Source organism: Lygodium microphyllum, chromosome 2 (genome assembly GCF_053477565.2).
Source record: "Lygodium microphyllum isolate KBCC chromosome 2, Lygodium_microphyllum_v1.1.10, whole genome shotgun sequence".
Taxonomy (NCBI): Eukaryota; Viridiplantae; Streptophyta; class Polypodiopsida; order Schizaeales; family Lygodiaceae; genus Lygodium; species Lygodium microphyllum.
Window position 1 is genome coordinate 99,904,953 of NC_141136.1, and position 288,358 is coordinate 100,193,310.

Genomic DNA, 288,358 nt, shown 5'->3' on the forward strand with positions numbered 1-288,358 from the left:
TCAGACAGATCTCAAGATATCTTAGTTTTAATCCTTATGATTAATTTCTTGTACTAGCTCTTAATCAAAGCCATGCAGCAAACATGAAATTATTCTCATATATCAAACATGTTAGAGACATAATGTGTAAATAATTGATAATATAAGTGCGAGATAATCAATCTGGCAGAGCATTTATGCCTCCTCTTTAAGTGACATATACATTTTTGCATTTTCCTAGCACAATACTATGTAGAATTTTAACTTGACTATATCTTCCTTTCTCCTATGGCAAAGAATGTGAGACAAATTTGTAACAATGCATGACTATCTTCCAATGTAAAATAATTCCCGAATTATTGTGCGACTTGTAATCAACTCATGGTTTGGTAGCACAAGGTAAACTCCTTAACCATTATTTTATATGAAACCTTCATAGGATGGATGCAAGACTTTAATGCAAGATCATTTCATGTACCATTGATATATGTTTCATATACTCTTTCCCATGCATGTACTGTCTATGTGCATAACCCTCAAGGTAACCTTATATGCTTTTCATGCTACGTATGATTTTGTCATGTAGCACCGAGATGCAATGATTATATTTGGGTACAAGGATTTGTGCCAATCTCAATGCGCCATATGCATAAATCTATGCAAGGTCATTTATGGTTATGGAGAACCTGACACGAAGAGAATTATCCTATAATCCCCTATGAGTTCATTAACTATTGAAAAGTAAATTCAAGCTACTTGTTAAAATGAATTCATGTGCATGCCAAAGCAGTATAACCTATGTCTAATGAATAGTGGAGATGGAAATTAGTACATGGATATTCGGAGGTGAATTATCCGTACCCAACGTTGTATTCGTATTAACAGTAACACCTTGACTGGTGGCTCCACGGTTGGACGTGGGATTACCATTGCTGGGTGTCTCCCTCCATTTTGAGGCCATACTTTCAGCTTACGAATCTCTCTCTCTCTCTCTCTCTCTCTCTCTCTCTCTCTCTCTCTCTGTGGTCAAAGAGATAATTTGCCAAGGCGTTAAGGCCTCCTTCAAATTGCCATTGGGGGGGGGGGGGGCTATAGTGGGAGAGGTGGGGAGGAACCTAGAGTGGTGGTGGCGGTGGTCTCTCCCACCCACCACTTGTCATGACATCGTTGCTAGGGACTGGTGGTGGTAGGCCTGTGGCCTCCCCCCTCGTCAAAGTCATCGTATTCTTCCTCTTCATCATCCTCGATGCCATGGTCTTTTTCCTCTTCAACGTCATCTTCCACTGCTTCTTCTCCCCCCCCCCCCCCCCCCCCCCCCCCAGCGTCATCTCCTCCTCCTCCTCCCTTACCATCAACAACTTTGACGTCATTGACTTCTTCCTCCCCCTGCTACCTGTTCGACAGCGATAGGGGGGAGGGGGATAAAAAAAATTCAACTAATTTAGTTATTTAGGGAGGGAGGGTTCCTACACAAGGGCGGGGATATTACATGCTCTCCCCCTTAGAGAACTTGAGATATCCTCATCTCGGAAGAACTGGGGATTTCATTTTGGAACATGTGGGGTAGGATCCATCACGTATTTGTTGCGACACTCTAACCATTTGTAAGCATGCAGTCTTTTGAACAACAAATTATTGTGTTTGATATATCCAAGGCTGGATTACAAGTGAAAAGTTTATTTTAGTTACATCTCATGGATATCCTCTAGGTTGTTCCTAAGTCTCTGATAATTTCCTAGTAGATTCTAGATCACTGAAGCTTGTATAACTCCATTTCTTGTACGTTCAAGTTCTCTTTGAGTCTTGTTGGGATAACTAGCGTGGATATATCCGATGTTATGGCACTAGGAAAATCGGTTTTTAGGGTTCTTTGGACATTCCCTTTTGAAATGACCTAACTCCTTGCAATAGAAATGTCGCGGAGCTTTATCACTTGGAGTCACAAGGTTTTCCTTGGCAAGAGTTTCTTCTTTAGATCAAATTGTCCTAGGATCTTTTTAGCGGACCGAAGTGGTCCTTTATATCGGAAACTCTGTTTCCAAATTGTCCTCTTTTTGGATCTGGACTAAGATCCATGGATAATCGACTTTTCTTGTAATACCAAAGAATACTCCCAAGCTTCGACATTCTAGTAAGACGAGAGTAAGACCCAATCTATATTAGTCGAGAAGAAACAACTTAAGAGACATTCGTTGTAAGTTATAACTATCATTCCTTGCTAGAGTACCTGTGATTACTTGTAAGTTCTAAACTCAGAATTGATGCAAGTCATATTACTCGGGTTAACTGTAGCTATAGGAGTAAGGTTTATTTCAATACAAGTTGTATTACATATCGATAAAATTTCTAGGATTTTCTAATCATCTTGAAGAGGTGTAGTAGGTTCTAGGTCTTCGTCTTCATCTGATTCCTCTATATATCCAAAGACTGCACTTGTGTAGATTTGTTTTCTTGGAGGCTCAATATCTTCTGGACTTAAGTCATAGGGCAGTCTGCTTGGATGTGCCCTAGCTCATTGCAGTGGAAGTATCAACGGTTGGGACATCTCCTAGGGATGTGCCCTATCTCTCTACATGCGTGGCATCTCTTGTTCTGATCTCCTGAATCATCTTTGTCACAATTTCCTGATCTAAGTTCTTGGAGGATTGGCTTTGGTCGAAGTAATATGTGGAGCCACACACTTTCCACTAGTAATAGTATCCTCAGCTTGGCTTTGAATTTTCTTACCATCTAGTTTAAAATAGAAGCTAACAGGTGGATTTTGCATTAACATTGTAATTTCCTAGTGCATTATACTCAAGGTCAATCATCCTCCATTTGGAACACTTGGGGATCGCGGCCCTCATAAAAGACAGTAACATGCATAACTGCACTTTCACACATATCTTGATCAAGGCACAACCATTTACCCTTGAGGATCCTCCATCCACAATACTTGAATACTAGGCATAAAGTCTATCATGTGACAAAGTATATGTAATTGGAAAGGAAAGTTAGCTGATTCATCCCAAAGTAAGATAATGGTCAACTAAGATAGACAATTTTTACCTGAAAGCCATATCCCTTGTTGTGACTCGACACTCCACTAGGTCAAGACTGTGAGTCATTTTTTCTATCCAAGTTTTACCTAGAATTCTTGTTACATAATCCTCTGATGCACTTTTTATGACGTACGTGCTTTTGGTACATCTCAAACCCTTAGATTCCTTGAACATATGTGCAAAGATTGCAATCGATATGAACCATCTTAGATGTATATTCTTTGAGCTGGTGCTTGGCTTTATAGAATTCAATATGTTTGCTAAAATTTTTGTGCTACACATGTGCAAAAAGTTGCTACTACACAATGTCCATTCTATGCTATTGAGATTCGATATGTGCATAGACTTAAGGGTTCCATATTCTCAACTCCCCTCGGGCAATATGTACTTGGAGTCATAGAAAAAAATAAGGTCATTTGCGAGCTGCTTAGTTGTACGCCCCTCAAAGAGCAATCTACCAATTTCGAGGTGGTAACACTAAAAAGAACCTGTGAAACTCTCAACATTTTGCCACTCACAGCAATCCAAAGGATATACTTCTATAAATACGAGACAAGTAGTTACATAGATATCATGAAATTTCTCATTTTCAATGAGTTGCAAATACTTACTGTTTGCAATGTTTTGTTGAAAGGGCACAATAGATGTAATATGCATTTGTTTTTTCATGGATATATGTTGTACAAACGCCTCTGTTATAAGGTGAGAATCAACATTCCTTTGTCTGAGAGCTAAAATTTTTTGGGGGTAAAGGCGCCTCCGCCTAGCCGCTCGTGTATTACTACACTAACAGTCACCACCACTGCACACTGTAGGTGGCGGGCGCTCATCATCGTCACTTTATTCTTTATTCTTTTAGTGACAATTTGAATAAAGGAAGCCTCGGTCACGCATTGTGACCGTTGGAGTTCCCATTTCTTGTCTCTCTCTTTCTTGGTCTTGCTCTCCCACCATAGCTCTCGAGTGCAAGCTTCGATCATTCTCACCTTTCAACTGGTATCAGTGCTGGGCTTCCCAACTCTTGAGCTCGGCTCGTGGCATTCTCAGCTTCATATCGATTCCCCACTTGCATTGGGTTTCCTTCACGGCAGCCATATCCGACTCTTTCGAGCTCCCGTTACTCCCCGGCTTCCCGAGCACCTTCCCGGCCCCTTTGGGCACCCTCAAGGCATTCACATAGAGGTATTGCTTCACTCTTTATAGGGTTTACCTCAGTTTTCAGGTCTCTTGAAATAGGGGCAGCCATAGCCCAAAACCTTTGAAGCTTCTTTGCTTCATATCTTGGCATAGACCTCTTGTGGCTACTTGAGGCTTCTTGTGTGCCTTCCACAGGCCCTCCTTGAGCTCTCTTTGGCCTCAATCTACAAAACGTTGATCAGCATGGAGCTCTTTTAACATCAACAAATTTGCACCATTTTTGGCATATTTTGGACTGCACACACACTCCAACAATCTACCACTTCTTGGGCAGCCATTGGCGCTTGGAAAGGCTCCATTTCGGGCATATGAACATGCTTTGATGCTTGGTTTTGATGGTTGATATGTTGACATAGCATTTGGACTGATTTAACATTGTTTTGGGACTGTCATAACAGTCCACAGACATTTTGTGACAGTGTTACACTGACATTTGACGCTACAGCTTATTTGGCATTGTCATTTGATGCCCGGTTGGTCCCGTTTGATGCCCGGATGTTAGGGGAATGTATGCCTATTGTTTGGCAACCATTTGGAGCTAATTTTGGTGTTGAAATTCTCAATTTTAAATAGTAAATCACTATTGTACACAGTTGGGCTAAAGTCATTTTACTCATGTATGCTTATGTCTATGCTTTTCAAATCCTATTGTAAAGATAGTAGAAAATGTATAATGCAGAGAGGAAGAAAGAGAGTGTATGAGTAGGCGGGAGAGAGAAAAAAATGAGCACTTATCCAATCTTGCCCAAATTGATCTTTGCAAAAGATAATAGCAAGAGTTAGTATTTACATGAAGATATACTGAAAAAATAGTAGAAAAGAGGAAACATAGAGAGAGAAAGAGAGAGGGAGAGAGAGAGATGAAAACTTATGCAATGTTACCCAAAATGATCTCTGTAATAAAACAACAAGGGTTAGAACTAACATCATGTTGTATTGAAAAGATGGTAGCAAAAAAAAAACCCAAACAGAGAGAGAGATTAACACCTTTCTCTCTTGCTCCAAATAAACTCTCCAAGAAAATAACAATTAGAACCAACATAAAATTCTAATGAAAAAACAACATAAATAAGAAACACACAGAGAGGGGGGAAAAGAAATGAGAGAGAGATGAGTACCTCTACCTCCTGCCTAAAACAACTCTGCAATAAAACAACAACAATAATAAGAAACAACATTAAACTCTATTTAAAAAATAGCAAACAAGAGAAAATGCAAAGAGAGATGGGCACGTGTTTTGCTTAAAATTTGGAGCTGTATGGAGAAGAAAGTGTAAAGGTAAGCAGAACACTCAAAACCTTGATTACTGTCAGTAGGGAGCTTCAATGGAGTCGAAAACTCATGAGTATAGAGAAGAGAGGGAAAGTGGTCTGTTGCTCAACTTTTGGATCAAATTGATTTTGTGAGAGGGAAAAAAACCGAAATTGAAAATTCTCCAAAAAAGGGGGGAAATACGAGGTAAGAGAAACTCAAATTTTGTGCACTATTCATTCTCTCTTTTTCTTAATCTCCCACTACCCCTTTTTTAAATAGAAAATCTAAGATTTGGAGAGAGAAGATTCACCCTCCATAGATGTCAATATCTAGCCTTTCTATTGGACAATCCAAAAGGCCCACATCTTAAACTATGTTATTTTTAAGAGCCCATTTGTGAGTTCATTTTTTTCCTAATGCATATCTACTCTCCCCCTCAGGATCTAAGAGCGATACTATGCAAAAATGTTTCTTAACACTTTCTTCCTTCAGCTAAGGCATATGTTAAGGTCTCGTACAACTGTGCAAAATGTAAGTCCTATTGATCACTTACATTGATCAACAACTCAACCTTTTTTCCAACAAGTTTATAAGTATTGGTCTTTACTTGGTCCCAAAATATTCTAATCCCTTGAGTTCTTCACTTGCCTTTGAGGCTTGGAGATGTTGTTTCTATCTAGCCCAACCCCGAATAGGATTGATAAACATAGTAGTAGTTATTAGACGGATCTCAAGTCATCTTAGTTTTAATCCTTATGATTAATTTCTTGTATTAGCTCTTAGTCAAAGCCATGAAGCAAACATGAAATTATTCTCACATATCGAACATGTTATATGCATATTGTGTAAATACTTGATAAGATAAGTGCGAGATAATCAATCTGGCAAAGCATTTATGCCTCCTCTCTAGGTGACATCATATACCTTTTTGCCTTTCCCTAGTGCAATACTATGCATAATTTTAACTAAGATAAATTTGTAGCAATGCAAGACTATCTTCCAATGTAAAATAATTCCTGAATTATTGTGCGAGTTGTAATCAACTCATGGTTTGGTAGCACAAGGTAAACTCCTTAACCATTATTTTATAAAAACCTTCATAGGATGGATGCAAGTCTTTTAATGCAAGATCATTTCATGTACCATTGATGTATGTTTCATATAATCTTTCCCATGCATAACCCGTCTATGTGCATAACCCTCAAGGTAACCTTATATGCTTTTCATGCTATGTATGATTTTGTCGCGTAGTGTTGGGATGCAATGATTGTATTTGGGTACAAGGGATTTGTGCGAATCTCAATGTGCCATATGCATAAATCTATGTAAGGTCATTTATGGTTATGGAGAACTTGACACAGAGAGAATTATCCTACAATCCCCTATGAGTTCATTAACTATTGAAAAGTAAATTCAAGCTACTTGTTAAAATGAATTCATGTGCATGCGAAAGTGGTATAACCTATATCTCAATGAATAGCAGAGATGGAAATTAGTACCTGGGTATTTGGAGGTGAATTATCCATACCCAACATTGTATTCGTATTAACAGTACTGCCTTGACCAGTGGCTCCACTGTTGGAAGCGGGATTACCATTGGTGCGTGTCTCCCTCAGTTTTGGGGCCATATTACAAATCTCTCTCTCTCTCTTTAGTCGGAGAGATAGCATGCTAGGGCATCAAGGCCTTCTTCAAATTGCCATTGGGGGGGGTTATAGTGGGAGAGGTGGGGAGGAACCTGGAGTGGTGACGGTGGTGGTCACTCCTACCCACCACCTGTCATGGCAGTGCTGTTGTAGACTGGTGGTGGTAGGCACATGGCCTTCTCCCCATCAAAGTCATCATCTTCTTCCTCTTCGTCATCGTCGATGCCATCGTCTTCTTCCTCTCCAACATCATCTTCCACTTCTTTTTCTTTTCCCCCTAGCGTCATCTTCTCCTCCTCCCTCGTCATCAATGACTTTGTCATCATCGACTCCTTCCTCCCCATGCCACCTGTACGACAACGAAAAGGGGAGAGGGGGATTAAAAAAAATTCAATTAACTTAATTATTTAGGGAGGGGGGTTCCTATGTGGGGGCGAGGATATTACATAATTGCTAGATTCATTTATGAAATCAAGCACATAGATTGGATGTACCTGATGATAATATTATTTAATAAAAATGGTAAAATACGAGTGTGTATGAATTACAAAAAAGTTAATGCTCCAAAAAAGAGAGACAATTACCCACTATCCTACATTGAGCACATGCTAGAAAGGGTTGTGAGAAAAGAAGCCTATAATTTCCTTGATGAATTTTTAGGTTATAACCAAGTACAAGTTCATCCAAACGATAGGCATAAAATGACATTTGCAACCCAATGGGGCATATTTGCATACACAATAATAGCCTTTGGCCTAACCAATGCTCCTACTCCTTTTTAACTACTAATGTGCACAATCTTTAAAGACATGCTTTGTAAGTGTTCATGGAAAATCTTTGCGTACATACCAACTAGGCTAAACATATAGAAAAGATTGGACTTGTCTTTGAACAATCTAGGCAGTACAATCTCTCTTTAAACTCCTTAGATGCATGTTCTAGCTGAAACACGGATGCATCCTAGGACACCTAGGATCAAAGAATGACATTACAAAAATTGATGCTTTGAAAGTCAAAGTAATTGTCAATTTTCCATCACTAATGAACTACAAGGAAGTACAATGCTTCCTTGGCGACATTGGAATGAACTACATTTTTCTCAAAGCTACTACCCTTAGAGTAGGATCGGAAAAATTAAGTGGCATATGGCAATCTTGACCATATAGTGCCTGAAATGGAGTCATCTGAAAACTTTGATGATAGGAGGCATTATAAGCAAATTCTACTAAGGGTAGATACTGAATCCACCTTTTAGGTTCCTTGCTACAATATGCACACAGAATATCCTCAATTACTTGGTTAACTCATTCTATTTGCCCATCAGTTTGTGGATGATTAGCAATGCTGATGGGTTCCAATGGCTTCAAATAAACTCTTCCAAAAATGTGATGTGAAAAGAGAATCACAATCACTAATGATCCTTTTAGATAACCCATGTAACCTAAAAATATATTTTACAAAAATTCTTGCAATATCCGAAGCTTTTTAATTATATTTTGTTGGGATGAGATGAGTGACCTTTGTTAGCATGTCTACTATCACTATCATTGAGTTATATTCTCCTTGCATAGAAGGTAACCCAACTACAAAGTCCATGCTAGTAAACTCCCATTTCATCTAGGGAATATTAAGTGGCTGGAGTTTTCCTGGTAACTTGACATGTTCAAATTTCACCCTTTAGCAATTTAGACATTTAGTGACATACTTAAGTACATCACCAATGAGTCTTTGCCAGTAATAGCTTTTTCTGACATCACTAAGAGTTTTTACATACCCCGGCCCAGGTATCTTGAAAAAGGAGAGTCATGTGCTTCCCAAAGTAATCTTCTCTTGAGAGTCTGACTTGAAGGAATGCATAGTCTCATTCTAAAATAAACAAGTCCTTCATCTTCATCTGTAGAGAATTCTTGATACTTAGTCTTGAATTTGGGATCTTGTTTCTTATAGTGAACTTCCCAAAATAATTGTTGATAGTCTGGGTCCTTATTTGCTTCATCCTTAGTCAACTTGATGATAGGATTAGTCGGCATTGATACCATTGTTGCTAGAGTTTCTGCCCTAGATGGTTCTTCAGCAATAAGAATATTAAGGAAGGCTTTACGACTAAGGGCATCTGCTACTACATTTTCTTTACCAGGCCTAAACTTAATTTCAAAGTCATACTTATGCAAATTTCGATCCATCATCATTGCCTCATATTAAGATCTGACTGAGTAAAGATCCACTTAATACTTTTATGATTTGTGACTAAGGAAAACTTATTTCCAAGCAAGTAATGTCTCCATAATTTGAGAACGTGAATCACAGCTAACAACTCTAGGTCATGAGTAGCATAACTCTTTTCATGGCCTTTCAACTTTCTTGAAGAGTAAGCTACAGGATGACCTTCCTACATTAGTACGCATCCCAATGCAAGAGAGCTGGCATTTGTGACATCTTCAAATTCCTTACTTAAGTCAGGTAGCCTTAAGATATGAGCAGTTATCAAACTATGCTTTAGTTACTCAAAGCTAGATTATTCAATTTGCATCCAGATAATGGCAACTTGCTTTTTGAGTAGGTCTATAAGAGGTACTGCAATTTGGGCATAATTTCTGATGAATATCCTATACCATCCTGTTAGACCTAGAAAACTTCTCACTTCCTTGATAATGGTTGGGGATGGCCAATCTTGAATATCTTTGACCTTGGCAGGATCTATTGAATCCCAAGTATTCACTCTTCCTTTTGAAGAAGGCACACTTCTTCTTCGTGGCATACAACTTGTGTGTTCTCATTGTCTCTAGGACAATGTGAAGATGTGGTTCACGATCTCCTTCCTGCTTAGAATAAGTTAGGACGTCATTAAACAATACAATAACAAAATCATCGAGATGAGGCCTGAAAATGTCATGCATTAACCTATTGAAGGTGATTAGGGCATATGTCAACCCAAATGACATCACAATGAATTCGAAATGACCGTATTTTGTGTTGAAGGTGGTTTTATGAATATCTTCATTCTTGATTCTGATATGATAATATCCTGATCGAAGATCGATCTTAGAAAAGATCCTTGCTCCTTGTAGACAATCAAGAAGCTCGCTATCCTTGGGATTGGGTACTTATTCTTCATTGTTACTTGGTTTAGTCCTCGATAGTCAATACTACAAAGATGGAGAGTTCCATCTTTCTTCTTTTGGAATAATATTGGGGTTCCCCATGGTGAACTACTTGGTCGAATATACCCTTGTTTTAGCAATTGTTTGACTTGCTCTCTTAGTCCGATGGCTTCAGGAATAGACTTTTTGTAAGGCCTTTTTACAACTGGAGCAGCTCTTGGATGAAGTTTGATCTCATGATCAACTTCTCTTTCTGGAGGCAACTCAGCTAGCTCTTCAGGAAATACATTCGCGAATTCTTTTAACCAAGATGGTTCTTCTATGTCTAACCATCTTGATTTACCCTATTAAGCTTGATCAAGTAAACATGTAATCCTTTCTTCAAGCCTTTCACAATTCGAGAAGCTTTTGCTAATTGAAACTTAGGTTTCCCTATTTCACCTTGAGTAGTCGCTATTTTACCATTCAAATCCTGAAATGTGACTTGACCTTTTCCACAATGGATATGAGTATCATTGGCAATCAACCAATTCATTTCTAATAAACATTCATAAGCTCCTAAATTCATCACCCAGAACCTCATACTTGAAAGGTTTCCTCCTAGGCTAAACTCTACCTTGGCAGTTTACTATGTAGAAAATACTTCCTTTCCATTTGCTAATTCCACAAGCAATTTTGATGCATTTACTATACCTATTCCTAACTTCTTAGCACACTTGGGTGAAATAAATGAGTGTGTACTTCCATAGTCAATAAAAACTTTAAATGATTTACCTCGGTGACTAGCTGGTGTCTGTATTATTGAATATTGACGATTTGGATCCTTCTTGTGGAATGTAGCATGAACAGTTGTTTTTTCAATATCTTCTTCCATAGTAGGGTCTTTCTCCTTATTAATCTCTTTAAGGATAATATTTTACCTTCTTCCTCTTGCCATAGCTATTTGACCACCGTCTTGAGCAACTCTTCCTTGACCTCAAAATTGGCTTTGGCGATGGTTTCCACCAGGAAAATCTCTCCTAAAATGTCCTAGCTCATTAAAATGAAAGCATCTAAGATCATCCTGTTTCCTTGGGTATGAACAAAATTTCCAACAGCATTGGATTTTGCCTTTTTCTTCTAACCTTGGTGAAATTGACCTTGGGTTCTTTTTGCTTGACCTTTGAATCCTTCTTTATTCGAGTTATTGTAGATCCAGAACTTATCATTTTTAGGTTTTGATTGTACTTTCCGCATGATAGGAGTAGCTCGAATCAAAGCATCTTGGAGGTCTATTGGGCGCATTGATTCCAAATGAGTATTCAGAGGAAAATTTAGCCCATTGCAGAACTTGGACACTTATTGAGCAGTATCCATGGAGAGTGCATATTTAAGAAGTAAAATAAACTTGGAGTAATATGCCTCCAACTAGGGTCAATCCCATTTGCTTCAAATTAAAGAACTCATTCATCTTCTAGGTGTGATAAGGTGGAGGTAAGTACCTTTCTCTTGCAGCTTCTTTTAGTAAATCCTAAGTAATGGTATTTTTAGGGACACCTTGATCTTGGCACCATTTCTTCCACTAGAGTCAAGCTTCGCGGTCACGAAGGGACTCGTCAAATTCTAGGAGTAATGCAAAATTTATGGCCAGAGCCCCCCTTGGCACCCACATTTCCTACTACTCGAGACTATCCCTACACACAGACGTTTCCACTACAGAGCTGATCTAAGCCTCTCAAAGCGATAACCATGACCCCCTTAGAGTAAAGTCTTGCAGCTAACTTGGGGGTAGCTTAGTGCGATCTTTCCTTTTATCCTGTTTGTCAATGTTCTTAATCAGAGATCTAGATTCTAGCAAATACAAACGATCCTTTTAAATATATAATGATGCAATGACAATCACACCATCGTGCAGCTCGCAGCTTCCCATTGCCAAGGTAGATCCTTAACCTAAGGTAACCTTACAATCTAATGATTATCTTCCTCTCTATAAATAAGTGTTGAGTAAAATTCTTTGAACTTTGTTAAGCAAGACATGAGTTTTCTATTTAGGCTAACTTATCCTTCATAGGCAATACCATTGCACAAACTATTTATGACGATTATGCGATATCCTTCTATTTCAATTTTTGAGAGTTTGTGGGTAATACGATAGACTGGGAGGGTCTAAGTTGTTCTTCACATTTTTAGATTCCATCCAATATCTTCCTAGCATTGATCTGTCCTAAATATAAAGAATTTCCTTGTAAAAATATGGCAACAAGATAATTTGCAAGACTTTTAAATAAACATTCACAAGTGTTAATCAATACTTAACCTTGTTGTGTTTGCTAGTAGATATATCGAGTTATTTCATTTAAATAATCTTGCATGAGCGTATAATCCTTTACTTATTTTGTGGAACATCCACCTATGATAATTTCCATCATAATTTTATAGATTATAATCTTGATTAATCTAGCTACAAATCATAGATAGTAGTTAACAGTTTATGCATGTATTAATTACGCTCTCTAGATGAAAGTTGTCATTTCGTCTAAGTGTAAATATGAAAGCTAATATTTTATGTACTTAATTTTTATATGGATGCTATCCATGCAATCTAACAAGTAGTTATTGTACCATTTAATGCAAAAGCTAACATTTTATGTACAATTTTGACCAAAACCTTATTATTTTATGTGGCGATATGAAAATAATAGCCTATTTCTAAGTTGTGAATAACCTGGTTCGACACTACGACATTGGGAATTTCATCTTTGCTTGCACTTGCGTTCACCACACCTGATGTTCTGTTGTTTGGTAGTGGCAACTCTAGCAACCTCGGGCACTCCCGTATCTCTGGCAATACTTGTTCTTTGATCGATTGCGGTGGATCTCATGGTCTTTCAGCCTCACTACTTTGGAGCCATTGTTCACAAGTGGATTGAGAGATAGAGAAGGAGGAATAAATTCAGGATGGGAGAACGTTAGAGAAGATTGCTGAGTCGAAGACCGAGACTAGGGGGGTTGAGTTAATTTTTTTTCTCTCTAACCCTCTCTCTCATTCCCTCTTGCAGCATCTTGAGGTAACTCTCTCTCTCTCTCTCTCTCTCTCTCTCTCTCTCTCTCTCTCTCTCTCTCTCTCATATTTGCCCAAATAAGGGCAAAGATTGGACCATTGCGTCTCGTTGTGTGTGGACATCTCTACTAAGGCATTGGATCACCACAGTGAAGGGCTAATGATGGTGTTTGTTGTGAAGAAATTTCACTATTATTTACTAGTGATGCCATTAACATTCTTCATGGACCACTAGGCTCTATTGTACCTCATAAATAAGGCATATGCTACTTGATACATAGCCTAATGGTTGTTGCTTATTCTCAAATTTGACTTCTCAGTAGTTGTATGAAAAGGGAATAAACATTAAATGATTGATCATTTGTCTCAGATATGCAATGGAGAAGTAGCACAAAATGGCATCGTGGATGACCTTCATGATACACATTTGTTTAAAATTTCTAAAGCAAATGATCTTTTTAAAGTAGACCTTACTCCCTATTAGATTGATGATGTTGTTGAAATGTTGGAAAAATGAATACCTAACTATCCAATGGAATAGACTCAACTTCACGGTCTCATAATCAAAGTGCAACCCTAATAATAACTAATTTTAGACAGTTATATCGATTAGGCCAATATGGCTTGTTGAGACAGTGCATCTATGAGCACGTGATGCATAAAGTTTAGGCTGAAGGGCACACAAAAATTGAGGGATGCCATTTTGACGAAGACTCCACCACTTGTAAGATCTTATAATCTCAAATGTGGCGGCCCATCCTATGCTACTGCGATGCTACAAAGTTTGTGAAACGTTTTTGATAAATACTAGCATAACAAAGTTTAGATTAGAAAGAACAAGATGAAGCTAATGCCAGTAATTGCACAACAACCCTTTGAGAAGTGGGAAATAGATTTTGTCTAGTTTATAAGTCTAATTGAGAAATCATATTGACTGTTGAGACTAAAAGCTACTTAACTATCTTCTACATGTCACCTAACACCAAAGGAGTTGGAGACAAAGTACTGTTGGGCCACTCATTTAAATGAAAAACCAAGTGTTTGTTTGATCTTGATATGCACACATTCACTTGGAGCTACCCAATATTAAGATTATTAGAGCATTTAGCTTTTGAGAGCCAAGCTCATCTTATCCCAACATTGACAGTTGTAGGTTAGCCGTCACTAGCCATGTGTGACTTCATAAATAAGTTGGGTTGTAGGTTAGCTTGTATGTTATGCTTGGAGCTCACTAAAGCTTGAGTTGTTGGACATTAATGCTTGGATGATGCCACATGATTGGTGGATGGATTATGAATGGTTATGAGCACTGAATGCTCAATTCTAGACCTATTTACAACTAGTTTAATAGGTCCGCTAGCTGGTCATAGTCTATGAGGAGCTCCTTTCTCACTACTAGGTGTATGTACAAGAATTGATATTCATATCTCCATGTATCGACTTCTAGAGGTTATGACATGTGTAATATGTCTTGAGGCTATTATGAGTAGAGAATACCTTGGTTACAACAGAGGCTTTGCTACAGATTGTTTCAGATTACTTGATTGCTAGTGGTTATTGGAAGGTTCTTCTTCATATATGCATAAGGTTTATGTAGTCAATGATATCTACATGATATGCTATTACTTATAGATGTTATAGCAGATGTTTTGAGATGACTTGGCATGTTATTGAGCTAAATTGTATTGGAGAGTTTGTGCTACCATTTACTCTATGACTGAAACTATCATGTTTGAGAAGTGGCATACCTATGCTACTTGATTGAAGTTTTTGGGATTCTAATTGAAGAACTGATGCCTACTACATGTCTTGGAACTGAACTGGATAGTGAGCACCTACAAAAGTACATGTGTTGCTTGAATGTTATGCAAGCATTTTATTAGTGAAAAGACATCTTGGTCTGCAGCAGGGAGTCAGGCATTGAAGGCTTAAATATTGTAAGTACATAGAGATACAAACATGGCAAATGCAGATAGGACAGACAATATCACATAGATAGTGGGTGAAAAGCTGGATAATAACAATTATGCAATATGAAAATTTTGTATGGAGAATTTCCTGATTGGAAAAGAATATTGGGATCAGATTACAAGTGATAAGGCTGGACCTAAACTTCCAAAAAGAAATCCCATTGTTGAACAACAAAGATCACATTGTTGAACAACAAAGATCACATTGTGCATGGCTTGAATGAGCTCTCAGAGTCTTGTGCTAGCTTTCACTATGTATTATTGATGTAATGGTCAGGCAAATCATGAATTGCAAGTCATCGAAAGATACATGGGACATCTTGATGCGATACTATGGTACTACTATCAGTGCAAAAAAAAAGGAGCTAAAATAGAAGTTTAACACCATGGGCAGGAAAGAATGGTCAATATAGGATTATGTTACAGAGCTAAAGACCATTGCTAATCAACTAGCTTCTTCTAGAGCTAAAGTCAATGATGAAGATTTGGTTGCAGTTACACTAAACGGACTTGGACCTGAGTACAAGTCATTTGATACGTCTATCTTGCTATAATCGAAGATACCTAATTTTAATAAGTTGGCTTCATTGCTTGTTCATGAAGAGGTTAAACTTGGATTAGCCACAAGCTGTAGTGGCTCAAAGGATAGAGATGCAGTTTTTTACTCAAATCAAAGAGGCCAAGGGAGTCGTGGTACAGGGTTCTCTCATGGTTCAAGGGACTAATCAAAATGCATCTTAGAATGTGATTAATCACCATGTGTACAAAATGTTAGAGGTGGTGGATACTTCCAAGCAAGGGGGAATCCAACTTTAGAGGCAGAGGTTCATGGAAATCTTAGAATGCACATGAGAATGAAAATAAGGATAAGGACTGCCATTACTATGGAAATTATGGACATATTGCTAAGGAATGTTGGAAGAAGCAAGAAAATCAAAGAGGCAAGAAAGAGGGACATTATGCTTTGTCTAGTCATGTTGAGGATGCTACTACTAACAGGTTGTTTACTATGACCTATGTTCAGAGAAGAATGTCCCTAAGGTTGATAAGTTAGATAATGTATGAAACATTGATTCGGGAGCTTCTAATCACATGACTCTGCATGGTGAATGGTTCATTGATATGGTTATTGATAAGCATGGTTATGCTTGTACATGTGACAATACTCAGCATAACATTGAGCATAAGGGTGTGGCTCCCTTGGTTATACATGATGATCAAAATAAGAATTTGGATAATGTCTTGCATGTTCCTTTCATCACTAAGAATTTTCTATTAGTTGGGTAGATGACAATAGAATTTGTGAGTTAGGTTCAATAAACATGGTTGTTTAATTGAGGAGTTTGAAAATGGTTGTAAGTTGATTGATAAGGGAAAAACACATGGTTGGATGCTTACCCTCGATGCTAGTCTTCCTTTGCTAAAATTAGCTATGTTTGCGCAAGGACAAGGTGTAGTTAGAGATCTTGAGAATTGGCATAAGAGGATTGGTCATGTTAATGTTCAAAGGATACATAATATGTAGAAGAAGTAGCTGGTTATAGGCTTGCCAATGTTTACCTACACAAATTTAGGTCATGTTTGTGATGCATGTTAGTTTGGAAAGAAATTGCAGTTCGGAACAACTCTAGGCCACTACAATTAATTCATTCTGATGTTTAGGGATCATCCCATAATGCTACTCTTGGTGGATCAAGATACTCTGTGACATTGATTGACGATTTCAATCCAATATACATGGGTGTATATCTTGAAGCATAAAGATGAGATACTTTTTGTTTTTAAGAACTTTAAGCGACACGTTGAGAAAGAATTTGATTGCTCGATCTCTTATTTGAGATCTGACAGTAGCGATGAATATATATCCAATGAATTTGATAGATTCTTAGCAGAGAATGACATTCACAAGTAGCTTACTTGCATTACACTCCCTAGTAGAATGGAATAGTAGAAAGGAAGAATAAGGTTCTTACGAAAATTGCTCATGTAATCCTTAATGAGAAGAATATTCCATTGTACTATTGGGATGAAGCCGTAGTGATAGCTATGTATGTGATGAATCATACTTCTATTGCAAGGATTCATGACATGACACCATATCAAAAGGTGTATTGACATTAGCCATTTGAAAGTCTTTGGCTGCATTGCATATGTATGCATTTCAGATAAGAAGAGAAGGAAGATGGATCCTAAAGCACAGAAGTGTGTGTTCATTGGCTATGCTCAAGAGTGGAACTACTACTATATCTAGGCCTACAAGTGATGTATCTTCAAGTTTTTCGCCTTGGAATGGTAGGCTATGCAGTCATGCATCACCATCCACTAATAGTACTATGTTAGTGAGGAGGAGAAATGAAGCAAAAGGCCAAGAAGGGAAATGCAAAGAGAAATTTCTTGATGATGCTCCTTGGATTTTGACTTCTTGATATGATTCAACTGACAACTTAGATAGTGAGATTGGAATCCTGTTTGTATATACTCCCGGAGTTAGGCAGACTAGATATATACCGATTGCCTCATGAAAGAGGAGAATTTAGTAGTCCACCACAGTTGAGACGATCACAGAGGGTAAGATACCCTTATTGATAGACTCCATACAATGGATTTTTAGCAAAGCATTATGCATATATGACAAAGGTTATGGAATACAAAGAGTCTGTGACATTCAATGAAGCTATTATGGACAAGAACTGGTGCAAAGAAATGAATGAGGAGATGAATGCAATGGTTGAAAATTAGACTTGGGAATTGGTTGCATTGCCCAACAGTAAGAAGTCAATCGGTTGTAAACTGTTTTACAAAGTTAAGTACAAATATGATGATAGCATTGAGAGGTATAAATCCATGTTAGTGGCAAAAAGGTTATACACAGCAATATGGTCTGGATTATGAAGAGACATTTAGCTATTGCCCCAAATTGACAACTATCAGAACAATGATTACATTGGCTCCAACAAAGGGATGGAAATTACAGCAAATGGATGTTAAGAATGTATTTCTAAATGGAGACTTAGCAGAACATGTGTTCATGGATTATTTAGAAGGGTATGTGCTCTCTCAGTATTTGAATGATGCTTGCAGCTGAAAAAAGCACTCTACGGGCTAAAACACGCTCGAAGAGCATGGCATACACAGATTAGTACTTACTTGCAGAGTCTTGGATTTGTAGTTGGCATGACTGATCATAGTCTATTTACAAAGAAAATAGATGTAGGACTTGTGGTATTAGCTATCTATGTAGATGATCTGATCATTACAGGAGAGGATGATATTGGGATACAAGATGTTATGACCATGTTGAAAACTAATTTGATATGAAGGATTCGGGAGAACTAAAGTTCTTTCTAGGAATTGAGGTTGTAAATTCAACTGATGGAATTTGGCTAATGCATAGATAATACGCACTTGAGATGCTAAAGAAATATGGTATGACATATTGCAAACCTTTGGATACTCCATTGGATCGAAATATTAAGCTGGATATGAATATTCAAGCTAAAATTTCAGATGCTACTATGCACAGGCAGATGGTAGGAAGTCTCATCTACCTTACCATGATTAGGCTTGATCTTAGTCACTCTGCTGGACTTATCAACCAGTTCACACAAAATCCTAGAAAACCCCTCTTGGATGTGATGAAGAGAATTATGCTCTATGTCAAGGCTACAGTAGATTATGGACTCTTCTATGAGGGTTATAATCACTTGCAACTCATTGGATATACTGATGCAAATTGGGTCGGTTGTCCATACAATAGATAGTCTACTAGTGGATATGCATTCAGCCTTGGTAGTTGAATGATTAGCTGGAGCATCAAGAAGCAAACAACAGTTGCACTCTCTAGTATTGAGGTAGAGTATAGAGGTGCCACATTAGCAACATGTGAGATTGCTTGGTTGCTAAAGTTATTGACGAATTTGGGTATGCAGATAGATGCTCTAGTCACACAGTATTGTGATAATATGAGTAGTGTACTTCTAACTGCAAAACCTATGTATCATGCCAGAACTAAACACATAGAGATACACTATCACTTCATACAAGAGATGGTGCTTATGGGGCAAATAGATCCCTTGCATGTCAAAACTGAAGACCAAGTAGTTGATATCTTTACCAAGTCACTAGATAAAGATAAGTTCAATCACTTTAGAGAGCTACTTAGGGTATATAGTCTTTCTTAAGCTTAAGGGGGAGTATTGAGAGTCAAGCTCAAACTATCATGACATTGACAATTATAGGTTAGCTATCACTAGCCATGTGTAACTTCATAAACAGTTAGGTAGATTAACTTTAGTTAGTTAACTATGGTCAACAATTAGACCTATCTTATTACACTATTGTAGACTAAGTGTTGTGTGTCATAGATGAAGAATAATGAAAGAAGATGAGAGTACACAGCTCTTTGTTTCTGCTCCACCTCTTGCCTCCCTTTCTATCCTATCTTGAATCTTCTAACATCAGCAACGGTGCTGGTGCTTCAACCACGAAAGTAGTACTACCAATACCTTTAACATCTTTTGGTGCATCTCTTAGCAAGGATAGAGAGATTCTTCTCAAAAAACTGCTCAAAGCTCAAGCAACCGACAACAAGCTAGTCAATTGTATCCTAAACCGAATGGAAATGACCAAAAGTGGATTCCAAAGACACCATACAAAAGAGAGGGGTCTAATCACGTAATAATCCACTCAAGAAAAACAATAGGGACAACCAAGCTAGATGAATCCCTAGGGCCCTACTAAGGCACATGGTTATTATGTTGACAAAAAATTGATATGGTTTATGAAATTCTCCCACATTGCTTCCACGGTATCCCAACCACCTAGAGTCAAAAGGACTCGATTCTCATAGCCACAAAACAAGTAGTGTAACTGCTAACATCACATGTTGCACCTCAACTAGTATACAAGAGGAAAGAATTGCACTTGTTAATGATTGACCCACAAAGAGTCCACACTCTTAACTCTATTGAATGAATTGTAATGAGATGCAAATCATTGATCTATCAAGATCAAATTGCCCCATCATCACACCAAACACTCTTGACAAGTGAGGCAAAGCCAATGATTGCTAGCATTGTATCCCACATTGATCATCAAGCACAACAAGTTCTTTTAAGAAACTCGTATGACTCTAACAATTCCCTCATCCCAGCTCCCCATTGACAAGACACAACCCCTAGATGTATGCCCTTGTATGCAACTATAAATGACTTGTCTTAGGCCTCCTCGATGAAGACACCACAAACAATGTGAAGCCTCTATCTTGTTCATGAAAGATATTTGAATTGATATTCATTAAGGCCTCCTCAATTGCTAATGAGCTTATTGCAACCCAAATCTCACGTAAGTAAGCCTTAAAAGACTCTTGATTATATCCTTCAAAGCATAGCTATGTTGAGACAACATCTCAAAATCTCGCCAACTTTGATTATCTAGCATAATTTGAGTTCTCATTTTTGCAATAATGGTTTATCGTATGCGCATTGTGGAAAAGAGTGGTTGCCAAATCATGACCAATACCAAACAATGTCATGCCATAAAGTCATTTAAGTATGATCCCCCTTATGTCACCCCAACTTCATTTTGGTTCCTTGTCTTAGCTTGTAATACACCATTAGAAGATAATGTAACGATGCATCCATACTACATGGAACAAATCCTTAGTGAGAAAGAGCTTCACATTTCCATTCAAATAGGTTCAAGTGACCTCCTTACTAATATCCTAACCTTTATCACCATATCTCCATTCGGCCACAAGATATGGATCATTACACTGCATTGGAATACAATCCTCACTTCTATGATTGGCTATTAAACAAGTAGCTGAGAATCCCTTTGTATATAAATAAGAGCTCATATGCACCAAATCATATTGAAAAACCATCCTACACCCCCTTCTTTATCATCTCCTTTGCACAATCTTGGGAAGGACTGCAAGTAATCAAGAGTGTGATAGACTTGCAAGGTCTTTTTCTTAGGACTCAAAGTTGTTTCTCTTAGAACTTAACAAATTCGTTTCTCTCAAGTGCAAATTTTTGAATTTATAAGCATAGGTTTTCATAATGATGTGTAAACATATTTTTCTTAGAGGCACTTTTCTTAATGTATTCTTCTTAAATGCTCACTACAAGGTGTTGTTAGATTTTGAATATGGCAAGAAAAGGAGAGAAGTCGCCATACGAGAAGGTAACCAAGTCACTCATGACATTTATAAAGAAAGAGTAGGTGGATTTACAAGCTGAGAATGGAGGTCAACAAACATCGCCACTTTGGTATGGGAAAATTCATAAGCTAATAGAACTGGTAATCAAGAATCCATGACACATGAGCCTAGACACCCGATAGCAAAAACCAGAAGAGCAACAATTAGCCACATCCAAAAAGAAAAATTTTAATCTTATTAAGTAATAACCAAATGAGAAAATGACACATTTAAAGAAGAGAGAATTAGAAAGAGCCAAAGAAGAACCTAGGAAGGAAGAAGAGGAATGAAGCCTAAACCATGAGGAAGAGGAGGAGTGGCTTAAAAAATAAGAAAAGGAGGACATAGCCCTAGCCATCAAAAGGTTAGCTAAACAACCCTCAAGAGTAGAGGAACTAGCATTAATGAATCTCAACCTAGGAAGCTCATTAAAAGCAGACACCAATGCACTAGGACCTTTAACAAGGCCACCACTTATAGACAGAGGTAAGGCTCTAATAAAAACACCTCTTCCATCAAGTGTGATAACCATAGCTTCCACCTTAATCCCTACATCATAGGACCTAGCTCAAAGCAGACTAGAGAGCATGGTCTATGAGCTTGCAATGCAAGTTAAAGTACTCTCTTAGGCTAGAGTAGAAGAAGCCACATGCACATATACCAAAAGATCTGTTGTTGCAGATGTAGAGTTTGGCCCAAAAAGTACCAAAGATATAAAGAGTGGAAAATCAAATTTTCTACCTATAACTACACTAAATACAGTGTAAGGCTTTGAAGAGCTACTAAAAGAACTAGAAAAGTAGAGAAACCAATTAGATGAGGAGACAAAGACAACCTTAGCAGCATTGACAAAAGAAAAGTAAGCTCATGCAACACATTGATAGCAAAAGACAAGATAAATCTTTAGTTTAAAAAGAGAATTGGCCATGCTAAAAGAGACAAATGACAAAGGCTCAACAAAGGAAAGGGATACAAAGAGTTGCAAGAACAGTGCAAAGTTGAAAGAGAAAACTGTATACAACTTGAAAGTGAGTATGTTGAAGAAATGAAGGAGAAAGCTAAGGTAGAAGGAGAGCTGGAGGAGTTGAAGCAACTACAAGGGCAGTTGTTGAAAGAGTTGAAGGAAGCAAAGTAAACTAGAGAGGAGGCATAGCATAAAATTAGACAGCTTATGGAGAGGAGGCACAACATAAAGCTAAATAGCTTGTGGAGTTGGAGAATGAAATAGAAAAAACCACACACAACTACACTCAGATCCAAAAAGCAACTAGACTATAAGATGCAATAAAAGAATTGTTTAAAGACAAACTTGGAGGGAACAACAAACCATGCTAGAAGTTCTCAAGAAATGGAAAAAAAAGGGCTAGAGTAGTCAAAGGAAAAGGTGAAACAATGAGAGGAAAGAAATATCAAGGCTCTGCAAAATCTAGCCATCGACTTAGCTCAAACTAAGTGCGAAAAGAACTTAGTATTTCATTAGGGCCAAAAACACTTCCAAAAATGCACTTTTGTTAATCACTGGATTAAGAAATAGGCCAAAGAGAGTTTGCCACATGTGCAAAAATATGGTATTCTTGTCTCTTTTTTAGAGATAGTGGAGTCCATTTCGTGATTCTCTCTTCTTTTTTAGCCAAAATCCCTAAAGTCTGACATGTTTTGGAGTCCCAAAGACGTTATTTACTCACAAATCTGACAAAATACGTGACAGAGATGTGATGAAATTAATAATGAGTTTTTTGAAAGTCGGGAGATCTTTCAATATTTTTTTTGGCGCCCAATACATACTCATTTGTGTTCTTGGCGCTACTTTTTAGTTCATTCACCCCTCTTTGAGCTTCTTTCTCTGCGCTTTCATTCTTTTCATAGGTTCCTCTAGGTGCCCTTCTTGTTTAATACACTCTTGCACAGTCTATAGCCAGGGAGCAGATGGAAATTGGGAGCCCAAAACCTTTATTGTAAACGATTGGGTTACCATATTGCCATCTTGCAAGGGCTCTCATAAGGTGAAAAGAAAAAAACGAGACGATATAAAACATCACTGGAAGGGGCGTATCATTTCCTTCAAAATTATGCCTGAAGGGTAGTTTGTCAAGGTGCAACATGTTTATATGGCCAAGAATATGCACTTGCCTCCAAACGAACGTATTCCCCAACAAACACATTGTAAGTTATTAGTTGAATAACATATGTAATTCTTTTCCATTTAGGCAAGTACTAACAACAGATTCGCCATTGCAGATATCTTTCCGTCAACAAGTATTGAATGACAACCTGTGGAAAGCCTAAGTGGGACTTTCCATGCCATCCATAAGGTATTGATAGACATTATTTATGCCGATCAAACTGTGTCTTTTTTTAGTGAATGCAAGGTTTTTATATATATGGGAACGCAAGGTTTTTATATATGGGAATGCAAGGGTTTTAGTGAATGCAAGGTTCCCTCTAAAGTGGATAGGTATGGGAATATCGAAGATTTGCCATTGCCAAGCCTTTCATCTCTAAATTGGGAGATTCCTGACAAGGTAACGGTGCAGAGTTTCAAATTCAAAATATCTCAGGATATTCAAAAGTCCATGACAGCTAGAAGGATCTCAAGAAGAATATGTTTATCATGGTTTATACCCCTCCATATCTTTGTGGCTTGCTTCAAAACAACAAATTTACAAAGAACAAAGGTAGATTGGCTAAGTAGAAACTTTTCAGAAGAGGATTTCGACAACACTATAGGGACACTTTGGAAATCTAGACAATGCAACCATAAGGGTGATATCTTGAGGTGCAGTGCATGCCCTCAAACCTTGGCTTTGGCTTACAGTATCCCTCGCCAAACTCTTGCTTTGGGCTTTGATTACAGGAGATACAAACTAAGATTGGGTATTTGGGTTCCCTTTGATTCCGATACAGATTGCACACCATATAAACTTGCGGTGCACGTTTTGGCGCATGAAGAAGTAAATAAGGTGAATGTTACTTTCAATTGGAGTCTGAAAGATGTGAGGGATACCTTGGAATTGCTAGACAATACATTCCCTAGATATAAGTTCAAAGTGAATGGCGTAACAATTCGTAAAAGAGCCGAGCGCTCTTTCTCTGTTACGAGCTGTTTGTCTCCCACAATTGTGAGTTTTGAGCCTTGAGAATGAAAACTTTGCAGGAATTTATCTTAATTGATTGTCCTTAAGATATTTCTTAGTGAGAACTCATAAGCTATCATGAAGCAAGTTGCCTTTCGAATGTATAGAAATAAAGGTACATTAAATTCGATTTATAATTGAAAAAGTTCATTACATCATGAGGTACAAAAATATCATATAAATGTACAAAGCCAAAATAATAAGGCTTATGTATGCTTATGTTTGGTCTTTTGATTCTTTATCTGTTGCCTTTTCCTTTGTTGGCTTTGTGGATTTTTTATCGATTTCTTCAAAGATGTTTTTTCTCACAGGGCCTTTCTTTGATTGTTGAAAGAATTTCACCTTTACATGTACTTTCTTTCCTTGGGGTTTAAGAGAAGATGGATCAAATTTCAGAGGAGAAAGCATTGGCACTCCTTTTCTTTTAGACTCTGCAGTAGTGGTCTTTGTGGCTGACTTACCATTACCATTGCCACTGCCCTTGCCCTTGCCCTTGCCATTGCCAATGCCATTGCCCTTACCATTGCCTTTACCCTTTCCCTTGCTTGTGCCTTTGGCCATTGAAGTTTTGGAAGGAAGAGGGGAGTCAAGATCATATGGTGTGATTGCCTTGTTCAAAATCAGCTCAATGCATCTCTCTCTTATCCACCAAACATACGAATCACGATAGTCTCTACCCTGTAAGAATAAATGTTATAAGTTAGTGAAAAGACATCATGATAAGGGTTACACAAAAATCAAATGAAATTAACTTACATTCACTCCTATTTGTAACAACTTTGAATCCACTATTCTGCAAATATTTGATATAACTCTCCATCCACAAGAATGCACATCACTTTGCAATGGAACTTCTTGTAGAAGAAACGTATAAGGCTTTTGAGGATCAGCAAGATCCTCGTATACAGTATCCAAAAATGTAGAAACAAGTCTACCAGCACTATAAAAGGAAGCTTTGTAAGTTTAAAATATTTTTTGTAAATATAATCAAAGCAAGTAATTTTCTTTCAACATACATTCGTGCTTGGCCATGAACACCACTGAGAGAGTTCATAAAGATAATTTCTCTAGTAAGACAGTTAATATAGATAAGACTCCAATGCCCTCTGCAAATTCAAAAAAGAGGTGAGTAGAAGGATGAAAACAAATGAATATAAATTTTTCTCTACATAAAAGAAAAATACATTTCTACATAAGGAAAAAAGATGTGGTAATTTGTCACACTATCAAAAGTACGAAAGAATGGTGCAATATTAGACCCAGATCTTGCAAATAGTTTCACTGAGAGAAGTGGATCAAAAACATATATGGCTCTACGGATATCGAGAGTGAGAAAGGAGACGAATGCCCTGCAGTCAATAGCAAAAGCTATTTGAATCGATCAAAATTAATACAAATTACATATAAAATGTACTTGAAAATATAACCCTTACCTTATGCAACAAAAAAAAACGGAGTCAGATAGTTGGACATCCCTTTTCTCGAACATGGGCTTGTCCTTAGGAGATATACCAAGGTAATCCTTCTTGGGTTTCGTAGAAACATTCACAACTATTTGCCCATTCACTTTACCCATCCTCTCGTTGTTGACGAGAGCAAGTGATGCAACTTTCCTCTCGTAAACTTCGTCTTCAGTTTTCAATACTTTTTGAAATTTTTCACTCAAGATAGACTCCTGCTGAGTGGTACCCCTTGTAGAGTAAAGGTGAGTTACATCCTCAACCTTTAGCTTTTTCCCTTTCCTAGACAATTTCGGGGGAATGTTAAGGATTTCAAGGGCTTTTTGATCGTTGGAAGGCAAGGGCCTCAACACTTTATCAAACCTATACGTGATTCTGTTGATCATGCTGAAATCTTTATTCATAAGGATAATTCTATGAGCATGTGCAGTAGCAATGTAAGCATTGTTCATGAAATCAATAAAAAAATCTTATGTAGCCTCTTATAGAGCAAGAATTGCTGAGATTTGCCACTTCTTATTTAGACCGGAGACAGTTGCCACTCTAGACAATCTGTCAGAGATCTCTTTAACAACTCTTATGAAAGCAGCCTTTGGGATCACGTGCTCTGTAGCTCTCTAGGCTTTTCTAATCTCACTAAAACATCTCTACATGTAGAAGAACCGCGACCTCCTCTTTCTCTTTTGTGGCTTGGGAGGCTCACTGGCTCCAGCAAAAGTAGGCTCAGGTGCAATTGGAGGGGATGAATCCTTCACAGGGCAAGTCTCACCCTTTGCTTCTTCAACTTCAGGAGAAGAAACTTTCTCTGCACTGAAATGCTTTAACTCCATGGAAGATGCTAGGGGGGATCTCTGTGGCAAAATGCTTTGGGGCCTCTGATGGCCCAGCCTCAGTAATATTTGAAGAGGGTTCCTCCTCAGTTCATCAAATTGTAACTTCCTTCTACCCCAACTGTCCTTCCTATCCACATAAACTTTTCTTGCAGTTTGCTTTGTCCTTGCCATACAGGGGAGAAAATAGAAGAGCCAGAAAGACAAAAATGATATAGAAATTTTCTCGAAAATCTGACAAGAACGCAAGAGGCACGATACGACGCAAGAAGGAACAAACGAATAAGACGGATGGTCACGTTTGCGCCGTATCGGAGACGAGGACAACGAGATAAAAAAGCCCAATATGACGCGAGATGGCAATTAGGAAGACCACCGAAGGATGCCCTCGCTCCGTATCAGGCCACCGAGGGAAGACCACCGAAATGAGGAAATCGGGAAAGAGGCAAAAGCACACTCGCTCTAAATCGAGCGACAGGAACCGATACGACGCGAGAGGACAGTTACGCAGTAGACGCAACACTGGGATTGCTCCGTATTGGGCAAGCAAGGCGCGAGAGCTCGAGAGAATGTAAAGTATACATGTAAGCAAAATAATTCCTTATATACCCTCGTCAACCATGCCACGTGTCAGACACGTGTCTTGCATTGATTGTGCCACGTGTCCGCCTAACGTCCATATGCCACGTGTCGACTAACGATCGGTCCACGTGTTTGTCGGCCACGTGTCGGGGCCAACGGCTAGTGCCATGTGTCGAAGCCCAATGGCTAGTGCCACGTGGCATTATTGCACGCCCTACATAAGGGGGTGTCCCTCATCCGTACGGCTTTTTCGGCTTTCTTTGTGGACTTCTCCTGATACGGCGCGAGAGTGAGTGTTCCTGTTTTGCGCTTTTGCCTGTTCGCGTCATTTTGGGCTTACCTATTCTCGTCTTCCTTCGGCGTGGCGTTCGTTTCCAGACTCCTAACTCGATACTGTGTGAGGGTGTGTGATCACTGATTTTGGTTTTGCTTTATCGTGTCGTTTTGGTTGTGGCCCTTTGCTTTGAGTTGTTCTGGTTTGCATTACTGATACGGCGCGAGTACGAACATCGTGTCTAGCGTTTGAAGCTCATTACGCCGTATTAAGCAAAAGTTGGAAACATGTCTGAACCTACAAATTTTCTGAGCTCCAAGGTTTTGCCAGGAACTGGGAAAAGGAGAAGGCTTTCAAAAGGCTCAAGGGCTTCAACATGTGATGAGCCTGTGTATTCTGTTTCTTCCCCATGCTCTGCCACCAGTATCAAAATGCCAAGCACATCTCCAGGGAAGCAAAAGTCGGCAATGAGAGGTCTTGGAGTATGAGAGCTTACTGATGTCACTCCATCAGAGAGGCTTCTTGACTTTATCCTTCAGAATGGCATGGATCTCTCTTTCTATGGAGTTGTTAAGAATGTCTTTAATCCTGATTGGGACCTTGACAGCGTTTTGAAATATTGTAAAAAATATTTTTTGGAGGACTTTTTGGAGTTTGAAAATCTAGCAGGTCCTTCTATTGAAGTTGGTACAAAGGAATATGTCCATGTTCCCATTGGGTCAACAAGAAATGAAAAGTCAGTGTTTACTAAGAGTTGTGGTGCCCACTCTTTGGACAGGTTTTATGTAAGAGACATATTGTGCTCCACTAATTCCAAGAACTGCAAGATTATGTCAAAGTCTACTGCTTTTATTGTTTTCACCCTTGTCAAATATCCTCTGAAAAGCTGATGAGCAATAGTTGGAAGGAGCAAAGTCTGCTAGCTTTTATATGTTACATGATCTGGCAGATGAAAAGGAAACAGAGGAGGTTGTAGATGCAGATTTTGAGGCTTCTATTGCTGAGAAGTTGGATGTTGCTCACTTCAAAGCTGAGACCATTATTGAGGAGAGCCAAGGAGATGCAAACCTTGCAACTGATGAGAGTTCTCGCCATACTGTTCCTTCTCTACCATCTATATCTTTCAACGAGGAGTACATTTTACTGTCAAATATTTAAAAACTTTTCAATCTTAGGGAAGATTATTGTCTAGCCATTATTGCAGAGGCTTCTGATGCTGCAAATGGGATAGTTAATATAGAGAATGAATCAAAGGAAGAGATACTCAAACTTGATAAAGAAACTGTAGACGATAAAGAATGAATCAAAGGAAGTTGAGAAAGAGTTGAGTATTACTGATGAGGAGTTCGATTGCATGCAAAGCCAACTTGGGATTTTGAATTTTGGAAGAGAGAAGTCTGAATACGTCAAAGAATTGATTAACACCAATGAGACATCATCATCAATAAATTTATGGAATCCAGTTAAATTGGAGTACGATGAAAACCAAGTGGTAATATGATTTTGAATTTGCTTTTACACATTGGTAGGTTTGAGTTTCACGCTTATTCAGTATGGGTTTTATTTGCAGTTGGAGATTGCTGATTCAGATAACTTCTTGGGACGTGGCAAAGGATCGAGAGCTGGTGGTAGTACATTGAAAGACATTGCACTCGGCCACTACTTGGCTAGGATTGATCCTAGTTCCTTCTTAGTACTTCATAGTAGTTTCTCAGAGGATGCAGCATGGCCCATACTTTGTATTAAAGCTCTTACAAGGCTTCTAGGTTTCTCAGGATTACAATATAATGCCCACAAAGTAATGTTTTTGGAAAAGACTGCAGCAATTAGGATTTTTGGCTATGGTCCAGGTTACTCTGCTTCTAGAGCAGGATACTTTTTGGCGTTCACATCCTACGCCTTGGCTGCAAACCGAACTGATGTAAAATCTATAGCTGGCTACAAGAGAAGAAAATGTCTACATTATAGATGAAAGATGCATGAGGAGGAAGAGAATGTGAGAGTTTTGGAAAGCTAGCTTTGTATATATCCTTTCTTATATATAAAAGTGTGACTGCTCATGTGTCATTGCAATCTTTTATCTGCATTCTTTGAAGTTGTCGTCAAAAAAACCAATTGAATAGCTCCTCCAAAGCATTGCTTTTTGTAACTCCTCCCCCATGCCTTGTGCTTCGAAAACAACTTGTGTGTGCTTGATAGTGGGATTTTTCCATGCCTTGGTTACTATAAGTTGCTAAGGGGCCATGCTCGTCCACAAAGTAAGGCCCATGAATATGAAGAATATGCTGCAATACAAACACTTATTTTATACCAATTGAAAAATCTGTCAAAATAAACCCATATTAAATAATTGTTACTTTACCAGATAAAAAGTGATATCTTTTTCTTCCCATGTCTCTTTTATCACCTGAACAAGATTTGTGATTGATCTTTTGAACTCTTCCGCATATATATACGTTGTCTTATGTTGCCTGAGGAGTTTCAGAAAAACATCAAGGTGTATCCAAACCTCCATTCTAAGAAACGCAAGCCTCGACGTGCTTGCAACATTTGTTGTGATCTCACATAGCTCTCTCCAACACTCCCAAGCCGCATTCACTTGCTTTCCTGAATGGTTTCCTAAGAATCGTCTAGCTTTTGAGCCTCCCATAGAGACATCGACCAATATATCTCTTGTTTTTCCTGAAAGTATTGGATCCTTTCTCAAGTGAACTTGGCCTCCATGAAATCCCATTTTCGATAGTAATGTCTCGCATTTATCAATACACTCATCTAAAGTGAACTTGGCCTCCATGAAATCCCATTTTCGATAGTAATGCCTCGCATTTATAAATACACTCATCTGATAAAGATAATGGCTTAATGGAATATGCGTAGTCAAGATGCAACCTAAGAAGCTTACCGATTATTCTAATCTCTGCATGCAAAGTACAAATATGAATATTCTTAAGAGAGATTGAAAGAATGGGATCCCAGATGTCTTCTATGTTTTTAAATTTACTCAAATCTATAGAGTCTCTATTTGGGGCTCTTCTTACTGGTCGCAAACTACTCCAATCTTTGGATCCAATACTTTCCATGCAATAAATGCAAGGATATTTTGCATTTGCACCATTACATATTCCAAGCATACATTTGATAGTTTTTAAATCAGCACTCATATATCATTCCACATTAAAATTACCAATCCCATCAACTACCAACATTTCGCATTCACTTTGAGACTTAATGATATTTGGAATACCTGTATGGTTGAACAACCATTTCAACGTTTAATGATTTTCAATTGGTACCTTGGCTGCACCAATCCACCAAATCTCCATCTCGGATTGGATCTTATGCAATGGAGCTTGGCCCTCACCATTGCTATGGTCCAATGCCATGTTCATGAGGCAAATGCTAATTCTTTCCATCTTCTATTCCTTTTGAATCTGTGCTTCATCCAACTTCAAGGCAAACTTTAGAACACCATAACTTTCTTCTACTGTGATTTTATACATGTGAACCATTGCAATTTGCACATTTTTTAGATCAACCCATATATTATTAAACGCATTGTAATAAAAAATTACTTTTTTTTTTGGTTTTTCATAGGACATAGACCTTTTGATGTGAATGTAATCTCGAAAAACATGTGGAATCTTGCGATTCATGGCAATTCTTGCAGTCGAAACTACAAGGGCTCGGGGCAATCCAAATATAGTTACCCTATTGCGTTTAAGATTTTTAAACCATAATCCAGAGATAGCACGATAACCTTTTCAACTTATACCCACAGTATCACACGTCTCTACAATTTCATTTGCTTTCATTGTGCCTTTTAAGTCCTTCACTAACTCTTTGAGAGTTGGACCTCTCAAATCCGCATTTTCGAGTGACTTAAGAATCCTCAAAATATCTTTCTTATTCATGGTTTCCTTCAAAAGTTTGATTCTTTCCTCATTCTCTCGGATATTGATGCCTAATATGTTAGAGACATATTTCTTTGTAAGACTTAGTCTCCTTTTCTTTGCTCTCACACACAAGTTGGTTATATTTTTTAATGGTCTCTTCCTCTCTCTAAATCCTATTGGAGTTTCTCTCAAGCGTATTAGCTTATCCTGCAATGACTTATAAACATTTTTCAAAACATCAATCTGACTTGTCAACTCTAAAATATTTGTTTGTGTAGTTTCTAGTGCTTTTTTCATTTCGTACATTTGAGCTATATAAGTGTAAGATGCAGAGTATAACCTCATATAGTAGCCAAGCATCCCATTGTAACCTTCTCCAACATATATTATATACTCATGGACATTGAAAAAAGGATGTGGTTTACCTGTAGAAGAATCCCTGGGATAAATATTTCCGTCCACCCACAAATCTATATGCTTCATTCCTTGTGTTCGCAACCTGTTGGCTTCGATCTCATCTATCAATACTTGATGATGTATACTTCTCCAAGATGTGTAAATCGGATCTAGCTGAACAGTTAGCTTGTATTTACGTGTGCTTGAGCCTGTGTTATTTGAAGAGGTATTGCTAGACATTTTAGCAAATGAACCGAGCAAGAATCTCACAGTGATAGGAAGCAAGTGCAACAAAAAGAATGGCAAAAGAGAATAGTGTGTAGAAAGAAAACGCGGGAGCAAACAAATGCAAATTTCGTACAAAAATCTCGAAAATACAAAATCTCTCGAGTTCCAAGATAAAAACGGCCGAAAAGGTGACCCCTGACCTGAATTAAAAGATGAGGACAATTAATGGCCGACCTCTTTAATGAACCAAATATTCTCTCATTAATCACATCTAGACAACCAAATTTAGAGTTTTTATTCTTCCTAAACCTCAACTAATTAGCAACTTAATCACTTTCTTACAAGTGCAGTTTTTGAAGCGTTTTTGGCCCTAATGTAAGAGTGCTAGAGCAATAGATGAAGTGACGCAAGCTTAGCAACAAAGCTTCACCAACACACTACTTGAAGTATGGGATCTATGTGAGGAGGACACAATGGACAACTTAAGAAGAAGCTACAGCTCATGAGGCAAGCACTTAAGTACAATTTAGAAATAGGAGTTTTCCAATTGGAATATAGAATGACAAAGGAAGAGTAGGTGCTATGATTCAAGGAAATTAAACTCTCAATATATGATCTAAGACTAATTGGAGTCGTAGCCAGTGATGAAGAACCACTCCAACCATGAAATAGCCACCATTGCCAACTCGTGCACTTGGAACGAGAAGAATCCAAGGACAAGTATCTCCACAACCAAAAACTGCCACAGAAATTAGAAGGGTAACTACTCGTTTAGAAGGAATTATCGAAGCCATGCAAAGAAGTACGAAAAGGGTAGAGAGAATTAGAAGAAGGCTCACTACTACACCCCAACCAATACCAGACATACCATTTCCACGAAGATAGAAATGCATCTCAATTAGTTGGCACAAGAAACTCAACACATGAGAGTAGTAGGAGGCTCAAGAATTTCTGATGTAGGCTTCTTTCAACTTCCCTTATGGACTTAAAAAGATACTATGACTCATAGTAATTCAAAAGGTAATTCAAGTATCCTTAAGACTAGGAAAGAAATGGCTAGAGCAAAATACTCAATATCTTGGAATGTGGCAATGAGAACCATCCAACCATTGGTAGGACAAAGTATTGGAGGTACAAAAGACCGTGAAGGGATACAAATCCCAACCAATATGAAGAAGGAATATCCTAGATGACAATATGGAAGTAGGAATAGCCTTCTTCAGTGCACTATCCTTTGAGCGAGGGAATTCCAACTACATGCCTTATTATAGAAGACATAAGAGTTAACTATAACTTTGATAAGCATAACAAGTATGATTTCCCTCTAATTTTCAATGCCAATGTAGAGATAAGCTAAAAGACAGTCAAGAAGGACTTGATTCTCTCTTTCAAATGGTTTGTGGAGGAATTCTTAGCTTGTTTGGACTATGCTTTCATTGTGTAACTACTTAAGGTTACTTCTTCAATTGCTCAATCAAAAGAAGGCAACAGAAGAAGAGGGTCTGCATCTACTCTTAAATACAAGAATAGATAGATATAACATGACTCATTATGTACTTATTTATAAAAAATAATTAGAAAATAAAGAAAAAGATAAAAGAAAAACAAAAAGTCTTACTCACAGTCACACAACACTTAGGGGGTTCCAACCCCCTAGCCCTTCTCCACCTCACTTAAGGCACCTCAAGGGTAGGACATCTTAAGAGTTTCGAGCATCATTGCCAAAGTTACATCGACAATTTCAACATCCCTCAAGGATGACTATCAATTCCCAAAAGATCCACCTCACATGACCATCTCTCAATATCATATTCTACATTATTATGTGCCATGGGACTTGCACACCTCTAGGAGATGGGGTAATGTTAACCCTCCCAATGAAGCAAGCATAAGAAGGGAAAATGATGAGCATTACATTTTTATGATATGTTATAATTGTTTTTCCCAAACTATTTGTCAATGTAAAGCCAAGGGTTGACGAGCTCGCTCCCATGCAGATTGTAACTCTTTCTCGTTAAAGACAAATGAGCCACCTTTTATGATATGTTATAATTTTTTTTTCCAAACTATTTGTCAATCTAAGACCAAGGGTTGATGGGCTCACTTCTGTGCAAATTGCAACTCTTTCTTGTTAAAGACAAATGAGCCACCTTTAAATTCCAAAGTGCATGTAATGAAAGGCCAAACAAGAAGCCATTAATGTGGGCTGGATGCCCAAAAAAGATGAAAACCCTAGATCCACTATATGAAAAGGATGAGAGATAATGGAAGAAGCCATTCATGTGTGTGCAAACTTCTAGTCTCCACTTTCTTGCTTATCTTTTCATACTACTATGAGAGTGGAAGAGAGGGAGGGAGTGTAAGAGTGAGGGACTAAATAGAGAGAAGCTCTTATCTTTTCTCTTTTCTTTTTCTTTCCTTTCATGGTGAGAGATAAGTCCCTTGGAGTGTGTGTGAGGTAGAGCTGAGAGAGAGTGAGAAATGTGTATGAATCTCACTTCCTTTATTTCCATCCCTCCTTATTCATGCCTTTCTCTTTACATGGTGTGCAAAGGTGGACATGAGAACATGGAGCAACCAAGACTCTACCCATGGATCATGGAGCACTCTTGCCAAGATTTTGTGAGCACATATTTTGTGAGAGCTACCTAACGACTAAAAGGCTAGGTTTTTGGGTACAAAGATTGGCAAGGGAGGGGCAACATATCAAGGTTTTGATATGGGGATTAGGTTTGGGAAGGATGCACAGTTAGAGTTAATTTTGGAGAGGAACTAACATTGAGGAAGAGTGGTCTAGAATATTGATGGCCAAGGGTGAGGGAGTGGAGGGCATTGGGACTTATGGAGGGATTTCAAAAGAAAATGTAGGATTCACACGAAAGTAGAGCTTAATATTTTAGTCATGCAAAGCATGCCACTTAGGCTTTTGGGGGAGAGAATTAGGATAGGGAGGGGGGTGGGATTATGTATTCACAATTTTGAGGAATCACGGTTTATTAAAGGATGAAGGTTAGGTATACAGTATGACCTCGACTTGTAACTTTGGGGATTAGGTATTTTGTAGCAATTGTTTGAGATAGGAGGGTAGGGGTTTAGTGTTTACAATTGTGAAGAAATATGGTTTATGAGAGGATGCAAATTGGTCACATGTAATGATTTTGAGCCTTTGGGGATTAGGGTTATTATGATAAGGAGTTGAATAGGGTTTAGGTTCTTAAGATCTGCTTTAAGAAAGGGCAATAAAATTTTGAGATAAAAGGGCAAGGGTAAATTTCAAGGTTAGGGTACTAAATAAAGGTAGGATAGGGAGTTATGGTTCTCAATGTGGGACAAAAATATGCAAAGGAGGGAATGTGGCCAATATTTATTAAAGGTGTGGAGATTAGGACCCTTGATGTTCACGATTACTCATAATTTCTAGAAGATTCATTTGTTTCAAAGACAAGGGTATAGGTTTGTGAGATAACGATGGAGTGGGGTTTAGGGTTTTAGGTAGGGGTGATCTGTTAAGGCTTAGAGTCTGTTGGGGTCTCTGTCTCTGTCTCTCTCTCTCTCTCTGAGTCCCCCACGAGGTCTGAGCCACCTGCCCTGGTCCAAGCCCCCCCTGATCCGCATAACCAAAACACCCCCCCCCGCCCCCAAACATGGGCACCACAAACTACACCTATGGCACAGAACTTGCCCACGGAGACTTGCCCGGTGAGGTGTAGAACTTGCCCACAGAAATGTCAGGGTTTGCCAAGAAAGACCGGAGAGTGCCCCATGTATGTGAGGGGAAAAGAGTGAAAAATACTTAGCCCTTTGGAATAGCGCCAACAAGGTGAAAGACACCCATGTACAAAAGAGCATCGAGGCGCTCCGCGAGATATGTAAGATCCAGGACCAAGACATGAACAATATCAAGGAAATGATGAGGGCCATGTGTGACGAAGCCATCAAGCATGTAAAGGAGGAGACAATCCGCAAGATGTAGGAGTGGAAGAATGAAATTTATGAACATCCTAGCAAGTGGATATCGAATCTTCTCTCCAAGAGAGGAACCGAGTCATTGCAAAACTCCAACAAGAAATTACCAGCTACAAGATTTAGCTCGACCTCATTAGTAAGGAAGAAGGGGAGATCACAGAATCAATGCTTGAGAAGGCCAAGTCAGAAATCAACAAGATGAAGACCCAAATGACGAAGGAGATCAACACATGGGCGCTAGTCGTGAAATAGGAACAAGCTGACACAACCGAACACTCCAAATGGATCGAAGTAGCAAAAAAGACCCCCATGAAGGAGGAGTTCATCAATGCAGTCACGAGGAAGAGAAGAGCAGGAAAACCAGAGCCCTCCATGTAAGGGTGGTCGGATGGAAAGAGGAAAACAACCCTATGGAGGATGCAAAGGCATCTGTGAGAAAATGGGGGTGGAGGACCCCTCCCCCGTGGAAAAGGCATGGAGGGTAGGCAGGGAGTAAGATGGCCCCTCATCCTGAAATTTAACGACTTAGAGTCGCAACGCGCCTTCCTCTCCAAAAGAACAACCCTCAAAGGACAGAAAATATATCTAGAAGATGATCTCACCCCAGCCCAAGTGGCCCATAGACGGGAATGTATGCCACAGATCATGGAGGCACGCAAGGCATGCAAATGGGCGGTCTCTATAAGGATGGGTGCATCATCATCATGGAGAAGCACCAATGACGGGGTGCCTATGAGATACAATTGAGATTTGCAGTGTGGAACTGTAATGGAGCCATGAGAACAGATGTTGGGCTCTTCCAAGAAACCTTCATGGGCACGGACATAGTCATGTATATAGAGACACACCAGAGCCTCGACGCGCACCTACCAACAATGAGAGTCTACAAATGGGAATTGGCGTGCCGTCCCCGGGTCAAATCATGAGGGGGGACCAGAGGGTCGGGGGAGTGGCAGTACTCTATAGGGAGGAACTACAACACATCGTACAAGTCATGAAGAGGGACGATGAAGCCCGTTTCATGTGGATCAAGATACATACAAACCACCCACATGACATATATGTCACAATATGTTACTTCGCCTTGGGAAATTCCCCGTATGCGACACCGAGAGGGTTGTCCCCTTACCTACCCCTATACGAGGATATCATGCACTACTCGAGCATAGGAGATGTCCTGCTGACAGGGAACTTCAACGCTCACACAGCACAGAGCCAAGTCCCCTTCTTTGAGAGTGAAGACCACATGTATAGAGAGCTGGCACTAGAGAAGTTGGAACATCACAGGACACAGCTGAGTGTACAGAGTATGAAGACTATTTACTAGCACCAGGAGGGGCACACAGACTAGCCATTCTTAATGGCTTGGCCAGATGGCCTAAGTTTGATGCACTCACATGCTTTTCACATATGCATGCATCTAGAGGCTTGGGAGGACCCACACATACCCTTGGAGGAGTTCACGACACAACTGGCCAAGACCTTCACACATCAGTCGCCGCGTACTTCCCCCAAATATACCCCCACTCCACCCCTCCTAGCAAGAATGCCCGGTGAAATAGCTGGTACGACGAGGAATGCAAGGAAACCCACCTCCAACAAGGGGAAGCCGAAGGGAAATACACACACCGCCAGGCTCGCATGATCTTTCATCGCCTAGTGCGAAGGAAGAAGCGGGCATACCTATCCACGCTAGAGCACGAGTTTTATCAGCTATTCCTAGGGTATGACACCAAGGAGGCATGGAAGGCATTCCAAGCACCCCGAGTAGAGACACACATTACCTCCCCACAAACATGGCATAGCTACCCCACCTCACTGTACCATATGCCATGAAAGCCCCCCTACCTCGGCCACCAAAGCACAAGCCAACTGCCTCCACCCTCTTCAGGACTGAAACGGTTCGTGATGCCATTAAGAGACTCTAGAATGGGCCCAGGACCAGTAGTAGAACACCTCTCATTCACTAGAGATACCATCGCCCCCCTCTTAGCCCATATATTCAATAGGGCACTACGTGAAGGCTTCCCAGCCAGTTGGTCAGCTAATACAATAGTACCAATTCTAAAGGCCAGAGACCCCATGGTCCCCACAAACTATCAGATGGTCATGGTTGGCCATGTGCTAGCTAAGCTCTACGGATCCATTTGGAGCATGAGCTAAGCAAATGGGCGGAGACACACCAACACCAGGCACGGGGGCAAGTCGACTTTAGGAGAGGCTACTCTACACTTGACCACATCCTCACACTTCGAGCCGTCATTTAAGAGAACAAGGCACAGGGAAAGCGGGTGTACTACCGCTTTGTGGACTTCCGCAAGGCCTTTAATACAGTTCCCCGAGCCAAATTCATGCAGAGACTGCAGGCGCTCAAAGTCCTGACAGAGATGAGATGGGGAATCTTGGCTCCATATGAATTTGCCACTAGATGGGTTCGAGCACCTGGAGGGCTATCAGAGGAGATTATTAGCACTATTGGGGTAAAGTAGGGATGCCCCCTCTCCCCCACCCTGTTCGGGCTCTACATTGACGAGATATCAGATTATGTGGACACACTTGGAGGGGAGGGGTCATGCCTGGGGGGACACTGATACCCATGCTACTATATGCAGATGATATAGTTCTCCTCTCTAGCACGTGGGAGGGACTACAACACCACCTAAATGCATTACGAACCTTCTGCTAGAACAAGGACCTCACAATGAACCTAGGGAAAACCAAGATCATGGTATTCAACACATCCACCCAATGGATCCGCCGATCAGTGCCCCACTTCAAATATGGAGAGGATATAGTCGAGGTGGTCCAAAAATATGTTTGCCTAGGGATCACATTCTCAGGGCCGAGATTCACCTTGAGGAAGGCCGCAGCTGACTGACTGACACGCCGCTATGCTCCCTTGGGATCTATGGAAAGCCAATGTGCACGTCTACAACTTCAGGAACCTCGGACGAAGCTATGGCTCTTTGATACCTTGGTCACACTAGCACTTCTGTATGGGGTCCCGATATGGGGGTCTAGCCTCTACCATACATGACGAACCACACAAGATCACCCATTGCCCGAAGGGGAGGAGAGATACAAAGGAAGGGAGCAAATGGAACGCCCCTTGATGGTGATGATCTCCCGGAAGATCGGGAGTAAACCAACAATACCACATAAGATCGTGAGGGCCGAATTGGGAGCACAACCTATAGTGGTAGAGGCCCTATCCTAGATGGTGACCTTCCTGCACATGCTTTGGAGCCTACCACAACACAAATACTCGCACCTTGCACTAGAATCATCTAAACAACTCGCATCGCAAGGGGACACTGGATGTTGGTATGCCCGTACTCGAGCCTGGCTGCAACTACATGGGCTCCAAATGGACCACCTCTCGCCCCTACAATATAGTCTAGACTGCCCACACCTAAAGATTAGCCGAGAGGAGCTGAACCACATCATTAGGGCAGATATTATTCAGCTACACACAGCTAGGACATGGATGTTACTGACCGAGGATCTAGGGAAGAAGATGGCCTTCTACCGAGCACATCCTATGCCTCACACCTGACGACTTCATTATATGCTCGAGATACATGGATGTACACCTAACCCATGGGGTCCGAAGTGCCATCGGGCAACTCCATACGTCATCACACCAATTATGAATCCAGACAGGCAAATACGAAGTGGATTCTCTCCCACCAATGGACACAATATGCCAACTCTGCCGCTAGTTGGAGCCAGAGATAGAAGAACATTACATATGTAGATGATCGGTGTACTACGAGATCAGAGTTCGCTTTCACTATCTCTTCAAGGAGGGATTCGGACCACTCTCCCAAATACTAGACTTCCCCAACTAGAAATGCCTCGAGCTCTTCCTCTTGGAGCTACGTCGACATAGGGACCACCTTCTACAGGTTCGGGACCAAACATCCAGGAACACGTAGCAATGCACCCTCCAGGAGTTCTACAAACCCTCAGTCACCCTCTCTACAACGAGGATTGCAACCAACTGACTAGTGGCCCCACCTTGAGGAGTCACCTTAGATAGAGCTACAAAGAGAGGCAGAGCTCACCGCTCATACCCAGCATGCTCACGCCCTCGCAAGAGACACCACCTATAGACACAACGAATACTATAGCGCCATCAAGGAACCATACCCCGTCACTTCAACCTCTCCGTGCTAGATAGGCCCATGCAAGACATCTTAGGATGACCCGCTCCATGAGCAGTTCCACACTGCACTTGAAGTGCATCTAGATTGTATCGAGTCTATATACCATTTTGTACCTACTCACCTAGTTCACCATAACACCTGATAGTAGCTTCACTAGGACTTGGAAAACTTCCCAGACATTTTGTATGTAACCTTTTGGTCTCGTAGGCCAACTTGGCCTTTTATAGACGTTAATATAACTTTCTTCTTATTCTTATTCTTCTTCTTCTTCCTTCCTCTCTCTCTCTCTCTCTCTCTCTCTCTCTCTCTCTCTCTCTCTCTAAGTTTTTTTTTTTTTGGGAGGGGGGGTGGGGGTGTGGGGGGAATGTCAACCCAAGCTCTCCATCCTTGAATTGAAACTTTCATTTTGGTTTATAGAGATATGGTTGTGGTGACCCAATAACCAATTTCTAGCCCTAGTGATGCCATCATTTGCCATGAGTTCTTGGGCGAAAGAGAAAATTTGAGCAAGTGGTGATGTGGCTTGTCAGCTTCACCAAATTTTTGATATGGTGGACCCTAAGAGAGGCTTGCCACATGAATTAGATTAGTCTCACAAGTCAAATCCTACAGTTGGTGTGGCCTAAGTTCATGATGAGAGGTTTTAACAATGAAAGTTATCTTCTATTATATTCTCACATGCAGAATAGTTTAACATGAGGTCTAAGAAGGGGAATTCATGGTCTTGATGTGCTTTTGCCTGACATTAGTGACATGCATCAACATTTGACTACTTTCACTTTTAGTGATTAGAGATTGAGTATGATTAACATCAATTCTTCATAAGGCACCTTGGTGGTGACTTGATCTCCTAGTGCTTGGGTATCCATGCTTCTTGTGTAAGTTACTCATAAATATATGTGTGTATCACGTGGGTTTAAAACAATGTATTTTTAAAATACCATTTTTATACATTTTTTACATAGTAAAGGATGTAATATAAAGGGGTTATTTACAGATTGAATAGAAAAAGGTTATGTTTTATTTAGAAAAATTTCATAGATAATGATATTTATAAATAAGCCTTGAACGCACATGATGTAGAGGATATACATACAGTAACTTCCTCGAGCCATGCTCCTAGATGTTTGTGATTGTTATATATATTATGATGTTACAACCGCTAATAGAGTTGCAATGTTGCATTGGACATGGTGTTTCGTTCTTAAGGGCTTATATGTTTCATTGTATTGGTCACCCATGATTACAGAGAGCGTGTATCTTTAGTACATATCACAAGCTTTAAGCATTGTGTTTAGCCTTTAGTTGAGCACCTATCATAAGTAATTGGATGGCCCATTCCAAGGTTTCTTTAGTTGTGTCTCTCTCAGTACTTCGATACTCCACTTCACTCTCAATCATTGTCATATCATATCATCTTCCATTGTTGGAAAGAGAAAGACTAGAGGAATACTTATTGGTCACCATTGTGTCAATACCACATATCCCATGATCTAACTTATGGATTTTACTACTATGATGAGAATCACAATAAGTTATGCAAGCTCAAAGACTAGTATTATACCCTTAGGATTTAGATTTTCTGTTTAACTTATGCAATGCTATGAGGATTCATAAGGTCACTACTTGATTGACTTAGCATTTGGATCCATACTCTCTTTCATTTCCAAGCCCATGTAGAAATGTCCTAACATTCTTACGAAAGTGTCATTGATTCAACTTCTTATAATAACACTAGATATGTTTCAATTTATGTTGACTAAGATTTTTCTTCCCTGGAAGCGAGGTTAATTACCTTTAAACTTAGCATGCCCATCATAAGCACATTGTTTTGATATAGATAAGAATTTTATGATCAAAGGCAAGGCTATGACTCTTCTAATTCTTGTGCTTGGAGAAATATAGAGAAATATCCTCAAGGGACCCCCTAGCACATCAAATTCAATTGAAGGAAAATGGATCAATCTTGAGGGAAGAATTACACCTTTATCACATATCCAACTTTGTACCTAATGGCTTCAATGTAATTATTCGCTCTACTTCATTGACCACTCTTAGCATCCTTTCAATCAATTTGTTGCTCTTTTCTGTGGTCGTTGCAATATTAGGAGAGAATCCATGATAATTGTCTTATTTTATTCTTATTAAAATCATAATATAGGTTATTGCAAACCATGACAAGTAGCTCTTATAAGGTCATGAATGTAAGCAATACCAATGCTACCTAAGGATCTTAGATATATTGCTATAGACATTGCTTAGATCCCACCCCAAGTGAAACCTACAACATCTCAAAGTATGTTAAAGCTCCAACAAGTAATCAACCACCTAGGATACAAGAAGAGTAAGAGAATCTCCATCTACCAATCAAGATGTATGGGATGCATTTACGAAACGAATGGGACTGTTGAGAAAGAATTTATTGATAACATCAACATGTTAATGAGGAGGGTAGATAAAACTAGCTCTCTTCATAAAAGATGACTTGTGAGCAATGGATTGATTTGCCTACTACTCCATTAAGTCTAGTAGGATTTTGTATTGATATTGCCAAAGATACAAAAGTATCATGGAGTACTTTTGATTTACAATTGATTTGTTGAGGAATTAATCTTTGCCATGGAAGTTGGATCTTTGGCTATTTTGACTAGAATGCTACCCCTAGGCCCTAAAGCATAGAGAACCTTAAGTTGAGATGAACATGCAAGAGGCAAGGGGATGTCTTTCCAATGACCACTAACTTCTCACTCTTTTCCTTTATCTACATGTAGGAGGTTTAGAGTTGAAAGACATGCATCATGAGTTAGGAAAGTATGTGCAAGCATTCATATGAGTAGCATGAAGGTATTACAACCTCAATATTAGCTCATACTTTATCTAGGATTAACTCATAAGTACAACCTCAATATTAGCTCATACTTTATCTAGGATTAACTCATAAGTACTTTTGTTGGATTGTTAAAGATGCCATTTAGGGAATCGGTAATGCTTTTGAGATCTAGGTGTAGATCAAGATACATAAGATAGAGACATATCTTCAAATGTCTTGGTTTATGTTTGGAGGTTTTATAATGTAGACATTTGAAATGTTATTAACAATGGGTGATTATAATTAGGAGGTTACTATGAGGCAATTGGTAATTTATTACTTGAGAGAAATAATGTGGTATATGGGAATATTGTGTGCTTTTCTAATCCTTTAACCATGCAAACTAACAAAAAATTCTAAGTACTTGTGCATGGGTACAAATTTAGTTCGATTGATCTGTAATATTTGTAAAAAGCTTAATGTTTGAGATGCTAGAAGTTGGTGCCTGACTATGTAGTCTAAAATAAGAGGTTGTTGCATGTGTTGTTCATTAGCACTATCTTAGCTAGGGATAAACTTCTACTCATAATCTCATCATGGCACATTAACATTTATAAGCAGTCCTTTGTCAAAATGGTTTTAGCCTATCGCCCACTTGGTTTAAACCCTTACATAAAAATCAAAACTGGTGGATGCTCTTTAACACAACCTAATAGGATATCAACATGTGTAAACATTTAGATAGGCCAAATAAGAAATCTCCACAAAGCAATTTGACACACTTACTTATAATACATGTGAAAAAATAGAGGATATATAATAAGTTTTATTGATACAACTTCAAGTGGGGGCTAGATTGGACATGATAAAGCTAGATAGTTGTGATGCAACTAATTTTTACCCTCACCCCTCAACCCAATGTGAGATATGTGTGCACGTGCACACACGCATGTGCACACATATACACATACACAAAAAGTATATGCCTTACAAAACCACCATTGCAAACATACACACAACATGCCTTACAAAACCACCATTGTGCTACATGAAGTGTGGCTTAGTTAAAGGGTTCTCTCATCGAGCTATTCATGTGCTAACATGGTTACACACGGTGGCTAGAATTACGTCAAATTAAAATTTTAATAGGATATGGAGCATGAAACAACCATAACCTTAGAAAGCATTAGGCCTTTGCTCTTGATTCAAGCTTCTGGTTATGTCTAAGGTCCACTCACATAGTTATAATCTTGGAGAACAAGAAATCATATGCTTTTTAATAATTATAATCCGATTATCTAATGCCTAAATACTCTTCTAACATTAAAAGAAATTATGTGTATTGCAAGCCTTGAATGAAAATAAGATATATGCATAAGCCCATAATGTAATCTATGCATCCCTTACAAAGAGGCTAGACCATACCTAAATTTATCATATGTTATGTCACTAGCCCTGCATACGACATCTACCTTAAGTGCTAGGGAGTTGCAACTTCTTACAAATGTTACTTTTCACTTTTGTAATGTGCATATCTCAATGATGATTCAATATTGCTAAGGCCTCTTTAGAATAATTTCTATCCTTGAAAACAAAAATTGAAATGACAAATAACAATCTCCTTATTTTTAAAAAGTAATTTAACAATTTCAAGTGTTCCATAAGGTCCTTTATGCTACCACTTTTTGGATCGTGGGATATAGGACTTCATTGTTCATTTCTAATCTTTCAACAATTTCAAGTGTTCCATAAGGTCCTTTATGCTACCACAGCTTGGATCAATCTCTAGGATCAGTGTGTAAGTAGTGAAAGGTAATTGGTTTGAAACCTACAGTTGGGCAACTTCATGGTGCCTATCACCCATCAAAATGAAGAGATTGAGCTTTGGGATGAAGCCCAATCTCAACACCCCAAACTATAGTATCAAAAAGTAGAAGACCCTTTATTGATCATATTGGTGGTGTTTTGACCTTCTAGTGGGAGGAAGCCTAGTCAAAGAATACAAAGATATTTGCATATTTTACTCCCTGCCCGCCCCCCCAAAAAGAAAACAAAAAAACAAAATGAAAGTTACATCCACACTTTATGTTTAACAATGTACAAAATCAATCCCAAAATATAGTATGGAAAAAACCACGAACCCTGTGTGGATCTTATTGCAAGAGAAAACTTAGTATCACCAGAGGAGTGGCAGCCATGGTTGGGAGTGTGTGTGAGTTCCTTCGAGCGCCTCACCTTTGGGTGAAAGATGGGTGTTATTACCATCAATAAATGTTACCCATCTTTGGGTGAAAGATGGGTGTTATTCCCATCAATAAAAACTACGGAGAGGCACAATAATAACATTTAAAAAGAGGGGGAAAAGAAAGAAAGAAAGAAAGAAAGAAAGAGAACTTACTATGTGGACGTTGGGGCCTGTGGTTCCTCAGGTCTTCCCGAGTATGTGAAAGCGAAGATGCTTGAGAAATCTTTCATGCCTTTTCCTTCTGCGCACAGCTCAGAGTACCTGTTTATCAGATTCACGACAACACCCCCAAAACAGAAAATAACAAACAGATGGTTACAAGCAGACTTCGTTTGCTGTTGGGGCCGCTCTGTTCCCAGAAACCCAAAGCTTTATTGCGAGTAAAATGGCATGTACTGACATCTCATGGACTCGTTCAGCGAGGGGTGTGGACGCTCCTTTCTCTTCTGCCGCTGCAAGCGCCAGCCCCAAATCCTTTCTCTGATTATAAAACCCCATGTGCAGAACGTCAAGGTCTATATGTATATCTTTCCATTACCTTACCCATGATATTTTTTATCATTTCCCTTGTTTGTCAAAGATTGCACTACAATGTATACTATCAATTGCGTGGAGTTGCCCTCTGAAGATGGACGGTCTAGCAAGCCGTTATTTCTGTTAAAGAGAAAAAACTATATTGATAAATCCCCTCAGGAAACATGTCCCAAGGAAAAATACAAAGTACAAAGCAGCCCTGTAATAACCAAAAAAGAAAAAACAAGGGGAAGTCTATTATAAGGCCCGAATATATAGGGTGACACTGGAAGAAAGTGCCAGAATCCCAGGTCCTAAGGAAAACATCTCTCATAATCATAGTATCCAAATTGAGTGTCCTTTGTGATAAACATGTCGAATAAATCTATAGTTTGGTTGCATCTGGCAATCCATATGTACCAAGCAATAATGATAGCTATCAGCTACCATTTGAGATAGTACCCCTAGGTCCGCACTATTGTGTGGAATATGGCATGGCAATCCTACTCACAAGTTGCCTTGAGACAAGGTAAGCATGGCATCCCTATGCATCCTCATATCTGGGAACTGGGCATTTATCTGTAACCCAAGCGACCATTCCCCATGTAACAATCATAGAGTCTGAAGAACTATGAAAAACCATCCGAAGGGCTCTCCTCCAACATCTCTTGAGCCCTATGGCAATCCCAAATGCAATGTCTTTGTGTCTCGTTTGGCTTCCCACAATAACATAAGGGATAGGGTCTCTACCATAGCAAAAGCCACGTACCAACTAAAAAACTCTTCTATGCAAGTAACCAAAGAAAGAGTTTCTTTCTTGGTCTAAAACTGTCCTCCAATCTTCTCCTTAAAACAACAAGGAAAGGTGGTGATATACCTTACGTGGCCCAATGCTAGTTGCCACTGGCAGCACTTTTATCCTACTCATCTATATCACCCTCCCCAATCTAGTGATACATCCAAAAAAAAGGGAATATCCACTCCTAAGGGTCCCACTGTAGTCTCTGAAGAGGCCTCCTTTATGCCCAATGTGTTTAGTCATTCATGTGTGTGTCTCAAGGTTTGGGTCCAAAAACAAAGTCCTATCACAATAAGCTGCCATCCACAACCTTAATCCTTTGCTGAGCATCCAATGAACTTCAATTGATCCATATCATCTCCATGGAGATCTTTGCAGAGCAACAAGTGCCTCAATTAATTGCCAAAAGTCCTGTGATTTTTTGGTATGTGACGTTAGGTACCCAGAATGGTGGCTGCACGAGGATTTCACAAGGGTTCCCTACAAAGCTGTGGTGAGATATCCTGGATGGTATGTGGGGATTGACATCATCTCAGAGCAACAGTTGGCACCTCTTCTTCTGAGCACCTAGCAGGTCTTGTATTGGACTCCATGAGACTCATTAACAGGGAGAGTAGCGTTCACCAACCAGGTCCTTGCAACCATTTGGTACATCACTTACTACTTCGCATTCTCTAGGTCTTGCATTGGCTGGGTGAAGCATCTAATCAAGAACTTTATTTGGTCAAGAGGAGATGGGAGCCCAGCTAGAGCAAAGATGGCTTGGGATGTTGTGATACCACCCACGTTCAGTGATACAATACCTTCTGCCTTATGTTCAAGAATAAGGGTGCCAACTGCTGCTTTGAGGCAACATCAATGCCCACACAACAGCCAAGGCATCTCACTGAAGTACCGTGGGGAGTGAAATTCTCATGTGGCTTCCAATTTGGTTGCTGAGTATCACAAACCCAAAATCCATAGGATTTATGGAGATTGATAAGAGCTCCTAAATCTGTGTGGAAAACCTCCACGACAGCTACAAGTCCTTGGAAGTCCTCATCCCAATCTAGGTGGACAATTGTGTCATCTCCAAACTCTACATTCAACAACTCCTCAAACTTTGGGATGGGAAGTATAATGCCTCAGTGCATGTAGCTAGCTCCTCACAAAAGAGCTCATGGCCTATGCAACAAATAGGAAGGGAAGAGGTGCAAGAGGACATCATTGTCTAACCAACCTTTAAATGCTAAATTTGTCACCTCTAGTACTGCCAATAAGCATCTAGCTATGAGCTGAGGAATAAAGAGTTGATACACTTTGATCACTGCTCTGGAAAACCCATCCTTAGCATGGTGCCCTCCAAGAACTCCCAATCAAATTGAGAAGTAAAATAATGAGGTCCTATCTCTTGGATCGTGCAAGAGCTATGAATTTCCGAAAGGTCAAAGTATTGTCCAAGATGCTACACTCCTACAACCTAGATCTAGGGGAGGCTTGGGGATCATAGACCTGCATAGACAAAGCAAACCTCATCCCCTGAGCTCATTGTCAGGGGTCTTCTTCTATGTGAGGAGCCTCGGTAGAAACTTCTAATAGGAAGGCTTCTATAACACTCACACATAAAGGACCATGGGAGCTGAACATTCACAAGATTTTTCAGATTAGGACTAGAGACTTTGCAAGGATCTTTGATGTTAGATTTTCAACTGCTATTATCAAAGCTTGGAGATTTGTTTCATCATGGCCTTCATCAGCTACCACTGATTACAGACAGAGAGGAGGAGACTGTCTCTTCTCTTTAATTACAATTTGAGATCAGAGTCAGGCCATACTCATTGGACAAAGCACTTATCTATCCTAGTGAAGGTTCTCTATACAGGTTGTTGCCTCAATGGGAGACTGGTTCACATTTCAGGAGCTATCGCAAGAGATTCAGAGCCAGAGACTATAGGGTCTTACGGGAGCCAAAGCTATGATTGAGACTGTGGAAGAGGGAGTACCTCCTAATTGGAAGATGGAAACACACACTTCTCAGACCTAGGTAAGTCTCTTCTCTCAAGGGGACATCCTTCTGGTGGTCATTGCCATTAGCACAGACCGGGGATTCACCTTAATGGTTGAGAAGGATGGCCCAGACAAAGTTTACAAGATGCTCAAAGTAGAGTCAAATGCTGTGAGAGGGAATGGTAAATTGATCCAAACCCAGCCACCATGCTGTTAGATTGATGGAGATATTGGGCTTGTCAAAAGAGCCCACTCTAAAGATACAATGGGATCCAGAAGAGTAGGTGAGGGATCCATCTCTTATGTGATGTAGCCTTCTTTAGCTACACTACTAGATTGGAGAGAAGGATTCAAATGAGCAGGATCAGAGCATATCTAGCGACCACCTCTCACTGGCACAAACTGAGCATCTCAAACATATCTTATCAAAGCTTTGGAGGAGGCTAGATGACAACTTCAATGAATACTCTCTTGATGCATAGAAATGCCCTGAAGAGCAGGTCTTCCAAACCATTCAACATGAGACAAAACTTCCTTCCAATCCAGATTTACATTGAACATGGACAGTGAAGAATTTACCCTTTAAAAATGGCCCAAAAGCACTTGCTTATGTACGATCCATTTTCCATATGACTTAGTTGTCATACCTACCATCAAACAGCCAGCATAACAGTCCATGGCTAGTTTTGCTCAAAGAATGTCCATAACAAAGTAGCTTTCTGTGCCTATACATGCTTTAGAATATCCAAAATATTCAGCACTCCGCACATTTTTGGCATATGAACCAAATCAACCTTCAACAATTTCAATACTTTACGATTCATATGGGTTTTCCACAAAAGTTCCATGGCTGTAGACATAAGTGTATCAATAACTTTTTTAGTCCAGGAAAAATGTGGGAGATAAAAATGGACATTAGCCATAAAAAGGTTGAACAATTTGTTATCTTACATGAGGAGGCCAACTGGATAATTTATTGTAAGCCAGTTGCAAAATCTGTCCTGGCCATATCAACAAGTGCCAATCACACGTTTTTAAAGGTAAAAGCTTAAAATTATTTTGCAGCCCTGCAGCCCAACTAAGTTTCAACAAATGTGTCCATAAACACTTAGAAGCAAAGGTTGGATTGCAATGACATACTGGATGACTTAGTGGGGAACTCTATCTCATAGATTTAACCAAAGCCCATGATTGAGACGAATCTTCTCCAATTATCCATTGAGCAATAGAATCAAAATACAAGCAGTTGATAACTTGCACAAACTTTGAAGTCAAACCCAAACATTGCATGGTAAGTGTTTCTTTGGAGTCAGACAAACACGTCAATGTTTCTGCTGCTCAGGTAGAGGCTGATTTTGCAAGCATGGTTTACCATTGAAAATAGTACATCTTTCAAATCATTCCAAAACACAGTATAAAATTCCACATGTAAAGGACTGTTCAAAACCAGCATGCACACACACACACACACAAGCTGAGCAGTGGACCAACAACAGGTACCCATGGCAACATGCATAAACTCCTGATATTGGGAGAATCTTCAATGAGAGAGTGGATCTTGATGTGTGTCATCCATTGTGATGCCTTTTTGGATAAGCAAACTAAGTTGCCTCCTTCCTTATTACAGAAAAGGCCACCTCTCTCAAGGCTAAAGGCCCCAATTAAATCACGACCCTGTACGTATGAAAGGCACCATAGTCTTAGATTTGCACACCTTGCCAAATCCAAGGAGATTGGGCAGTAAAATAGAGTAACTTGTAAATGTCATTTCTCATCACTACCTTAAGGATCCTTCAGAAGACTTCAACTTGTATGATATGAGATTCTTTGGAGCAGTATCTCTTCATGGCTTTTTGGAAAGAGAGAATACATGGAGTTCTTCTTTCTACTAGTTATGGAAAGGTCTTTCCCTTGTGAATAATGGTTTCTATGATATCTCTGGGACAATTGAAAGAGCAGATGTCATTGGATGTCTCCCAGCCATGAGAAGCATTTCTTCTTTAGCCACACAACTCACATTGACATCTCTTTCTTAGCCAATCCAAATACCTACTGGTCTCAAGTCTCATCAGAAATCTTATGACATGACTGCTGGGCTTCATGAGTTGGAATAGACTTTGGTGCTTTAAATAACTTCTAATGCCTCCTCTTGTTTGATGGGTTACCTATCAAGAAATCAATGGCGTAAAATGCATTTGGAACCTACAAGAATGGACAACCTGCATCACAGCTGATTGGTTCATTGACAAGTGAATCTAGATTTATCACTAGGGAGCACTTGTTGATTAACACAATTACACCTTCAACTAAACAATCAATTTGCATATTGTCTGACCAAAATATAAGGAGAAAATACCAAAATCAAATAACTTTGTCCATATTCTCCACATTAACCTTTGTAACCCAGATGAGGCTTTCTCAATATCTTAGGGTTACAAAAGGAGCACACATCATGCTCATGCAGTATGCTTGGTTAGCGCAACTATGTAAAACGAAAAATTAATCAATATCCCTGCAACCATCATTGGACACTTGGCCTCTTTTCTAACAATTACATTTCAACTGAACATGAAGGGACAGGAAAAACGACCATCATTTTTGATGTGGCACTCAAGTTTTTTCATATTAAGCTTTACAACTCACCATTAAGAGACAAGAGAAACCACCAGCATACTCTTTGGATGCTGGAACACCCTCCCTTACCCCAGGTACAGGATTGTATGTATCACTGTTTATCAAAAACGACATTGAAGATGATTAGATACATCAAGCTTAATACTAGGAAGGAAATAAACACATCTTACTGCATTAAAACACATAGCTACTTACATCGTGGTCTTAACAGTGATGATCAACATAATCTCTTACTTTTGGCCTTTGCTCCCTAGACATACAGGACTTGGATGATTTGATGTAGCCTATTTCATTTATGTTGTGGAAGGAGGGTATTCACGCAAGCCAGGTTTTGGTCTCCCAGCAGCATGTTACTACTAAATCTATGGCTGGGACACCTTTATTGGAATGTCATATGACAGCTTTACAAATGGCCCTTTCATAGGCTGCTGCTCCTGCTTTGTTTTTACCTGTCGACTTCATTTTCATTGGCAAGGCTCTCCTGTTTTCCTTTTCATTAGTGAGGCTGACATTCTGCTGTTCCAGCCTGTCTCATCTGTTTCTCCATGGCAGGTATCTATAACAAGCTTTCTAGAGGCTGAATTCTGCATTCTCAGCCATTTGGATTGTATATTCTTGATCCACGCCAGGATTTGGTCTATTAAGGTGTCTTCTAGGGAGGACATTTATCTTCTTAAGGCAAAGTTCTTGCAATTGAAGGGCAGATACTTATCTCTTTCTTGAGAATGGAATGAGACCTTGCGACCGTAATGCCTTGTTCTTCTGTCCCTATTGTCCAAAACTTCTGTGTTTTAAAATGTTTGTTTGTTTAAGTATAATAAAAAGTGGCATGGGTATCTGTCATGTTGGATTTACAGTTGTAGGAATGCACATACACAACTTGGAGAAAAAGAAGCTTGAGAGAGCATAACTTAAAGTGTATTGAGAGGTATTGATAGAGAAAATTTATAGGACTTGGTATGCCCTAAAGTGAATAGGCATATGTATATAGCCAAGGGGAAAAAAACTTCTTGAAGAGGAAAAAAAGTGACCCCGCAGTCCTAGTGTGTTTACACACATCACAGCACTGAGGTGTCCTCCAGGGAGGATATTTATCTTCTTAAGGAAAAGTTATTGCAATCAAAGGGGAGATACTTATCTTTTTCTTGAGAAGGGAATGGGACCTTGCGACCATAATGTTTTGTTCTTTTGTCCCTATTGTCCAAAACTCATGCGTTTTAATATGTTTTCTTTTGACTGTGATAAAAAGTGGTTTTTTTTTTTTTTGCAAGTAAAATGTGGCCAATTATATTACTCAGAAGGCTGATTACAACGAAGTGCACATGCTCAACAGACTAGCTAAAGCTGATGCAAATCACAAATCCATATGTATAAAAGCCTCTCAAGGCGGTTTGGGGGGGATGGGGGCAAGAAGCCATGGAGGGGGGCTGTATCGCCATCTGGGGCTGCCCAGATGCATCATGAAGAACAGGTCATGGTCGCCCGAAGTGCACAAAAAGTGAAGACGAATCTCCTGACGAGCTGGAGACTCGCCCTGCACCTGGTCCCACCGACCGCCGAGGGAGTGGATGATGGAGGTCCAAAGCTCTACCAAAGTCGCATATACTGAAAGGCACTCCCCGCAAAAAACCACCTGACAGCATGCCTTCCAAATGTACCATCCTGTAAGACTTCCTATGGTCTCCCATACCTCTGAGCGCTCTCATGTGGACTCCAATACTTGGCGGCTGGGTAAGCCTCCAAGCCGACCACTGCACAAGACCTAGCCTCGATGAGAAAAATCGTATCCTGCATCCCGGCCTCATATAAAAGGTGATGGCCCTGCCTGATTGCCTTTCAACAAAAAGCCCCCCCCACAAGATACATCCAAGGCTGGGTGCCACACAGCAGAGAATACAGTAGGCTCCTCTCCACACAAGCCGTGCCGCCTCTGAAGACCAAAGGAAGTGCTTTGGACTTTCCAAGTGCTGCTCTGGGCAGCGCTTACAACCTCCATCCTGCTACATCTGAGCCAACTAACGACACCCTCCTCGGCCTCCAGTTGTCCTACAAGTGTCAAGCGATGCCAGAAAGTCTGACGGAAGGCATCCGTGATGCTGTGCTCCGCCCAGTATCTACTTCGTGAAGGCGCCCAATCCATGCCCTCCTACATTAGTACATGTCTACCAATCCTAGCTATGTACTCCAAGAACCTCAGTGGCTTCTTGGCGACCATAGTGGCCGGCCACAGCCACTCTCCAGGGTGCCACTCTAGCTTATCAAGTGGCCTGCTCTCCCATATCCAGAGGCACCACTCCCGAAACTCCTCCTAGGGTACATAAGGATCTAGTCACCAGGTCTTTCCTTGGAGTCCAACCACACAAATCCTCCTCCAAGGAAGGACAACAATCTCCTCATCGTACTGCTCTCTGTCAAGGACCAAACGCGCCCCATCCTACACGGTGAAGAAAGTCCCGTAGGGGGCACCGCCCACTCTACCTACCACCTGTAAGGGGGTACTTGCCGGTGAGAATCTAGCAGTCCACACCTCACCAAGCTCCACCAGCTCTCAGATCGGGGGGTCTAGCCACTCCTAAGGGATCGCTAAGTCAATCTCCCTCCTCCTCACCTCAACTCCGCTGACAACCTAATGCCCACTACAACACCTCCTAATCCGCCATCCTGTACACCTCCCGCCACGTCTTGATAGTAGGAGTAGGGCCAGCCTCCCAGCCAACCCACTGGATGCAGGGGTGCTCGCCAATCTGTATCCCATCCCCATCTCTGACCTGGGGGTTCTAGACCACCGGCTGATGGTCTATCTCCTCCTGGCATCCTGGGGGCCTCTGAACTAGGGCCTTGCGAAGGCCCTACCACACTCGAAGTAAGTTGCGGTGGAAGGAAGATCTGGGTGGCGTGATCTAGGCAGTCCTGAAGATCCATCTCAAGGATGGCCTCCAACCACCTCCAAGCCTCAGTCTGCACTCCTGGAGACCCTCCTGCAGAAGGACCTTCCACGTCTGCCCACCTAGTGTGAGACCATAAACCACTAGCTTGCCCAAAAGGGCCAGGCTTTGAAACTCTGGGTCAATGATCCCAAGCCCTCCCTCAGACCAATGCCGGATAATGGTCGCCCACACCACCTTGGCCCGATAATACCTGGAACAGTCTGAGCTAGCCTAGAGAAAATTCCGCACAAGGCGGGGAAGCTGAACCACACGAGATGAAAAGAAGCACCAACAAGAGGCGATGTACCAAGTCGTCACTAGGAGGACCTGGTTGACCACCAAGGCTCGGCCCGCTAAGGAAAGGCGAACATGGCTCCAATAAGTCAGCTTCCGCCTAATAGGCGTAGAGAACTAGAAGAAACTACTGGGCAGGAGTGATTTCGAATCCCACCTGGAACCCTAGATATCAGATGGTCTATCCCCTACTCACCCATTTGAACCCCAAGTGGACACCCCACTCCATGCTAGAGTCCGGATCTGTAAGAAAACCAACTAACTTTCGCCAGTTGATTTTCGCTCCAAATGCAGTGCAAAATACTTCCAAAGCTAGTCTCACTCTCTCCAACATTAGCTCATCATCCTCTACATAAAGAGCGGTATCATCAGCATACTTCGAGTCCAGCAGCTCATTCTCCTCCCTCACTGGAAGTTGAAGTCCAAGTGAGAGGAGGAAGTAGGACATCGCATGTGCAAAGAGTAAGAACAGATACAGAGCAAGAGAGCAACCTTTTCGGACAGATCTCTCTAGTCCAAACTCCTCCCCCCTCTTGCCACCTATGAGAACCCTGCTAGTGGCCGATCTGTAAAGTGCAAAAACCCCACACATCCATGCCTCGGGGAAGCCCAACCTCACCATGGTGCCCTCTAAGAAGTCCCAATCAACCCTTTCATAGGCCTTCTCCAAATCCGGGAGGAGTACAACCAATCCCTGACCACTGTGTTGAGCCCACTCGGTCACCTTGAAGAAAGTGAAGACATTGTCTAGGATGCTCCTATCCTGGACAAAACCTGTCTGAGTGTCATGAATGATGTCTCGAAGCATGGGGCGGAGTCGACTACTGATCATCTTGGCCAGTGCCTTATAGGCCAGTGACAACAAGGTGATTGGTCTCCAACTGGGACAGCTCCAACCGGTCTCCCCCTTTGGGGAGGAGACTAACAAGACCTACAGATAAACTCCCTAGCATCCATCCTTAGCTAAAAATCTCCTAAAAGGCTAGTAGTAGGGGGTTCTTCACCACTTCTCAGTAGATAGTGAAGAAGGCCTTAGAAAGACCATCCTCACCCGAGCATTTCTGCCTATCCTGTGCATGGAAGGCCTCAACTAACTCCTCTGTGAAGGGGTCTAGGAGGGAGCGTTCCATCTCCTTTGTGACAACGGACGGAATGCAATCCCAGACCTGGTATCTACAACATTGTACTCTGGCTGAGACTTGCTCCTGCTGAAAAAGTTGTCTGTAGAAGACAGTGGCAATCTCCATCACCTCATCTGGGCTAGAACGAATCCTCCCGTATTAATCATGGAGGCTCCGAATCTAATCTTCTGAGGTGTGAGGCTGATGCACCTAAAAAAACTCCCTACACATCGTGTCCCCCTTCCACGCCCAAAAGGATGCTGAGGTACAGAAGGAGAGGGCTTCCCGTGCGCACACCTCCTACGTATGGAGAGTGGGATCCCTTGGTGCCTCCTGGGGTAGTCTCTAAGCGGCTGCTAGGTCTCGCTGGAGTGCTCTCTCCTCCTCCCAATTCTGCTACCTGGCATGTAGGGCTGCCTCTTGCCAAATCCTACTCAACTGGGCTAAGACCTCTGCAACCTCCCTTGGCCCACTCCCTAGTCCAAAGCTGCTCAATCTACCTCCTCCCTCTTGTAAATCGAGTCAAGGATCTGATAGGATCGTGTGTCAAGGGCTGAAGCAGAGCAAAGTCAAAGTGGTATCAGCCAATTGCCCTACCTAGTCTCCTCGAGAGCACCCCGCTCTCCCACATAGAACCAGTCCAGCCGCTTCAAAAGAGCTCTGCCGAGCCGCCTGTATCCCCAAGAGAAGTCTAGCGACCTCTCCCTCCTATGAAAAGCTGGGTCCCTCCAAGCGTCATGTGCTCCTACTGTGAGGAGGAAGACTTACCATGCCTCCTGCTCCTCCCCTGCCATACCTCGTAATCCAAGAGTCTCCTCCAACAATCCAAGAGTTCCCTCGTAAGCTCAGTAGGAGCATAGACATTGAGGACTCTTGGATTGTTGAAGTCTCCTCCAACAATCCAAGAGTCCACCTCTAGAAGTCCTGTTGCAATCTCCATCCAGAACCTGCTACGTGCCCTAAGCTCAGTAGGAGCATAGACATTGAGGACTCCAAGGCATAAGTCCCCTGAATCCAATCTGATCCATAGGACCCTGCCTACCACAATCGTCCCGTGGTCTCACACACACGCGGTAAGGCTCAGGCCAATAGAGGTGCATATGCCTCCACTCCTATCGTAGGCACCGATGGAGTACTTCTAGTAGGTGTGTGAGCTGCCTAGAAGTACCTTTCCTACCCGATAGGCCTGGGAGGGGGTGAGCTTGTGCTCCTAAAGAAGTAAGATGTCGATCCGAAGGGAAGGCTGCAGCTCCTACTGAACAATCAAATTCTTGGAACCACGTGCTCGATTGTAGTGGAGGCTGTTCACATTCCAGAATGCTAGATGTAGACTCATGGGGAAACATGTGACTGCCCGAAGAACAAGCATCTGCTCAGTATGGAAGCTGCTGATGAAGAAGAAGAGCTATGGGGCATGCGAATGCGCTTGGCCGCAGGCCAAGAGGGTGAACTCCATTCCCCCATGGCTGTCCTACCTGCGTTTTTAGTCTTTCTCTCACCTGCTGCCTACGTTTTTAGTTTTTCTCTATCTTGCAGGCTGTCCTGCCTGCGTTTTAGTCTTTCTCTCTTCTGCAGGCTGTCCTGCCTACATTTTTAATCTTTCTCTCACGTGCTGCCTGCGTTTTTAATCTTTCTCTCTCCTCACCTACGTTTTTCTACTGGTTGCAATCTCTTATTGCTGGTCGCATCCTCCTCCCACAGATAGCTCACTTCTACTGCCCTTCTACCCCTTGAGGTAGACATTGCGGTTCATGTTTCACACTGCCCTCACACCCCTTGAGGCGGACATTGTGGTTTGTGGTTCGTAGTTCATGGTGTCTGACCTCTTCCTTCTTCAACGAGGCACACTGGTACCCATGGCTTCTTTACCAATAGATGACCAGACTATTGGGTGCTCCTACTATGGCATCACCGGACACACCACTAATGCTTGCTAACTTCGACCCTTCCTTCTCACCCCCTCGGAGTATATGCATCTTCCATCAAGCACTCCTTGTGCCACCTCTCCTTTTTGGGCCACAGAGATTGTTCTGCATTGGCTATCAGAGTACTATGCTCAAGGCAATAAGACGCATTCAATGTGCACTAAGTCCTTTCGAGCACATGGAGGATCGATTGGCGCTACAACCTCCTAGAGATCGTCGCAATGCCAACGACAGTCTTCTCCCACTTATTTTCAAGTACAGTAGCTTCCACGACCTATGGGTCTGCAGTTGGCTCCATTGAGAGACAGTGATTGTTTGATACCGTCTCCTCATCAGTCTGCTTCTTCGAGAGACAATGGTTGCTCGACTCCTTCCTCTTCTTCGGCTACCCAGTCTGCTCCACTAAGAGACAGCGACTATTGCCCACCTCTTGCTCATTGTGAGTCCCACCCTTCTCCACCCTCGACTACTTAGGTTCGAGAGGCTACCTCTGGGAGCTCTTTGGCACCCCAGATACCTTCTTCAGCACGACCAGTGGCACTTCCTTCGTCATCAGACATTTCGGAGTCCGTGATCCATGAGTTTTTGGATTCCCTATCTACTTCAAAGGGGAATTTAGAGGGGGATGTTATTTCTTTGCCCTCAAAGGAGCATCTACTTCTTCGACTTCAGCGGAGGCTCCTCCACCTCCCACCTCAAAGGGGAAACCTACTCCACATGAAGTTCTTCACCCATCCTCTACTTTCTTAGGGTGGCTGTCTTCGACTAGTCATCTCTTCTATTGATACCCAGGATCTTCAGGTACCACCTAGATCCGGACCTCGGAGATTCGACCGCGACTTGGTGACGAGGCCTTCGTATTCCTTCCAGCATGGATGCACGGAGCTAGTGGCTTCTCTCCCGAGGTTGAATTTCGGGTTCTCCAGTTGCAGATTACCTTTCAGGTGAAAATCTTGGATCTTAGGAATCCTCTACATCTTCTTCCTCCTCTTCTTCTTGCCTTGGTCACTTGGTCAGCATGGAGCCACCTCCCGAGATTGAGTACGGGCATATCGTTATGGTTCTCGACACTACACAAAGTCCGACATTCCTTCTATGCATTGCCTGTTTTCATCATCTTTGTACTAGGGCACTTGGGCAAGTGAACAATTTCCCCAGGAGGGACACTGTCCAAGTGGCACCTACTGCATGAGCATTCTTCAGCATGTAGCATTTCATCTCCACCTCTCTCTTCTCTTGTTCCCCTTTTTGGACCTGAGAGGGGGTGTTGAGAAACCCTTCACCCTTTACCCACAGTTTGCGTTTTTGTGTTTCTGCATTTTGCATTTAGGGTTTGGCAGCCCCAAAAAGGGACGTTATCCTAGACTGGTTGTGTCTATTTATAGGCCACTCTCTCATTCATTCCTTACGGATGATTCATTCAATCCGTCACCTCTTCTCTCCAACCTGTCCACTACCCTCACACCCCTTGTAACCAGCCTTCCTTCTCAGATAGGGTGGTTTAACCTGATTAAGCGCTTAATTACAGCAATAAATAAATGCACATAAAATGAAATATACGCTTTACCATAACATTCTAGGACAGTAGACATCCTGTTGGCCCCGAAATTGGCGCCCCTTCCAGTATTTCTTTAGCTTTCATTCAATTGGAAGGAGTACAACTTGAGATTCTTCAATTTGACCCTTGGCTGGCCAAATGCCGCCCCAAATCAATTCGGGATAGGCTGGCTCCTAAAATCCCTTGATAATCTTCAACTATCAACTACTGACTTCAGTCCCTTCAGCCTTCAATCTCTGGCACGGATCCCAAGGTGGCTGCTAAACCCTAATTTCTGCTGTAAATTAGGGTTTACTGCAGAAATTACAGATCAGCCCACCAAAAATGGCTGAAATCTCCTCCAAATAGCTGAGAATTGCTAAGAATGGCTGAGAATAGGCTGAAGGAGATGAGAGAACGCTGTAACAAGAGAAAATTTTGAGATTTGTCGCGAAGAACTGATCAAAATCAGTTGTTGCCCTGCTGCACCAACCCCAAACGGATGCACCAATAACAATGGGAGCATCAGAGACTATGATCCTCAGGAGAAAGTGCATCAGCAGCAATTGTCAGCTTCCCAAGGTCAAGAATATGCAATCTCCATCACCAAAATGGTCTCCAATGGCTGGGAATTGGCTCCAAAATCTGGCAGCAACAATCCAACACCTTTTTCCAACAGCTCCAAAATGAAAAAACAAGATTTCTCTCTCCCTTCAGCCCTATTTAACCTTTCCCCCACTTGCATGGGAAAGTTTTGCCAAGTGGCAGCTTTCTTAATCCATTTTCAGCAATTTTCAGGCATTTAATTAATTTTCAGAATTAATTGATTCTGAAAATTAATTCAGCCCTTAATCCATGCTCGGAAAATTGACCTTGCTCATCCAAAAATTAATTCGCCAGGCCATTTGCAACCCAGAGTGGTCCCGTGCATTAATTGACCCTTGGACAAGCATTAATCCATTAATTAACACCTAGTCCCTAGTGTCACCACTGACACTTAATGGCCAATTAATGGTCCTAAGGGCAAACTGACACCAAAATTCACCTAGAATCTACCAAGTGCAACTTGTTACAACTTTTACCTTTGACACCCATCTTTTTCACAGGGTCCTTCAGCCTTCAACTGTGAAAAAGTAGCTTGCACGTCACATGTGCAACACATGTGCATCTTTTAATTGCACATTTGATTAATCCTTTAATCAAATGTCAATTAAACATAAGCAAAGCATCAAATTTTCATGTCCTTGTGACAGACTACCCCCTTGAAATCATTGCAATCGTCCTCGATTGCACTGTAATGTGTCAAAGCAAACAATATTGCACTCAAATTTTCACAAGGCATCATAGTCAACACAACATTGGCCACTGCTGGCTAACTATCTCATATGCCCACCATTTGCTGAAAATTTCCAGCCAACATAAACATAGCATAAAGCTCAACAATACTCCAAAATTGTTGCCAAAAACTCATTAGATACATCCCAAACTCTTGTTTCTCAACAGTGTTGACTACACAACCATAGTAAAGCATAAACCGAGCCAAAACCATGGCTCAATTGTCAATGGCATTCAATACACATGCTGTTGTACATGGAACCAGCTGAATACCATTGAAACTAATGATCATACACTGAAAACCAGCACTCGGTAATCAGTCTCTCATGATCATAACCTGATGCAAATGTACAGTTTCAGAGCTGCAATGAAAACCATACCCATCTGCATACATACCACTGTGACTAGTACACTGAATAGTGACCTAATGGCACACATACTGTCAGCACAGTACCTTGGATCCACTATACACGAGAGCAGTCCATTCGTGGAGGAGTGGAAGTGCTACCTGCCCTTGAGTATCAGGTGGTACTCTGGACCCTCGCCCTGCTAAACCTGAAAGAGCCCGATCCAAAGTCGGCTCTAACTGAAAGGCATCAAGGTAAAGTTGCAACAACTGAGGATCGTCTACCAAGTACTCTTCCATCCATTTAGCATCCATTGGTGAACAGTTGTGAAACTTCACCCAATAGCTTATGAAAGCTTTACCTTTGACCTTTTCTCTTTATGTGTTAAAATCTGCTCAGATACCAATATCTCATTCAGCTCCTCTACATTGGACTGAATTTCAGCAGATACATCCTTAGGCACATCAGCATAAAAAGGCCTCAACAAGCTCACATGAAAGGCATAGTGTATCCGCTAGTGTAAAGGCAATTTCCATGATAGCCAGCATTAAACGAAGCATTTGCATGACCAGCACTTATTCCTTAAGCCCCAAAAGTACGACGGGGTACCAATGCTTACCCATATGCATGATTTTGCACACCAAGCATCATACCAATGCCGCCATACATCGGATTATGCATTCCATGAGCCATACCCGAGTACATTGGGTTATGCAAGCCATGCATTGGTTGCTGAAAATTATGGGGAGGTGTGCCATACATTCCCACATTCGGTCGCTCACCCACCATAGCATGAAAAATTGTGCTACCACCAAAGTAAGCTGGCTGCCCTGAATTCTCATGCAAACCTTGCTGTCCAAAAACCATAGGATTAGCATTTACATCATGAACTTGCATTTGCATTTCTTGCCCAACTGGCACCAACTGCTTTTCACCATGAGCATCTTTAAGAGCATCTTGAGAAGGCTTTGGCTTGTTCTTCGGTGCATATTGCTGTCCCGAAGTCCTAGAAGAGGATTTTCTCTTCTTGCCCTTGTTCTCCTTCGTAGAAATGTTCAAAAACTGAGTAAATTGAGGATCTTTTGCCAATTCAGCAAAGATATTGGCTGCTGCCCTCAATCGGTTCTTCAATGCATCATTGAATTCCATTTCCCCTTGTTGATCATTGTCCTCTTTCTGCATTGAGGGTCCAACATCTTGGCCTTCAGCCACATTTACAGCGTGTTGTCCATGATTTGTGCCTTGTCCAAGATTAGGCATTGCATTTCCTTCTTCCCTATGTGAACGTGCATCATGAGAGGCATCATTACTGCTTGATTACATCCCACTGTATGAAGACATCTTGCTGTAATTTCTCAGCTGAGCACAAAGATCAACACTAGCACAAAGCTTTGGCTTGCAATCAGGTGCCTCCGGCCCAACAAACCAAGAGATTTGATGTATTCCGGCAATGGAATCATGAAACCAGCCTTCCTTCTCAAATAGGATGGTTTAACCTGATTAAGGACTTAATGACAGCAATAAATAAATGCACATAAAATGAAATATACACTTTACCATAACATTCTTGGACAATAGACACCCTGTTGGCCCCAAAATTGGCGCCCCTTCCAGTATTTCTTTAGCTTTCATTCAATTGGAAGGAGTACAACTTGAGATTCTTCAATCTCCTCTTGCTAACCAATTGCTCTTGCTGTCATAAATGACCGCCAAGCCTTTTGGGTCATTTGCCCCTTGATTCACCCAGGACTTCTTCTCAAATTTGACCCTTGGCTGGCCAAATGCTGCCCCAAATCAATTCGGGATAGGCTGGCTCCTAAAATCCCTTGATAATCTTCAACTATCAGCTACTGACTTCAGTCCCTTGAGCTTTCAATCTCTGGCACGGATCCCAAGGTGGCTGCTAAACCCTAATTTCTGCTGTAAATTAGGGTTTACTGCAGAAATTACAGATCAGCCCACCAAAAAATGGCTGAAATCTCCTCCAAATGGCTGAGAATTGCTAAGAATGGCTGAGAATAGGCTTAAGGAGATGAGAGAACGCTGTAACGAGAGAAATTTTTGAGATTTGTCACGAAGAACTGATCAAAATCAGTTGCTGCCCTACTATACCAACCCCAAACAGATGCACCAACAACAATAGGAGCATCAGAGACTATGATCCTCAAGAGAAAGTGCATCAGCAGCAATTGTCAGCTTCCCAAGGTCAATAATATGCAATCTCCATCACCAAAATGGTCTCCAATGGCTGGGAATTGGCTCCAAAATCTGGCAGCAACAGTCCAACACCTTTTTCCAATAGCTCCAAAATGAAAAAACAAGATTTCCCTCTCCCTTCAGCCCTATTTAACCTTTCCCCCACTTGCATGGGAAAGTTTTGCCAAGTGGCAGCTTTCTTAATCCATTTTCAGCAATTTTCAGGCATTTAATTAATTTTCAGAATTAAATTGATTCTGAAAATTAATTCAACCCTTAATCCATGCTCGGAAAATTGACCTTGCCCATCCAAAAATTAATTGGCTAGGCCATTTGCAACCCAAAGTGGTCCCATGCATTAATTGACCCTTGGACAAGCATTAATCCGTTAATTAATGCCTAGTCCCTAGTGTCACCACTGACACTTTATGGCCAATTAATAATCCTAGGGGCAAACTAACACCACAATTCACCTAGAATCTAACAAATGTAACTTGTTACAACTTTTGCATTTGACACCCATCTTTTTCACAGGGTCCTTCGGCCTTCAACTGTGAAAAAGTAGCTTGCACATCACATGTGCAACACGTGTATCTTTTAATTGCACATTTGATTATCAAATTTTCACGTCCTCGTGACACCTCTTCAGGAGGACATTGCGGTTCGTGTTCTCTTCTCCATGTTTGCTGAGTTCACTCCGTGTTCCTCCCCGCCAACCCTACTATCTCACTGGTATGTCATCTTTTGACATGAGGGATGGTGAGGTGATCGGAAGTATGAGGCGGGTGTGAGGGGGGCAAGTGGCCCTGGAAGGGAGGGCTGTGGGATAGGGTCCAGGGCAATCCATGAGAAGGGGGTAGTTATGGGGGCTGGGGGATCTCGGGTGGGGTGGGTTGTGATGTCTCAGTGGGTGGTGGGGGTGGAGGCCTCTCATCCTGCTGGGTGGGACGTGTGGGGGCTGCTGCAAGGTGCCCTAACGGGGGACCCGTCACCCGCCCTCCTGCTCTCTGGTATCATGGCTGTGTCTGAGAGGCTGATTGAGGCCCCTCCTTCACCATCTCCCTCTCTGTCGTTGCTAGACCCATGTAAAACCGTCAGCATCCACCTGTTGGTGTACAGGCTGAGCCACCTTACCCGCATGCAATCTGTTACCTGATGCCCAAAGTCATGGCATCGCAGGCATTGACCAAGCTATCCTGTCACAATAACCTGCTGCCTGAAAGAGTGTCTGCCTACCTCAATCTCAAGAAACTTAGTTATCTTCTTGGTATCTTTCACAGCCACCCGTACCTTCTGGACTCCTATGGTTGTCAATGCATCCACGAAGGAGGGAGGAAGAACTGTGCCAAAAAGCCACCCGAAGTCCTCCACTAACTGACGATACTCTACCGTCAATCCAGGGAATGGAATGGTGACCGCATGTCTAGGAAACTTGTTGTGGATCCCGAATTCCTCCACTGTGAAGCCACTATACCAGGGAACCATATAGATGACCCCCTCCATGGAGGCATAAGGTGAGCTATCCACTAGCTCACAGGCTATATCCACAAAGGTAAGTCAACCATGAAGATCCCCTGTTCCATGAGAATTGCCTCCACAATCTGCATTGTGCCAATGCATAGCGTGGAGTAAAGCCAATCCCAAAGCTGGGCCCTGGATGGAGAGTGTCCTACAACCTGACCAAAGATTGTTGTTTCTTTCAGTTTCAGCTCTATGGCTCGGATGGAAAGAAGTTGTTCCTCAGAAAGGGCGACGCACAAGGTGTTTGATTGGGGGGCACTCACAGAATGCACCGGCGTCTAACTAGAGGTTTCCATTGCGCATCACTGCTGAGGACCTAGCGAGCTAGCTGCTATGAGATTGGGGGGAATGTTACTATAGGTAGAGGAAGCAACTAGGTTTTGTTTTTTTGTGGGATTTTCATGGTCAAGTATTATAGGCCTTGACAAAAGCAGACAACCAGCTTTGCAGGTCAGTGCAGGGCAATCAAGTGTGACATGTTAGATAGGATGCGAAGGCAGTTCGGTGACAGCGCAAGGTGATCAAGGAGGTTGCGCAGATGCCTTAACTGATCCCACAGTAGAAGCACATAGAAGTGCCACTTGAGTCAAGGGAAGATTGATGGCCATAGAGCAATTGAGAGGGGTGGGATAAAGCTGAGAGGGCCTGTTTGGCGGAGGATGTAAGGGACCTGGAAGCCGTCAGTGAAGAAGAGGAACTTGACATTTGTCTTCATGTTGATGAGGTCGAAGGTAAGGGAGCCGTTGCATGTGTAAACAATGTAGAAGTGCCACAAGTGCTTGGAGCAGACCTTGTTGGCGTAGGCCAAGTACACTGGATCCGCCTTCAAGCACTGGAACTTACACCAGCATCCCAGTGTCTGTTGGGTATTTGACTCACGACTCACTTACGCCTACGCTCATATGGGAGTGTCGGTGATCAGTAGGAAACTGGGGCACTTTTTACTCTCGGTAGGAGAGGTTTTTTCCCCCAGACTTATAGTCTTATTGTCGTATGTGCTTATGTGCTTATGTTACACACTTATGACACTTAGTGTGTGTCGGGTGTGAACACCCCCTACAACCCTAAGGTTTAAGGGTTGTACTTTGTACTTTCTGGTTACACTCTTTCAATCTATTCTCTTGGGTGTTGTGCTTCACTCTGTCTCTCTTACTCTCACACTGTCTACTGAACTCTGAGCTGCACCTCGATCCTTCGATCTCACATTTGGTATCAGAGCAGTCTGCAGTCTGCAGACTGAAGCTCCCACTGTCTGAAGCCCCCGTCAGTTTCGCCCTGTACCTGTGTGCTGCCACTGCACCTGCAGAGCCGCCATCTCCGCCAAGCGTGTCCTCAGCCCTGCGTCTGGTCAGCGTGCACAGGGCGCCCGTCAGTCTGCCAACGTGCAGGTTCTCCCACCAGCGCGCAACTCCAGCTTACAGCGTGCCACTCTCCATCTCCAGGCACAGATGTCTCCAGCGCCAACTGTCGCCAACCCCACCTGATCCAGCTGGGAAGCTCTGCCAGCTCCGCCTGACTGTGGCGCGACGCCAGGTCAAGCGCCGCCTGCCTGCTACACGTCAGCTCCAGCTCGTCTGTCTGTGGCACGACTCCCGTCTGACCAGCAACCGTCCGCTTGCAGTCCACGTCAGCACTGTCGTGTGCCTGTTAGCCCGCCCGACTGCCCCGTCTGACCAGTGACCTGACACACTGCCCCATCTGCCTGCAATCTACATCAACTAATTTAGAAAAAAATTTAAAAATTTTATTTTAGTCCAGAATCAATTTCTGGCAGAGGAGGTTCATACGCAGCAGGAACTGCATACACGATACAGGTGTGGGATAAATTTGATGCAAATTTTTGGACTTGTTCATCAGATATTTTGGGGCTTTTATGTATTTTGAGGACAGTTGCATATAAACTGTTGTTACAATCACAGAAAGACTATTTTGATAGAAATTTTGGCAAAAATTTTGGGGATTTTGATATAACAGTGTTGTTGAGCACCGTTTGCACCTTGGGAAGCGCGCATTAAAAGACAGTTTTTGACAGAGCACACCCTTGCACATCAATTGTGGAAGTGTGTTTGCTGCAATTTCCGGAAATTTGCAGATTTCCAATCCTTACTGCTTTGACATTGCTCATTTGTCTTTGGAAATTTGTCATCATGGCAAATCAGGGAGGTGATGTCTTTACGTATGTATCCAAGGAAGACAAATTGGACGGAAACAATTACTCGCTATGGTCATTCATGATGAAGAATGTATTAGTGGCCAAGAATTTATGGGATTATGTCAGTGGAGAGAAGTCTCGACCGGGAGTTGTAGCTCCCATTACTCCTCCTCCTCAAGGCGCACGTGGACAATGGGGACCTCAGCCCGCTCCACCTCAGCCACTTCCTCCAAGAACTGCAGCTCAAAAAGCTTGGGATACACGTGATGCACAGGCCTTGTCGCTGATTGCTCTGGCAGTTCAACGGTCCATCATCCCTCACATTCGTTCAGCATCTTCTTCACGAGATGCATGGTTGACTTTGGAGCATATGTTTGCAGGAAAGAATAAGACTCGGATCTCTTTCTTGAAGAAAGAGTTAGAGACTTTGAAGATGAATGAGGGTGATTCTATGCAGGATCACTTGAATAAGATTCAGGACTTGAGGGAGCAGCTCCATGAATGTAGATGAGTATTTTTCGGATGCACAGTTGATATCCACCACCTTGAATTCCTTACCTCCTTCGTACTTGTCTTTTCATACTGCATTGAACCTCACCATGAGGATTGCCGAGCACCCACTCACTTTTATTCAGCTGGTTAGTTTGCTTCTAGAGGAGGAGCAACCAAGGAATAGTAGTGGTGTGGATGCTATAGTCTCTAAGCAGGCTTTTGTGGCAAGACAAAAAGGCAAAAACAGCAAGGTGAAAAATGCTCCACAGAGTTCTGGCACTTCGGGCACATCGTAGAATCTGACACAAGGGGGACGCAAGCTAAAAAAGGAAAATGTCATTATTGTAAGAAGCCAAGCCACTATATCACTGAGTGCAGGAAGCGCATTGCCAAAGAGAAGAAGAAGGAGTCAGGAATGTCTGTTTCTACTACTCCTTCCACTGCTAGTGAGTCCGCATCCTTTGTTGTGGACAGGGACTATTGTTTTTACACTTGCAGTTATGACATCTCTTGGGCCGATAGAGCACTTAGCTCTACAGAGGATGCTGACACTTGGTTCTTTGATAGTGGTGCTTCTAGACATATTACATCTCGCAGAGATCTGTTTGCTTCAGTTCGTGCACCTCCCGTTGGGAAATCTGTACAGTGTGCCAATAATGCATCATACCCTGTTCGTGGTATTGGGGAGATTCAGCTCACAGCCATTGATGGCTCTATTCTCCGCCTGCAGGATGCTTTGTTTGTGCCTGGAATCAAGAAGAATTTGCTTTCTATTTCTTCTTTCGCACGTTGTGGTTTGCAGGTCACATTTGATGATGACCGTTGCACGGTTAGAGATAAAGAACGCATGACTTTGGTCTTGACAGGATCTTTGTGTCATAGTTTATATGAGTTGGATGCTCTTTTAGTAGATCAGACGGCATACTTGACATCCACTCTTACTCCTGCTATGATACAAGCGGAGTTATGGCATGCTCGTTTGGGGCATGTAAACTTTGGCAGCTTGATGCTTTTGCAGCGTACTCAGATGCTGGATGGCTTACCTCTCTTGGAGAGACCTCCTGAGCCCTTATGCGATGGATGCATTTTGGGGAAAATGCATCGTTTCTCATTTCCCCGTAATGTTGCTTTCAAAGCAACAACCAGATTGCAGTTGGTGCATTCAGATGTATTTTGGCCTATGCAAACCATGTCATTGGGCGGTTGTTATTATTTTGTGACATTCATTGATGACTTTACACGTTTTTGCTGGGTCTACTGTTTGAAAAAGAAGTCAGAAGTGTATGATGCATTTTTGGCTTTCAATGCACTTGTTGAAAATCAATCTGGATGCAAAATTAAGACTCTCCGTTCGGACTAAGGGGGGGAATACATGTCCTCCATGCTGAATTCTTTTTTGAAGTAGAAAGGCATAGTCCATCAGTACACTACTGCCAATACTCCACAGCAGAATGGGATAGCAGAGAGAAAGAATCGGTCACTCATGGAGATGGCCAGATGTATGCTGAAGGCAAAGAGCTTGCCTCATAGTTTTTGGATGGAAGCAGTCATGTGTGCTTGCCATATTTTGAACAGATGCCCTACCAAAGCCTTGAAGACCATCACACCTCTTGAGGCTTGGAACAGCCGTAAACCTTCTGTTGGTCACTTTCGTACCTTTGGGTGTCTTGTCTATGCCCATATTCCACACGTACTTAGAAAAAAGTTGGACAACAAAGCTGTTAAGTGCATTTTTATGGGATATAGCAATGAGAGCAAAGGCTACAGACTCTATGATCCTATTACAAAGAAGGTTTTTGTCAGTAGGGATGTTTTTGATGAAAAATCAGAATTATCCTTGGCTGGAGCTCTTCAAGGCCCATAACTGATATGATGTTTTTGAAGAGCTGCTGCCCATTACTTTTGGTGATTCAGCTGGAGCTCCAGAAAATGAGCCTAATGTTCAGCCAGCTGCTCCTATGGAAAGTGCAGAAATTCAGCCATTGGCTGATTGGAATATTCAGCATAATGCTGAAACTGAAATTCAGCAAGAGCTTGCACACAGTCAGGAAGCTAGACAGTTACCTAGATGGTATTTGCAGACTATGCAAGATAGTCCTTTGGATGCACCCATGGCTGGTCGTACTAGAAGGCAAACTCATTTGCATGATTCAACACATACCATGGAGTTTGTTATGGCAGCAAGTACTTTTGATAATGAAGAGCCTGAATGTTATGAGGATGCACAACACAGTGTGCATTGGATGGCAGCAATGCAAGCTGAATTAGATTCTATTACTAAGAATCAAACTTGGGATTTGGTGTCTTTGCCATTTGGAAAGAAAGCCATTGGAACAAAATGGGTCTACAAACTGAAAAGGAAAGCAGATGGATCCATTGATAAATACAAGGCACGGCTTGTAGCTAAAGGCTACGGACAGAAAAAGGGCATTGACTATGAGGAGACATTTGCTCCTTCTTCCCGTATGAGGACCATCAGGTCTATGATTGCTTTGGCTGCACATTATGGTTGGACAGTGCATCAGCTAGACATCAAGACTGCATTTTTACATGGGGAACTTTAGGAGGAAGTTTATGTACAGCAGCCCATTGGTTTTGCAGTTGAAGGCTTAGAACATTTGGTATGCAAGCTCAAAAAGGCACTATATGGTTTGAAACAAGCTCCTAGAGCTTGGTATGCAAAAATAGATGCTTTCTTGCTTGGTCAGGGGTTTCTAAACAGCTCATCTGAGTCTACCCTTTACGTAAGTAAAGAAGGGGGATCTATGCTGATTATATGTCTTTATGTTGATGACCTTTTGCTCACTGGAACACATGCTGATCAGATTTCAGCATTCAAACAAAATTTGCAGCAAACTTTTGACATGTCTGACTTGGGAGTTTTGCATTACTACTTGGGCATCCAGTTCATACATGATGCTCGAGGTATTGGGCTATCACAGTCAAGGTATATTGGGCAGCTTCTTGAGAAGTTTGGCTTACAGGATTGCAAGCCAGTTTGTACTCCCATGAAACCTGGACTGAAACTGTCATTACATGATGACAGTGATTTGTTTGATATACACACATATGCTCCTGCAGTTGGATGTCTTATCTATCTATGCAACACTAGGCCGGACATACAGTTTGCAGTTTCAGCTTTGAGCATGTATATGCATCAGCCACATATGTCACATTGGCAAGCTGTCAAGCGTGTTTTTCGTTACTTGCAGGGTACTCGATCTCTTGGGTTGCTTTATGCCAAGGGGGGACCACTGCAGTTACATGCTTACAGTGATTCTGATTGGGCTGGTGATTATGATACACGTCACTCTACTAGTGGCAATTGTTTCTTTCTTGGCTCTTCTTGCATTTCTTGGCTTAGCAAGAAACAATCCACTGTTGCCACATCGTCATGTGAAGCTAAATACAAGGCAGCTTTCACTACCACAGTTGAATGCGTATGGCTTAGACGCTTGCTAGCTGATCTGGATGTATCTGTTACAGAGCCTACTCCTTTGTTCACTGACAGTCAGAGTGCCATTGCAGTGGCACGGAACCCAGTGTTTCATGCCCGCACGAAACACATTGAGATCCATTATCACTTTGTCAGAGAGAGGCTACGTGCAGGTGATATCAGCCTTGTCTATTGTCCTACCACCAGTAATGTGGCAAACATCTTCACCAAAGCTCTTCCTCGTGACAAATTTGAAGCATTTTGCGATGCTTTAAATTTGATATCCTTTGGTGGCGGATGATCCTTGTACTCTTGATCACTCTTCACTCCAGAGGGGTTTGTTGGGTATTTGACTCACGACTCACTTACGCCTACGCTCATATGGGAGTGTCGGTGATCAGTAGGACACTAGGACACTTTTTACTCTCGGTAGGAGAGGTTTTTTTCCCCAGACTTATAGTCTTATTGTCGTATGTGCTTATGTGCTTATGTTACACACTTATGGGCACTTAGTGTGTGTCAGGTGTGAACACCCCCTACAATCCTAAGGTTTAAGGGTTGTACTTTGTACTTTCTAGTTACACTCTTTCAGTCTATTCTCTTGGGTGTCGTGCTTCACTCTGTCTCTCTTACTCTCACACTTTCTACTGAACTCTGAGCTGCACCTCGATCCTTCGATCTCACAGTGTCATCTCACGCCAGAGTCGCAACTAGCGTCACGCCATCGCCACGTAAGCGTCACCTCATGCCCCGCTTCTTCCAAAAGTGGCATGGGTATTTATCATATTAGATTTAGGTCATAGGAATACATATACATAGCTTGCAAAAGAAAAAGCCTGAGAGAGCACAACTTAAAGTGTATTAGCAGGCATCAATAGAGAAGATTTACAGGACTTAGTATGCCCCGGAGTAAATAGACATAGATACAAGGCCCAAGGAAAAAAACCACTTAATGTGGGAAAAATGTGCTCCGGCAATCCTAAGATACATCATTCCCAAAATATACTAACGAAACCCCCCGCCCCCTCACCCCAACCCAAAAGGAGTAATGCAATGAAAAAGAGCTAGCACTCATGTATAAGAAAGTACCAAGCCTAGTGGGATTAAAATCAATCCACAAAGGGAAGTAAAGGGAAGTAAGCCAAAAGCTTTGCCGAAAGCTACAAACTTCTCGTAAGGCAAAGCCTTTGTGAAAAGATTTGCAAGGTTGTCAAATGTTGGCACGTAGGCCAAGTTAATCTCTCTTGCAAAGAGTCTCTCCTTGACATAATAATAATGCACATCAATGTGCTTAGTATGTGCATGGAACACTAAATTCCATGCAACTGCCAATGTACTTTGCTTGCTAGTGAAGATGGTGATGGCAAATGATTATCCAACATCCAATACAACCAAAAGGCATCTAAGCCAAATACACTCAAACGTAGTTGTGAGAGCTTTCTTGTACCCAACTTCATAACTAAAAGTGGCCATAATGGGCTGCTTCTTTCTCAACCATGATATGCATGAACTACCAATTACGAGGCAAGGACCACTTATGGGTACAAGAGTGTTGTAACAACTAGTCCAATCAAAATCTGAAAAAGCATGTAAATCTAGTGGTCAGGGTCCCCCTCGCCCCCCATCCCCCCTCCCTGTGCAATAAAACAACCCAAGGTGCCAAGTACCACTTAAGTAGTGAAAGATGTATTCCTTCATTGCCTATCAATGATTGATGCCAAGTCTATACATAAAATTGCTTATCCATGAGATTGCAAACTGAATGTGAGACTTCATAATGCAAACATCAAAGCAGTCTCCAACATCATGAAGGCTCAACTTTAAACATGTCTCCAATAGGAGTAACAATGGTCTTGCGATTCTCCAAACCAAATCTCTATAATATAGTCTCAACATACTTTGTTTAATACAAAGCAATACCACCATCACAATACTTAAACTAAATGCCCAAATAAGGATGCAATAGGTCTAAATCTAACATATCAAAAGCACAATTCAACTCAGCCTTAAAATCAACAATATAGTCTCCTTAGGACCACTAAGAAACATATCATCAACATAAATCACAATGATCAGGGACACATCACCTTCAGGTCTTATATATAATGTGCTCTCAATTGGACTATTCTGAAAGCCATGAGCAGTCACATACGCATTGCTTTAGACCATACAATGCCTTGTTTCATTTGTACACTTTGTTTTCTTACCCTTTCTACACAAAACCATGAGGCTGAAAAACATACAGTTCTAATGTGAATAACCATTCAAAAATGCAATTCTGATGTCCAACTGATATATATTCCAGCCACTATAAGCTGCTAATGCATAAATGCTACAAATAGTTGTCTAGTTGAAGCTAAGGGCCTCAAAGTCAATGCTCTTATATTGAGCATAACCCTTTGTCATAGGTCTAGCTTTATAGTGCTCAATACTTCTATCTGACTTGTGCTTTAACTTCTAAACCCACTTGGTTTCAATGGCCTTCTTGCCATGAGGCAAATCACATAAGAAACAAGTACTGTTTTTGATAATAGTATCATACTTAGATTGGATACCAGCCATTCAATTTTCTAAATTTTGTACCTTTTTAAAATATGCAAGCTCATTATCATCACATAAACTAAAAACAACCAATGCATAAGAGACATTATGAAAGCCCAAATGAGAATGACTAGTCAATGGTGTATCCAACTTACTGTCACACAATGTTTTCACCAGCCATTTAGGCATAGTCTTGGATTCCTCAATCTCTAGTCTCTTATCAAGAAGTGTATCATTCATATCCGCATCAAAAATAGTTTAGTCTATGGTATCATGAAAAACTTGCTTAGGCTGAAAGACTACCTCACTTAGTATTACATGTGATTATATACTACTAAGAAGAGGCAACAAAGTATCATAGATATTTTGTGAGTGTACATCTATCTCTTTCATACATTTTCGAAAGTAAAGGCTAAACAACATCTTCCACAAAGACAATATCACCGCTGACCAAAATACACTTACTTTGCAGATGGTATCACTTGTAATCTTTGCTTTCATTATTGTACTCAACAAAAGTGCATTTTGTAGCCTTATCATCCAATTTCTTGTTTTGTTTCACTAGTATTGAAGCATAAGCCAAGCAACCAAAAACACATAAATGAGCAATAGATGCTTTTTTGCCATACCAAGCCTCGTATAGAGTAATAGACTACAATGGGTTAGTGGGCTACTGTTAAGTACATAGACTACACATAAAACAACCTCAAGCCAGAAACTCTATAGCAAAGCTTGACTCTTAATCATGCATCATATCATATCCACGAGAGATTTTTTCTCTTAGCTACATCATTTTGTTCTAGTACATATGGCACTATATATTGGTGTTTTATCCCATACTCAACTAGATATGCTTTGAATTCCTTAGATATATATTCCTCCCCCGCCGCCTTTCCCAACTAGAATGGAGAGTATTAGCTTCACATCCTAACAAATTTTCAACCATACTAACAAACTATTTAAAGTAAAAACACACTTTTCACTCAGCTTTCATATCATTTATCCATGCATACATAGAGTAATCATCAATGAAAGTTACAAAATATTAGTTTCCAAAAGAGGGTGTTTGTATCAAACCATACACATCACTTTGTGCAAGCTGCGGTTCACAAACAACTCTCACTGGACCATCATAATTTGGAAATAAAGCACGCTACATTTAATGCAATATGCAGCCTTCACAGATGTATTTTCCAATAGCCTCAAGAATAGGCAATGAAGACACCATTTTAAATTTCTACAAGCGCAGCAAGCTAGCAAAATTCAAATGTCCAAAGCATGCATACTAAAGTTTTGCATTTGAAATAGCCTATGAATCTGCAATCATGCATGCCATATCTTTCATACATTTACCATAGTTATTGAGCTTGTACAACCCACAATATGGTGAGCTAGATGCAATAATTATATCACCACAAAAAATTTCATGAATTGCACATTAGTCATCAACAAAGGTCACAACAAATATTTCACAAATATAAAAATTGATACTAAGTTTTTGATCTTCCATACATACAAAGCACCCATAAGTGTGAAGGTTCTACCGTCAATAGCAGTTAATGCAATTTCGCTAACTCCTTTCTCCTCTTTAAGAAGATGATAGGAGTTATTGACACTTATCACAATATTACCACTAGGAGTAGAATCAAGATAAGTGAACATACTACATAGAGAACTAAGATACTTAGTGGCACCATTATCAAAGTACCATACATTTGAATCCACAACAAACATGCAAGAATCATATAAAAAGGGATCATAACTTCATTGCGTATATCCAACATTTGGAGATTTTGACTTAGAAGGAGAGACATTTGCAACAACCATACTAGCCTCATTGTTCTTAGTTTCTTTTGCAACTCCTTAGGATAGTCCTTAATGATATTAAATGACCTTTTGTCATACAATTCCTGCAATAGATTTTATTCTCATTTTTTTCTTATCCTTATCAACCTTCTTTGTCTGAATAGCATTTGCAAATTTCTGCTTACTAGTAGGTAAGGCAACTTTTCCTTTATATTTCTGACTAGCCACAAAATCTTGATCTGCAACTCACATAATTGACCTATTTTGCCAAGCATGAGCCTCTCCATCTCTGTCATCCCAACGAATCTGCTTAGGAGTGGTGGTGGTGGTGCTCTAGCATTAACTTGAGCAAAACTAGAAGCAACAACATTCTGACCAACACTTCTTTCTGTCGTTTCTACTAGACTTGTAGCTTCCAAAACACCACCTAGATGTTTCTCGATTCCATGAACAATTGAACCAATACATGCACATCATATAAGTTGGTTCCATCCAACAGTCAACGTGTCCTCAATAGCCAGCATATAGAAAACATCATTGTTGCTAGCCACCAACTATACTTGATACAAAAATGTCTATATAGAAGAAAATATACAAAAACCAACTTGTGCTATGTAGCACAGTATAAAGGAGACTATTAGGGCTCTTACTTGCAAAATTGACAGCTGCAAAAAATCTTGCACAAAAGGACAAAATAGCCTATGCAATACTGGCAATAGTACAAATGGAGGCAATAATTTGTGAACCTCCAAACACTCGTCAAATCTCATCCCAATCTGAGGAAATCAAGTAGATGGGGTTGATGAGTATGCCTAGGAGGTTGAAGCTTGCTCTAATATCAATTGTTGGATTTAGGTTTGCAAGAATGCACATACACATCTTGGAGAGGAAGAAGCATGAGAGAGTACAACTCAAAGTGTATTGAGAGGTATCAGTAGAGAAGATTTGCAAGACTGAAAGTGAATAGGCATATACACAAGGCTAGGGCAAAAAAACCACCTAAAGAGGGAAAAAAGTACCCTGGCAATCCTTAGTGTGTTGATACACATCACTATTAACATACAGTAACATGTCACACAAAACCCTAGTACCTACCTCCCTGCTTCCTTGCAGCTCCTTAGCTAGCTGTATTTTACTCTCATTGTCAAAAGTCACACAGTACATCTGCAACATTGTCGAATCAGACATGCTCAAAATAGCACCACGATTATCTACATGCTTGTTTGTTAGGAGTGGATCTCTGTTTTTCTTTGAGCACTCTTGTAAAGGAAAGTAAGATTTTGCCCTAGAAAAATACAGTTTTCCACAAACGTACACCTCACATTGACAAAGAATGAAATCATAACAGAGGAAAACAGACCAGGAGTTCACTTAGTTACGATACATCCCTTTTCTTTCAGTTATTATAGTTGACACCTCTTGTCGTGGTATTTTTACATCTCCCCACTCACCCAGCTAGCTTCAGCCACACCCCTTCTCAACCCATCCCCTCATCCTCCTCTCAGTCCACTGCCGTTCCTCTCAGTCCACCATAGCTATATGGCCTGCATTTTGTGGTTTCAAGTCAGTATGAAGCACAAAGAGGCTCTGCTACCCCTCATGCATTATGGCTGGGAGAACCAGAATTGGGTCAGACTACAAGCTTGTAACTGACTTCTATAATGGGAGGACATGTGGCTCTCAGCCCGACTAGTGTCAAATCTTACATCTGCATTAGAATGTATAAATGGGCATTGCTTATTCTCTTGAGTACTGGAGAGTGGACTGATAGCCTTAAATGTTTTGAATCAGACATTATAGTAGTACTTTGACAAGTAGACTTGAGAAAATGGCATGAAATCTCACCTCAACTATCTTCTCAGCTTTGATTTATGGAAAATATGATTTATACCATATGGTAAGCACACTTCTAATTCCTAGATTCATCACAGTTGAGGAACATTGAGGAAAGGAAGAGACACCTGCTCCAACATCGAGCTGAAGAGGAATTAAAAATATTTGTAAGGGTATGTGAATCTATTCCCAACTTTTGTCCTAGTGCAAGAGCTTCAGAAATGCCAGCCATGCTTACTGCCAAAGCCAAGTTGTTGCACAATTTAGCAACCTGTAATGATAAATAAACAAACTTCATGGAAATAATCAAGACATATTAACACTGAGCCAACAAAATGAATACGGCAGGTCAATGATATAGTTTGAAGAAATGAATGGTTGCCTATCTTCGTAACACCAGTGAAATGTATACAATGGATGAACAAACATAAACACAACAAGGGAAACACATTCTAATAAGCTTTGCCGAAATTAAGTCTGAATGTTATAAAGTTTACAATATTTGCTCACCTTTCCTCAACTGTTAGTTGTTTTTCCTCCCTTAGAAATGTCTCATCCCTTCCTCTCATTACACAATTCCCCCTCTTCTCCTCTTCTCTCCCACCCCTTAATGATGTGGCATTTCTATTTCCATCTTCCAAAACATTTCCAAATTTTCCCTCAGTTTTGATGTATAAAGCTTCTATTGTCAATTGTCATAACTGTGGACTAAGATATATTTGTTATGTAACAGAAAAGGCTTAGCAAATTTCAAAAGGGATAAATAAGTTCTTATTAACACAGGATTCTTTGGTGGTTGAAAGAGCCCGAGTTTGGCGAAAGTCAATTGCCTTGTTGAACCATAGAACGATCTCCATGAATCAATCTAACAGGCGAATGGACCATTCATCTCACAAATTTGCATTTGCAGAATGAGATTTTTAGCATGTGTCATTAATTTCTCAGTTTGTGGAGAACAAAAAGTAAGGACTTGAACAGCTTAAGGACAATAACACAAAAAACAAGTTAACCAAAAACAGAGAACAAAAGCTAGAGAATAATTACAAAAAGAAAAAAAGAAGGAACTTGAACAGGTTAAGGAAGAGGACATCAAAACAGATCAACAACTGGAAAGAACCAAAGCTTAAATGTTATGCTTACCACACCATTACCAGAGCCCCCACAATATATAACTTGTTTTCCCATACAATTCAATAGTGGTCTTGCTGCATTGTAGCCATCCTTTTCACCACCAACCTGCCAGAAGTAAAATAGTCCAAGTTAAGCAGCTTGTAAAAGTGTAATGAGAATTGTTTTTTCTAAACCGCGTGTTTGCAAAAAGAACTTTAAGGAAGTCTGATGAGAGACCATAAATGTAAGAGTGCCAGCTTTAGCAGCAGGTACACCCCCGGAGACAGGTGAGTCAAGAATTATGGGATGCTTCCATGATCTGATTCCCTCTATAAAACATAATCCTATGTCAGGTAGTGCTCAAAGATCTTGTTGCTTAACAGAACAAAAATGATCCTCAAACATTATTGTTATTTACGGGATATTCATTATTCAAATTCAATAGAAAAAGTTCCATGTAGGTCATGACCACATTATTGTTATTTACAGGATATTCATTATTCAAATTCAATAGAATAAGTTCCATGTAGGTCATGACCACATAATCATTATTATGTTCAACATACTAGACTTCAAAATAAGGGGAATTTTTTCACTCGCCCTGCAATATTTATTCTTCTTTGCATCTTCTTTTAGTTCCTCTAATTATTGTTATATAAAAGGGAGCAAGATTTCCTGCAAACTGCTGCCATTGCATCATCCTCAATCTTGGTTTGTCTTGGCACTTCTGCTGGTGCATGCGGCCCCACTGTTCTTCTTGCCTTGAAGGTGATTTTCAACCAAGCAGCAGTAAATGGCTACTATATCTCAAACAACTCCTTATTCGGCTTGTAAGAGGGTTCCTTATTCATGCTGAAGAGCAGCCTTGCTTGTCCTCTTCAAAAAAGCTTCTGCTTTACACTTCTACCAAAGTCTACAGGACTTTCTTTAACCTTGTCAATAATCTTCCATCAGATACTCCTTACATCCATGTAGTAGGGTGTTGTTTCAAGAAGCATGCAAACCATCTAAATTTCTAACTTTCAGTACTTAGAAGTTACTAAAAGTTTTATGTCATGCATGTCTTGTATAGAATGAGGGGAGATATTGCTCCTCAAAAGTCTTCCCATTATTTGTGTCTTCAAGAGCTTAGCAGCATACCATTTGCTTGCTACTTCCCGAAGATGGCTAATAGTTGCTTTCATTTCAGAGCATCACTGGAGTTCTCAACTATCTAATAAAAGGTAGCCTTTATTAGTCTCAGCTCTTTCATTCAAAAAACAAAAACAGAAAACAGTGAAAAGAAATTCTAATAATAACACTCAAGGAAAATCCCCCTAAAGTATGATACACAGTAAAAAGAACTCTACACAGAGCAGCTGAGTACACCATAAATACAGTGGTTGTATGAACAACCAATCTGGTGGGCTATAATGCCACACCATACAAGGGGCTAGATGAAAGAAGGTATCAGGATCTCAAGTCCAAAAGAAGGCATCTCTCCTCTTCCTCATCCTGTCAAAACTGCCCTGCAGCCTCTCCCTTCTGAGACAGATGTCCTACAGTCTTTGGAGCTTATCCTCTTTTGTTAGTATATGAGGATGTTGTACAGAAAAGATTGAAGATAGAAACAAGGAAATAGACACATACTTGGAGCCACTGAGTGTTCAAGTGCCCAAGAAACAATGCAAAGTTCAACAGTTAACAGTGAATAGTTCAAAAAACACCACTATGAAGAAATACCCTAACGCAGAAACATAAATGAAAGCATACGACAAAGCATAAACTCAAAAGAGCACAATTAGGGTTAGGGTAACTCAAAGACAATGAACACAATGGAATCTGGATGAATGACTGAATCTTGAATATGCAATGCTCATGTAGCAAACAAACCATGCAGGAATGAAAATTGTACCCCGAACTCTCATCTCTCAAGGACCGAAGCAAAGGTGCTGAGCAGGAGAGTGTGTCATACTCCTAATGGATTCCAAAATGCAGCAAAGGCAGCCTCCGGGATTTAAACATTAGCAAACACAGCTATGGAAGCTGGATTCGGTGTAGACAGACAATGCAGAGAGAGAAATACTAAAAACACAGGTCTTGAGGAGACAGCAGAGGAGTGCAAAGATAGCCACCAAGAGCCAAGTGATAGGCAGTGGAGAGAGAGAACACAAAACACAGCCAACAAACGATGAGGCAATAATGTAGGAGTGATGGCAACAGCCTCCTACGCCCCCAGATAGTGTAAACCCAGCACAACAGTGGTCACCTCCATCTGGGAATGAACGCGTGGCAGCAAATGCAAATCTAGGAGTGATTGGATCAGAAGGCGACAACGGGATGGAGGAGATGGAGGCTAGACTCAGGTGCCAGATGGTAGCAGACAACAAGGGGAAGCTTTGACTGAGATGTCCTCCGTGAACGGGGTGTGGGCAATAGAGATACCGCTCCAAAAACCTACAAAAAAGAGATTAATGTTGAATAGAGGGAAGCCTGCCTATTTATAGAAAGTTTCAAGACCTCGTACCATGCACCATTTTAAAACTCTCTCAAACCGCCCACCATTTTAGGGTTTTGATTAATGAAGCATTTTTGGGGCAATTCAAGTGGCTAATTCATCATGTAATGCTTATGTTAGATCAACACCCCCTCTCAAGCCAAAAAGTGAGCTAGAAAAGGAAGGCAAACCCAAATTGAGTGGGTATGTAAGACAACTCTATTTCTCCACTGACATCCGCTCATGAACATAATAATGAACTTCTATATGCTTTGTGCAGGCATGGAACAATGGGTTTTGCGCAATGGCCAAAGTACTCTAGCTGTTAGTATACATAAGTGTCAGAGCTATCTGGTGCACATGAAGATCTGCAAGTAACTTGTAGAGCCAAACACACTCCACTATGAATGTGAATGCTACTCTGTACTCAGCTTCACAACTGGAAGTAGAAATTTTAGTTTGTTTCTTGCTGAACCAAGAAACAAGAGATGTACCCGAGAAGAAGCAGTTGCTACTATGAGAGACATAAGAATTTGAACATTCAACCCAATCACTGTCAAAATATCCATGCAAAGAGAGTAAAGAATCAGCCTTGAACAAAAGGCCAAGATCCTGGGTGCCTTTAAGATACCGAAAGACACGTTTCATTGCTTGCCAATGAAGTGCTAAAGGGTTGTGCATATATTTGCTCAACTAGGAGATACAAATTGAAGATTGGGCCTCATTTGACATAGATAAATCAAGCATCCAACAACATACTAATATATAGTAGTATCAAAGGATCCACTACCATCATCAGAACTGAATCTAAAACCAAGCTCCAAGGAAGTAGACACAGGCTTGCAATCCTCAAACTGAAAGCATTGAAGAAGTTATCCAATTGGACTGTTTCATAATGATGTCCCCCCTCAATGGTGGCGAATTGGATACCCAAATAATAGTGAAGTAGACAAAGGTCTATCATGGCAAATATTTGCTGTAGATCAAACTTAAATGCTGCAATTTGACCAACATTGGTCCCAATGACAAGCTTGTCATCAACATAAAGCACAAGAATAATAAAATGAGATCCTTGATGTCAAATGTAAAGAGTAGCTTCAATAGGGCTATTCTAAAGTCCAAGATACAATAGATAAGAATATATGTGGGCATACCAAGTCTGTGGAGCTTACTTTAAACCATACAAAGCCTTCTTAAGATGATAGACTTTGTGGTTAAAGACTTTAATTGCTAATCTTGAAGGCTAAGAAACATATACCTCTTCCGTGAGATATCCATGGAGAAATGCCATCTTGATGTCCAAATGATACACCTCCCAATGAAAGTGGGCAGCAAGGGAAATAATACTCCTGATGGTAGTAATGTGAGAAGTAGGGGCAAAAGTCTCCTCAAAGTCAATTCCTTGTTGTTGAGCACAGCCCTTGGCAACAAGGGGGGCTTTCCACCTGTCAATAGAACCATCTGATTTTCTTTTAATTTTATAAACCCATTTGGTATCTCTTGCACGTTTACCGGGAAGAAAATCACATAGCTCCCAAGTGTCAATCTAATGGATGGAATCAATCTTTGCCTTCATTGCTTCCATCCAACAACCATTTGAAAAAAACATCTTTATAACATAGATGTTCTTCATTGCATGGTATAGCCACCAATGCACATGCAAGAAGATTACCTTGATCCTTGCAAGCAAAGGTTCTTTTAATTTTATAAACCCATCTGGTACCTCTTGCACGCTTATCGGGAAGCAAATCACATAGCTCGCAAGTGTCATTCTAATGGATGAAATCAATCTCTGCCTTCATTGCTTCCACCCAATAACGAATTAAAAAAGCATTTTTATAACATAGAGGTTCTTCATTGCATGTTGTAGCCACCAATGCACATGCAAGAAGATTACCTTGATCCTTGCAAGTAGAGGCTCATGTGTGGGCAGCCAAAGGAAGAGGTTGTTTGCTGTCCCAAAGAGTGTCTAACAGCCAGCAAGGGACTTTTCAGGCTACTGAATTTCAGCCCTTGTATGCTCCAATTGGTCCAAAATAGGGGGCTGCTCTTCAAACAAGGTATCATGATGCTATTGTGACTATAAATCAGGCTAAATAGACTGCTGTAATGTATCTGTAGATGGTGGAAATGAAGGCTGAGGAGAAGGATTAGCCATGGAACCATTATGGAAAAGCAATAGTAGGCTGTCAAAAATGTATGAAGCATCAATAGTAGGCTGTTTTTGACAGTCCAGTAAGAAGTGAGAAGCATTTTCAGCAAATATAACATCTCTGCTGACAATAACCTTGCTTGTTGAGGGTTGATAAAGATGATGCCCCTTACTTTTAGCACTATATCCGATAAATATGCAGCAAACAACCTTATCATCTACCTTATGCCTTTTCTAAGAGGGTACATGAGCATACATCAATGATCCAAAATTCCTCATATGAGAGAGAGAAGCCTTGGAGCTAGTCCATGCCTCATAAGGAGTGATGGTGCATAAAGCTCTTGTGGGGCACTTGTTCAAAACATAAGCAGCACATAGAATAGCATCGAACCAAAAGGAATTAGGTAAATTCTTACTCTTCAGCATGTATCTTGCCATCTCCATGAGTGACCTATTCTTCTGCTTTGCTACTCCATTTTGTTGTGGCGAGTAAGGAACGGTGCATTGATGATGAATTCGTCGAGATGCAAGATACTTTGACAACTGTTTGAAAAGATATTACCCCACCTATCGATGCGAAGGGTCTGAATGTGAAAGCCACTTTGGTTCCCCACCATAGCAATAAAAGGCTTGAAGCAAAAGAAGACTTTAGACTTAGATTTCAATCCATATACCCAAGTGAATCAGGGATTTTCATAAATAAATGTGACAAAATATAGAAATCCATCGATGGATTTAGTCCACATGGGACCACAAACATCACTTTGAAGGAGATGCAAAATAGATGGCGAATGAATATGAGAATCCTTAGGAAAGGAGAATTGATGCATCTTACTAAGTAAACAACCTTCACAAATGTGATTTGACAACAAGTGAATTTTAGAATATCTTTGACCATATCCTCTGACTGGAGCTTCATCAATGCTCACTAGTTAATGTGACCAAGCCTCTAATGCCATAAATGTGTATCATGAAAAGATTCTTTCACTGTCAATAGGATTTTCAACAAGTTGATGATCATAAGTATCAAGACGAAAGACCTTTAGTAAGGGTGTCTATCAAGACAATAGAAGAAATCTAATTATCATATACCACACATCAAGGGCCACAAAAAAGAACACGAAACCCCTGAAGTAGTAATGGCTGAAATGGAGATAAGATTCTTCTTGATGTTGGACACATACAGAATATTATACCATGTCAAAGGAGTACCCAAGACAGAGACAACCTGCATATGTTCAATGCCTTTAACTGCATAAGAGACATTGTTAGCACATATAACTATAACCCCCCTTAGTTACATCAAAGAGAGATGAAAATAATGTTCAGCAAGAGGTGATGTGCTTAGATGCACCACTGTTGAAGTACCAAGTAGAAACCACATCAGTAATAGAAAAACAAGTATCATGAATAGAAGGATTATACTGACACTCAATGAAAAATATATAATCCTTAAATTAAGAATAGTTCGTGGTCCCGTGTGTAAAAGCAAGACCAGACTCTCTCTTTTTGTAATGAATGAAGCTGAGAGGAGAGAGAGAATGAACTGAAGAGAGAGAGAGAGAGAGAGAGAGAGCAAGAAGAAGAGAAAGAAAGACTAGAAGAGGAGAGAGAAAGACAGAAAAGAGGAAAGAAAGGAGGAAGTCATCGGAGCTGAAGATGAAGGTGAAGCGTAAGTTCTTGATAATCACTGATTGCCCTAAAATTGAACTCTTACACCTTATATACCCCGGTCAGTGTGACTGGGTGTCTAACCCCTAGTTCCTATACATCCGGCTCGTTACAATCCATCCCCACCCTGAAGGTTTTTGCCCTAAAAAACGAAGACAACTAGAGGGAAGTGATAGGTGGGCTTAGGGAGTGGGGTGCAAAGTACTACTCTGAGCCACATTACAATGAAAATGCATGGGTAAAGACTAGGGACAACATGCTGTCCATGATAGGCCTACTAAGGTAAAATTATCATAAGTTTTGATAGATTGCTCCAAATGGGGCGTGCCGCATGTCGAAACGGAGCTTATGATGAGTACTTTCAGCCTAGCTAAGAGACACATTCCTCAGATTTGGGCAAATACAAAATTGTTTCAAAATAGTGTGCAATCTGTAGACACAGGGGGTGGTCAAACGAGGACATAACTGGCTAGTCTTCAGCCCGTTGGGCATCTTGGAGGTGAGGATATTCATTGACAATAGTGGCTGGGTGCCAAGAGGTTTCTTCTAGGGATAGGGCTTGCCATTTGATGAGGTACTCCTTGATGGATCGAGATCTTAAGTGCTTATCGCATTGCCCAATGATTGCCTCAGGGATATACTGAATAATACCTTCATCCATGGGGGGAAGTTCTTCCACATAGTCCATTAAGTTGCCAATGGAGGGTTTCAACTGGCTGATATGAAACACGTTGTGGATCTTGGTGGTAGGGGGAAGCTCTAATCAGTAGGCCAAGTCACCAACTCTCTTCAAGATCAAATAGAGGCCATAGAAACATTGGGCGAGCTTATTATTGCTACCCTCTTTGAGAGTGGAGTAACGAGACTGAGGCACTTTCAAGAGGACCACTTCCCTTTCCTAAAATTCCAAATGCTTTCTTTTCTCATCAACATAGAGTTTCATCTGAGTTTATGCCTTTTGAAGATTCACTTTGTATTGCTCAAGTAGGGCCTGTATGCGATCCAACTCAACCTAACTCTTAAGGGTTGATCTTATAATTGAATAAGACTATAGGGAGAGGAACCTTATACCCATATAATGCCTCAAAAGGGGAAACCCCAATGCTAGAGTGGGTGGAGTTATTATAGGCAAACTCAGCCAAGTGGAGCCACGTATCCCAACTGTGTTGTACATCATGGCAAAAGTACCGCAAGTATATCTAAGCCATTTGTTCACAATCTTTCAATCTGGCCATCACTTTGGGAGTGGTATACAGTGGATAGAGCAAGCTTGGTACCCACAGATGTGAAAACTATCTACCAAAAGGTGCTCATAAACTTAGCATCCCAATCATGTACTATGACTTGTGGTAAGCCATGCAACTCGAAGACATATTCCATAAACTAAGTGGCCACCTGAGAGGCAGTGTATTGCGTCTTACTGGGGATAAAGTGGATAGCTTTGGTGAGGCGATAAACTACCACATATATACTGTTCCAACCTTTCTGGGTCACGATGAGGCCTATGATGAAGTCCATTGTGATATGAGTCAATTTCCCTTTAAAAATAGAAAGAGGCTGCAAGAGGCCAACAGACCTGAGTTATTCATGAGGTTTTGAAATGTGGCAGGGGTGTTAGTCAACCCAATAGGCATCACTAGAAAATGATAAAGCCCACGATTAGTCCGGAAGGCCGTTTTGATCTCATCTTCCTCCCTCATACGGATCTAATGGTAGCTAGAGTGCAAATCAATCTTAGTGAAAAAGCATGCCCTTTTCAACTCATCCAGCAAGTCATCAATCCGTGGGATGGGATAGCGGTTCTTCACTGTGATTTTGTTCAAGTCTCTGTAATCAATGCACATGCGGAAAGAGCCATCTTTCTTCTTGACTAACAGGACAGGGGATGCATAAGGGAAAGAATTCAGTTCAATGAAATCCATGTGGCATTGGTTGACCTAATTGCCTTAGATATGGGCCCCATTGATATTGTCTTGGGTTGAGATTGGTTGAAACAATTTGGGAAAATTGCTATGGACTTCTCTTATTTCTACATGGAGATTTTGATACATAGATAGCTCATCCGCTTAGAGGGAATTCAAGATCATGCTGAGGAGTATAATGATTTATTTCAGATGCCCACAATTATTCTCGCTAAGAGACAAGTGGACCATCCACTTAATTTAGAGCCCCATTCCAAGCCAGTAAACAAGCCATCTTATAGACTCTCCAAGTGTGAATGTGAAGAGGTTGCAAAGCAAGTCAAGGAGCTGCTGGAGAATTTTCAACCAAGCATAGGGGAGCTGCAGGACATACATCTGTGTTGATTTCTTCCTCTCCATTTGCCACTTCGACTTTCAGGGGGTGCTGTAATTCCGTAGGGGTGCATTTCAACCGGCCAATGGTTGATTTATTGACAAAACTGTGAGTACTACCACTATCCACAAGGATGAAGACATGCTTCCCATGAATACTACCTTGAATGCGCAGGGTGCTCGAGCTCTGAGAACCCATCCAAGCATCTAAGGAGATGGAGCAAAGGGAGGTGGTAGTCGAGCGGGATGTCAAATCAAGTGCTTGGGAGATGGACAACTGCACATGTCAAAAGGGAACCCATCCTCCGGGTCATAGAACTACTCGTGATCCACATCCTCAACATGCTCAACATGGTCAGCAATGTAACGGCACTTGGAGGTATGGTCAGCAGTGTACCTATCCCCACATTTAAAACATAGTCATTTTTCCTTCCGTTCCTTCACAACATCCAGTGAATTGAACCGTTGGCCACTGGAGCCATGGGAAGGTGATACAGTGGACCGTTTATTTTCAGCATACTTACTCTCAGCATTAGAGTTAAATACTATCCCAAAAGTGCCCTATTTGCTCTCCACATGCATAGTCAAGTTCATCAACTAATTTGTGTACTCACGCACAGTGAGATTACATTGGTCAAGTGTGTACCATCGTCTTGCCAACTGCTCTTTTTCCACAGGGGATACAAATACTTGAACCATGTGCATTTTAAAGTCTTTCCAATCAATGAACTGATGATTCTCTCGATTGATATAGTGCCACCGTATATGGGCAAATCCTTCCAAGTGGAGAGAGGCAAAGATAATTTTTTGATCATCAGTGTGAGGATAGATATTGAAGTAGGACTCCAACTTGGACATCCATTCCTCCAATTCTAATGGTGAGGGAGATTACCCATTGTACTTAGTAAGGAAAATCTTGTCACGTAGATCACGAGGGCTTTGTTGCCCATGAAACCCTTGTTGTCCATACATTCCATAATGTTCATACATACCTTGCTGCCCATACCTACCATGTGGTGCATTTATCCCATGCTGCCTATTATAGCCATGCTGCCCATTATTGCCATGTTGCCTATGATTGCCATGCTGGCCATTAATACCATACTATCCATGATGGGGCTGATTCATATAGGTTCCATTGGGGCTCCTAAGGAGAGGGGGGAAGCTTCTACCAATGGTAGGAGAGGGCCTCACTGGAGGGCTGGCTACATGGTTGATGGGGGAGCTCAACAAGGGCTCATCATGCACATGAAAGGGTTCACCAACCTCATAGGTAGAAGGGAGAATACCTTTAGATCCAAGGATGCCCTATGGGCCATGCAATGGCTCTGGTGGTGGTGGGCATCTAGATTCGCACTTAGATTCATTTGCCTTCTCTTGGGATGAAGTTGTAGCTAGCTGAGCAACAAGAGTGGTGAGTTGCTTCAAGGTTTGTTGACTTCTAGAGTTTGAGAGGCCCATTTGCTCAATTGCTTCATCAAACTTGGACATCATTTGGCGGTGGTTGGTAACCATGTCATTATGCCTTTCCATGTGACAAAGCTCATGCTAGCAAAAGGTGTGGTTGAGCAGGCTGTAGGAATCCATATCGGGCATTTCCTCATGCATATCACCATGGTAATCTTGTGCCAAGCTGACTTCATCATTCATGGAGGTCTTGGAGTCTCTAATCTCCATTTGGAGTTCTTCATGGACCCTACTTTTGCCTTTCCGGCCAGCCATCTAGATGCAGTCCACAAGACCCACTGTCAGTAAATGGGGTGTAACTTTTGGTAGGAAACTCCGATTTGTGAGATTTTAGATTCAAATCGGAGGAGACGAAGCCCTCTTCAAGATGAGCTATTAATCTTTGTAGCTAAAAATTATCAGAATATTCTGCAATGGGATTTGTGTGTCTATCCTAGAGTGGTCTGTACCCTGTCCACAGTGACCTTAGTGCACAAAAATGGCCATAACTTTTAAATTGTAGCTCAGATTGGGGAGATTCTTTATTCAAACAGGAGAGAATGAAGCCCTCTTCGAGATGAGCTTTAGGGTTTACTTCCAGGTATAATACAGAATTTTTTGTAATTGAATCTTTATGACTATCCTGATTGACTGTGGCTAAAAACATTGTTTGTCCCTTAATGGAAAAGCACTATATGAATCGCTCATACAATGAGGGGCCTAAGCAACATCATAAATAACTTAAGCATACTGATCACCATCCCAAGCATAATTGCATGCCCATCTTCTCTATCATCACTGCATAAGTGAAGCTTACTTCCATACATCTCTTCTGATTGCATACACTTCAAGTGTCATACATGGGTACCATCAGCACTGAAAGGGTGTCCAAGGGGTGGTGATCATAGAAGAGTACCTGCACCTGCATACAAGTATCAGGCCGGGTTGTGCACCCCTTCAAGGTCTTAAGTGGTAAGGGAGGGTCACCTCTCTTTTGTCTTACCACTTCGCTTGGCATCGGCCTTTTTCCTCAACCGGAGTATACATAGCAAACATTTTTATTAAGAAATCAGCATGAGACACATTGGAAAGGAAACATTAGGTCATTTCATGAGATGCAAGGATGAACAAGAGCTTGGATAGGGATTACCTTGGCAGTCTAGTGATTCACTGGCTGCTACTTAACCATTTACAAAGGTCTATTACTCACTTGAGACTTATCCAAAGCACACAAGATAAAGAGGGGGTTAATGTCAGCAATTACAATTGATTCAAAATAAGTTATGATGCATTAGGAGAAAAATGGGATATTGACTTTCAGTGGACACATGCATACAATGAGGGATTGAACTAGTAAAGCCTATGCAATCTTTAATCTCTCTCAGCAAGTGGATTAAGATGAGAGATTAAGATCAGATTGACATACCTCTTCAATGTTTGGGAAAGATGGTTGAAGCATAACCATTATGATGCCAATTGCTTCATCAAGCAAGCCGGGTTGGTTGAAGCACCCCAATGAATGAAGACTTCAAGCATTCGAATGCTTCCACTAATGATAGGGGTTCCCATGCTTGTTCCCGAGCTTGAACTTCAAGGATAAAAAGCTTCAAATGGAGCTTTCATGGCTGCCCACAAGAATCCCATGCATGTTGAGCTCCATGTCTTCAATCCGAGTAAGAGGAAGCAAAAGGGGTAAAGGATCTCCTAAGGGTTGAGCTTCCAGAGGTTGTGGGCTGAATTAAGAGCTTGGGCTGAGCTTCAATGGCTGTTCACGGCAGGGTACAGTAGTAAACTGAGCCTTGCTCGAGGTGGAAGCTCAAATGCTGAAGCATGAAGGCTGAGATCTGATCAAGGAGGTGCAGGGAGGCTGCCAATGCCATGGGGGAGCACAGCAGGATTGGGTGGAGCTAGGGGGAGGAGCAGACATAACACAAAACAGCAACGCAAAATGTGCCGCAAAATGCGGGCTGTTCCCTGGGCTCTCTCTCTGGCAATAACCCTTCACAAGGGTATTGCCCTTGGTCTGGGAAGGTGAAGAGGACTCTTGTGGTCTCACCTAAGAACATACATGGCTGGTTTGGGAAAAAAGACGAGTTTTCTCTCCTAGGTGGCTATGGCAACTTGCCTAGTAGGAGCGAGAAAGGGCTGAAGCAAAAAATAGTTGAGTTTTTTGTCCTCCTCTAACTCATGAGGCTCTAAACTTGATCTGGAACCCCTAAAATTTGCATGAAAAGAAGTGACGACCTACTAAGTTAGCCATTTTACCTCCAAATATGTCTAAGTCTCTAGCCATAGCTCCTGCTTGCTCCAAAAAGCTGAGACTAACTATGGTCCTTCCTGCTGTACCTGTACCTGGAACCTGAGTAACTAGGATTTTGGGATTTGAAAAGGAAGAAAGAGGAAAGGAGAAAAGGACCAAAGCATGATGCTCTGATACCACTTTTAATAAATAAAGCTGAGAGGAGAGGAAATGAACTAAAGAGAGAGAAAGAGAGCAAGAAGAAGAGAAAGAAAGACTAGAAGAGGAGAGAGAAAGACAAAAAAGAGGGGAGAAAGAAGGAGGAAGCCATGGGAGCTGAAGATGAAGGTGAAGAGTAAGTTCTTAATAATCACTGGTTGCCCTAAACTAGGACTCTTACACCTTATGGCCCTGGTCAATGTGACTAGGCGTCTAACCCCTAGTTCCTATGTATTTTGCTCGTTACACTTTTCTGATGCAATGCACTTACGACATTCAATGATGTCATGCCTTGTCTTCCGGTAATAATTACCCCTCTTAGCTTTGTTGATTGGACCCTTGGAAGGATTATGGACCAGCATGGAAGGGTGCCTTCGATATAGAAGCGGTGGAGAAAGAAGGATGACTAGCATGAAAGTTTGTTGTTTTTTTACCAACAACCTTATTTTTTACCTTGGGTTTGGGTTTTTCACAATGATGGATGAAAAAGGCATATTTAGTTGCCATTGTAGCATTGTAGTTGAGACAGCTTTGATCCTCCTGCAACAAAAGAGACATAAGTTGGTCGATGCTGTAAGTAACTTTGTTACCCATAATTACCGACCACAAGGTGGTAGCAAAACCTTGATATGACTCTAGTAGACCATTAAGAGTGATGGAAAAAAGCCAGTTACCAGGAACTTCTTCATCAATATTTAATAATTGCTCAATTAGATCTTTGATGCCGGTGAGATAGGCATCCGTATTACCTCCTTCCATGTGAACATCCTCCAGTTGCTTACGTAAGCAAGCAACACGTGCTTCATTGCACACTTGATATAATGATGCAAGCTTATCCCACGCTTCCTTGGATGTCTTGCATGATCAAATATGTGGAATAATAGCCCTCTTTATGGATAAAGTGATTAGGGCATGCACTTGGGCATCACGGCCATCCCATCAAATCTTTGCTCGGTGCCGTTGGCTATATGCTATAGACTCTTCGCAACAAAAACATGTCACACCATGTAAGCCCGCATTGGGTAATTGGTGTCGTCAGCGCCAAGCATACCCAACAAATCATTATTATTGCTGACCATGAGTGATGATCAGCAATAAAATATTATTTTCCAAGTGAAGAGATAGAAAATAGATGCATGCATAATAATAAGTCACTAATAGAAGAATTGTTATCTACCTCAACGATGTCCAATAATATGGAGAATAATAATTTCTCTTGCTGTTTTTCTGCTGAGGAGAGAGAAACATATGCATAAATAATTTTTTTCAGAAATAAATATTACCCAAGGTGGTGATCAGCAATATGCTGAGATCAGAGATTAACAGCTGCAAATGCTCCAAAAATGCGGACAGCGATATACTGAAAATCCGACCAATAATATGCCAAAATAATCGAATTTGCCTTCAATGTCAGGAAAGAACAGGGCCAGCAGCCAAATAATATAATTTTGGAGCACATTGAGGGCCAAGAAAATGAATTGAGGCAAAAGCCCAAATTTTTGGGTGCCTTGGTGGTGGAATTAGGCAAAAGCCCCAAATTTTACCCGAAAAATGAAGAAAGATTGAAGAAATTGGGTAAAATTTTTGCCCAATTAATAACGAATGCCATGCCTTAAGCTTCATTGAGCCTCGATATTGATGAAATTTAATAAATTTCAGAAAAGCCCTAATTTTTCCAAAGAAATTGGGGTGCAATTGGGCTCGAATGACGAAAAGCCCCAAATTTTATCGGGAAATTGAAGAGAAATTTGACAATTTTTTCAACATTTTTACCCGAAAAATGCCGAATATCATGCTCAATGATCAATTCTGCCTCAATGTCAATAAAGAATGCCGAATTCTTGAAAAGCCCCAAAATTTTCAGTGAAATTTGGGCAAAATTCAGCCAATTTGATGAAAAGCCCCAAAAATTGGTGATAATGGCAGCTAATTTCTTCAATTCAGTGATGAATTTCAGAGAAATAATAAGAAGGCCCAAATTTTAATTCTAGTACGGATTGAAGTAAAGGTTTTTAGTGACAAACCCCCAAATTTCACCCAAAGTGTGCTTGGAAAGGACACGAAAATGGGCTTTTTTTTAAATAAAAGAATGAATAAAATAATGCATTTCTTTTTTAAAAATTAAAACTTGTCCGTCAATGGAGGACAATGTAGCACGCAGTCTTCACGTCGATAGAAGAAACGCGGTAGAGTTACGATCATCAGGGCGGTTTTCTCATCAACGCAGGAGCATGTTGGCCGATTGATGAGAGGCAGGAGGCGACAATGGCGGCACAACATGGCAGGAGTGACAGGTGAGGCAACAGAGCGTGATGGCCATGTCAACAAGTCATGATGACGAGTCTAATAGGCGGTGACAAGCAGCAAATCTGACGGCTGCAGGCTGGCAGCGACCACACCTACAGGCCGACCTAGGCCACACTAAGATTGGCAACGACCAAGATGGGCAAGAGGAGAACAAGCCTTCAACACAAAAGCAGTCTACACATGACCAACAAGCGGGCCAATGATGACGATTGAAGGTGAATAAGCGAAGATGGCGACACAAAGTATAATCGACAATAAGGCTTGATTTGGCGTTGTGGCAATGGCTCGTGGTGCAGCCAGCCGAGCGGGGGCTCAAGGGCAATCGCTAGTGGCAAATGATCGCAAGCCATGGCAAGGCCGAAGAAGAGCCACTGCGATGGAGAGGGCGAAGAAGATAGGTGGCTCTGATACCACTGTTGGCCCAAGCATGGAGCAATTGTGCCATTAATCTAATGAGAAAATGAATGAAAATTCGATTTGGGGGTAGTATTTTTGTACCATAGTAGAAGTATGCTCTTTAGTTAGTGGGCCAGTATTGCACAGTGGATCAAACATGGCCTGTGGCTGCGCCTCTTGATCCCATTGTTTATCCCCAAAAAATAAGACAACAAACCAAGGTCTATCATCTCAAAAGTAGAACAAAGTTGGACCTTTGTGTTTGCTATAGCAACAAAATCAGAGCCCGTGATAAGTAAATCATTTATATATAGCAAGATATAGCTGACCCCCTCTAAAGTAGTACGGACATATAAATTCGGGTCATAAGGGATAGAATGGTATCAGTGAGTCCTTACGAACACATCCATCCTCTAGAACCAAGACAACGGTGGTTGCTTCAGCCCATAAAGAGCTTTCTGCAACAAGCAAAAGATCTTATCTTTTCGATCAGTAGAACAAAATCCGTGAGGGTGCTCCGTATAGACTTTATCCTCTAAATAACCATTCAAAAAGGCACTTTGGATGTCCATCTAATAGATCGGCCAACAGTGGTGAGCAGCTAGCACAACCAACAAATGAAAGGATGTCAACCATACAGTAGGAGCAAAAGTCTCTTCATAGTCAATACTTTACTTCTGTCAAAACCCTTGCACCACAAAGCAATCCTTGTTCTTGTCTAAAGTCCCATCAGCTTTTAGCTGTCCTAAAAATCCACTTTGTCTTGATGACTTTCTTGTGGCTTAGACTATCCACCAAGGTCCAAGTCTCATTTTGGTCAATGCTCTCTAGCTCCTTTTCCATGGCTTCTCGCCATTGGGGATATTAAAGAGCCTCCTGCGAACTATTCAGCTCAAAATGCGCTATGTAATCAACAATAAACAGCGATGCAAATGAAGCCTAAGGTGCAAGCCGAGTAGATCTTCTAAGGCCCTTTTATGTGGAATCTACTGGAAGGATTCCTAAATCCCGCATAGTCTATTGGTACTAACAATGTAACAAGTCTCATGAAGGGGGCTTGGGAGGTGAAGAATTTAAGGGTGGATTAGGAGCGAAAAGTAAACCCGGCTCAAAAGATACTATCTCCGAAGGAACAATGTGAGGAAAGGGGCACAAAATCTGGTACAAAAGACTGCACAATGTCCCTCTCATCAAACACTCTCTCTCTCCTAACAATCACCTTGTTTGTCCAAGGATAGAACAAACAATACGCTTTCACTTCAGAGGAGTATTGTATAAAGATCAAGAGATTAGCTAGAGCAATGAGCCTACCTGTTTTGTCATCAAGGGTATGCGAGTAAGCATGACTCCCAAAGACTCTCAAGTGGGAAACTATAGGTCGAGAGCCAAAGAATGCCTTGTACGGAGTCCTCTAAGAAACAACCGCAACCGGACACCCGTTGAGGATGTATATGGAAGTGTTAACGATCTCAACCCAAAGGTGCTGAGGGAGCTTTGCTCCGAATAGCATAGAGCGTACCATGTTCATGATGGTCCGGTTCCTACCCTCTACGACTCCATTCTATGAAGGGAATTTGGCAAAGGTGAGCTGGCATGAAATACCATACTCTATAGAAACTCAGAAAAATTATGGGAGATGAACTCAACCCCACTGTCACTCCTCATGCATTCCACACAACAACTAGTCTAATTATGTACTAGCAGTACCCAAGCATAAAAATATATGAAGGCATCACGAACTTATGCTTGAGAAAGTACACCCATATGTGATGAGAATGATCATCTACAATCAAAAAGAAATACAATGCCCCATTCAAGGGGGTGGTGGATGTCGGCCCACAAAGATCAGCATGAATCGATCTAAGAGGCACCTCAGCACGATGTGTAGATTGCTGAGGGAATGGAGTACAGTACTATTTTCCGAGTCGACAAGCTTTACAGACATCTTGCAATAGCTTCAAGCGGGAAAGGCCATCAACTATCTGTTGACGTGACAACTCATAAAGAGAGTCATATCCAAGATATCCTAAGTGAAAATGCTAAAGTTGCTCGGTGAGAAGCATGGCAGCTAAGGGCCTAGAAGCAATGGAACTCAGAGGACAACTATCGGCTTGAAAAGAAACTCGGTCATGCAGTACATGCCACTAGATTGTGCCTCACCTTTCTATCATTGGGATTTGAGTATGATTGACTTTCAACATCAGTGTCGTCTACAAGACACCTTAGGGCTTAATCACCCAAGGCTTCGGTATCCATGGTCCTATCTATTGTCCTTGTTTGAATATTATGGTGCTACAAGTTTTTGGCAGACTTCTTGTGGTGTGGAACATGGTGGTTGTTTCTAGGCACGTGTATTCTATCATCATTGTTTATTTTATTGTACTGATCACCCATGATATGAATGAGTGTTAGCTATCCACATATCATGGGCTTGGGTACTCTTGAGTCTTAACTAGGCATTTTATTGTGCATTTCAGTGGGTTGTATTTATCCTTAGGCAGCAGTGGGTGGCTGCATTCACACTGGCCAACCTTATCCTCTCGGCCTCTCCAAGCTGGCCGACCTGCTGCCCTTTCTGGTTCCACTGTTGCCTATACATTAGTCACTCCTTGCAGAGAGGGATATTGGAGGCATTGTGGTTGGTAATCCGAGTGCTAGTTAGCCTGTTGAAACTCTTGTGCTTCCATTACGGATTTCCATTGCCCTGCCCTGTATTTATTGCTTCCACTTCTATTGCGCACTCTCAAAGTCCAAGGATAAGGGCAAGAACACATCTATCAATGCAACTCATGGATCAATGCAAACAGACAATATGTACTTCTTTCTTTCATGGTTTGAGAGGAGAGTCAATTTGCTTCATCTTAGTGTTTTCTACTTAAAAGTGTGTTTGTGCTGTTTTGTAAAATTAGAAATTTCTAGGACTCGTCCGTGGAAAAGTTTTGCTTTTGAACACCATTCATTTTTGCCACCAAATAAGAAGCAAGAAATTGTGGAATATCAAAAATCAAAGACATAGCTTTCGTCTAGGCATTGAAGCATTGGTTCTCACAATTTTCAACTACATCATGTCATTTCTTCGAATTTGTTCATAAGAAAACTCGCTCTATTACCTAGAGCAGATTTTTCAAGTCTTTGCTAACAAAGTAATGTTTGCAAGGCATATCCACATGTGAGGAGATCTAGGGTTTGGGTGGGCATTAGATTGTCTTAGGATTTTACTTTGGCAAAGTGGATATTTCTTCCATGACCCTGGCACTTGGCTAGCATGTCTAAAATTAGTTTGATTCATGAGTTGTGGTGAATTTTTGTCTACATAGAGGAATCTCATTGTACATACTCTTGAGTGCACCTAGCCTAAGCTCCTTGGTTGCGCATCTTGCTCCCTTGTGCAACAGTATATGCTCAGTCTACTGTTCTTCTCAGGTTCTAACAATACTACTTTCAGCTTAGGCTGTGACCTTCTGTGGCTGCCCTCTTCCCATTTCGAAGATTGTTCCCATTTCGAAGATTGTTCTTGCATTTTTCATGGCTGATTCATGTGTTGTAGCCCCAAATTGCATAGCTGAGTATTTATTTGCAACCTGGCTAGTAACAATCATTTGCTAACCTGGCAAATCCTTAATTGTTTGCTGACCTGGCAAACCTCATCATACATACTCTTCAGTGAACCTGGCATAAGCACCTTGGTTGCACTTCTTGCTCCCTTGTACAAGAGTATTTTGCTTAGTCTAATGTTCTCCTCAGTTTCTAACAATACTACTTTCAGCTTACATTGTGAGCTTCTGTGGCTGTCCTCTTCCTATTTGGAAGATTGTTCTCGAATTATTCAACTGGCAAATCCCTAAGAGCTTTATTTTCGGTGTGCTTCTGCTGTATTTTGTAGCTTTGAAGTTGCTGGTGCTGCTTTCTTGGTGGCTTACACTGGCATGTTTTGCAGCTGAGAGGTTACAGCAAGGTGGCTGGCTGCTGCTCTTAAGATGACAAGATCTCTTATTGCTCATTTTGCCCTTGTTTAGCAAGAGAAGATGGTTTCAAGTGAAGTTACAGGGAATAGCCAAGCCAACTAGCAGAAGATATCCTCACAAGCTGAGTTCCCCTGTGGGCTTCCAGCCATAAGAACAAAGTGGCCTAGAGCTATCGAAACATCACCTTCAAAACATGTTTCTATCTTCATGTGATGTTACGACTATTACACCAGTTTTACAAAACACTTGTCAAAACACATACATCATCTCACATGGCAATCAAAAGTCATTCTTATTTACTGTCATCTCATTACCAGAAGTATGCACTCTTACTAGATGTTTCTGACAGAGAACATTGCTCCGCAAATGAGACAATTGTCCGAGTAGTTTGCAGGTCAACTGTAGATCCATCGATCAGCAAGGCTGGTTGAACTCCAGCCTGCTTTGCGAGCAACCCATTCCGGCCCAGGTATACATCACGTACCTGCAAGCCATTGCTATATGACCCATAAAATATTTGACCGTCCTAGAAAAGGTTTATGACACACAGTTTATATTCCAAAATTACAGAAGTTCTGCTTACATAAGAACTTGAAGAATAACCATATGAAGCACTCAATTTTATCTGAAGATAAGTTTTAAGACGGACCAACTGGAGCAACTCATAGGTTGTTCATCCTGGTGTTGCCCAGTCTCACATGGCTTGTGTAAACAAAACATCATATGACTTAGAACTTAAAAGCTATGCAGGCAGAGAAACCTTGAAACTTCTGGAACGCTGTAGTACATACTCGTGCATTGTTAGCCTCACAAGGTACTTCTCCAAGTTATATCTTTCATCTAATAAAATTCTGACTTCAGATTCTTCATTCTGAAGAATGTCATGCCCTTTCCTCAATCAATATACTCTCTACCAGCATGTGTACGTCCTGGGGAAAGATTAGCTTGTCTCCTTAGACTTCACAAAATCCGACACTAAATTGTACACAGAGAATCCCTGCAATTTGCAATTACAACGTGCACCTTGAGCAACCTCACATGCAAAACTTGAGGTGAGACAACATTAAATCTCCATGCTTGCAAAAAATAATCAACCCCCAGACTCTTCCTCATCAATTATAGACACAGAACACCCTTGCAGCCTCTAACCAGCAGTCTTACATTCTTAGCTCTGCTTCCATGCATTCTACATTGCTGTCCAATACATTTTCTTATTGGCTCAAGAGAGAGACAGAAGGAACTGTTGTGTTGAGGACATGTGCACCATTTAGTCTTTGGGTACCCTGTTTTTGGCATACTGGTACACCTCAAGTGGCATCCAAGTTTTGTCCATTTACAGGGCATCATTTGTACACCACACATCATCAGTGATTCTTCTTTTGCATGTGAGCACATAAGGATTGCAAGACTGCAAAACACAAGGCCACCACATGAATTTTGACATTCAACAAGGCAACATCATTTAACCCTTTTGGCATAGTAACATGTTGCCAAGATACCCACACTTGACCAGTCAATTTCCTTGCTTCTTCCAGAGCATAAAGCAGATGGGCTGCACTAGTTCTTGCAATGACTTTTGCATCCAAGGAAACAAAGACAAGAAATAAGAGGTCATGCTGATCCTAATTGTTTGTGCAAATTTCAGTCACACATGTAGAGACCCTGGGATTTCCAATACATAGACTTAAGATGAATACGTAAAGACATCAAGTTAAGCAAAGTACAAGGAGCCACATCCACCCCAATGGGATAACCCAAGTGTGGAGTTCTCTCTCCTCGAGGAACAATGCCCTCCTACCAACCCAAATCGTTCAAATACTCTCTATACAACTGGTCAGGGCAGATTTCTATGCATTGATATGTAGGCCCAAGGCAAGACCAAATAGGCTTCAACTAGTCATTGCCCTATCCAAATTGGACCTCTCAGCCTTAAGAAACATAAATGAATCATCCGTGAGAGACGGCCCCAAAATTTTTGCTCCGCTTGGAATAGCTAGTCCAATGATCTCACCATAAATAGCTAACTTATCTTGCAAGGGGAACATCGGATTTGTCACCAATGCAAGGGACTAAGGCGACATCCCTGACCAAGGGAGCAAGAAAGAGCAATCTCATCAGTCACTCCCCCATTAAGCACAATGCGTACCACTACATCAATGCTGATGATATCTATGAGAGATATCATTCTAGGACCAAAACCCACGGTAGACATTAATTGTCGAAGGAAGGACCAGCCAACTATTGAGCTAAAAAATGCATTATAAACTCATTTGTTCTTAATCATAGCCCCAAATCTCAAATTAAGTAAAGTTTTATTAGATGGTATAAAGTCCTAGAGAGCATCTATGTCCCATAAGCCAAAACCCTAATTTGGGAGGATCCACTCATCTATAAATAGATAGCTCCCCATCACTCAATCCCATCTCGTATTTTTCAGGTCCTCCATTTACTGGTGCCAACTTCTCCATTGTCGTCTATACCCCTCCATGGTGGATACCTCAATTCGTGGCAGTGATCAGCCTGAAGCTTTCCAGCCAGTTCGAACTGTTCCTAACCATCTACTCTCAGAGAGGCCCCAAACAGCTGTGTTCACTTTGCAGCAAATTGCTGTCATCTTCATCCTATAGATCATCTCCAACTTGCTCGGAGCTGCCATTGCGTGTTTAGCCTGATACTGACTCTCCATATCTGTGTTTGCTGATGCTGATCACATCCAAAGGCTGCCTGCTGCATTTTGGGATCCATTAGAGCATAGCACACCCTCCAGCTTCTGTGTATTTATTAATTATTATTCATTTGTCTTCTATGGCTATTGTCTCTGAGCTACCCTAACCCTATTGAGCTACTTTATTAGTTTGTGCTTTGTTGTATGATCGTGTTTCTTATCTATAGACAAGAATTTATTTACATCATACATAGTCATAAGTAACAAGGGACAAGGACGATGACAGGGATAGGAACATGATGGGGACAATTGAAAATAGGGGATATGGGACACTGGACTCGGATGGCATTTAAAATTTCAAAAAACTCAAAAACTATGAAATTTGTAATATTAACTTTGTTTAGAATGAGACTCTAAGAGAGACCCAGCAGCCGCAGGGGGGTTCGAACATGCATGTCTTGTGGAGACTTGAGACTCAAGATGGGCATGGAAGAAGGACACAAGTTCGTTGGCAGCTATGGATAGAGCAATAAACAATGAAAGGGAGGCTGGTCATTGAACAGTGAATAGTGAATGCATTGTGGTGCAGCAATTTGCAAAGGTGGTATTTATAATATATTATACATAGAAAAGGGAGCCTACAGTCAGTCCTTTTCAGGTCGATAATGAGTCCTTTGCAAGTCAAACATGTAGCAAGTTGGACGATGGACGTGTTACATGGGCAGTTTGAACATGATATGCAAGTCAGTGACAGCACTAGATTTGCCCACATCACGTCCCATCCCATAACGCATCCTCATCCCATCACATTGTGACATCATTTTTGACCTATCACTTATGGATGTGATGCATCCCATTACACAACCATCAAGGGGACAATGTCCCAATATCCCAAGTCCCCATCCTGCCCATTACTTGTCAATATAACATAGTATTAGAGCTATGTACTCATTGAAGAGACCTAGGCTTTTGATTGGAAAGCTTGTCATCAAAAACACGAACATGAAATGGATGATGACTTCAAACACCACTTCATCACTTCAATATCCAAAACATCCTATGCTGAGAACCAAGGTGAAGTATGCTTCACAACTAGCCCAAGTGGTTCCAACACTAGAGAGACATGTGACTATCATGGTATCTATAGACCCTATGAGATCTCACAAATGGAGTATGATTTGATCCTCATGCATCGAGCCAAACAACAACTGTAAGGTAACATTACCTGTTCACCCTTAGATTCTACATACAAGTCTAATGATTTTGTATGAAGGACAAAATCTCTATATGGGATTGGCTATCCCACTGGAGACAGTCGAGATAGACATGGAGTACAAACATTCATTTACTTCCCCTCCTTCCACTCCAACCTCAAGTACACAAGTGTTTACTTCTATGCAAGATGTTGGTGATATTCAAGAAGATATCCTTCAATCTATTCATAAGAGCTTAAGTCCTAAATAGGATAGATCCTTTTATGTAAACACAAGAGGAAGTGTGTATCAACTAAACTCAAATTTTCCTTCCTTAGTTCTCCGCCAAGTTTTGTTTTTCAAAGTTGGAATGAAGTAGGTGCATCTGTATAGAAATGTTGTAAACACAAAATCAATCATACAAGAAAGCACAAACTCATAGCATAGAACACAATTATTGTTAGGGTAACTCAAAGATTGAACACAAGTAATGATGAAGTGAATGACTACTAAATATACAGTCTTTATGCAGCAAACACACTATGCACTGAATACTGAACCTTGAACTCTCGTATCTCTGGGATCAAGGCATAGGTTATGTGCTAGAGAGTGTGTCGTACTCTGAACGATCCTGAAACGCAACGAGGCAACTTTTGTGTGTCAAACAATAGCAAACGCAGCAAGAGAAGTTGGATCTGGTACAGACATGGAATGACAAGAGATACACCTCGCATCCATGTCCTCACACCATACAATGTTTAGCACATGGAGTGCTTTCACACAAATACACACACACACCCACAACATCAAGCTTACATGCTCAACAGAAATTTTAAAGAATCAAGCATTGCAATTCATGCTAAGAGAGGTTTATTAATGATGAGAGAAAGATAGGATACGCAGGTATTTGAGGAGAGAAAAACTACACAACAGCTGGAGACAATAGACAGCTGTGCAAAAAGTGTAGGCAATAGCTGGAGGAGAGAGACACAGCAAATATATATTATGGACTCCTAGACGCATGCGACAACTTAGGGTTGCAGGTGTAACAGCTCATTGATGGAGACGAGGGTTGAAATCAGGCACCTGATGGTTACAAACAACAATGGGAAGCTCAAACCATGATGTCCTCCGCAAATGGGGTGTGGGCGGCAGGGATATGGCTCTTGAAGCCTGCAAAAACAAGATTAAGTGAGAGTGGTGGACAGCATGTCTATTTATAGAAAATTTAAGATATCCAAATTATGGTTTGGTACAAGGGGCACAGTAACTCTCTAGGATCGCGTTTCTTTTTTAAAATAAGTAGGTTTTTTCATTAATTAAGCATGTTTTGGGATTCTCGAAGATAGGCTAATGCAATTTTAACTCAGTACCCCCTCAACCCCAAAACTGAGTCATGAGAAATCAACCCTTGTGTTTAGTTTTTTTTATCCCAAGGCGTCCCATCCCAAAGCAACCAAGGCATCAGGCAAAGGATGCACATCTACTACACAGTGACCTAACAAGACTTCAAAGGTGACGGTTATCTTACCAAGAGAGCCCAAGTGATCACTCCACAGAGGCTAGGGTATCGGACCATGAGTGCTAGCCAACTGCTCAAGGGCCTACCAAACTCTGCAAAGGCAAATGGAATCATCAATGGAATTTCATTGTTTTTTTAATTTTTTTCCTTTTTTTTAGAGCTTTGTTTTAGTTTATCACGAGATTTAGCATTAAGTGAGAGTTTCAAATCAGTGTTCATCTCATTAAGTCACTGTGCCTCGAAGTATATGATGTAAGGATAGATAGCCCCACTACCTTCATAAAACAAGCAAAACAATCTAACACATTCCTAGGATAAGTGCCTTGGGATTACCTAAGAGTGCGTGTGCACCAATCATATGGAGAATATATGGAGAGAAGCACGACGACATGGGAGCAAGCAAGACAAGCAACGCCAGCATGCAAGCATAGGAAAAACTATCTTTAGAGACATCCATGTGCAATGCCACAAGTATGGTGAATGAGTCAACCATTTCAACGGTGACCGAAAAGAGATAAACGCACACAAATACATGTATACATGAACAAAATGCCAATGCATGGGATAATGCAAAAGGAGATGCAAGTTTTCATGCTCATGCAGAATGCGATGCAACAGTGCTACTTGGACAATGTCCTCATAAGGGAATTCTTCACTTACCTAAGCATCCTTCTACAATCATGTCATCCTGACAATGCAGATGAAGTTATAAGTATCTATAATGTACAATACAAAATAAATAAATGTTTGAGAGTAAAAAATTGTAAGCATAATCACTATCACTATCAAGAGAAGAAAACTGCCCCCTCTCAAACTGAAGAAAAAGTAAAAGGTAAGCATCCTCTTTCAATCAATCTCAAGAAATAGAGGATACACCCAAGCGGATCTATGGTAGAAGGTACTGTAGAACCGATTGACTGACTTGGTCAAAATATCTACAAAATTATCACTAGAAGGCCCAAGCTCTAAGCGAATAGTACCTAGCTCAACCTACTCTCTGGTGAACTAAAAGTACACTACCATGTGCCATGTCCGAGGGGGTGATATTTGGATTGCCACAAGGGCAATGACACTTTGGTTGTCGTAGTAGACAATTGTAGCCATCTCACAAGGAAATTGAAATGCGGCTACCAAGTTTCTCAGATAGATTGCCTCTGTGGTACCATCGAAAAGAGCCCAATACACTGCCTTAGCCGTGGAAGCTGCCACCGTCTTCTGCTTATAGCTAGCCTAAGAGATAGGTGTCGTGCCCAAGGTATAGAGATAGTAGCCATGGAAACACCGGGTGTCAAGATCTCTTGCCCAATCAAAATCAATATACCCCTGCAAGCATACACCAGTACCATAAGTTAGTCGATAGATATACCTTAAATATCTTAATACACGAAGACAAGCAATCCAATGAGACATTCTAGCAAATCATCCTTTGCAACTGATGTACGAGCTAGAAAGCGAAGATTGGAGCTCACATAAACTAGATCATTTGTCTTCATTGTACCTAGACAATTTCTCTTCTGAGTAAATATGATTGAATGAGCTTCATAGTTGCTCTAAACAAGAAGAGCTAATTATTTGGCTAAGAATACGAATAGTCAAACTCTCCAACTCTGGAGCTTTTGCCCCGTAGTCCTCCCACCATAAAGCAACCCCAATATTTATTCTATCCTCTAGAGCATCTTCTGTACCAAACATTCCTAATGTTTGTTGATACACTAAGAGCTGACTTTTAATTTTGTGTTGCATTTCACAGCTAGGATAAAGACTTGTAAGCAATGTGTTCCAAGCTTTGACCACCTCAAGGTCTCTTTCTTGCATCTTCCCTTGAAACTCAAGATCAAGCACATATGTTGCAGCATGCATAGGAGAGCTATACTCATTCCATCTATTGATGCATAACTTCTTGATCTGCTAATACCTATCTGCATTTGGTTCCAAACTCTCCAACTTCTCAATCATGCGATCCATACCTTCATAGCTCTTCCCAATGCATGGATCCATGCCATCTCTACAAGCCTCAACATGTGCATGATAGGATCAACCATTTGGTTAGTGCGATTCACCTCATCCCAAAAATCTCTATTACTGACACATGCATTACATAACACAACAGTAGCACTGGCAGTCCCAATCTAATTTTCATACTCATCACTAGCAAATATCTCCCTAATTGCACCTTTGCAATAGTGCAATCGACCAAGCATAATAAAGTTATATGCAAATATCTTCCTAATTGCACCTTTGCAATAGTGCAATCGGCCAAGCATAATAAAGTTATATGCAAATCGTACTTCTGAGTATTTGAGAAAATCTTTGTCACTTCTCTTGCGAAACTCAACATGCAAGTACTGACGATTACATATAAATGTGGCAATCTTGTTGCCTTTTGCAACAAGAGATGCAATCCATGGCAAGTCCCCAATATTCTTCAACAAGTTATTCAAGCAATGCGCCATGCATGGACTAAAGGTGATATGTGGATATATTGCCATTAAAACGTTTCCTGCTGCCCTGTTTGTAGATTCACCATCTACCACAAACTACACTACATTTTCTGCCCCGATAGCCTGCACTGCCTCGCATCACTCAAACACCAATACATCTGCACTCTTTCTAGTATCTGAAGCATCATGACTACCAATGAAGTATACATCCCCACGAAAATAGGCGACAACACCATGTATGGACCTATGCCGTGTGTCACTCCATCCATTTGCTATCAATGTCACTCCATTTCTTGCCCATTGACTACGAATATCTGTTATTGCAATCTCTATGGCTATTTTCTCCTTCTAAAGCAATATAGTCCTGATAGTTTCTGATGAAGGGGACTTATATGTGGGTCTATACTTTGCAATCTTTGTTACCATATTTAAAAAATAAGGTAACCTCGTTGATTTGAATGCAATATGGTCATGGTAGAAAAAGTGTGCCACTATTTTATCTGTTTCCTCTTTTTTCTTTGGTTCCCATGAAGTGTGCAATAAACTCTATCTAACACCACAATGCTATCACTGATGGCCCACGAGAAGGCTGCATAGCTACCAATCCTCGTGGTCTTCTACATGAAGCACCATGCCTTGCTAGCCTTGGAGTCCATGTTGTTGGATCCACTGCTACGTTTGGCGTCCTTCTGGCATGTGAATTCCCCATAGAAGTGGCTAAAAAGTCAAGTAACTCCTATCTTTTCTCAATTGATACATTGGTGCAAAAACGCACCTCTTTCCACTCCACATGTAGAAGATGGCCTCTCACTTTATTAGCCCCGCTAGTGCAAGCACAAGAGCAAAGTTTGCATTTCCAAGGGCGAGCCCCTCCACCTCTCAATTGCATCCTTGCATCTACCTCATCCTACCATGACCAAGTACTGCTTTGACTTTGTCTAGTTGCTGATGATGATGAAGATCTCATAGATGTCAATACTGCCATCTATATAGAAGTGACAAATAATGAGTAAAGTTCAATGAAATTGCAAACATTTGCAGCCAAATTTTCAACATGCATGTGTTTGCTAAAAATGGCCGAAATTTGGTGCTACTTCAGCCTGCATTCATTTTATTGAAAATGCCCCAAATTTGGGGCATTCCAGCTTGCATTCCCTTGCTGAAAATGTTGGGCTTTCACTTACGCATATGCTCACAGAGGAGTGTCAATGATCAGTAGGACACTAAAGCACTTTTTACTCTCAGTACAAGAGGTTTTTTCCCCCATACTTATTGTCTTATTTCGTATGTGCTTATGTCACACACTTACGGGCACTTATCGTGTTCGGGTGTGAACACCCCCTACAACCCTAAGGTTTAAGGGTTGTACTTTGTCCTTTCAGATTACACTCTTTCAGTCCATTGCATTGGGTTTCATGCTCCACTCTCCACACTGTCTATTGCACTCTAAGCTGAACTTCGATCCTCTCTCCATCTCACATTTGGTATCAGAACTGAGGCTCTGCACAGATCAGCTTTGCTTAGCCTCTAGGAGTCCCGGTTCAGTACAGATCTTTCCCCTGTCCACTATCAGCTCTGGAGTTGCCTTGCTCCCACTCACTTAGCCAGCGTCACTTCAGAAGAAGATGCCCTGGGTGTGCTTTCATAAGCCCCTTCAGCACTGCCTGCATCTGCTCCTGCTGATGCCCCTAACCAGCGACCTGGGCCACACAGCCTTTGGTCCTCCTGTCCTTGACAACGCCAAGCGATGCCTACGCCAACTGCTCATCAACTCATCTAGGAGTGCTGCCCGTCCTCATGCGACTCCTGCCCTGTGCCACCACCTAGTCACTACATCTTCAACCCCTCTCCGCAGCCCATCTCGTGCTCCCATCCATCTATGCAATACCGCCTAAGCCTGTGACTTGCCCTTGCCATACCTCAGCAATGCCCGAGCCACCACGGCAGCTGCACACGACTACATCTAGCCATTTGCACTTCTCTCTACATCTACTGCCTCCAACACGACATTTCTGAGGTATTTTTTTCTTAAAATTTACTTTTTTATTCCAGATTCACTTCTGGAAACAAGGCTTAAGCCCGGGTAGGCACAGAACTCTCAATACGTGTTTGGGACACGGTTGATGCAAATTTCTTGGCAAAAGTTATCAGAAATTTTGGGGCTTTTGAGTTTTTTTTAAGACATTGGCACATGTACTACAGTCTCAATCAAAAATAGACTGTTTTGGACAATTTTGGGGCAAGAATTTTTGAGGGTTCTGCTCATACAATGTTGCTGAACAATGAATGCACCTTGGGCTACATGTATTACAAACAGTTTTGACACAGTGTACCTCAGTGTACTAATTGCAGCAAGCTATTTGCTGTAATTTCTAGAAATTTTAAAGATTTCCAGGTTATTCTAGCTTGGACATTGCTCTGCCTTCTTTTGGTATTGATTATCATGGCAAATCAGGGAGATATATTTACCTATGTATCCAAAGAGGACAGATTGGATGGTAACAATTACTCACTTTGGTCCTTCATGATGAAGAATGTGCTTGTTGCGAAAAATCTTTGGAATTATGTCAGTGGAGAAGAAGTTAGGCCCAGAGTTGTGACTCTTGCTACTTCTCCACGAGGACATGGACAACGGGCACCTCAGCAAATTCAGCCTGTTCCACTTCAGCCCCTTTCCCAAAGATCAACAGCTCAAAAAGCATAGGATACACGGGATGCATAGGCTTTGTTGTTGATTGCATTGGCAGTTCAGCAGTCCATCATCCCCCGCATTCGTTCGGCAGCTTCTTCACAAGAAGCTTGGCTAACTTTGGAGCGGATATTTGCTAGTAAGAATGAGACCTGCATCTATTTCTTAAAGAAAAAGCTTGAGACATTGAAGATGGATAAGGGTGATTCTATACAGGATCACTTAAACAAAATTCAGCACTTCCGTGAGCAACTTATGAATGCCAATGAGTACTATTCAGATGCACATCTGATATCTACTATATTGAACTCATTACCTCCTTCGTACTTGGCTTTCCACACTGCACTAAACCTCACAATGAAGATAGCCCCACAGCCTATTTCCTTTCTTCAATTAGTTAGTTTGCTTCTAGAGAAGTAGCAAACAAGAAGAAATAGTGGTGTGGATGTCATAGCCTCTGAGCAGGCTTATATGGCTAGACAAAAGGGCAAAGGCAGCCAAGTAAAGAATGCTCTACAGAGCTCTGGGACTTCAGGCACCTCACAGGGAAGTAAAAAACAAGGGGGCACGCAAGCCAAAAAGGGAAAATGCTATTATTGCAAGAAGCTAGGCCACTACATCACTAAGTGTAGAAAGCACATCGCCAAGGAGAAGGAGTCAGGAATGTCTGTTTCTGATGCTCCTTCCACTGCTACTAAGTCCGCGTCCTTTGTTGCATACAAGGACTATTGCTTTTACACATGCAATTATGGCACTTCTTGGGTTGGTTGAGCATTTAGCTCTACTGAGGATGTAGGCACCTGGTTTTTTGACAGTGGTGCTTCTAGGCACATCACATCTAACAGAGATTTATTTGCTTCTGTTGGTGCAGCTCCAGTTGGCAAGTCTATATAGTGTGCCAAAAATGCATCATACCATGTTAGAGGTATTGGGGAGATTGTGCTCACCACCATTGATGGCTCTATTCTCCGCTTGCAAGATGCTTTGTTTGTGCCCGATATAAAGAAGAATCTACTCTCTATTTCTTCTTTGGCACATTGTGGATCCCAAGTCACATTTGATGATGACAAATGCATGGTGAGGGACAAGAACCGCATGACTTTGGTCTTGACTGGCACTTTATGTCATGGGTTACATGAGTTGGATGCTCTTTCAGTGGATCAGTCGATGTACTTGGCATCCACTCTTACTCCTGCTATGATATAGGCAGCTCGTATGGGGCATGTGAACTTTGGTAGCTTGATTCTCTTACAGCGTACAAACATGCTAGATGGATTACCTCTTCTGGAGAGACCTCTTGAGCACTTATGCGAAGAATGTATTTTGGGAAAAATGCATCAGTTTTCGTTTCCCCCTCTCCCCTCCCCATGATGTTGCTTTTAGAGCCACATCCAGGTTACAGTTAGTACATTCAGATGTAAGTGGGCCTATGCAGACAAAGTCATTGGGAGGATGTTATTATTTTGTGACTTTTATTTATAATTTTACTCGATTCTGCAAGGTCTACTCTTCGATGAAAAAGTCAGAAGTGTATGATGCATTCTTGGCTTTTCTTGCACTTGTTGAGAATCAATTTGGCTGTAAAATAAAGACTCTCCGTTCGGACCAAGGGGGGAAATATATGTCCTCTATGCTGAATTCTTTTTTGAAGTAGAAGGGCATTGTTCATCAGTTCACTACTGCTTATACTCCACAGTAGAATGGGGTTGCAAAGAGGAAGAATCAGTCACTCATAGAGATGGCCAGATGTATGTTGAAAGTAAAGAGCTTGCTACACAACTTATGGATGGAATCCATAATGTGTGCTTGGCATGTTTTAAATAGATGCCCCACCAAAGCATTAAAGAAAATTACACCTTTTGAGGCTTGGAACAACCGGAAACCTGCTGTTGGACACTTTTGTACCTTTGGGTGTCTTGCATATGCACACATTCCCCAGGTACTCAGAAAAAAGTTGGATATCAAGGCTGTCAAATGCATTTTTGTGGGATATAGTAGTGAGAGCAAAGGCTACAGACTCTATGATCTTGTCTCTAAAAAGGTGTTTGTTAGTAGGGATGTACTCTTTGATGAAAAATCAGAATTATCCCTTACTGGTTTCGACACATATCAAGTTGCCCGTGATGTATTTGAAGGGCTGCTGTCCATTACATTTGGTGACTCAGCTAGAGTTTCAGCAAGTGAACTCAATGTTCAGCCAGTTGCTCCATTAGAAAATGCAGAAAATCAGCCATTGGCTGATCTGAATAATCAGCAAAGTGCTGAAACTGAAATTCAGTAAGAGCTTATGCACAGTCAAGAGGCAAGACAAATGCCTAGATGGTATTTACAGACTATGAAAGATAGTCATCTAGATGCATCCATGGCTGGTCGTACTAGAAAGCAAGCTCGTATGTATGATGCTGCACATACCATGGAGTTTGTTATGGCACCAAGCACACTTGATGATGAGGAGCCTGAATGTTTTGAGGATGCACAACGAAGTGTGCATTGGATGGCAACAATGCAAGCTCAATTGGATTCTATCACTAAGAATCAAACATGGGATTTAGTGTCTTTGCCCTTTGGGAAGAAAGCCATTGGAACAAAATGGGTCTACAAGCTAAAATGGAATGCAGATGCAACCATTGACAAATATAAGGCAAGGCTTGTAGCTAAAGGCTATGCACAAAAGAAAGACATTGACTATGAGGAGACATTTGCTCCTACCTCCCGAATGACGACCATCAGATCTACGGTTGCTTTGGCTGCCCATTATGGATAGACTGTGCATCAATTGGATATTAAAACTGCATTTTTACATGGGGAACTTCATGAGGAAGCATATGTACAGCAGCCCATTGGTTTTGCAGTTGAGGGATCCGGACACTTGGTTTGCAAGATGAAAAAGGCTTTATATGGTTTGAAACAAGCTCCTAGAGCTTGGTATACAAAGATAGATGCCTTTTTGCTCGGTCAAGGGTTTATAAACAGCTCATCTGAGTCTACTCCTTATGTATGTAAAGAGGGGAGATCCATGCTGATCATTTGTCTATACGTTGATGATCTTTTGCTTACAGGGACACATGCTGATCAGATTTCAGCATTCAAAAATAAAATTTGCAGCAAACTTTTGAAAAGTCAGACTTGGGGTCTTTGCGTTATTACTTGGGCATTCAATTCATACATGATGCTAGAGGTATTGGTTTATCACAGTCAAGATACATTGGTAAACTTCTTGAAAAGTTTGGCTTACAGGATTGCAAGCCAGTCTGTACACCAATGAAACTCGAACTAAAGTTGTCATTACATGATGACAATGATTTGTTTGATATACACACATATGCTATAGCAATTGGATGTCTTATTTACCTATGCAGCACTAGGCTAGACATACAGTTTGTAGTTTCAGCCTTGAGCATATATATGCATCAGCCACGCATGTCACATTGGCAAGTTGTTAAGCGTGTCTTTTGTTACTTGCAAGGTACTAGATCTCTTGGATTCCTTTATGCCAAGGGGAGACCATTGCAGTTACATTCTTACAGTGATTCTGATTGGTCTGGTGATTATGATTCACGTCACTCCACTAGCGGCAATTGTTTCTTTCTTGGCTCATCTTGTATATCTTGGCTTAGCAAGAAACAATCCACTGTTGCCACATCGTCATGTGAAGCTGAATACAAGGCAGCTTTTACTACCACAGTTGAATGCGTATGGATTAGATGCTTGCTAGCTGATCTGGATGTATTTGTTACGGACCCTACTCCTTTGTTCACTGACAATCAAAGTGCCATTGCAATGGCACGGAACCCAGTGTTTCATGCACACACGAAACACATTGAGATACATTATCACTTTATCAGAGAGAGGCTACATGTGAGTGATATTAGCCTTGTCTATTGTCCTACAACCGGTAATGTGGCAGACATCTTCACCAAAGCTCTTCCTCGTGACAAATTTAAAGCATTTCGCAATGCTTCAAATTTGATCTCCTTTAGTGGCGGATGATCCTTGTACTTTTGATCACTCTTCACTCCAGGGGGGTTTGTTGGGTTTTCACTTACTCCTACGCTCACAGAGGAGTGACGGTGATCAGCAGGACATTGGAGCACTTTTTACCTTCGGTACGAGAGGTTTTTCCCCTAGACTTATTGTCTTATTTCGTATGTGCTTATGTCACACACTTACAGGCACTTATCGTGTTCGGGCGTGAAGACCCCCTACAACCCAAAGGTTTAAGGGTTGTACTTTGTACTTTCAAATTACACTCTTTCAGTCTATTGCACTGGGTTTCGTGCTCCACTCTCCACACTATCTACTACACTCTGAGCTAAACTTCGATCCTCTCTCCATCTCACAAAAAATACCCCAAATTTTGGGGCATTTTAAGCTCGCAAATTTGGGGCAATGATTGATTCAAAATGCCCCAAATTTGGGGGCTCTTTCAAAAATTTGGCGAAATTGCAGTCAAATTTGGGCCCCAATCCTTGTTGAGAAAACCTCAAATTTTGGGGCAACAACTGATCCAAAATGCCCCAAATTTGGGGGCATTGCAGCCTCAATCATAGATGCTTTAAATTGGGGCAAATCCCTGCTGAATCATCCCTAAATTTGGGGCAAACACTGATCTGAAATGCCCCAAATTTGAGGGCAATTTTGGATCCCAAATGCCCCAGATTTGGGGGCAATTTAGGCCTCAATTGTAAACACTTTAAATTTGGGACAATTGAGAAATTTGGGATAATTGGGGTGATTTGGGGCAATCCTCCAATTTGTGACATTGGGAGTGATTTGGGGCAATCAATAAGGTTACATTTCGGATCCCAAATTGCTCCATATGTGCAAAATTTGTTCATGATGCCCCAACATTGAAACAATTTACACAAATTTCTTGATATTTAAATAAAATCGAAAGCAGTGTGCATGGTTAGTAGACACCTTGGAATTTAGAAAAGCTGAAATTGATTGTTGATGATGTGCCAAGTCACATGTGAACCTCCCACTCCACACCAGCTCGTGACAGCCCACAAGAGGGCAATGAGATGAGAGGAAGGCTGAAGCAAGAGCACACAAGGGGGAGAGAGAGAGAGAGAGAGAGAGAGAGAGAGAGAGAGTCCGAACAATGAGAGAGAGAGAGAGAGAGCGAAGGGCAGCAGCCTGCAGGCAATGGTCGACCTGTAGCACACTGTTGGCAGCATTGACAATGGAGTCATATGTGGACAGGAAGATCACGGGAAATGGGGGCAGATGACAGGCGGCTCGCGGGAGATCACAAGCAAGAGAGGACACGGCACATGTGGAGGACAGGCGGGAGATGTGCAACGAGCAGTAAAAGGGGCACTTTAACCCCCTTTTTTTTAAAATTCCCAAGCTGGTATGGCCGTTCCAAACAGCGAATGGGACCGAATGGGCAGAAATAGGGTAGGGAACGGGCTAGAATGTTCCGCCAGCATTTCGTGGGTTCAAACCTCCCGAAACGTGTTAATCCATTCCTAAGTGCCAAAACGGGCATTCCCTGTCTCTATGGCTGCTACCCACTGCTGTCCATCATCAAGCACTTGCTATCTAACTCCCCGCTGCTCTTGGTGACTGTTTTTCCAGCCTGTTCATGCCACTGTCCAACTGGCAACTGCTGTTTGCATCCATCCCAGCCTGTTGCCTACTGTCACATGTGTTGTTGCCTGCATTTCGAGCTGTACGATCAGCCAGAGCCTACATTTTGGCTGTCAACATCACCGACAACTTGCCACATCAGCTGTCTTGTTGTGTTTTGCTAATCAGCATCATCGCCCAACTACCACATCATCAGCCACTGCTCTGTTTTCTGTTTTCTGCATGTATGCCCACACACAAGGTAGACACCACACACTATTTCAAGGGCAACAGACCATATGGTTGATGATGAGCACACCTAATCACAAATACTTGGGCCGCTATATACTGGAGATCCAAAGAGTTACAGCATCCCTACCAATGGCAAGTACACGGGATAGAGAAAGGTAAACAATCATGAAAAAGTTTTATTAGGGGGCAATGAAACCAATCTTCCTTCCATGGATGGGTGGTAATTCCTTGATTACAACTTAGTTATAGTAGTAACATTTATTACAAAACTAAGAAATGTAAAATAACTTACAATCTTGGACAATGGACACCCTATTGGCCCCAAAACTAGCACCCCTTTCGGTATTTCTTTACTTAATTGAAGAAAAAGTTGATGTACAATGGGATTCTCCCAATCCCTTTCGTATTCCAACTCCGCTTGCTATCCAAAATGACCAACAAGCCTTCAATCTAATTTGCCCCTTGATTTGGGCAGTCAATTGGCCTTCACCAGCTTTGATGAAGATGGAAAATGCTCCAAATTCATTGATTTGCTAGCCCTCCACTTGAATTTGAGTAAAACACCTTCAGCCCTGTTGAATGCAAGTCTTGGAGCTTCCAATTTCTGGCACACTTCCCAAGGCTACTGCTAAACCCTAATTCCTGCTACAAATTAGGGTTTATAGCAGAGAAATCTAAAATTTCTCAGTCTTTGGTGATCTCAATGTTATAATCTTCCGAGCAAGCTTGTGGAAAGGCTAGGAGATGAGAGACAATGCTGAGGAGAGAGAAAGTTCAAACTTTCTTCGCGAAGAACTGAAGAAAATCAATCATTTGCTGTTGTTGTTCTGTCTCAGCAGCTAGTAGATGCAAAGAACTGAAGAAAATTAGTCATTTAGTACCCTGGCTACCTCAAAAGGTCCTCCAATGGCTACAAATCAGACTAGTAGCATCTCCTCCCTCTCTCTTGCAAGCTGAATCCACTAAAATGCCTCTCTTTGGCCTCTAAAGATGTCATTCAATCTTGCATGGGCATTTTTGATAAGTGGCAGTCTTCCCAGATGGTTCTTCCACCATTATTCATATTTAAATATTAACTTTTAGTCTTTGAATATTGAAAATTAATCTAATAACTATTTCAATGCCTAGAAAAATAATCTGACTGACCAATAATTAAATTGACTGCGCAACTTTCATTTCCGAGTGTCTCTAAGCCATCTCTGACCATCACATTGGCATTAGGTACCATTAAACACCACTTCTCTAGTGTCACCAACTAACACTTATGGCCAAATGAATAACCCATGCCAACAACTGGTACCAGATACTACTAAGTACTTGTGCGGCATAAATTATAGCAGTTTTTTCCTTTGAAATCTCATGATTTTCTTGGGTCTCAAGCTCGTAAATTTACTCTAACCCTAGTTACATCTCACATATGCAACATTTACTTAACCATGTAGTTAAAAATTAATCCACATGTTAAGTGAGGTTTCAAAAATGCATGCCCTCATGACAAGCAACACGAGTTCGGGGGCATACAAACACAAGGATCGTGAAACCAAGAGGGGTGTCCCTATAGAGGGCATAGGAGATCCAAGTCGCATAGCAACCCAATGCCTTTAGCCGAAGGCAACCCTACTCACACCAAAGAAAGATCACCTGGATTCGACAACAGCATGAGATTTACTTAGCCCACCAAGCCAACTCTTGTACCCAGGAGATACTCAAGAGCCTAATCAAAGAGTGTCCCCCCTACCCCTTGCTATCACATCTTACATTGCCCCATCCTTACCGGATGGAATTCGATCTATATGGCATTGTTGTACCTCACACGCATATAGTCTCATGTCCCCAAATGGACATACTTGTACACATTGATGGCTTACCTAGATAATGATGCACACTCACGACCACCCAATGCCTTTAGCTTGAGGCAGTTCTACTCACACCACATAGAGGTCACCCAAATTTGGCAACACCATGACATGTACTTGGCCGACCGCGCCAACTCTTGTACCTTTCTCCCCCACCCCCATCCCCAGGCCTGCTATTGCATCTTACATCCCCCCATCCTCATTGGATGGAGTTAGATTTGTATGGCATTGTTGTATCTCACATGCATATAGCCTCACACCCCTAGATGGACATACTTGTATGCATTGATGGCTCGCCTAGATGATGATGCACACACTCATTGCACATTAGATAGTATTTTTCACTTTTCACTCTACCATGAGGATATTCTCTTCTACATGGATATGTCTTATGGGCCAATTTGGTCCTTAGTAGACATTAATATATTTTCTTTCATGAAAGTATTAAATTAAAGCGAATGAAGGTATTTACATCAAGCCTTCTAGCTAGCCTAATTAAATCCCAACAATCGTAAGTGAAGTCAAAAGGCCACCAAAACATATCACAAGTAAAGCCAAAACGCCACCAAAATACAAAACACAAATATCGTGTAGGCGGCACAATAAGAGTAGAGTGAACAATATGTAGCCAAGGAGCAACCACATTAGGGAGGACCATATCCACCAAAACCATGGAAGAGATCTACCATCATAACAATATTCCTTGGACACATGCCACATGACCATAGATACAAGAGGCTGAATAAAAAACAAAGGCATTATGGGTGCACCAAATGTGTCAAAGAAGTCAACGAGTGCACCATATGTGCCAGATAGCCATCCATCTAAGAAAATGAAAGAGGCGGCAATGATTTGACGGCAAAGTTGACAAAGAAGACATCTTACACTTGACCCAAGAACAGATGGGCATCCACTACATAGTCACTGAGGTCCACACATGCGAAAAAATCTCCAAATCTATCTCACAACAAGGCAAGAGATAAAGAGATGTGTCATAGTCTTATCTCATGTGGTATCTCACAACAAGGCAAGAGATGAAGAGATGTGTCATAGTCTTATCTCATGTGGTACAAAAGATACAATGGCCACGGGAGTTCTTGTGAGCATGTGACATATCCCCAATGGAAAGACCCCCAATAAGCAACCACCATGTAAACACCTCTCTTTTTTTTTCATGAAGATAATTGAATTAAGTAGTAAATATTTACATCAGACCATCAGGTCAGCATAGAAAATAACAGACATAAAGAAAAGTCTACAAAGACTCTAACACAAAAATGTCACACAGAAAGAACGACTGGTGTGGAGCGAACAATATCCAGCCAAGGAGTAGCAAAGTCAAGAAGAACCAAATCAACAGACACCATAGAGGAGATCTGCCACGACACTTAACCACGAATACAGGTTACATGACCATGAATGCCCGATATTACAAAAAATGAAGGCATTCTGAGTACGCCAAAAATGCCACAAGGTTGTCCATCTATGGAAAAGGTAGGAATAATCTGAACACAAAGAGGTCCTGGAGGTCATCTTTCCCATAATCCACGAACGAGCTCATATCCGATGCTAAGTCACCGAGGACCACACACGGGAAACAAAACTCCAAATCTATCTCGCAACAGGGTAGGAGACAAAGAGATGAAGCATTGTCTCATCACATGTAGTGTAGAATACACAATGACCAACAAAGATCTTGCGAGCACCCAACACATCCCCAGTAGGAAGAGCCCCAAGAAGCAACCTGCACATGAACACTTTGCCCTGATACAGAACCTTAGATTTCCACAGCCGGATGAATCTATCCTACCACTCCTTTTGCTATCCCGAATATGCCATACTTTATTAGCCTTACCCGTGACCCATCTCTTGGCCTCCACCATCTGATGATATGTTTGGTTAGCTCACCTTTTCTCGAGATCATCACGAATCACAAACATCCAATCACACCAAGGAGACAATGGCTGTAACGCAAACAAAGGATAGAACCTCAAAAGTCTATCCTGTATGACCGACCAAATATTGTGATATCCTCTAGGCACCCGAAAATATTGACGAATACGCCGAAAATAATAAAGATGGGCCTGCCAACAAGGAATGACACCATCAAGGACTTTCTCCAACCCCAAACGAGCCGTCCGATTAAACTTATCTCACTACATATCTTTATTAGGCCAATCCAACAACTTGGAGGTAGCCAGTACTTCACCTTACAGGAAATTCTCCTCCTTACGAAAATCAGAAGGGCACCAAACTACAAAACGTAACATCGCTTGCCAAGATGCGATCATATGAGAAAGGAGACAAGACTGGGAGACCTTAATAGATCTTGTGGAGTTAAGCACATGCCACCAAGAAGCATGAATAACCGTGCGACAGTGAGAAATGCCAGTCCTTTCTATAAATTTTGCAATATCTATCTAAGGATGACTCTCTACACACAATGCTTGCAGAAGAGCTAACCTCAAAGTAGCCATATGAAAATTAATGTCCAAAAGAGCTACTCCCCCCATCCTTTTAGGAGTAGTCACATGCTGCCATGAAATCCACACCTAGCCCAAGTGATTCCCTCTCTTTTTCCATAACATGAATCGGATAGGCAGAACTAATTCCAAAAGAGACTTCTTGGTCCAAGGAAGCAATGGCACGAAAAACGAAATCATGCTGATCATAGCATTGAGCAACTTTAAGTCTCACATGGAGAGACCAACCTTGAGATTTCAAGTACATAAACCGATCATGAATACGGGATGACATCCAATCCAACAAGGCACAGGGAGCTACCTCCACACCAATAGGATAACCCAAGTGTCTGGTTATATTTCCCTTAGGAATCACAATACCATGCCAGCCCAAAGCGTGCAAATCATTTTCCGTACAAGAGAGCAGTGTAGATTTCTAAGCATTAATATGAAGTCCTGATACCATAGCAAAAAGTTTCCACACTACCATTGCCCGATTAACATTCAAGTGATCAGCCTTAAGGAACAGAAAAGAATCATCTGTCAAATATTGACCCACAAGTCTAGCCCCACTAGGAAGAGACAAACCAACAATCTCACCTTGATCGACCAACTTATCCAACAATGAAAGCATTGGATGAGTGACTAAAGCAAACAACAAAGGGCTGATAGGGCAGCCTTGTTGAAGAGACTGAGATAAGGCAAAGTTCATCAATGATCCCTCCATTAAGTGCAATACGCGCCACTGCCCCTGACTAATAGTATCCACAAGAGAAACCATATGTGGCCCAAAACCCATGGTGAACATTAGCTGCCTCAAAAAAGACTAGCTTACATGATCCAATGCCTTTTCGATATCAAGCTACTGGCTTGAAGCTTTTACATAGTCAATCCCCAGTTGAACATTTAAAATGTCGTACATTATAATTCGGCCCTTCATGAAACCATATTGACGTGGATAAACCAAATGCAGAAATACTTTCTACACGCTAAAATGGATGCAAACCTTAGAGCGTGCATGAGGGTGTGTGGCAACATGCAGCAAAAAGTCATGAATGACATGGACACAAAGCAAAAAGACGTATATGGAAAATTGCAGGAGACATTCAGGGAAGAATTAAGTGATGCTGTAGAAGCAAACAGGAAATCATGCTCTAATGGCTAGGATGATGCAAAATATAAAGAAATCAAGGTTGACTTGCAAATGGATATGATAGATAACTTAAACAAGGTAAGGGACACTTGGAAAGCAGATATTGATGCATTGAAATCCGATACAAATGCATGCATAGCAGCCAAGGACATGGAGATTGCCGAACTCAAAAGGCAGTTAGAGTCATGTAAGAATGAATTAGTGACATACAAGTCAATGATGGATACACAAACAACAATGCCAGATGCACCAAAATTAAAGAAAGAGGTGGAAAGTTTTAAAAAAGACATGCACACATGGGGTGAATGTGGAAGAGGGAGCTCAAAAGAAAGTAGAAAATGTTCAGCAAACAGTGAATGAAAATGCGCAATGGATCCAAGTAGTCAAAAGAAACAAAGGAGTGCCTCAGAACAAAGTAGAAATGATGAATGCAACACTAGAGGAGGAAGCAAAGAGGAAACTCCGTGCATTGCGTGTACGTGTGGTGGGGTGGACTAAAAAAGGAAACCCCCAAGAGGACGCTAAAACACTTTGTGCTAAAATGGGTGTAGACGAGACATGCATTATGGATGCTTGGAGGATAGGTGATCCAAATGGCCAAAGAGGTCAGATCCTCATGCTGAAATTTGGGGACATGGATAGCAAAAGGGCCTTCTTATCAAAAAGAAAGGCTTTGAAGGGTGAAAATATTTATCTCGATGAGGATCTCACACCCGCACAACTAGAGCACAGAAGGGCTTGCATGCCAAAAGTGTTGGAGACACGTAAAGAAGGCAAGTATGCTATGTATAGAGATGGCAAAGTAATCATAGCAAAGCAAAGGTCACAATGACAGTACAAGGCCTATGAGACGTTGAAGATGTCCCTTTGGAATTGTAATGGCTCAATGAGACTGGATGCAGGTTATTTTGAGGATACCTTTCGTGGGATAGATATGGCTATGTATACAGAGACACATCAGTGTACAAATTCTAGATTACTGGATGTTGTGGGATACAAATGGGAGAGCGTATACAGACCTCAACCCCCTAGACTAGGAGGAACCAAGGGGTCAGGAGAGGTGGCTATTCTTTATCGTGAGAGCCTCCAAGACATGATTCACATAGTGTCACGAGATGTGCATGCTAGATACATGTGGGTAAGGCTAAGGATAGGGCACCCGAGGGATCTATATGTTGCGGTATGCTACTTCCCACATGCCTATTCAACATTTGCTATTGGGAAGGGATCACCATTTGAAATACTACATGAAGATATTACGAGATATGCAAGTATTGGGGACATACTACTAGTGGGAGACTTTAATGCTCAAACAAGAAGTGAGCAATCTGCCTTTTATGATATTGAACATGAAATGTTTATGGAATTGGCTTTGGATGAACTAGGGCTTGCCAGGACATCTCAAGATAAGGCGTTGATAGCATATGGATCCCATCTGCTAGCTTTGGGAAGTGCTCATGGATTGGCTATATTCAATGGCCTATTAAGATGGATTTCAAGATATCTGATAAGCTGATTAGTATAGTGGCCGACCATGCGATCTTAAAATTTACTCTAGCATGTAGTCAAAGACAAGAAACATGCACATAGTCACACACATTCCCGCATTATGAATTTCTAGAGCAAACGTCGCACATCTACAGTGATGCAGTACGAGATGGCTTAAGTAGCTAGACCAACATGAACCATTGGAAGATGCCACTAGAGAAGGTTTTACATGCTGCAGCTTCAAAGGCATTCCCATATAAGATGGGCCCTACTACAATACGTAATTGTACTGCCCCTCAAAATGCTTGGTATGATGATGAGTGCAAACACAGACTAGGACCCGCCTACAGAGGGATATTACACTAGGGACGTGCACACATAAGCAAGCACGGAATGTCTTGCGTCATCTTGTGTGAAAAAGGAAGAGAGATTATTTAGCCAAACTAGAGTCAGAGATGTATCAACTCTTTCTGAGCAAGGACAGCAAGAGGGCATGGAGGAAATTTCACGGAAGACAACCCCCAATCCGGTTGACATCACCTATGGTTTGGCACGAACATGCTAGGGCACTATACGATGTTCCATCACAAGAGCAAATACCCTGTCCATCAAACTCTAGGTCAACACAGTGCGGTTTATTTACCGAAAAGATGGCGAGAAATGCCATTTGGAGGTTGAAGAATGGGGGCACATGATCAAGATGACCTTGTGGCAGAGCATTTTGCACATGCATGTTATGCATTGGCCCCTATCTTTGTGAATCTCTTCAATAGAGCCATATGTGAGGGGTTTCCAATAAGCTCGTGAGACCACACAATAGTGCCGATTTTTAAGAGTGGAGATCCATTGGTTGCTAACAACTACCGCACTATTATGATTGGCCATATGCTAGCAAAGATATACACCTCTATTGTGGAGCATGAGTTGAGTTGGTGGGCTGAAACAAAGAAAATACAGTCTACAAGACAAGCTGGTTTCCGCCACGGATACAATATGCTAGACCATATATTCACGCTAAGGGCCTTGATTGAGAAGGGACGATCACGGAGGCAAAGAATCTACTATTGTTTTGTGGACCTCCGCAAAGCCTTTGATACTGTGCCACGTGCAAGACTCATGCAAAGGTTGCCAGCCATTGGGGTCCCAGAGGATATGCAGTGGTGTATTTATGCATTGTATGAAACTGTGACAAGGAGAGTACAAGTGCCTGGAGGCACAACAGACTCAGTCTCTAGTACAGTGGGCATAAAGCAAGGCTGTCCCCTCTCTCCTTTGCTGTTTGGACTGTACATTGACGAGATCTCCGATTATATGCAGAGATGGGGTGGTACGGGAGCCAGCTTGGCTAGGGTACTAATACCAATTTTGTTGTATGCTGATGATATGGTTCTTATCTCCAACTCACCAGGGGGACTACAACTGCATCTAGATGCATTGCACATGTTCTGTGAAGATAAAGGTCTCAAGGTTAATCTTGGAAAGACTAAAATCATGGACTTTAACACCTCAGCAGCTTGGGTGGCATGCTTAGAGCATTACTTTATGTATCACGGCCAGCCTATGGAAATCATTAGACAATATGTATACCTCGGGGTCACTTTCAAGGGGCCACAATTTTCATGGAAGGAGACTTCAGAGGCTAGGCTTGCATGGGCATATGCCGCTTTGGGTACTCTTGAGCGGCAGTGTGCACACATACAGTTTCAAGAGCCTTGTACCAAATTGTGGCTTTTTGACACTTTAGTTAAGCCCACACTGCTCTATGGGGCAGCCATTTGGGGCCCAAGCCTTTATCATACTAGACAGATGCCACTTATGAAATGTGATGGGCCAGAAGCACAACATTACGATGGCTGGGAACACATGGAAAGACCGCTAGTCATGATGATAGCACGTATGATAAGGGCAAAAGCCTCAATACCACAGGAGATCATCCGGGCAGAATTAGGCACTGCACCCATGGTAGTTGAGGCCTTATTCCAAGCAATTACTTTCCTTCAGAGGATATGGCAGCTCCCTAAAGACCGATATCCTAGACTAGCGCTGGAGTCTTCAAGACAGCTTGCAGCAGAGGGAGATAGACAGTGTTGGCACGCACACATGAGCACGTGGCTGAATTTGCATGGCATGAGTACGGATAGACTACCACCCTTTGATTACAGCCTCGACTGCCCTACTTTGAGCCTTAGTCGTGCAAAGCTGAATAATGTGATCAGGGCAGACATCACTAAAGTGGAGATAGAAAGGACTTGGTCCAAGCCCCCTTTCCCATTAGGCACGAAAACGGCACAATACCAAAGTCACTTCTTGCAACTTTCTCATGACGGTTTCATAGTGAGGCCTAGATACATGGATGCTCAACTGTCCCACGAACTCCAAGTTGCTTTTGGTCAGATCCGCACCTCATTGCATCAGTTAATGATTGAGACACGTTGATGGAGCCATATTCAGCTGATGAGAGGATGTGCCAACTTTGTGGATGGGAGCCAAAGACAAGGAGCACAACATTTGTAGATGTACTATATACTATAATATCCGAGGCCGCTATCATTGCCTCTTTAAGTAGGGATTTGGACCACTAAGACGGGTGATGGACTATGAGGACCAAAGATGTCTGGGCCTCTTCTTGTTGGAGCTCCAACAACGCAAAGCATTATTGTTACAGGATAGGAGGCAACCCAAGCATCATCCCCCCCTCTAGAGAGTAGTTACAGACTACTTCAGCGTAGCTGAACCCCCAACTGCAACCACCCCAAACACTACCTCTCCTACTGATAGACATTGCCGAGATACAGCATCAAGAGGCATCACAGTTGGCAGTGCTACAACGCTACACAAAGCATAACGCCCTAGAGTACCTACACGGCAACATAGGCATGCCCATATGCGCCACATTCGCATCATGATTGCTCGGTACAAAGGCAGATTGGCACGGTGACTCAGTCGAAGGTAGCTTGCAGAGTCTTGGTGGATTCCATAGACTGAGGGGGAGATACCCTACACTCTTGATCTAAAAGACTTAGTTATTTTCCCAACTTTTTCAGTTTTTCAGTTTCCATACATCTCATTCCAATATACCATGTAAACTTACACATAAATTTTATCTCTTCTTATCTGATGAGAGATGATGATACCAGTTGTATTGGTTATGGTCTCATAGGCCACTCTAGCCTTTTAGAGACATTAATCTCTCTCTCTCTCTCTCTCTCTCTCTCTCTCTCTCTCTCTCTCTCTCTCTCTCTCTCTCTCTCTCTCTCTCTCTCTCTCTCTCTCTCACCCTTGTGAAGAAGCTTAAATTAAATTAGAATATTTACATTACACCTTCTAACCAACCAAAGAAAATCATGGCACCATAAGAGGAGACAAAAGAATACTAAAACACGATACACAAATATCATGTGGGAGGGACAACAAGTGTGGAGCAAACAATATGCAGCCATGGAGCAGCCACTTCAATGAGGGCCAAGTCAGTTAAAACCATGGAAGAAATTTATCATAACAATACTCCTTGAACATGGGCTACGTGACCACGAATACCCAAGGCGAATCAAAAACAAAGGTATATGGGTGCACCAAAGGTGCTAGAGAGCAGTCCATCTTAGAAAATGGAAAAGCTACAAGAGTCTCTCTCTCTTTCTCTTTTTCCAAGAAAAGAGAATTCTATCAATAACACCTCGGAGAAAGTCCCCCTAAGGTAAATACAAAGTACAAGAAACTCTGTGAAGAGTAACTAAGTACATCAAAGATACAATGGTTGTGTAAACAACCAATCTGGTGGACTAAAGTGCCAGACCATCTGAGGGGAAGTGTGAAAGAAGGTGTTTGAATCCCAAATCCTCAAGAAAGCCTCTCTTTTCTTCCTCATCCTCTCAAAGCTGCCCTGCAACCTCTCCCATCTCCCACGAAGAGTATGGACTATCTCTGTCCAAATCCTCGATAAAGACTCCCCAATGGGTATATCCTGAAGATCAATGACCTGGCTACATCTCGCAATCCATATGTACCAAACTATAATGCTGGAAATCAGCTCCCATCTGTGACAATGTCCCTGAGTCCACTGTGTCTGTGAGTAGTCTAGGGTAGGGATCCTGCTCAGATGCTGACCAATGATGAGAAAAGAAATGCTCCCCTGAGTGTCCTCATAGCCGCATGCTAGACCTCTGTCTGTGACCCACACTGCAGTCCCCCCATGTCGCCACCATGGACTCTGTTGTACCATGGAATACTATCCTAAGAGCTCTCCTCCAAATCTCTTGGGCTCTAGAACAGTACCATAGGCAATGTCTCTATGTCTCCTCTGGCTAACCACATCGCGCACAAGCCACTGGGTCCCTGCCATATCCAAGCCAAGTGCCAATTGCTAAAATCCTACGGGCTAGAAGCCATAGAAAGAGAGATATCTTCCTAGGCCTGAAGCTATCATGTAGCCGCCTCCAAAAGTCATATAGGAACTCATCTGAGACACCCTCTCTATGCCAATGAGGGATGGCTGCAAGCTGTGCTCTAATCTTGCTCATCTGTATCCTCCGTCCCAATCTAGTATTGTAGCCAAGGAAGGGGATGTCGAAAGGCCTATCAAGGAAGGGATCCCTCCACACCCACTCTCCTGGATCCCACTGAAGTCTCTGTAGAGGCCTCCTCTGGTATGCCCAATATCTCCATCCATCTATAAGACAAGTGGTTGGGTCTGGGTCTATGTGTCATTTTCTTTGAAAGTGTGCCACTACTTTGATTCTCTGCCTCGAGCAGCTACTGAGTGTTGTAAGGTCAAGGTCCACTTGTTGGAGGTGGCCATCCTCCTCAACTGTGAAAGTGAATGCCCTATCTCTGCTAGATTCGATGATTGCTAGAAGGATATCCCCTCCAGAGAAAAGACCAATCCAAGTCTGAGAGGAAGCTATTTCAGTTTGCCAATCTGGGGGAACCCCTTCCATCACGACCTCAATCATAGCCCTCGCTCCCCTAAGACCCTATAATCTCTACAATAAGAAGTGATGTACCACATGGTCGCAAGAAGAACTTGGTTGGCAACCGCTACTCTTCCTGCCTAGGAGAGTCTCGCCGAGCTCCAATACAAAAGCTTCTGTCAGATGCTCAAAAGGAGGGGTGCCAGCTGCTAAGGAACTCATGGCCTCTGCTACAAATAGAAACAAGAATAGAGCAAGTGGACATCCCTGTCTAACTGATCTATGGATGCTGAATCTATCTCCTCTTTGCCCCTCTAGTCATGACCTGGCTATGTGCTGAAGAATAGAGAGCCGCTACACCCTTGACACACTGCTCTAGAAAGCCCATCCTCAGCATTGTGCCCTCCAGAAACTCCCAATCCACGCGATCATATACCTTCTCAAAGTCGAGAAGGAGCACAATAAGGTCTTGCCTCCTGGATCTAGCCAAAGTTGTGGTCTCCCAGAAGGTGAAGATGTTGTCCAAGATGCTGCGCTCTCAGACGAATCCTGTCTGAGTGGGGTATACAATATCTGACATCAATGGTGGTAGCCTGAGACTAATCACCTTTGCGAGAATCTTATAGGTAGTTCCAAGCAAGGTGATCGGCGGTCTCCATTGTGTGATCTCCAATCTATCTCCACTTCCTTTTGAGATAAGATGACTCAACCCCTCAAAGAGTCTCTCTGGCATAGTCCCTGATGCCATAATCTCCTGAAAGGCTGAGTGAAGGCCTTTTTTGGTAAGATCCCAGTATCTCACAAAGAAGGATTTATCTAGTCCATCTTCCCCTGGACACTTGCCTGAGGGTAGTGCCCAAAGTGCCTCCTCCAACTCCTCTGTAAAATGGGCCATCAGATTTCTGCTCAATCCTGTTTGTAATCACCCTCTGCGTGCTCTGCCAAACCGCTTCTCTATCTCTCTCATATCCAGGGGGCTAGTGGTGGATCCTAGAAGGGATGTATAGTATTGTGTGGCCACCTGTCTCGCCTCTAGAGGGTCTTGTGCAATGGATCCATCAGCTCTCCTGAATCTCCGAACACCCTGTCTAGAGTGTTTAGGCCCTGTGGTGCGGAAAAAATCCCTATTAACCCTGTCCCCAAACTGAGTCCAAAAAGAGGCTCTTGCATGAAATATATACTCTGATCTAGCTTCCTTCATGGAGTCAATCTCTGCCCTGGCGGTATGCATCCTCTCAACTATCCATCTGCATCCTGGCCATCTCTCCTCGTCCCTCTGTAAGGCAACCAATGATGCCCTAGCAGCTCTTTCCTTCTCTAGAAGGCTCTGTCTCCTCCTTGTGGCCTCCTCTTTGAAGAGGCTCTCTGAAGAGGGAACTAATCTCCTATAGGCTCTCATCCAAGTCACTAACTGCCCATCCAGCTGAGAAGGGTCTAGATCTCCAACACTGTGTGACTGTTTCTCTAAGATCATCCTCATAAAACAAGTGCTCTGGAATCCTAACACTGGAATGGGGTCCCCCTACTCTCTCAAGAAGAAGTATCTGAATCGGTGAGTTGTCCGAGAGGGTCGTGCCAAGTATGATGCCTGTAAGGCCGCCTTTGTCGTAGGCCCAGTCATCCACATAAAATCGATCAATCTTGGAGAAATTCCTAGCTCCTATCGCCCTATCTCTCCTGGAGAACGAAAGTCAGCCTGTCGTCTTGCCAAACTCTACTATGAACCATGGGTCATGGCCTCTAATCTGGAATAAGAACTCCCAAGCAGCCTGCTCTCCTCCCCTAATGATTTCTGAGCATCTGCCTCTCCTGTCCTCGAGAGCCTCCACCATGTTAAAGTCACCCCCTACCATCCAGTGATCAACCTGTGGTAGAGACTGACTGAGGGTGGTCCAAAACTGTCTCCTATCTCGTTGGCCATTCGGGGTGTAAATGGCCAACAAACCAATGAGTGCCTCCTCCACTCTCACCGAGACCCACATGGCTCTCCCTGGAATCAAAATACCCCAGCCCTGTACCGACTGAGTCCACTACTCTCCAACACATATACATAGTCCAACCTGTATCTCGGTAGCACCTATAGTTGCTGCCTAATAAGTGTCTCTGACCTAGCAATAGCTTCCCGCAGCATTGGGATATCCTGACTGCCGAAAGATGGTGCTCCTGTAACATAAGAAAATCAATCGATCTTCCTACTAGAGCTCTGTGCAGATCCTGTCGCATGAGGCTCCGGCCCTGCCTTAAGTGACAACCTCTGAAGCCTCGTACATTCCATGAGAGTATCCTCATGGAGTGTGTCTCAACCTCTCGGACCGGTGTGGCTGTACAGCCCATGCCTGCCTCTGTTGCCTCCTAGTATATACCTGATCATGTGTCCTCTCCGCTATCTCTGCTAGGGGGTGTAATGGGGGGAAGTCCTCAAAGTAGACATCTCAGTCCTCTACCTCCTGCTCACTGTCTTGGGCTATCAAAGCCTTCCATGCCTGCTGTGTGTCAGGTACCAGAGATGGGCTAAGCTTGGGAAGCTCAACGTGTTGGAACAATGGTTTGGGGGACTCTGGCGTATCTGAAGCTTGTTACAGCTCCTAACAAGCTACTGGTGTCGCTGCCTCCGTGGGCTGAATCACATCCATCTGCAATGCAGCCCCTATCAGTGGCTGTGGGACCTCTGGCTCTTGGGCATCCAGAGGAGCACCTATGGGCGCAGTGTGGGGCTACAATGGCTCTGCATGGGCTGGCGGCCTAAGGTCCCTGATCACTCTCCACCGTCTCGGCTCTAGGCCCTCGTGTCTCTGCCTCTCATCAGCGCGCTCTCTTCGCTGACGCTATCTCCTCCTCTGTCTAGCCTTGCGCCGTCTCTGGCGCTCTGCATCACTCCTCTAACGTGTCTCGGGTCTACCACCTCCCTCATCCCTAAAGGAGGTCTCGCATCAGCGTGTCCTAGGGCATTTAGCTACAAGATGTTCAATCATCCTGCAATCAAAGCACTGACCAGGAAGGCCTGTATAAGAGACTGGCTGGATAAGAAAGCCCCCGTGAATGGAGGGGATGTCAAAAGATGACGTACCAGCGAGACAGTAGGCTTTGCGGGGAGGAACACAAAGTGAACTCAGCAAACATGGGAAAGAGAAGAGAAGAGAGAAGAAACTCTGATGAATGGAATGATGAAGCTTTGAATCATGGAGTGAATGTGATACAAGGGAACAAGGGTGCCGTAGCACAAGAAAGATGATGAAGACAGCCGCAACCACGAACCGCAATGTCCTCCTGAAGGGGCGTGAGGGCAGTGGAGAGGGTAGAGAGAAGAGGTGACGGACTAAATGGATCGGCCGTAAGGAATGAATGAGAGAGTGGCCCTATAAATAGGCATAGTCAATCTAGGATGGTGCCCCTTTTTGAGACTGCAAACCCTAAATGCAAACCCTAAACGCAAATTGCGGAAATGCAAAAACGCAAACTATGGGTGAAGGGTGAAATGTTTCTCAACACCCCCTCTCGAGCCCAAAAAGGGCAACAAGAGAAGAGTGAGGTGGAGATGCAATGCTACATGCTGAAGAATGCTCATCCAGTAGGTGCCACTTGGACAATGTCCCTCGTGGGAAAATTGTTCGCTTGCCCAAGCGCCCTAATACATAGATGATGAAATCATGCAATGCATAGGAGGAATATCGGACTTTGTGTGGTGCCGAGAACCATAAGGATATGTCCGTACTCGATCTCGGGAGGTAGCTCCATGCTAACCAAGGGACGAAGGCAAGAAGAAGAGGAGGAAGAAGATGTAGAGGATCCCTAAGATCCAAGCTTTCCACCGAAAAGGGGACCCGCAGTAAAGAACAGTAGACAGAGTGAACTAGAGAACCCGAAACTCAACCTCGAGAGAGAAGCCACTAGCTCCGTGCATCCATGTTGGAAGGAATACAAAGGCCTCGTCACCAAGTCGCGGCTGAACCTCCGAGGTCCCAATCTAGGTGGGTACCTGAAGATCCTGGGTATCAATAGAAGAGATGGCTGGTCGAAGACAGCCACCCCAAGAAAGTAGAGGATGGGTAAAGAACTTCATGTGGAGTAGATTCCCCCTCTAAGGTGGGAGGTGAAGGGGCCCCTGCTGAAGTCGAAGAAGAAGTAGATACCCCCTCTGAGGGCAAAGAAATAGCATCCCCCTCTGAAGTAGATAGGGAATCCAAAAACTCATGGATCACGGACTTTGAAATGTCTAGTGACGAAGGAAGTACTGCCAGTCGTGCCGAAGAAGGTATCTCGGGTGCCGAAGAGCTCCCAAAGGTAGCCTCTCAAACCTAGGCAGTCGAGGGTGGGGATGGGTGGGGCTCAGAATGAGCAAGAGGTGGGCAACAATCTTTGTCTCTTAGTGGAGCGGACTGGGTAGCCGAAGAAGAGAAAGGAGTCGAGCAACCACTGTCCAACCACCATGAACCACGAACCACAATGTCCGCCTCAAGGGGTGTGAGAGCAATGTGAAGCACGAACCGCAATGTCCGCCTCAAGGGGTGGGAGGGTAGTGGAAGGGCTGGAAGTGAGCTGCCAGTGGGAGGAGGATGTGACCAGCAGTAAGAGACCGCAACCAGTAGAAAAACGCAAGTGAGGAGAGAGAAAGACTAAAAACGCAGGCAGGACAGCCTGCAGGAGAGAGAAAGACAAAAACGTAGGCAACAGGTAAGAGAAAGACTAAAAACGCAGGCAAAACAACCTGCGGGAGAGAGAAAGACTGAAAATGCAAGCAGCAGGAGAAAAAATAAAAACGCAGGCAGGATGGCCTGCAAGAGAGAGAAAGACTAAAAACGTAGATAGCAGGACTGTGATGACGTGGCAGGCTGTACGGCAGTAGGTATGCACAAGAACAACAGTTGCCTGGCTGGAATCAGATCCAAACTGCGTGAAGAACGCTGGAAATCAGGCGCCAACTGTTGTAGACAGCAATGGCCAGCTTGGACCGTGATGTCCTCCGTGTTTGGGGTGTGGGCAGCAAGCTGAAATACCTGAAATCTGCAGAAACGAGATTGTTTATGCAGCGGAAGAAGAAAAGAAGTGGATGTCGAACCCGCCACTAGTCTTTGTCTTCACTGGAGTGGAGGATCTTCGCTGCTAGGTGAGCAAATCCAGCTCTGATACCATGTCAAAAGATGGCGTACCGGCAAGACAGTAGGTTTGCGGGGAGAAACACAAAGTGAACTCGGCAAACATAGAGAAGAGAAGAGAAGAGAAGAGAGAAGAAACTCTGACGAATGGAATGATGAAGTTCTGAATCATGGAGTGAATGTGATATAAGGGAACAAGGGTGTCGTAGCACAAGGAAGATGATGAAGACAGCCGCGAACCACGAACCACAATGTCCTCCTGAAGAGGTGTGAGGGTAGTGGAGAGGCTAGAGAGGAGGTGACGAACTGAATGGATCAGCCGTAAGGAATGAATGAGAGAGTGGCCTATAAATAGGCATAGTTAGTCTAGGATGGCGCCCTTTTTGGGGTTACAAACCCTAAACGCAAAAACACAAACTGCGGGTGAAGGGTGAAGGGTTTCTCAACAAGGGATTCTAATATTCTGGGGAAGGCATTGCAAAGACTCTGTGGGTGTTATAGCTCGGACTGATGGGTATCTATGTGGGCCTTCTGAGACTGCATCAGCAAAGGTCCTATCCCTCTATATGACGTGGCCGAATGCACTACCAATCTCAAAAAGGTATGGCGTAAAATACTCGTCTAAGGCCAGGAAAAGAGATGGTGATGGCAGTGCCATCTCCAAGCAATGAATAGTCCCGGCCCTCGATCCATCTGTCAAAGTATGCTACTGAGGTCCTGGCATCAAGCGAGCTGGTAGCAAGCGTTGCCTCCATTTGCTCGGGTGAGTTGAACAGGAGTCTAAACCATCCCTTTCCAAGGGGCACCACTAGCATGATCCTGGCTAGGGTACCGATAAGAGCAGACTGGATGGAGTCCTTAAGACTGTGGATAGACGGACAATCTCCAACCATTCTGTAGGCCAAGGATGATGCTTCTAGGGCTGTCACTCTCTCGCTGAGTGCCAGCTTTGTGTCCGGAGCAAAGCGGATCAGTGGAAAGGCATTGGCCGAGTGTATGCGGGGGGTTGCACTGAAATCTCTAGGGATGGTGGAGGACCGGCTGCAATCTCGAGCAATACGCTAGCTTCATGTGTCGGTGGTGCAGGTGCTTCCTGGTTTGTTGGCGCAAGGTATAGCCACCGATCTGCCTACTGGGGTTGTGCAGGGGAAGGGGAGATGGATATTGCTTGTGCAAGGAATCTTATGAAGGCTGCAAGGGTGGATGAGGAGGCTGAGGAAATGTCCATGGCTGCGAAGCAAGGAGAGAGTGCGGGCAAAGGCGATTGCCCTCTCTCTCTCTCTCTCTTCCCCCATGCATCAGTCCCAATGAGAAGGAGATCCATCTTCACTCTAGGAGCCAGATAGGTAGAGGTTGTGGACTGACATATCTACTTTAGTACTTAGGGATCACTTTCACTACATCTTCTCAGAGATTCACCATGGCACAAGCAGCCAAAGACCAACTCACACGAGGGTACATAGCATTGGGCACAATGGAGAAACAGTGCCATTAAGCACACTTCCAAGAGCCTCACACATGGAGATGGCTACTTGACATACTAGTCACACCAACCATGATGTAGGGTGCACCTATTTGGACCCCTAACCTAGCTACACACTTATGGACACAAATCGAGAGACTAGAGATCATTATGCTCTCATAGATGATTTACAACAGAGCATCAATACCACGTGAGATTATTAGAGCCAAGTTTGTTGCACCCCCCATGATGAAGGCCATTTTTCAAACCATCAGCTTCATACACAGAGTACATGACACGCATCCAGATAGACTATCTAGGAGGGCCTTCGAGGCCTCTAGGCATTTAGCTCAAGTAGGACAAGAGACATCATGGTATACACAAGTCGAACAGTGGCTTACAAGATATGGGATGAACATGGACCATCTCCCCCCCTTTAGTATGATCCTAACTCTCCCTTCACACACGCCTCCCACACAGAGCGGAACTTGGTCACGCAACGGGATCTCTACAAGTTGTACATACAACATACGTGGCTATTATCCAAGAAGCCCCTTCCCCCAAAGATGTCTTACTATAGAGACCACTTCATGAAGACTACCATGGATGGCTTTATTAAGAGACCTAGATACCCAAATGTATACATGCCACATGAGAGATGGGTAGCCATTGGCCAACTTAGGGTATCCTCTTACGAGCTAAAGATCGAGACTAGAAGAGCCATCCATATCCCACAGTTGAGCAAGTCTGTAGATTATTCCAAAAGGAGGTAGAAAGCAAGGAGCACTACACCTGCAAATGCAAAGCCTATAGCATAGTCCGAGCTAGATATCTCATGCTATTTGGAGGATACACCTCGCTCAAACTAGTTATGGAGTCCCCAGACCACTACCACTTGGGTTGGTTCCTAGTTTAGATTCAAAGGCTCCACACATCACTACTACAAGCTAGCACTACACAAAGAGGGGAGCATCAATCCTCATCACAACATATTGATTTCTTCCAGATAGTGACCATACACACGGCACCTACATAGAGAGGGGATACAATCTAAAGAGCTGAGGAGATCACTTAACTAGCCCTTAATAAAAAATAAGATCTAATTAAAGAGCAGCCGATTACTCATTTGGAAAGCTTATCTTGACTATTTTGGGTTCCTCCTCTCTCATCTCACACAATCCAAGTTTAAGAGCCATTCTTCTCTTCTTTGCTGCAAAAACTGTAAGTTTCAGCCATGGAATATGAGCTCATTCAACATGGATGGAGTATGGATGGAAGCAAAACTTCTCCTCTTGGCATGGGAAATCCATTGGGCTTTGTAACTCCATTTACAACAAGGTATGCTCTTGTTTTTTATATACATATCAAAAAAACACATTATCACAACACTACGGGCTGAGATCCTCTCTTCTCCTCTGAGATCTTAAGCTTAGTGCACTTTTGGGCAAGTTTATCATGAAGAAAGCAATATTCTCACAATTTCATCACAATAAATCCCTCTATTTGTGAGAGAACTAGCATGGGATTGCATGGGAAATATGCAAGATAGCTGTCTACAAAAATTCATGAAATTGGATTCAAATTCTGATTGTAAACTTTAGGGTTTGACAAGCTGAAGTGTTCATTCATATTCTTGCACATTTTTGAACACTCTACACTTGGTTGGAGGCCAACATTGAAGGTGATAAGGTCATTGTGCACCCATGGATCATTTGTGTTGCAAGAAATCATTGAAATACAGTTATTTGTCACCAATTTCAGGCATAAGTAATCTAAAGAAATAGCAAAAGGGGTGCCAAGCTTTGGGGCCAACATGTTGTTAGAGATCAGATCGTTGTGCAGCAGTCGGACTGCACAGTCGGACTGCCACATGGCAGTCCGACCTGTACAGTCAGTCGGCTGCATTTAATGCAGCCGACAAGGTATTTTCTGGCGCCCCAGTTCAGGCAGTCTTTCGACTATTTATAGTCGATTTTTCCAACAGTCTGGTCACTCTCCTCTGTCGCAAATTACAGACCGGTGCCGTGCAGATTTCTGTCTCTGTTCACAGATTTCAGACAGCAGACAGTGCAGACTGCAGCAGACTTCGAGGTGGACAGCAGGTCGCATCGTCGAGGTGGAGACACACAGTCCAGCGCACTGCGCCCGTGTATATCTTTGCATTCAGCATTCTATATACAACAGATCTTCATCGTCCACTGTCTCTTTCTCTCCCTTCTCTCTCTGCGTTCTCTCTCTCTCAGTCCTACGCTTCCGCACCGCTGTACTCTGACATGGTATCAGAGCAGTGTTTGAGGGCTGACTGAGCGCAGAATCAACCTGAAGTGGAGTTTCCATCGCGACACAAATTTGCGTTTTTTGCGTTTAAGGGCAGACAGGAGGGTTGCGCCCTGGAACAAGGCTGAAACGAGTGTGGGCGCACAGGAAAGGAGTATAGGTGGTGGATTTGCTGCTGTTTACTGCTGTTTGACGCGGAGGAAGTTTGAGTTTTTAACCTAAAAGTGCAGGTTTTGCATTTTCATCGCCTCCGGCGAGTGAAGAAGCTTTGGGATGCGGAAGAGCCTTAACAGGCTGAGTTTACCCAGTCAGAGGGGGCTGCTTTTGCGTTTGAGAAGGCATTGCAGGTGAAGATGTCTACAGAGATGGACTTGGAGTTCCAGGCAATTATGGACCGGAAGGTGCCTGTCTTACCGGCTCTTCCTACAGATCAGAAGCTCGACGGCGACAACTACCGCATTTGGCGCGTTATGATGTTGGCCATCCTGGAGTCCTATGATTTGGCAGAGTTGGTACAGGAGGATATTGACCGGCCTTCGGTAAGAGATGAGTCCAAACTCTCTTCCGATGCTCGTACGGAGTTGGCCAGGGCCCAGTCTCATTGGGACAAACTGAATGCCAGGATTTGATCCTTTCTCTTTCTATCATGCACTACAGCCGTGATCGCTCACATCGAGCACTTGACGGTGGCTCGTGAGATATGGCTGGAGCTTGATCAAATGTACAATCGGATGACCCTGATGAAGAGGGTTTCTTTGGAGGTACAGATGCGGACCTTGTCCGTAAATAAGTCTTCTTCGCTAAGGGAACACATTAACAAGCTAAGGCAGCTACAGATGCAGGTTCAGAATGCGGGGAAGCCGATTTCCTCCGAAGACATGGCGATCACACTATTGTCCCAGTTGCCGCCACGATTCAGTACATTTTACTCTGCCCTTATTGCTTCGGGGCAAGAGTCTACTCTTCGCTCGGAAGAGTTGGTTCCTATGGTCTTGGACCAAGAGGAACAGTTAAAGGGACAGAATGCTTCCAAGACAGAGGCGTTGACAGGTCAAGCCTCTCAAAAGAAGGGGAAGGACCAAAAGAAGAAGAAGGGGGATAACAAGTCCAAGAAGGACAAGGACAAGGACAAGGACAAAGACTCCACATGTCATATTTGTGGAAAGACTGGCCATTGGAAGAAGGATTGCCCTGACAAAGACACGAAGGACACCAAGAAGAAGGATACCAAGGATTCTGGAGCGGTGGCTGCACCCTCATCAGCTGCATTTCTACATCTAGCGGTCATTGAGGACGCTTCACCGAATGCTTCTAATGCTGCGATGACGGCACCCCAAGCTCGAGAGTGGATTGTTGATAGTGGTGCCTCACGGCACATGACTCCTTCATCAGATGGTGTTGCCCAGCTGCGATCTTCGCGTGGGCAGGTTCTCATAGGAGACAGCTCTTCAGTTTCTATTGCAGGTCGGGGTAAGATGCAGCTTATTCCGGATGGACGAGGTGGCATCCATACCTCAAAGGTTTTGCATGTACCAGGATTAGGGTACCATCTCCTTTCAGTTCATAAGATTTGCTCCCTTGGTCTTTTGGTGGAGTTTGACAGTTCTACTGTGCGAGTCCTTGATCGTGAATCGAGGAAGGTTCTATCATCTGGATATGAGGAGAACGGCATTTACAAACTGAAGTCTTCCACTGCCCTCTCTACTCTTCTTCTTACCTCACAGTCACAGTCTGAGTTATGGCATGCTCGGTTTGGTCACCTGAACTATGACTATCTTCGGAGGGCGTCACGTGGACAGCTTGTTCGAGGGTTGCCGGATATAGTGGTGAGCCAGCAGCCATGTGTCTCCTGCATACGGGGAAGCAGCATCGAGATGCCATTCCCCACACCGCTTCGCGGCGGTCTACCTCACCGATGGAGCTAGTATCTACGGATCTATGTGGCCCTATGAGGAATGAGTCCCTGCGTGGGAGCTCGTACTTCATGTTGATCATGGATGACTACAGCAGGATGACATGGGCCTAATTTTTGGCACTAAAGTCAGAAGCTTTCTCGCACTTCAAGGATTGGCTTCTCTTTGAGGAGAACCCATCAGGCCGGAAGTTGAAGACCTTGCGATCCGACAAGGGTGGTGAGTTTGTGTCTAATGAATTTGCTCGGTTTTGTGCAAATAGAGGAATTCACCAGGAGTTTGCCAATACCAATACTCCTCAAGAAAATGGTATTCTAGAACGGAAGAACCGCAGTGTGATCGAGATGGCACGCACCATGATGGAGCACCGACAGACCCCTCAGGTTCTGTGGGCCGAGGCTGTGGCTACTGCAATCCACATTCTTAATCGATCCCCTACTTCGGCCGTGGAAGGGATGACTCCATTTGAGGCTTATTTTGGGACGAAGCCAGATGTTTCTTACTTTCGAGTCTTTGGGTGTGATGCCTATGTTCACATTCCCAAGGCTCACCGTGATAAATTTGACGCGGCTTCCCGCAAACAAGTATTTGTTGGCTACAGCTCCCAGTCCCAAGGCTACCGACTGTATGATCCCGTCAAGCGGGATGTATATACTAGCCGTGATGTGCGGTTTGTTGAGGTTCCGGCTACTTAAAAGGGTGAGGAGCATCCCGTTCTTGGAGATCCAGGGGAGAGTTGGGCTCCTTCTACAGTTCCACTGGAGCCCGTGCCTTTTGATTATGATTCTGTTTCTGACACAGAGTCTACTGTTCCACCGGACCCTTCTGAGGAGTTACCCCCGGTGGACATTCCAGAGTCTTCTGCTGATGGAAAACGCCGAGGGGAGGTTCGGCCTCCTCCTCGCTGGGCCCGTGACACACTCGGTGATTCAGGGATCGAGGGGGTTCCTGAGGAGTGGGGACCGCAGGATGGTCCGCGACGGTCACGGAGGCACCAGGCACATTCTTCGGAGCTTTTTTGCTCCAATTATTGTTTGATGTCCCGTGTTATGCAGGACCGAGAGCCCACCTCCGTGAAGGAGGCTTTATAGTCCGCCCCATGGAAGAAAGCTATGGAAGCTGAGTTGGAGGCTATTGAGAGGAATGGCACTTGGTCACTTGTGCCACGCCCCCCGAAGAAGAAGGTGATTGGAGTCAAGTGGGTTTTCAAGACCAAATATCTCAGTGATGGTACTTTGGATAAGCACAAGGCTCGCCTTGTTGCTAAGGGTTTTGCCCAGCGCCCAGGGATTGACTGTCATGACACCTTTGCCCCCACAGCTCGTATGGCAACCATTAGAGCTGTTCTTGCTTTGGTTGGCCATAGGCAATGGCCTGTTTATCAGTTGGATGTGAAGTCGGTCTTCCTGAATGGTGATTTGAAGGAGGAGATCTACGTTGAGCAGCCTCCTAGCTTTGGTTCTTCAGATGGGAAAGTCTACAGGTTGAAGAAGGCCCTGTATGGCCTCAAGCAGGCCCCGCAAGCTTGGAACGAGAAGATTGATTCGTTCCTCCAGTCTCAGTTGGAATATCGGCGGTCCAAGGCCGATCCGCAGCTGTATGTTCACACGCCATGAGATTTATCAGTCTCAGAGGGGGATTTTTCTCTCCCAACAGAGATATGTACAGGAGCTCTTGGTGTCTTTTGAGATGGAAGATTGTCGGGCCCTCTCTACTCCTATGGATCTAAACTGGAAGGCCATTTCCCATTCAGCTTCTCCTTTGGCGGATGCGTCCCGCTATCGATAGTTGATAGGGTCCTTGATTTGGCTTCTCAACACTAGGGTTGATCTATGTTTTGCTGTTGGACTCTTGGCAGGGTTCATGAGTGAACCTAAGACGGTGCATTGGCAGGCTGCTCAGAGGATACTTCGGTATCTAAGGGGGACGTCTGATTTGGGGATTCATTACCCCGCAGGGACAGATGGGTCAGATCTTGTACTTGCAGGTTGGAGTGACTCGGATTGGGCCGGTGCCGTGGACCACAGACGGTCTACAACAGGTTACTGCTTTACTTTGGGTGCAGGAGTTATTTCATGGAGTAGCAGGAAGCAGCCCACGGTAGCCCTTTCATCTACTGAGGCGGAGTATCGGGCCGCGTCTTCCACCACATGCGAGGTTGTGTGGCTTCGGAGATTGTTGGAGGAGCTTGGGTGCCCCCAGACTCGTCCTACATTGCTGCGATGTGACAATGAGAGTTGCATTGCCTTGGCAAGGAACCCTGTTTTTCATGCCCGGACGAAGCACATTGAGATCCAATACCACTTCATCCGAGAAAAGCTTCTGGATGAGACCATCACTGTGGAGTATTGCAAGACGGAGGACAATCTTGCGGATTTGTTTACGAAGGCGCTTCCTCAGGCTCTACTTCGGCAACATTCCAGATCCCTCAGGCTTCTGCCCTGCCCAGGCTCTGAGAGGGAGTGTTAGAGATCAGATCGCTGTGCAGCAGTCGGACTGCACAGTCGGACTGCCATGTGGCAGTCCGACCTGTACAGTCAGTCGGCTGCATTTAATGCAGCCAACAGGGTATTTTCTGGCGCCCCAGTTCAGGCAGTTTTTCGACTATTTATAGTCGATTTTTCCAGCAGTCTGGTCACTCTTCTCTGTCGCAGATTACAGACCGGTGCCGTGCAGATTTCTGTCTCTGTTCACAGATTTCAGACAGCAGACAGTGCAGACTGCAACAGACTTCGAGGTGGACAGCAGGTCGCATCGTCGAGGTGGAGACACGCAGTCCAGCGCACTGCGCCCGTGTATATCTTTGTATTCAGCATTCTATATACAGCAGATCTTCATCGTCCACTGTCTCTTTCTCTCCCTTCTCTCTCTGCGTTCTCTCTCTCTCAGTCCTACGCTTCCGCACCGCTGTACTCTGACACATGTGTCATATGTAGTGCAGGAGCACTATGGTTTCAGTTGTGTGCAGATTTGTCTTGCTGAATTTACCATCAAGTTGAATTAATCGTTTGCTAAAATGTGTTCTACTACCCTTTGGGCTTCCAAAGGCCAGTTCTAGTATCCCATTTACAACTTCCCTCTCTTTCCGAGTCACATTGCCCCTTCCTTTGCAAGTATCATCACCCTTTCCTTTAGATGAGGATCACTACTAAGCTAAGCACAGCCAATTTCTTGCTCCCTCTGCTTCCCTAGCATGACCACCACCACCACCACCTTTTCCTATTCCTAGGACAAGGTAGCTCCCAAAGTGGCATGAGACCATTTTCACAGATTCTAGCATCACTCAACTCCCTACCCCACTAGAGGGACCAAAAATTTCGACAAGAAGTTGCAGCTCGCGAACATCAAGTATCTTCTTTCTTTGCACTACATGCATCTATTGATCCTCTTGTTTCATATACCATTAAGTTGATCGTCAAAGTAAAGCTCCACTCAAATAGTACTTTGGAGAGATACCAAGCCCAACAAGTAGCCAAGGACTATGTTCCACAGGATGGCATCAATTACAAGAAGATATTTACTCCATTATATGGACCAAATCCATTCAAACTTTGTTAGCTCTTGCAGCCCATCAAGGTTGGCAACATATAAAATGAATGTGAAGAGCGCCTTCCTAAATGTTGAGACTGCAGAAGAGATTTATGTGGAGCAACCACAGGAATTTCTCAATATAGGATATGACGATCATGTGTGTCCTTTGAAAAAAGCCTTGTACGGTCCAAAGCAGGCTCCTCATATATGTATCACTAGATCCTTTTTTTTTCTTCTTTTTCACTTCAAAGAATTAAATTAGGGGTAGATTCTCATTGTGGGTTGTACTTCTCACTTGGTTCTAGCGTGACATGTTGTCAAGTCGAAAGTAGCAACAGCCTGTGGACTTTCAAGTTTCGCCTGAGCCTGCATAAACTCTGTTTACCATGCAAACTATTGCTTCTCCAATCCTTATGCCCTCCATTTCTAGAAAAACTCCTTCATTTGGTAGTGAATGGAAACATGATTGCAAATTAGATTTGTGTAAATGAAGAAACTAAAAACAGTCTAGCAACAAATACGATGGCGAAAAGATATGGTATCTTGCATCATCCTCTATCTTGTAGTTAGCTTAACATGGAAACTATCATTGAAATGCCCATATATCTTTCAATAATGTTCCTACTGTGCCCTCTTGAATCACATCAATTCCATAAGCACATTAATTCCTAGATTTTAAATTTTGGACTCTTGATGCTTATTGTGCCTTACTATGGAACCATCCTTAGATACCCATAATATGTCCTGAACATGCAATGTTTATGTCTTAAAAAATCTGAATTATTCATGTTCATGCATGCAACACAGTTGGAACTTGGCTATTTTGTGTACGAGTGGGCACACTCTAACAAAATGGCAGCCGAATACTGGAAAAATGCCTATCATACTAGACATGTAACCCTATACCAAACCCCAAGCAGTACCCTTAATGTGGAATAACTTTGAAATTGCGGATCTAAATGGAGGTCAAGATGATTAGATTATATTGTTTCAACATCAAAGAAAGAAAAGCTAGTCCACATCTACAACTCCAATCTATGATTATTAAGATACTATGGCATCCTTGACATATGAGAAGACAATGCTGAAAACCTGTTTGCTCAAGACCTTAAAAGACTACCTACTAAATCTACACTACCCCAATTTTACAGAACTTGGACCATTCAGTTTCTTTCAAATAAGGGAGAGAAAAACCACGGAAGGAGATGGAAGCATTGTAAAGATGACATCAGTTTCTTCTGCCACTTGAGAAGGTGTTTCTGCTGAGATTGCACCTTGCTGAGCATAAATCCTGACAATCTCTTCATTCCTAAGACAAAGACAAAAACAAATAAAGAGTCTCATTCCCATACCCACAAGTTGAGGTGAGTTCACAATCGACTTTAAGTGTTCCAGTTGACCACTGCTCATGACAGGAATCATAAGTGATAACCTGATTAAGAAACTCTGAATTCCACCTAGTTAACCAGTCCACAACCATATATAACAAGCACTTCAGCATACAAATAACCACATTATTTGACAATTCTGAGTAACTTTGGCTAAAAGGACAGATGATTGGAAGCTTTAGATGTTGCCCTATATAACAACAAGAACAGGCTCACAATTAATGCCTCACCAGTAGAAAGGCAAGGGTCACGCACGTGCACACTTCTAGTTCCTGCATATCTACATATACCTGCTCAGCAATGTCATGTTATGAGGCAGTTTTCTGAGGATCTGCATGAATCTAGGGATGAGATAATGATGCACTGATTACATAAAAGAAGGTAATAAGCAAATTTTGTACTCTAAGGCAGGTGGGATCTTGGGAAGGTCTTAGCAACAGGAAGTTTTGGTTCTCTAGGCCAGTGTGTTAGGGTCTTTCCTATGGACTAGCAGGAGTTTTACCTAGCACTACAACAATTAGAAATCAAGGTTTAAGTTTCAATCTGGATGGTTGACTCAAGGTTTGAGGCTTGATATTTTGAGCTGGGGGGCATGTATTTTCAAAGGCTTGGCTTTGATCATGTAAAGGTGCATTTAGCTGGCATATAAGATCTCAAGGCCATTTGGGATCCATAGCTAGAAAGGAAGTTGGATGGGTCACATTGACGAAAGGGTAAGACAAGGTTGTGTGAACACAGTCTAAGGGACCTCCGGTTTAGTTGCATGTGAATGGGACCTAAACTTTCCTAAGGCCTGATATATGTAGAAAATAAAAACCCTGATGCATAACTTGTATTTTGGCTTTTCGATGGGCTGGCAAAAGCACAGGATAGCGACCATGTTTTTGTGGCATCGTTTACAGGGCCCCAATGGCTTTTTGTGGAGGCAGCCAGCTATGTCGAGAACAGGAAAAGCACGTGCTGCTTTAAAGCAGGGGTTCCATGCCTATTTAAGGTCAAGGTTGTATGTTGTGTGAGGGTGTGGTGCCATGGAGGGGTCATGCTGTGGAGCATGTAAGGTGGCAGAGAAGCCAGAGGAAGAAAAGGCAATGGCTTCAAATGGGTTGTGGCTGAAGGTGCAAGGAAGAGTCAGAGATCGTTACAGCCGCAGAGGAGAGTAGAACTGGTGGACAAGAGCTCATTGAGCCAAGGCAGCAGCATTAGGCATTGTCCATGGAGAGTGCAGGCAGCAAGAGGTCAAGATGTTGAAGCAAGAAGGTGGTATTGGTAGTGAAAAAGACAAGGATCTGCAGTGAATTGTGGAGAAGCAAAAAGACAAGAAGGTGGTGAAGCTGAGAAAGCAGAGAGACCGTGAAGGCTACAATTGCTTGTGTCAAAGGCTCATCAATCTTGAAAGAATGTTTGTGGAGCTGTGGAGGTGGCTCTCGTCACTTGGTGGTGATCTTTGCAAGTTCAATGAGACTTCAAAGTTAGGTCTCCCAGCAGATTTACCAAGATCTTCTACTTGCCCACTACTCTAGGTGATTGCAGAGGATTGTGATGCTCATGCTACTAACTGGTGAGCTGTGGGTCAAGAGTATGATCTCTCACAATCAAAGCCATTTGTCAAGAAAAAGCAAACCAATTCTCACTTTTTTCATGACAAAAGTGTCTGATTCTCACTTTCTTCACAACATAAGTGTCCACCAATGCTAAGATCTCAAAGGACTAGATAAATCTCAATTGTAGATGAGAGAAAACTCAAATTGGTGGACAAAGAGCAGAAAACCAACAATAGATAAGGCTGATGTAAGTGTTCTTAATCTGCCATGCTAATTTTGAAAGCACAAGGAAGAAGATCAGCTGCTTCCCTAACCCAGGTCCCATGCACAAGCTTTCCTTCCATCTTGAAGACTGAATCTCCAAAAACCAGCAGCAAAACTGATCCAACACCAACCAAAACAGGGCATAGCTGTTCTCAAGGGAAGGGGCAAGAAAGAAAGAAAGATATATTAATTCTACTGTGTGTGTGTGTGTGTGTGTGTGTGTGTGAGCACTACCCAAACTTCGACGAAACTTTTAAATTAAGGTTTTAAAACCACTCATATTTGAAAGTTTCATGTTTAACCTGAGAAACTTCGCTATTTCAAAGGTTCTAAGCCAATCCCTTTATCCTTCCCTTGTGCTCCAAAGTCTAGACTCTACCTAATGCCTGTTCAATGCCCATGTCCTTCAGTCCTAGTGCAATAGTTACCATGCTTGGAGCTAGAGTTACTGCAACTAGAGTATTTCTATTTAGAAATCTTAGGTGAAGTTTAATCGAAATGTTAAAAATTATTTCATTTTGGACGGCTGTGAGAGTATGCAATGGAAGCAAAAGCATAAAACATAAGCACATGAACACTGAACACTGAAGATTGAACATTGAACACTAAACCATGAAAGAAGAAAGCCAAAAACTCAAAGATGATCAAAAATGGGCAATGGAATCCATCAAATAAGCATGAGACCAAAATAGATACATGGCTCCACATGCAAACCAACAGCACACACCTCTGCATACAAACCTTAGAAATCTTGTATTGAGGTGGGGCACTGTTACACAATGGAGTGGCTCAAATTGGGCTGGTCACATCAACTCTCAATGTTTGACTATCAGATTTGCCTTCTCCCTTGGATCCAATGAAATTTCTTGGAGCAATGTTGGGTTTGACTCACGCCTATTCGCATAGAGGAGTGTCATTGATCTACATTAGGATATTGGGGCACTTTTTACTCTCCTTATGAGAGGCTTTTTCCCCCAGATACTATCTTTTATTTTATTTGCTTATGTTACACAATTTGAGCAATTATCGTGGTTTACACCTTTCGGGTGTGAATGCACATTAACAACCCTAAAGTTTGAAGTTTAAGGGTGTACTTTGTACTTGCATTATACTCTTTCGGTAATTGCATTGGGAGCCATGCTGTGTCTTCACTCTCTCACTCTCCATTGTCAAATGTGTACTCTCAGAAGCCGAGCTTCGATCCTCCACATCTCACATTTGGTATCAGAGCTCAAATTCAGTTTATCCTCTCTTCCTGTCCAGTTCTGCACCAGGCAGCACCTCCGCCATCTCCAAGCTCAGCTGAGCTGCCCCTGGGCCAGCTATTGCCTCCTCCAGCCCTCGATTGCAGGCTCTCCAGGTCCCCCAGCAGGTAGCGCAGTCAGCGTGCAGCCTGCAGAACGTCCGCCAATGTCGCCTACTCCAACTCCTACGCTGCTTGCGCCTGCTGGCTGTCTATGCCACTGTGCCCTGGTCCTATGCCGCCGCCGCCACCAGCCAGCATCACCTGCAGCTACGCTGCCACCAGCCTGCGTCACCTGCAGCTGCACTACCTACTCCAACTCCTGCAGACGTCTCCTCCAGCATCTCGCCACCTCTACCAGCGTCACAGTCTCCTGCACCACCACGCCCATTGGCTCTCAAAGCCAATTTTAGAGGTAAAAGGAGACATTTCTCTATTTTTAAATTCAAAATTTTGAATCCCAACAAGAGGTGCTTTTTGCCTGGGCAATCTCGTGTCTTGGACACATTTATTGAAGAGATTTATTGGGAAGCGAACTAAGAAATTTGGGGCTTTTGGGTCTAGTGCAAACACTAGTACATGTACTACAGGTTCAATCTGAAATAGACTAAAATTGTGCATTTTGGACAACAAAATTTTGGGGCTTTTGCATTGGTTGTGTTGCTAAGCACTATTTGTACATTGGACAGTTTTGACACAGTGTGACACAGATTGGTCAATTACATTGTGGTGCATGCTGTAATTTCTAGAAATTTCCAGATTTCCAGGTTGTTCCAGCTTGAGCTCTTGCTCTTGTGCTCTTTGAAACAGTGGCATTTGCTATGGCTAATCAAGGATAGAGTGATGTACTCACATATGTATCCAAGGAGGATAGATTGGATGGCAATAATTATTCTTTATGGTCTTTCATGATGAAGATGTGCTGATTGTGAAAAATCTTTGGGATTACATTAGTGGTGAGGAAGTCTATCCTGGAGTTGTGGCTCTTGCAACACCTCCTACAAGAGGACGCGGTCAAAGGCTCGCTCCAGCTTAGCCATTTCCCCAAACATCAATAGCACAAAGGCTTGGGACACATGGGATGCTTAAGCATTGTCACTGATTGCATTGGCAGTTCAACGGTCTATAATCCCACACACACGGTCTGCAACTTCTTCATGCGAAGCATAGCTTACACTTGAGCAGATATTTGCTGGAAAAAATGAGACACATATCTATTTCTTGAAGAAAGAGCTTGAGAATGTGAAGATGGATAAAGGTGATTCCATGCAAGATCATCTTAACAAAATTCAGGACTTGCGTGAGGAATTAATGAATGGAGATGAATATTATTCGGATGCACAATTTATCTCTACTACTCTGAATTCTTTGCCGCCCTCTTATTTGGCCTTTCATACGGCCCTAAATCTCACCATGAGAATTTCTCCACAACTACTTACCTTTCTTCAATTGGTTAGTTTACTCCTAGAAGAAGAGCAAACAAGAAAGAACACTGGGGTTGATTTAATAGCCTCTAATCACGCTTTTATGGCAAGGCAAAAAGGCAAGGGTAGCCAATCAAAAAATGCTCCACAAAGTTTTAGAAGTTCATGTACTTCACAGAGCAACAAGAAACAAGGGGCACGCAAGCCAAGAAGGGCAAGTGCCACCATTGTAAGAAGCCACATCATTACATCACTGAATGTAAGAAGCACATTGCCAAGGAGGAGTCAGGAATGTCTATTTTTTATGCACCTTTTACTGCTACAGAGTCTGCATCTTTTGTTGTAGACTGTGATTATTGTTTTTACACTTGTAATTATGACTCTTCTTAGGCTAATACAGCATTTAGCTCTACTGAGGATACTAGCACTTGATTCTTTGATAGTGGTGCTTCTAAGCACATTACATTCTACATGGATTTGTTTTTCTATGTTATTGCAGCTCCTATTGGCAAGTCTGTGCAGTGTGCCAACAATGCATCTTACCCTATTAGAGGTGTTGGGCAGATCATCTTGAAAGCCATTGATGGCTCTCCTCTCTGCTTACAAGATGCATTATTTGTGCAAGACATAAAGAGGAATTTGTTGTCCATTTCTTCTTTAGCAAAGTGTGGTGTGCATGTCGCATTTGATGATGACAAATGTATGGCCAAGGATAAAGAATTCTTCACTTTGGTTTTGACTGGCACATTATTGTTGAGAAACCCTTCACCCGCAATTTGCATTTTTGCGTTTTTGTGTTTTGCATTTAGGGTTTGCATTTAGGATTTGCAACCCCAAAAAGGGGCACCATCCTAGACTGATTGTGCCTATTTATAGGCCACTCTCATTCATTCCTTACAGTTGATTCATTCAATCCATTACCTCTTCTCTCCAATCTCTCCACTACCCTCACATCCCTTCAGGAGGACATTGCGGTTCATGGTTCATGGCTGTCTTCATCATCTTCCTTGTGCTACGGCATCCTTGCTCCCTTGTATCACATTCACTCCATAATTCAAATCTTCATCATTCCATTCATCAGAGTTTCTTCTCTCTTCTCTTCTCTTCTCCATGTTTACCGAGTTCACTTCGTGTTCCTCCCCACAAACCCTACTGTCTCACTGGTACATCATCTTTTGACATGGTATCAGAGCTGGATCTGCTCAAACAGCCGCAAAGATTCTCCACTTCAGTGAAGGCAAAGACCGGTGGGGGGTTTGGCATCCACTTCTCTTCTTCTTCCGTTGCATCAAAATCTCATTTTTGCAAGTTTCAGGTGTTTTCAGCTTGCTGCCCATACCCCTTTCACGGAGGACATCGCAATCTCAGCTGTCCCTTGCTGTCATCTACAGTTTGGCGCCTATTTCCAGCCTTCCACCCGTAGTTTGCAGCTATTTACACCAAAGCGACAGTTGCTGATCACTCTCCATTCAGACAAAAATCTCGTTTTTGCAGATTTCAAGTATTTCAAGTTGCTGCCCACACCCCGAACGCGGGGGTCATCACGGTCCAAGCTAGCCATTGCTATCTACAACAGTCTGGGCACTTGTTTCCAACCTATCACACACTGTTCGGAGCTGATTTCAGAATATTGACTATTGCTACTGATTTTTCTTGCGTTTTTAGTCTTTTCTTCTCCTGCAACTTGCATTTTTAGTCTTCCTCTCTCCTCACCTGCGTTTTTCTACTGGTTGCAACCTCTTACTACTGGTCGCATCCTCCTCCCACTAGCAGCTCACTTCCAGCCCTTCCACTACCCTTCCACCCCTTGAGGCGCACATTGCGGTTCGTGCTTCACACTACCCTCACACTCCTTGAGCAGGACATTGCGGTTCGTGGTTCATGGTGGCTGACCTCTTCCTTCTTCAACAAGGCACACTAGTATCCATGGCTTCTTTACCCAACACATGACCAGACTATTGGGTACTCCTCCTATGGCACACCGGATACACCAACGATGCTTGTCGACTTCGACCTTTGCTTCCCACCCCCCCCCCCCCCGGAGTATATGCATCTTCCACTAGACACTCCTTGTGCCACCTCTTCTTTCTGGGCCATAGAGAACGTTCTACATCGACTATCAGAGTACTATGCTCAAGGCAATAAGACGGATCCGATGCGCACTAAGTCCTTTTGAGCACATGGAGGATCGATTGGTGCTACGACCTCCTAAAGATCGCCGCAATGCCAATGATAGTCTTCCCCTACCTCTTTTCGAGTCCAATGGCTCCCTTGTGAAGGAAACTGCTAGGGTTTGCACTGAGGACACACAGAGTGTACGACCACGACAATAACACAAAGAGACAGACATAGACACAGAGGGCAAAACTCAAATCCTAAACACAAAACTCAAAAACTCAAACCCTAAACGCAAAACTCAAAACTCAAACACAGAAACTCAAACAGAAACAAAAGAAGGGAGAGAGAGAACACAACTCTGAAGTGAATGAATGATGTAAATGAATGTAAGAGTATACAGTGTACTCAAGGGTAGAGCAACGTCGGAGTGTGACATCCATCGAAGACGGATCCCAAGTCTGTGACCACCAATCGGAGTGTAGAAGTGCCGAATAGTGAATGGCAGCAGGCTGTCACCAAAACGCGCCAGTCCGGAGGCTAGAAAATGGTAAACGCAGCAGTGTACCACCGATCAAAGGCTGAAAACTGTGCACAATCTGCTGTAAACAGCAAGCTGAAATAGTGTCTGAGAGTGTCAAGGCCTGCAATGCTGAAAACGCAAGTTGGCTAACCCTGGAGATGATGGACAGCAGGTTGAACAACAGTTTGGTGCAATCGCCAGCAGCTGAGAGCTGTCGCCTGCAGCAATGGACACGCTAAAGATAATGTGGCTGCAGTCGATAATGGCTGGACAACAAATGGAGGAGGGCTACAAGCTAGAAACTGAGCGCCAACAGCAACAAAGGGTGTGTGGGCTGGTATAACCTGCAAACAAGGATAATCGTTGAATGGGGGCAGCCTGTCTATTTATAGATATGGAAGGGCACCCCAAAAATTAGGGTTTTCACTAAACTCTCTCGAACCGCTCTCCGTTTAGGGTTTCCACTGAACTCTCTCGAACCGCTCCCTGTTTTAGGGTTTTACTCTAAAAGACCATTTTTAGTGTGTTTTCGGGCTGTCTAAGAGACTAATCAGCGAGTAATGTATATTTTAGCTCAACACCACCTCTCAGACCTAAAACTAAGCTGAAAGATTAAGCCAGTCATTGTGATGTTTATGTATCCTAAGGCGTCGCACCCCAAAGCAACCAAGGCATCAGACAAACGGTGCACATCTGCTACCCAGTGGCCTACCAAGACTACAAGGGCGATAGTTATCGTACCAAGGGAATCCAAGTAGTCACCCCAGAGAGGATAGGGCATCAGACAAAGGGTGTACGTCGGCTACCCAGTGGCCTACCAAGCCCTACAAAGGCAGATGGAACTACATGGAATGGTTTTTTTTTTTAATAAGTGAAGTAAATTTGATGGGATGCAGCCGATTGAGTAAAAGTGACCCAGAAGACGGGAGTAGGGAGGGTACACTCAACACATCACTAAACAGTACAAGCTAACCCATCCACTCAAGGTGTCGATGACAAGGAAAAATAGGTGATGAGGTATCCATGTGATGAGGGAGAGTGGTGTGGTAACAACAGCTACCGGTGGATGTTGGGGGTAAAGGCGCCTCCGCCGTGCCGCCCCGTGTATTACTACACTGACAGTACCCGCCACTGCACACTGCAGGTGGCGGGCGCCCGTCACGTCACTTTATTCTTTATTCTTTTAGTGACAGTTTGAATAAAGGAAGGCCCGGTCACACATTGTGACTGTTGGAGTTCCCATTTCTTGTCTCTCTCTTTCTTGCTCTTGCTCTCCCGCCATAGCTCGCGTGCAAGCTTCGATCCTTCTCACCTTTCAACTGGTATCAGAGCTTGGCATTCTCTTGCTCGAGCTCGACTCGGTGCTTCCCGACCTTCGCATCGACTCGCTTCACGCATTGGGTCTCCATCCCGGCAGCCATATCCGATCTCCCCGAGCTCCCGTCACTCCCCGGCTTCCCGAGCACCTTCCCAGCCTATTGAGGCACCTTCAAGGCATTGATACTGAGGTATTTGATCATTCTTTCACGGTTTTATTTCAGTCTACAGGTTGCAAATAGCAAGGGCAGCCATGGCTTCAAACTCTTGAAGCTTATTCCCCTCATATTGTGCCTTACACCTATCAAGGCTCAAAGAGGCTTGTCATAGGCCTTTGATAGGCCCTTCTTGAGCCCCCCATTACCCCCTTTTCAGCCCATGTGAAGCAGCAGCAAGTTCAGCACCAACAGGGCAGATTGCATCATTTTTTTTTCCAGGCTGTGAGCACTCATCTACTTCAGCTCCACACTTGGCCATTGCTTCTTGCTCTCTACCTTGATCAAGAGGGCTATAGACTTCATGTTTGATGTCATTCAAGCTTTGGGTATTGGTCTTGATCTTTCGGGGCTGATTTCTTCAGATTTGGGACTGTCATAAACTGTCATAACAGGCTGAAAACAGGGCAGCACCATTGGCATTAGCATTTGTTGCTTATACTCCATTCCGGTTGTGCTATTTGATGCCCGTATGCGGTCTACATGATGCCTAGTGCCTTGGGAATGTATGCACATGATTATGCCATGATTTTGGCTTGAAATATTGGCTGATTTAGGACTGTTATTTACTGTTATACAGTGCTGGAAACAGGGCAGCCACACTTGGCATTGGCATTTAATGCTTATACTCTACTCCGGTTACCTTGTTTGATGCCCGTATGCGGTCTACTTCCTACCCGGATGTATTGGGAATGTATGCATTTGGTTTGACCATGATTTTGGCTTGAATTTGGGGCTGAAATCTACTGTTTAGAACAGTAAATACATGCTGGAATAACAGTGGGCTGAAGGTACTTTACATGCTTTGGCACTTACCTACCGATACCGGATGTATGCTTTGAGCTTTGGCATGATATCTCTGACATTTGGGGACGACTTGGAGCATATGTATGAGATTATGGGATGCTTTTGAGCTTCGCATTAGCTCCGTCTTCACTGGCATTTGGACCGACTAGGCATGCTCGTGGACCGCCTATGCCTCATGTCTCTGCTTGACAGTTAGGCTTTTGCATTACATGCTTTGGTTCGTGACATATGCTATTTGGTTCGTGTATGCCATACCGACATTTGGAGCTTGGATTTGGATGTATTTGAGCATTCCCGGCTTACTTGATCACTGATCTTGGTTGCTATTTGGATGTCATTGAGTTGACCGAGAGCTTATTTGGGCTTATGTATTGCTTCATGGTTAATACGACCGGTGCTTCATGTATGTCATGCTCTCTCGGATGCGCTTGATGCATTGACAGGGTCACTTATCACTGGTGCTTTCTCTTGGGTTGTTTGAGCTTCTGAGCTCGCTTTGTACGCCTTTTGTGCCAGTGGGAGCATTTTACATGCTTTCTTGACCTTTGACAGTTGCATGCTATTGGAGCACTTACATGTATTTGGAGCAGTTTATGTCTTGAGCAGCTACATACACATTGAGACTTTGGGATCATACTCCGATCTTTATGGATATGCATTGATGTACTCTTGGTTCACAGGATGCTTATGAGCTGAGTCTCATATTTGGATCTTTCTCTTTGAGCAGATACCTATTTGTGTCAGGTTTTGGCAGTTACAGGAACACTTTGCCTAGAGTGTCTGGTGGTGTGCCTTTCACTGGCAGATGTTATTTTGACATGCTTGGTGTTGAGCTCATGTTCTTTTCACTGTCATTGGCCTTGCTTATGTCCGTTTCATGCCGGCTTTGGACCTAGCATTGTTTGCTTGACATTGGATCCTATTTTGGGACAGTTTGCTCTCTAGACTGCATACATGCAATTTATTACAGCAAGCAGTTATTGGTGGATTGAGGTGTACTTTTCATGCTGAAATATCCTGATTTGGTGTACCGCACCTAGTACTAAGTGGGCAGCAACTTTTGGCACACTTTGCTCGCCCTTTGGACCCCGTTTTGGTCATTTTTGGGCAGTTTCTGCAGTAAAACAACAAGCAGTTTTGGGCTGTTTGGGCATTTCCAGCCTGCATAATGGCGTCATCTTCGCATGATAGTGCCATGTTTAACATTACAAAGTTGGATGGTACCAACTACTCTTACTGGAAGAGTCAAATATGGCAAGTTTTGGTGCAGAAATCTCAGATTAAGCCACTTCGGTTGAGTGGGGAGCAGCCTGAAACTATGGACATTGACGACTGGCTTGAACTTGATGAGCTATGCAAGTCCACGATTGTATTGTCTCTCACTGAACAGGTACATTATAATGTATTTGAGGAAGCACAGAGTGCATGGGATCTATGGAATAAGATCAAGAATCTTTATGATAAGAAAAGTCCAGCGAGTCAGATGTACTGGTTGAAGCAGCTTATGGATCTGCGCATGAAGGATAATGCAACTATGTCTGCTCACTTGAGCCAGTTCCATTCTATATTGAAGAACCTGACTTCGCAGGATATCACCTTTGGAGAGGAAGTAACTCCTCTTTTCTTGCTTGGGACTCTGAATGAGTCATGGGATGTTTTCCGTACTGCTCTTTGTGCCTCTAGTGCTACTCTAAAATTGGCAGATGTTGAGAGTGCTCTTCTTCAGGAAGAGGTGAATCGCAAAAACTTGGATGCCTCTCGTGGTAGTCATGCTTTGACAGTTAGAGGCAGGAATGACAGGTATGACCGTGGTAATGGCCGAGGCCGTGACTCACAGAAGGGTCGGTCTAAATCTCGTGGTGGCAAGTCGCGTAGTAAGTCGCGTGGACGCAATGCAAATGTCACTTGTCATCATTGTGGGAAAAAGGGCCATATTAGACCACAGTGTCATGAGTTGCGCAATGAGAAGCGCAAGGATAAGGGAAAAGATAAAGTGCAGGAGAAGTCCTCTGATCGCAGCATAGTACCTGCGAAGTCCAACGTCAAGATTGAGGAAATTAATGTCACGCAGACTGAAGAGTTCGATGGTGGTGATGAGTTTATACTTGCAGCTAGTTCTTCTGATGCTTCACACTTGACTGAGACACCTAGTATGTATGCACAGTGCTGGTTATTGGATTCGGGTGCGTCCTTCCATGTGACGCCTTACCGTGAGTGGTTTCACTCTTACCGTACTGTGTCTGGATCAGTCAAACTTGGAGATGACAGGTCTCTTGATATTGTGGGCTGTGGAGATATTCAGTTGCAGTTTTCCACTGGCAGTTCCTTTTTGCTCAGGGATGTACGTCATGTACCTGCGCTTACGCGTAGTCTTATGTCTGCAGGACAGTTGGATGATGCAGGATTTCATGTCTGTTTTGGGGATTCTGCCTGGAAGATTACCAAAGGCAGACTTGTGCTTGCTAGAGGCGCCAAGGCTGGCAGCCTCTATCCTCTTGTTGTATCTGGGTCTTCTGTAGACCATGTTTTGGCAGTGGGCTCTATCCCACATGTATCACTTTGGCATGCCCGTTTGGGGCATATGTCTTTGAAAGGAATGAAAATGTTATCTGGTTTGCAGTATCTTCCGCCTTTGGATTATGCATGTTTTGACTCGTGTGATCATTGTCTTTATGGTAAGCAGAATAGGTCTACGCATAAGAAATTGGGTAGGCCACGCATGAGTGAGCCCTTGGCATTGGTGCATTCCGATGTTTGTGGGCCTATGCCTTGCATGTCTATGGGTGCCGCGAAGTACTTCGTTACCTTTATTGATGATTTTTCTAGGAAAGTGTGGGCTTATCCCATAAAGCAGAAGTCCGATGTCTTGGCAGTTTTTCAGAGATGGCTTGCTCTTGTTGAGAACCAGACTGGGTATAGGCTGAAATGCCTTAGGACAGATAATGGGGGAGAATATGTCTCGCATGCTTTTGAGCAGTTTTGTGATGACAGGGGTATTAAGCGTCAGTTGACCGCCCCTTACACCCCACCCCAGAATGGTTTGGCTGAGCGCATGAACAGGACTATTCAGGAGCGTGTGCGCTCTATGCTTAGCCATGCAGGCCTACCCCAGAGTTTTTGGGCTGAGGCAGTTAGTACGGCAGTGCATGTCATAAACCGATCGCCTTCCAGTGGATTGGATTTCCAGGTTGCAGAGGAAGTTTGGGCTGGTAAGCCACCCTCTTATGCGCATCTCCGTGTCTTTGGATGTGAGGCATTCTGCCATGTGCCCAAGGACAAGAGGAGTAAATTGGATCCAAAGAGCATTAAATGCATATTCCTTGGCTATGGTGAGTCAGGAGAGATGGGCTATCGCCTATGGGATCCGCAGGCGCGGAAAATAGTACGCAGCCATGATGTTGTCTTCCATGAAGACAAGATGCACAGGCAGCCTGAGAAGGTGGTTGAGATCCGCAGAGTGATCTTTCAGGAGGAGCCTAAAGCTCCAGCACAGCCAGTAGTACAGCCTGCAGCAGTTCCTCCACAGGGCCAGGATGTTGGACAGGTAGTTAGACAGGCAGCAGAGCCTGCGGTGAGACGGTCTGCTAGAGATAGACGTCCACCTGACAGATTTCAGCCCTCTATGCATTATGTTTTGGTTACAGATGCAGGAGAGCCTTTCACTTATGATGAGGCTATGCGCAGGGGTGACAGTCACTCCTGGGAGAGGGCTATGCAGTCTGAGATAGACTCCCTGCATAAGAATGAGACTTGGGATTTGGTTGCCTTGCCTAAGGGCAAGAAGGCTTTGCCATGCAAGTGGGTGTACAAGCTGAAAAGTACCCCTGGACACCCCAAGCCGGCATACAAGGCTAGATTGGTAGCAAAGGGTTTTAAGCAGGAACATGGTGTGGACTTTGATGAGGTCTTCTCTCCTGTGGTTAAGATGACCACCCTGCGCTTAGTCTTGGCTTTGGTTGCACAGCTTGACTTAGATCTATATCAGATGGATGTCAAGACGGCTTTTCTACATGGGGACTTGCATGATGAGATCTATATGGATCAGCCTAAGGGCTTTGCAGAACCTGGCAGGGAGCACCTAGTGTGCAAGTTAAAGAAGAGCTTGTATGGCTTGAAGCAGGCACCTAGGGAATGGTATCATAAGTTTGATGCCTTTATGCAGTCACAGGGCTACAGCAGGAGTGCTATGGATCCGTGTCTTTACACGAAGAGAGCCCGTGATGGCAGTTTGCTTATCTTGGTACTCTATGTTGATGATATGCTGATAGTAGGAAAAGCTCATGATGAGCTAGATGCTCTTAAATCTCAGCTAAAGAAGAGCTTTGAGATGAAGGATTTGGGACAGGCCTCACATATACTTGGGATGCGCATTAAACGCGATAGGCATCAGGGACTTTTGTATCTCTCACAGCGGGAGTACATTCATAAAGTCCTTGAGCGCTTCCGCATGCAGGACGTAAAGCCTATTGGCTGTCCATTACCTTCTTATGTGAAGGTATCACAGGCCGATTGTCCGCAGACAGATGAGCAGAGGGCCGAGATGGCCAAGATCCCTTATGCATCAGCCGTGGGCAGTTTGATGTATGCCATGATAGCCACTCGTCCAGATATTGCACATGCAGTTGGTGTTGTGGCACGCTATATGGCTACACCTGGCAGCAGACATTGGGATGCCGTGAAGGGTATCATGAGGTACCTGAAGGGCACAGCAGATATGTGTATTTGCTATGGCAGCCAGGATACAGGGGTCGTGGGGTACACTGACTCCGATTATGCAGGACATGCAGATAGTAGGAAGTCCACTTCTGGCTATGTATTCACCTATGCTGGAGGGGCTATCTCTTGGATGTCCAGGGTTCAGAAGTGTACGGCTTTGTCTACCACTGAGGCCGAGTATGTTGCAGCCACTGAGGCTTGCAAGGAGGCCATATGGTTAGGCCGTCTAGTTGCTGACCTTGGGATTGATGCTACACCTACACTGCATTCGGATTCTATGAGTGCCATTCAGTTGGCTAAGAATCCGGTCTTCCATGCGAAGACGAAACACATTGAGGTGAGGTATCACTTCATACGTGGTGTCGTGGAGGACAGGTCTGTTGACCTTGTCAAGATCTCCACTGACGAGAATCCTGCAGATTTGCTCACGAAGAGCCTCACTACTGAGCGCTTTGCCTTCCTCAGGAGGTTGATGGGCGTTGGATGAGATGTCACCTTTCCTCACCTATGTACATTTGTACTGTCTTTTCTTTTTCTTTTCTCTCTCACTAGGGCAGATTCGCCTTTAAGTGGGAGGTTGTTGGGGGTAAAGGCGCCTCCGCCGTGCCGCCCCGTGTATTACTACACTGACAGTACCCGCCACTGCACACTGCAGGTGGCGGGCGCCCGTCACGTCACTTTATTCTTTATTCTTTTAGTGACAGTTTGAATAAAGGAAGGCCCGGTCACACATTGTGACTGTTGGAGTTCCCATTTCTTGTCTCTCTCTTTCTTGCTCTTGCTCTCCCGCCATAGCTCGCGTGCAAGCTTCGATCCTTCTCACCTTTCAGTGGAAACAACTTAGGATCCGCGCCAGTGGTGCTCTGCACAATGAGATGCAAAGTATGCTACATGTTAAAGAATGCTCGTGCAGCAAGTGCCACTTGGACAGTGTTCCTCGTGGAGAAATTGTTTACTTGCCCAAGTGCCCTAGTACAAGGATGATGGAATCATGCAATGCAAAGGGTAAGGTACAATAGGGAAAAGAAGCCGATGTCGAAGCATGAGAATCATTGCTACTCACCAATTGTTGGATCGCTTTTGGGAAAACTCCTAAGTCAAATTCCTCATTTTCCCTGCTGTTTGAGCTTTCTTTCGACATGGTTGTGTTCTCTTGCTCCACGAAGTTGTCGATAAGGTTAAGGAGGTCGGGTAGATCCACGTCTCTGTTGCTATTCGCTTAGTCTTATGCTGGGCTCCAATTGCCTGTCTATGTCTTGGGATCTCCTCTTATTGGTGGGTTCCTTCACGTTCTTTTATCTGAGTGAGTTCCTTAATTATTGCATACAATCCTCAATTTACCTCCACTTAGCGAGTGTGTTCTTTTCCATGCACTTGTGCTCAATCAACTGAAGCTTGCAGAATACCAAGAAGGGTAGGAGCTATTAGCAGATTAGTCAACTCAGGGTGAGTCTGTGCTGCAGGGGCTGTGGCAGTATTTTTTTCTGGCATTTTTTGGTGCTCTTTTCAGGGCTAGGGAGCATTTAATACGGGCCGACTACATGTAATGCTCCCCCCATTTTATGCCTATATTATGCTAGGGCTCCTCCTCCTCTTATGTACTTCAGCCATCATTTGTGGATTCTTCTAAGGAGAGAGGAGCCGGTGCCAGGGTGCCCACACAACCAGTGACTCACTATTGTATGCTGCTGTCTCGTATTCGATATGGATTCTGCTTCCTAGGCATACATCTGAGTTCTCATTTGTATATGTGTTTATTCTTTCTCTTGTCTTGTGTTTCAGCAGTTTATTTCAGTATGTTGTTTATGCTTCCATTGCTACACCACTTTTGACATGGTATTAGTTTTCAAGTTTTGTGTTTCTGCTGTGTTTTATTGCTGATTTCAGGACTGATTTACCCCTCTGCTGCCCTAGCGACTGCTATCAACTTGATTGCGACCAGATTTTGGCTTTCATACTCTGCGTTTTTTATCAATATCGCCTGCCTGTCCAACACCTCCTACTGCCTATGTTTTCCTCATCAGGCTGTTGGCGACAGTTCCCTACACATGTTTAGGAAGTGTACAGCCTGCATTTTGCTATTTACAACACGATTTTGGGCTGGGCGACTGGCAGAACAGGCCGTTTTTGCTGTTTCTAGCAGATTTCAACTGATTTTTTGACTTTGTGCAACAGATTTTGGATTATTTTGATCATTTTTTGGGTTATACTACATGTGAACTCTTGTTTTTTGCAGTCTGTGCTTGTGGTTTGGCTGTGTTCCCTCTCCCAAACCCTTCTTTTCTCTACTTCTTTTTTGAATCCTCTCCAAATGGCTCCTCCATGCACATCCACTGATAACAAGCTCCATGGACCTGATTATTACACGTGGAGTGCGCTGATGAAGGCTTGGTTTATTCAAAAGCGGTTATGGTACGTGGGAGCTGTGGCACGTCCTCAACAACCTTCTCTTGTTCCATCTGATTTTGATAAAGACAACCATGAGGAGGCTGTGCTTACATGGGATTCGGATGATACCCGTGCTTATTCGGCATTAGTTCGGTGTATTTCCAAAGAAGTCCTACCGGCGGTCACCTCCTATACGACAGCTTCAGACGTATGGTCCAAGTTACAGTTGATGTACGAGGCTCCTTCCACCATGAGGGCCGTTACTCTCTATGGCCAGCTCCAGCAAACTGAAGTTTGAATCCAAAGATACGATTCAATCCTTCCTACTTCGTGTTACCCAACTCCAAGACCAGCTTCACACTATGCAGTCTGCCCTATCAAAGGCACATCTTGTTTGTACGGTACTCTACAAGCTTCCTCGGGAATTTGATGGAGTGGCAAATGCTTTACTGGCGCAGACATCTACGTCTCCTGTTAGTTTTCTTCACATGTCCTCCATGCTGCTTGAGCATGAGGCTACTTTGCGACTACAAGGGAGGCTTCCATCACATTATGGAGGTTCAATTGAGGCTCTTGCAACTTCAGAGAGGGGTTCAAAGATGAAGAAGTCGAAGGCCCAGTGTTATCACTGTGGCAAGAAAGGTCATTTAAGGAAGGACTGCAAAGAGTTAGCGGCTTCCAGGAAGAAAAAGAAGCAGAAGACAAAGCAGAATACGGACTCCTCCAACGAGTCATCATCTGCCTCAAATTCTAATTCCGATCCTCCAGCCAAGGCAAAGTCCAATGCGCGGAAGGGATCCTCTTCTTCGGATCGTGGAAAGGGCTTAGTAGCCCCTTCCTCAGTTGCTTTCTAGTGGTGGTGATGTGGACATCCCTCACGACTCTCCGGTGCCAGAAAAAGAGTGTGAGAGGGTGGTGCGAAGGGGCACCTGTGCCTCATCTATATATCTATACAGATGCATAGGATCCAGAGAGGGACATCCATGACGCATCGACCGAAGTCTAGCAGATACAAATCCTCGAGCTAGGATTGACATCCAGGTTCATGATGGGCTGGTTCCTTGACAGGGAGCGGAAGGCTTTCATCTGGAACCCACATGAGGGGACACTTTGGTGGTTCTAGCCGAAGGCGGAAATTCCATGGTCACATGTTCAAAGACATGTTTGGCAGATTGGTCTTGTATGTCATGAGTGACATAGGTGACATAACACAGAGAGCTGCTATGATTCTTCTCTATTTTCAGGTGGTACTGTTATGCTCAACATCAACGTAGATACTCTCTAAGGCATCTTGGTGGTGGGCTGGCCACTCACTGCTTGGATATCGATGGTTCTTCTGGTGGTTCTATGTTATATAGTTTATGATACCCCATCATTGTACTATTGTATTATATCAGATCACCCCTGATCTGAGATAGGGTGTTAGCAGATTAGTCAGCTCAGGGTAAGTCTGTGCTACAGGGACTGTGGGAATATTTTTTTCTGGCATTTTCTCGTGCCCTTTTTAGGGATAGAGAGCATTTAATGCTAGCCGACTGTATTTAATACTCCCCCCATTTTATGCCTATATATTGCTAGGGCTCCTCCTCCTCTTATGTAATTTAGCCATCATTTGTGGATTCTTCTAAGGAGAGGAGCCGGTGCCAGGGCGCCCACACAGCCAGTGAAGAGCAAAGTAGAAGTCACCGCCATGATAGCATCGAGAGAGATGCTACATGATCTGCCTCGGGAGGGGAAAACGCCATGCTGGAAAAAGAGCAAGCACTCCTAGGATGATGAAACCATGAAAGGAACGGTGCGCATCCCCACGTCTCTAGCCTAGGGAGGACCAAAGCAATCTGCAAGTTAGCCCTACACTAAAAGACAAAACCCTGCAAAAGAGATGAGAATCTACAAACACAGAGGTTAGTGATGAGATGCTCCAAAGGAAAATAGAATAGAAAGAAAATCTAACTCAAAATAAATGCAATGAATGTGTATGTGTGTGAGGAAATGCAACGGAAGACAAAAAAATGGAAAGACTAAGGATAATGAATCCTATGGGCCCGACTCTAAGAGTGTGAAAAATGAATGCTAGACTGACCTAGGGTATCCGAAAGGACCTAGAGGCATGCGAGTCGAAGAAGGTGGCTATCATCGCGTATGTCCAGTAGCAAGGCTCTGCCACTGACGAGGTGGAGAGGAAGGTGAGATGGATACATGAAGTGCAACGGGATTGAAACCTGCAGACCAATCAGCCAATCCCTTAAGGGTGGTGAAAGAGATGAGCCGCTGAGGCTGTACTCGAGCCACATGTCCAACAGTAGCAACAACGAATATTGAAGGAGCAGATGAAGCAGGAGCGGAGGGCGTAGCCCCACTGGACTGTGCAATCACAACTGTCTGCAGAGGCTTTTTAGGTGGAAGACCTTGGCCCTTGGAGCGACACTCCTCCTCCACATGGCCTACTCTCTACAATGTGTGCAAAACCAATTTTTAGGGAATTACTGCCAGATAGGTCTAGATTCTTTGGTTCCATCGGAGTAAGAGGAGTCACCCTTTGATTGGCTTGCCTTCGATCTAGCGAGTTCTTGCTACTAGTGGTTGTCCCTTCCGAAGAAGAGGCAACCAACCCCCTCTCCTCTGAATAAGGCTGTGATGAGGATTTTTTGTGGATTTGATCATACAGCCTCACGTAACGCAAGAACTGGCACTCAAACTCGTAGAAGGTTGGCAATCTAGGTTGGGAGATGATGTGTTGAATGAAATTAAAGTACTTGTCGAGCAACTTATTCAAGAAGAATGTAACCTGATCGTCTTTTGACTTTGGAGAGCCAGTAGTGGCAAACTCAGCAAGTAATCGCCTATATTCAACCAACTTGACTTTCAGATCATCCCCTTCCTTAATAGAGAACTCTTGAAGCTCAAAGTCGAGATTGATGCGCCAAGTACGATCACGAGCCGCATAGCAGTCGAGAAGGTGACTCCAACACTCTTAACGCAAGCGGGAAGTACTGCAACTAAGAGTGAAACTCAGGAAGCAATCCCTGCATCAGCTCAACATTGGCTGTGGCATTGCGGGCTCTCCATTGAGATGGATGTAATCAGGGTGAGCTAGTCGAGAGTCCTACATAGGCTCTAGACCAATGACAAGGTCCCAAAGACCTTGAGACTCAAGCACTTGTTGCATGAAATTAGACCAAGTGGTGAAATTTGGCCCGTTAAAACATGTCTTATCTGTGAGGGCATTCTTAGCCGTTGCGATAGGAGTGGTAGTACTCGAAGATGGATAGTGTGAAAAAGTGTAGTGTGGGTAAGATGGGGGAGTGGAGTACACTTGGAAATGGGCCCCAAATTGCCCACCAGGCATGCGTGTAGTGTGTAAGGTGAATCCATAGGTAGGGATGGGTTGACTAGTCATGGGCATGGTAGCCACATGAGGAACCCAAGGAGGTGGGACGGGAATACGGTGAGCAAAAGATGAGAATCCTTGCGTAGGTGTAACCCAAGGAGAGTGTGAAGACGCACCATAAGCTGAGGATGGAAACCCCTGCATATGAGTGGTCATGGGAGATGTGAAGCTGGGGATAGTGAGGGGGATGCCCATCACAGTCATCCCAGGAGTTATGGGTGTGCTCATGTGCTGAAAGGTGAGAGGCATTGTATTAAAGGGTGACATTCCCCCTAACGAAGTACCATGGTGCAAAGAGGTAGAGAATGAGGTGGAGAAGGACAAGGTGCTAGGAGCGGAGATGGAAGATCCAACCCCTAGGGTGTGTAATGCACATGTGGAGTGTAATCCAAGGTTTTGGAAAGATGATGAGAGGTGTGATATACAAGAGGGTGGGATGGGAGGAAAGTGAGAAGTGTGTGTGATATGCTCAAATGAAACAAAAGCTGTAGATGTACCTGAATTTCGTCCGCTTTGTGACCCCTCTCCATTGAAGTTCACATACGCAAAGCCATCCGGATCCTGTACCTCAAAAGAAGAAACAAGCGAGGGTTTTGATTCATGTAAAACAAAAGAATTGTACAAACCTGACATTGGACCTGGCTAAGATGATGAAGATGGATCGCCAGACGTTCCAAATGCCGTATGTCCTCCATGATCGGAGAGGTGGCCAGCCTCACCAACCAGTCTGGATGTGGTAGCAAAACTGGTAGGAGGGGTATAAACATCACCATACTTGTTAGGATAGTACTCCTCAAAGTCCTCCTCTATCATGTTAGTGAAATCTGGTGAAGGTGGTGTGTCGTCCTCCTCACCGAGTCCATAATGCCGTCTCAAGGCCTCCAATGATGGAGAAGCTTGATAAGACATCATAGGAACTGACTGGAACATTGTGATTCTGTTACGAGTCGTATTGTGTGCCTCGCACAAAGACTAGCTCTCCACAATATCCGCAGGATACTCTTTACAAGAGCACTAGCTCTCATACCATGTGAAGAAAACTTCCACGATTTGCACTGAGGACACACAGAGTGTATGACCACAACAAAAACACAAAGACACAAACACAGACATAGAGGGCAAAACTCAAACCCTAAACGCAAAACTCAAAACTCAAACACAAACAGAAAAAAGGGAGAGAGAGAACACAACTCTGCAGTGAATGAATGTTGTAAATGAATGTAAGAGTGTACAGTGTGCTCAAGGGCAAAGCAATGTCGGAGTGTGACATCCACCGAAGACGGATCCCAAGTCTGTGACCACCAATCGCAGTATAGTGAATGGCAGCAAGCTGGTCACCAAAACGCAGCAGTCTAGAGGCTGAAAACTGGTAAACACAGCAGTGTACCACTGATCGAAGGCTGGAAACTGTGCACAGTCTGCTGTAAACAGCAGGCTAAAACAGTGTCTGAGAGTGTCAAGGCCTGCAATGCTGAAAACGCAAGCTGGCTGACCCTGGAGATGATAGACAGCAGGCTGAACAGCAGTCTGGGACAGTCTAGAGCAGCCACCAGCAGCTGAGAGCTGTCGCCTACAGCAATGGGCAAGCTGAAGATAATGTGGCTGCAGTCAATGATGCTTGGACAGCAGGTGGAGACGGGCTGTAGGCTGGAAACTGCGCACCAACAGCAGCAAAGGGTGTGTGGGCTGGTGTAACTTGCAAACAAGGATAATCGCTGAATGGGGGCAGCCTGTCAATTCATAGATGTGGAAGGGCGCCCCAAAAATTAGGGTTTCCGCTGAACTCTCTTGAACCGCTTCCCATTTTAGGGTTTTATTCTAAAGAGCATTTTTAGTGTGTTTTGGCCTGCGGTTCTACAGTTTGCTCCATCGAGAGACAACGATTATTTGATACCGTCTCCTCATCAGTCCGCTCCTTCATGAGACAGTGGCTGCTCGACTCCTTCCTCTTCTTCGGCTACCTAGTCTGCTCCACTGAGAGACAATGACTGTTGCCCACCACTTGCTCATTCTCAGCCCCACCCGTCCCCACCCTCAACTACTGAAGTTTGAGAGGCTAACTCGGGGAGCTCTTTGACACCCCAAATACCCTCTTCGGCACGACCGGCGGCACTTTCTTCGTCATTAGACATTTCGAAGTCCATGATTCATGAGTCTTTGGATTCCCTATCTACTAGTTAGTAAGCATGGCGAGAGGCTAGCTATGCAAGCCAAGGACTAGAGAGAGGACTACATGGGCAGTATGGATAGCTCTTGAGCATGTTTTTCTCTATGCTAGTGTTTGCAATTGATGCAAACTATTTGATACCTAACGAGATTGTAGCATGGATGCATCAAACTCAAAGGAACATACAAGGGAATCTAGCATGGAAGGAGCTCTTAGAGTGAAGTCTAACAACTCATGTTAAATTTGTCCAACAACTTGCATGTATAATTTTGTGCAAGCCTATTCATTGAGGAGCCTCACATAGGCTTTTTGCTAAATGCTCATGGTTTTGTATCCTTTGTGAATTTGACCATAGTTTTGTTTGTGATGGTATCCTACTTAAGTTGAGGATAATCGTGTGACAATGTAACTTCTCTTTGTTTACAACTATACACACACACACATAGAGGAGAGAGAGCCAATACAACTCATGGATCACATTGGTATATAAATGTTGAGTGTACGTGTGTGTGTGTCAAACCATCTCTCTTGGTGCGTTGTCTCTACAACTTTATCAGTTCATCTGACCCCTTCAACAGACGATCTCTTTTCCAATCCAATCGAAGTACCCGATGTGTTGGTTGCCTCCCTAGGTACGCCTCATCTCCAACACCCTGATGACAATAATAGACGAAGAAATCTTCATCAACAAACAATTGAGTGATGTGAGCTTTCATCCTAATAGGATGGGCTATGAGTATGATCTATCCTCTATATCTATCACTAAGTATGAGACAGAGAGTGGGGTGAGTGACCAGTCCTTGCCCTTTACATTTAACAGAGAGGTGTGATGTGTGAATGGAGTGTTGCACGCACGGGTTGGGTATCTCAATGCATAAAGCATGATCTGTTCTTGTGCACTGCACTATAAGACTCCCTGGCCTTCCTTCTCGCACTGTATGCCAGTACAGACCGGGATACACTACTACAACACCATCAAATGCACACAAGGCATACAACCTTTGCACAACCAATTGTGAGGATAACAATAATGGGTATAAGGATCGGGTTGCCCTCTTGTATTCTCAAACAGAGTGTTAGTCAGAAACAGAGGGGGATTGAGCGTGACAACTCATTTTTGGATTTTGTTGCAGTTGCTAAAAATCAATCTGGCTACATGATTAAGACTCTCTATTCAGACAAAGAGGGGGGGGAGTACATGTCTTCCTTGCTGAATAATTTTTTGAAGCAAAAAGACATTGTCCATCAATATACTACTCCATATACTCCACAGCAGAATGGGGTTGCAGAAAGGAAAAATCGGTCACTCATGGAAATGGCTAGATATATGTTGAAAGCTAAGAGTCTACCACATGGCTTTTATATGGAAGCAATTATGCGTACTTGTCATGTTTTGGACAGGTGGCCTACCAAGGCATTAAAAAATGTTATGTTTTTTGAGGCTTGGAACAGCTGGAAACCTTTTTCCTTTTTTGCAAATAAAGTGTGGCTAATTATATTACTTCAGAAAAACCTGAATACAAGGAGGTGCTCATGCTCAACAGACTAGCTAGAGCTAATGCAGGGTTACAGATATATGAAGTATACAAGCCTCTTAGGGCGGTCTAGGGGAGATGGGGGCAAGAAGCCATGGAGGGGGGGTGTATCGCCAACTGGGGCTGCCTGCCTGTATCATGAAAAACAGGTCCTGGCCGCCCCAAGTGCACATGAAATGAAAACGGAGCTCCTAACGAGCTCGAGACTCGCCATACACCTGGTCCCATCGACCGCGAAGGGAGTGGATGATGGAGGTCCAGAGCTCGGCCAAAGTTGCATGTACTAAAAGTCTCTCCTCATCAAAACCTCCTGACACAGCGCCTTCCAAATGTGCCATCCAGTAAGACTCCCTACGATCTCCCATACCTCAAAACGGTCTGTTGTGGGGTCCAGTACCTCGCGGATGGGTAGAGCCTCCAAACCGACCACTGTGCAAGACCCATCCTCAATGATGAAGATCGTGTCCTGCATCCGGGCCTCATACAAAAGGTGATGGCTCTAACTAACTACCTGCCAACAGAACGCTCCCCATAAGATACATCCCAGGCTGGGTGCTATACGGCGGAGAATGCGGCATGCTCCTCTCCACACAAGCTGTGCTACCTCACACGACCAAAGGTAGTGCTTTGGAGTTTCCAGAACTTGCTGTGTACAACATTTACAACCTCCATCCTTCTGCATCTGGGCTAACTAACTCCCCATCGCCAAACCTCCATGCACCAACAGCCACAAGAAATATGAAACCCTCCTTGGCCTCCAACTGTCCCATAGGCGGCACCAGAAAATCCGCCAGAAAGCATCCGTGATGTTGTGCTCCGCCCAGTACTTGCTACGCGAAGCCGCCCAGTCCATGTCCTCCTGCATCAGTACGTGTCTGCTAATCTTGGCTGTGTACTCCAGGAACCTCGATGGCTTCTTAGCAACCGCAATGGCCAGCCATAACCACTCTCCAAGGTCCCACTCCAGCTCATCAAGTGGCGTGTCCTCCCAAATCCAGAGGCGCCACTCCCCGAGCTCCTCCTAGAACACATAAGGGTCCAAACGCCATGTCTTCCCCTGAAGTCCAGCCACCCAAATCCTCCTCCACGAAAGGACACATAACCCCTCATCCTACTACCCTCTGTCAAGGACCAGACACCCTCCCTCCTACATGGTGAAGAAAGTCCCATGTGGGGCACCGCCCACTCTACCTGCCACCTGTAGGGGGATGCCTGTTGGTGAAAACCTAGCGGCCCATACCTCACCGGACTCTACGGGCTCTCGTATCGGGGAATCAAGCCACTCCTAAGGTATGGCTGCATCAATCTCCCTTCTCCTCAGCTCAACTCCTCTCTGGCAACCTGATGCCCGTTGCACAATCCTATATACCTTCCATCACATCCTGATGGTACAAGCCGAGGCGGCCTCCCAACCAGCCCACTGAATGTGGAGGTGCTCACCAATCTGTACCCCTCTTGATCTCTGACCTGGGGATTCCAAATCACTGGCTAGCGGTCTATCTCCTCTTGGCCACCTGGGAGGCTCTAAATAAGGGTCTTACTACGGAGACCCTGCCTTGCCACACCTGAAGTAGGCTACGGAGAAAGGAGGATCTGGGGGGCGTGATTTGGGCTATCATGAAGATCCATCTCAAGGACGGCCTCCAATCACCATCAAGCCTCGGTCTGCACTCCTAGAGGCCCTCCTGCAATAGGGCCTTCCATGTCTGCCCACCTAGTGTGAGACCGCATACTACTAGCTTGCCCAAAAGGGCCAGACTCTGATACTCTAGGTCTATGATCCCAAGCCCTCCCTCTAACCGATACCGTATGATGGTTGCCCACACCACCTTGGCCTAGGAGTCCTCGAAACCATTGGACTCAGCCCAAAGAAAATTCCGCACTAGGCGGCGAACTTGAACTACACAGGACGAGGAAAAGCACCAACACAAGGCAATGTACCATGCTGTCGCTAGAGGATCTCGTTAACCACCAAGGCTTGGCCCGCTAGGGAAAGGCGAGCAGTACTCCAGTAAGTCAGCTTCCGCTGAATAGAGTCGAGGACTAGAAGAAACTGTTGAATAGAGTCAAGTCCCATCTAGAACCCTAAGTAACGGACGGTCTGTCCTCTACACACCCACTTGAATCCCAAGTGGACGCCCCACTCCGTGCTAGAGTCTAGGTCCATAAGAAAACCAACCGACTTTCGCCACTTGATTTTCGCTCTAGCTGTAGTGCAAAACACCTCGAGAGCTAGTCTCACTCTCTCTAGTATCAGCTCATCGTCCTCTATGTATAGTGTTGTATCATCTGCATACTCTGAGTCTAGTAGCTTCGTCTTCTCTCTCACCGGAAGTCGGAGGCCACATAACCCGCTCACACGTGACCTGAGGAAGTAAGACATCGCCTCTGCAAAGAGTAGGAACAAATACGGGGCTAGAGGGCAGCCCTGCCGAGCTGATCTCTCTAGCCAAAACTCCTCCCCTTGCTTGCCACCTATGAGAACCCTGCTGGTAGCTGATCTGTAAAGTGTTGAGACCCCGCGGATCCATGCCTGAGGGAAGCCCAACCTCACCATGGTACCCTCTAAGAAGTCCTAGTCAACCCTATCATAGACTTTCTCTAAATCGAAGGGCAGTACTGCCAATCCCTAACCACTGTGTTGGGCCCACTCTATCGCCTCAAAGAAGGTGAAAACATTGTCTAGGATGCTCCTATGCTGGACAAAGTCTGTCTATGTGTCATGAATGATGTCTGGAAGGACACGGCAGAGTCGCCTACCAATCATCTTGGCCAATGCCTTATAGGCCACTGACAACAGGGTGATCGGTCTCCACTGGCATAGTTCCAACCGGTCTCCCCCTTTGGGAAAGGGACTAATAAGACCTGCCGATAGACTCCCCAACATCCGGCCTGAGCTGAAAATCTCCTGGAAGGCCAGCAGCAGGGGGTCCTTCACCACCTCCCAATAGGTAGTGAAGAAGGCCTTGGAAAGGCTATCCTCTCCTAGGCATTTCTGCCCGTCCTGTGCATGGAAAGCCTCCTCTAGTTCCTTCTCTGTGAAGGGGTCTAGAAGGGAGCGTCCCATCTTCTCTGTGACAAGGGACGAGATGTGATCCCAGACCTACTGTCTACATCGTTGTCCTCTAGCTAAGGATGTCTCCTGTTGGAAAAGGCGTCTGTAGTACTCAGTGGCAATCTTCATCGCCTCATCTGGGCTAGAGCAAATCCTCCCATACTGATCTCGGAGGCTACGTATTTGCTCTCCAGAGGTGCGGGGCTAATGCACCTGGAAGAACTCCCTACACATCATGTCCCCCTTCTGCGCCCAAAAGGTTGCTGAGGTGTGAAAAGAAAACTTCGAGCGCCTGTCTTCTAGGCCAGCTAGGCCCGCTCGTGCACGCACCTCCTGTGTAGCCTCCAGATGCTCTTAGTTCCAAAAGGTGGTGTATTTTCCAAGAGTTACTAATAAGTAGCACTGTCTGAATCTTGGTTAATAGGGACTAGATGACAAGTGTATGCAAAAAGGTAGTGAAATAGATCCAAAAGATTGTTAAGCCAAGCTTAAAAACCAAGAAAGAGCTGAAAGGGCTAGCCTCTCCAGCAAAACTCCGCCTGGCCGCCTATATCCCCAAGTCCATCAACCTCTTCCTCCTATGAAAAGCAGGGTCTCTCCAAGCATCGCGTGCTCCTACTACCAATAGGAAGACCTCCCATGCCTCCTCCTCCCTAGCCATGCCTTGGTAGTTTCTGCCTCTGCCTTGCTGGTCCTCTAAGGCCTCCAGGCTGTTGAAGTCTCCTCCAACAATCCATGAGTCCACCTCTGGGAGTCCTGCTGCAATCTCCACCCAGAACCTGTTGCGTGCCCTAACCTCAGTAGGAGCATAGACATTGAGGACTCCAAGGCACAAGTCCCCAATGTCCAATCTGATCCATACAACTCTCCCTACCACAATCGTCCTGTGGTCCCGTACACAAGTGGTGAGGCTCGGGCCAATAGAGGTGCATACGCCTCCACTCCAGTCTCTTGCCATGGGCACCAATGGCATGCTCCTAGTACGTGTGTGAACTGCTTGGGAGTACCTTCCCTACCCGTTGGGCCTGGGCGGAAGTGAGCTTGTGCTCCTGCAAAAGTAGGATGTCAATCCGTCCAACGAGAGCACACTACAGCTCCTACCGAACAATCAACTTCCTAGAACCACGTGTCCCGCTCTAGTGGAGGCTATTCACATTCCAGGATGCAAGATGTAAACTCATTGGGAAACCTGCATCTGACCGAGCAGGCATCTGTTCAGTGTGGAAGCTGCTGACGAAGAAGAAGAGCTATGGGGCATGCGGATACGCTTTGCTACAAGCCTAGATGGTGAACTCCATTCCCCCATGGTAGCCCTCGGCCGACCATGGGGATAATAGACGCACCTAGTGGTAACACCAGAGTATCTACCAACCAAGCTAAGAGACGTGACTCTGTACACTGGTAGAAGTGGGCCGCCTATGCTAGGGGCCACTCAATCACATCCATCGGAGCTCTCCACTGCGGGAGGGGCTCGAAAGATAATGCTCAAATGTGGAACCTCAACCCCGGCCCACCAATTTATATCCATCATACAACCTAGTCACTGTTGGGAGAAGAGTGCTAATCCTCCTTCTCCCATCCACTAGGAGATGTGGTCTGCCATCTAATTCTTCACCTCCTCCTCTATCTGTGTCATCGTCTAGTCTCCTGTATGAGAGGTTTGAAGAAAGAACGCATTGGTCCATCCGGTGGTGCTAGTAGATGGACCTTGCCGCTCCCTAACTTGCGTACCACAAAGATTCCCACCTCCAGAGATGGTGGAAACTCTCCACACTCCGCAACTCTCGGGTAAAACTACGGAACACTGCAAAAAAACCCCTGTGGTAGCAGTTGTGCCTATCTCAGGAAAGTGTGACGGGCAGTATGGACAAATGAGTTGGTGGCTGTGTGGGGAGGGGGGGCCGCTGCTGGTGAGTGGAGGATGTCGGCGTATAGGGCCTATGTGGGGGTGCGGAGGGTGGAGGGGTTTCGCCTGTACCATTTGGAGATCAGGGGGAATAATCGGCGGGGGGGATGGTGGGGAGGGGGAGGATCGAGGGATAGTGGGGTGGTCAACAGCACAAGGTGGGTGTGGGGAGGGGCCAATGGCTCTAGAGGGGAGGGGCTCTGGGCGGGGGGGGGCCTCCTGCTCCCTGCTATCGTGGCTGTGTCTAAGGGACTGGCTACGGCCCCCCCTGCCGTCTCCCTCCCTATCGTATCTAGACTTGTGTAAAGCCGTTCGCGTCCACTTGTGGGCCTGTTGGCGAAGGCGCCTTGGCTCTGAAGCGCGTACAAACTGTCACATGATACCCAAAGTCATGGCAATGCAGGCACTGCCTTGGCTACCCAGTCACAATAACCTGCTGCCTGAAGGAGTGTCCGTCTGTCTCAATCTGCAGAAACTGTGGTATATTCTTTGTCACTTTCACTGCCACCCGTACCTTTGGGACTCCTGCTGCTGTCACTACGTCCGCGAAGGAGGCGAGAAGGACAGTGCTGAAGAGCCATCCGAAGTCCTCCAGTAACTGGCAATACCCTACCGCCAGTCCAGGGAAAAGTAGGGTGACCGAATGTCTGAGGAACCTGTTGTGGAGCACGAATGCCTCCACTGTGAAGCCACTGTACGAAGGGACCATGTAGATGACCCCCTTCATGGAAGCATAGGGTGAACTAGCCACTAGCTCACAGGCTGCATCTGCCGAGGTGAGTCGTACCATGCAAATCCCTTGCCCCATGAAAATCACCTCCACGATCTGTGCCGTACCAATGCATAGCGTGGAGTGAAGCCAAAGATCACTCTTTCTTTTAGCTCTAGCTCTGTGGCACGGACTGCTAAGAGTTGTTCCTCAGAGAGGACAACGCGCAAGATATTTGGCTGGGGGGCACTCGCAGAATGCACCTGTGTCTGACCAGAGGTTTCCATTGCGCGTCCCTACTAAGAACCTACCGATCACACTACTATATTGCCGGAGGGGGGAGTGTTGCTACAAATGGAGGGAGCAACTGGGGGGGGGTAAGGGGGGGAGGGGTCTGTTTTTTTACGGCGATGGAGGCACCAGGCGCCACGGGTGATTGCGTCATACTGGAGCCACACGGGCGGGGGAACCTGGATCCATAAGGTGAAAGAACAGCGGGTGTCTGGGCATCACACTGGAGCCGCAGATGGTGGTGGGCCTGAAACGTCAGCCTAGGGACAGCGCAGGGGGAAGGGGGGGTGTTTTGTAGGCAGTACGAATGGGGTGCAGGCAAAAGGAGCCACAGGGCGAATGGGGGTACAGGCGGGAGGAGCCACAGGAGGCAGCGCGAATGGAAATGCAGGAGGAAGGAGCCACAAGGGGTTTTTTCATTATGGTTAGGGGGTTTTTATAGTGGAAAAGGGGGAGTGGTTAATGGGGGAGGGGTGAGATGGCACACGTGGCGCACAAGGGGTAGTGCAATGGCAAGGAGAAAAAGGCACAGCGTGTGGTGGCGCGATGGCCAGTCAGTGGGAGGCGCTGGTTTGATGGCGGTTCAATGGCAGGGGTGAGGGAGAAACCACACATTAGTAGAAGCCTTAGCTGGAATCTTCAGTTTGCCATCTTCTTACTTTTGGGTGTCTTATGTATGCTCATATTCTCAAAGTACCAATAAAGAAGTTGGACAACAAGGTTGTTAAATGCATTTTTGTAGGATACAGTAGTGAGAGCAAAGGATATAGACTGTATGACCCTATTTCCAAGAAAGTCTCTGTCAATAGGGATGTGGTTTTTGGATGAAAAATCAGATTTATCCCTTGCTAGTTTCAATACATATCAAGCTGCAAATGATGTGTTTGAAGGGCTGCTGCCCATTTCTTTTAGTGATACAGCTGGAGTTTTAGTAACTAAACACAATGTTCAACCAGCTGCTCCATTGAGCAATGCAAAAATTCAGCTTATGGCTGATCTGAATATTTAGCAAGATGTTAAATTTGAGGTTCAGCAAGAGCTTGTACATAGTCAGGAAGCTAGGCAAATGCCTAAATGGTACTTGCAAACTATGAAAGATAGTCATTTGGATGCTCCTATTGCTGGTCATAGTAGAACACGAGCCCGTCTGTATGATCAAGCTAATGTAATGGAATTTGTTATGATAGCGCACACACTTGATGATGAGGAGCCTAAATGTTTTGAGGATGCACAACAAAGTGTGCAGTGGATGGCAACAATGCAAGCTGAATTTGATTCTATCATAAAAATTCAAACATAGAATTTAGTGACATTGCCTGTTGGAAAGAAAGCTATTGGAACAAAGTGGATCTATGAGCTGAAAAGAAATGCGGATGGATCCATTGATAAGTATAAAGCCAGAGGCTTGTGGCCAAAGGCTACGGTAAAGAAAGGCATTGACTATGAGGAGACATTTGTACTACATCCCATATGACTACCATTTGATCTATGGTTGCTTTGGCTGCCCATCATGGTTGGATTGTGCATCAACTTGATATTAAGACTGCATTTTTACATGGGAAACTTCAAGAAGAAGTGTATGTACAGCAGCCCATTGGTTTTGCAATTGAGGGATCCGAACACTTGGTATGTAAGCTGAAAAAGGCTTTGTATGGTTTAAAGCAAGCTCCCGAAGTTTGGTATGCAAAAATTAATGCCTTTTTACTCAACCAAGGGTTCATTAACACCTCATTAGAGTCTACTCTTTATATATGCAAAAAGAAGGGATCCTGGCTGGTCATATGTCTTTATGTAGATGATCTTCTACTCACAGGGACACGTGCTAATCAGATTTCAGCATTCAAGAAAAATTTGCAGCAAACTTTTGAAATGTCAAATTGGGGACCTTTGCACTACTATTTGGGCATTCAATTTATTCATGATGCTAAAGGCATTGGATTGTCACAATCCAGATATATAGTCAAACTCCTTGAGAGATTTGGCTTACAAGATTGCAAGTCAGTTTGCACACCGATGGAGATTGGACTCAAGCTATCTTTGCATGATGACAATGATTTGTTTGACATCCATACATATGCTCCAACAATTGGATGTCTCATTTATTTATGCAACAAAAGGCCAAATATTCAATTTGCAATTTCAGCCCTGAGCTAATATATGCACCACCCACGCATGTCACATTGCCAAGCTATGAAGTGTGTTTTTCGTTATTTGCAAGGTACTAGGACTCTTGGACTGCTTTATGCCAAGGGGGCATAGTTACTTGGAGTTTCGGAAACGGCGAAACGGAAATGGTGGGAAAACGGTAGAAACGGAGTTTCGTCTCCAGGAAGAAACAGGGAAACGGGGAAATGGGGATACAAGGAAATATATAACCCCAATTTAATATATAATATAGATAATAGATGACAATAAGCCACACTTGTCACTTGATCGAGAAATACTTGACATACATGATTAACATACAATTGATTATTGACATTGAAATTTGATACTATCATACTAGGTCGGAGGTCCTAAATCCTAACTTCTATAACCTGTTACCTATAGCCTGCACCAATTTCCAAAATCAAAAGATACATCAGGATTCATACAATATACTTAAACTTTGAATTGGCAAGTGCCAAGCACACTCTAAAGATATTCATAGATCACACTTTAAAGATTAGATCATTACAATTTATATGTAATATGATAATAGATATACATGAATCACAAAAACACCTGGAGGTTGGATCATATTCATGAATCATGAAAAAAAGATACAAGAGTATAAAAGATAAGTTGATAACTAATGATCCATAAAACACCACGGGTGACGATCCACTGAGTCCTCAATCAATGACCATAAACATAAATGATAAGACACAGTCACACAAGAGAGCATCAGGCTGCAGCGTGAGATGGTCACAGCTTCACGAATTAGAATCACAATTCACAGGCTACAACCTACAACCACACACAAATTTGAGATAGAAGATGAGAGAGAGAGAGAGAGAGAGAATGTGTGTGTGTGTGTGCGTGGCTCTGGAGTCCTTAGTCGACAAAGGAGCAGGCCTGACAGAGTGGAGAGAAGAAACGTAGGCAGGGGAAAAGTCGACTGGAATGTGGGAGTCTGGGGGCACTCACGTTCGGGCCAAAGTTTTGCCCCAAATCGCAGTCTGCAGAAACGCCGTTTCTTGGGCGTTTCCATTTCTAGAAACGTTGTAGCGTTTCTAAAACACCAGAAACGGCATTTCGTGTAACTATGCAAGGGGGAACCACTCCAACTACATGCTTACAATGATTCAAATTGGGCTAGTGATTTTGATTCACATCACTCTACGAGTGGAAACTATTTCTTTCTTGGCTCATTTTGCATCTCTTAGCTTAGCAAGAAACAATCCACTATTGCCACATCATCTTATGAAGTTGAATACAAGGCAGCTTTCACTACCATAGTTAAATGTGTATGGCTGAGACGTTTGTTGGTTGATTTTGATGTATCTGTCACAAAGCCTACTCCTTTGTTTACTGACAGTCAGAGTGCCATTGCAGTGGCACAGAACCCAGTGTTTCATGCACACATGAAACACATAGAGATCCACTATCACTTTGTCAAAAAGAGACTACATGCACGAGATATCAACCTTGTCTATTGTCCTACTACTAGTAATGTGGCAGACATCTTCACCAAAGCTCTTCCTCATAACAAATTTGAAGCATTTCACAATGCTTTAAATTTGACCTCCTTTGGTGGATGATCCTTGTATGTTGATCACTTTACAAATTGTTCCAACTATGGACGTCAAAACTTCCCCTATCAAGGGAAATTTTTTGTCTGGATGGTTCTGATAGGTGGCCTCCTAGTAAATGATATGTTGCATCCCCACAAGATCTTCCATGACAAATGCGCTTTTTGCACCACAAGTGATGAGATTCATTTTCATCATTTTATTTCCTGCCTTGTGGATAGACAAGCGTAGGGACTTATCTTCCAATATATGGACTCTTGTAATGTGAGAGAGCACCACCATCCATTCTTGGGTCTTTGATAAGATACCTTCAACAACCAACTTAGAGCTAGAGTATCCTATCTCTCTCACTTTTGTGTTGCACTAGTCTTTGGCATGTTTGGAGGCAAATCAGCCACATGGACACATCGTCATATTGGTCAAGTTTAGGAATTGTTGTTGTGGAAAGTGGGTTGTATGATTTCAATTCATGTTGTTCTCAAAGAGGTGGCCCCTTCATTCATGGAGATTATCCACTCCACTGCAGTTGTGCCTCCTTCACGATCTATCTTTTCTGCCAGCAGCCTTGTGCTCCTTAGGTCATTTTCTAGTTGTCTTTACCTATTCTTGGTTGGAGAAAAGAGGAATGGGAGTAGAGAGGCACACTATGAGGAGACATAGAATAGAATAAAGTATGGGAGGTTCAATGTGAGCAAACTATGCAAGAGCAGCCAGTTGAATGAGAGGTGGTGGAAGGAGGGGAAGCAAGTTTCAGTTGTATCCAAAACACTATTTAGTATTTACACCTTTAGTGCCTTAAAAGGGCAGCCACATGAAAGAAGCCCTTACATGTCGATATAGAGGACCCCACTGGAAAATACTTTATGGGACCATTTTATATCTGTATTTTAGCTCACAAAGATTATTTCTGAGGTGTTCACTAATAGATCTCTCTTTTCCTCTATTTTTTATTTTTTTCAACATTGAATGATTTGAAGGCAAATCCTTAAAACATTTGCTTGAATATGGACCTTACACATCTTAGAATCTGACAATTGCATCAGCTTTTCTATAAGTTTACCTAACTTTGAAAATTTTAGGGCAGTCCAAACAAGGTTCAAATTTTATGTGCAATACTTAAACAAGGAGAACAAGTATACAGTACTGAAAGAGGTGAACATAAAATTGAGAGGAATAAGGAGTTTGTATTGAGAGGACTTGCTTGTCATGTACTACAAGTTGATGCCCAGCTTTCATTAGGTTGTTTGCCATTTGCGATCCCATATTTCCAAGTCCTATAAATCCAACCTTCTGTACATATGACAACAGATTTGCACACAAATATACTGATAATATTAGCAAGTGCCAAGAACATTCCAGCAGAAGCTAAATTCTGTTTTTGTGTTGTTAACTAATGCTTCAAATGAGTCTGTATGCATCCAGCAACCATTTGTACTTAATTATCCTAAAGCCATAAAACAGCTGTGCATGCACCAAGGACACCACATGCTTTGGACAAATCTGCATGCATATCAATAATATCAACAAGAACATTCCAATAGAAGTTACTTTTGCTATTATACGGAAACTATTGCTTCAAATGAGTTCATATGTGTCAAGCAACCATCTGTGCTTATCATGCTAAGACAATAAAATAGTTGTGAATGCACTAAGGATACATATGCTTTGAACAAGTATGCATCCATCAAGCAATCATTCGCACCCAGCAGAGCATGAAGTAGCTGTGAATGCACCAGCCCTCAAGTAATCATTTGTACTTAATCAACCTAAAAGCATGAAATAGATGTGGAAAGGACCTACATACTCACTAAGAGTAACAAATGATTCAATAAGTTACTACCCATTGAGCATGGCTAGGCTCGATTGGCACCTTGGCAGGTTTACATGTGAAAGTTTTGGCATTCTCTATTCTTCTCTGCAACAATACTTATCCTCCTTTGGTGCATGCTCTGATATGGGATGGGGATGCCCCAATCCTATAGCAGTGGAGTGGCGCTCCTCACATATCACTAGGCCAAAGAGAGATGATTAGTAAGCGGCAAAGGTAAAGCATGTTGACGCCTGCCATATGTCTCATATCATGCGTTTGATACGGAGGGAGCTTTCCATATGCATCAGATCATTCTAACAATTCAAATCCTAGAGCTGGTGTGACTTCTAGGTCCATGATAGGATGGTTCGACAATAAGCACAATATTGTTCCTAGTTTGTCTCCACATGGGGGGCCTCTTTGGCACGATGGCTGAAGGGGAACCTGAAACCATCCTTCCTTCTCGAATGGGGTGATATGTGACCTGACTTAACATGATTTACAGCAAGCACTAAAATTCAAAAATCCGAAATTCATACTTTACCAATTAATCTTGGATAGCAGATACCTGATTGGCCCCAACAACGGGAGCCCCTTGTGGTAATTCTTTAATTTGTATTGCACTAAGTTGAAGTATGCTGAGATATGGACTAATCTCCTTCAAACTTCAATATGATGGGTTGTAGTCTGTCATGATAACCAGCGGAAACAATTACCAGTTTTCCCCTTGTTTAGACTGAGGAATGGGCACAACTGGATCCTTGGGACTCTTGCATGCAGGCCAAAGCAAATGGGGAGGGAGCTATCCTTAGGACCAGCTGTAATTTCTTCAATTACAATGCTGATCTGCTGCATGGGTCTTCAATTAATGTGTGTGGGTCCCAAGGTGGCTGAATAAGCCTAATTGTTACTGTAAATTAGGGTTTCACAACATAGACCACTGCTCCCCTTCACCAAAGGATGGAATATGCTGAGAATTACTGAGTGAATGTCAAAGAATGAGAGATGAAGTTGAAGAGAGAAATTTCAAAATTCTGTCACCAGAAGTGGCCCAAATCTGCTGCCACGGCCCACAGGACAGCCACCAAAGCTGTCGCCCACTGCCAGATGATGCCAAAAGTGGTCGCATGGTCAGCCTTGCTGTCACAGGCGCCTAGGCAGCCTCAAAATGCTGTTGTTTGCTGCAATATAGCCTCTTGGGGCTATCATTTGTTGCTCTTGGCATCCTTGGTGGCTGGAATGCTCTTTCCCAGCTGCGCCAACATCCACAGCTCCTCCTTCCTCCCTCAACCTCCAAAATGGCTGTCACCACACACTCAGCCAGCCCCAAAACAGTCCTCTCTCAGCTTGCATAGATAAGTTTACTAAGTGGAAGCCTTGAAAAGCAATTTTCAGCATTGATTAATTATTTTTCAAATGTAAATTTCTGAAAATTAATTATCCATTTGAGCCTATACATTAACTGGTCGGTGCCCATCCACATCTAATGTCTTAACCCCCTTTGGGACTTATAATTAATTACTCCTAGCCCTAATGTTACCACATGACATCTTCCCCATTAATATCCTAGGCTCAAATTAACACCAAGCACCCACATGTGCCTCTTACAGAATAATGTAACACAACTTTTTGCCATCAATATCCATTGCATTTCTTAGCCATTGAACTATCACATGACCGAAAGTACATGCATTGCATTTCTCAGGCTTTGCCCTGTCACATGCCCAAAAGTAACTTGCACTTCACATGTGCACAATGTGAAGGAATGCTCTAAACCTAGAAAACACAAAACAAACCATACAACAAAGCACAAACTGATAGCATAGAACACAGTTAGGGTTAGGGTAACTCAAAGACAATGAACACAATAAATAATGAAGTGAATGACTATTGTATATACAATGATCATGCAACAAAACACACTATGCACTGAATACTAAACCTCAAACTCTCGAATCTTTGGGATCAAGGCAAAGGTTATAAGCTAAAGAGCGTGTTATACTCCGAACGAATCCCAAAATGCAACAAGGCAGCCTTTGTGTGTCGAACAGCAACAAACGCAACCAGAGAGGCTAAATCTAATGGAAATAGACAATGAGAAGAAAGAAAGACTAAAAACGCAAGTACTGGAGGAGAGAAAAAAATTGTAGCAAGCTGATGATGATGTGGTAGACTGACAATAGTAAAAACACAAGCATGATGACATGGCAAGATAACAGCAGCAAAAACATAGGTATGCTAACGACGTAGTCTATATAGCAGTCGTAGATCACAAACGCAGTAGTTCAGCAATTTTCCAACTATAGACTATGTGGCTGATCAACAATGCAGCAGAAATCAACGTAGACTATGCAATGGAGGCTGAAAATAGGCACCAGATTGATGTAGACAGCAATGGATAGCTTCGGATGAGATGTCCTCCACAAATGAGGTGTCGGCAACACAACTAGAGACCATAAACATGCACAAAAGATATTGAGGAAGAGTGATGGGCTGCATGTCTATTTATAGAAAGTTTGAGGCACCAAAATTAGGGTTTTGTATGTGGGACACATAAACTCTCTAGGATCACGTTTCTTTTTAAAATAAGAAGATGTCTTCATTAATTAAACGTGTTCTGGGGCTGTTTAAGTCAGGTTAATGCATTTTTTGCTCAAAACCCCTTCTTAGGCATAAAACTAAGCCATGAGAAATTAGCCCTTTTGTATATTTTCTTTTACCTCAAGGCATTCCATTCTAAAGCAGCCAAGGCATTGGGCAAAGGATACATGTTAGGTGCCCAATGACTTACCAAGACTACAGATGTGATGGTTATCTTACCAAGGGAGCCCAAGTGATCACTCTAGAGAGACTAGGGCATTGAACCAAGGATACTCATCGACTACCCATGGACCTACCAAGTCCTACAAAGACGGATAGAATCAAGAATGGAAAAAAAATTAAGGGTTTTATTTTAATATGATGCAAGATTTAGTATTAAGTGAGGGTTTCAAATCAATGTTCATTCCATTGAGTCACTATGCCCCAAAGCACGGGAAATAAAAATAAATAGTCTCACTATCTTCATAAAATAAGCAAAACAATCCCGCACACTACTGGGATAAGTGTTAGAGATTAATTAAGCGTGTGTATGTGTCCATCATACGAAGAATATGTGGAAAGACAAGCAAGACAAGCAAAGCTAGCATACAAGCATAGGGAAAAAAACTGCCTTAGAAGACTACCATGTGCAATGTCACAAGTATAGTGGATCCTGATTCGGCCACTCCAAGGGTGATCGAAATGGAATAAATGTGCACAAATGCATGTTTACATGAACAAAATGCCAATGTATGGAGTATACCAAGAAAGATGCAAGATTTCACACTCACGCAAAACACTATACAACAATGCCACTCAGATAGTGCTCTCACAAGGAAATTGTTCACTTGTCCGAGCATCCTTTTATAATCATGACATCCTGACAATACGGATGAAATTACAAATGTCCATAATGTACAATATAAAATATCTTAAACAAAATCTAGAAGCCTCATCACTATCACTATCAAGAGAAGAAGCTGTCCCCTCACAAAGTGGAAAGAAAAATTGTAGATCCCCCTCTCACCATTGGAAATGGAAGGAAAAGTAAGCATCCCTTCTATCCCCAAAATGTCGATGTCAATAGGGAAAAGGAGTAGCATTCAAAGAAGAAGAGTAAGATACATGTCCAGCTGAAAACCTATGAAACAAATAGCCTCCAAAGTGATCTTTGAAGAGGCAATGACGAATCCTAGAAAATACACACTACCAAAAAATGCAACCACGGGAAAAAGTGCCAAACGATCCAAGGCTTTGCTAGGTGATAGATCTTGTAGAAGCAAATGTCAACCTGCAAAAGGAAGCAAAAACAACTACATAAGATCATAAAACATGCAAACCTCGACTTCAATGTTAAGTGCAAGTGAGTACTATGGATAAATGTGAATGCGACTTTCACTACCAAAAAGTAGACACACTAATAACTCTAAGGTCTTATTAACTCCAAAGTGTCCTACTGCTAGGGTATCAAGGCATTGTTGAAGTGCCTGGAGTCTCGACTTTCTTAGAGGGATGTAAAGTAGATCCTTATAGTATAACAATCTATTAGTTTCCTGAAACTCACAAACTTCATTTCCTTTTCCCTCTTAACTTTTTCTCTTGATATTGTTGGCCAAATCATCATGCGGCTAGGCTTCATGGATTAACTGGATCAAGATAGGGTCATCTTGGTGACAACTAGAGATGATTGCTAGCTAAAGGTACTCTAGCTTGAGTAGTATTGCTCATTGATTAAAAGCTTCTTCTCCCTTCTTACGTGCCAAGTAGGATTTTCTTTATAAAGCATCTGATTGGTATTGTTGGCATCCTAGGTGATAGGTGATGACAAAGTCAAACCTAGACAAGAAGTTACTCCAATGGGATTGTCTTCGATTGAGGATGTGGGTTATCATAAAGTATTCTAGATTTTTATGATCTCTATAGGCAATAACTTTATGGGCTACACTCTCTAGATGATGACGCCAAGTATCAAAGGCATCTACAATGGCAAGGAGTTCTTTATCATGGATCTCATAGTTTATCTCTGGAGGGGAAAACTTCCTTGAGTGGAATGTCACTGAATGCATATGACCATCATCTCCATGCTGGGATAAGATGGCTCCTAAGGCATAGTCTAATGCATCAATCTCCAAGAAAAATATCTTGGTAGGATCTGGGTGGACTAGAATCGGGGTAGTGGTAAAAGCAGTCTTCAGGGTTTGGAAGGCCTTCTTAACTTCTAGGGTCCATGAGAACTTTGAGTTTCCTGTGAGTCTGGTGAGTGGTGTGACTATCTTTAAGTAATCCCTAATAAATATCCTGTAGAAGTTAGCAAAGCCAAGGAAACATTGGACATCGCAGACACGTGGGTGTTTGCCAGTCAAGAATAGTCTCAAGATCTTCTTGGGGTCCCTAAAAATTCCTCTCTGGGAGACATTGCACCCCAAGAATTCCACTTTTGCCTGATGGAAAAAACACTTCTCAAGTTTTGCATATAGTTCTTTTTCTCTGAGCTTCTCCAAAACTAATTTTACATGGTGCTCATGCTCCTTTGGATCTTTTGAGAATATTAAGATATCATCCAAGTATATAACTACAAAATCATCTAGATGCTCTCGAAAGATATCATTCATCATATATTGAAATATTGCAGCAGCATTGGTGAGACCCAATGGCATAACAACATCCATACCTTGTGCAAAAGGCTGTCTTCCATTCGTCTCCTTCTCTGATCCGTACAAGATTGTAAGCCCCTCATAGATCAATCCTTGTGAAGATCTTGGTTTTCCAAGTGAAAGGTGAGAAGGATCGAAGCTTGCACACGAGCTATGGCGGGAGAGCAAGAGCAAGAAAAAGAGAGACAATAAATGGGAACTCCAACAGTCACAATGTGTGACCGGGCCTTCCTTTATTCAAACTGTCACTAAAAAAATAAAGGCTGTCTTCCATTCGTCTCCTTCTCTAATCCGTACAAGATTGTAAGCCCCTCATAGATCAATCCTTGTGAAGATCTTGGTTTTCCAAGTGAAAGGTGAGAAGGATCGAAGCTTGCACGCGAGCTATGGCGGGAGAGCAAGAGCAAGAAAGAGAGAGACAAGAAATGGGAACTCCAACAGTCACAATGTGTGACCGGGCCTTCCTTTATTCAAACTGTCACTAAAAAAATAAAGAATAAAGTAACGTGACGGGCGCCCGCCATCTGCAGTGTGCAGTGGCGGATACTGTCAGTGTAGTAATACACGGGGCGGCACAGCGGAGGCGCCTTTACCCCCAACAACCTCCCACTTAAAGGCGAATCTGCCCTAGTGAGAGAGAAAAGAAAAAAAAAAGACAGTACAAATGTACATAGGTACAAGGGATGAGGAAAGGCGACATCTCATCCAACGCCCATCAACCTCCTAAGGAAGGCAAAGCGCTCAGTAGTGAGGCTCTTCGTGAGTAGATCTGCAGGATTCTCGTCAGTAGAGATCTTGACAAGGTCAACAGACTTGTCCTCCACGACACCACGTATGAAGTGATACCTCACCTCAATGTGTTTCGTCTTCGCATGGAAGACCGGATTCTTAGCCAACTGAATGGCACTCGTAGAATCCGAATGCAGTGTAGGTGTAGCATCAATCCCAAGGTCAGCAACTAGACGGCCTAACTATATGGCCTCCTTGCAAGCCTCAGTGGCTGCAACATACTCGGCCTCAGTGGTAGACAAAGCCGTACACTTCTGAACCCTGGACATCCAAGAGGCAGCCCCTCCAGCATAGGTGAATACATAGCTAGAAGTGGACTTCCTACTATCTGCATGTCCTGCATAATCGGAGTCAGTGTACCCCACGACCCCTGTATCCTGGCTGCCATAGCAAATACACATATCTGCTGTGTCCTTCAGGTATCTCATGATACCCTTCACGGCATCCCAATGTCTGCTGCCAGGTGTAGCCATATAGCGTGCCACAACACCAACTGCATGCGCAATATCTGGACGAGTGGCTATCATGGCATACATCAAACTGCCCACGGCTGAAGCATAAGGGATCTTGGCTATCTCGGCCCTCTGCTTATCTGTCTGCGGACAATCGGCCTGTGATACCTTCACATAAGAAGGTAATGGACAGCCAATAGGCTTTACGTCCTGCATGCGGAAGCGCTCAAGGACTTTATGAATGTACTCCCACTGTGAGAGATACCAAAGCCCCTGATGCCTATCGCGCTTAATGCACATCCCAAGGATATGTGAGGCCTGTCCCAAATCCTTCATCTCAAAGCTCTTCTTCAGCTGAGATTTAAGAGCATCTAGCTCATCATGAGCTTTCCCTGCTATCAACATATCATCAACATAGAGTACCAAGATAAGCAAACTGTCATCACGGGCTTTCTTCGTGTAAAGACACGGATCCATAGCACTCCTGCTATAGCCCTGTGACTACATAAAGGCATCAAACTTATGATACCATTCCCTAGGTGCCTGCTTCAAGCCATACAAGCTCTTCTTCAACTTGCACACTAGGTGCTCCCTGCCAGGTTCTGCAAAGCCCTTAGGCTGATCCATATAGATCTCATCATGCAAGTCCCCATGTAGAAAAGCCGTCTTGACATCCATCTGATATAGATCTAAGTCAAGCTGTGCAACCAAAGCCAAGACTAAGCGCAGGGTGGTCATCTTAACCACAGGAGAGAAGACCTCATCAAAGTCCACACCATGTTCCTGCTTAAAAACCCTTTGCTACCAATCTAGCCTTGTATGCCGGCTTGGGGTGTCCAGGGGTACTTTTTAGCTTGTGCACCCACTTGCATAGCAAAGCCTTCTTGCCCTTAGGCAAGGCAACCAAATCCCAAGTCTCATTCTTATGCAGGGAGTCTATCTCAGACTGCATAGCCCTCTCCCAGGAGTGACTGTCACCCCTACGCATAGCCTCATCACAAGTGAAAGGCTCTCCTACATCTGTAACCAAAACATAATGCATAGAGGGCTGAAATCTGTCAGGTGGACGTCTGTCTCTAGCAGACCGTCTCACCGCAGGCTCTGCTGCCTGTCTAACTGCCTGTCCAACACCCTGGCCCTGTGGAGGAACTGCTGCAGGCTGTACTACTGGCTGTGCTGGAGCTCTAGGCTCCTCCTGAAAGATCACTCTGCGGATCTCAACCACCTTCTCAGGCTGCATGTGCATCTTGTCTTCATGGAAGACGACATCATGGCTGCGTACTATTTTCCGCGCCTGCAGATCCCATAGGCGATAGCCCATCTCTCTTGACTCACCATAGCCAAGGAATATGCATTTAATGCTCTTTGGATCCAATTTACTCCTCTTGTCCTTGGGCACATGGCAGAATGCCTCACATCCAAAGACACGGAGATGCGCATAAGAGGGTGGCTTACAGCCCAAACTTCCTCTGCAACCTGGAAATCCAATCCACTGGAAGGCGATCGGTTTATGACATGCACTGCCGTACTAACTGCCTCAGCCCAAAAACTCTGGGGTAGACCTGCATGGCTAAGCATAGAGCGCACACGCTCCTGAATTGTCCTGTTCATGCGCTCAGCCAAACCATTCTGGGGTGGGGTGTAAGGGGCGGTCAACTGACGCTTAATACCCGTCATCACAAAACTGCTCAAAAGCACGTGAGACATATTCTCCCCCATTGTCAGTCCTAAGGCATTTCAGCCTATACCTAGTCTGGTTCTCAACAAGAGCAAGCCATCTCTGAAAAACTGCCAAGACATCAGACTTCTGCTTTATAGGATAAGCCCACACTTTCCTAGAAAAATCATCAATGAAGGTAACGAAGTACTTCGCGCCACCCATAGACATGCAAGGCATAGGCCCACAAACATCGGAATGCACCAATGCCAAGGGCTCACTCATGCGTGGCCTACCCGATTTCTTATGCGTAGACCTATTCTGCTTACCATAAAGACAATGATCACACGAGTCAAAACATGCATAATCCAAAGGCGGAAGATACTGCAAACCAGATAACATTTTCATTCCCTTTAAAGACATATGCTCCAAACAGGCATGCCAAAGTGATACATGTGGGATAGAGCCCACTGCCAAAACATGGTCTACAGAAGACCCAGATACAACAAGAGGATAGAGGTTGCCAGCCTTGGCGCCTCTAGCAAGCACAAGCCTACCTTTGGTGATCTTCCAAGCAGAATCCCCAAAACAGACATGAAACCTTGCATCATCCAACTGTCCTGCAGACATAAGACTGCGCGTAAGCGCAGGTACATGACGTACATCCCTTAGCAAAAAGAAACTGCCAGTGGAAAACTGCAACTGAATATCTCCACAGCCCACAATATCAAGAGACCTGTCATCTCCAAGTCTGACTGATCCAGATACAGTACGGTAAGAGTGAAACCACTCACGGTAAGGCGTCACATGGAAGGACGCACCTGAATCCAATAACCAGCACTGTGCATACATACTAGGTGTCTCAGTCAAGTGTGAAGCATCAGAAGAACTAGCTGCAAGTATAAACTCATCACCACCATTGGACTCCTCAGTCTGCGTGACATTAATTTCCTCAATCTTGACGCTGGACTTCGCAGGTACTATGCTGCGATCAGAGGACTTCTCCTGCACTTTATCTTTCCCCTTATCCTTGCGCTTCTCATTGCGCAACTCAAGACACTGTGGTCTAATATGGCCCTTTTTCCCACAATGATGACAAGTGACATTTGCATTGCGCCCACGCGACTTACTACGCGACTTGCCACCACGAGATTTAGACCAACCCTTCTACGAGTCACGGCCTCGGCCATTACCACGGTCATACCTGTCATTCCTGCCTCTAACTGTCAAAGTATGACTACCACGAGAGGCATCCAAGTTTTTGCGATTCACCTCTTCCTGAAGAAGAGCACTCTCAACATCTGCCAATTTTAGAGTAGCACTAGAGGCACATAGGGCAGTATGGAATACATCCCATGACTCATTCAGAGTCCCAAGCAAGAAAAAAGGAGTTACTTCCTCTCCAAAGGTGATATCCTGCGAAGTCAGGTTCTTCAGTATAGCATGGAACTGGCTTAAGTGAGCAGACATAGTCGCATTATCCTTCATGCGCAAATCCATACGCTGCTTCAACCAGTACATCTGACTTGCCGGACTTTTCTTATCATAAAGATTTTTTATCTTATTCCATAGATCCCATGCACTCTGTGCTTCCTCAAATACATTATAATGTACATGTTCAATGAGAGACAATACAATCGTGAACTTGCATAGCTCATCAAGTTCAAGCCAGTCGTTATTGTCCATAGTTTCAGGCTGCTCCCCACTCAACCGAAGTGGCTTAATCTGAGATTTCTGCACCAAAACCTACCATATTTGACTCTTCCAGTAAGAGTAGTTGGTACCATCCAACTTTGTAATGTTAAAGATGGCACTATCATGCGAAGATGACGCCATTATGCAGGCTGGAAATGCCCAAACAGTCCAAAAACTGCTTGCTGTTTTACTGCAGAAACTGCCCAAAAATGATCAAAACGGGGTCCAAAGGGCGAGCAAAGTGTGCCAAAAGTTGCTGCCCACTTAGTACTAGGTGCGGTACACCAAATCAGGATATTTCAGCATGAAAAGTACACCTCAGTCCACCAATAACTGCTTGCTGTAATAAATTGCAGGTATGCAATCTAGAGAGCAAACTGTCCCAAAATAGGATCCAATGTCAAGCAAACAATGCTAGGTCCAAAGCCGGCATGAAACGGACATAAGCAAGGCCAATGACAATGAAAAGAACATGAGCTCAACACCGCAGCATGTCAAAATAACATTTGCCAGTGAAAGGCACACCCCCAGACACTCTAGGCAAAGTGTTCCTGTAACTGCCAAAACCTGACACAAATAGGTGTCTGCTCAAAGAGAAAGATCCAAATATGAGACTCAGCTCATAAACATCCTGTGAACCAAGAGTACATCAATGCATATCCATAAAGATCGGAGTATGATCCCAAAGTCTCAATGCGTATGTAGCTGCTCAAGAAATAAACTGCTCCAAATACATGTAAGTGCTCCAATAGCATGCAACTGTCAAAGGTCAAGCAAGCATGTAAAATGCTCCCACTGGCACAAAAGGCATACAAAGCGAGCTCAGAAACTCAAATAACCCGAGAGAAAGCACCAGTGATAAGTGACCCTGTCAATGCATCAAGCGCATCCAAGAGAGCATGGCATACATGAAGCACCGGTCGTATTAACCATGAAGCAATACATAAGCCCAAATAAGCTCTCGGTCAACTCAATGACATCCAAATAGCAACCAAGATCAGTGATCAAGTAAGCCGGGAATGCTCAAATACATCTAAATCCAAACTCCAAATGTCGGTATGGCATACACGAACCAAATAGCATATGTCACGAACCAAAGCATGTAATGCAAAAGCCTAACTGTCAAGCAGAGACATGAGGCCTAGGCGGTCCACGAGCATGCCAAGTCGGTCCAAATGCCAGTGAAGACGGAGCTACTGCGAGGCTCAAAAGCATCCCATAATCTCATACATATGCTCCAAGTCGTCCCCAAATGTCAGAGACATCATGCCAAAGCTCAAAGCATACATCCGGTATCGGTAGGTAAGTGCCAAAGCCTGTAAAGTACCTTCAGCCCACTGTTATTCCAGCATGTATTTACTGTTCTAAACAGTAGATTTCAGCCCCGAATTCAAGCCAAAAGCATGGTCAAACCAAATGCATACATCCCCAATACATCCGGGTAGGAAGTAGACCGCATACGGGCATCAAATAAGGTAACCGGAGTAGAGTATAAGCATCAAATGCCAATGCCAAGTGTGGCTGCCCTGTTTCCAGCACTGTATAACAGTAAATAACAGTCCCAAATCAGCCAATATTTCAGGCCAAAATCATGGCATAATCATGTGCATATATTTCCAAGGCATTAGGCATCATGTAGACCGAAATAAAACCCTGAAAGAATGATCAAATACCTCAGTATCAATGCCTTGAAGGTGCCTCAATAGGCTGGGAAGGTGCTCGGAAAGCCGAGGAGTGACGGGAGCTTGGGGAGATCGGATATGGCTGCCGGGATGGAGACCCAATGTGTAAAGCGAGTCGATGCGAAGGTCGGGAAGCACCCAGTCGAGCTCGAGCAAGAGAATGCCAAGCTCTGATACCAGTTGAAAGGTGAGAAGGATCGAAGCTTGCACGCGAGCTATGGCGGGAGAGCAAGAGCAAGAAAGAGAGAGACAAGAAATGGAAACTCCAACAGTCACAATGTGTGACCGGGCCTTCCTTTATTCAAACTGTCACTAAAAGAATAAAGAATAAAGTGACGTGACGGGCGCCCGCCACCTGCAGTGTGCAGTGGCGGGTACTGTCAGTGTAGTAATACACGGGGCGGCACGGCGGAGGCACCTTTACCCCAACACCAAGGCGTTCCAAGAGCTTTGGTATCAACGGCAAAGGATATCAATTCTTCACTCTTATCTTGTTGAGTCCTTGATAATCCACACACATTCGAAGTGACCTGTCTTTCTTCTTCACAAATAGAATTGGGGCTCTAATAGGAGACTTTGAGTGCCTAATGTATCCCTAATGTACCCCTTAGCTAAGTTCCCATCAATGTTCTTGCATAGTTCTGCTAGTTCATCAGGGGATAGCCTGTAGATGGATCCAAAAGGTAGTTGAGCCCCCTCATGGAGTTCTATAGCACAATCATATGATCTATGCCCGAGCAAGAGATCTACATTCTTTTTTCCAAAGACATCTTGGAATTCTTGACACTGGCTTGGTAGCTTGACTGGCTCATCCTTACTAGATTCTTAAGGTGGTATATGATATATCATGTAGGCCGGCTTCTGCCTTGTTGTGTGCATAAAGGCTTTGGCTCCTAGATATACCAACTTTCCTTGATTTTTCACAACGTGTAATCTTTTCCTTAACCCAATCAATTTCTAGGTTATGTTTCTTTAGCCAAGGTATCCCAAGAATGATTGGATTCGTCGGACTAGATATGATATTAAAGCATACACGAGACTTGTGATAGCCAAGAGTCACCATGAGTAGTCAGGTTTCCTTGGAAATATCTCCAAATGCTAGAGGTCTTCCATCCACGACTTCATTGGTACAGGATTGGTTATTTTGGCATACTGGAATCTGATATCTATTCACAAGGCCATCATCAATAAAACATGAGTATGCCCCGAAGTCGACCAGGGCTTTGAGGAAAAGGATCATCCGCCACGAAAGGATATCAAATTTAAAGCATCGCGAAATGCTTCAAATTTGTCACGAGGAAGAGCTTTGGTGAAGATGTCTGCCACATTACTGGTGATAGGACAATAGACAAGGCTGATATCACCTGCATGTAGCCTCTCTCTGACGAAGTGATAATGGATCTCAATGTGTTTCGTGCGGGCATGAAACACTAGGTTCCATGCCATTGCAATGGCACTCTGACTATCAGTGAACAAAGGAGTAGGCTCCGTAACAGATACATCCAGATCAGCTAGCAAGCGTCTAAGCCATACGCATTCAACTGTGGTAGTGAAAGCTGCCTTGTATTCAGCTTCACATGACGATGTGACAACACTGGATTGTTTCTTGCTAAGCCAAGAAATGCAAGAAGAGCCAAGAAAGAAACAATTGCCACTAGTAGAGTGACGTGTATCATAATCACCAACCCAATCAAAATCACTGTAAGCTTGTAACTGCACTGGTCCCCCCTTGGCATAAAGCAACCCAAGAGATCAAGTACCCTGCAAGTAACAAAAAACACGCTTGACAGCTTGCCAATGTGACATACGTGGCTGATGCATATACCTGCTCAAAGCTGAAACTGCAAACTGTATGTCCGGCCTAGTGTTGCATAGATAGATAAGACATCCAACTGCAGGAGCATATGTATGTATATCAAACAAATCACTGTCATCATGTAATGACAGTTTCAGTCCAGGTTCCATGGAAGTACAAACTGGCTTGCAATCCTGTAAGCCAAACTTCTCAAGAAGCTGCCCAATATACCTTGACTGTGATAGCCCAATACCTCGAGCATCATGTATGAACTGGATGCCCAAGTAGTAATGCAAAACTCCCAAGTCAGACATGTCAAAAGTTTGCTGCAAATTTTGTTTGAATGCTGAAATCTGATCAGCATGTGTTCCAGTGAACAAAAGGTCATCAACATAAAGACATATAATCAGCATAGATCCCCCTTCTTTACTTAAGTAAAGGGTAGACTCAGATGAGTTGTTTAGAAACCCCTGACCAAGCAAGAAAGCATCTATTTTTGCATACCAAGCTCTAGGAGCTTGTTTCAAACCATATAGTGCCTTTTTGAGCTTGCATACCAAATGTTCTAAGCCTTCAACTGCAAAACCAATGGGCTGCTGTACATAAACTTCCTCCTGAAGTTCCCCATGTAAAAATGCAGTTTTGATATCTAGCTGATGCACTATCCAACCATAATGTGTAGCCAAAGCAATCATAGACCTGATGGTCGTCATACGGGAAGTAGGAGTAAATGTCTTCTCATAGTCAATGCCCTTTTTCTGTGCGTAGCCTTTAGCTACAAGCCGTGCCTTGTATTTATCAATGGATCCATCTGCTTTCCTTTTCAGTTTGTAGACCCATTTCGTTCCAGTGGCTTTCTTTCCAAATGGCAAAGACACCAAATCCCAAGTTTGATTCTTAGTAATAGAATCTAATTCAGCTTGCATTGCTGCCATCCAATGCACACTGTGTTGTGCATCCTCATAACATTCAGGCTCTTCATTATCAAAAGTACTTGCTGCCATAACAAACTCCATGGTATGTGCTAAATCATGCAAACGAGTTTGCCTTCTAGTACGACCAACCATGGATGCATCCAAAGGACTATCTTGCATAGTCTGCAAATACCATCTAGGTAACTGTCTAGCTTCCTGACTATGTGCAAGCTCTTGCTGAATTTCAGTTTCAGCATTATACTGAATATTCCGATCAGCCAATGGCTGAATTTCTGCACTTTCCATAGGAGCAGCTGGCTGAACATTAGGTTCATTTTCTAAAGCTCCAGCTGAATCACCAAAAGTAATGGGCAGCAGCCCTTCAAAAACATCACGGGCAGCCTGATATGTGTCCAAACCAGCCAAGGATAATTCTGATTTTTCATCAAAAACATCCATGCTGACAAAAACCTTCTTTGTAACAGGATCATAGAGTCTATAGCCTTTTATCTCATTGCTATATCCCATAAAAATGCACTTAACAGCTTTGTTGTCCAACTTTTTTCTAAGTACCTGTGGAATATGGGCATAGGCAAGACACCCAAAGGTACGAAAGTGACCAACAAAAGGTTTACGGCTGTTCCAAGTCTCAAAAGGTGTGATGGTCTTCAAGGCTTTGGTAGGGCATCTGTTCAAAATATGGCAAGCACACATGACTGCTTCCATCCAAAAACTATGAGGCAAGCTCTTTGCCTTCAGCATACATCTAGCCATCTCCATGAGTGACCGATTCTTCCTCTCTGCTACCCCATTCTGTTGTGGAGTATAGGCAGTAGTGTACTGATGGACTATGCCTTTCTACTTCAAAAAAGAATTCAGCATAGAGGACATGTATTCCCCCCCTCGGTCCGAACGGAGAGTCTTAATTTTGCATCCAGATTGATTTTCAACAAGTGCACTGAAAGCCAAAAATGCATCATACACTTCTGACTTCTTTTTCAAACAGTAGACCCAGCAAAAACGTGTAAAGTCATCAATGAATGTCACAAAATAATAACAACCGCCCAATGACATGGTTTGCATAGGCCCAAATACATTTGAATGCACCAACTGCAATCTGGTTGTTGCTCTGAAAGCAACATCACGGGGAAATGAGAAACGATGCATTTTTTCCAAAATGCATCCCTCGCATAAGTGCTCAGGAAGTCTCTCCAAGAGAGGTAAGCCATCCAGCATCTGAGTACGCTGCAAAAGCATCAAGCTGCCAAAGTTTACATGCCCCAAACGAGCATGCCATAACTCCGCTTATATCATAGCAAGAGTAAGAGTGGATGTCAAGTATGCCGTCTGATCTACTGAAAGAGCATCCAACTCATATAAACCATGACACAAAGATCCTGTCAAGACCAAAGTCATGCGTTCTTTATCTCTAACTGTGCAACGGTCATTATCAAATGTGACCTGCAAACCACAACGTGCCAAAGAAGAAATAGAAAGCAAATTCTTCTTGATTCCACGCACAAACAAAGCATCCTGCAGGCGGAGAATAGAGCCATCAATGGCTGTGAGCTGAATCTCCCCAATACCACGAACAGGGTATGATGCATTATTGGCACACTGTACAGATTTCCCAACGGGAGATGCACGAACTGAAGCAAACAGATCTTTGCGAGATGTAATATGTCTAGAAGCACCACTGTCAAAGAACCAAGTGTCAGCATCCTCTGTAGAGCTAAGTGCTCTATCGGCCCAAGAGATGTCATAATTGCAAGTGTAAAAACAATAGTCCCTGTCCACAACAAAGGATGCGGACTCACTAGCAGTGGAAGGAGTAGTAGAAACAGACATTCCTGACTCCTTCTTCTTCTCTTTGGCAATGCGCTTCCTACACTCAGTGATATAGTGGCCTGGCTTCTTACAATAATGACATTTTTCTTTTTTAGCTTGCGTCCCCCCTTGTGTTTGATTCTGCGATGTGCCCGAAGTGCCAGAACTCTGTGGAGCATTTTTCACCTTGCTGTTTTTGCCTTTCTGTCTTGCCACAAAAGCTTTCTCAGAGACTATAGTATCCACACCACTATTTTTCCTTGTTTGCTCCTCCTCTAGAAGCAAACTGACCAGCTGAATAAAAGTGAGTGGGTGCTCGGGAATCCTCATGGTGAGGTTCAATGCAGTATGAAAAGACAAGTACGAAGGAGATAAGGAATTCAAGGTGGTGGATATTAACTGTGCATCCAAAAAATACTCATCTACATTCATGAGCTGCTCCCTCAAGTCCCGAATCTTATTCAAGTGATCCTACATAGAATCACCCTCATTCATCTTCAAAGTCTCTAACTCTTTCTTCAAGAAAGAGATCCGAGTCTCGTTCTTTCCTACAAACATATGCTCCAAAGTCAACCATGCATCTCGTGAAGAAGATGCTGAACGAATGTGAGGGATGATGGACCGCTGAACTGCCAGAGCAATTAGCGACAAGGCCTGTGCATCACGTGTATCCCAAGCTTTTTGAGCTGCAGTTCTTGGAGAAAGTAACTGAGGTGGAGCGGGCTAAGGTCCCCGTTGTCCACGTGCGCCTTGAGGAGGAGGAGTAACGGGAGCTACAACTCCCGGTCGAGACTCTCTCTCCACTGACATAATCCCATAAATTCTTGGCCACTAATACATTCTTCATCATGAATGACCATAGCGAGTAATTGTTTCCGTCCAATCTGTCTTCCTTGGATACATACGTAAAGACATCACCTCCCTGATTTGCCATGATGACAAATTTCCAAAGACAAATGAGCAATGTCAAAGCTGTAAGGACTAAAAATCTGCAAATTTCCAGAAATTGCAGCAAACACACTTCTGCAATTAATGTGCAAGGGCGTACTCTGTCAAAAACTATCTTTTAGTGCACGCTTCCCAAGGTGCAAACAGTGCTCAGCAACACTGTTATATCAAAATCCCCAAAATTTTTGCCAAAATTTCTGTCAAAACAGTCTTTCTGTGACTGTAACAGCAGTTCATATGCAACTGTCCTCAAAATACATAAAAGCCCCAAAATTTCTGATGAACAAGTCCAGAAATTTGCATCAAATTTATCCCACACCTGTATCGTGTATGCGGTCCCTGCTGCGTATGAACCTCCTCTACTAGAAATTGATTCTAGACTAAAATAAAAAATATATTTTTTTATTTTCTAAATTACCTGACGTGGATTGCAAACGGACGGGGCAGTGTGGCAGGTTGCTGGTCAGACGGGGCAGTCGGAAGACAGTGCTGACGTGGACTGCAGGCGGACGGTCGCTAGTCAGACGAGAGTCGTGTCACAAACAGACGAGCTGGAGCTGACGTGTAGCAGACAGGCGGCGCTTGAGCTGGCGTCGCACCACATTCAAGTGGAGCTGGCGGAGCTTCCCAGCTGGATCAAGCGGGACTGGCGACAGTTGACGCTAGAGACGTCTGCGCCTACAACTGGAGAGCGGCGCACCGTAAGTCGGAGCTACGCGCTGGCAGGAGAAGCTGCACGTTGGCAGACTGACGGGCGCCCTGTGCACGCTGAGCAGACGCAGGGCTGAGGACACGCTTGGCTGAGATGGCGGCTCCTGCAAGTGCAGTGGCAGCACGCAGGTACAGGGCGAAACTGACGGGGGCTGCAGACAATGGGAGCTTCAGTCTACAGACTGCAGACTGCTCTGATACCAAATGTGAGATCAAAGGATCGAGGTGCAGCTCAGAGTTCAGTAGACAGTGTGAGAGTAAGAGAGACAGAGTGAAGCACGACATCCAAGAGAATAGACCGAAAGAGTGTAACCAGAAAGTACAAAGTACAACCCTTAAACCTTAGGGTTGTAGGAGGTATTCACTAGGGTTGTAGGGGGTGTTCACACCCGACACACACTAAGTGCCCATAAGTGTGTAACATAAGCACATAAGCACATACTGTCAATAAGACTATAAGTTTGGGGAAAAAAACCTCTCCTACCGAGAGTAAAAAGTGCCCCAGTGTCCTACTGATCACCGACACTCCCATATGAGCGTAGGCGTAAGTGAGTCGTGAGTCAAATACTCAACAATAGATGATTCTTTCTTCGTCTTTGCTTTTCTTATGGGGTCAAGGGCTAGAATTTGATATTATCTATTTGCATCGGTTCGAGCTTGGTTTCTTCTCTGATTGGTTCTTTGATTGGGATGGGGTTCCATTGGCGATGCCTTAATCCTTCTCATTTTTCTTGCTTCCTCTTGAACAATCTATTATCACACTGAATGGCTTGCATATAGTGAGCATGAGGTCCTTGATGTCATCTAGAAGACCCCATCTAAATTGGTTGATAAAATACTCCTCATGCCAAGTGAGGTCACAAATTAATTGCCTAAATTCAGACACATAAGCAAAGGCAAGGCGGTTACCTTATCATAGCTTCCGAAGTTTTGTTTCCGCTACTCGACCAATGTCTACATCTCCAAATGTGGAAATGAGCTCGCAAATAAATGCCTCATAGTTATAAAGTACTGGCATATTCTTTTCCGATTGGAGCGAACCATAATAAAGCTTGACCACAAAGCAAAGTCCCAATGAATCCCATCTTGGAAGCATCATCTAGATACCTATCTAGTTGCATGCAGATATAGAGCTTTACTTGTTGCACGAATCCCCTAAACTTTGAACAATCACCATTGAACTTCTTTGGCATGCAGATCTTAGGTTCGCTTGTTGGGGGTTGATAAACACACGAAATCATCTGATCACTTCCTCCATTATTCTGCAAGTCTCGGATCTGGTCTTGTATCTCTTGAAGCCTAAGGCCTAGATGTATAGGGTGTTCTATTTGAAGTTGTGCTTGTCATTCATTCAAATCTTGAATTTGTTATTGGAGATTTTGAAAGGAGGCTATGATTCTTTCAAGGGTCGCCTCCATGGTACTCAGTAGGGCTAGAAAGTAGTCTTACCAAACTATTATGGAAGCACTAGATTGTGCTCGAGAGACTAGACTAGATGCAAGATTTGGTACAAGAATTTTGATTAATTTTAATTACAAGATAATCTCACATAGGGGCACAAGATACAATGATAACTTAATAAAATACGAAAAATCCCACAAACTGAGACCGTAGGTATAGACAACGGGACTTGATAGGATATGAAGGATCCCACAACCCGAGACCGTAGGTATGGATACAAGATATCACAATTACAAGATCTCCCTTGACACACATGAACAAGATACAAGACAGTACTAGACAAAATCTCATACTACGAGATTATCGAGTGACAAACAACAAGAGTATAATGGAAGACAAGATAAGACTGGATACCATGACTAGACAAGAACTAGAATTGGAACTCGAAGTTACTTACTTGGAGATCTTGACTGCTTAAGCTCCAAGACTTAGACGGAGAAGCTCTATGACGAGCCCCTCCTTTTATAGGTATTGGAGGGCAGCTAAAAATCTTCTTAAATGTTCCATGATGACATTATCGATAATACCACCACACCATTCTCCAAAGGTGTATTCGAATGGATATAATCCACTAGAATGCCATGATCCTTGTAAAACTAAGAAAAGAGGTTAGAAGTAAACTCTCCACCATGATCTGCTCATACACCACAAACTTTGGAAATAGTCCAAGTCTCCACAAACACCTTCCATTCGCAGACACAAGAGTACGCCTTTTTCTTGTACTCTAGAAAATAAGGCCACATATAACGACTGAAGTCGTCCATAATCAACATCAAATACTTGCCATTCCCAAGGGAGGGTGTGCCCATAGGTCTATACCTAATGAGAACTCATATCTATACTTTGTGGAATATCTTAAATCTCTTAACCTTGGTGGAGGTATTCCACCTCACATCTTGCTACTAAAGTTAAATGCTCCAATAATGTTGCTTAGAAATTTGAATCCTACTAAAGATTTATGCAATGGCACCAAACTTATATGCAAGGAATTTAAGAAAAAGGTCATTGAGGCTAAGATAATAACAAGAACCAATGCTGGAGAAAAAGTATTCATCTTGAGAATACCCTTTATCCCAACTGCATCACAACTCCCTTTCTCTATGATGTACACAATTTGCTATCCGTTTAGCAATTGCAAACAAGATGCTCCTTTCCAGTATGTGGAGTTTCATGGTGATGTCATTTAGATTGGCCTAGAAGCTTATGAAGCGGAGAACTATGATTGGTCTGAGGTCACCGAGCTCCAATATTGCTTTTAGGCCTGAAATCTGTTTGCTCTGTTTCGCCATGGATGTGGTTCTCAAAACTGCTTCATGTTTGCCCTGTTTAGCCACGGATGTGGTTCTCAAATCCTGTTTTCTCTGTTTTACCCCCACGTGTGACTCAAGCTAATAATCGGTCCCCTTACTGCTCCAACAATGGCCTTGAAACTGACTACATAGCTACAAAAGTCCGGACGTGATGGTACTGAGGATGATAGATGTGTGTCTCATCACTACAGACATTGAAAAAACAGACCGACCGACCCAGCCTGTGGTAAACAATGACAAACCTGAAATGTAGGGAGCTCACTCCCGGTACTCAAGCACCTCCCTGAATGCGTTCTGCCTAACGATGAGACAACATTCAACAGCCTTCTCCTGATCATGGTCAATCCCTCTACTTCTGTCGCAACGTGCGATTACAATCGTTGCTAATCAGACAAGGTTGTGCACCGTTTTATCATTCATTGTTATCGATAGCTGTCGGCTCCAATTTATGCGTCACCACTTGACAGTATAGTATTTTTTAGATCTGGCAGATTCTTCTGAGTCCGTCTGACGTGGCCGGCATTATCCAATAGCACATAAATGATAACACGTGCACACTATGTCTCGTATGTATACTATATATCCAAGTACCAGATTGATACTAAGCCTGACTTTCATACGTGATTCAAATTTCCCTCCAAAAAGGACTTTTAATACAGGTTTTCAATGTTGAGGATGCAAGGAGCAATAGGCAAGAGTGGGAGTGGCGGTGGGAACTACCGGAAATTTGTAAGAGTGGGAGTTGGACTGGAAGCATAGGGCGGCAACGGTAGCAAGAGCGCCAATGCTCTCTCTCTCTCTCTCTGTGCAGACTATAGAGTGGAGCTGGCAATGGAGCCAATGAGAGCTGGGGTGACTAGCGGCAGAAGTTGTCATGCCTCAGGACTATGTGCCACGGGGTCCTGAGAGTTGGGATCGACGGTTGAGGGGGGCCCGTGGATCGCGGGGAGGATCTGGGCCCCTACTTTTTTGCCCTGGGTAAACCCGGCCCACGATGGTGAACCCTGCCTAAAAAGTAAACCCGGTTCGGGGGGGGGGGGCCAGGGGACCGGCCCACCGGAAAAGGGTGGCCTTCAGTCGATTTGACGGGTCAACTTGCACGTGGATGGGGCCCGGTATTTTCGCCAGGCATGGAGCACGAGCATTGCATGATGGGAGTAATGGAGCGCCGGCGAAAATATGGTCCACGCCTCAGGGGCGATGGCGGGAAGTCACACAAGATATTTGCGCGCGTGGGGAGTGGCGATTTTCAAAGTGGACCAAAAGTAAACCCAGCCCGAACAGTAAACCTGGCCACCTTTTCGCCACAGACCCACGCAAAACTGTCGCTTGGAAAACGCTCTCGGTATTATGCGAAAATGCTCCCCCAGAGATATTATGCATGCCAACGATATACGTTGTATTCGAGCTCAAAGTTTGAAAAGCCATGTTGGTCACTAGTTTGTCAATAGTCGCAGGTATCTTGTTTTTGTAGTCAGAATTAATGGATACTTATAGAGGTTGCTTCATGAATACAATGAAATTTTGGTTTGGTTCTTTCTTTGAAAATGAAGTTAGAAGTGAAAAGCTGGAATTGAAGGTTTGATTTGATCTTAGGTGGAAGGCAGAAAAATGAATGTTTCTTTTCAGAATCGTACTGCCCTCCTTCAACACCATTGTCTATATTGATTTGTTATTGTATGTTGACATATGTATTCTGATTTGTCATTACATATTGATCTTTATTCTGTTGCTGATGTGTAAATGTGTAAAAAATGTATGTTACCTTTTGCATGCAGAATTATACCACGTGCTTCGTATTAAGGTGAACATATAGTCAACGGCTGTGGATTATGGAGAGTGATCCTGAGTTTGAGGAAGTCGATACCGATGAAGAAACATCGGATGAATCAGCAAGTGATGCGGTTGAGATGATTGACTTCTTTGAGAAAGGCAATGATTCAACAATGCAAGAAAGCAGCGGCATTGCACCAAGCGCATTTAATTTCACCTCATCAAAGTACTTCTCATTCGACAGGGAGAGCTATGGATTGATGGTAAGTGATTTGAACGGAGAAAAAGCCATCACTTTGGGGGTGCTCAAGCAATACGACAAAAGGGAGCTATTAGACCTGAAGAAGTGGAGAAGGATCAAAGAAAGTCTTTGCATGGGAAGAAATGATGATGGACAAGTTGTGCTAGCCCTTAAATCGGAGCCATCATTGCACATTGCATGTATAGAGAAATGGGAGAGTATTTTCCTTGCAAATCACATAAATAGGATTACAGGTGCTCACGCAAGCATTAATGCCACAGTGGACTCCATCAAATCCAATTGGTGTATGGATATGAGAAAGCATGGCATCCCTCTCGCTTATGTGAAAGAGCTCATCGGTGCTTGTACTTGCAAGGCATCCACAAAGCCCCATGGATTTAACGGAAAAGTACCTATCTTGGAGCTTACCTCAGACATATCTCTTGTGGAGTGCCAACTTCAAGAGATCATGGTTCAACACAAAGCCAGGCTAGTCAAGGTTCGCTCAACCAAAACGCATGGTTTAGGGAAGACAATAGTGGAATATGCATGTCATCGTGGTGGCAACGCAACTCGCAAAGGCTCCCAAATTTGCAGATTGAGAACCTCGAAGAAATGTGGTTGCCCATTCAAGGTGCAAATCGAGTATAAAGATGGTCTCCACAAGGTTACTCTACGAGTACATGCTCTACACGAGGGCCATACACCCGGTTCTCGCAGTGATTTGTATCACTTGCCAGTGCATCCATGTGTAGTTGATTGCTGCAAGGACGATCTATTTGATGTGGGGACATGCCGCCACGTCGCCAAGATGAGCTTGACGAAAGAGCAATTTCATTTCAAAAATGCCTTTCCATTAGATCGTGTAACGTATAGGTTCTTCATGATTCCAAAAGAGGTGCAAACACTATCTTACCAAATGCGAAATGAAGGTATGTTCTCATCTTTTAAGTTATTGTTCAATGGTCTTGTGCTACCTTGAGCATCAATGCTATTGGTATATTGCAGGCAAACTTTCTAAGGATGATTGGACGGCGATGTACTTGGAAGCAATTCGTCTACGAGACCAAAACAAGGTACTTGTCATATTTCTGTCGATATTTATATGTTATATTGATTAGTACATCCATTTGATAAAGTAATCTTGGGTCCTTTAGGTGCTATATTGCCAACCATATAATCCACATGCAAAAGAGGACAAGGATAGACCATTCATATTGGTTGTCCGAGATGAATGGATGCTAGAAATGAGCAAGAGGTTCTCGAAGAACAGTGCCTGGGCGATTGATAGCACGTAGACCAATGTGTTTGGCCTTCCTCTTTATGCAGCGGTTCTACCAAACCAACATGGAATGGGCATTCCTATTTGGTTTATGTTGTGCACATGTGACAATGGGTTGAACCAAGAGGTCATCGCTTTGCAGATCACAATGAAAATAGTTCTCTCTAGAATGGGGGACATTCGCCCTTCGGCACTTGTCATCGATAAGTCTCAACAAGAGTTGGAGGCACTCTCAAAGGTTGTCTTCGATGATCCTCATTGTTGGACCGCCAACTATCTCGATGGCACTAGACACCAAGTTGCATGCCATATTATTCTTTGTTGGTTCCATACAAAGAAGGCTTGGGTTGAGAATCTTCTCCCACAGGTACACATTGCTATGATTGTTTTGATTTTAAGAACTACCTTTCATGTGTTTCAATGAGCTTGGTAGTGATTAATGTCCCATGTGCTCGTGGATGAAGGTTCCATCGGATGAGCGTGATCAGGTATTCTCATCCTTGTCCAATCTCATGCAATGTCCAACAGAATTGCAATTTGACGAGCTGTTTCAGCAGCTATTGCACCGCTACTCCTCTCATCCAAACGTGGTACAATACATTAAAAATGGATGGTGTGGAAGAGATTGTATATGGCGTACAAGATGGCCCAAGTTTGGTCGCATGTTTCCGCATGGTAATGTTGACACCACCAATCTAATTGAGAGACTATGGCAGTACATCAAGTACACTCTACTTGATGCCAAGATCAACAGGTCTATATTGGATCTATTGCACGCCCTTGTTGGCAACTCATCATCAGGATCGAGAATGGGTGGAACCGCACTTGAGTTCTTCAAACAAAAGCAAGAGATAGGTAATGTGCTTGATTTTGAGTTGGAATGTTGTTTATCATTTTGGTGTGATACATTATGTTCTTGAAAGGGACTATTTTCTCGCAGTTGACTCTAGGCGCTTCAAAGTCTATGGGTCGAGCAAGAGCCACACAGCTAGATTGGCAGCAGGGGAGAGGATACTCCAGCGGTTCAAGGTCGATCCCTTGTCTCTTCAAGTCATTCATGAGGGAACCATGCTCTTCAAAATGGCAAGTGCAACACAACAAGACAAATGGTATAATGTAAGTGTGCAAGCAAACTATTGTGATTGTGCTAATTGGGTTGCAGATTGTAAACATCTCTATGGCTTGCGGCTCATCTTGAGGAGCTATTTTCCTCACCTTCATGAGGTTCTACCCATCATCGACAGTGCACGGGCCTTTGATGGCACACCGCATAGTCCTTATGGTGATGAAAATCTAGTATTGGAGAGACCATGCACCGATGGATGTGTGCAGAAAGAGGATCTTGTGTCCTCTATTGAGGACTTCAGAGGGCTCCTCAAACGCGTTGAGGTTGAGGTTTCTTCCTATACCTCAACACAGAGGGAAGTTTGTATGCGCCAATTGCAAAGTGCAAGGGAGTCTCTTGTTTGCACGTTTTCCCCACATGAGATTGATATGCCTACGAAGGGTGGGATCTATCAAGTCTAGGCAAATGTCACACAGACACGCTTGGGACATGGCAAGAGTGACCATCCTCGACCAGACAAGGAATGCGGATCCTCCTCGCAACCGAAGCATCCCCACACCACAGGTGTATTGAGACGCAAGCATCAACAAGGAAGGGGCCGCGTTAGATTCAATGCAAAACCACGCATATATTGTCCTCACTGCTGCACCAAAACATTCTTGGTGGACCCTTCGGTTGTTTTTTCATGTCACACTTGCCATGCATTGCTTCCCCTTACCTTATGGTACGTACCACATACAGCGATGTCTATCTTGATTGGCAGGATGGTGCGCCTCTATGACGAGAGTTACAGGGGCATCTGCACTATTTCTGATTGTGCATACAGCGGTGAGAATGAGGAGCGCCAGTTCACTCTCTCATTTCCCAATGGGTCAGTGGTGACACATGTGTTGGCTTCTAGACTCAGGATGTTGGTATTGTACTCATGAGCAGCACACCCTCGAGGATGATGTAGTGCAAGACTCTCTTTGGAATTTGTATAGTACTTGATACACATGTTGTATAGGCTTTTGAGTAAACCTTGCTATGTGGATCATACTCTTACATTGCCTAATTCATTGCATATTTTGTTTTTATGACTCGTGTATAACGAATAGAACAACACATAATTTTCGGCATGGCATGTGTTTCGTCTAGGGTGGGTGAGGCACTCTAGTCAACATGCATGCTAATCTTGTTGCCTACTTGTAGTTACCAAGCATGGAAACGGCAAGTAAGAGTAAATACGATGTTGTGGGTGTTGAATGTGGACATGCTTGAAAGCGCTTCAAAGCAAGGGGGTGGCCAAGTTTAGGATGCATAGTTAACCCTTATGTAAGGATTTCGGGCGGGTTCTTAGTTCTTGATTGGCACCCCTTAATGGGCCTGAAAATATCAGGCCTGCAACTTCATCCTAGATTAGGTTTTTAATTTTCTAAAATGTTTAATAGTGTTGTGCACCTAAGAGCAAACGTCTTGTCTATGGACACTACTGCGCCTTTGTTGTGTGCTGGTATTACTGTCTAATGCCATTAAAAGCCAAAATTCATATCATAGTAAACTTATCTCCCGACCCTCTACACCCCAAGCTTCTGCATCTACTGCTGCATCTTCCTCATCTGCTCAGGCCACTGACATTGCCGATCCAACGAGCTCTTAGAAGTCGCCTGTGGTTGCGGTCGTCCTCGCAAAATACATTTGAAAAAAATACCAATGTAGGTGTAATAATCTACAATGATTCCAGGAGTGTGCCATGGAAGTTAAGTAAGTTTGGGGGACAATCATCTCAACTAGTATATGAACCCTTGTATTAGGGCTACATAACCTTATTTGTAGTGTAAATATTTGAGTTGAAAAGAGAAAATGCTAGCTACTATTAGACATCCTCTTTAGTTAGCAAATTGAGCTGTTTGTATGTGTACATAGTAGTTACCTAGTTGAATCACCCCAAAAATTGCAATTCTATTGGGCATTGCATGAGATTGGACAAGGATGTGAATACCTAATCACGCCCATGCGATGGAACCTTCATCCACGACCACATGGGACATTGATCACTACCAAGCTCATTGAAACACATGAAAGGTAGTTCTTAAAATCAAAACAATCATAGCAATGTGTACCTGTGTATGGAACCCAAGCCTTCTTTGTATAGAACCAACAAAGGATAATATGGCGTGCAACTTGGTGTCTAGTTACCTAGTTGAATCACCCCAAGAATTGAGGTGCAATAATAGTTTTTATTAGCATTGTTTACTTGCATATAGGAATGTACCAGTAGTTCCAAATGAGGTTGCAAACTCTATAATCCCCATGAGTAGAAATAAATAAGGAGTCTAAATTGGTTATTTCATGTTAGCTTCACATATTGCCATGGAAGGCACAAAAGTAGTGGATAAGGAAGTCATGCAGGAGTTTTATCCTTGAGTTATGAAGGAAATAACCCATTTGTAGCATACATAATGTAAAATACAATACCTACCATAGATTGTGGTAAAGTTTCAACAACCAGGGAGCCAATTGATACATATTGCATCAAACACCAAATCTTTCGATGTTGGCTCAACCAATGTATGGGCTCTATTGAAATAATTGAATGTCAACATTATTTTCCCCAACATCATGTTGCTTGAGTTACTTTATAAGAATGCTGTTACTTGGCTTGTTTAGCTATGAAGAAACAAAGGGCGTGCATGTGACAACTTTTAAAGTGGTTTTAAAAGCAAAGTTCATTCTCAAGGATGTTGGCCAAAATAACTTGGTGCCTTGGATTATCTCAATAGAAGATAAATTGAATTACCAACAAAGTTAGCACGGTACAATTGTGGCATATATGCTTCAAATATAAATCAACACTCATGCTTAAGATTCTAGTAGAAATATGCTCCAAAAATGATCATCATTATGCATGATATAGAAGTTTGTAATCATTCTCATCAAATTAATGTCCATTTTCATCTTTTTGATTCATTGATGCTATCCTTACATCCACATGTTGCAACACACGAGATATTTCATTGTTCATTATAAAATGACAAATTTTAATTTATGGACTTGCACTTTGTAGTACTTAAAATGCGTACTAATAATTGATTATATGTGCATTCCATAGGCATAGTTTAATTAAGTCAACAACAATGATATGCCATACTTTGGCCTCTATTGCAATGCACATTAATTTTCAAGATTCACTATTGGATTGCTTGAATATTCTTTACTATAATAATATGCTGCATGATGTAATATTAAGCATGGCTTTAGTTCTTTTAGGGGCTCACATGATAAATATTGTATTTAAATTAGCTTGTTTTTGGGTTGTTTTCACAACATTCATTTTAATTATTTTTTTGCTTCTTCTTGTTGAAAATTTAAGAAATTAATTTTTCTGGAATCACCTTAACCATGGGTTATGTTGAGCACTTCAACTTAATTCATTATGTTTTCCAACAATGATTTTAATCATGTTTTAAAAAAAGTAAAGTTATTTGGTTAAACTCAACCATATTTTTATGCTATTAACCCATACTTGAATCAACAAATTATTTTAACTCCTTTTGGATTTTGGCAACCCTAACTACATTTTTCTCCTTATCCATAAAGAATGAACGTTGTATGTTAACTACACTTGTATTTATATTTCATAGCGCAATATTAAGTTTTTTAACTTGTGTTTAACTCAAATCGATTTTTGGGGGTCATTAAGTCCTTCCTTAATAACAATACAGAACCCTTTCATTGGCAATCCATGCCAACAAGTATGATTTTTGCATTTAGGAACCAACTTTGTGCTTGACACACTCATGATTTTAATTATGCGGTGATTATGGCTCCACCACATTTGGAATGGTGCCCACCCTAGTTCAAGTAATCCACATACATATAATTGCATATAGTTCTTTGACATGAAGGGTTTATTATCAGTTCTCACTTGATATACGTGTGTGCTTACATCACATCCAAAATTGTGCGCCCTATGAAGTGTCATGGCTCCTTATGAAGTGACTCATGCACCGATTGTGGACATTCAAGGCAAGATATAGTGTTTTGTCCAACTTCTTTCTTTATCCCACCCTATGTGCTAGTGTCAATTCACAACCACAAAACCGCAGTCTTCCTTACCTAAGGCAACAACAAATAGCACTGCTGTCCATTCAAGGAGCAACGACTCTTAAAGGTTGAAATGACTATTGCTAAATTATTACCAAAAACTAGTAATTATTGAATTAATACAAATTACAACCTAGTGTAACTACACTATTGCTACCAAATCACACCAAAACCAATAGACTATTATTACTAGTTACTACTTAACACTAAAATTAATTACAATTTTATAATTGAGCAATGATCCATGATCCAATGAAAATGTTTATACTATCAAAAACCAAATAAATCATTTTTATCCAGATGTTCCATAGATACACATTTTTACTGCAAGTCCAGGCCACAAGAGGGAGGCAATGGCAAGGTGGGCAATGTCAAACCTAGCATAATTATCCATCACAATAGACATCACTTTGCAAGCACATCAAGAGACCACTTGTGAAGGTCCTCTCTGATCTTGGCCACATACGTACTATCGAACCATGTCCTCCTTAACTGCAATGAGCAAAGGCTAATGCAACTAAGCAAGGCAAGCTACAAATCCAAACAAAAATATCTACAAAAAGTAAAAGTTATGCATACCCAGTTCCTTGTTGGCTTCCCCACCACACCACCGTCAATAAAGGCCTTCATGTATGCCATCACATAAAACCCACAATCAATCGCATTTGTTTGACAGGGGGCCTGCAAACGAAACCATAAGACAATGGGTTAGCGAAAAGTAAAGCAACAAACAATGTTAGCGAGCTTTATGCAAAAGAGATTTATGCCACGCTCTAGTTGCAATACCTTTATATGGATCAGCTTCATCTCATCAATGGCAGATAATGTCTTGAAACTCTTTGGGTCTAGACATCGCTTTGACAAGGCGTTGATGGCCCTGGCATGCAGACATATTAGAGAAAATATTCATCCATGACAATAATGCATGCTACGTGGATGTGTATAGGGTTGAAGGTACCTCTTCACAGTTCGTAGACACTCCATGGCATCCCTGCATTCCAACGAGTCAAGGTACATGATGGCACCTCGATCGCTGGGTAGTCGATCCACTCTTTTGACACGTGGATTATAAACCACGTATAGACTCCAATGCCCTCTGCAATTGAGACATATTTTAATATTGCAAACTCTGAACACTTATGAAACCAACCGTGCCATGCACAAGCAAGTGCAAGATGCAAGCCCTAAGCTCATACGTAGTTAATTGAGTCATGTAAACATAAAAGCACATTGCAACCCTTAAGAAATACGAAAGCATTTCAATCACATGAGCCATGGTGGCAATTAGACACTTGCTAAAGTAGAATGCATAGCATCAATGCATACCTCAAGACCATCGGCAAGAAGATAAATATTGGTTGTGTAGGGTCAACACCATCAAAGTAGTTATGTAATGCCACATCCTCGTCCTTTTCCTCAATCATGTTTAGATATGGATACCAAAGAGAATCAACAAAGCAAACATCGAAAACGTGCTCTCTTGGAAGCATGTACTCCATCCAACTATGGAAGGAAACATCATTTAGTAACGTAAACTTTCAAAGCCTAAAGCCAAAAACATTGCAGTATGCCTAAACCCTTACTTACATGGCAAATAAATTCATAGTCCTGGTACTCGCCTCTTCTGCACTAACCAATGCAGCTATCAAGCGACTGTCAATGTCCACATGAAGCTCTGACACACAAGCTACAAACTCGGTGCGCACACCATGATCCAACTTGAAATACAAAAAAACCAAAACTGATTACAAAACAACAAACTTATGCCATTGTAAGCAACACACCTACTAGGTACACACCTTGAAGTGGCACTCTTTTGCTCCCTTGTCTTTGCGGGGGATCCATCCATGATCACATCAATGGTACTACCCCCGATCGTGAACACACAATGGGGGAGGGGGCTCATCGGCTCGAGAGGGGAAGAGACAGTGATAGGGGAGGGTCGCGGTGACAAGAGGCATGCTGTGTACCGCTTCCCCTCATCCTACAATGCCATGTGTTATATTTTCATAACACAATGCAATCAATAAAATGTAACATGATGCCAAAAGGCATTAGACAATTTCGACTGAATAAGCAACACATGTGTCACCACTAACCTGCGATCCAACATCCTCAATGGCGCGGGGGGGCCCATCCTCAGGTAAGCCATCCAAATCTGTCTCAGGGTAATGTTCAACCATTTGCAACTCATGATGAGGACTAATGGCATTACCCTCACCGTGAGTCGCCTCCTCAGTCTCAACCTGTGCCGCCTCTGAGACAGGGAAGTTATTCACAAACACACATACATGAGAGTATGTTATATCCAGAGTTTCAACAAAACCTTACACTATTCATGCAAGAAAAAAGAGACTAGACACTATTCATGCGAGAAAAAAGAGACAATACATATCACATAATCCATGTGAGATAATCCATTCAAGTTTTTTTTTTTAATCACAATACTCATGGAAGAGAAAGAGACTAGATACTTACATGTGCTCCATACCCCTCGGCAATGCGCCTTTTCGTGTGCTGGACACGATGCTCTCTCTTTGAATCGTATTTGTCCAATGCTCTTCTCACAAATGCTTGGACGTATTCCTCATTTGTCATGGTGCGCTCTATCTCCTCAAGTAGGTCCCACAACTGCTGGGCTCGAGCATACTGGCCTCTCTCATACTTTCTCATAGCCAACTCTAGCTTTCTCTCTACATCGCTAAACCGTGCCTCTATCTTCCGTTGCCACGCATCGACAGTGGTGCGGGCATGTGATGTATCAGTCCGGCGACCTGTCTTCCTATGTGGAATGTCGCACTCAAGGCCATGCTCAACTCTTAGATGCTCCACCATCCGTGCCCTCTTCACAATATTGACATGGTGCTTTGGACACAGGATGTCCGGACGACACTGGCGAGCTATAGTGGCGTCGGGTAGAGCAACGTCCACATAGGGTGCATGACTCTACATACACATACATGTGCAGTGAGTGCCGCTTCTATCTTACATTATTGAAAATTCTATAATAATAAAAAATCACACTTTCATAGCATCTATCCAATAAACATACTCTTACTGAGAGACTGGAGAGGTCAACGTCATCATGTGTCTCGGATGCAATGTCCTCGTGATCATCTCTATGCACCCAACAACAAGACGATGAAACCTGAAAAGAACACAATTTGAAAATAACACAAATTGAAACAATCTAGAGAAACTGCTACACGCAATCCATATTCCAAAAGAAACAAGGAAACTTACCCTTTTCTTCACACGCATGGTCGAAGTACCCGCGGAGGACTGCGCACGCGATGAGGCCTGACTCCTCGTTCGCGGAGCCATACAAACAACGTGCCAAGCAATCAATGCACATTTGACAAACCATGTTGCAAATGTTAAGGAACCAAAAACACGTTGAATGTAAAGCAATGTAAAAGAAGTTCTTTATACTCAATTTTCAAACAACTATTCATGTGTACAAAGGTATCAAATTCACTTTCCACTACGTGTGCATCTCACATTATTGAACAACAAACGTAACCAAAATAAAAATTTGCATTTGTAGGAAGTTTGAAATTCCGTATCGAGATGTGCAGAAACTTTAAACATCTCCAAATAAGTACATTGAGGAAGAAGTTAAGCATAACAATTTTTTTGCCATATGGTTCTCTATGAAGCTCCACCCAGTTAAACACATAGAATTGGTCCACACAGGATAATTCTAGATGATTTCGAATGCAAGCAAGTGTTCATGATTTTTTTGTTTACTTAAGTCATCAATTTCAAGCTATACGAATACAAAGGCCAGTGCAACTCTAGAAAGTGGTACTAAAAATATTTTTAAGATTTTGGAGCACTTTGGCTAGCAACCTAGCTAATTGATTTCAAAAATAGTATTTTTTGAGGGTATGTTCCTATTACAAAGAAATTTTCACAATTAACTCTAAAATTTCAAGACCTTGAATTATGGATAATATCATTAGAAAATATCAACATGAAATCTCTCCTTCCTAAGATCTTACTCCAACACCACATCGGACTTCTCCAACCCAATCCATTGAAAGTTATCAAAGTACTTCAAGAGCAAGAGCATCAAAATCAAGTATCACAATCCAAGAACGCCTACATTGCTTGCATCCTTTGAAACATCTTTGATGCACAACAAGCCAAAAAGGGCTAGAAAATTAGGCATAAGTCTTAATCAAATTTTTAATTTAATTAAGAAAATAATGTTAATTTTATTTTAGCTTGGTTGAGCCAACAAGATAATCGTTTTGACAAAGAATATTTTCCCAAAAGGATAATTACTTAAGCTTCACGTTTGTAAAACATTCTTTGTCATAGCGGTGACTATCCTACCACTTGGCACAAATTCCAAGAAAAAGGTAAAGGCACATTCCTTCTCAATTTCACCTTGATGCTATGCGTGATTAGCTAAATCTAGCATCCAAGCAAAGCTCAACGATCTTAAACCTTCTTGTTAACCCCAACACGACGAGAGCGAAAGAAAGCAGAGAAGACGCAGGGCAAAGGCGAAAAGAAGGTAGCCCGACGGGAGGAAAAGAAGGAGAAAAGCCCAAAAGCGCAAGGACAACCGTTAAAGACCAAGGCAACTATAAAAAGGGGAAGGTGCATAAAAAGCACACTCTAAAATCTTGTAAAAGAGTGCCAGGCTCTCACCCGTGCTATTTGTAAAAGATAGAAGGGTAGTGAAAAGAAAGCAAGGAAGAGAAAAGAACAATGGAAAACAGGGCCTGCGCTATGCCCAGCCATGTAAAAAAGGGAAAAAGGGAATGACCGCCCAAAAGGGAAGTAGGGTTTTGTATATAAAGTTGAAAAGTGAATGAAGAGCTCATTCTTTGGTGTGGCAAAACTAGTCTTCTTCTTCCTCTCTTCTTCTCTCCTTCTTCTTGCTTGTGTGTGCTCTTGAGAGAGGGAGTGGAAGAGTGTGAGGGAGTGAGCACGTGAGAGAGTGAGGAATCAAGAGGGTGAAGCTTTCCACCATCTCCTCCCCCCTTCTCCTCTTCTCCTTTCTTCTCTTCTCTCTCGCGCGCGGCTATGGAGGATGAGGCTTGGAGATGGAGGAGGCTTGAGGACGCTTGAGCTAGCATCAAGAATCGTGGAGCTACCGAAGTGTGAGAGAGAGGAGGGCACTCGATCAAGCATCAAGGTAAGTTCACTGCATTCTTAGGATCGACGGCGTGTCGGCTAGGTGAGAGATAGCCATGAGAGCTCGCTTGGAACGCTTGAACAATAAGTGGTCCGTGGGTCTTGGCGGTTGAGCGAAAGCTCCCACACTTCTTCACTTGACTATTGTTACCTCTTATGCTCATGATGTAGAAAATGAATTTTGAACCATTGCACAACTAATCCAAAGTGAACAACCAAATAATCAAGCTTCACAACACCCCAATGTAGGTTACATCATCACAACACTAAAAAGGAAGCCAATGTGGGCAACACCGCAATGTAAGTAACACCACAACATAGAAAGATCTCAACCTCGTGAGGCTATCAAGCCAACGTAGACAAGACCCAAACTCCGCTAATGATGGACATCGAGGTAGTGCGATCGGGCCAAGGATATCAAGCCAAGGTTTGCTTCTTTAGGATTCCCTATAACACTTGATCCTTGACTAGTCAAGGCACTAATACTTAAGATCACTCAAGCCCTCAATAGTTAAAGTCTACAAACATGACTTGACTAGTTGATCACAATGGACCTCTCAAGAGCCTAAAGCCAACCCCTTAAGACTATCTTCTTGACTCTCAACTACTAGAGGATTTGATAGGATTACTCAAGCTGGACTTAATAGCCAAGCCTTGACCAATTGATCCGTTGATTGCTCTAAGGATGATTGAGCTATATCCTAAGATTTGTGCCAATCTAGAAGTGTTTTACACCATGACTTGAGATCCACTCAACTAGTCAAATTTAGTTACCCAATCGGACTAATTACACTTGGGGAATCAATCAACTGTTATAGGCCAAGTTGGCCAAGCACCTGTGCAATTAGACAAGAGAATATGCTAGAGACACTTTGTCTACCACCATGTCACTATAGTAGGGAACTAGACCTCCATGATGGAGAAGGAACAATCACTAAAGGACATGCCAAAAGACTTCCACAAAGCGCTAGAGGTAGGTTTTGAGCCACTATAGGAAAGGATACTTGTGAGCTAATGGACATATCCTACATTAATGACAAGATGAACCCCATCATGGAAGAAACAATAATACGAGATGCTAGTAGCATAGAGCAAGTAGACCTTAAAAAAGATCACGGACTTGACTCTAAAAGCCCAACACGAGAAGGAGAACATCCAATGAGAGACAAATAACATCATGGGGCTACTTTTGAGTGCATAGCTTACATGAGGCTACTATTAAATGCATGGATTATAGGACATATAATGATAGTCATGCTTGGCTTATAGCGCATCTGATGACTAATTATTGCCAATCTAGTGCAAAGAAAGTTGCTTGGTGACACTAATGCCCTCTAGATTAAGACCTAGATAGCCAATGTTTAATCCCCTAATAGGCTAATAATTCACTAGCGATTGGAATATGACATTGACTATGGGGGGTAGATTGCATGGATTTGGAACCATCATCTATGAAGAAAGATTATCTAGGGTTCTTAACCCTCAAGAATGACTTGATAGATGTAACTACATCCTTGATAAACAATCGGGAGGCAAGATTCACTTGGCTAAACCATCACCAAGATGCCTCATGAAGAGCCATTGAACTAGATTGATCTTTCACATCGCATCAAGGTGGGTGGTGGCATTGCAATGCAAGATGCATGCCCTCCATCATGTGATAGACTATGATAACACCAATGCTCTTTGCTTTTAGGATCGCCACCTATACTCCATTAACAGGTAGCTCCCCTTTAAGATTGGCATGGCCTTCCTTAAGGAGTAGAAATTCTTAGAGCTAGTTAGTAGTGCTTGGTTGGAGCTGCATGTACCCTCACAAATGGATGAAAACTATAGTGCTCAAGTTAATCACACTTATCTCTAAGAGTTGTGGTAGGAGGAATGTGTTTCAAATAAGAAGATCCATCTTTGGGCAAATTGAAGGAAGAAGGTTCCTTTTACTTGCTCTTTCTTTTGAATCTCATGATTTTTTGCTTCTCAACACCCTTCAAAACATTGAGAATTACATGTAGGATCGAGAAATGGTTCATTTTCAAGGTATGAAACTACAATTAAAGGCATATTGGGAATCTCATGATTTTTTGCCTCTCAAGGCCCTTCAAAACATTGAGAATTACATGTAGGATCAATAAATAGTTCATTTTCAATGTATGAAATTACAATTAAAGGCATATTGGGATTTAGGGGATGCCCCCATCAAGTTCTATTTTGATTACCTAAGAAGCAAGCATAGAGAATAGAATATCATCTTGCTAGATGATAATAGTGGGCAAAAATTCTACATTGATGCAAAAATTGCAAGGGTCTTTTGTAACCACTTTGCAACACTAGTGTATAGGAGGTCACTCTTATGAGGCCCAACTCACTAACTTTTTGAAGTGCATTAATAGTAGGCTCCATGGATACCTATAGTGTCCCAACTCTTAATTGGGCTTTCACGTAAAGAAGTTAAAGGATAACCTTCATTGTGAAGAAAGCAAAGTCCCCGTGTCAAATTATTTCAATATTTGTGGAACATCTATGGTCATGGCGATTACAATCTTGTTAATGTATGTGTGCCTAATGCCTCTCTACATGCGAGAGTAAATGAATTTTAGGTAAAACGCTTACCTAAAGGCTTGGAGAGGAGGAAGGCTAAGTCAATGTAGGATATTGGATCTTAGCTAAGGTGTTGGTACTCATGATGATATTACCCCTTGTGGAGATTGTCCACAAGGCACAATATGGTTTTGCTAATGGTGGGAAGATCCACAATTCCATCCTAAAGCTAGTGCTTGCACTTCAATTGTGTGATGCACATAGGAATGTCATTATGTTGATAAGCCTAAGCCTAGATATGGCATATGAATAGATGAGTTGGTGCTTTATTAGAGGTGTGATTAGCTAGTTAGGGCTTTAGGTCATGATTCAAGCTTGTCATACAGGCCCTATTCAACATGGCGACATCTAGAATCTATGTTAATGGGATTCTTAAAGAGTCCTTTAGTCTAAACATATCTATCTGACAAGGGTGCCCCTTCACCCCACTTCTATTTGCCCCAGTCATAGATGCTCTATTAATGGATTTGGAAGCAAAGGCAACAATGTCACTATTAGGTGTTTAATATTGCCATATGGGTAGCCCTTTCTGGGGAAAATGTTCAATGATGACAATACAAATCTCTTGCATGCTAATAAAGACTCCTTGAAATCTCTTATTAAGTACGATCAATTTAAAGTAGTCTCTAGTTCTATCATAAGCATAAACAAAACTAAAGTGCTCCTTTTGAACTATGAAGAGGAAGATATGTCTTGGATTTAGGATTACAATCTCAAAAAAATTGAGGTGGGAGAAACTTTTGATATCAAAGGGCCCCACTTGGATCTAAGGACTAACTACCTCATGGCCAAGTTCGATGCCAAGATGAAAAAGTGGTCCTTTAGAGGCAAATATGACTCACACTCAATCTCCTAGCAATTTCCCACAACACCTCAAAAGGAAGGGGGTGGGGCCTATGGACACTAAAAGATAAGGTGGATAGAATAGCACTCTCCTAGCTTAAGAGGATGATTGATGTGTAGCCTTGGACAGCCAGCATGAAGCTCTTTATCACTAGTTTAGCAACCCCATGCAAACACTAGAAAGACCTTAGGCACATTGCAAATGCATCAAAGTCAAAGTACAAGATCAATGATAGAAAATTCCTTGATACGAGCTGAGAAAAAATTCCTACAAGAGTGCTAATGCTCGTTAACAGAGAGGCAAAGTGGTAGATCTAACTCCTCACTCAATAGGCCAATTTTGCTACCTAAAGAAGCCTTTGAGGAGGACAAAGCCTTGGTAGACTCCAGCCCCAATTGTCCAAGACCTTAAGCAATAAAGTTTTCCAAAACTAGTTTGATATATGGGATGATAAAGACCTTTGGCTCTTAGACAATGACAAATTAGCTTGTGGTTTGGGGTAATATGAAAGAAAAGAATGGATGCAGGATTTCATGGCTTAATGCAAGGAGAGCTAATCCACTTCTTTCCAAATTCAAACCGTGGATGAAATTCATAACCAACCTAAAAGGGCAATATGTACAAGATCAAAAGGGTCATAAGGATGTAGAGATGAGGAGTCTAGCCATGGCTCTAGAAGTCAAACAATGTTGGAATCTAGGCTCTCAGACAAAGCCTGGGAAGGTAGAGTCAATGTGGCTCCTTGTGTGTGAATCCACTGGTATTCGTTGAACTCCATCTGTGGACCTATTCTGCGCATGCCACATTGTCAAGCTCGCCATGCCGGACGTACAAAACATGTGGTTTATATGGGGGATAAGCGGAAAGTATCTGAGAACTTTTTGAGGGATGGTTTGCCCTTACAAGTTCTGTTGATACCTGTGAGCACCACACTTTGGATATGTCTTCATAGTCTTGTATTCTCCTTGAAGCAGTATACAATTGTTGATAGATGCATGGATATTGTTGTAGTCCATGCCAAGCTTTCGTAAAACATGTTGTGCATCATCACGAGACTCAGGCATGGTATTTGCAAGTGGTAATATGTGATATTTCAATAACCTGAAAAAAATCATAAAACACCTTGAAAAAGCACAAATATTTTTAATAATAGTGCAAAAAAAAAATCAACGAAGCATATGTACAAGGTACCTGAACAAGTCGGTCACACTTGCATCGCTCCACCCGTATTTTGCTTGCATACTTAAGAGTGCAAGCAGTGTCTTCAGGTGAGATACTCGGCACCCATCATATAATGGTATGGATGCTTCCTCTCTAAGCGGATCAAAAGTCTTGACATCCATGGGAATCAACGCATCAATCATTGCATCCATCTCAGGCTCCAAGATTGTAGGTAGGTCTGGAAGGCTGCCTGTCTCCTCTGGCATTGATGGTATAGATTGGGCAGTGCCTTGCAAGTGGTGGATTGGCTCATGCACTCCATCCATCGCACACTCATGAACTCTTTTAAGTGGCCGCAAAGGGTGCACTCTTCCTTGGGACGAGACATCACCTCCCTGGATAGAAAATTTGCCAGCCATACCCAATCTTATTGTATATGGTATTCAATTAGCTTGCGAGTACAATGCATAATTGATATTAACTTTTCTTACCGTTTGCTGAAAATCCGCAATCGCCTGATCAATGATCTCAGATTGAAACTCGCCAAATTGTTGTACGTGTTCTATAGACAATTGATGTTTTCGTCTAATTGCCAACTTACATTGAGAGCAAGGACATGGGACATGCTGATTAAGATACGCCTCGCGACCTTGAACAACAGGGCCTTCATTGTTTTCCATTTTGTCTATGTTACGACAAACGATTTGTTTTTGTTATCATTCTTTTTTTCTTTCTTAAATTGTTATCCTCTCCTTCCATCTCTCTCTTCTTTTCTATGTTACGACTACGATCACGACCATGACCACGACTACGACCCGACTACAACCACGACCACGACCATGACTATGACCACGACCATGACCACGACCACCACGACCACGACCACGACGACTACGACTACGACCACGACCACGACCACGACTACGATTACGACCACGACCACGACGACCACAACCATGACCACGAATATGACCATGACCACGACCACGATCACGACCACGACTACGACTATGACTACGATGACCACGACCATGACTACGACGACCACGACCACGATTATGACTATGACCACGACCACGACCACGACCACGACCACGACCACCACAACCATGATGACTACGACTATGATTACGACTACGACTACGACTATAACTACGACCACGACCACGACCATGACCATGACCACGACCACGACCACGACTACTTATATAGAGATGAAGAGAGAGACAAGAGTTAGGGAGAGAGTAAAGTTAGAGAAGAAGAGGAGAGAAGTGAGAGAGGTAGAAATAGAAAGAGAGATAGAGAGAGAAAAGAGATAGGGGGAGATAGAAGGATTTAGGGAGAGTATAGGAAGAGAGAAAGAGGGAAGATTGAGGGAGAGAGAAGGGTTGAGAGAAGAGAGAGGAGAAAGAGAGAGAGATCTGACTAGAGCATTTGAGACCCATAGTCAACACACTGTGGAAAACACAAGCACAAATTGACATTGAATTATGACAAGAAAATCCACCACAAAACAATAGTTATAATACTCAAGGTAGGATTTCAAAGTCTTACTGATTTCAATCGGTCATGGATGCCATACTATGGGTAGGTTGCACTCACTAAGAATAGAATTGGTGATTCACCTCATCTTCTCTCCATCATCAATAGAATTCTCATTTACCGTTTATAACTCACCCACCTTCTCTCCACACTATTGCACACTACAATCTCTATGAGGGCATGAGATTGGGATCTCCACAGATACCAAAGCATGATCTCTAGCTTGATGATTACATATATATTACTACTACTCATGGAATAAACCTTAAAATAGTTATTATGCTCAAATATATGCTTGTTAGAGTAGAAATTTGTTCCTAAGACTATTCTAAGGAAGAAAGAGGGTTAATGATAAAAGAGTGTCATTCCTTGCAAGTGATTTTATATTATATTTTTTAATTAAAATTGATAGCTAAAGATGAGTTTCTTAAGAGGTCTTGTGGTGATGTTATTTTAATTTTGCGAAGCATATGAATGATGCTGTTTTAGTTTTTTGTATTTGTCTTTTTAAGAAGAGATTGATTTTTATGGAATATCCAAAGTTATTTTTGGATTTACATTATGAAAATGAATGTTTTTCTAACTGATAGGCTGATTTCCTTCGTTGTATACTTGCCTGGTGGAGGCTAGGACAAACCCCATATATGAGAGGTATCTTTGTAGGAAGAACATTATGCTAGGAGGCACAAGTGTGTTAGGGTTCTCTAGCCATATATCCCTTAGGTTTGTTGAGGATCGGCCTAACCCCTATGAGCTTAGGATGAGCTTATTGTAAGGTTTTATTTCCTTTTCTCTCTTTCTCTCCCTCTCTCATATCCTCTCCCTCCCTCACCCTCACCCTCTCTTTCTCTCTTTTCCTATTAGGTTTAATGATTTTTCTCTCTTTTTCTCTCTCCTCTCCCTCTCTCATTTTTTCTCTCTCCTCTCCCTCTCTCATTTCCTTTTCTCTCTTTCTCTCCCTCTCATTTTCTCTCCCTCCCTCACCCTCACCCTCTCTTTCTCTCTTTCCCTATTATGTTTAACATCTTTTCTCTCTTTTTCTCTCTCCTCTCATTCTCTCATTTTCTCTCTCTCCTCTCCCTCTCTCATTTCCTTTTACTCTCTTCCTCTCCCTCTCTCATTTCTTCTCCCTCTCTCATTTCCCTATTATGTTATTGTCTCCCTCCCTCTCCCTCCCTCTTCCTTTCCCATTTCCTCCCCCTCTCCCTCCACCTCTCCCTCTCTTTCTCTCTCTCTCTCTCCCTCTCTCTCATTTTCCTCCCTCTCTCTCTCCCTCTCTCATTTCCCTATTATGTTTAATGTCTCCCTCTCCCTCTCCCTCTCCCTCTCCCTCTCCCTCTCTCATTTCCTCTCCCTCTCCCTCCCTCTCCCTCTCCCTCTCCCTCCCTCTTCCTTTCCCATTTCCTCTCCCTCTCTCAATATACACAAATTATACAAAAAACAAGTAAAAGAGAGAGAGAGAATGTACTCTCCCTCCCTCTCTCTCTCTCATTTTCTCCCCCTCCCTCTCCCATTTCCTCCCTCTCCCTCTCCCTCTCCCTCTCTTTCTCTCTCTCCCTCCCTCCCTCTCCCTCTCTCATTTCCTCCCTCTCCCTCTCTCTCTCCCTCTCCCTCTCCCTCTCTTTCTCTCTCATTTCCTCTCCCTCTCTCAATATATAAAAATTATACAAAAAACAAGTAAAAGAGAGAGAGAGAATTCACTCGTCTTAAAGACTTGAAGAAGGGTTTGGCGGCTCCTCTTTGCCCTCCGTAAACCTCCTCCTCTTCTTCGTGAATGGCGGCAATGGTGGCGGTGAGAAGCCTTCTTTCTCTCTTTCTCTCCCTCTTAGCAAGACGATTGCTCTCTCTCTCACTCTCCCTCTCGCTCTCTTTCGTGAATGTGCGAAATGTAACGCGCTCAGGTTTCGGCCCGTGTTTTTTTGCTTTGGGTACTGTCGCTATTTGAGTTGCTAATAGTGACGCCGCTATTTGTTGTCGCTAATCGGCGTCTTTATGGCATGATATCCTTGTAGTGAGAATCCATGGTTGCCATTGAAACAGTGAGGAGCCATGAAGCTTTTCTCCACAAGCTAAAGCAATGTTGGGTCGATAGACTCAAGCTCTTGGGGAAGATGGCTTTGATCCTAGTTGAAGGGAGTGAGTCCTGAAGTGGAAGCACAAAGAGAAAGCAAGAGCTATGGTGGAAGAAATAAGAGTAAGAGAGAGACACACACAAGATGTGGAAACTCCAATAGTCACAATGTGTGATAGCCTTCTCTTTATTCAAATGTTAGTGAAATAATAAAGAATGGAGTGATAATGATGGGTACATGCCACGTGCAATGTACGGGTGTGTAGGTATGCAAGTATTGTCAGTGTAACTAATACATGGGAAGCTAGGCACATGTGCCTTTATCCCCAACATGCAATTCTTGCTCATGCATAAAAAATATAGATGGTAATCTATGATAGTGTACCATTGCAAATGATTGAAGAATGGGTAGAAAAGGATGAACAAGCACTTGTCTTAATCAATTTGCATCTTGCTCTAGGACTTATCTACATTAAAGAAACAACAAAAGAAGCATGGAAAGAGCTTAATTAAATTGTTTGTGCTAAAGTAGAAAACCAAAAGATGGATTTTAACAATTTGCATCATGAATACAAGGACTCAATTGCAAAGCTTGTATTAAAATTGAGAAATTTAATTAATCAGTTTGAAGGCATCCAAGTTAAAATTCTTGAAAAGGGTGTAATACTAATGCTATTTGTCAATCTATCTAAACGATATGCATCCTTAAAAGATTATTGTATCCATCATCTAAGAAAATCATTAAAGATCAAAGGCAAGAAGAGGAGTTTCCTTGAAGCAAATCAAGAGGCCTTCATCACTCAAGCATTAAGTTATATTGGGTTTATTAGGTTCATCAATCTCTTTAAGCTTTCATTTGGTGGTTTCCAAGTGTTATTGTAAGTAAGGGGATAGCTTTAAAGGGACAGCTCAAGCAAGAACCTAGCTCAAGTTTGCTTAACAAGCAGGGATCCTTCTTGTCTTTGATCAGGTAGAGAGGGAGAAGAGAAAGAAAGAATATAAATTAGAGAGGATAGAGCATAATCCTGTAAACTTGATCTCTTGGTGCCACCAGACATCCATGTAGGGATCAATCCCATCATTGCATGCTAAAAGCCTACCATATTTGCACCATTTTTTTAAACGAGGCTGCTTCTATCCACAACTTCTTTCTCTTTCTTTCTTATCTTATCTTCTTTAAAAACTCAGACATTAAGATTTAAAATCTTCTCATAAAATTGCTTTTGCACTTGGGCTTCTTGTGTGAACCTGTTTGCATACAAGCCCCCATTCACACTGAGTGCATCAAACTAGTTTATTCTTAGCTCTTATTCACACTGTGGATTGATGTGTGTTGCCATTAACTAGTTCATTATCAAGCACATTCACTTACATTTAGCCCCTCTCTCTCTTGTAAATTGGAGTTAGACACTACCAAGTGTGATTCTAAGCTTAATAAGACCTCTTCGTAAAAACAATGGCCTCAAAATCCAATATTTCCTGTGGCATTGAAAAATATTAAGGTGGCCAAAAATATCACACTTAGGCAACTCAAATGCAATTCCTACTCATGCATAAAAATTTATGGATGGTAATCTGTGATAGTGCACCTTCTCAAATGACTAAAGAATGGGTAGAAAAGGATGAACAAGCACTTACCTTAATCAGTTTGCATCTTGCTCCAGACCTTATCCACCACATAACATTAAAGGAACAACAAAAGAAGCATAGGAATAGCTTAATTAAATTTTTGGTGCTAATGAAAAAACCAAGTGATGTATCTAAATATGGAATTTAATAGTTGTTATTATGAATACAAGGACTCACTTGTTGAGTATGTATCAAAATTGAGATGTTTAATTAATCAAAGTGAAGACATCCAAGTTAAGATTCCCAAAAAGGACACAATAGCAATGTTGCTTATCATTCTACCTAAAGAATATCCTTAAAAGATTCTATCTTTACACATGAAACACTTATCCTTGAGGGTTGCATATAATCAATCCTATTGAAAGAAAATGAACTTAAAGGACAATCTCATGTATCAAGAAGCAAGGACATTGTGTTCTCTATAAAGAAGGAACATAAATAATGCTATTATTGTGAAAGGAGAGGACACATTAGCACCGAATGCATATTGAAGCACCTATGCAAATGCAATCATAGTAAGAATATTGGACACCGTGAAGAAGCATGCAAGTTCAAAAGACAATCAAATTTCATAGAAGAAAACAACCAAGACAAAAAGGTAGAAGGACACCTTCTCTGAAGATTGAAGTTAAGAAAACAAGATATCAAGAAAAAGAGGCTAACCAACTGCTAGTAGTAGCCATAGAATGCATCTATTGAGAGGGGGGAGGGGATAATCAAGCATCACTTGACCACATTGCAGTAGCTAAATAAGGCACCAAAGGGGGGTGTTGAAATATTTGTTTGAGTGTATGAAAGCATGGTGCCTTCTTGTATGCAAAGGTAATATGAAGTAGTCCTTAGAGTGTGGAGAGTTAAGGACAATGAGTTGAAAAGATAAGGATACGAGGTGGTAAGTCAAACTTGACCCAATTCAATGTATCCAATGTACATGTAAGCCTATTTAAAGAGACAAGCTAATGCAATGAGTGGGTGTGGTTTTTTTTCTTCTCAAATTTATGACTATCTTTATCTATGACCCTCCTTGAACTCTATTCTTATGCTTTTCTCATCATCCAAGTTACTTATTGCAACTACTTAGACTTGAAAATTTTATTGTAGAGGTGCATCATGATCTTGGTGCAAGGATTTCATGGCTTCACTTCGGTTAGTCCTACCATTTGTGAGTGTCATGGGCTCATTGTATTGAGGATGTCTAGGGGAACAATATTTCTTAATGTGGGTACCATTAAAGTGGTCAAAATTCTCTCCTCATCAAGAGTTTTAAGTGCCAAATTCGTGATTTGATTGATGGCGTAAATGTGGTAGGGTCCTAATCCTCTAAATTTTTGTTTTTTTTCTGTGTCCCTTGAGTGGGTAAAGTAGCATTAAGTCTCCTTGTTCTAATGATCTTTGTTGTATATGTTTTTTCAACTAGTCTTTCCTATAGGCTCTTTCTACAATGAGCACATGTGTGGCTAGAAGTTGTGTATTCATCAACCATTCTAACTTTTGAGGTGTTCATTCTAGACTTTGTTTCATTCTAATCATTGTTGTATAACAATGTACGGACTAGAAAATCAAATTTAAGTCGATTAGCATGATAGCATATATACCATAGGTTAACTTGAAGGGCATTTATCTTGTGCCCATAAAAATGTGGTATCCTCATAATGCTACCATGAGTTTACTGTCTCAATCTAACCATGATCGTGACACTATTTTGGTCAATATGTTGATCAAGGTTTTGTTTGTTGATTCAACATAGCCACTTGCCTATGAATAATAGGGCATTGATTTTCTATGGATGATCAAGAATGTAGAGACAAAATGCTACACTCATTCATTTATAAAATGAGTTCCTTGATTACTTACAATTTCTATCATACATCCAAACCATCATTCTTGTATCATTCTTCCCACTCGTTCATGCCTTAGTTTATTTAGCTATGTAATCCATGGCAACTATGATGTACTTAGCTTGTGAATATCATGTAGTAGGATTGATAGGTCCCATAAAGTCAATTCCCCATTTCTCAAAGGGTTGATAGGTAAAGACTAACTCAAGCTCAATTGTACTCTTTTTTATGAAACCTTAATGCATTAACATTCATAATTATATTTTACAAATCTTGTTGCATCCTCAAATAGTGTCCACCACCATAGTTGTGATTACAAAACCTTTCATGCTACGCTTATGGTATCAAAATGGCACCTACCTATTCTTGCTTGTGCTTCTTTTAACATGTCTTCAATTTCATGCTTGCATATGCATCTTCTCAACACTCCATCTTGCACTAGCCTTTACAACTATCCTACAATCAACTCATAAGGCCTCATTTTTATGAGTAAGCATGCAAGTAGAGCCTTTTCTATTGGCCACTCAAATAATCCATTTGTTAATAGATCAACAACATTGTCATCGTAATAGGATATCAAATCAGCTTTAAAAAGGTGCACTTCTTGTTGTAGAACAAATAGTTGTGAATTTGGAAGATTATCATTGATTCAATTTGTTTTCTCTTCACTTGTCACTCTTGACATGTGGTTTGCAGTGTAGTGCCACTTGCTCTTTCTCACCACAAGGTTGAAGTCGAATTCTAGTAGGAACAATATCTATCTTGTGATGCATCATGTGGCACACAATGTATTCACTAAGTATAGCAAGGCATGGTGATCAAAAAGAAGGTGAAGGGAGTGGCAAGGAGGTAATGATTAAATTTCCTCACAACACATACCATGCTGAGTCCCTCATATTCCATGGTGGAATAATTCAGTTTAGTTTCCATGAGTTGTTGATTAACAAAGCTCACAAGGAAGTCCATGTTGTGTTCTCCTAGTTGGCAAAGCACAACTTCCATAGCAATTTTGGATACATCAATGTGCATGCAGAATGTTATTTTGCAATCAAGGGCTCATAGGATAGGTGCATTAATTAGGGTCTTTTCAAAGCTTCATAAGTTTTCTGACATTCATCAGTCCACTCCTAGTTTACAAAGAGCTTGTACAAGGGACTTGCAATGGATGCATATTAAGCACAAAGCATGTATAATAACTAGTGTATATTCGAGGAAGCACTATAGTTCCTTTGTATTTTTTGATGTTGGTAGCTCTAAGATAACTTGAATTTTTTAGGTTTTAATTGAAGGACTTTATGAAACATCTCCTTAAAGATTGTAGACCTTAGGTGTTGGAAGATTGCATGTGCATTCGTTAACTTGAAGGGCATGATGATGTATATAAACACCCCCATTTTATTGGCAAATGAAATTTTGTTCTAGTCTTTAGGATGATTGATTATACTCTATGAAGCCATCGAGGAATCTATAAGCCTCCTCTCCCATTATATGCTCAATCATATATTTGATGTAAGACAATGGATAGTGGGCTCTCTTTATAGCTACATTGTAGGATGTTTAATAGTTGATATATCTTGAGTAGTACCATCTATACCCCTTAGGATTTACAAACTTAGTTGGTCAAGAAGTTTCCAAGTCTACCTCGCAAAAGAATGCATGGATTGACCCATTAGGATTGACTTGATAGATCCAAGACCTAATAGTCTCTATTAGCAATTGAGTATCCAACCACTAATAATCATTTTGCAATTAGTCAAGGCTAAGAGTGGACTATCACCCCACTTGGTTCAAAGAGAGTGAGGGAAGAAGGGGAGCTATACTCGACCCCTCTGTCCATAAGGCATAATCTCATTTCCAATCCCTCAAAATAATGTGAGTCAGGTTTGAAAACTCAAATCTTAGGCAATTATTCTTTGGTTGTATTTCTATTTCCTTCTTTAAAAAAGCACTAGACTAGTTGGGTCCACCCAGTCATAACAACCATCCACCCGCTTTTCCATAGACATCTCCAATTTTCTTTGATTATGTAATTAAATCCTACCACACTATGAGACATATACAAGAAGCTTTGCTAGTTAGTCCCAACACATGTACACAAAAACAATGAAATCAATATGAAGGCAAAAGGTAACCAACCTCAAGTTTGAGACTGCCTAGACCCTTCAACCCATTCTAAACATAAGTTCTCATTCCTCCTAATATCGTATCACTGGATACCTAAAATCCTAAACCAAGCCAATCTCACCCTTATATCCCTCTCTTCTTATTGGATTCTTATTGTTGGTGCCCATCACCATGCAAAATCTAACTAGCCTCAAGTTCAAGACTACCAAGACACTTCAACCCATCCCAAAAATAAGTTTTCCTTTCTCCTAGTGTCGCATCATTGGATACCCCAACCCTCAACCAAGTCCATCTCACCCTTTACCCCTCTCTTCTTATCAAATTCTCTTTAGTGCGCATCACCACCATGAAAAGGTAACTAGCCTCAAGTTCAAGACTATCAAGACACTTCAACCCATCCCAAACAAAATTTCTCATTCCTCCTAGTATCCTATCATTGGATACCTCGAGATCAATCTTACCCTTATACTCCTATCTTCTTATTGAATTCTCTTTAGTGCCCATCACCATGTAGCATGCCAACTAAGGTGTTCATCCCTATCATAGGACCAATCACAAGATTACCCTTTATGACAAGAGTCCCATTGATTCTCGTAATTCCATAAGGGAGCTATGGCGGAGAGCAAGAGCAAGAAAAGAGAGAGAGAGACAAATGGGAACTCCAACAGTCACAATGTGTGACTGGGCCTTCCTTTATTCACTAGTCACTGAAAGAATAAAGAATAAGTGTGACGGTGACGGGCGCTCACCACCTGCAGTGTGCAGTGGCGGGTACTGTCAGTGTAGTAATACTCGGGGTGGCACGGCGAAGGCGCCTTTATCCCAACAACCTCCCACTTAAAGGCGAATTTGCCCCAGTGGGAGAGAAAAGAAAAGAAAAGATAGTACAAATGTACACAGGTACAAGGGATAAGGGATAAGGAAAGGCAACATCTCATCCAACGCCCATCAATCTCCTAAGGAAGGCAAAACGCTCAGTAGTGAGGCTTTTCGTGAGCAGATCTGCAGGATTGATGTCAGTGGAGATCTTGACAAGGCCAACAGACCTGTCTTCCACGACACCTCGAATAAAGTGATATCTCACCTCAATATGTTTCATCTTCGCATGGAAGACAAGATTCTTAGCCAACTGAATGGCACTCATATAATCCGAATGCAGTATAGAAACAACATCAATCCCAAGGTCAGAAACAAGATGGCCTAGCCAGATAGCCTCCTTGCAAGCCTCAGTGGCTGCAACATACTCGGCCTCAGTGGTAGACAAAGCCGTACACTTCTGCACCCCGGACATCCAAGAAACAACCCCTCCAGCATAAGTGAACACATAGCCAGAAGTGGACTTCCTACTATTTGTATATCCTGCATAGTCGGAGTTAGTGTAACCCACGACCCCTATATCCTGGCTGCCATAGCATATAGACATATTTGCAGTGCCCTTCAGATACCTCATGATACCTTTCACGGCATCCCAATGCTTCTTGCCAGGTGTAGCCATATAACGCACCACAACACCAACTGCATGCGCAATATCTGGACGAGTGGCTATCATGGTATACATGAGACTGCCCACTGCTGATGCATAAGGGATCTTGGCCATCTCGGCCCTCTGCTCATCTATTTGCGGACAATCGGCCTGTGAAACCCTCACATGAGAAGGCAAAGGACAGTCTGCAGGCTTTACGTCCTGCATGCGGAAGCGCTCAAGGACTTTATGGATGTACTCCCACTGTGAGAGATACAAAAGCCCCTGATGCCTATCATGCTTAATGCGCATCCCAAGAATATGTGAGGCCTGTCCCAGATCCTTCATCTCAAAGCTCTTCTTGAGCTGAGCTTTCAGAGCATCAAGCTCTGCATGAGCTTTCCCTGCTATCAGCATGTCATCAACATAGAGAACCAAAACCAGTAAATTGCCATCACGGGCTTTCTTCCTGTAAAGACACGGATCCATAGCACTCCTGCTGTAGCCCTGTGATTGCATAAAGGCATCAAACTTATGATACCATTCCCTAGGTGCCTGTTTCAAGCCATAAAGACTCTTCTTTAATTTGCACACTAGGTGCTCCTTGCAATGTTCTACAAAGCCCTTAGGCTGCTCCATATAGATCTCGTCATGCAAATCCCCATGCAAGAATGCAGTCTTAACAACCATCTGATAAAGATCCAAGTCAAGTTGCACGACCAAGGACAAGACCAAGCAGGGTAGTCATCTTGACGATAGGAGAGAAGACCTCATCAAAGTCAACTCCATGCTCCTGCTTAAAACCCTTAGCTACAAGTCTAGCCTTATAGGCCGGCTTGGGATGCCCAGGGGTACTTTTCAGCTTGTATACCCATTTGCATGGCAAAGCCTATTTGCCCTTAGGCAAGGCAACAAGATCCCAAGTCATATTCCTATGCAAGGAGTCCATCTCAGACTGCATAGCCTTCTCCCAGGAGTGACTGTCACCCTTGCGCATAGCCTCATCATAGGTGAGAGGCTCTCCTACATCCGTCAACAAGACATACTACATAGAGGGCTCATAGCGATTAGGTGGACGTTTATCTCTAGTAGACCATCTCACTGCAGGCTCTGTTGCTTGTCCAACTGTCTGTCCAACACCCTGGCCCTGTGTAGGAACTGCTGCAGGCTGTACTATTGGCTGTGCTGGAGCTCGAGGCTCCTCCTAAAAGATCACTCTGCGGATCTCAACCACCTTCTCAGGCTGCTTATGCATTTTGTGTTCGTGGAAAACTACATCATGGCTGCATACTATTTTCCGCACCTGCGGATCCCATAGGCGATAGCCCATCTCTCCTGAATCACCATAGCCAAGAAATATGCATTTAATGCTCTTTGGATCCAACTTACTCCTCTTGTCCTTGGGCATATGGCAGAATGCCTCACATCCAAAGACATGGAGATGCGCATAAGAGGGTGGCTTACCAGCCCAAATTTCCTCTGCAACCTGGAAATCCAAACCACTAGAAGGCGATTGGTTTATGACATGCACTGCCGTACTAACTACCTCAGTCCAAAAGCTCTGTGGTGGGCCTGCATGGCTAAGCATAGAGCACACACGCTCCTGAATAGTCCTGTTCATGCGCTCAGCCAAACCATTCTGGGGTGGGGTGTAAGGGGCAGCCAACTGACGCTCAATATCCCTATCATCACACAACTGCTCAAAAGCACGTGAGACATATTCTCCCCCATTGTTAGTCTTAAGGCATTTCAGCTTATACCCAGTCTGGTTCTCAACAAGAGCAAGCCAACGCTTAAAGATTGCCAATACATCAGACTTCTACTTTATGGGATAAGCCCACACTTTCCTAGAAAAATCATCAATGAAGGTAACAAAGTACTTCGCGCCACCCATAGACATACAAGGCATGGGCCCAGAAACATCGAAATGCACCAAAGTCAAGGGCTCACTCATGCGTGACCTACCTGATTTCTTATGCGTAGACCTAGTCTGCTTACCATAAAGACAATGATCACATGAGTCAGAACATGCATAGTCTAAAGGCAGAAGATACTGCAAACTAGAAAGCATTTTCATTCCCTTCAAAGACATATGCCCCAAACGGGCATGCCAAAGTGATACATGTGGGATACAACCCACTGACAAAACATGATCAACTGTAGGACCATCCACTACAAGAGGATAGAGGCTGCCAGCCTTGGCACCTCTGGCTAGTACAAGTCTGCCTCTGCTAATCTTCTAGGCAGAGTCTCCAAAACCAATGTGAAACCCTGCATCATCCAGCTGACCTGCAGACATAAGGCTACGCGTAAGTGCATGTACATGACGTACATCCCTAAGCAAAAAAGAACTGCCAGTGGAAAACTACAACTGTATGTCACCACTGCCCACAATAGCCAAAGACATGTCATCTCCAAGCCTGACTGACCCTGATACAGTGCGGTAGGAGTGGAACCACTCAACGATAAGGTGTCACATGAAAAGACGCGCCTGAATCCAAAAGCCAATACTGTGCATATATGCTAGGAGTCTCAGTCAATTGTGAGCTGTCAAATGAACTAGCTGCCAAGATAAACTCATCACCGTCAGATGGCTCCTCAATCTGCGTAACATTGATCTCTTCGATCTTTACACTGGACTTTGCAGGTACAGTACTGCGATTAGAAGACTTTTCCTGCACTTTATCCTTCCCCTTGTCCTTGCGCTTCTCGTTGCGCAACTCATGGCACTATGGTCTGATATGGCCCTTTTTCCCACAATGATGGCAAGTGACATTAGTGTTGCGCCCATGCTACTTACTATGCAACTTTCCACGAGATTTGGACCGACCCTTCTGAGAGTCACGGCCACGACCATTCCCACGATCATTCCTGCCTCTAACTATCAAAGCATGAGAAACACGAGAGGCATCCAAGTTCTTCTTGTTGATCTCTTCCTATAGAAGAGCACTCTTTACATTAGACAATTTCAGCTTAGTTAGCAGGAGCACACAAGGCAGTACAAAAGACATCCCACGACTCTCCAAGAGTCCCAAGCAAAAAGAGTGGGGTCACCTCATCGAGAAATGTGATACCCTGCAATGTCAGATTCTTCAAGATCACATGGAACTGGCTCAAATGAGCAGACATCATCGCATTCTCCTTCATGCGTAGATCCATGAGCTACTTGAGCCAAGACATCTGACTAGCTGGGCTCTTCTTATCATAAAGATTCTTGATCTTTTCCCATAACTGCCATGCAGTTTGTGCCTCATCCACTACATTGTAATGAACCTGCTCAGTCAGAGAGAGTATGATTGTGGACTTATAGTATGCATCCAAGTCAAACCAGTCTCATCATTGCTCATACCTACAGGCTGCTGCCTGCTCAATCGAAGAGGCTTTACATGGTTCTTCTGCACCAAGACCTGCCAAATCTGGCTCTTCCAATAGCCATAATTGGTACCATCCAACTTCATGATATTAAATATGGCATTATCAGTCAAAGACGAAGCCATAATGCAAGCTGTAAATGCAGAGACAGTTCAAAAACTGCTTGCTGTTTTTTGCTGTAAACAACCAAAAAACCACTAAATCCAAGGCAAAACGACTGGGAAACTGACTGAGAAGCTACTACCCACTAAGAGTACCTCGTACACCAAATCAGGACATTTCAGCATGAAAAATACGGCTCAGTCCACCAATAAATGCTTGATGTAATAAATTGAATACATGAGCTTAACACCGAGACATGTCAAATAGCATCTGCCAGTAAGAGGCACACCCCCAGACAATTTAGGCAAGATGTACCTGCAACTGCCAAAACTTGACACAAATAGGTGTCTGCCCAAAATGAAAGCGGATCCAAAGTAAGAGACTCAGCTCATAAGCAATTCGGAGACCAAGACATACATCAATGCAACATCCAAAGGGTGGACGGTAATCCCAAAGTCTCAAAAAACATATGTTCAAAGTCGTAAGCTACTCCAAGACATGAACTGCTCAAAGTCGGTCATGCATACACTATGCTCCCACTGGCACAAACGGCGTACAGGCGAGCTAAAGAGCTCAAACAACCCAAGACAAAGTACCAGTGACAAGTGACCAAGTCAATGCGTCAGACGCATCCAAGAGAGCATGACATACATGAAGCAACTATTGTAGCAACCACTGAGCAAGACATAATCCCAATGGCAAGATCTCTGTCAAGTCAATACATCCAGTAGCAACCCAAAGTCAATATCCCTGTGAGTCGGAAGTGCTCAAAACATCCAAATCGGAGCTCCAAAATATCTGTCAAGAATGGACGAACTAAGAGACATCAACCATGGACCAAAGCATGTAATGCATAGAGCTTATCCATCAAGTACAGATAATAGGCATAAGTGGCCCAAATGCCAATCAAGTCGACCAAACTGCCAATGAAAAACCAATAACAATGGAGAAAATGCGATGCTCAAAAGCATTTCCGAATCACGATCATGAGCTCGAAGTCGATCCCCAAAGTGTAATACATCATGGCATAACCCATAGCATACATCCGGTATCGATAGAGAAGCAATACATGTGACAAATGAGCTTCAGCCTGCTCATGCACAACAGCTCTAAACAGTCCAAAACTGTCAATTTCCAGCCCAACAACAATGCCAAATCATGGGCAAATTGAATGCATACATTCCCAAGACATTCGGGCATCAAGTAGGCCGCATACGAGCATCAAATAGCACAACCGGAATGGAGTGTAAGCAACAAATGCTAATGCCAATGTTGCTACCCTGTTTTCAGCCTGTTATGACAGTTTATGATAGTCCCAAATATGAAGAAATCAGCCCCGAATGATCAATACCAATGCCCAAAGCTTGAATGACATCAAACATGAAGTCTAATAGCCCTCTTGATCAAGGTAGAGAGCAAGAAGCAATGGCCAAGTGTGGAGCTGAAGTAGACGAGTGCTAACAGCCTAGAAAAATGGTGCAATCTGCCCTGTTGGTGCTAAACTTGCTGCTGCTCCACGTGGGCTGAAAGGGGGTAATGGGGGGCTCGAGAAGGCCCTATCAAAGGCCTATGACAAGGCTCTTTTAGCCTTGATAGGTGTAAGGCACAATATGAGGGGAATAAGCTTCAAGGGTTTGAAGCCATGGCTGCCCTTGCTATTTGCAACCTGTAGATGGAAATAAAACCTTGAAAGAATGATCAAATACATCAGTACCAATGCCTTGAAGGTGCCTCAATAGGCCGGGAAGGTGCTCGGGAAGCCGAGGAGTGACGGGAGCTCGGGGAGATCGGATATGGCTGCTGGGATGGAGATCCAATGCAAGAAGGGAGTCGATGCAAAGCTAAGCAAGCACCGAGAAGAGCTCGAGCAATTGGAAGCCAAGCTCTGATACTAGTTGAAAGGGATGAGAGGATCGAAAGACCATTCGCACGAGCTATGGCGGAGAGCAAGAGCAAGAAAAGAGAGAGACAAACAAATGGGAACTCCAATAGTCACAATGTGTGACCGGGCCTTCCTTTATTCACTAGTCACTGAAAGAATAAAGAATAAGTGTGACGGTGACGGGCGCCCATCACCTGCAGTGTGCAGTGGCGGGTACTGTCAGTGTAGTAATACATGGGGTGTCCTGGCGGAGGCGCCTTTACCCCAACATGGAAGCCGTGAAAAAAAGACTCAGGGGAGAGTTCATGCCCATAATAATCTTATCACATCAAAATAGTCATGATATATCACTTTAAGAAAATCCACAAACAACCATATCCATGTGCAAGTATTATTATTATTATTAATCTATTTAATCAACCATCTATATGTCAATAAAATATAATGCATGATCCCTATCTTTTATGTCAATTTATCCATTCGAGCACATGGTATATTCCAAAATCCTTTACATCGTATAGTTATCCCAACTACATTACCATATTATGGTCCCTATCTTAGGTAATAGCACTTCCTACAATAGGATACAATTCAAGAATTATTACATCCTCTTATCTCAATATCTTGATGAAATTGTTCTATGATTTCTACATTGTTACAAAGTACAACTATACTAGCACTAGGCATTGCTCAAGAAGACAATGATATTTTGTGTACTCTTTCTATCTCAGCCATTTTGACCACCTTGGGGAAACTTAACAAATTTTGAAAGCCATTGTGCATTGCCTACCCATGAACATTTCTCCTTTTAGACAAGGATAATAATTCACTAGTAAGAATTTTTATGGTTCCCTAAACTTGAGCTCTTCCCCTACGACTAGTCCTACTTTATACAATTCCAAGGTTTTGTCTTAGAGTGATTTAAAGGATAATTAACTTCCTCCTCATGTGACTATTGGTCTATATAAATGCATATTCTAGTGGCTTTGTTGTATTGAAGACATGTCTTATTATTATTCCCTGAACAAGTCTATAATATGACACATTGTTACTTTCTTATGATAAAAGGATCCATGTCAACTAAGAGATCAAGTAAAAATAAATTTGTTGGATAGTACCTAAAATCATGGTTTGGAGAAAATCTACAAGAGTTGTACTCGGAGGTGATAGATATTGATTCTTTTAAATTCATGTTAGATACTCCTCTTAGTATAAGATGTTGCTTCATGTGCCTCATCCAAGTTACTGACATTCTTTTATTGATAATGACTCCTTAGTCTTATAGACTACAGGTACTCATTACTAAAGAATAGAGGGTTTCTTAAGAAGGTAAGAATGATTATACTAATATTGAGGGTGCACTAGTGTATAAACTCTCTATCATTGCTTTCACAAGCCATGCATGCCAACCTTAATGGAACACTTGTTGTTTTAAGTACTTCATGCAATGTGGCTATTGCTACCTTTCACATAACCATTGCGCACTTTCCAAATAAATGCATTGAGCTCACTGATTTATCTTCTCATTGTAGTCTATCTGCAAAGGGTCATTGATAAGTCAATGATCCAATCAATTCACCTTAAGTGAGCTCTACCTCCATAGCTTCAATTGCCGTACAAGCTCCACAAAGAAGAAGAAGAAGAAGAAGAAGAAGAAGAAGAAGAAGAAGAAGAAGAAGAAGAGGAAGCATGAGTTTCTCTTGCATTGATTTCTCACACACACACACACACACACACACACACACACACACACACACACACACACACACACACACACACACACACACACACACACACACACACACACACACACACACACACACACACACACACACACACACACACACACACACACACACACACACACACACACACACACACACACACACACACACACACACACACACACACGATGCACGCAAGAAGCAAGAAGAGAGCTCACAAGATTTCACACCATGAAAATGAGCTTATCCATTCACTTTCTAGCTTTTATACATGCCCTTAGTTTTCTTGGGTATTCTTCCATTTCGTTGGCTTAGATTGGTATTCTCACCTTGCTCATACTCTTTTATTTTTAACAACTACTTTTTGACTTATTAGAACAAGATCTCTTGTGCTTATGTCTCACATGGGATTTACAATTTGCATGGGAGTGATCTTGACTCTCTCTTACAAAATATTTCAAAATAATCTTCTCGTCCAAAAAAGCATATTCACTAGACAAGAACTCTAGTTTCATGTCATTTTAAACTTTTGTCTCCCTTTTGTGTGCTTTCTTTGCTATGACTTCCTATAAGGGTTAACATTATCTCCCTCTAGCCCCATGACTCTTTGTAGTTTTGATGGGTATCACTAGGCCGTTGTTAGAAATGAATGGGATTAGCTCTTGCTTGAATTCTTCAAAGGTTAGCTCACCATTGAGAGAGAGAGAGAGAGAGAGAGAGAGAGAGAGAGAGAGAGAGAGAGAGAGAGAGAGAGAGAGAGAGAGAGAGAGAGAGAGAGAGAGAGAGAGAGAGAGAGAGAGAGAGAGAGAGAGAGAGAGAGAGAGAGAGAGAGAGAGAGAGAGAGAGAGAGAGAGAGAGAGAGAGAGAGAGAGAGAGAGAGAGAGAGAGAGAGAGGACATGGGTCACTAATATAATTGGTTTAGTTGAGCTAATTTCTAAGATAAGTTCTTGTTATATAAGAATTTGTGCACTTCCTATGGGTATGTGTCTACCTTATCATATTGTGATTATTGTACAAGTGAGAAAGTAATTGGGAGATGGGTCAAATCCCAAGTAAGCTTGATGTGTTGTCCCACACTTTAGGACCCTGTTAATGCTAGGGAAGGTATGGTGCAAAGCTCTTAAGATGTCCTGCCCTTGAGGTGCCTTGAGACAGTGAGGTGGGGAAGGTCTAGGGGGTTGGACCCCCCTAGGTGTTGTGTGATTGTGAGAAAGAATTCTTGTTTTCTTTTATCATTTTCTTAAGTGGTATTTACCACATCTTACATGGCAACTAGGGCCTTGACAAAAATTTCGTAGAGCTTCTTATTTCTCCAAAAACATTATATTTCCTTTGTTTTACCTAATAGGATACCCTCCAAAATATCTTGATAGGGTCTCGAATGTAAAAAGAGGGAACTCTACATTGTCCCTTGAGAGCTTGCAATAGAAAATAACCAAACTTTGGAGAGGCTAGGTCTTTGATATAACGGCCCAAGGTAGAGTTCTTGCCTAAATCTTCCTTTTGTTTGCTAACTACAAGATTAATGAATCCATCCTCATATACAAAAATTTAGAAAATAGCAAATATACCCTAGTGAAGTATAGAAAAATTATCATAGAAATCAATACAGTATCCAAATGAACATAGCTTGTGAAAAGAATTATCCAAATTTAATCTGAAACTAATAACCCCTCACTCCATATCTAGATGCTTGATCGGTTGACCTGTAAAGACTTAGGAGCTGCCCAAGTGAGATACATTTCATTTTTCATGTGTTGCTTCAAACTCTTCCTCCAAAGGGTTGATGCATATTAGGGTATATCCTTATACATCATGGTCAAAGTCTCTACTATGGAATAGTAATATATATAATTGACATTTGAATTCACAAGAAGATATATATCCCAATCTGGAACCATAAAGTCAAATCTATTTCAAGATTCTATCCAATAATGACTAATTAAAAGGCATCCTTGATATTAAAAAGCATTTGGATGTTAATAAGGAGGATACATTATCTTTGCCCATAGGGAAGATGGGCAATAGAGCTACAAGAACTTCACTATTATGCTCCTCAACCTCTTTCTCATAAACCAAACCCACCTCCATGTTCTTCCTTCCCAAAGCTTCAACATCTAGTTGACCACTTTACTCCCTCTTATTAGCCACATCTACAACCTAAGAGACCTCTTGCACCTTGTCGGTCTTCACTTTAATAAGCTATGATGTATTTTGGGTCTTGGATAGGCTCTTTCCTTTCATCCCCTAGCAACACATGCAAAAAGTAAACAAATCCATGAAAGTACTCCATGACATGGCACATTTGATTCTATGTAAAGCACTATAAGTCTACCTTCTTCATGCCCTTAGGAACCCTCAACATTGCCTTATTGAACATTAGGGCTTTTCAAGAAAGACATCGTTCATATGAATACATGAAGGCCCTTAATATGAACCTCTCCAATAGATGTTTGCTCCACAAAAGTAGCCTCTTTCTCCTCTAAGTGTACTCATGAGGCCTTGATCCATCTCGCCATAGAGACAATGATGGAAAACACTTGGGACACATATGATAGCAAAAGACTCCTATTTAAGTCAAGAAAGAAAATCATGTAAAAATAGAGAGTAGATCTTCTTTCTGATAGCTTGTGCCTTTATAGGCTCGGATATTGTACACATGGCAGATGTGCATAATCATATCTATATGTGTCATTAATATTCACATATGTAGGTACATGCTTGTGTTGATGTGGCATCAACTAACATCAACATATGCCATCTCATTATATATCTCAAATTTGAAATTAAAATTTTCATTTTACATGTTGCATGCTTGTTGAAGTTCCATGGCCTTCTCATCCTAAATATTCTCGGCACTCTTCCATGGTAAGTCTCTCCCACCCCTGAAGCGTGCACAATGTGATAATGCCCACATGAGCTCAAAGGGAATCCTCTCCTTGCATCATATTGATCCAAGCCCTACACAACACAAATGAGACTTGCACAACATCAAGGGAGAGAGGGGGGTTCCAAAATCTCCAAGCCTCCCCCTCACATTGTGCAGGTCCCTACCAAGGGTACCCACACAATAGGGGGCAAGGAGGGATTCCAAAATCTGAAGCCCCCCCGTTCCCCTCTTGTTGTGCTGGTGCCTCTCTAGGGAATAGCCACACAACACAAGGGTGGGGGGGGGGGTCAAAATCTAAATGATCCTTTTTATTGTTATTCAAGTCCCTATTAAGGGAGGTAACCCACACAACATGGGGGGAGAGAGGGAGTTTCCAAAATATCAATTATCCCCCCTCCCTTTGCATTTTTCAAATCTCGTATGTAGGGGAGATCCAAGATCTTAATGACCCCTCCTTATATTATTCAAGTTCCCACCAAGGGGTATCTACACAACACAAGGAGAGGGGGAGGCAAGGGGTACCTACACAACACAAACAAGGGGAGGGGGGTCCTTGAGATTTTGGACCCCCTTCCCGAGGGGTACCAACACAACAAGAGGGGAACAAGGGGGGGGGGGGGGGGTCAAAATCTAAATGATCCTTTTTAATGTTATTCAAGTCCCTATTAAGGGAGGTAACCCACACAACATGGGGGGAGAGAGGGAGTTTCCAAAATATCAATTATCCCCCCTCCCTTTGCATTTTTCAAATCTCGTATGTAGGGGAGATCCAAGATCTCAATGACCCCTCCTTATATTATTCAAGTTCCCACCAAGGGGTACCTACACAACACAAGGAGAGGGGGAGGCAAGGGGTACCTACACGACACAAACAAGGGGAGGGGGATCCTTGAGATTTTGGACCCCCTTCCCTAGGGGTACCAACACAACAAGAGGGGAACCGGGGGGGGGGGGGGGGGTCAAAATCTAAATGATCCTTTTTAATGTTATTCAAGTCCCTATTAAGGGAGGTAACCCACACAACATGGGGGGAGAGAGGGAGTTTCCAAAATATCAATTATCCCCCCTCCCTTTGCATTTTTCAAATCTCGTATGTAGGGGAGATCCAAGATCTCAATGACCCCTCCTTATATTATTCAAGTTCCCACCAAGGGGTACCTACACAACACAAGGAGAGGGGGAGGCAAGGGGTACCTACACAACACAAACAAGGGGAGGGGGATCCTTGAGATTTTGGACCCCCTTCCCAACACATTGTGTAGGTACCTTCCTAATGGGAGCCACACAATGCGATGGGAACCTTGTGATTTTAGAACCCCCACCCCTCACATTGTGTGGGTTCAATCTATTTCATCCAACTTTTTTATTTTTTCACTCTTTCCACCATTTAGAGTTCTAACACTATCTTTGTACTTTTTGACAGAGATGATTGGGACAAAGCAAATTGGAAGGCTAGTATCATCAAGAGACTCACATTGTGTGGTCGACATTGGCCTCTGGTTTTGGGAAGAGCATGCCTATATTGCATGCCAAAGCTTGACATAAGTGATACTAGCAACACAACTCCATCCTAAAGGAGCTAAAGAGGATTATGGATTGCCATAAGCCTCTTATCCCAAATCTTCCATTCACTAGGGTTGTGAAAGACATGTAAAAGGCATAAATTAGGTTGCTTCCATCAGCATTACTTGACATTGGATTGCCTACATGAAGCTACAGAAGACTCTATAGTTGAATTCTTTTAGCATGTATACATTTTGGTAGCTTATGTGCACAGGGTCACAATTATGTCAAGGGACTTCAAATCCGTTGGCTTTTTAGATTCAAATACAACAAATTTCTAAGCCCATATAGCATCATGGAAAGAAAAATGAACAAAATTGTGGAGATCCCTCCCCTAAAAAAGATAAAAAAGATGAAGGTAACAAATGTCATAGAAGAACCCTCGCATTCCCACAAAACAAGGCTAAATGCTTAAAGAGTAACCCAACCAGAAAGAGAGATGTGTGAGACAGAGACTCAGGAGATTAATTAAAGGCACATTAGGATGTATGAGATTGATTGTGAGGCCTTAAAAATGCTTCATCCATGCTTTGATATTGTGTTACCTCCAAGAAGATTGTACTAGCAGGTAGGAGCTAAGTGCCTTTTTGCATGCTTTTCTTATAAGCAGATGGCTTGAAGACTTCAGTTAGGGGATATTTGAGGTCTCAAAACTCTATAAGAGATCCAAGAGAGAGAAAATATTTTAATAGATAAATAATATTTTATAAATTTTTAAAAGTTTATATTTTGATAAATAAATATATCTAAATTTATTAAAAGGTCATCATAATATCCTCATGGCTTACATCAAACTTAGAAATGTAGGCCATCGTAAAGATGATGATGCCTTATTTAATAAGAATCATGCCTTGTCTTGATAAAAGTGAAAGCAAATATTCAATTTTAATTTTGTTGACATCTCGTTACCACCCTCCATCCTCATTCTCTCTTTTTCTTCTTCTTCTCCTTATTGGTTACTTACTCATTCTTTTATTTTTTTGAATTCACATAGTATTCTTATTAAGAAGTTGTAAATCACATCTTTACCTATGGAACAATCATCAAATGATCCTTGTAGCACTAGTAAAAGATCTCTCTATCACCTTTATGTTGTGCTAAAATGTGAGTATGCACCAATTAGAAAAATAATAAAATAAAACAATGTTCTTTCAAAGCCCATGAAATATGTGTTTCGATTTTTTAAAAAAAATATTAATCTTTGGTTGGGTGGAAGGTTGTACCCCAAATATTCTATCAAAAATAGTACTCCTCCTTTTTATAATAGCTCTTCACTAATGTGGTTTATTGTGGTGGCTATAATGAATTTTTGCACTATACATTTACAACATGTTCCTTTTTTAAATGGGCTCAAGGAGTAGCCAAGTTTGTGATTAAACTTGATGAAAGTGAGATTCTAAAGTGTATAAAATTAGAATGATTCTCCATTACTTTGATTAATAGAGTACTTTCATCAAAACATTGTAATGATTCAATGCATTTAGTGTTTAATTTGAACACAATATCTAGTGGTTAGGAGCTTTTGAAGTAGACATAGAGGATTTTGATATATTATATTGGGTTTTCCATCAAACTTCAATATTGATGTGATTAAGAGCCAACAAGTAGGAGAAGAGCTATTTGTCGAGGAATTTGGAAACTAAAAGGTCTAATGGCACATAGTTGGTGACTTAAAGACAGCCAAATGCATGTACAATGTGTTTAAAGGAGCAAACTCTAGATGTCCTTGCTTAAATTGCATACCCCTAACCACATAATTAAGCTCAAGCAATTAGAATAGAGCCCCCTCCAAGCATATCAAAGACCCACAATTCAACCCAATTTTAGATATTTCTTTGTCTAATGCTCATATGTGTACACTTCATGCACTCTATAGAATGAGTGAAAAGCTCATTTATCTTTATACATGGTTTTCTTAGAAGCTAAAAAACCTTATCAACTAGACAAGATATTATAACAAAGATCAAGTAAGTTTTATCTACAATTGGGTTGTATGATGGAGATAGTATTATTATTGAACTAGATCTTCAAAAGTCCAAGGATGGAAATTGTATTCCTAAAAGGCCATCTAGTGGTGGAGTAAAGGTTAGAAGGTTACTAGGCTTTCATGGAAAGCTTGGCAAGATTAACTCTAAAAATTAGGGTTCAAGTATTAAATATAATTAATGAAAGTCCCTACATAATGTAGTCAAGGATCATGCTAATAATAGACAAGCTCGATATAGAAAAGCCAAAGTTTGGAAAACACTAGATAGAATATTCTTTTATTGTGATACAATTGATTGGAATGATGATGGTCTCAAAGACTTCAAAGACCAATTGAACCTTTTCAAAAAGGTAATGGCATAAGCTTGGTGTAACCAATACTTCACTCACTATATGGCAAGAAGTTCTTATGCTTGTATGCTAAGAAGTCGATATGTTTCTTCATTATCTAACTCATATAAGATTTTTAACTAACTCTCATTATTTTTTAATTATGGAGCATATTTTATGCAACCATGCTCCATATTTTATCAAACAGTATGGAAATCTGTCTATCTAGTCGACTTAAGGCATGGAAAAATCACATTATCAAGTAAGAATAAAATGCTTTAGGCAAATAAGACATGGACCAAGAAGAGTCAAAGAAAATAGTCTATGAGAGGTCTTTTAATGGTCTTATAGATGAATTTGGTATAAATTCAAGCTTAAAAATACAACACATCATGCAATACATCATCTTGGGCAAAAACCATACAAATGATTACATCGAAAAGGAAAGAGGGATATTAAACTCTTGTGTAAAGTAGAGGTTTTTGGAATGGTTAAAAACTAAGCAAAGAGAAAGCAAAAGATAGGTTTCAAGAAACCCTTAATTCTTTAGGATCTTTTAGTGTCTCTGTTTTGCAAAGGAATCATTGGATTCATCCCACTTAATAAGACCTCTACATTTCAAAAACTCTAGCTTTCTATAGCTTAGAAGAAGCTTCAAATATTTACATCTCCCACATGGGAGAGTAAATAGGAGCTAAGACTCCAAAGAATCCAACTCTAGACCCACTGTAACCAAGCATGTAGCCAAAAACCCTTACGACTTCTTCCTTCTCTAACAAAATTATCTTTTCAACTCCTCTATTGAAAACTTTAGATCCAATGACTTTGTAGATAGATTTTAAAGCCATCATTAGCAAACTTGGAGAGCTTGAGAATCTTTTGTGATAAATTATAGTAGTTTGATTATTGAAACTTCCAATATAGTAGCCAAGTCCTTGACTTTTTCCAAGCTTCAATGGCCTAGAGCCCTTGGCTCTTCTAAGAAAGTTATCAGGATCTTGAATTTCAATCTATAGAAGAAACAAAAAGAATTTCCTTGTCAAATGATAAAAAATCTTAAATTTACTTATCTTTAATAACTATTATTAAGCCTAGGAAGATCTTCGAAATATCTCTAATACCTTTGGGTTTCTAATAGCTTCAAGAAGGTTCCCATCATAAAGATTTATTGAGTTCTTTGGTTTCTCCTCTGATGGTTGCTTAGATGTGTCTTCATGTCCCATGCCCTCAATGCCAAGCCTCTTTTACATCTCTAAGGACTCTTCTTTTGTTGGGTAGCCCCTTCTTCTCATATTCCACAATCTCATTGATAGGGCCATGGAGCTATTTTGAAATTTCTCTCCCTCAAGGTCTAGATCTGCTAGCGTGGACATGATTCATAACTTATGAAATTCTTATCAGTCTGACCCCATGTTGCTAGGATGGCTAAGCAATAATCTTCTCTAAGATCAAAAAGATATTGAATGTCATTGAGAAATACATATCCTTTTTTGTTGATAAGGTAGGTAGAAAATGTAGTGATACAATCCAAGGGGCCTTCTTTGATCTCTGTACTCAATTCCATCTCCTCTTCTACTATCTTTGTAATGTTCTAACTCTTGAACATAGTAGGATCAAAGCCTTGCACCAGCTAGTTCTCAGCATCCTTTTGAAAATCTATGCCTTCCCTTAAACTCCTTATCTATATATGCAGCATCTTCACTTGTGCTCTCTTGCCCTTTCTTTGAAGGGGAATCCTCCATATATTAGAGAAGCATAAGAAAACCTATGTCTTTGTGAATCAAAAGGCACTACTGCTCTACTCCTTGTGAAAAAGTTTGTTTCATGCCTTCTATACTCTTTGTCAATAAGATAGTACTTGGTGATCAAAGTTGTCTTGGGTGCATTAGTTGCTTGGGCCACATCATTAAAATGGACAAAATTATCAATTAAGAGAGCCTATGCATATTTGGAATAAAAATTTCTATACTCCCTAAACTTATCATCAAGATCTCTTAGTAACTCTTGCAAATCAAAAAGAATATTGAGCATCTCCCTAATGGAAATAAATTTGCATAAGTTTCCTATCTGCTATAGGAAATCAAAAAGCATGTCCTCAAGCTCCTCTTATTCCATTACATCAAGGGAAAGCTTTCTCTTTGACATTCCTAAACACTACAAAAATAAGAATTATGAAAGTATACCCCTAACCAGCAAAAAATAAATAAATAACTAAATTGTATCCCAAAAATCAAAACCCTAACATATGAAACACGAGTTAACTAGCAACCACTAGACATCAACACAATTAAATTCATGTTTCATATGATATCAACTTAGCAAACAAAAATCATTGATGTTACATAATCACAGAAAATGAAATCAATCTTTTTGTTAGTATATCTGGATTTTTGATATAAGAAACACAATTTTATATGCTATCGAAGTCAACAATGCTGTTAAGTTTGCATTTCACATGACATATTCATAAGCACTCTGATAGACTTATTGATGAGATAAAATGCAAAAATAATTGACAAAATAGTATAAAAATGTAAAAAAATTTGTATCATATTTGTTATGAAAGTAAAAACGAGTTATTTTATCCACTTATAGTGTCTGATTTGGTTGTATATTTTTTCCTTTGCCTTGGATAAAGCACAAGAGAGACTAGCTTCAATTTGATAGAGATAGAAAAGATTATGGGTGAAAATGGTTTATGATTGCAAGATGCTACTTTTAAAATATTCCAAAAAAGCATTTAATAATATAGCCATTTTTCTAAAAATTTGTATCGAAAAGGACTTCTCTCACCCAAAGTAGGACACTTACTTTTTGGTTATTTTTGAAGTGATTTTTAGCACACTAGAACTCTTTTTAGGCCTAGATAAAGTAATTAATGAGTCCATGTTCTATTAAGTACAATGTTTATTAAGAATTACAATGCTAGCTCAAGATTTAAACCAAGCCCCTCTAGCAAAAGAAGCATTTTTATCTTCCCATTGTAAGACAACCTCATTTGGAATACAAGAGACTATTGAAATACAACAGGAGCAATCTAATGAGATCAACCATCTCTTTTGGTAGAAATTCATACTCCAAAGAAAAATCTTTAGCAATTAGCTTGAATTTCTTACATGAATCTATATTTTTTATCTTTTCTAACAAATGCTAGATTCTTAGATTAAATGCTATATAAAACGCTAAACAAGTTGCCTCCTCATTCCATTGAACTAGAATCACATTTTATCAGTTTTCTTCCTAGCAATATATTTTGTTTATATTCCATTCCAATATCATATGAAACATGAAATCTATTGCTTGCTTTCCAATCCCACTATAACAGAATGGTGTTTCACATGTTTTCTTTTAGCTCTATCATGTGAAACACGAATGTGGTGGGATTAGTTGTTACAATTGTCTTTTTTTGTGTACTATACGTTTTCTCCTTTGTCATTTTCTTTGATGGAAAAAAAATCACATTGGTGCCTAGTTTGGGATTTGTCATATGAAATACAAATTTAGTGATAGGGTTCATTGTTTAACTTGGCTACTTTCACATTTCATACATTTTAGGTTCAATTGTTAGTTTACCTGGTTTTCTTTTCATGTTGTTGCAATTTTCTTTATTGAGGTATAGCTAGAACTAAGGCTACTGCAAGGAAGCCGGTTGATCCTAGAAACCATGCTAAGAAGATCCATCAGTGCTCCAAGCCATCGAAGCCACCAAAGAAGCATAAAATGAGATCTTCACAAGGTGTAAGATGTCTTAGGGAAATCAGGATGGAAATGAAATATCTTAATAATGTAGTTCCTAAGTTGCCATTCCAAAGAGTGATCAAAGAGAGATTTGTGATAGCAATAGTCTCGATAGCTTTAAGTGGACAAGGAGTGCCCTTATTTGTATTCAAGAGACTATAGAGGACTTCTTACTTGAAATTTTTAAGGATGCATACATTTTTGCTATCCATACACATAGAGTTACACTTAAGGATATCAAAGATTGAGATATAGATTCTCTAAGGTTTTGGAGCTAGTTCCTCTTACAAATGAGAAGATATATAATGTTCTTAATATGCCACCATGCTTGAAGAAAAAGGCGGGCACATGTCCTAAAGTGCAGAATGTCACACACATGAGAGAGACACAAGACATCATGAGAAGGAGGAAAAGGCTACACAGGAACAAGTAGAGAAATGGAGGGAACATTAGAGGAAGAAAGCAGAAGAAAAAGAAGCAAAGCAACTAAGACCTCTAGAGGATGAGCTTTTTGACATGCTTGAGAGGGTCAATCCAGCAGGTTTTAGTGTGTATTGCTTCTTGCCTAGTAACATAGGCAAGAGAAATGGTAATATTTTTTTAGACTTAGAGTGGGTGCAGATCCTTAAGGATAAGAGGAGAGAAGTAAATGACTCCATCATTCTTGCTGCATTGAGGTATAATACATCTAATTTTTTTGTTCTTAACAATGATATTTTTCTATGAATATTTCTTTAAATATACTCACTATTTTACTGCTTTTACTAGGTGTATGGTGCATGAAGTTCCTTTTGATATATAACAAAAGGTTGAGATTCTTGATCCTTCAATCTCCCAAAACATGAGGCTAAGTGAGCTTGAAGCAAATACATTTGACCATTGGCTCAATAGAATTGTTTTTGACACCTTCGAGCTTGTTATGATTCTATACCATAAAAAGTAAGTTGTTTGGCATTTCTTTTACTTTCAAAAGAGTTTATTATACTAAATTATTTGATACCTTGGAGTTGATTGCCATAGAATGTGTAGATAAGCACTAGTTTTTATCAATTCCTTGGAAAAAATGCATGAAAATGCTAAGATATAAGTTAAAATTTTCCAAGGCTCCTTGATCATTTGAACGTTTCTCTATTGTAAGTACTCTAAATCTTATTTATTTATTATATAGAGTTGCAAACAAATTAATTAAAGTTCTACAAAAAAATTCTTCTATACCTCCTAATCTACTTACACAGATGGAGTATAAATAAGTTGTGGTAAGCTTGTTATCAAATACATCAAGATACTTGATTCCATAAACTACCACAAATAAGTTATTTGATCCTACTTTGTGTTATTATTTATAGAACCCTCATCAATATGATAGGCATTCTTGTGGTTAGAGGGTAATTGTAAATGCTAAAAGATTGGCCAAGTTTATTTATCTTAATAATGATAAATTTATTAAGGTAATGTAGAAGATATTTAATTTTAAGATATTGCTTCACTCAAAAGAGAGTACATTGTAAAATAGCACCAAACTAACATTCCTTTCTTTCAAATGTGTGATAGTTTTCCAATGATTATTACAATAGTGAGCATATTTGGTATGTAACGAGCAAAGATTTTTAAGTACATACTTATCAACTACATACAAGAAGAACAAGGAGACAAGGAGGCCATAGATCAAGAGAGGGTAGAGGAGGAGATAGAGATTTTGGAAATAGAGAAGGAGGGGCCCTCAACACCTAAGGCAACTAAAGTATCAAAGAAGGGCAAAAGAGCTCCTAAACAGGATATTCCTCATAAAAAGAAATAGCATTTGTGTGTTGTCGTATACAACCTCATGTATATAGATCATGAAGAAAATACAAATTTGCTACAATATTTGAGCTTGTATTTATATTGAAATCAAAGAGATATTTTCTTCAATGTCCTTGCACAATATCTTTCTCTCTATTCATTTTCATATCTAACACACACACACACACACACACACACACACACACACACACACACACACTATATATATATATATATATATATATATATGACTTGATGTACAAATTTACTCGTTTGTTGTTAAGTTGAAATGTAAATGGACATGGCAATTCGATATATTCATTCTGTAAATCTAACTACACTTGATGTAGTGTACATGATGACCTGATCTTAAGTATTTTAATAATATTCTCAATAAGCTAAATATCAATGTTAACCATAAGATCTTTGCCAAAAATGTCAAGATTTTGATCCAAAGAAACTAGACTATTGCCAACATAATGCCATCTACTATAATAAAAGCTAAAGATAAAATTTTGAGTAGCAAGCATGTATTTGCAAGCAATAGAGTCTTGATCTATCTTACAAGTTATCATGTCTTCTATCCTTGTATCCCACCCCTCATCATCAATAAATCATAGGGCATGATCATATACTAGCCTCTTGACTAATATCATACCCTTTGATCTTCGTATCTTAGTATTTGAAAAGAAATCAATAAATACATTAATAGGCATAAACAAAGAAATCTTGCTGATCAGCCTACTTGAGATACTAGGTTTCAATGTTTTTGGTATCTTAGAAAAGATTTTACATCTATAGCTCTTACTAGTGGCTGGGCTTGGTAAAAACTACTTAAGGCTTATAGAACTAGGCAAAGAAAGTAGAGATATTGCTGCTCATTGGCCATTATGCATAGGAATAATATAAGAATGGTAAAATATATTCTTTGTGAGTTGTGTTGTTCTTCCTACGTTTGTACATTTCTTCTCCAATTAAACCATGCATAACATCAAGAATATCGATAATAGGCTCAAGGAGCTACCATTCCTCAAGATTACAAGGATAGATATCTACAAATAAAAACAAAACTTGTCACAATAAAACCTAATGCCAAGTTTAATAAAAGAAAAGCATTGAGAATCAAATACTTATAGTTCGGTCTATGCAATGGAAGATTTGAAGCTCCATGTTCCAAATGTAACTCTCTATGCATAAATATATGGTGTACTAAAACCTCTTTTATGCTTTTCTTATTTGCTCCAAGTTTGAAATCTTTAATCTTACCCTTCCAAAAAGAGATAAAGGAGCTCTAACATCTTTGTCTTTTCCTTCTTCTTTTTTTTGCACAATAATCTAGCTACATTTTCTAATAATGGTAGAAATCCATCTTCCATCTATTGGGAATGAATTAAATACAAATATGGATGTGATTTATAAAGAGCTTGGACTCCTTGTTGAAGGTTGAATTTCTATATCTATGGTAAAGAGAGAGAAGAGAGAAACAAGCAACCACCAAGGAAGGTAAAATTTCTATATCTATGGCAAAGAGAGAGGAGAGAGAAACAAGCAATCACCAAGGAAGGAAAGAGATGAGAACAGCAAAACAAGAGAGGAAAAAAAGATAAACACTAAGCTTTTTGGCAATTTGAATTTAGTTTCAATTGTCATTATCATACAATCCCAAATATGTCATTAATGCAAAGTGACCGAGATCCTATGTCGTTAATGTAAAGAATATCATAATCATAATTACAAGATGATAAACATAGATATTCATTAAAAAAATTCATCATAATATTATATCCATGTCTGTTTATAAAATAATTTTTTACACTTTAAAATTAGAACTTTTGTTATAGAGAGGCTTTGTTAGAGCACTCTCTCTCTATATCCTAAAAGGCATTTTTGAGACCTCAAAACTCCTCTAATGGTTCTATTTACTTTTGCAGCTTATTTCTTATAAACCTTCCTTTTTTTATTAACAAGATGTCATCATAGATTCTATCCTATCCACAATGTTGATTCAAGAGAGAATATCTCTTGGGAATGTGTGCCATGGTACAAAGATTATAATTTGGATCTTGTACAATATCTTGTATGGCATACTATATAAGGTAAGGAAATCTTTGATATGTTTTTTATGAAATATTTCAAATCTAATTTTTGGTACTTTTATTCTCCTCCTTGTCTTGGAGATCTCACTAAAGGACGATAGTGTTTAACATTACCACAAGGAGATATTTTCTTACCAATTCAACATATGGATACCTTGATAATATGAAGAAATAAGTTCCTTAAGACCATGAGAGAGAGAGAGAGAGAGAGAGAGAGAGAGAGAGAGAGAGAGAGAGAGAGAGAGAGAGAGAGAGAGAGAGAGAGAGAGAGAGAGAGAGAGAGAGAGAGAGAGAGAGAGAGAGAGAGAGAGAGAGAGAGAGAGAGAGAGAGAGAGAGAGAGAGAGGAGAGGGGGCGAGGGCGAGGGGGCGAGGGCGAGGGCGAGGGAGAGGGAGAGGGAGAGGGAGAGGGAGAGGGAGAGGGAGAGGGAGAGGGAGAGGGAGAGGGAGAGGGAGAGGGAGAGGGAGAGGGAGAGAGAGAGAGAGAGAGAGAGAGAGAGAGAGAGAGAGAGAGAGAGAGAGAGAGAGAGAAACTAACATTGTTTCCCTTTACCAAAATAAATCTATTGAAAAACTTATCAAAGGTATAAATACACAAATAATCAATTACATAGTCCTAGAGCAAGGCGAAGGCCATATTTGCACATGGAGGGTTTGCTGCAATGCCTAGCTTGTCCTAGAGTATATAGTTGGGTTCCAAACAAGTGATGAAAGTTTATTTTTTCTTAAATTAATCTAGCATAACATTAGTGAACTTATACTTAGACTCATTTTATACGATTTTATGCAGGGGTGGTAGTCACTTTAGCAAATTGCATAGATGAAAATATTCTTTTATTTAAAGCAAAGATGGTTAAAAATCTAATCAAGTGTGAAATATATCAAAACCTTTCAATACCACATGCCTATGCACCTCCAATGCCATGCCCAATACCCACAAAAAAAAGTCAATAATACCATTCAAATATTATAAAATTGGATTATGTGAAGCATATAACATGGCAAAGGACACCACCAATTTCTTAGAGACTTAAAATATATAAAGACTACAGTGGTTGCAAATATGTCAAAATGTTGTATGCAAAGATTGTAAAGATGTCAAAATTTTGTATTCAAATCACAAAATTTCCTTCTACATATAAAACACAACTTTACAATCATATTACAATCATTGGCAATGGATTTCAAATTTTTTGTATAATTTTTTTTCATTTTTACAACTATTACATCTATATTTCAATTGGATAGGTTGTGATAGGAGAAAATGTCATTTCGTGAGAATGTCCCTTCATGAAGTATTTCTCTCTTTTCTCCTGGGCACCTACATATAAAATTAACATTATTAATAAATTAAAAAACATGTATCTTAGACAATGCAATACGATTTTAAATTACATATTCTTATAACCATTGAAGTTGAATGAATAAGTGACCTGGATACTTAGATCCTTGTATTATTAGGTCCATTTGCACTTGACTTAAAGAGATATTTGCCCTTGCATTGAGCATAATTAAGAGCTCATTCTCTAACCAAACCTTTAACATCATCATAGGATTATTAGTATCATCCTATAAGTCTTGATTAATTGCTACAATCTTTTCATCCACAAAATGCCATCTCATCCTATAGAAAGTCAAAATAATTTTTTTAAATGCAATCATATATTTATAGACAATGGATTTTCATTACACTTTGAATGTAAACCCATACAATTATTTTGTATCCTAGCTTTGACCTAGGAAGTCTACACATTTCTTCGATTTGCATATGAATATTCATGATGTTTGTTAAACCTCATCATTAGAAAGGTCCACAAACATGTGTCATGGCATAAACATTTTGATCTTCACCTATCAACTTGCTACATTAGGTCACAAATATCAAATATCTTTGAATATCTACATAAATTTTTGATCTAAAAAATTGATGTGTTTGCCATTTCGAAATCAACCATTTTATGCTATTTAGAGTTGGGAATGGAAGAGGCTTGAGAGATCCAATCCTGTCATGCTTGATGGTGCAATGTAAATTTTGCCATAAAAGAAAATTTGATCCTCAGCTAATGACTAGTTTTAGGTTGTTTTCTACAACTCCTCACCAATAGAGTCATGGAATGCATCAAAGATTCCAATAGTGTTTTTGATATAGGTTGTCAATCTTCAAGGTTTAGTGAAAATATATCTGTAAACATAGACAAACTTTAGCAAATTCTAAAAATAAAAAGTATTGTTTGAAGCCTATTGAAATATTTTAGATTGAAAGTTTAATCTATGACATGGTATGTCAATGGGCTAGTTCTTTAAGCGCACTTCTGAGTGCACATATGCATGTTGTATAAGCATCTCCTTGATTTATTTTTCTAGTCCTTCAAGCTTGAAATACTTAGCTCTCTCCTTGTAAGTGCTAATGATTTCATTTCCACTTCTTCTCCTCTTCTTTATCTACAACATAACCCAAGAACCAAAACAAAGATGGTAATATGAATCCACTTATTGTTATCAAGATTTAAGAAAATTATATTATGATTGCTTTGATAAAAGAGACGACACTAAAGACATGAAGCTTCCATTGAAATAGAAGATGAAGCAAAAAAAGACATTGAGTGATTTTTTTAAAAGTTTTTTTTAAAAAAAGGGATACTACAATAAAAGGAAAATGTTTGGATTTGTTATTCATGAATTTCAAAAAAACAACCAAGAGACTACATGGTTATGCAGAATTGACAAGAAATGTATCCATCTAGTGTCTTTGATTATACCAATATCTCTTGTGTTTTGTGCCTCTATCTATAAATTTATACTCCAAAAATACCTTAAAATACTTTATTTAAGAAATATTTAGATATGAGATAAAAGACTTCAAAATTGGAAAATTCCATTTTTAGCATAATGATAGCTCTTTCCCTATTGGTTGAGAGGCTTTGTCTCTTTAAAATTAAAAGATCCAAACTTGAGTCTAAATCTCCTCTAATGACAATGCAAGGATAAGGCTCCAACCCCGCTATCCAACCCTCCTTCCCCTACATTGTGTTGGCCTAGGGTAAACCCTCCCCTTGCATTGTGGGGGTCTAAGACCCACATAAGAGGAGAGAGGAATGTCATGAATTTTGGGAACCTCCCTCATGTTGTGTAGGTTCTTCGAGATCGACACAGCGCAAGAGAGAGAGGGAAGGAGGGAGGGATTTTCAAGTGCCTCTTTGCCTCTCGGGATTTTTAGGCACTCCCCCTCTCAATTTGTGAGTCTAGGATATGCACAATGAAAGGGGAGGCATTTTGAGATTTTCAAAGGGCCCCTCTTCACATTGTGCTAGCAAGAGGCTCCTCGTCCCCCCTCACATTGTGTTGACCCCAGTCTATTGGGCCCAACCATTACATAAACAACATAAGGGATGCCTCAAGATTCTAAGTACTCGTCCTCACAAGTTACGAGCCTATGGTGGTCTATACAAGGCAAGGGAGACCTTTTGAGATTTCTCAAAGTCCCCTCACTATAAAATATAGGTCACATATTAACGTTTAAAGTGACTCAAATTTTCATTAAAAATTTTACCCCCGTTGTCACTAAAAGTGTCAGTATAGATGTCTTTACAAATCTATCAATATTCACATCACTTTTGCAACACAAATAGCGATGCTTTTTTATACATATACCAACTCAAATAGCAATGTGTGTAGTAAATTAGCAATATAAGTAGTAACAATTAACAGAGAAAAAGAAATTGGTGGATGCCCTGCCACCCCCATCACAATGTACTAAATAATATTTTGTAAAGCAATTACATATTGAATATACAATCATCATCAAGATCAGTGAAAAAACTACAAGACTGATAACTCATAAAATAAGTATAAGATTAATAATGACAACTCATAAAAATACATGGAACCATGGAGAGGAGAGTCCAAAACAAACATGAAAATGTATCTATAAATATCGCAAAATGTAATTTTGTATAAAGGATGAGAAATATATCTAAGAAATACTACATGGAAGAGAGCTCCATGGATCACAAGACCAAAAAATGAAACGATGTGCACTTCACAAATCCAAGTGCATGCTACAGCTCCTCACCATCTAAAAGCTTGTCCGAACCCAATGGAGCATTGAATGGACTCTGCAAAATAAACAACCAAACATTAGTCCACAATACACAATGCATCACAAAAAAAATAATGACCACAAATAATAAAGAGGATTGATTTATTGGACCACTGCGCACATACAATCTATGGATAAGTGCTGTGAGATCATGTTTCTCTACATATTGAGTCTCCAAACCTGTAGGATCTCGATTTGTGATAGAGGGTTGTGCCAAAGAAAATAGAGTAGCATTGTTAGAAATAAGGTTGTTAGTACAAGTGATATTCCAAATAAGAAAGCAAGAAAAACCAAAAGAAAACTTATAAAGTCCTCGAAATAAGTCCTATGGCCTCCACTTCCCAAATGATATATGACCCTTGCCTCTAATCATGCCCTCGTTGCCTCTCGTTGTGCTACCGCCATTGTCCTGGGGAGAGTTTGTGGCCTCCTCCCTAAGTCTATGTCCAACCACCTAGACTTTGAGGCGCCACTCTTGATTTCCTTACGTGCGTCTGATCATCTATGTGACATGTATGCATGCATACACTCCATTATCCACTCAATGGAAAATTCTCTAGTGTCATAAGTACTAAAAACTCCTTGTGCAAAGATGTCACTACATATTCCTTATTCCCCTCTAGTATATTCTTCCAATGGTCTAAAATGTTGTGCCTAAATACTGATTGGCACAACTCTCTCATACGAGCCATCACCCTCCTTCCCTCATTATTCATTCATCATGACACCTGTTTTCTCATCTATAAGGTATTCATACCCTAGTGGGGTATGCCTAAGGTGTGGCCTCTCCCACCTACAAGCATGCTCTCGAGCATAACCAGGAGACCTTGTATATCTAGCATACCTACATGGGTGGTATCTCTAAGAGTAGCACCCATAAGAGTGCCATTTGTAGATGGCTAAGCAAAACCTGGAGTAATGGGAGTAGATATCCCTACATGTGTGACAAACCCTAGAGGTAACAAGTGTCCACCAAACCACAATGAGATGGAGATATTACATTGGTGCCTCCACAACACCCACTTGACCCACCGTCTCTTGAACACGTACAAGAGCGAGGACTAGCAGTTGGCTATGGTCTCCCAGCATCTACATCTTCATAACACCTCCCATGTAATATTTTTGAGAAATTTATAAAAGTTAGTAGAATAGCTAGTTAGTAAAGATGGTTAGTAGTTAGTAAGTAAGATAAGTTAGTTAAGTAATTTAGATAAGTCAATAAGTAGAGTTAGATAAGTTTGTCAATAGTTAGTAGGTTAGTTACTAACTAACTAAAACTAACTTTAATAAAACTAGTAACGAAAAGTTTAATGATTACTAATATTTTAAAAAAGTAATAAAAACTAATGTTTTTATTAAGGGGGTGGCCGTCAAACTGATGGCCGCCATTAAGGCCATCCCGCCTCCTAATCATCTTCATCGTCATCACCTTTGACATAATCGTCATCACCATCTTCTTCCTCATTGTCATCAACATCATCATAATCTTCATCTTCCTCATCGCAACACGATCATCAAAATCCTCTTTGCACAAAAATATCTCCTTTAATCCCCATAAGCAACAAGCGTCAACAGCCTCAGGCCTCTCCTTTTCCTTTTAATAAAAAAATTAAAATAATAAAATAAAAAAGGAGAGAAAGAAGCTCCCCACTTTGAGTAGAGGAGTTGTCTTTGCACAAAGAAGGGCAAAAAGAGAGGGGAAGGGAAAGACAACATGCATTCCCTTTAGCCTATTAAAAGGCATGCCCTCTACTTAGCTTGGAGGACAAGAGAGACCCCAAGAGGCTGCCAAAGAAAGATGGAGCGATAGAGAGAGAGAGGGAATCATCCCAAGAGGTTACGAGAGAAAGAATTAGTAAGAGAATCAGAGAGTAAGAGAATTAGCTCAACCCCCCCTCTCTCTCGGACTTCGTCTAAGCCATTTTCTCTCACACTTTCCCCATCTTAAATTCATTCGGCCTTCCCTATCCCTCGAACATGCTTGCGTATGATGGCTCCAAAATGATGAGGTGGAAAGACCACGAGAACTGCAACAACTGGTGGGTATTGCCAGAGATACGGGAGTGCCCAAGGTTGCCAGAGTTGCCACTTCCAATGGAACATCGGGTATGACGAATGCGAATGCAAGCAAATATGAATTTTCCAATGTCGTCGTGTCAAACCAGGTTATTTACTACTAGGTTATTATTTCACTACATAAAATAATAAGGCTTATGTCAAAATTTTTTACGTTAATTGTTTGTTGTTACATCAAATAGTACAAGAGCTACTTGTTAGATTGCACGGATAGCACCCATGTAAGAATTAATTACATAAAATATTAGTTTCTATATTCTACACTTACATGAATTGACAACTTCATCTAGAAAGCATACTAATACATGCATAAACTATTAATCACTATGAACTATAGCTAGATTAATTGAGATTCTAAATCCTGGAATCATGTTGAAAACAAGTGCCATAGGTTATCACACATATGTCTTTATGCACACTCAATATAGTTATGGTCAAACACGACAAGGTTAAGTGTTGACTAACGCTTAAAAAGTAGTGAAACTTGATTGAAAGCTCTTGTAAATCGTCTCATTAAGTTATTGGCACAATATATTTCTTTAAGGAAATTTTCTTACCTTGGGTAAGATAGCCTAAAAGGGAAATTCATGCCTTGCCCAACAAGTTGAAAGAAATGTACTTAACATTTCACATTGTAGGGGGGCTTCTAGCTCTACCCTGAGACCTACGGACCACTTATTGCTCAAGTGTTTCGAACCGAGCACCCATGGCTACCTCTCACATAGCCGATGTGCAAGGCCTACCTTACGGGTGTAGCGAGCTTACCTTGATGCTCGATCGAGTACCCTCCTCTTTCTTGCACACCGGTAGCTCCACGATCCTTGAGGCAAGCTCAAGCAACCTCAATCCCTCTCCCATGAGCTTCATCCTCCATAGCCACGCGTGAGACAAGAGAAGAGAAGAGAGGAGGAGAAGATGAAGAGAGAAGATGGAGAGCTTCTTCTCCAAGATCCCTCACTCTCACACAATCACTCCCTCACTCCTTCACACTCTCTAAATCCCTCTCTCAAGCATAAGCAAGAAGGCAAGCAACAAGAGAAGAAGAAGAAGAAGCTTTTGCCACCCACAAGAATGAGCTTCTCATTCACTTTTCAACTTTATATACATGCCCTAATTTCCATGGGCGGTCATCCCCCTTTTTTACATGGCCGGCCATTAGCCTAGGCCCATTTTCTCATTGTCCTTCTATCTTCTTAGCTTCCTTTCCACCGCCTGTCTACATTTACAAATTGCACAGGTGAGAGCTCGGCGCTCTTTTACAAGATTTCAAGGTGCGCCTTTTTATTTTAAAATGCGTCTTTTCCCTTTTGTATTTGCCTTGGACTTTTAAGGTTGCCCTTGCGCTTTTGGTATTTTTTCCTCTTCTTTCTTCAGTCGGGCTACCTTTTTTCCGCCTTTGCCCTGCGTTTTTTCCACTTTCTTTTGCTTTCTTCGTGTTGGGGCTAACATTACCCCCCTCCTAGACGAGTGCCAGTCCCATGGCACTATGGTGGGAAGTAGTGGGATAGATGATGCTATTGTTAGGTGTAACTGGTGGGTAGATGACACTGAGGCTTGTGAATGAGAGGTGATGGAGTTTGATGACGATGACCAGGAGAGATCCCGGCGTGCTGTAGGCTTCCTGACGATTCTTGGCATCTTTCTCACTATTCTGGCGCCCCTATGGAGCCAGTCGTCTTTTGAGTAGCCGAAACGCTTGAAACAATAAGCAATCCCTTAGGAGGATGGTATTGGAGGGATTTATTCTGGAGAAACCCCCCAAACGCTGTTTGCCTTGAAAAGCCATGGTCAGGGCTGAAAACCCTTGTTTGGGAGTATAGGATCTTCAGTTTTGAGTTGAAAGTCTTCAGGCTTGTGGTGTTAATAAGCAATTCGTAGATCTTGAGGCGGTGGGCATGGATCATCGGACGGTGAGGTTCCAAGATCTATGCCAATGGCAGCCCATCACGGGGTTTTTCTTCTGCTTGATTTGGTTCAGTCATGGCAGCCCATCAGTAGGTGGATGATTGGCAACATGGAATCTGTTGGGCCATTGAAACCTTCGTAGCGAAGCTCCTGAAGTGTTAGTAATGGGGTCATGTCCGACTCCTAGAAAAATTCCTTGTCATTGGAGGATGTAGTAGATGATCTCCTTCACCCAAGAAGCCCGTTCTTGAAGTATGAACATAACCTGCAAGAAAAGTGGTGCACTTCCTAGGGGGTGTGTCTGTCTCAGTGTGTAGTGCATGGTGCCCGTGTCAGTGGAACTGGGAGATGGGTCTAACCTTGGGCAAGCCCTTGGTAATGCCCCACACTTGAGGACCCAGTTCATGCGGCGTTGGAGGTGCGGTGCAAAACTCAGGGTGACAGGTCTAAAAGTCCTATCCTTGATGTGCCCTAAGTGTGAAGTGGGGGAGGGGCTAGAGAGGACTCTAGATGCGGTGAGTATGGTGCACCATAATAGTGAAGGAAGACTGCAAGTACTTTTTTTTTTTGGTGAACGAGAGAGAGTACATTGGGCAAGGTATGGGGCACCTATTTAGTCACGGGGCGGTCGCAGGCATTGTGATAAAAATGCGCGACTTTGTAGGTATTCCTTAATACCGGCTCTAGCTCTTAGAGGAGTGGTGGACAAAAAGGGGTGATTACACCTTGCAAAACGGGTGTCACTCATATTTTCTAATAGCTCTAAGCAGAAGGCAGGGAGGAGAGTAGCGCACATCATCAACCTTGTCATGGCTCGACTATCTATTCCTAGGTTAAGATTAAAAAAGAGTGGAGGGAGATGGGCTTCCTCTGCTGCAAGTTTCTGGAGTAGCACGAATTTGAGAAGTCGGAGGTAATTACGAGTGGTTAAGAATGCTAGATCGGGGCAGGAAGAGAAATCTACAAGAAAATGATTTATGGGGGGAAGTATATCTTCTACCCTAAATACTAAGCACTCCTCCGGGCTTCTAGCATTTACATTATAGATTTTCGAGAAGTCAAAATCCCCATGTAAATCTCTATCGTAATCCACTCCATGCCTACGGGGGTAGGGCATGTAGATGGGATTGTTATGCTCTTCGGGGAGGGAGCTACAAAATGCGGTCCAGGCATCAAAATTGGTGTCCCAAATCCTCCTCCGCCATTTCGGCTGTGCCTCGTAGCCTTGGACGGATTTGGGAACCAGACTGACCTTGTCTTCCCAGTATTCTCGTGGCTCTTGTCTCCACCTAGTCATTATCATGCTTCTTTCTTCCATCCATCTGTTTGCGAGTTCGTTAGCCAGATCTTTGATCTTGGCTATGACTCCTAAAGATAGGGCCCGGTCCAGGGAGCGTGGAAAAGTGAGTGAAAGCTTGAATGGCCTCTTATGTAGCTCTCTCTGGCGCCAGATGACCAACTCCTGGGGCCAATCTACAGGATGTGTATCATTTCTCAGTGGCATGGGCTCCTCAGGGATTTGTTGTGGAAGTATGCACACTCGGTGTTGGGCCTCCTCTGCTAACTCTTGCCTCCTTCTCTTTGCTGCAATTATGTGTTCAGGTAGCTCGGCATCGGCAGGTTCCTCCTGTGGGATCTCGGGTTGAGGCGGACTTGGCATCCTTTGTGGCTCTTCATCATCATCTTGCTCGAAGTCCGGGCCCTCTTTGACATTGCGCTCAACCACGGGAGGAATGACTGGTGGTGGTGGCGGTGGCTGCTCTTGCTCCTGAAAACCCAACTCCTTGAGCTCCACAATGGAAAGGCCCGTACATCGCAGGTAGTAGAATTGTTGTTCTTTAGTTATTCCTGTACTTGTTGAAAGTTCCCGCTCTTGAAGACCGTATCTTAGCGCCCGGGTCTTTAGTTCCAACTTTATTTTTACCTGTTCCACTGTATCATCACCCTCGGCTTGAGTCACGTGGAGCACCATGTTGAGAAAGGCCTGTCGCTAGGTCTTAGTGGTTATCTCTGCAACCTCAACCCTAGCTTCGGCCAGCATTCTTTCACATTCTACCACCACCAGGTGTTTTGTTAAGTCCCTTACCTTGTCAAAGTTTTTCCTTTCCCACTCCATGGTTCTCTCCTCCATCCTTTACCTTTGTTCCTCCAGCTGGCTTACCAGGGTGGTGACTACCTGTTGCTGCTCATTTGATAAAAACCATAAATGGTTTCTTTCTCTTAGTTTCTGAGCGAGCTGGTCTTCAGCGATCCCTCTTGCTTGATCAACAACGCTGGGCCTGTGGTGTGGTTCAGCCAAGATTTCTGATTTCTCTTGTACCAACTGTTCTTCGCTCTGGATTTCAGCGAATAGCCTCTTCTGATTAAAGACCATGGCCATGAGGGCTTTCACGTCTTCCTGGGAGGTCTCCAACGCATCTTGCAATCTCTGCACTTCATCTTGTAGTCGTTTTGCTTTAGCTGCTAAGACCCCCGGCCCTTCATTTTTCAGGAATTTGATTTTCCTTATTAGCCTGTTCTATTCTTCTTGCTCGTGCCATGACTGGGGCTCCGCGGCATGTTCTTGTGGAACAGTGGCTTCGCCTTCCTGAACCTCCCGGTAGAGCTTTTCCACTTGGGCCACCCTTTGCTGGAGATCACTGTATTGCTACATCAATAGTTTTAGGTTCCTTTGTTCCGCCACCAGGCTCTGCTCCTCATCCTCTAGTCTTTGCCTAAGGCGGCTTTCATTGGTGTGGGCTTCCTTCGTTTTCTCTGCTAGCTAGTCCTGCAGGGCCTTTATCTCTCTCCATCTGTCAGCTTTCTGCCTTGAGACCTCTAGCCTGAGGGCCGCTGATGTCTCCTTTTCTTTCTCTAGTTCCAGCAGGGCCACCTTCTTCTCTTCTTTTGCCTTATCGAGTTGTGTCAGTAACTCGGCCACATATGTGTCATAGTCCGCGGCAGGTATGGGAATATTGGGCGTGGTGGTCGATGCCTTCAGTCTTTGTCATTTGGGGTCTTGCCATGACTCTGCATCTGCGACGGTGGGCCTTTTTAATCTAGTTTTAGGGACAATTTCGGCCACCTTGCTCACGAGCATCTGCACCATGGTCATGAGCTGTGCCGTGTCGAGAGGAGGCGTGGGTTGTGCAGTAGTTGCGGCTGTAATTTCAGCTATTGTTGGCACAAAGGAGGGAGGGAGTGGATGTGGGAGGGACTTGCCCTTGCCTACAACCACCGGTGCTGCTTCCACACTTGCGCTGGCTTTGGCTTTATGGCTAGGGCTTGCGGGTTCAAGTTCTTCGCCCCCATGGGTCTCTTCCACTGACCTTCATGTAGCTTCCGCCAGTTCGGCCAGTTCCTTGAGTTGTTGCTCCTCGGCTTCTTCCTCCGCCCTCCTTTTCCTATCCTCTTCTACCTTCTTCGACTCCTCTCCTATTCTGGCAAGCTTCTCCTCCTCTTTCCTCCTCCTTTCTTCCTCGGCCCTTCGAGACTCTTTTTTAGCTTTTTTGATGTCAGCCCGTTCTTCCTTACTTAATTTTTCTTTCTTCTCCTTCTGTCTTCTATCACTTTTGCTTTGTTCTTCGGGTTTGCTCGCTCGTGGAGGCGGCACTTCCTGCTCTCCCTTGTCACTTACAGTTCTTTCACTTGATTCCCCTCCTTCGTGGTGAGGCGGGCTTTGATGTGCAGCTTCCTCATCCATGACGCCCTCATTCTTTATTGCTTTGTCTATGATGGCTATCAGGATGCCCCTGTATCTGATTGTAGCTGCTTTTGACGTAGGTTTCTTCCTTGCGGAGTGTGCAGTTGAGGCAGGGGATTCTCCTCCTGCTGGTGCTTCCGTCGGAGTGAGAAGGGCAGTTGAACTTTGAATGGTCTTCTGTACAAACCCATTCCAGTCTATTTCTTCAGGGGCTCCTGCTACTATGCTTTCCAACAGTGGGACCCCGATCTTGTTCATTAGCGCATTGCAACGTTGGCCTGAGAAGAGGGTATGGATCATCTTTGCTTGTAATTTCACCGCTGGGTCCGGGATATCAGCCAAGCTGATTCCATCCATAGTATGCAATGCTTCTTTCTTGATCCCCAACATGGTGTAAACATCTCGTCTCGGTCTTCGCTCTTTCTTTGGCATAAGCCCCAGGGCCTTTTCTATGATTGTTGCATTGAGGGGCACTTCGGTTCTTCTTTCTTGCTCCCTCGTCCTTATTGTGACGGTGCCACAGTTTCTGCTTTTGTCGAAGTTCCTTAGGAAATCCGTGCACATGCTGTAATCCACAGCCTGCCCCACCTTCTCCACGTACTTGTGGAGGTGGCATCTGTCCACCAAGTCTTTGATCGCGGGTTCCTCCAGGATGGTCTCGTCCAGATTTAGTGTGTGCTTGAAAGTGAACTGACTGAATCCGCGCGTTTCGATGCTGATGCTGAATTTGGTCATTTCCTCTTCAGAGAATGGTAGTTTGCCTCCTTTGTCCTATCCTGCCATGGTCGTGACCTGTCAACACACCATGCCAACATTAATGCCTAACAATTGGCTTATTTCTAATTAGAACTAAGTTTGAGAGAAAAATATATGGGCCCAAAATGGGTACACTAGAGGCTTGACCATTGCTATTGTTTTACTCTGCAGTATTCTTTCATAGAAACTTTCTTAATTATAACAATCCGCTAGCTAGATAGCATAACTTTTCATTTTTGCTCTGCTCTTGCTCACATTGCTCCCCACTCCGTCGGGGATCTTTCAAAGAATCCTTCCTAGGATTAGCATGGGAAGGACGAGGTAAGCGCTGTTTTCGCGTGGGTTGACTTACCTAGCCAATAGCCAATCATAGAAGCTTGGATTGTATTCGAGTTGGGCATGACAATCCAGAGTAGATGGTTGGATGGAGTCTTGGGAAATGTAGGTCAAAACGTCGTGGAAGAGATCTCCGGTATTGAGGCGACTGGCAACATGTAATTCCTCTTTGGTGAGGAATTGGTCAATGTAGGGGTGGGCGAGCACATGGTCGTCCAAATGCTGATGACGGGTGATGGCCAAGACCCTAAACGAGATAGGTGCCACATAAGTGGGGTCATATTCGATAGTTTTAATTGCCCTGCGTTGCTCAGCATTGGTCATTATGCGATAGCCTTTTTTCTCCCATTGGATCCTTAGCGTAAACCATTGCTGCAAGAACGTGGAAGGTGAGCTTGCCGTCTGTGTGAGCTCTTGTAACTCCTGTTCAGGGGTAGAACGAGGAGGCTTACGACACGAAGTGATAAGTCTTTTGAGGGCAGCTTAATCCTTCGAGATTTCGTCATTTGCTATCAGTTTGGCAGCAATTTTGGGGACTTTAGTGGTCATAAGTTCGTATTCCTCCCAAGTGCATGGTAATGCACGAACATCCGAAGTAAGCGTTTCGTCAAGAAGGCCTAGGTCTAGTCTCTCGTAGCTTCTAGAAAATGTAGTGAAAGTTTCGTCTAACATTTTAATGCAGGTTATTAAGTCATCCTCAGAAGTTGCGGCAAGGTCCTTAGCCAAAGAGAGGAAAGGTCGTATTGCGTATGAAGGTTTAAGACCCGCTGGCGGGGGTGGTGCATCTGGACTGGATAGTTGTGACTTCCTCAACGGTGTCACGGGCTGGGCCTTGCATTCTGAAGCACATTGAGATGCTGCAGGAAACTCTAGAGGCATGGGGGTTGTACTAGGTTTTGAGTGAGCAGTCATAGTGGTTTGTAAATTCTTAGGATTAGGTAGGTTTAAGGCCTGTGGCATTTGCTTTGGTCGATAGATGAGTTGAGGCTTACTAGCCACCGCTGGCCCTGGCCTGCTAACTATGTTTTGGGCGCCACTTGTGTAAGCCTCTCTCATTAGGGTGAGATTGCTTATAGATGAGCTTCTTAGCTGGCCATTTTTAGGCACCCAAATCCAGGGACTGCCCTCGTAGTACCCTTGTGGCCGCAAGAGATCTTTGGAAATCCAACACGGCGTGGTTGTGTGTCTACGGTGATAGCACCTAGGCTGCCTGTTGGGTCGGGACGGTTGATAATTTTGATGTTTAGGATCACTCTTGGGTGGTCTACCCGGATGTAGTTTTTGCCCTTTCGGCACCCATAGAAACTTGGACTCTTTGGCCTTGTAAGCGCTCTTGGTGGGCTTGGGCCTAGGGTTGAGAGCCCGGCACGAGGTCATAGTTTCCCTCTGTTCAGACTCGGGCTGAAACGTAGTTGTAGGGTTTTCTACCGGTGGCTTCGTAAAAGTGGGGGAATTAAGACAGCCCTTGCTGAAGGTTGTCACTATGCGCACATTGCCGATAGCAAGATGTATGCAGTTTAGGTTGTAATCCACATTACAGTTGGTTTGCTTCTTGAAAGTGCGACCCAATAGCGACACATTACCAGCTCCTTTATTGTCAGGTAACACATGGAAGAAGGCTGGTAAACTCTCAGACTCGATGGAAACGACCACCTTGCACTTCCCTAGGAGTGGGTAAGCGGTGCCCCCAAACGGGGTGAGTTTAGCATTAGTGGGGTGTAGTTGCGGTTGACCAATGCGTGTCCAATTGTCATGCGTCAAGATGTTGTAGTCGGCACCTTCATCAATCAAGGCCTCGAAAGAATACACCGCTCTTGCTGGACTGTGATCCGCAGGTACGCTGGTGCCACTGCTTCTTCGTCTTGGTCTGTAAGGTCAGTTACAGTAGCCATGTGGACATTCAGTGGGGGTTCTAGCATGGGTGGCTCATGTAATGGATGTGAAGGAGGATAGTACTTCTTAATGCGGCTACCGTTAAAGAAGCCTATTCCTTCACCGTCAAGTGTCTCCAACTCGACATTCCTGGTCCTACTGATCATGCGTACTCTGAAAGGCCCTAGCCCCCGAAACTTCATCTTCTGTTTATGTCCTTTTATGGAGTACAGCAGAACAAGGTCCCCTTGTTCGAAGTCTTGCTACGTGACATGCTTGTCAAACCACATCTTTCATCGAGCCTTTTCACAAATCAGAGAGTGAGTGGCGAGGAGTTGAGTCTCCGTTAAGCGCTCGAGTTCCACTAAGCGATTGGTCCAAGCCTCTCTTCCCTCCCAATGCTCCTGGACTGCTAGCCTCAAGCTAGGGATGAAGAACTCTAAGGGCAAAATGGCTTCAGTTCCGTAAGTCAACCTAAAGGGCGCCTGTCCTACAGCCGTTTTATAAGCTGTGTGATAGGCCCACAAGGCCGCCATTAGCTTGTTGTCCCAATCACTTCTCGAAGTAGACACTACTTTTGTAAGCACATTGACTAGGATTTTATTTGTGGATTCGGCTTGGCCATTGGCCTGAGGGTAATAGGGAGAGGACTTCCGATGAATTATTAGGAAAGTAGAGAGAAAATGGGCAATCACTTCATTAATGAAGTGTGTGTCTTGGTCGCTCACAAGTTCAATTGGACAGCCAAATCGTGAAATGACCTGCTCCCACAAGAACATTGTGGTGGTCCTAGCATCGTTCTTCCTTGTGGCTCGTGCCTCTGCCCACTTCGTTAGATAGTCGGTCGCCACTATGATGTATCGAGCTTGGGAATATTGTGCTGCAGGATTGACATGTCCAATAAAATCGATGCCCCATTTTTCAAAGGGTTGTCGGGCTATGACAGGGGTCAACTCCATCTTGTCCTTTCGTAGAGGCACTTTGGCCCTTTGGCACTCATCGCAGTGCTTTACAAATTTAGCTGCATCGCAGAATAGGGTGGGCCACCATAGCTGGGATTGTAGCACCTTTCGGGCCGTTGTGTCCCCACTAAAGTGTCCTCCAGCGATTCCGCCATGTGCTTCGTTTAATGCGTCGTGCATCTCGTGCTCACATACACATCTGCACAATAGCCCGTCTTGTCCCAACCTGTAAAGTTGGCTAGCTATCAGTTGGTATGGCTAAATTTTTAAGATAAGTCTCTTCAATCTGGCCTTCTCAATGGGTCGCTCTGGTAGTCCATTTTCTAGCACTTGCACTATGTCATCGGCCCCATACGGCGCCAGATCCGCTCTAAATAATTCTTGCTCACTAGACAAGTTAAAAAGATGGGCGTTCGGCAACTCGTCAGGCACGCCTTGTCCAACAGCTTCTCTTGTGGGTATGCGGGGCATGTGGTCAGCCATGTAGTGTTGCTTTTCTTTGCGTACAACCACAGAGAAGTCAAACTCCAGTAAAAGGAGTAACCATCTAGCTATGCGCCCCATAGTGCAAGGCTTGTTCACAAGATACAGTAGGGCTTGATGGTCAACAAAGAAGACAAAGGGAGTGGCCAACAGGTAATGCCTAAATTTCTTTACCGCAAATACCATGGCCAACCCCTCCCTTTCCATCGTGGAATAGTTCATCTCGGTCTCTGTGAGCTGCCTGCTGGAAAAACTCACTAAGTAATCCAAGTTATGCTCACCAGGCTGGCATAACACGGCTCCAATAGCGAACTTAGAGGTGTCTATGTGCACATGGAACGTTACGTTCCAGTCTGGGGCTTGCAAGATTGGTGCAGTCGTAAGAGCATTTTTCAATTCTTCATATGCACGCTGGCATTCCTCTGTCCACTCAAACACTATCAATAGCTTGTACAAAGGTCTAGCTATTAATGCATAATTTAGCACAAATCGTCGATAATATCCAGTGTGTCCCAAGAAGCACTGAACTCCCTTGTAGTTGTCGGGTGGCGGTAGGTCAACAATGACTCTGACTTTGGAAAAGTCAGTAGCAATGCCGTTCCTTGACACTACGTGCCCCAAGATGCATCCGTGTTTTACTCAGAACTGGCACTTTAAGGGGTTTAGCGAGAGGTGGTACAGCCTACACCTTTCAAAGACAGCTCTCAATTTCTTCAAGTATTCGGCCCAACTAGAGTGTAAACATAGGTCGTCTACGAACACTTCCAGTTCGCGCCTAAGCATATCCTTAAAGATAGTGTACATTAGGTGCTGGAAAGTTGCAGGTGCGCTCATTAGCCCAAAAGGCATGACAATGTAGGCGAATACTCCCCATTCCATGGCAAAGGCAATCTTGTGCCTATCGTCGAGGTGCACTTGCACTTGATTGTAACCCAAGAAACCATCCAAAAAATTGTAGGCTTACTTCCCTGCTACCCTCTCCAGCATGTGCTCGGTGTAAGGTAAATGATAGTTATCCCTTTTCGTAGCGGCATTCACCTTTTTGTAGTTTACACACACTCGGATTTTTCCATTTTTCTTCATGAAAATCATGATAGGTGACACCCAGTCTGTGTGCTCGATCTCATATATGAAACCTGCCCTCATGAGTTTATCAATCTCCTCCTTCACTGCATGGGCATGCTTGGGATTCATGGGGTAAGGTCATTGTTTTGTTGGCACTGCATGTGGAACCATTGGGATGTTATGAGTCACGACTCTGGGGTCAACTCCCTTAAGACACGTCAACGTACTCTTGCAGGAGCGCAACAAGTTTGGTCTCTTCCTCCTCCCCCAAGTCATCTGCAATGAACACCGGTCTTGGTTTTTTGCCTTTCCCAGCCAAGTTAACCTCTTTGACTTTGGCAGGTCCCTCAATCGGTTCATTAGTTTGACCTTGGTCTTTTTGCACCTAATAGGACCACCACTCTGTCACCCTTTTTAAATTTTGTAAACCTTTTGGGTAGATCCTGTGGTTTCCTCTGACTTTCCACTTCTGAGTCCCTTGATTGCTTCCTGGCCTCCTCTTTTAGCCTCCTGCGCCTTAGGTGGACTGGCAAGTCTCCCTTGGTGCGTTTGACCTCAGAGGGTTGCGGTATCTTGGGATCACTCTCAGTGCTAACTTCCGACTCCGAGTTGAACTTGCATCCCTCACTTGAGGAAGGTGTTTCCCCAGGGGGTCGTAGTTCCGTAGGTGAATCTGTCTTGAGCACTGGGATTACCCATCATTGTGCTACTTCGGCTTGCTCGTAATCTACGGCTTCTATTCGTTCTAGCCAGGATCTGTCACACTCCATTAGCATGACTCCTTTTTCGTTTCGACTGATCCCTTCTTTCCTAGGCCTTAAGTCTGCCCTGATTTGCTCTATCGCTTTTCCCTCCGTGTCATACTCTATTGTGTCTACCTCTTTTTCACTCTCTTCTCCTGTTGAGTGATAGTCCTTATACTCCTCATCGTCCGGGTCCTGTCCTTCTGACTACTCATCATCCCCTAAGCTTCCCTCTTCAGTCTCCTTGTTGTCAGTAACTAAAGCCCAGTTATATAACAAGTTCAGATCATGGACCTTGGTCCATTTCCATTCTGGTTTAGCTAAAAGGTCATGTAGACGTTTTAAGTTAGCAGCCAAATTTCCGTCCAATTTATCGGTCAGATACTCTACGATTTCTTGAAGCTCTAATTTGTTGTTGGGGATGCGGGACGAGGCCGTTTGCCTGGGTTGAGTGAGCTTCTTGCCATAATGCAAAGCGGCGCAACTGGCTCCTCAGTTGGCATGGTAGCGGTTTTAGCAGCCTGCTGATGTGGTCCTTCCTCATTCGAGAATGGTAGGTCAATGGTTGCCAACACGTGCATCCAATCCCTCTCATCCTCAGGGCAAGGGATATATCTAGTGAGCAATCCATAAGGTTTGGTCGTTTGAGTATCGCCTTTTAGCAGAGCCGAGATGGCAGCTAGGTCGACAGGTGTTGTCGTCCAAGTGTCCATCTCTACCCTCACTGCACTAGTTCTGTTCCCTAGGAAAATCAATCCATTGCCCCAATCCTCTATGACTTGTGCATTCCTCATCCAAGGTTGGCCTAATAGTATGTCGTAATCACGACATCTGTTTTCTCATCTATAAGGTATTCATACCCTACTGGGGTATGCCTAAGGTGTGGCCTCTCCCACCTACAAGCATGCTCTCGAGCATAACCAGGAGACCTTGTATATCTAGCATACCTACATGGGTGGTATCTCTTAGAGTAGCACCCATAGGAGTGCCATTTGTAGATGGCTAAACAAAACCTGGAGTAATGGGAGTAGATATCCCTACATGTGTGACAAACCCTAGAGGTAACAAGTGTCCACCAAACCACAATGAGATGGAGATATTGCATTGGTGCCTCCACAACACCCACTTGACCCACCGTCTCTTGAACACGTACGAGAGCGAGGACTAGAAGTTGGCTATGGGCTCACAGCATCTACATCCTCACAACACCTCCCATGTAATATTTTTGAGAAATTTATAAAAGTTAGTAGAATAGCTAGTTAGTAAAGATGGTTAGTAGTTAGTAAGTAAGATAAGTTAGTTAAGTAATTTAGATAAGTCAATAAGTAGAGTTAGATAAGTTCGTCAATAGTTAGTAGGTTAGTTACTAACTAACTAAAACTAACTTTAATAAAACTAGTAACTAAAAGTTTAATGATTACTAATTTTTTTAAAAAAGTAATAAAAACTAATGTTCTTATTAAGGGGGGGTGGCCGTCAAACTGATGGCCACCATAAAGGCCATCCCGCCTCCTAATCATCTTCATCGTCATCACCTTTGACATAATCGTCATCACCATCTTCTTCCTCATTGTCATCAACATCATCATAATCTTCATATTCCTCATCGCAACACGATCATCAAAATCCTCTTTGCACAAAAATATCTCCTTTAATCCCCATAAGCAACAAGCGTCAAATGCCTCAGGCCTCTCCTTTTCCTTTTAATAAAAAAATTAAAATAATAAAATAAAAAAGGAGAGAAAGAAGCTCCCCACTTTGAGTGGAGGAGTTGTCTGTGCACAAAGAAGGGCAAAAAGAGAGGGGAAGGGAAAGACAACATGCACTCCCTTTAGCCTATTAAAAGGCTTGCCCTCTACTTAGCTTGGAGGACAAGAGAGAGCCCAAGAGGCTGCCAAAGAAAGATGGAGCGATAGAGAGAGAGAGGGAATCATCCAAGAGGCTACAAGAGAAAGAATTAGTAAGAGAATCAGAGAGGAAGAGAATTAGCTCAACCCCCCTCTCTCTCGGACTTCATCTAAGCCATTTTCTCTCACACTTCCCCCATCTTAAATTCATTCCGCCTTCCCTATCCCTGGAACATGCTTGCGTACGATGGCTCCAAAGTGATGAGGTGGAAAGACCACGAGAACTGTAACAATTGGTGAGTATTGCCAGAGATACGGGAGTGCCCAAGGTTGCTAGAGTTGCCACTACCAACGGAACATCGGGTATGACGAACGCGAATGCAAGCAAATATGAATTTTCCAATGTCGTCGTGCCAAACCAGGTTATTTACTACTAGGTTATTATTTCACTACATAAAATAATAAGGCTTATGTCAAATTTTTTTACATTAATTGTTTGTTGTTACATCAAATGGTACAAGAGCTACTTGTTAGATTGCACGGATAGCATCCATGTAAGAATTAATTACATAAAATATTAGTTTCTATATTCTATACTTACATGAATTGACAACTTCATCTAGAAAGCATACTAATACATGTATAAACTATTAATCACTATGAACTATAACTAGATTAATTGAGATTCTAAATCCTGGAATCATGTTGAAAATAGGTGCCATAGGTTATCACACATATGTCTTTATGCACACTCAATATAGTTATGGTCAAACACGACAAGGTTAAGTGTTGACTAAAGCTTAAAAAGTAGTGAAACTTGATTGAAAGCTCTTGTAAATCATCTCATTAAGTTATTGGCACAATATATTTCTTTAAGGAAATTTTCTTACCTTGGGTAAGATAGCCTAAAAGGGAAATTCATGCCTTGCTTAACAAGTTGAAAGAAATGTACTTAACATTTCTCGTTGTAGGGGGGCTTCTAGCTCTACCCCGAGACCTACGGACCACTTATTGCTCAAGTGTTTTGAACCGAGAACCCATGGCTACCTCTCACATAGCCGACGTGCAATGCCTACCTTACGGGTGTAGTGAGCTTACGTTGATGCTCGATCGAGTACCCTTCTCTTTCTTGCACACCGGTAGCTCCATGATCCTTGAGGCAAGCTCAAGCAACCTCAATCCCTCTCCCATGAGCTTCATCCTCCATAGCCACGCGCGAGACAAGAGAAGAGAAGAGAGGAGGAGAAGATGAAGAGAGAAGATGGAGAGCTTCTTCTCCAAGATCCCTCACTCTCACACAATCACTCCCTCACTCCATCACACTCTCTCAATCCCTCTCTCAAGCACAAGCAAGAAGGCAAGAAACAAGAGAAGAAGAAGAAGAAGCTTTTGCCACCCACAAGAATGAGCTTCTCATTCACTTTTCAACTTTATATACATGCCCTAATTTCCATGGGCGGTCATCCCCCTTTTTTACATGGCCGGCCATTAGCCTAGGCCCCTTTTCTCATTGTCCTTCTATCTTCCTAGCTTCCTTTCCACCGCCTGTCTACATTTACAAATTGCACGGGTGAGAGCCCGGCGCTCTTCTACAAGATTTCAGGGTGCGCCTTTTTATTTTAAAATGCGCCTTTCCCATGTTGCATTTGCCTTGGACTTTTAAGGTTGCCCTTGCGCTTTTGGTCTTTTTTCCTCTTCTTTCTTGAGTTGGGCTACCTTTTTTTCGCCTTTGCCCTGCGTCTTTTCCACTTTCTTTTGCTTTCTTCGTGTTGGGGTTAACACTCGTTGGGAAGAAGAATCCTCATTAGGTTGTAAGGTTACCTTAGGCTAAGGTCTACTTTGGCTATGTAAAGCTGTGAACTGCACGATGGTGTGATTGTTATCGCTTCATTTGATATATGTTTGAAAGTATTGTTTGTGTTTGTTAGAATCTAGATCTCTGATTACATACATTGACAAACAAGATAAATATAATATCACGCTAGGCTACTCCCAAGCTAGCTACGAGACCCTACTCCAAGGGGGTCATGTTTATCGCTTTAAGAGGCTTAGACTAGCTCTGTAGCGAAACGTCTCTCCATAGGGATAGCCTCAGGTAGTAGGAGATGTGGGTGCCATAGGGGCTCTAGTCATAAATTTTGCATTATTCCTAGACCCAGGATGAGCCTCTTCACGACCCACGATGGGATCCTAGGACCCTAAATACTAGTTACAAGGGTGGACTCTTGGTGGGCATAATACCCTCGAGGAATTATGTATAACTTTTGCAGAAATGAAAGGATGGAATTTGTAATAAAATTCCAATATAATAGAGAAGTTCGTTTTATTCAGGGATTGTTTGAATTGTATGTGTGTCCATAAAATAGATTGCGTGAAGGAACTTGTGATTTAACTGACTAATTAAGGAAGCTGATTGTATATGTTTCAATAGATGTGCTATAGGTAATTAAAAAAACTAAAGATGATACTGTCACCAAAGGAAAGTGGGTGGGTATGAGCCCCGACGTGTCTATCTAACAGTAGGGTGGTCCCAATTAGCTGGGATCTTTTCTAAATCGATGATAGAAATAGGAAGACAATAACTAGTCATTAGATAGAACCGACTTGCATTGTTTTAGGGGGCCAGAATGGGATTTTGCCTTATGGTGGGCAAGAGGGTTGATGTATTGCTCTCCCCTCCATCTACCATTCTCTTTGAGCCAAGTGCAATGGCAAGTCCGCTTCAGCTCGAGTAATCATGTAGGAAGTGGGAGCTCTGAATTACTGATGCTAGTTGGATGTTAGGAGACTCATTTGATTTAGGAGCCCATAAATTCAGGTCGATCTTAGTGAGTTTGGTCGAAACTCTCCCATTGCGAAGTAGACTCAGTAGGGCCTAAGTGACAAACGCCATGACGTTCCAAGGGAGCGTGGGGCGACATCATTTTTGGAAAACCTACTGATGGACTACTAAAAGGTGCACCTTGGATTAAGATTGGCGGACACCTCACAGTTGGTATTAGAGCCCTCGTTAGAACAATATACGATGTAAACTTTAGACAAATATTAAAAAAAAAAAACCTAGGACATGTTTTTTTCTCTTTGTTAATATATGTTTTTGAATTATGGCAGAATAGTGAATCTTGGAAACGATTCTTGATCTTTCGAGTAATGTTTATGTCAGCGATACATTCATCCAGCTTTGCATGGAGAATTCAAATGATGCAGATATTAGATCATTTGTACAACCCTTCACCTTTATATCGTGAAAGATGGCGGATGATTAGTGGAGGATACTACTATATCGATGCAAGCCGTCTAGCTTATCTTCAAAATAATTTGAAAAGGGTAAAATGGATGGAAGATCTTAAAGTTATTGAGATTTATCTATTTTATAAAGCCAGTGTAAACTCAACCCTGTATACTAGAGGCAAGAAGATCAAACTAAACTAGTATATTTATGAGGAAGCTATGAAGATCCTTCCAACCAACAGAATAAAAGTCATAGGTCGCTCTAGCTGCTGTAACTATAAAAAGGACAGATTTCATGAACTCCCTAAAAAATATAGATTCCTAGATATCTACTCTCCAAATCCAAGTTACTTCATAAAGGATGTATCAGAGTGTCATGCTTAGATTGTAGTAGGGAATCCTTTTTTGGAAAAAAAATAAGATGAGTCTATGAGCTATCTGAATAATGTATTTCTTTCTATTTGATTACCTTGTACATCCATTGTAACAAAGATTGATTGATGCCTTATCAATGAGAAATAATGGAACCTTATTTTCCCTTGAAACCTTTGAAAATTGTGGTTTAATTTTAGCAATGGAAAAAGAGTTTTGAATTTAAAAATTTTCAATAAATTAAGTGAGAAGAAACTTGAGTATCAAACTCTAATATTAATGTTATATAAATTTCGTAAAATTTAACTTGAAAATTGTTGAAAATTTCCAAAAATTTTGCACCCACAATAATTCCCAACAAAGCCCAAGAGAAAATGACTCTTTTGAAGCAAGTCAAACCTTTGAAGTTTGACGTGAAAGGTGAGAATGTGGAAGCCAATGCAGAAATTTGGATTGAATCCATGGAAGATTATTTTTTTGTTGCTAGAATTGTCCCAGCCAACCAAGCCATGATAGCTAAGCTAAAATTAATTGGCAAAGCTCGACTCTAGTGAAAGCAGTGGTGCCGAGATCAAGGTATCCCTGAAAATACCATTACTTGGGATTCGTTGAAAGAAGTTGTAAGAGGAAGGTATTTACCTCCAACTTATCACGCCCAAAAGATGAATGAGTTCTTTAACTTGAAACAAATGGGACTCGCCTTGGAAGCATATTACTCCAAGTTTGTTTCACTTCTTAAATAGGCACCCTCCATGGATACTGCTCAACAAGTGTCTAAGTTCTGCAATGGGCTAAATTCTCCTCTGAACACTCGTTTGGAATCAATGTGCCCAATAGACCTCCAAGATGCTTTGATTCAACTGTTCCTATTGTGCGAGAAATACAATCAAAGACTAAAAATAATAAGTTCTGGAGCTACAATAACTAGAACAAAGGAGGATTCGAAGGTCAAGCAAAAAGAACTGAAGGCCAATTTCACCAAGGACAGAAGAAAAAAGCAAAATCTAATGCAGTTGGAAATTTTGTTCCTACCCAAGGAAACATGGATGGTCTTAGGTGCTTTCATTGTAATGTGCCATGACATTTTAGGAGAGATTGTCCAAAGCTTGTGGAAACCATCGCCAAGGCCAATTTCAAGGTCAAGGCAGATCTGCCCAAGGCCATGGTCAAGTAGCTATGGCAAGAGAAAGAACGTCCAATATTACCCTAAAGGAGATTAATAAGGAGGAAGACCCTACTATGGAAGAAGATAATGAAAGAGCAATCGTTCATGCTACATTCCATAGGAAAGGTCCAAATCCTTAATATTCGGTAATACAAACACCAACCAGTCACCAAGGTAAATCATTTAAAGTTTTGATTGACTATGGAAGTACATACTCATTTATTTCACCCAAGTGTGCTTAGAAGTTAGGAAAAGATACAGTAAATGCATCAAAATTGCTTGTGGAATTAGCAAATGGAAAGGAAGTACTTTCTACATAGCAAACTGCCAAGGTAGAGTTTAACCTAGGAGGAAACCTTTCAAGTATGAGGTTCAGAGTAATGAACTTAGGAGCTTATGAATGTTTACTAGGAATGGATTGGCTGATTCCCAAAATGATGCTCATATCCATTATGGAAAAGGCAAGCCACATTTCAGGATTTGAACAGCGAAATAGTAACTACACACGGTGAAACAGGGAAACCTAAAGTTCAATTGGCAAAAGCTTCTTGAATTATGAAAGGCTTGAAGAAAGGATTACATGTTTACTTGATCAAGCTTAACAAGGTAAATCAAGATGGTCAGACAGAAGAAGAACCATCTTGGTTAAAAGAATACGCCGACATATTTCTTGAAGAGCTAATTGAGTTATCTCTAGAAAGAGAATTTGATCATGAGATCAAACTTGTTCTAGGAGCTGCTCCAGTTGCAAAAAGACCTTTAAAAATGTCTATTCTTGAAGCCATCTAACTAAAAGAGCAACTCAAGCAACTGCTAGAACAAGAGTATATTCGGCCAAGTAGTTCACCATGGAGAGCCCCAGTATTATTCCAAAAGAAGAAAGATGGAACTCTTCGTCTTTGTATCGACTGGGCTAAACCAAGTAACATTAAAGAATAAGTACCCAATCCCAAGGATAGACGAGCTTCTGAATCATCTACAAGGAGCAAGGATCTTTTCTAAGATCGATCTTTGGTCACGATATTACTAGATGAGTCAAGAATAAAGATATTCCAAAAATCACCTTCAACACAAGATACGGTCATTTCGAATTCATCATGATGTCATTTGGGTTGACAAATCCCCTAGCTACCTTCAACAGGTTGATGCTGGACATTTTTAGACCTCATCTCAATGATTTTGTTCTTGTTTCTTTGATGATGTCCTAACTTATTCTAAGGAGGAAAAAGATAATGAGCCACATCTTCTCATTGTCCTGGAGACAATGAGAACACATAAGCTATATGCCGAGAAGAAGAAGTGTGCCTTCTTCAAAATGAAGATTGAATACTTGGGATTCATAATGTCTGCTAAAGGTATATTAGAAGATCCTACCAAGGTCAAAGATGTTCAAGATTGGCCACCCCCAACCACTATCAAGGAAGTGAGAAGTTTTCTAGGTCTGACAGGATGGTATAGAGTATTCATAAAAAACAATGCACAAATTGCAGCACCTTTTACAGATCTACTCAAAAAACAAGTTACCATTATCTAGACGCCAATTGAATAATCTAGCTTTGAGCAACTAGAGCATAGTTTGGTAACTGCTTCGATCTTAAGGCTACCTAACTTAAGCAAGGAATTTGAAGTTATTAGATATGCCAACTCTCTTGCATTGGGATGCGTACTAATGCAGGAAGGTCATCCTGTAGCTTACTCCTCGAGAAAGTTGAAAGCCCATGAAAAGAGATATGCTACTCATGACCTAGATTTGTTAGCTGTGATTAACGGTCTCAAATTATGAAGACATTACTTACTTGGAAATAAGTTTTCCTTAGTCGCAGATCATAAAAGTCTTAAGTGGATTTTTACTCAGCTTGATCTTAATATGAGGCAACGACAGTGGATCTAAATTCTACAGGAATATGACTTTGAAATTAAGTTCAGACCTAGTAAAGAAAATGTAGTAGTAGATGCCCTTGGTTGTAAAGCCTTTCTTAATGCTCTGATCGCTGAAGAACCATTTAGGGCAAAAATTTCTAGCTACAATAGTATCAATGCCAACTAATCCTATCATCGAATTGACTAAGGATGAAGAAAATAAGAACCCAGATTATCAACAATTGTTATGGGAAGTTCAGAATAAGGAACAAGATCCCAAACTCAAAACTAAGTGTCAAGAAATCTCTACAGATAAAGACAAATGACTCGTTTATTTCAGAATGAGACTATGCATTCCTTCAAGTCAGACTCTCAAAAGAAGGATACTTTGGGAAGCACATGACTCTCCTTTTTCAAGACACTCGGGGTATGCAAAAACCCTTAATGTCGTCAAGAAAAGCTATTACTGGCAAAGACTCAAGGGTGGCGCACTTAAGTATGTCACTGAATGTCTAAATTGCCAAAGGGTAAAATCTGAACGTGTCAAGTTACCAAGAAAACTCCAGCCACTTGACATTTCCTAGATGAAATGGGAGTTTATTAGCATGGACTTTGTAGTTGGGTTACCTTCTGTGCAAGGAGGATATAACTCAATAATGGTAATAGTAGACATGCTAACAAAGGTTGCTCATCTTATTCCAACAAAAACTAATTACAAAGCTTCAAATATTGCAAGAATTTTTGTAAAAGATATTTTTAGGTTACATGGGTTACTAGTGATCGTGATTCTCTTTTCACATCACATTTCTGGAAGAGTTTATTTGAAGCTATTGGAACCCAACTTTGTTTCAATATTGTCTATCATCCACAAACTGATGGTGGGCAAACAGAATGAGTTAACCACATGATTGAGGATATTCTATGCGCATATTGTAGCAAGGAACCTAAAAGGTGGATTCAATATCTATCCTTAGTGAAATTTACTTATAATGCCTCCTATCATCGAAGTATTGAGATGACTCCATTTCAGGCACTAAATGGTCAAGATTTCCGTATACCACTTAACTTTTTTTATCCTACTCTAAGGGTAAAAGCTTGGAGAAAAATGTTAAAAGAAATGGATGATCAAATTAAGATTATTAGACAAGATATTCAAGCTTTCAAGGACCAACAAAAGGTGTATGGTGATCTAGAAAGGGGATTATCCTGAAGAAGATGTTACATGGATAGATGAGAATGCTCTTCATCAACAATACTCACGATTTCTCTCAAGATGAGGACATCTCGATTTCTCTAAGGGGAGGAGGATGTAATATTTTCGACAAATTTATAAAAGTTAGTAGGTTAGCTAGTTAGTAAAGATGGTTAGTAGTTAGTAAGTAAGATAAGTTAGTCAATAGTTAGAGTTAGATAAGTTAGTCAATAGTTAGTAGGTTAGTTACTAACTAACTAAAACTAACTTTAATAAAACTAACTAACTAAACTAACGATTACTGACATTTAAAAAAATTAATAAAAACTAATGTTTTTATTAAGGGGAGACGGTCGCCATCAAACTGATGGCCGCCATAAAGGCCATCCCCCCTCCTAATCATCTCCATCATCGTCATTTTTGACATAATCTTCATCATCGTCATCACCATCTTCTTTCTCACCGTCATCAGCGTCATCATAAACTTCATCTTGCTCATCGGAGCACAATCATCAAAATCCTATTTGCACAAAAATATCTCCTTTAATCCCCATAAGCTGCTAAAGATGTGGGATCTAGAGCATGGCAAAGGCGGAAGCTATGGAGGATGGAAGATAAAGACACAACTCATGTTGACATGACAATGTAGACAACTGTTACATAAGTGAATTAGGTTTCAAGATTGAGACTTGAACTCATAAACATAATCTTGTGTATGGACAACAATGACACAGACACTTGACAGCAGAGACAAGTACTATTGCATTATCATCATATGAAAGTGATAGTTCAAGTACATAATTATATAGAGTTCTTTGGTAGCACTTAACATCCATTGTGCATATGGGATTTTGTCTCTCTTCCTAGAATGGATTGCATCTTCCTAGCCTAGCTGTCCTATACAAAGGGACTAAAGTAGGTGTGATTGCAAATATCTCAACATAAGCAAGTGTCGACAACCTCAAGCCTCTCCTTTCTCTTTTAATCCAAAAAATTAAATAATAAAATTAAAAAGGAGTGAAAGAAGCTCCCCATTCTTAGTGGAGGAACTGTCTTCACACAAAGAAGGGCAAAAAGAGAGAGGAAGGGAGAGGTAGTCTGCACTCCCTTCAGCCTATAAAAAGGCATGCCCTCTACTCAATTTGGAGGACAAGAGAGACCCCAAGAGGCTACCAAAGAAAGCTAGAGTGATAGAGAGAGAGAGGGAATCATCTCGAGAGGCTACGAGAGAGAGAGTTCGTAAGAGAATTAGAGAGGAAGAGAATTAGCTCAACCCCCTGTCTCTTGGACTTCATCTAAGCCATCTTCTCTCACACTTTCCCCGTCTTGAATTCATTCCACCTTCCCTATCCCTCGAACACACTCGTGGATGATGGCTCCAAAGCGACGAGGTGGAAAGACCAAGAGAACCACCACGGGTATTGCTAGAGATACGGGAGTGCCTGAGGTTGCCGGAATTGGCACTACCAACGGAACATTGTGTGTGGTGAATGTGAATGTGAGCAAAGACAAATTTTCCAATGTCATCGTGCAAAACCAGATTATTTACTACTAGGTTTTTATTTTGCTACATAAAATAATAAGGTTTATGTATATATATATATATATATATATATATATATATATATATAAATTTTGTTGTTGCATCAAATGGTACAAGAACTACTTGTTAGATTGCACGCATAGCACCCATGTAAGAATTAATTACATAAAATATTAACTTCTATATTTTACACTTACACGAATTGACAACTTCATCTAGAAAGCATACTAGTACACACATAAATGATTAATCACTATAAATTGTAGCTAGATTAATTAAGATTCTAAATCCAGGAATCATGTTGGAAATAGTTGCCAAAGATTATCGCACATATGTCTTTATGCACACTCAATATAGTTATGGCCAAACACCGCAAGGTTAAGTGTTGACTAATGCTTAAAAAGTGAAACTTTATTTAAAGGTCTTGTAAGTCATCTCGTTAAGTTATTTGTGAAATATATTTCTTTAAGGAATTTCATTTATGTTGGGTAAGATAGCCTAAAAGGGAAATTCATGCCTTACTTAACAAGTTGAAAGAAATGTACTTAACATTTCTCGTTGGGGAGGAGAATCCTCATTAGGTTGTAAGGTTACCTTAGGCTAAGGTCTACCTTGGCTATATAAAGCTGTGAACTACACAATGGTGTGCTTTCATTTGATATATGTTTGAAAGGATTGTTTGTGTTTGCTAGACTCTAGATCTCTGATTAAATACATTGACAAACAGGATAAAGAAAAGGTCACGCTAGGCTACCCCCAAGCTAGCTGCGAGACCCTACTCAAAGGGGGTCATGGTTATCACTTTGAGAGGCTTAGACCAGCTCCATAGTAGCGAAAGGTCTATCTGTAGGGATAGCCTCGGGCAGTAGGAGATGTGGGTGCCGGTGAGGACTCCGGTCGTAAATTCTTCATTATTCCTAGAATCCGATGAGCCCCTTCGGGACCCAGGATGGGATTCTGGAATCCTAAATACTAGTTGAAAGGGTGAAATCTTGGTGGGTAGAATACCCTCGAGGAATTTTGTATAACTTCCACACAAATTGAAGGATGGAATTTGTAATAAACTTCTAATATAATAGAGAAGTTTATTTTACTCAAGGTTTATTTGAATTGTATGTGTGTCTATGAAATAAATTACGTGAAGAAACATGTGATTTAACGGACTAATTAAGGAAGCTGGTTGTATATGTTTCAATAAATGTGATGTAGGTAATTAAAAAAACTAAAGATGATATCATCCCCAAAGAAAAGCGAGTGGGCGTGACCCCCGACGGGTAAGGTGGTCTTGGTTAGCTGGAAGCTTTTCTAAATCGTCGATAGAAATAGGAAGATGATAATTTGACCAACTAATCATTAGGTAGAACCAACTCGCATTGTTCTAGGGGGACCGGAATGTGATTTTTCCTTATGGGTAGGAGGGCTAATGTACTACACTCCCCTCTGTCTCCCATTCTCTTTGAATGAAGTGCAATGGCAAGTCTACTTCAGTTTGAGTAATCCTATAGGAAGTGGAAACTCGGAATTACTGATGCTAGCTAGCTGCTAGTTAGGAGACCCGTACGATTTAGGAACCCAAAAATTTAGATTGATCCTATTGGGTTCGATCGAAACTCTCCCGTTGCGAAGTAGACTCGGTAGGGCCTAAGTGGTGAACCCCGTGACATTCCAAGGGAGTGGCGAGTGGCATCACTTTTGGAAAACCTATTGATGGACTACTAAAAAATGCTCCTTGGATTGAGATAGGCGGACACCTCACATCTCAAAACCACTCCCTCCATCTGAGGCCAATCTAGAGCATCGACTCCGCCTATTGGAGATTGAAGCATCAAAGCGTATGAAAGTAGACCTTGCAAAATAACCAGAAAATGACCAGGATAACTCTTGGTTCGCCATATCTCTAAATCCAACCATCTAATCAGAGGATATATGTGTGAAGATCTCTTGCAACTCCTCATCTATCATCCCTCGACTCATCCTACTCTTTGGGTATTATCAAAGGTAACTTGCACAGACAGAAAACAATGTTACCATAATCAATATAAGGATTTAAGTAAAGCATGATAATATAACTCTGCAAAAGAAATGCTAATTAAAATGCATATACTAAAGTATCCTTAAAAGTGAATTATCAATGAATTGAGCAAGTGGATGCAAATATGACATGACCCATAACTTCATGTCAAGCTCTTGACATAGCTCAACATACACTAGAAGGTCTATAGATAGGTCTCCAAAGAAAGAGGAATCCACTTTATTCTTAAAAAATTCATGGCCTCTTGTCTCTTCATCTACGTTATCTGTGTGCATATGTCTCCTCTGCACAGTCAAACAGCTAGTGCCTTTATTAAGAGATACCCAACAAACGTCTGATGCTTGCATACAACAGCTAATCTATATATGGCCTAGCATTTGTAGTACGTTAGAGCCGTCTGTGGTGGATTTTTATCATTTTCTGTTTAAGTATTTAACGATGGATGAGTTTGCACCTATTGCAATTTGTTTTATCTTCAGTTTGCTACTTGCCCTCTTTGTGCTCCACCCTCCACAACATCGACCCCTCTACTTGCATACTCTCCTCGTCCACACTAGGGACATTGCTTTCATCATACACTCCCATGCTCCAAGGTGTTGAGATGGCACAACATACCACCATCGAGGTTTCTAGGGATTTGAATAAAACATTATTACTTGTTCAATATCACATAAAAGTGTATTGCAAGAGTGAATCAACATTAATGACTATTTTAGATCGTGGAAAAATTAACAAAAAAGATTATGCACCTATTCCCAATGACTTGGAAAGATGATAAACATGTCATACAAATGGTTCCATCTTTTTTCGAAATCTACCTTCAAAAATCCAGATAAACCTCACCAAATGATTGCTCCAACTCCTTCCAATACCACTTTAAACCAATGTATATCAAATATGATCATGGAGAAGCTATGGTAATCCACTAAGATAACACTTTGCAAGTTACCAAAATACTCCATCTCATCTACTATAGTATTTGGATCTGTGGCCCACCGTCGGCTCTCTTACTCGAACTTTGCTATGACACCACAATTTGTTGCGGAGCACATTTGTCGATGTCCTCAACTCAAAAATGTTGCTTGCGTGACCACACTGTGTTGTAGATTTTGTATTGTGCACACCAAAATGGTTAGTTTATTTGTTGTGTATAAAATCTAGATATGGCAATAGAGAAAGCATGTGATCACCTTTGAACTACATCCTCTCGAGAATTTCCACTCCTCCATAGACACCTCTACCCCTTCATGAAAAGTTGCGGTCAAAGCTTCATGCAACCACCGCATAGATATAAGCATAGATATAAACTGTGGCATCTCCTCCGTGCTCTCAAGATATCGAATCAGTCGATGGTGAAAGCAAATGTACACTATGCTTGGTGTACTCTCTTTCTAGTCTTATCAAATGTTCTATCTACTATTTGGTGGAGGTATATGAGTGTACACATGTAATTGAAGATACAATATTATATTTATGACCTATTCAGTTCACCCCCTACTCAAACTAAGCATGCCAATACAAATAAAGAGTACATTTATTCAAGTGACTTAAGGCTACCATGCAACGAATATGCCAATAAAGGTCTAGTAAATCAAAGTGATTGTGAAATCCACCAAGATCAACCATTTTAGGTAGAGGAAATGCAAAGGGTATCATCTTGTTGACTATTGAAGTTATTTACAACAAAAAGAACATATAGATACCTTTCCTTTCATAAATTGAAATTCACTTCTACATACAACACATCAAGCTCTTTACAACAAAAAATAGCCTATACCTACCTTTCTTTCCTTTCACAAATTGAAATTCACTCCTACATAGAACACATCATTCTACTAACAGGAACGATTTGGCATTCGTAACTTCATAGGTCTAGCTTGATCATATATTTTTGCTAGCCTTGACTTTTTAACCTTGAAATTATACCATATGCCTTACATGCAGGTGAGATTATCATCTAGATGAATTTTATACCATATAGTCATTAGCATTTATACAACTTGGATAAAGAGTATTGTGCATCAATGTATTTGGAATGTTGAGTTTTAAAATCTAGCCATCGATTAATGGGGATAAAGGGCCTTTGTCACTCTATGTTTGGGAATTTGCAATTAGAACCTCTCTCTCTCTCTCTCTCTCTCTCTCTCTCTCTCAATTTCATATACCCCCTTTACATGCAACTTTCTTGCTAATGCAAAGTACTATTAGTTTGGATTACAACAACAAATTCATGATCTTTCATGAATTAACTTGTATGAATGTTTAATTTATTATTATCAAGATGAATGGCACCTAAACATGAGATGTTGGCATCAAAAAGTGTTACTTAGAAAGTAATCATAATATGAGATATCGTGTTCAAGGTTGACATGATCATAATCTATGGAATGGTTAAGATATCAAATCATAATTATGGTCAATGGGAAAGGTTGATGTATTGCATCAATGAGTAACATAATCACAATTTAATGTGGGAAGGTGACCAAACATTACAAGGTCAAATTTCTAGCATGAGAGATGATAGCTACAACCTACAATGTTGGTTTTTGTTGGATAGCATGGTTGTATGCAACCTTGACTGGCAATGAACACATGGATATGTATCAAGTTGAGGCATAAAAACTTGAGAAGTACATGACTAGGCATGTAAATACCAATGCAATATATTGAACCTTCACAAATGTGACTCCACATATAGTTTTCTACGTTCACTCTCACTTCAATGCAAATATACACAATGTAATAGAGCTAACCACTTTTCAACTAACCATACACTCAAGAGCAAATTTTGGTAAAACATCAAGCTAGCTCTTCATTTTTGGACATAGTAACACTTTGCACAATTTACATCCCAAGTTTAATGACACTGAAATCTAATAAAATATTTTTGAATGAGATTTATAGCTTTGATACATAGGGTTATAATCTTATTGCTTGCTTCCTATTTCCTGAAACAAAGTAGGAAGTGAAGAGAGCTACTACAAAGAACCTCAAACAAAGCAATGACAATGCCCAATGCCGATGATAAGTTTGAGGGTATTGCATGAGTATTCTTAGGGGAAGAAGCTTGGGAAGAGAGGCTAGGAAAAATAGATTTGTGGTAGGGGTTGCAAAAGCCTTTTTGTAGAAGGAATGGAAAAATAGGTTGGTGGTAGGAAGAAACCCCTTTTGGCATCTAATGACCTTGATTACCACCTTCTTATTGATAGCCAACTTGACTTCCATTATATCTCACTCCAAATTTGTTGATTCAAAGGATTTAGATGTTTAGACAGTGGCTACTTTAGCCCACATTGTGGATCCCCAACCTCAGTGCTACTACTTCTACCAACTTGAGTGGTCCATTGCTATTTGGAAGCATGGATCAAGATGGATGACATACATGCATCATCAGATATGGTTCTTCCTTCTTTGAAATCATATTTAAGTATTCCTACTTTACCTAATTTCATGGATCCTTTACTCAATCTCCCCCATGGGTTTAGTGTGGATGCAATGACCTTTAGTCATGAGAATGTGAGAGAGAAAGAGAGAGAGAGAGCCCTTTTGCTAGAGACAAAGAGAGAGAGTCAATCAGTTGATATGTAAGAAGTGCTACAATATTGCTCCTCTCACATCAAGTAATCGTATGCCATAGCCAAATAGCAAAAGGGCTACACACACCAATGCACACACACACGCATGCACACACACACTCACATACGTATGTACGTACATATGTAAAGGTGCAAAGATATAGCATTATATGTCAATGATGCTAATGCATTGCTTAGCACTACAGGTGGCATACCAGGGGGTTCACCAAGGCCTACATCAAGGTGGTTATAGGAAAAGCCTACTTACAATATAAGATGATCTCTCATGATGATTTTCTTAGGGTCTACATTGTACTTTCTGTAATTGGCAGTAAGGACTCAAGCATTTGACCCTCCCCCTATCCACTGTGACAATGTGTCCCCCCACCATGCTTGCCATAGTCAATGGAGATTCCTCCAACTCACCCCAAATCCTTTTCACTCCACTTTCCTTGTGTCTTCCTCTAGACTCCACTCACCCTCCTTAAGTCCACTCACCCCACCATCCTACTTCACAACCTCAAACTTGCCATAGATAAGGGCAAAGTTTCTCCACTTAAGTGCATGTCATGAGCCTTGGTGCCTTCATCTCCTAGCATTATGATAGACACACAACTTTGCACGCACTCAAGTTCATGCCAATAATCCTTGGTGTTTCGTCCCCTCACATTATGGTAGACATACATCTTTGCACGTTGGAGCATTGGACCTTTCAAAAAACCTGATCAACTCATCACCAGAGGCCAAAGTTAAACCCAGTTGCTACAAGAAGCCCAGTATAAGAACGGGTCAAGAGATATCATAGCTCATCATAAAATAGCATCATTTCTCTCTATGCCTCTTGTTGGTGCTAAAACCCCCTTTCTTTTACCCAGGCTTTCAAAACTATAAGTGATCAATGTTATCAAGAGCATTGTTGATTACAGAAGCATTGGAAGAGGGTGCCACAGTCAAAACATGAAGAGGAAGAGCATCCGATTCTCACAATCATTAGAGGACGATGCACAATCGAGCCAAAAAGAAGAAGAGCATCTCAAGAGCAAATATTATCCCACTATCTCAATCAAAATTTTGATGGTCAACATCTTCACCAATGTATTCATATATGAGATTACAGCCATTCCCAATCATGTTAAATTTCATTTGGTATGCACATGTTTCTTCCAGTCGTCATATTGATGTATTGACAGCTCATGGTTATGGATTTTTTCCCTTTAATGAAAATATTATGATCCATCCCTCTCAACCATTAATGACAACAATTGAAAATGGAACCTATGATATATTCTCTTATAAAACTAATCTTAGAAAATTTCAGTTAATAGACATTGTGGAAATTAAGCATTTTGTCTATGTAATTGTCCAACTCTCCGCATGCATTAGACCCCTTTGTGGTATGTAAACTTTTCTTTATTTATTTTAATTGCCTTCATATATACCCAATAATGAGTTCTAACATAAGTTGTATGATTGAGAATAGATCAACATCATGGTTTTTTGTCAAAGAAATAAAACATGGCTTATGATTTGAGAAATAATACATTTGGATTTGGCTTTGTCATTGTCATATGATAGGTGTATTGATCTATCATTTTTCATTGTTATACCCAACCCCTTGATGGTGAGCTACATTCTTTTTCTTTATTCCAATCAGCTTCATATGTGCCATTTATATTCTATATTATGTGGATTTTGAACATAGATTTAAGGATTATAAATGCATCAACATCATAAAACACCCATTAATGTTATGATACATAATAGGTTTTTAGTTTCTTGCCATTATGATAACTATTTTGATAAACAATGGATTGTGCTTAGTTGCTTAGTATCTAGTAGAACTAATTCTAGTTTTTCTTTTGCTATCCTATCATGCGATGCATACAAGCTCTTGATATGACCATTGTGAGACACATAAACATACAAACACCACATCTTGGTCCTATACAATCCTCTTCCTTGCATTAGGAAAGCATAGTTGACCCCCACTCAAATATAAATGTTTTACATCTTGCTTATATACTTTGGGATTATGTTCAAGACTTCATCAATGGGGAGGAACAAAGAGTAGATACACCCACAATTTTTTGCAAGCATTGGACAAGCTCAAGAGTAATGGGATCCTTGTAGAAACCAAATGAGTCGAGCTATTTGTAGATAACTATGTAAGTTCTTCCTAAGTACTTTTGTGCTATCTACTAAAGTAAAAAGTCCTTATGGATTTTATGTAAGCAATGACATGTTAATGCATAGATATTGGTGTGCATATGGTCCAAAAGATACACGTGGACAAGTATCTCAATCCCTTGTGGTACATGAAAGATGGTGGGCATCAAGCATGAATGCATGCAAATGTACCTATCACTTTAGGATAAGCCAATTGTATTTATGGCCCCATATTGCTCAAATAAGTTATATTCAATATGAGCATGTGGGGGATAGGGTTAGCAAGATATACCATGGTGCATCTTTTTCTGGTGACAAAACATATTTTGCACCACAGTTACCCATTGATATGAAGAAGTGTATAGCCAAAATGCTACACAACAACTTTACACCTTCACAAGTGTTGAATCGTCATATAAGTTTGGTATCTCAAAAGTGCAACTCAATGTCACTTTCATCCCATTATGGATACATTTTTTACGATACAAGATATCCTCAATGTAGCAAGCAAGTTGGACTCTCTCACATTTCAAATAGATGTAGATAATGCAAAAAGTGTCTATAATTGGGCATTAAGTAATTGAATCACATCTTCATTTAACATCCATTAGGTGGAGTGACTAATAGACCTTTTATAATTGGTATCCAAATAGAATGGGAGCTCAAAATGATAAGTTAACACAATAATATCTTGGCTATGGATGAGACATTTGGTATAAACAAATATGAGGTACCATTGGGAATTACATTAGTTCAAAGTCATTATATGAGATTTTATTTGTTTTTATTGCTCTAATATTTGATTGTGTTGCAGTTTCTCTTATACACATTACTTGTATTTGACACCTTCATGAATGGTGTGTTAGTTGCATGGGTTATCACTTCTTGTAATGATATCCCATCAATCAAATCATGGCTTAGGGCTCTACATGATTAAGTGCTTGATCACAATAAGTCTTGGAAGCCAAATGCTTTCATGGTCGAGATACCCAGGCTAAAATTCTTTCATGTTTGAGCTACCCAAGCTAAAATAAATGCAATAAATTAAGTTCTTTTCCATTGTATATTACATTGAGTATCCTTCACAATATGAGCTTTAATTATTTTTTGACCTACTGTAGAGAGGTGTTTGGCATACCAATATACCTATGTATATGGCATGTTCACAAGAGTTGGTTGAACAATTTAATTAAAAAGGACATGATCCAAGCACCTAAGAAACTATGTTTTGCCACCTTGGATGCATCATAAATATACATGGTTCACATGACATAGAATAAAGAAGAGGAAGGCTTGGAACTCCTCCTAAAGTTCTATGATGTGTATTCCCAAGAGATAGATTTCTTAAAGTATTTTAAAGACCAATGGGAACATTGCATAGGTATATTCTAAAGTCTCTTTATTGGATATTTACTCTTTTAGGAGATAGAATTCTTAAAGTATTTAGGGTCATTGTATAGCTACATTCTAAAGTCTTATTTTCTTGAAATTTACACTTTTAAACCTATAAATCCTTTGTAATGTCATGTAGATATATGGGTTCATGCTACAAGAATGCTTCCACATGCGAACCAAGATACAAATGATAGTGTGGAGTCATATCACACATTACTCAAAGGCCATTTTCTATTGAGTTGTTGGACTATCCATGATAGAAGGGTTGATTGGTTAATTCAAAAATCAATATGTGGTTGCCACTCCTATTTTTGGTATCAAGACATGCTCAAGGATGCTAGATTCAAAAAAATAATAATCTTTTGGATATTATACAAAACTCTATAGAAATGGCTACAAGCATCCCAAACAAGAATGTATAGTTTGCTAATGAATTACGATAAGATAAACATGTTTATGGTTGCACAAATGAATCTCATTGGTATCATGTTCGCAATGCAGTTGTGATTGTGATTGGACACAATGTGGAAACATGTGCAAGCATCATATCAAAGTTATGGAAATGAATGGATTACAAATTCACATTGTCATTGAGAAATCATTGGGCCTTTACAATGCACAAAGGAATAGCCATGAATGTGATTTTTAAGACATTTCTCTTATAAGTATATATAGACACCAACCAAGTTTTAAGAAACTCTCATATTTTAATGCTAATTGTTGTCCTTTTGGAATATGAGAGCTACATTTGCATGCAAAATTTGTAACGGAACTCCTACCCCCTTCACCATAAACTCAGAACATGGATGCACATGAAGACATTATCCTTACATAGGTAGAAACCATTATGTTCTCTAAATATTGATAAGCATTGATAACATTTGATGATTTTATGATAATTTTCTTGTAGAGAATGATTTGCATTCCTTATGCTCTTCCAAAATTGAGTCACTTTGTGGCTAGCCAATCTTACTTAGGCATGCAAAAGTTTTACTTGAGAAAGTAAAGAATTATATTGATCAATACAATGCATCTCTCTTTAACATTAGTAGCCATCCTTGCATTCATGGAACAAGTAGATGATGGTTTTAGCAATTATAGCATCGGTAGAGCACTGTCTTTCTTTGAAAGAAGGGTAGAAGGCAAGCCATGCAATGAGCAAAAGAAGTAAGTGTGCAACCTTTTCCTTGCCCTCAAATGTAGGAAACTCCCTTCCCCATGCAAGTAGGTTTGGATGTACAATCATGGCTACCAATGGAGGATCAAAGTGAGTAAGGTTCTAAAGATGATTTTGGAAATATAAAGATGGAGTAGTGTGGCTCATATTTGGATATTAGAGTGTATTGTTTGAAAAAAACTTGATAAAATATATTCATGTATTTATTTTAGAGTTGATTTGTTTGGATTCAAATGGTGTGGGTATGGCTTAACATGCTAACATGGTCATAGCCTAGTGGGATCAAACACAAGTCAACTACCTTCACATCATGTAAGTAGAGAACTTGCGAGTATTGTTATCTATGAATATGAGTTGATGCTTAATACAATGTACTTGAAAAACGTTAGAGTACATTCTTGGTAAAGAACCTCTCATAAATCATTAGAGTGCATTCTTGAAAATTATGGTTGGCCCTTAATCTTTTGCATTTTTGTAACATTATCCTTAACTTTTACAAAAGTAAAATATCTTAGCTTTATGTCTTTCACTATATACCCTTTTAACACATACTCCATACGAACTATTCGGTTTATTTACAGAGTTTTATCTCTTGATCTTGAATACTTGCCCAATTTTTAATTGTGATATTAGATAGCCTCTCAAAAACACGATAGCTCTTTATGGATGTAGATTGATGTCCTCTACATGTTTTCTAGCACCCATCCTTTTATTATATGAAACTCATAAAGGAGACACTAAATTGGCATTTCAAAAAGATTGTACCTCTATAACAAAAGAGTCAAGTTTATCCTTGACTTGTTTGGATATTGAAGATTACCTTAAAGGCATTATATTCAACTCTCCTATAGCACATACTAACAAGGACATTCTTGTAACATTTCCCTCCCTCCCGCCATATGACCCCCCCCCCCCAGTTAAATGAATTTATAAAAGAGAAAATAATAACAAACTTTTTTTTCCTTATCACACCGCTAGTCGAGGACATAGGGGGGGACTGCCGCATGTTGACATAGAGAGAGGGGGGGATGCCGTGGATGACGAGCACTGTGGGGGGGAGCTCCAGCTGGTAGGAGGACGACATGGGCAGGGGGGGTAACAATTACTCCCTCTTCCCCTCCCCCATTCTCTGCATGGCGGCGGCCATCCAGCTGGCCACCTTGTTGGGAAGAAGGGGGGCTCCATACCTTACCAATTTCCCCCTCCCCCCAAAGACACTATAAAAGGCCCTAAGCGTAGAGGAGGGGATTGGGATTCGTGGCTCCTACACGCTGTCTGACTAGAGAGAGAGTGAGGGAGAGAGTAAGAGAAAAGAGAAAGAGAAAGGGAGAGTAAGAGAAAAGGGAGAGAGAGAGAGAGAGAGAGAGAGAGAGAGAGAGAGAGAGAGAGAGAGAGAGAGAGAGAGAGAGAGAGAGAGAGAGAGAGAGAGAGAGAGAGAGAGAGAGAGAGAGAGAGAGAGAGAGAGAGGAGTTTTTCCCTCTTTGAAGGCTTCCAAGCTTGCCATCTTTCTTTCCCCCCTCTTGGATAGGGTTCTCACGAACAATCTCCTCCCACAAGGAATCATCTCTCTTGTAGCCTGGGTGCGTAGCTGCAAAGCAAAAGCCAAATTATAGGATGCCTCCCAAGCGAAGCAAGGTCCAATTGAGAGCGCGAATCACGCTTCAATTGATGGAGTTGCGGGTCAAGGAACCGCATCACTTGGTAACCAAGTGTGCCCCATAAATCCTACTTTGGTAGAAACTCTTTAAAAAAATATGGACGGACTTCATTAGGAAGGGGGAAGTGTTCTGGTAAAAATCTATGTTAACTAACCACCAATTAGGTTACATTACTCAAGCATGTTGAAAAATAGTGTTTGATTGCACTCTCGCATGACTTAGAACGAACAACTTGCACAAAAGATTTCACATTTGT

At 42.1% G+C, this 288,358-nt stretch overlaps 3 protein-coding genes across 8 annotated transcripts; 1 reads left to right on the forward strand and 2 right to left on the reverse strand.

Moving 5' to 3' along the window:
* Nucleotides 1-24,773: 24,773 nt before the first annotated feature.
* On the reverse strand, nucleotides 24,774-27,516 carry LOC148040077 (uncharacterized). Its single transcript, XM_087666039.1, has 3 exons — nucleotides 25,581-27,516; nucleotides 25,321-25,504; nucleotides 24,774-25,242 (listed from the first exon to the last, which is right to left on the reverse strand). Exons 1-3 carry the CDS (start codon nucleotides 25,616-25,618, stop codon nucleotides 24,781-24,783), a joined length of 684 nt encoding a protein of 227 aa, XP_087522165.1. The 5' UTR covers nucleotides 25,619-27,516; the 3' UTR covers nucleotides 24,774-24,780.
* Nucleotides 27,517-44,775: 17,259 nt separating this feature from the next.
* Nucleotides 44,776-197,099, reverse strand: LOC148040078 (6-phosphogluconate dehydrogenase family protein). Of its 6 annotated transcripts, XM_087696586.1 has the most exons (14): nucleotides 196,821-197,098; nucleotides 175,495-175,583; nucleotides 140,759-140,873; nucleotides 102,031-102,117; nucleotides 97,420-97,570; nucleotides 78,159-78,250; nucleotides 77,952-78,047; nucleotides 76,940-77,082; nucleotides 51,358-51,442; nucleotides 49,666-49,715; nucleotides 45,817-45,896; nucleotides 45,570-45,677; nucleotides 45,313-45,406; nucleotides 44,776-45,198 (listed from the first exon to the last, which is right to left on the reverse strand). In XM_087696586.1, exons 1-12 carry the CDS (start codon nucleotides 196,914-196,916, stop codon nucleotides 45,643-45,645), a joined length of 1,119 nt encoding a protein of 372 aa, XP_087552712.1. In that variant the 5' UTR covers nucleotides 196,917-197,098; the 3' UTR covers nucleotides 44,776-45,198; nucleotides 45,313-45,406; nucleotides 45,570-45,642. The 6 variants fall into 6 exon arrangements, with proteins under 6 accessions (XP_087552712.1, XP_087552711.1, XP_087552713.1 ...); XM_087696585.1 differs by lacking the exon at nucleotides 49,666-49,715 and having other exon boundaries at nucleotides 196,821-197,094; XM_087696587.1 differs by lacking the exon at nucleotides 102,031-102,117 and having other exon boundaries at nucleotides 49,666-49,710; nucleotides 196,821-197,092.
* A 2,929-nt stretch (nucleotides 197,100-200,028) lies between these two features.
* Nucleotides 200,029-201,401, forward strand: LOC148040079 (uncharacterized). Its single transcript, XM_087662972.1, has 3 exons — nucleotides 200,029-200,241; nucleotides 200,339-200,729; nucleotides 200,815-201,401. Exons 1-3 carry the CDS (start codon nucleotides 200,044-200,046, stop codon nucleotides 201,399-201,401), a joined length of 1,176 nt encoding a protein of 391 aa, XP_087519098.1. The 5' UTR covers nucleotides 200,029-200,043.
* The last annotated feature ends 86,957 nt before the right edge of the window (nucleotides 201,402-288,358 follow it).

Excerpts from the sequence above, each read along its gene's own strand:
- LOC148040077 (XM_087666039.1), bottom strand. The coding sequence starts at position 25,618 with ATGAACTCTCTCAGTGGTGTTCATGGCCAAGCACGAAT. Across the intron at positions 25,505-25,580 it reads GTTCATGGCCAAGCACGAAT|TGCTGGTAGACTTGTTTCTA; the intron begins GTATGTTGAAAG and ends TTCCTTTTATAG. Across the intron at positions 25,243-25,320 it reads TGTTACAAATAGGAGTGAAT|GGTAGAGACTATCGTGATTC; the intron begins GTAAGTTAATTT and ends TTATTCTTACAG.
- LOC148040078 (XM_087696585.1), bottom strand. The coding sequence starts at position 196,916 with ATGATCAGGAGAAGGCTGTTGAATGTTGTCTCATCGTTAGGCAGAACG. Across the intron at positions 102,118-140,758 it reads TGCTTCCATCTCCTTCCGTG|GCTTCAAGAGCCATATCCCT; the intron begins GTTTTTCTCTCC and ends TTGTTTTTGCAG. Across the intron at positions 97,571-102,030 it reads TTGTTGTTTGTAACCATCAG|GTACGTGATGTATACCTGGG; the intron begins GTGCCTGATTTC and ends AATGGCTTGCAG.
- LOC148040079 (XM_087662972.1), top strand. The coding sequence starts at position 200,044 with ATGGGGGACATTCGCCCTTCGGCACTTGTCATCGATAAGTCTCAACAA. Across the intron at positions 200,242-200,338 it reads TTGAGAATCTTCTCCCACAG|GTTCCATCGGATGAGCGTGA; the intron begins GTACACATTGCT and ends TCGTGGATGAAG. Across the intron at positions 200,730-200,814 it reads CAAACAAAAGCAAGAGATAG|TTGACTCTAGGCGCTTCAAA; the intron begins GTAATGTGCTTG and ends ATTTTCTCGCAG.